General features: G+C 39.2%; 5 protein-coding genes and 2 long non-coding RNA genes across 55 annotated transcripts; 2 read left to right on the top strand and 5 right to left on the bottom strand.

Annotated features, from left to right (window-relative positions):
- Positions 1-52,641: 52,641 nt before the first annotated feature.
- On the bottom strand, positions 52,642-55,878 carry LOC147654725 (uncharacterized). Its single transcript, XR_015282524.1, has 2 exons — positions 55,804-55,878; positions 52,642-53,224 (listed from the first exon to the last, which is right to left on the bottom strand). It is a non-coding gene; the product is annotated as an uncharacterized LOC147654725 (long non-coding RNA).
- Positions 55,879-56,062: 184 nt separating this feature from the next.
- CEP162 (centrosomal protein 162) lies at positions 56,063-98,434 on the top strand. Of its 7 annotated transcripts, XM_086876454.1 has the most exons (29): positions 56,467-56,570; positions 56,753-56,886; positions 57,011-57,096; positions 57,929-58,032; positions 62,530-62,668; positions 71,454-71,606; positions 71,863-72,049; positions 72,803-72,852; positions 74,056-74,171; positions 75,130-75,160; positions 75,535-75,657; positions 76,410-76,601; positions 76,765-76,840; positions 77,722-77,986; positions 79,149-79,416; positions 81,107-81,249; positions 82,031-82,258; positions 82,906-83,040; positions 83,944-84,056; positions 84,838-84,943; positions 85,671-85,797; positions 86,702-86,865; positions 88,266-88,370; positions 89,409-89,633; positions 90,710-91,377; positions 92,215-92,356; positions 93,316-93,414; positions 96,164-96,298; positions 98,001-98,434. In XM_086876454.1, the coding sequence occupies exons 4-29, from the start codon at positions 57,973-57,975 to the stop codon at positions 98,217-98,219; spliced, it is 4,269 nt and encodes a 1,422-aa protein (XP_086732580.1). In that variant the 5' UTR covers positions 56,467-56,570; positions 56,753-56,886; positions 57,011-57,096; positions 57,929-57,972; the 3' UTR covers positions 98,220-98,434. The 7 variants fall into 7 exon arrangements, with proteins under 7 accessions (XP_086732575.1, XP_086732577.1, XP_086732581.1 ...); XM_086876449.1 differs by lacking the exons at positions 56,467-56,570; positions 56,753-56,886 and adding an exon at positions 56,063-56,381 and having other exon boundaries at positions 56,920-57,096; XM_086876451.1 differs by lacking the exons at positions 56,467-56,570; positions 56,753-56,886 and adding an exon at positions 56,075-56,381.
- A 4,885-nt stretch (positions 98,435-103,319) lies between these two features.
- Positions 103,320-123,981, bottom strand: MRAP2 (melanocortin 2 receptor accessory protein 2). Of its 13 annotated transcripts, none has more exons than XR_015283001.1 (7): positions 123,343-123,694; positions 118,108-118,202; positions 117,300-117,447; positions 113,942-114,091; positions 108,919-109,018; positions 104,162-104,569; positions 103,320-104,065 (listed from the first exon to the last, which is right to left on the bottom strand). XR_015283001.1 is itself a non-coding variant. In XM_086876458.1 (7 exons), the coding sequence occupies exons 4-7, from the start codon at positions 114,066-114,068 to the stop codon at positions 104,218-104,220; spliced, it is 633 nt and encodes a 210-aa protein (XP_086732584.1). In that variant the 5' UTR covers positions 114,069-114,091; positions 117,300-117,447; positions 118,108-118,202; positions 123,343-123,715; the 3' UTR covers positions 103,320-104,217. The 13 variants fall into 13 exon arrangements, 11 of the variants coding, with proteins under 11 accessions (XP_086732584.1, XP_086732588.1, XP_086732591.1 ...); XM_086876458.1 differs by adding an exon at positions 110,316-110,369 and having other exon boundaries at positions 103,320-104,569; positions 123,343-123,715; XR_015283002.1 differs by lacking the exons at positions 118,108-118,202; positions 123,343-123,694 and adding an exon at positions 123,091-123,172.
- Positions 123,982-146,627: 22,646 nt separating this feature from the next.
- Positions 146,628-173,001, bottom strand: CYB5R4 (cytochrome b5 reductase 4). Of its 5 annotated transcripts, none has more exons than XM_086876442.1 (16): positions 172,817-173,001; positions 171,546-171,699; positions 168,666-168,766; positions 166,562-166,646; positions 163,018-163,068; positions 160,684-160,738; positions 159,287-159,344; positions 159,072-159,165; positions 158,516-158,548; positions 157,685-157,807; positions 154,578-154,718; positions 153,331-153,483; positions 152,607-152,757; positions 149,685-149,771; positions 148,147-148,311; positions 146,628-147,245 (listed from the first exon to the last, which is right to left on the bottom strand). In XM_086876442.1, exons 1-16 carry the CDS (start codon positions 172,889-172,891, stop codon positions 147,191-147,193), a joined length of 1,581 nt encoding a protein of 526 aa, XP_086732568.1. In that variant the 5' UTR covers positions 172,892-173,001; the 3' UTR covers positions 146,628-147,190. The 5 variants fall into 5 exon arrangements, with proteins under 5 accessions (XP_086732568.1, XP_023778070.2, XP_086732569.1 ...); XM_023922302.2 differs by having other exon boundaries at positions 172,334-172,818; XM_086876443.1 differs by lacking the exon at positions 157,685-157,807.
- A 973-nt stretch (positions 173,002-173,974) lies between these two features.
- Positions 173,975-176,567, bottom strand: RIPPLY2 (ripply transcriptional repressor 2). Its single transcript, XM_086876448.1, has 3 exons — positions 176,182-176,567; positions 175,983-176,038; positions 173,975-174,271 (listed from the first exon to the last, which is right to left on the bottom strand). Exons 1-3 carry the CDS (start codon positions 176,482-176,484, stop codon positions 174,106-174,108), a joined length of 525 nt encoding a protein of 174 aa, XP_086732574.1. The 5' UTR covers positions 176,485-176,567; the 3' UTR covers positions 173,975-174,105.
- Positions 176,568-191,146: 14,579 nt separating this feature from the next.
- Positions 191,147-223,413, bottom strand: LOC111944874 (uncharacterized). The gene is made up of 5 exons (XR_015283000.1): positions 223,170-223,413; positions 210,062-210,162; positions 208,192-208,281; positions 204,146-204,234; positions 191,147-193,805 (listed from the first exon to the last, which is right to left on the bottom strand). It is a non-coding gene; the product is annotated as an uncharacterized LOC111944874 (long non-coding RNA).
- Positions 223,414-223,742: 329 nt separating this feature from the next.
- Positions 223,743-287,518, top strand: SNAP91 (synaptosome associated protein 91). 27 transcript variants are annotated; one of them, XM_086876412.1, is made up of 30 exons: positions 223,743-223,835; positions 224,468-224,627; positions 242,705-242,847; positions 243,919-243,994; positions 245,820-245,922; positions 247,503-247,596; positions 248,753-248,864; positions 250,249-250,355; positions 251,593-251,634; positions 254,736-254,806; positions 256,158-256,185; positions 257,975-258,084; positions 259,369-259,499; positions 263,232-263,246; positions 263,389-263,559; positions 269,444-269,551; positions 270,095-270,334; positions 270,542-270,619; positions 270,724-270,795; positions 271,273-271,356; positions 272,196-272,279; positions 275,743-275,880; positions 277,204-277,353; positions 278,679-278,709; positions 279,908-280,019; positions 280,917-280,940; positions 283,054-283,137; positions 283,207-283,311; positions 284,741-284,841; positions 286,088-287,518. In XM_086876412.1, the coding sequence occupies exons 2-29, from the start codon at positions 224,498-224,500 to the stop codon at positions 284,831-284,833; spliced, it is 2,736 nt and encodes a 911-aa protein (XP_086732538.1). In that variant the 5' UTR covers positions 223,743-223,835; positions 224,468-224,497; the 3' UTR covers positions 284,834-284,841; positions 286,088-287,518. The 27 variants fall into 27 exon arrangements, with proteins under 27 accessions (XP_086732538.1, XP_086732537.1, XP_086732536.1 ...); XM_086876411.1 differs by having other exon boundaries at positions 270,074-270,334; positions 277,219-277,353; XM_086876410.1 differs by having other exon boundaries at positions 270,074-270,334.
- The last annotated feature ends 840 nt before the right edge of the window (positions 287,519-288,358 follow it).

Genomic DNA, 288,358 nt, shown 5'->3' with positions numbered 1-288,358 from the left:
ACCCACCTTTCAGGAACACACAGAAGGGATTGCCCCAGAGTGTCAGCACGTGTCCCACAGGACAGCAGCATCCATATCTCCCCTCAAAGCATGATGCCAGTGTCTCTGTGTGCCCAAAGAGCTGCACCAGCCTCTCACCCACAGGCCCTCACAATGCTGGGGCACACACCTCCTGCCAGGCAGCCAAACACCGCTTCAAGTTCTTACTGAAGAAACAATACAAAAACAACCATGGCCAGGAAATATTTCAATGCCAGAATGCTATTACCTGCACAAATATCTTCTGCTTATCTGATGCCATGTTATTTCGTGTAATATATTCCCAGTTTTGTCTATTGACTTATGTAAAAAACTACAAAGACTTATCAACTTTTAGCATTTATCATAAACTCAATCAAAAGATTAATGTAACCTTTTCTTGGCCAGTTCCATGCTCACTAGCTGTCCATCTGCATAATTTTCTTGATCTCCACTCAGTTTGCAGTATTTGTGAAAGGACAAATATGTTTAATTTTGATAGTTTTAATTTTCTGTTCCAAGCAGTACTTCTCTCCTAACTGGACTTTTTCTTTGGTTGGTACTTTTTTATTAGGGGGCTTCATCTCATCTGCAACTGCTGCTTAAATGTGGATCTCTGGGAAATGTCTTGTACTCTTCAGGATAATTGTTTGATTTTCCTGGCAAAGCCAAGAAACAGTATTATTTTTTTCCTTTGGGCAATTGATTCATGCCTGTCATTCAAGTTTTCATCCAGAATTCATTTATTTACTTTTGAATGTCCAATAAGGCCCTCCATAATATTTTTAATTTTTGCTCATCTGTTATAGAGACTATTGCTTGCTCATTGCTTGCTCATTGAGGTTTTTGAATCAACATTAAATGGTCTTAAATACATTTCCCATTTGTACTTTCTACAGCACCTTCTTTCTTTTTTTTTTTTCTTTCTTTTTTTTTTTCTTTTTTCTATTTTCCTGCTACATTGCTTTATCATTCCACTGTTTTTGTTTGGGTATTTTTTCCTGTTCTCCTTGTTTCTTAAATCTCCTGCCATTTGCATTCTTTAGTTTTCCTGCTGATTTCAGTGACCTTTCACACCCTTCTAATGCTTTTTCAAAGTGGAAAACACTTTCCATTTCTTTTGCTTGTGGGACCCTGGTAAGGTTCTTCCTGGGACTGGAGCATCACACATGATTTATACCTCACTGACATGAGAAGTTTTTTCCCGAAGTGTTAGACCACTGAGATAACTTAATAAGGACTTTGATTGTTCCTGTTTCCTGTTCCCACTCCCTGGGACCTGGCCCATTCTCTTTCCTGACATCACTGCAGCCCTAAGAGAGAGGGACGGACAGGACCCAGGTTTCTACAATGCAATCATTTATATTAATTCATTACTGCCATTTAGAGAAATGCAACAGCTGTCCCAAGGTAATCCTTGACTGTCTGAGACCTGACCGGTCAGTGCTGTGCAAGTTCTTCAGCCTGCTGCTTCTCCCAGGTCCCCTCATGGCCTCTGATTTGGTCTATAATTTTTAAATTTCTCTGTTGCATGTAGTAAAGTTAAAAGACTTAATAAATCTTCTGACAGCTCCTAAAAACACCAGCTTAGGCTCTGAACATTGAGGTATTTCATTTACTCATAAGTTTTCTGGCTCCTTTTCCATGCTTTCTTCTACACCCTTGTTAAACTAAGTTCCTTTAAAAATGCCTCAGCTAGAGAAATTCTTGCCTCTCCAGGCTCATACACAGCTTTTCATTGGTTGGGATAATTGGCAAGAGTTTTAACACATTCCTTATTTATAACTGCTAACAGTTTGTTAGGATAAATACCTAAAGCCTTTTAAAAATCATTGATCTTTTAAATGATTTTTTGTAATGAATAATACCCTGCAAACAGGAGAGCATATTCCAGGCTTATGAAATACTTCTGCCTGTATCTTCATCTCTGATTTTTTTACTACACTGTGGTGGTGTAGAAAAATATCTACCATAACCAATAAATGGCTACAAATATTTCTGCTGGTGGGGCTTCTCCATCTGCCTGCTCATCACTCTCCTGGTGACTTATGTATATATGGGGCAGTTTGCACTGGCAAATGGGTAAAAGATGATACATGACCACTTGGCTCCTCTGACATCTCTGGGCAAGGCAGAGACTCTGCTTGCAGAGGGAAGAGCCACAAGAACTGCCAGGGGTAGGGTCATGGGCATGTAGGAAGGATTTAGCAGAGTTATGGGGGAACACTTCTGCGTTACAGGGGACTGCTTAAAACATTGGGATGAACACCAGCAAGAGGAACAGGAAGGTGAGAGTGTGTTAAAACTGCAGAAGGAGTATATGGGTGCATTAGGCAGAATATATAGGAAACCAGGTTTTGTTATTTCTGCTCTCACAGGACTTTTTAATCTAAACCATAAAAGAACAAAATAAAGGGGTTAGCAAACACAAAATCAATACAAACATGGGTGACTATGGCCTTGGAATCACCAGCTACATCAGAGCATCATGACTTTCTCCATCATTTTTCCTTTATTTTAATAAAGCTTTCCAAACCAGTCATGTCTTTTGAAAGCCTAATCAGTTCAGTCTTGGAGCTGCCTGGGGGGCAAAGCTCACATCTGAATACAAGACTCATACTTTTCTCAAATTAGTGAGTATTTGAATTCAGTCAAAACTTAGACCGAGCTCATCTCTAGAAAACACATCAAACAGCCCGTAGAAAACACAGTTCCCACACCTCATATTTTTTTAACTGCTCTGTGAACTGAGAATATTGGGCTTTTTCCTGTTAAACTCTTGCACCACATTGCTAAGTAGAAGATGGCCAGTGGTGTCAGTCTCTTCTCCCAAGTAACAAGCAAGAGAGCAAAATGGCCTCAAGTTATGTTGGGCACATTCAAGTTGGATACTAGGAAAAAGTTTCTGCACCAAAAGTGTTGCCAAGTATTAGAACAAACTGCCCAGGAAGGTGGTGGAGTCACCATACACAAAAGATGTGTGGGTGTGCCAGTTAGGGACATGGTTTGGTGGTAGATTTGGCAGTGCTGGGTTAATGGTTGGATTTGAAGATCTTAGAGGTCTTTTCCAGCATAAACAGTTCTACAATACTATGACAAAAATCACTTACATATTAATGTTAACAAAAGCATAAACATAGCACTTCAGCTACATTTTACATTTCTGCTGGAGTTTGAAGGTCCTATTAATTATGGTTACATCAAAACAGGAAGTAATTTAGTCTCAATAGGTAAGATTTATCCAACCTAATATCAAAGGAGACTAATAGAATAATACATTATTGGATAAATGATACAGGAAGAAAGACATAGGTCTAGGGAAAAAACAATCTTAGACCCTTGAGACCAAACATTCCCTGGAGCTGCCTCCTCTCCTGGCAGATAACAAAGGGAGACTAAATGAATACATCAGACTTAAATAACAAACCTTTAGATAAGTGTAGTTTCAAGAGATGAAGTCCTTTCATTGGAATAAAATTTAGGGAATTGTTAAAGGAGATGATAGCTCACAATAAAGGTGTAAATTATGGAAATGGTTGATGAGACTTAATATATATGTTTTACAAGATGCACCAGTTCATGTACCTCAAAGCATACAGGCCTCTGGTTAATACATGAATCCATTTTGTGGTGCCTCTGAAGTCAGTTATATGAAAAAATTCACCATGAGTTGAAAGATACAAGCCCTTTTAGAAGTTACCTTTTCTTTTCCCTTGCCTGTTTCCCTTTTCCCTTTTCATTTTGCTTTTTTAAACTTTTTTCTTTTCTATTTATTTTTTGTTTTTCTTTTTCCTATTTTAAATTTTTTTCTTTCTTATTTTCTTTTTCCTTTTTTCTTTTCTTTTTCTTTTTTCTCTTTCCCTTTGTTTTTTTTTGGTTTTTTTTTTTTTCTTTTACCAGCACTGAAAGGAGCACCAAATGCACATTCCTCTTAGCATTTCAATGAATTCTGTGGGGGATGAATAGCAAGCGTGTACATAACCACACACATATGTATGTATAAATTTACAAGCTACAATATCCAGACATCATGAGGCTCTGCTAATAATTTTCTCAACCTTGCCCAGACTGTAGCTACATTTATGATCTGGAGATTTATTGATTTCAGTTATTTTATACGTCCCATAATAGGAAACTACCCTCTGGACCATTGACCTATTCTTGTTATAAATATACTTGAGCTTGCTCTCATCATAACACTATCCCAGGCATCTAAGGTGTTGTTATGAGGTTGTGGTGTTACAAGGAAGGTAACCATAACAGAGTTCTAACAAAACAATTTAATTCTTCCAAATGACTTTTCTTTTGCACCCATTGGCACAGACTTTGCTCTGTCATGTATGTCAGGGCCTGGATTCATCACAAAAGCTTCTAGGTTTTGGTAGCACAAATAAAGCATAGCAAAAGTTGCAATTTATAACAACAATGCAAACAGGACAAATATATGAAGCCACTTAGCAGCTTGCATCTGAGAGGCTTTGCTAAATCTGCACGGCCCTAGGACCTCCAGTTTACAATGGCTTTTGCAAAAAAGCAACTTGGAGCTCATCCTTTGCTTCGGCCAAACTGTTCAGAAACCTCAGCCCTTAGAGGTGGCCAGTGCTTGTGCTTGGTTAATAGTATAGCCATGGAGAGCATCAGTTCCTGCCATCTTCAAACAGCAGCACTGAAAATACTTGCTGGTTTTTAGTACAGATAGTATATGAAAATCACAGGTTATGCTGCATCCTGTGCTGAACTGGGTCAAGTAAATGGCATCTTCTCCACAGTCCTGGCAGGGACACCTCTGTGTCTGTGAGGAGCATAGCAAGTGTGGGTGGATAAGAATATCAAGGGCCCAGCAGTAATTTGGTTGTTCACATACAATGCTGAAGTTCAAGTTTTGGAGCAGCAGACAATTATAAACACCAAGTAATTTTCTGACTCCCCTATGTAAGAGGTTATGTCAGAAGGCCAGAAGGCACAGCCTGATATTTTCTGGCTGTGCTGAGAAGCTGACTGAAGCCCTGTGTGATTGAAGTGGGAAATTTATGCTTCAGACCAACAGTATTTTTGTAACTGAAGCTAAAGGCCATGGCTAGGAGGGCCAGTGTGACCAGGACAATACCAGACATGCCTCAGAACCCAGCATGGAGCCTCTTATACAGCTGCAGCTCTCAAGCATCAGCACCAGTGAGCTACAGGCTACCCACGAGAAAATAATGAGTTAGGCACTGACATTCTTGTTCTTCATTGATGGTATGGGTGCTGTTTGAAGCATTTTCCTCTTTGCATAATCTACATCCCAGTTTTACACAGCTTTGAGCAACAGCTTCTCAGCCCTGTTGAAAGCTCTCACTGCTGGTTAGCTGTCAATATATATTCATCCTGTTAATGTCTTGTTGCTTCACCTTTCTATATCTCTTCTGCAATAACACATAAAAATTAAACTTCTGTGCCATCAGAGTCAAAACTAGAATAACTTCCAGAAGAAATGTAAATTAGCCCTTCAAAATGGGAGTATGGTGCATTCTATTTTTCTCCATAATTTTTTCACCTTACATTAAACAAAATAAGAAGAAAGAAGGCATTCTTAGCAGTAAAGTTTCAACATATAAATAGAGAAGATTATAAGGATGGGGAACAAAATATATAGATTGTTTGGGGCAATATTTTAGAAGTGTATTGACCCAGATTCCAGTCCTGGCTCAGAATGCAAGAATACAGTTGGGGGGTCACAGCTTGTAGCACTGTGGAAGTTTGGAATTGTAAAAATAAAATCCTTTGAGTCTGCTGTGTTTTCTGCTATCTCTTTTTTCCATTAGGTGGTATTTATATATTTTCAGAAGCAAATTTAAATCTACCCAGCACCCTACTGAGCACAAAGCATGGAAAGCCCACTCATCCAGCACCAGACTCAAGCTCTCCCAAGACACTGTGATGCTGCTTCCAAGATACTTATCAAAAAGCTGTGTAGTAATTTATTTTAGGATGTGTTGGAATAGCAGAGGTAAAACAATATCATCCTTGGCAGCTACACAAAATAGCGCGTTATCATCACCCATGGATGGTATTATTGTTGTGTTGATTCAATATATTCGTGGTTTAAAAACCTAATGAATAGGTCAAGTCTGAATTACCCAGTGTAGTGATATTTGTAGGAAAGGGAAAAAAAAAACCCTTATGTTTTAGCAGATGAGAGCATCAAGGAACTCAGATGAGTACTAGGGCAGTTTCTGTCGTGTTCTTAAGTTTAAACAGACAGGATATAAATACAACTATGTATATGTGGAACTAGTGACTCCACTTCTTTAAGTAAGGTTAGATATAAGAATATATTTGAATTATATTAGCATGAAATTTGAAAGTCTTAGTCCAAAATGAAAGTTAAGAGAACAAGTAACTATATTAGTTCTTCCCTGAAAAATTTGCCTATACTTGGTATTATTGTTATTTCCAAATTGAGACCTTTGGAATTTCTGTAATGTTATTAAAACTTATCCAAATCTTGAAAGATTGACATTTTAGATTTATTTCACCATCCTTTGATGGGTTTTGTTTGAAATAGCTTTTGATTGAGCCAATTACAGTATGCTGAATGGTTAAATAGATTAAGAGCAGTAACTGAAATCTGACATTTTATTGTTTGCACTCTTCCAAAAATACGTGAGCCATTTTTACTTGAAAAGTGCAAAGAGGGTTTGAGAACATGCTTTAGAAGAACACCATCCATTTATGTCTGGCCGAAAACAAGCTTATACCAGACATAATCTGAAAATAAATGTTATTGCGGGGCTTAAAGATTCTCATGCTTATTTGTAAGATATTAAAAAAAAATGAAAAATAAATCTCAAGAGTTTAAAATTACAATAGGGGGCCCTTGCGTAAAACTTCCAGTGAGTTTGTGAAAATATTTCCATAAAGCACAAAGCAGGAGAGAAAAATCAATACTGCTAATTTAAACATGAATAGGGAATGGCCGGTGCCTTCCAGAGGGTACATTGAGGGATGAAGATGCTGAGGTGTGAACATAAGGCTTACCTTAAGTGCAGTGCAAGAACTGTGCCTTGCTGTGATGGAACCAGGGTGGGAGGGAACCAAGCTTTTGGTCACACCTTGCACACCTGGACATGCTGCACAGTGTCCCCCAAGAGCTGCCTGCTCAGCTTCCCCACCACAATCCCCCAGCTTCATGTAATTCTCCATCAAATGGAGGATGAGCCTTCTTGTCCCTCCTCCCACCCACATTTTAACAATCTTTTGAAGATCCCTGCCCATATTTAACCTTTTGGATGCAATACTGAAATACTTTGTTTCCTTGCCAAAGGCAAAATGAACAGCTCCCATTGAGAAGCAACAGAGGAAAAATCAGACCACTTTTTTCCCAGCTCTTATTTAGCAGACATTCACCATGCTACTGTGAGCTTCCTACAAGTGTCTGTGGAAACCTTCATGATCTAAATCTCAGCCAGCTTTCTAGTTTCTAGCTCTTGGGGCTGCAAGGAAAGACAGAGCACTTGAATCCTTATTTTGGATGCATATGCAAAAGCTTCTTTGTTATTATCCCTTTCCAGACCCATAATTTGTCTTAATCAAAGTGGTTTAGGTATTTGATTGGAGCTCAGTGATTGTTTTAAATATTATATTTAATATTTAATATTTATTATATTTAATAAAAATATTTTATATTTAAGCATACTCAGCATTCCTATAGACGAGACAAAGCATGTTGTTCACCCTAGAATCTCCTGAGTTTATCAATTAATTTAGAGTTCAATGCCAAAACAGAGAAGAACTGAAAGACTATACAACTACCTTGCAGAAGGTACCAACTCACCAGCTTTTCTTGCAAGATTTCCTGAGCCCAAATAACTGCATCTGAAGCCAGTTATTCTTTAGCTAAAGAGTCCCAGGAAAATCAAGGGAAGCTGTACAGCTAGGGTTTGGTTTGGCACACATCCCTCTCTCACAGAGCATCCAGTGATATCTGGCTCTCTCTGTAATGCTGGACCACAACCAGATCTGTACTGCAGCTCAACAAAACATGGCCCCAATGTTATTTGGTAAAAGCCACCAAAAGGTAAAAGGCAGAAAATAAATAATCAGCAGGTTTCTAATCCATTTTGTGTACTTCTTAAGCCAGGCTGTTGATTTACATCTGCTCTTTCAAGTAGTTCTTCTTGCACTGGACCATCCTTTGCTAATATCCTGTGTAGCTGAAAATAGAACAGGTGAATAAAGAAGCTGTAATGCAGAACTAGGGCACTAGATGGTCTATAACTGGAGGTGCAGGGCCTAGGGTAGGCAAATGGCAATTAATGAAAGGTAATCATCTACACAAGGGCCCAGTTTCATTAAAGATGTGTTAGAGCACACATCCATGGCCATCTGTTTCTATTTTGCCAGCTCACTTGATTGGCCATCACAAGCATTCCCATGTGTGCTGAAGCATTGTTGAGCAGGACATCTGGCAATAACCAACACCGTTGTTAAAAAAACATGATAACAACAGAGGCATTAAAGCAAATATAAGTACAATAATTTCATTGTTGAAACGTCTACCAAAGCAGGCCTGTTGTCCAAAAAAGTGAGCACTGAAAATGGTCCTTTCCAAAATTTTTGCTTTACTAGGCATGCCAACACTTCAATAGGAAGATACTTCAGTGGAATGTCTTTTTTTCCCCTCAGTCCTGGCTTTTGACATTGCTCAGAAGGCAATCAAAAAAAATTAAAGCATTTACAAGGGAATGAAAAGCATTAAAGCAAGCCTGAACTTTTGAATAATTTTCCTGTATTAAATAGAAAAGAACATATTCATGCCATATGTTGCCAGAACGTAGAAAAACTGCATTCTAGAAATGGAACTGAAAAATCAAACCATCTGAATCTTTATCTTGGCAAAATAAAGAATAAGTGTTGAAGGAACCTAATGATCTTTTGGGAGTGAGAAAAGTTGCTCTCACTGAAAATGCATGGAATCCTCCCAAATTTACATGGATGTTATTCCAAGCAGAATTTGACCAAAATTTAGTCAGCAAGTAAACAAATGAATCTATTTACAGCTGATTTTTGCCATAGATATAAATTTAGTGAATAAGCCACTGGTTTTCCTATTCATGTTTTTGATGGTAACTTTTAATGAATGATGAGGTATGTCATGTTGAAAAAAGTACACAGCTTGGAAAAAGCAGGATCTCCTTAGTTCTCCTGTGTTTCTTGATTCCTGTGTCACTTTGTTTTCTTTTTCTTCACATAATTTAAGCCATTCCAGAATAGTCAAACATCTATAAGAAGACAGAAGATGGACAAGAGATATGTCTGTCCTTAGAAACTGAGCTATGTTTAACATCCTTAAGCAAACACAGCTGACATACTCACAGTTTGTTTATGCATTTCAGCATTTGCCACAGAAACCAAACTAATGTGCATTGATCTCACTTCTTTCATTGTAGTATGTAACAAAAAGCTAAAATTCAAGGGAAGTGTGCACAGTCCTGACATCTCCAAACGATGGCACAGGGGCAAAGTAAATATTGTCCAAAAAAAGTTCTTTTGTTATGTGAGGCCACCATATTTCAACAAGTTACTTAGAAGCGTAAATCCTGCAGGTCTAAGGATCTGTCTCTATATGCTGACCAGCTTCATTTGACAATGATGTTTTACCCAAAATTTCTGTTATACAGGACTCAAGAAGAAAGGAATTTTATGCTTTTACATATTTTTAAAACAAGGAAATGCAAGGTTTCCACCCTCTTTGTTCTGAAGAGTACAAGAAGAGCTTGAGCCTTGTCTGTCCCTTCCCTCAGTGCCTAAGGATGGTCCATTTAATTTGCTAATAGTGACATAGCTTGGATGCTGCTACCTGCTGGCAGCCAACCATGAGGAGGGCTTAGGGGAATGAGAAGGGTCAAGAACCAAGATGTTTTTGCTTATTAACTTACAGTGCTGGAAGAGACTGAACAGAGTTCCCCTGTATTTGCTGTCAGAAACTGTTATCATAATCATACACATACACTGTTGCTGGTCCTCTCTACCACTATCAAAATCCTTTCATTTCACACCAGATCTGTGGAGAGGCCAGTCTTTTCACAGGTGCCAGGTTAAGTTGCTCTCAGTTCTCAGTACCCTGACTGTTTTTCAGAGGATATGTACAAGCAGTTCTGGGGATCCCTGACAGATCTCTGCTGGTGGAAAACTGGCTCACATCCCCTCTGACACTCCAGGGGACTCCTCAGCAGGAGCCATTCTCTCCTCTGCATTGCACCTGATTTTTGCAGAAGATGGTTTGGTTTGTTCCACAGCTGAGCCCCAGAGCAATCTACAGGTTGTGCAGAGACCTTGGAAATAAAAGACAGTAGGAATAAAGCTGATGGAGCCATCACACCCACTTTGGACTACCCCAGCTGCTGGGACCTGGCTCCTGTTGCTACTTTACAACCCCTGACAGAAGGAAAAGGCAGAGCTGCTTTCACTGGCAAGAGTGAAATTAAGGGAAGGGAACATTACCAATGCAGGATGAAAAATGAAGAGGATGGTCCCATTAAAAACACAGTGGTCACAACATAACTGTTAATAATCTCAGTGAATTATTTCCTCACATTTCCTCTATAAGCACCTCTGCTGCCTGAGCATCCATGCCACTTATTTCTGTCCCTGGTGCTTGAAGGCCCAAGTAGCTGGGATCAAGATGCAGCCTTTGCTGCAAGTACATGTGTCTGCTCAGCTGATTACAGGTTGGATCCACCACTTGATCAGCCAGGATTATTTGCTTTAGAAACATTAATTTGCTACTGAAGCAAATGGTTTGCCAAGGTGTTTATTCTCAGATCAAACTCACATCAGCGTGAAATGCCAGGCTCTCTGACCTGTTCTGACTGGAGTGTCCCTCCAACTCTTCTGGAAATGTACAAACAGAGGTAAACAGGCATTCTTCTTCACTCCCTTTGGATCTTCTGCATGGCTGAGGTTCCCACATAATTTCTAGCATTGAGTTCCCACATCTTTTTTAGTATTGAACTTTGGATCAAGGCCCCTAGTCTTCCTGCAGCTGTAACAACAGCAGCAACTTAGTGGTAAATTCTGTCAGAAGGATTAAGAAATTCATTGATAAATGTTCCTGTATAGTGTGTCAGATTTGAAGTATAACTGAATGGGAAAAAAACACTCTTACTCCAAAAGGAGTTTTTAAAAAATGTGCTGCACATTGCACCCCTATTTGCTCTTTTTTTGTTGCCCAAGGAACCAATTTTGGTTATATTAATATTTCTTTTGTCACTGATTTGTTGGAGCAAGTCTGGTGGTGGCTGATGGATCTGTTTTTATGACATTGCCAAGTCCAGAGTCCAGAGGTGTGAGGTGGGAGTTCTGGCACTGTGGTCTAATAAAAAGGGGGGAAATACATTCAAAAAGTGAATGTAGAAGTTTGAGAGAGTAATACAAGTTTGAGAGATGCAATGGGGGACCTTTGTTTCTTTCTCCCTAAGTAACCTGCATTTATCATGAACCTTGGGATGGTAAACAGCCCTAGCCAAATGATTGTAACCTTTTTCTTTTGTGATTAAGGCTTTGGTGTTTTGCTGTATTTGTGACCAGCAACTTTTGATTTTTTTTTAAAAAAAATTAAAAATTGATAAGAAAAAAATTGAAAGAAAAAAAAGAAAGAAAAATTTGAAAGAAAAAAAAAAATAGAACTACTTAATCTACATGGAATCTGTCTGTGCCTGCCACTGAAGTGGGAAGAAGAAATAGAAAGTATTTCTCTGTGTGAGGGAAGAACAGTGGCTTTCTCAGTATGTTGCCAGAGTAGAACCTAAGCTCTTATAGTCAACAACACATTCAAGAAACTGTAGTTTTTTGCTTATAAGTTTTAGAATTTTTTTTTTACATGGTCAGATTTGGCTTAAATCTGATACCACTGACTTCAAAAAGAACAGAAAAATTCCACTGGTGAGTTCTGAAAACCTAAGAGAGCAGTGGGCCATGTACAGAAGTTAAATGAAAGATATCTGGAGTCCTAATTTTCTACTTAGAAAGCTCTTGGATGCAGTGGTGAGTCAGAGGCATTACAGCAGCAGGGCCTGGTATCATGAACACATTAGAGATGCCAACCAATTCTCAGGGAATACTAGGGAATAACTAAGAATTCTTAGTTGGGAAAGGAAGATCAAGGACCCAGAAGCAGCTCGTATTTCACAGAATGGAAATATGCACTTCTGGAAGTAGGCTGCTGTTTTTTTAACGGCAGGCAGCTAAATAAAAGAGTGGAAAAAGAAATAGAAGCAGCCACTCTGTGACTCTTGATTGAGAGAAAGACTCCTCAGCTGACTCTGCTCTGTGTAAATGGCAGCAGCAATATTTTGGTGGGTAACTGGGATGTCCAGGGACAGGAAGAAGGGGTCTATCAGAGGTTATAGCAGATGGTGGTCACCAGGTCTCCTGAGATCCTGGTTGCTTGCTTCCCACTGGAACAGCTGGACACCTGCACTGCTTCAGCCCTCTTCCAGTGTTCTTTCTCCCCTTGACTTTTAGAGTTATGTGGTACATACATCTGGCTTTTCAACTAGATGAGGAGCTTTATATATTCAGTGGGGCACCAGAGATGGTTGGAGACCTCTGTTTGTTTTAAGTCCACTCCCTCTGCGGGAGCAGCAGACACAGCAACACCCATTTGGTCCCCCACCCACTGTATGAAAGACAATACCTCCTGCTCTACTCACTGTCCCCTGATTCAGATGTCTCCTTGGGGAAAATGGTTGTGGTAATACAGGATTTCCACACAGGGAGGTAAGGCTAGTGGACAGGCTGGCAGACTTAACCCCTGGAGGTACCTATTGTCCACTCCTTGGCAGAGAGGATCCTACAGTAGGATGCTTTAGCTTCATTTTCAACAGCTGGACAGATGGAGAAGCCTGAGGGAGTGCTTCAAAGAGGCAAGTACAAATCTTTCCCTATTCCATCCTACACATTAGATAAACTGACCATTATATACTTCCTTCCACCTCTTCTTAAACAAGTATGATCCTGATGAATAAAGTTTGGAACAAGTATTTGGATCAATATGGATCGCAGAGTCAAGCCCACTGTCTCATTTCTTTGATACGTGGTCACATGTTTTACACATATAATGATCCTCAGATGATTTACTGAACCATGCAGATGGTGTCAGTAAACCTACCAAGTGAAAACCATGGGAATTTAGAAAGAAAATAATCAAAATCTTCTTCAGAGAAATATTCTTCTAGGACTGTGTTATGTTTGTGAATTGTCACTGAATTCAATGAATTGTCATTGATACCAATGGGGCTTTTGGTGGGGTGAAAAGGCAAACACTACAAATTGTGCAAGCTGATGCAGTACACCAGAAAACACAATTTGATCTGGACCTCAGTTGTACAAGCTATGACTGAGGACATTATGGGACGTCCCCTGTCTGAGCTGCTTCTAAGTGTTCCCTGCAGGTCTGGGGAGTCATGCAGCTTTACTACTGTCAGTGTCTCTACATAGGACATGCATCAGAAAATGAGATTCTAGTAGTAGATTCTAGTAGATTCTAGTAGAATCTAGTGGATTCTAGATTGAAGTAATTTATCCTTGAGTCCTTTGAACTGAATTGTTATTACTGTACCCTTCCTGCTTCACTTATGAAGCCCCTAAAAGAGAAATCAGAAGTGCTTTGTCACCTCCTCCAGGAGGCATATTGCCATCCCATCCAGCAAGCTGCTGCCCATCTAGACACCTACCCCCACGTAAAATGCGTGTTTTTCACAAATGTTGTCCAACTTATCTTTTGATAACTACAGCCCTGCTTTGTGTACTGCAAATGCTTAAGTAAATATATTAACCTCAGGCCTGTAGCTTCACAAAGCCTCATTATAGTGTGTACGCTTCACTGAAACCTTACCCTGTAGTACTTAACATCTGTGATTCAGGGTGTCAAAGTGTTAATCGGCTGGCATGATCAAGATTAAACAAGTAGATTATTTTGATATTCTCCAGTAATATATTAAAAGTGAAATCTGATCCACTGGCCCTTGAGGTTCAAATCTCAGCACATGCAATTATACAAGGAGTTCCCTGTAAAAGTGATCTGGAGAAAAAAGCGAGTCCTTCCCAGATGTGGTCTTAGCAGTGGACCATAATACATGACATCAATGAGTTAAACTAAGGAAACTAGTGAAGGCAAACATGTTGGTTTTAAGTTTCAGATGAGGTTTTTGCTTATGCCCACCTCAGGAAATGAATATTGCATTCATAAATTGTTTTTCTTATCCAGGAGATGAACCTTAACATTTTCATTCAGCCCCAGAGTATTAGATTTCTTTAACACTTTGCCACATTAAAAGATGTTTTCCATCTGAATCTGGTGATGCAATATCTGAAGAAAAAGTTGGCTGAGTGGCATTCCATAACAAGCAGTAAAAGTTTATGATGCACAGAGTATGATAATTGACACAAAATGAATTGAATGCTTCCTCATGGATAATATTTGATAAGATATAGCATGTGTAGCTATCATAACATTTCAATCAATCCACGATAGCTACTTTAAAATGTATTTATTTTATTGTCTCCATAATGGATTTTACAGTGCCAAAAATTGGTCTGACTTCACTGGAAAGATGAAAAATCAGTGTGCTGTTTTCCCTGGTGGATTTATTTCCCACTGAAATCCTTTTCTCTTATTTTCTTCTCATTTTTTTCAACCCACCCCCTTGCCATGAGCTGTTGACATATGATTTGCTGAAAGTCCAAGCTAGTGGACACCAGTGTTTTATTTTTTCCCTTCATTCTGGCATTGTATTTGCATAGGGGCATTTACAAGGTTAATTAAACTATAATGGGGAAATCATTCATGGACAATGTGCTTTCCCAGTTTCCAGATTTTATAAACCTCACACCTGTTTTTCTTAAGTTTTTGTGCTACGTCAGCCTATAAATCCTCCTGTATTTCCCAGTGTAGTTTCTTATGAAATAAAACTTCTTTCCCTCCATTTGCTCAACTGTTTTCAATACTTGCAGTCAAGCCTGAAGTTGTCAGTCAAGGAACAGCTTATCAGTCTGAGCTTTTCCTTTTCAAGCTTATACTCAGTGACTTTTGAGACCTGTCAACACCCAGTTGATTTTAGCCTTAACAATAAAGTCACACTCTATCTCCCACCTAGTAGCTTTAGATTAAATTCTGATGTCATATACGTCATATTTACATAGTTAAAACTCATAACAAAGCAACCCACAGGCAATAGGATGTAATAACCATGCAACAGAGCCATTTCCTGTCCCCTTTTTCCTCTCACACTATGTTTCGTGTAGTTTATTGGATGTGAATGTTTTGAAAATGAAAATCGTCTGGGAGAAAACTGCTAGCCAGGCGTGAGGTTTAGAAGAATTCAACTAAAAGAATATATAGAGTTGTAAATGCATGGCCACCTCTGGTATTGTAAAATAGAAACTCTTTCAATATTCCTTTCATTTCCACAAGAAGAATAGATGGGAGGCCACAATTATGTGCTCCAGCAGTCGATTTTTAATATCTTTAATTCTGCTCATATTAAAGGAAAACAATTAACTTGGAGTCAGAAAGCCTTAAACACCAAAAGTTTTACAGTTTTCATTTTAAAGCACAAAGGACCTACTTCAAATACAATGCAATGGGAACTTTAACCATGGGCTATGTTTAAAAGACAAATCCACCATGGTACTTTAAACAATCAATTAAGGCAAGTTTAACAATTTTTTTTCAGCCTCGCAAAATAGCCCTATTAAAAGTAAGAAAATAAAAGCCACTATGTGCCTCTCTCTCTCTCTTCTGCAAACACACAAACACACACACACACACACACACACACACACACACAGGCAGAGTATTCTTTAACCACAGTATTCCTTAAGTCATAACAAGAGATTGTGTCTTATCTAAACCTAAAGAAAAGAGTAAGCCTTAAACTTATGTGAACTCTATGTAGAGCAATGCTGTACTTTCTGCAAACTGTTTTTCAAACAGAACAATTAAAACACTGCCATTAATTTGATTATTGATAGCACTCTGTTCGAAAGCAAAATATCCCTTCAAACTATTTATTCAGAGAGGCTTGATTTTCACCATATTGATTCATTTTAGAACTTGAATCTAATGCCCAAATAAGAGACTACAGAGTGAAGAAAAAAAGCATCAGTTTCTACCAGAAGGCCCAAGAGTCCTCCCCTCTGATGGGAAGGCCCAGTGGCTCTTCCCTTGTACCCTTGCTGTGCCCTTCTCATGATGTTCCAGCATGGAAATGAATGGTCGCTTAATGCTGAAGAGGGCCGCTCCAGGGGATCCAATTGCTAAAAGCTTACATGTAGGCTGGACTTGAATGCACATGTCTGTTTGCATTGTGCAGGGCTTGCATCACAGGTTGTATGCAGTGGGCTTGCCCAGATGTATGGCCGGCATCCAGATCCTACAAACCTCACTGCTTCTGTTTTTCTTGCTGCCATGACTTCTGCTATTGTTCCTGCAGCTTTCTTTGCTACAAGGGCCTGGATATCAGAGGTGAAATTAAACTGGTTTTGGGGCCAGACAGCTCTCCATGGACTTGGGAGAACAGTTTTATTTGTGCTGAGTTCCCCAGTTCTTGCTTGGTAAATAATGGTCCATTTCAAAATGAATCATGAGCCAAAGCCCTGTCTTTCCAGTTTGTTCTGAGTGCTTTATTCCTCAGCAATTGGCAGACTGAATTCCTCAGGACAAAAAGCTTGTTTCACAGAAGGCCCCACAGAAAGAGGACTGTACGGGTGACTCTACCTTAGACATCAAATGTGAGCTGTTGGTGCTGGGAACTGCAGAAAATGGGAATGCTGGGGGTATAAATAGGAGTGACATTTGTCAAACACCATTTGGCGTGATTGGAAAACTTCTGAAGTATTGAGTCTGGTCTTGGACACAGCACTTCAAAATTATGTGAAGGGAGGGACTCAGAGAAAGACAATAAGAATAAGCAGAGATTGAAAGACAAGGGGAGAGAAAAAATTTCATAATGCTTAGCCAAAAATAAAAAAATAGGGAAACTGAGAGGAGAAATGGTAATAGGCCTTGAAGGCTTTGAAGGACAGCTGCCAAAAGAGAAAAAACCTATTCTTGCTTTTTTTCATCTCCATTTGGACGTGACAAGCAGTAAAAAACTTAAATTGGAGCAGAGAATGAGGCCAGGCATTAGGAAAACCCATAAGGATCTTTAAATGCAGGAAGGTGTTTCTGATGGAGGTTGTGCAATTTCTAGTATTGGCAGCATTTGTAGGAAGAAATGTATCTGTCAGATAGAGTTTCAGCACAGAAGATCCTGCCTCAAGTCCAAAAGGTGGATAATGTCCTCCCACAGCTTCTCACACCTTTGCTATCTCTAAGACTATGCTTGGCCTTTGTCTCTTCCTGACTAACTCCATATCGACACCTGTTGTTCCTCCTAAGCCATCCTGCTCAACCCCACCGACCCTCCGAAGGTGAAGGTAATTGTCAGCAGGCAGTAGCACTCATTGGAAAAAGCTACCTCTATTCCCCCAGCTCCTTCTGGTGTTTCCTGACAGGAGCTTACAACTGTAGGGAATGGATTGACCAACAGCAGTAGCAGAGAAGGAAACTCACCCAAGGTCAATCTACTGGTCAGCAGCTCTGCAGTTATCTTGGGCTTCCTGTGCCCATAGACTTGTGAATCCAGTGGATCATGTTATGTCTGTCAGTCAACTGGCCTTCAGTACCAGGGCTTGGCTATCTCTACAGAAGGAAAAAATATATGGGTATAGTTAACATGTGTAACTCTAATGCATAACACATGTAGCCATGTATGTAGCCAGAAGGTGTTCATTGTGCTTGCTGGAGTGATGATTGCCTCAGCTTGCACCACATTTTTTTGTGCCACTGCTGCATTTCCTCCATCAATTGCCTGTTTGGCCACAGAGCATGAGTGCTTCTTTCTTCCCACATATGAAACAACTGGTCTCATGCCAGCATCAAACCCACTGTGGACCTCCCTGTACCACAGGAGACTTCAGGATGTCACGCAGCCAGTCTGACATTCAGACTTGCTGAGCTCTTGCTGAGCTTTTGCACAGCGCGCTGAAATCAGCAAGAACAACAGATGTTCAGCAATTTTGGAAATCAAGCCAAGAGCATTTGCTGGGGTTGGTCTGATGGCAGAAGGATCCTATTCTGTGTATGTGATTTAAAGCCTAAGCTGTAGACTCCTTGCTCCTCAAATGGACATGCCAAGTACACTGGAATTGCAGTCTAAGTTTCCTGACTGCTTTATTTCACAAGCAAGGAGGTTGATATGAAGCCTTCAGAGAAAACATGAAGCCTACATAATGAAAGACTTGACTGAGTTGAGATAGACTGTTTAGGCCCGCAGCAGGCAAATTTTTATGGGAGATGAGGTTTTTCTTTCATCAAAATTGTGTTCCCATAGAAACACATGAGCTGGTGCTCATTAGGGAAGCATGAGACCACTGGGCAGCCTCTGTCTCCAGACCTGTCATGGGCTGACATTAATGAAGGCAGGGTGCAGGACCTGGTGCCTCTCACAGACAGCCCTTTCACAACACTGTGGTTCCCATCTTCAGATGCACCAATCCTGCTGTATGTCAGCCACAGTGTGCTGGGTGGCTGGGTGGCCACCTTGGCTTTGGGGTGGATGTTGTTGATTACTTGGTGTAAGCTACCCACAGGATCCCAAGGACTCAGTGGGAGAACTTTTCAGAAAACCTGAAGTAGTGTACCCATATATGTGAGAAACAACTACTTGCCTTCTTGGCTTTTGAGCTTTTGAGCCGATGAAACAGCTGAACAAGAGCTCATGTTGTGTCTTTTAGTCCATAATGGCAATCAGCCTTCTCAGCTTTGCACACAGAATGACGCTGAGGAATGAAGTCCCTGCTGCTACCCTCTCAGCTAACAGTGACCTGGGTGTGCAAGGGCTTGTCTCCAGCAGGGGTGGGACACTGGCCACATCTCTGCAGCCTTGACCCCTTAGCTCCCAAAAGCCTTCCATACTGACTTCTCTTCTTACTAACAAAGCTTTGTCACAAAAATTTCAGAGAAAGTACATGTTTCTTCTCTACTTTCCTTGCCTTCTTGATTATTTAATCAGAATATTTCCTCATCTCATCTATCAAGATGTTCATTTGTCTATGACAGAGGTGCTTTCTTTCAATATATCAATCATTAGTACTGTGGCTGAGAAAAAACAGTGGTCTGAACCACTACTGTTCTTTAAATATTAAAAGTAGGGGTTGATGATAAGAAAAATAAACCCTTAAGGCTTTATATCTCAGGGAGTCATGAACTGGGAGCTCCATGCTTGCATGAAATATTGGGAAAAGGAAGCTAGAGGTGACTTGCTTAGGAAAGAGATCTCTACATTTTCTTCCATGAGTGTTGCATTATGCATTAGGCTTTCTGATTCCTTGGAGAATGAGGTGTAGTGTGCACAGTATAGAAAGGAGACGTTGCACATGAGCAGTTTATGATGATTACCAGAGCAGAAGCCTGAATGCAGTCTGCTTTTTCTTCAGATTGTCTTCTACCAGGCAGTCCAGTACAGAAGAAATACAGGGCTAATAAACCCAGTTAAAAGAGAGAAGTAACTGAAACAGTTGGAGGAACAAAGCAGATTCACATTCAGCATGCCCAGGTTGTCTCTATCAGATGTGCAAGTGATAAAATGATCAGGATAACAGAATAGCCCCAGATATGGCAAACTGTTGCACAAGTTGACTCCGTGTGTCACATTATTAAGTATTTAAGAAGATAAATGTGAAACAATGGTAAAATTCAGTTCTTAAAAAAATGACCTGTCAATTGCTTTCACCATTGTTTTCACTATATTCCATGAAACAAAGAATATTTGGAGTCCAGGCCTCTTCCTCATTTTCATTTTGTCCCAAGCTTGTGATATGTTTTTGCAATTTTGTCGAGATGAAAGAAAATGGTAGTTGGTTCCACCACCAGCATCTTCCAGCATACTCTACAAGGACACTGGAGTGAACTGTCTCTTCTCAGGAGCATTGCTTTCTCTGTTGTGGGCCTAAGGACATTCTCCTGTCCTCAGTCATGTAAGACAAGTCCTGGGTTTTTTCCAGCTAGAATCTAGGCCCACGGACATGCCATAAAACAGCAGAGCATATGGTTGCAAGCCAGAATTGAGGCTAAAGCTCTATTGCTCTACTGAAGCCAGTCAGACCTAAAGACCTCACTTGGTATCATCAGCATTTGTCACAGATCTAGAATTCACATACAAGGATATCTGAGATTAGTATGTTTTTTCTCTACACTTTGGGTAGAAGATATCAGTGGTTACAATGAGGTAATGACTGGCCAACACCGATTTTCCAGTGACCTGTAAGGACGCTTGCTCTTGATCTCAATTCAGCACTCCTGCTGCTATGTTTTCTTACCCTTTTTAAACTTACAGTCTTGGACTGGCTCCCACACATCCACACTTAATTCTCCTAGGCTACATGTAGAAAATGCTGTACCCTTTCTGCAAGAGCCTTTTTTTCTAAATTATATTCTAGTCTTCAACATGTTTTACTTCTTTTTTTGTTCACTTCATTTCTTCCCTCCATAATTTAGCTTTCCCTACAGAACACCTATGTCCCAATAGACACATTCAGCCTTCATTTCCACCTTGGGCTTTCTGCACTTGTTATGATCTACCACCCCTTGTCTTAGCCTGGGGGGCACCTCTGTCCTTCACCATGCCTGTTCAAGGCCACAAAAGGCAACCTCTGACCAGTGTGAGTCCCTCCATACCAGCTCTTTAACCGTGTCACTTCCCATCCCTCCTACTGCCCAGAGCAAAGGATAAAAAAGAAAGTTATCAATCATATTCTTGACTTTGGGTTTTTTCCCTCTTTGGTCCTTGCACCTTCCAATCTCCTTTAATCTTATCCATATCTCCTCCATATGCCATTTCAGACATCAAACAAAATATGCAGTGTATAATCATAGAATCATAGAATGCTTGGTTAGAAGGGACCCTAAAATCATTTAGTCACAACCATTGTAATTGGCAGGGACACCTTCTACTAGGCCATGTTGCTTAAATTCACCTTTGCTTTCTGCTTTTGACAGCTTCCTTGCTCTCAGAATTTAAATTGCTAGGGCTGTCTCTTAATGTCTGAATATCATTTTTCTTGGTCCTCCTCTTGGCTTCAAAAGATTTAGGTGTGCTTCTGCCCTTTGCCTGTGCAATTTATCTTACAACTTAGGATACAACTGAGATGAATGAAGACCTAGGTAACTGTGATCAAGTGAGAAAACTGATGATTTGAGGAAAACAATGCCACAGACTTTTAGGAATATTTGAGGGAAAAAAGTTTCTTTGCTTTTTACAGAGCTCCTCCTTCCAAAGACAGCTGCAAAAGACAGCTGCAAAGACAGTGGGGTTTTTTTGTTTGTTTCCCTGGCTCAAATCATAGATTTACACAGAAACCTGAAAAAAGTTCCTTTTGGCTCTAGATACGTTTAGTTGTCACCTGCTGTTATCTCCAGAGATAAACCAGTAACACAAGCACAGCTCTGAACACAGGTGGAATCTGAACATAAATCAGACTACGCCCAACAGTCCCAAAATCAGTTTTCCCCCATCTTGGGGTCCCACTGGCATCCTCAGCACAGGCAATGCATGGGTTTAAACAAAACCAGGAGGGTTGGAGCCAGCCTGGATATTTCAAGTACCTGTTCATATTGCTTTGTCCAAGCTCATTGTCCTTCATAATTGCCATCATATGTTTCTACGTGTAATGTGACTGAAAGATAGCTTTATATCCGTTCTGCTATTTGCTTATGCTGCATCACAGTATACACAGCAGAAGTCCCTCACAGATGCACAAAAGTGGAAACCAAAGTGTTCAAAAACAAGCACAGTCAGTAGCTTGGACTAATTTTCATGAGCAATTACATTTCAGTTGTGTGTTTTGTGAGGGAAAGCAGTTAAAATCAGCTCTCTACTTCTACTTATATTAACTACAGTATTTTTCCTACTGCAATTGTGTCTTTTCATTTAACTATTGTTTGGTTAAAGCAAAAATGTATTATAACAGATTTTAAAGTAAATTTTCTTTCTTTATTTTTCCCCCCTCAAATGTAGTAACAATACTACCTTAAAATGGTAGAAAATAAAGACATTTAATTCTTAAAAAGCTTGTAATGGAATTCAACCTATCTACATAATTTGTCTCAAATTGTTTCTCACTTTAATGACAACACTACTTTTTTTTTCACATTTGCTAATTTTAACACTCTAATCTCAAAATTGCCATGAGGAAACTTTCACAATTCTTATACTCAAGTGAAGTTGATTTAACCAGAGACTTTTCTATTTGGAAGCTAAAATTAAGCAATTCTGAATGGATAACAAGACCAAGTTGTAAAATGAAAGACACTGTTGCAAACTTCACAGCACCGTTATAAATCAGGATTTTTCAATCTCTAAGTCACATGATCACCATGGTTCCCTACTTCCTCAACAATCAAGAATATCCATCAAACAACAAATCTTTCCATTGATAGGCAATATTGTATTCAGGCTCAGTAAATATATACCCAGATACAGAAATGTAGTAATATCAAGAAGATCTTAAACATAAACAGAAATTAAAAGTATCCTATGGTTTTTTGAAAATTTTACCCAACATCACCTGGACAAAACAAAAATACTGCCTGAAATCAAAGGACTTGGACTTCCCATGACTTAGAAAAGAGTAGTTCCTTCAGCAGGCAGACTGGGGACTTTGGTAGCCATTGAAATATTTATAATGCCTTGTGCAGGGCAAGTTATTGCGACAGTGCTCCATTAGAGATTTTAATGGTTAAACAATTCTGGAGGATTCGACAAACATGTCTCTGCAGATCTCTCTCTGCCTCTCTTGGTCAGCTCCTTCTAGATTTCAATAGAACTATGTTTTCTTTCTGCATCAAACCATCAAAGTAAGCTTTTACACAGTCAGGGAATCCATTAGAAACCTCAAACCATGGTCCAATCTGCTAAATATTTATTGAATTTGGAAAAATGTGAGACAAATCTAGACTGAACTTAGGCTGATTTATTGTGTTTGGCAAAACATTATTATTTTGTATGATTATGACTCTCAAACCAGACAAAGCTAAATAGCTTAATTTGAATGAAACTAAAGCTTAAATCAAAGCTGGAAAGACATTACTAGAACAAAAGTTGTTGGATTTTTTTGTTGTTGTTGTTCTTTTTTCTTTCCTTTTTTCTTTTTTCTTTTTCTTCACAGGAACAAAAGTTGTTTTGGTTTGGTTCTTTTTTCATCTTGAGCCAAACTCTATAAAATATTTTATCTGTGCCTTTTGTCTGCCTGCACATATGAAAATGGAAAATCACGCTGATTTTTAATAAAAGGTTCTTCCTGACCAATATTTACCTATTTTCACCAGAATGTAAAAAGTCTTACAGTTTTGTCAAGATTGATTTCTTCACAGCAAACAGATTCTTCCAGAACAGAGAACTGGCTTTGCCTAAAATATGCAGTCTTTCAACCAAAAAGACAGAGGGAAACTCTTATGCTTTTATTGAAGAGGTTAAACCAAATTACCATTCCAAATGTTAAATTACAGGGAATAGGCATGTGAAAGCAACAATAAAATAGCAACAAAAAGATTTAAAAAACAGCTTAATTCTGCTACTCTGGAATTCACATGCATTGCAAAATTTATAGCACTTCCTTTTTTCAGCATCATCATTGTTATTATTTGGAATCATCAAGTGGAATGTTGTTTTCCAGAGAGAGGTTTTGTAGAATGTAAGTTGCAAGCAGTTTTATTTTCATTTCATTAATATTTTTACATAGACTTAATTTTCTCCTAGCAAAATAATTTGAAATTTAAATATATTCATATCTTGAAGCTAATGCAGATCCATAGCCAACTACTCACAAAAATATACATGAAACCGCAAAATATTAAAAACTTGTGCAGGTAGCACTACATTTTTTCCTCATATGTTTGCACAAAATTCCTTTCATGTTTGAATCATAAAATTTACCAAAACAAACATAATTTTGCTTTGAGTTGCAGATGTTTTCCTTGACAGAAGACTGCATTTAATTTAATTTAATTTAATATAATTTAATTTAATTTAATTTATAATGCAGTTGATGCTGGAGTAAATATAGTTGTACTCTTCATACATTCATTCAGTATAGCTGTACTCTTCATTTTAAGAGACAATTAAAATATATTTAATATTTTCATCACTGGAGGCTAAAGAAGAATATTTTGGTATCACCATGGCCAAGAAAAGCAGAATACAATGTATTTATGAGCTCATTTTCATGACTGGATGTAGAATCAGGGACTTTTGGGTGCCACTCAGAAAAATCCAGCGATTATGTTTGGGTTTAAAATCAGTAGGGTTTTTATATAGATAATAAGACTATGCAGAAATGCAATGCATTATGCTTAGGAAAGAGATGGTGAGAAAAATGTACCTCAGAGCTTCATCCTGGCCTTGTTCCTCCCTCTAATCCCATTACCAGAGCACGCCTTTGGTGTAGCTGGATGCTTGTGCACAAGCTGGCTGTGCTGCCCAAACCTTCCTGCGCTCCCCACCAAGGCTGGTGGGACAGTGGCAAGACACACTGCTGGGGCAGGGGCCATAGCAGCTGCTCAGTGCCAGCACAGCCACGACATGGCACGGCAGCACGGCCACGTGAAGGCAAGAGCGAAGAAAAACCCTGCAAGGTTTCAGTACAACAGATGCAACAACTGCATCTGCTGTGCAGGCAGCTGCTGGCCAGCACCCAGCCCAGCCAGGGTCTCCCCCACGCTTCCTCGGTGCCCTGAGCAGTGTCCTGCTGCTCAGGGGAGAGATGCTTCACAGCCTTGCCTTTCACAAGGTCCCCGCAAATTAAATGTTTGCAGAATAACAGCAGAAAGGTAAGGCAAGGCGATTTTATACTCCACCACAAGTATATCTCAAATAATACCCACTCCCACTGTGGCAGGAGAGGAAGGCTAGTTGTAATTAAGTTGCTGAAGTATAGCACTTTCATTCATTAAAAACAATTCTTTGATTTAGCGCTTAACACAAAACACCCACAGACCACAGGAAATCTCTGGGCTAATTCTCCTGCCCTTTCACCTCTCACACATTCGAGCTTTCTGCTTTCTTCCTCCTGTCCATCTGCTTTAATCATTAGCAACAGCCTTGTGCAACACCTCTAACAAGTAAAGTCAGCTGTCATCAGAGCATATTTAAACTCTGACTGTTGGTTTCCACTAAATCAGTTCTATGCCCACAGGCCTCATTAAGCACAGAGAAGGGCAATAGTTGCAGGTCCCAAAAAGCTCCAGGGGCAGCCAGCCTTTCCCAGGCAAAATTGTGGTGCATGCAGTCCACAGACCAGGTTTATCCTTTCCTGAGGTTTCCAAAAGCTTTGAATCGCTGCAGAAAATGGTTGCTGTGTGACCAGAGATAGGCCTGAGGATGGTGGATTTGGCTGCCAAGATACGCCATCATAGGGAGGGAAAAACAAGTACAGCAGTTGATAGTGGTCTGATAGAGTAAGTACAGAGAGAACTGCAGCACAAGACCTGAAAAGGTTTTGATTTTTTGTGGGAAATGAGCACCCCTTTCACAACATTCTTGCTCTTTACGGTACAATGACTGTAGGAATAGAATGAAGGCAAGCTTCATTCAGGGGGAAGCTCTTGGTGTTCAACCAGAAGAGACTCTTGGAAAAGTCACAATGCTTGTCCTTGAAAACAGCACTGGCATTCATATTTGAGCACATAATGTGGAGATGCACTCCTGCATTGTGAAAACATTTACACATTTGGATTAGCTCTGCTGGAGAGCAACAGGCAAAATTCAAAGATGTCATGTAAACTACTAGGTTAGCCCAAAACAAACCAATCAGGCAATCAAGCAAGCCATCAGGTACCATCAGGTAATCAGGCAAGCTGAAGGAATACCAGGGCACTTTATTTTCCATTGTCTTAAAAGAACCTTTGGATTTTTTTGCCTGTAGTCCTAAGTGTGCACGTATTATCTGCTTTGCACATATCCTAGAGTGTTAACTCAATCATTGGCTAGGCCTAGAGAAAATATATCAATGGAAAAAAGTCAAGTAAAAAATCTGAGGCACTAGGCCTGGGTATTATTTTTAAGCATATATGTAAGTACACATCTTTGTACCAGGTCATCAAATATTGGGAATCTATGTACTAAAATTAGAGAAAATGCCAAGAGAAACAACCCAGACAACCACACATAGAATCATCAGAATAGTTTGGATTGTAAGAGAGCTTTAAAGGTGACCCAGAACAACTCCCCTGTAGTTGTAGATGTAGACACATCTTCTACTAGACCACTCCAAGCTCCAAGCCCTGTCCAATCTGATCTTGCATGTTTCTAGGGATGGGGCATCCAGTGTTTTACCATCTTCATGGTAAAAAATTTCTTCCTTATATATAGTCTAAATCTACCCCCTTTTGCTTGAAACCTTACTTTTTGTCCTATCACTAAAGACACTACCAAAATTCCATTTTCACAGCTCTTTTGTAAGTGCTCTTTAAGTATTGAAATGCCACAATAATGTCCCCCCAGAACCTTCTCTTCTCCAGGTTGAACAACACCAGGTCTCCCAGTCTTCCCTCGTTTGAAGGGTGCTCCAGCCCTCTGCTCATTGTCCTGGCCCTTCTCTGGACCTTCCCCAGCAGATCTACAATTTTACTGGGTTGAGGACCCCAGAGCCAGATGCAGCACTACACAGTCTCTTCCCTTGGCCTGTTGACCACTCTCCTTGTCATGCAGCCCAGGATACAGTTGACTTTCTGGGCTGCAAGCACCGGTTTATGTCCATTCTTTTCATCTTCCAGCACCCCCAGATATTTCTTGGCAGGGCTGATCTCAATCCCTTAATCCTCCAGCCCATGTTGATACCAGGAGTTGCTCTGACACAGGTGCAGCACCTTGAGCTTGGCCTGGTGAAACCCAAGAGGTTCACATGAGCCCACTTCTCAAGCTTGTACAGGTCGCTCTGAGTGGCATCCCATACCTCAGGCATGGCAGCTGCATCACTGACACAACACCTGCCATTCAAGAGAATACATAGGTTGTGTGTCTTCAGTTTGGAATAACAAGAGCAGAAAAGTGGTATTACTTACAGCACTGTAAGTGGCATGGCAAAGAGTTCACATGTCACCTGTGCAATTTTCACATGGTTACAATGAGAAGAGTTTTTAACACTGCATGTGGTTAAACTACAGTCCAAAAAGAAAGAAACAGATTTATGGGAAGTAGGTCTATCTCAGGTTATTTATCACAGTGGATGACAGTGTAGGGCATCACTAAGGCACTGATAAGTAAAGGCTAGAAAGATAGGTAAAGCTCAAAGTATTATTCTGTCCCTTCATGCCTGCTGCCAACCACTGTTAGAAATAAGATACTGTGTCTGAGTGATCTTCAGCTTTTTGCACTGCCAAGACCATGTTCATGTTCTCCTGAGAACCTAACAACTCATAGGACATCTTGCCAGGTATTGAATTTAAACATTAAAGTTATAGACCGAAACAATACAAAGCAAACAAATTAATAAGCAGTGAAAATCTATGTTCCCATCACAGGATTGCCAAATTATCACCTGATATCTTGAATAGTGCTTTTAATCTGCAGCATACTTTACTTATTAGCTGGTGGAAGGGTGGTAAGTCCATGGAGGAAATTACCCTGAGCTTCAGAAAATAAGGTATGCTTCCCATAGGGCAGCAACAGATTCAGGTTACCCTTACTATGCACTCTATAAATGGGTATATTGAATGAAATAAGTTTGAATGTTTCAATAAAGTTGAATCACTAGCATTAATAGAAGCATAATTAAAGTTATATCAGCACCTCTGTTCTGAAATTGCATCTTAGCAGGTCAGTTCCAAAGGTGTATTTTGGACAGAAGTTTTATAAAGTGAAAAAAAATCTGTGCTGACGATGGTCCTAGAGGTGCTCCAGAAGGTGTAGCTACACTCAGAGCTCCTGACTTCAGGCACCAGGCTCTTTCCCTCCATCTCCCTCTGGAAAAGCCTGGAGCTCTCAGTGGTTAAGAGAGTGAGGGAATGCCTTGGACCAGCCTCCCAATGAAGGCATTCTTCCATTTACCTGCTGAAATGAATCTGACTGGTTTCTGCCTTCTTATACCTCTCTAAATGGCCACATTTTGAAATACACACATACACAGTGTACATGAGAACATTTCACATTTAGTTTTTGACATGCAATGGTTTTGCTTCCTCTGTTACAGTTTCTAGCACCAGATGTAAGAATGTTGAGACATATGGAAAACAAAATCAGCTACAGCAAGAATGAGCTACCAGTCATAATTGTAGGTTCCTCAGAGATAGGTGAACAAGATTAAAGACAACATCAACCAACTGGCAGAAGGATTCCATGGAGCACTAGTGTTTCTTCTTTCATTATCAGCTCCCATAGCCCATAACACTGTAATGCTGTGCCATGCTTGCTCAGTTCTTCAAAGGAAGCAATTCCAGAAGAAATCCTATGATGAGTCTGTAACTATACAATCTGTTGTGAAAGCTGCAAGATGATAGCAATTAAAAGACATTTAAGGTTCTTCACAGCCCAGTCCTTGAGGTGGACACGTGGAGCAATGCCTCTTGCTGAGACAGCTGGCCAGAGCTTTTCTGCAGCACCCCCTGTTCCTCCTCCCTGTGCTCTGTGTGGCAGCCAAACCAAGCTGTGCTGCTGAGAAGCCTGGAGGTGACAGCATGTGTACAAGTGGTTGTGGTGATGCCAAGAGCAAGGTGTGTCCCTGCCCGTGGGCTTAGCCAGACTCTCAGTTGGGTTTAGCAGCCCCAGCCTCTGGCCTCCTCTCAATACCTCAGGCACCTCGTTCAAACCTGGCTTAAGTATGTCTGCACTGCATCATGCTGCCAGCTGCACTCACCATCCCAAACACACCGCAGACACTCTTGGCTCCAGAGATAACCCATTGCCTGTGGTCATGCCCAGAAAACTCTGGTTTTCCAAAGCATTGACTCAACCCTTCAGGCAGGCATTAGGATCACTTACAGAAGCATACAGAATACTTTGTTTCAGCGCTCAATGGTCTGTTTGTGTGTTTACCAACTGGAGGGGGTTGCAGCCCGCAATTTTGCCAAAGCAAAAAGGTGTTCCAAGAAGAGCAGCAGCAGCTGTAAGCATGCTCTGGGAATTAAATAATGGCATCTTATAAAACTTCACAAATTGAGCCAATAAGTGTGCAATAAGTCAGATTTGAAATTACTGTCTTATATCAAGTTTCTCTAATAAAAGTCAAATTTGTGCTTAGAAAAGCTTAAAGCCCATATGTAGGAAAACTTTACAACTCTAATGGGAGCCATGATAGAGCAGCATGTTAGTAAATACATGTGTAAGCAGCACAGTACAAAGAGAAAAGTAGCAACATGTTAATTATCTCCCTCCTGTATTATTTTTAGTTGTCACTATGGATGCAACTGCAGAGAAACACATGCACGTTCTGACAGCTGCTCTGTTCCACAAGGATTAAAACAGCAGGAAGACTGGCAACGTGAAAGAGAGAAAACAGAGACTTTTCTTCTATAAGAATTTGTAATGTGTCCACTTAGAGATAGAAATAACATTTTTATGTTCTCAGTGATTGATTCAGAGGCAACTTTTTTAAAGGGGATATATGGGCTGGAAAAGAAAGCTGTCTCATGCTGGAGAGCTAATCTATAGGGATAGGCTCCATACTAACAGCCATAGGTTCTCACTTAGCTTGGATGTGTTGCAAATAGTCGTGTAGCACTGAGAGAAGGGTAGTCTTTCACATCCCAAAGGCCTCTGGCAGGCTCACCCAGCAAGCTTGGAGCCAGCTTGGAATTGAGGTCTTCACCAGATGAAGGGTGAGCAAAGCTGCTGTTGCTTTGCAGGTGTGAGACTTGGACACTGTGCAGAAGATCTGTCTTGCTGCTGGAGAGGTTCCAACCATTCCACATGGAGCCCCGCCGAGTAATGACAACTCATCCACTGGCTAACTGCATTTCCCAAATGGGCAAACTTTCCATGGCCTGAAACAGAAGTGAGCAAACTCATTTTGCTTGCATTTTGCCTTAGCCACAGTACAAGGCAGCACCTCTGAATGAGGTAGCCACTACTCTATTTGTTGAGAAACAATAATAAATTTAATCTGAAAAGATCTAGGCAAGTCCTTTGATGCCCTCTCATCTGAGCTTTTAGAGGAAAAAAACCATCTAACAGAGCAGTGAGATAAAGGACACTATAGGCCTTTTTCCAGTGAAAGACCATACCCTTAAATAGGAAAGGTGAAAAAACAAAGAACTGAGCAGTTTACAAGGTGGTTTCAGATACTGAGTTAATCCAGCAAATTATGGGATAAATAGAGCCAATTACCCATGAAGTCATCCCTACATCCAGCAAACCTCATCAATCTACTACAGGATAGAATCACTTCTCACCCAGAAGACATTAAACACAATGAGCCAAATAAACAGAAATGCTTCCCCAAAGCTGTGTATAACCAACCTAGAGATGTTGCATTGAAAGGGTTACATAGTACCTAACTCCGAAAGGACATTAAAGGGTACATGTCTTAACGAGTCCAGAGATAGTAACCTTAGTTCCACACTAGGATGAGCCTTTAAGATATAACTTCATCATTTCTTAGTTTATTCAACCCCAACTCAGCCAACTGCATTTTGAGATTTTGGTTCATGGGCATTTGACCCATCACATGCATCACACTGCGTAAGTACTAATCCTAATATTTTTATATAGATAACGTCTAGAAGCTAAGCATTACAGCGCCTAATTATTCTAAGGAACTACTCTTGGACTTAATTTAGGGGACCTGGTCTCCTGCTTATATATTTTCTTTTGTTTAATCATTTTGAGTAAATAGACAAGAGCATTTCAAAGATTTCCTTTGCCTTTGAGATAAAAAATAAAGGTAGCTTGTGTAACTTTTCCTTATCACCAGGTCTTCTTAAGACCTACTGTTCTGCTTTTAGAAATTGATAAATTATATCCTCTTCCTGTGATATGGTGACTAAAACTGTATAAACAAACATTTCAGATAGTAATGAGTAAACAACAGATCAGGTCCTCCAACTCTGCAAATATAATAAGACCCCAACATTTCCTGGGCCACAGTGAGGATGTAAGCAAAGTAACTCCTCAAATACGCAGAAGGTCTAGACTTGGAGGCCAGAAAAAAATCTCTTTACCTGTTATATTCCACTTAACTTTGGTCATCACAGGGGTATGCAAGTATGGAAGCCTCTTTCCTCAGCACAGTGTCATATATATGGCCCATTGCCTGGACGAGAGCTTAGGAAGTGACAGTGCATGCAGGTTGTTGGGCTCTTCCTTTTCATTGCTATTGGGTACAACAGAGAGTTTGGATGTGTTGGAAGGGTACATACCCTCATCTTCAGTCAGGTGCAGATGATCCCCTGTTCTTGTAGTGGGTTATCCCATGCGCATAGAAGGTCCCTGCCTCAGCAAGTCTTCAAGGTGAAGACCAACAGCTATCCATGATCTTTCCTCCCCAACATTTTGGCAAGTCCTCTGGAAAACATGAGCTCAGGTCCTGCCTGTTTTTTGAAGGTAAGAATCAACACCTTGAACCTGATTCGTAATTCAGGGAGGAAACAGTTTTCCTGTGCATCCTTAAAATGGAAGAGCTCCCTTCTGCCCCTTGGACCGGGTTTTGGGCAACCTAATTTCACATAAATCCCTATGCTTAGGGTTTCCTGTGGTGGACTGTAGGTCTTCAGGTATCCAAGGCAATACAAAAACACTTAAAAATTGTTTTTGGAGACAAATAGGGCTTACTGACCCTAGGCCTGTAGGTTTCCACTCCTAAAGGTGTGGGGTTGTTTTTTTTTTTATGCTTTATTCCACAGCATCACCAAGATTAGCAGGAAGTGTCCTGGATAACAGCAAATTACAGACCAACCTGCTGCAACTAGCTTGAGCTACAAGCACTTGACTTTCAGGGGTACTTTTCAGTTCTAGCATTCTGGAACCAACTGCTGCTCTTCCATTTTATTTTCCACAATACATCACCAGAAAGCTGCAGCCTCCACTGGATGCAACAAGAGGACCATCTGGGGATATTTTTGTCAGACATACTGAGAAGAGCTAAGATAAATGAGAATCCCAAAATCCAGTACCTGAAATAGAACTCTTGACTAGGCTTTTGCAGATTTTTATCTATGACATTGCAGATTTTTCACTCATTCTCTTGATTTTTTGTGCGTGCATATACAATGTGAAATGGAAGAAGGTTCTGGAGCAAATAGTACAGTGTGGTTTTGTACAATAATTTGCACAGATCTGTGAAGCAGTAGAATTTGATTTTCATTCTGTTACTAAACTCAATGCACAGTGTTTCCAAAAATATTTTTATTTTTCCATAAAAATATGATACCGTCTATCCTTACCTTTAGAATCTGTTTTGCCTTTGAGATGCTAAGGCTCCACAAATGTGTAGCCAGGAGGTTTTTTTTCCTAGAATGTCACAACATGCCCTGCTCCTAAAATGGAAAATATCACTGTCTCCATATTTCATTATATTCTGGGGAATATGAAGTGAGCTCTTTTATGGATTAGGACAGAGGGGCATTGGAACAGCATGTGCAGGAAGTCACAGTGCAACCACTGGGGATATGGTGAAATGCAAAAAGCCTCACATTTCTACTTACAGTGCTATCTGGGAAGCAATTTCCCAATAACATAAGAAGATATATGGATAGTCTGACCTATTTTTTTGTAGAGACTTACTGCAGCTGAGCATTTCCTGTACTGACCTGGATCCAATATCATAGAACCTAATAAATCAGTTAATATTTCAGGTAACTAAAATATTAAAAGATGCCTTAAAGATTTGAAATTTTTCCACACATCATACTCCATCTTAACAAACAAAGGTAATGTGAAACATGCAAAAAGTCCCCTCCTTTATTAATTTTTCATTCTTTTTTTCCTTTTTCCTTGAAAGCTATCCAACTAAACAAGGAAACCATGGCCTTAGAAAGCACATTTCTCCTTACCAGAGTGTTCAGAGACAATGTGTGTGGCACATTTAAGTGATACATAATCCCCAGTTCTTTCCCTCAGTCTCTAAGGAATAAAGACATAATCTCTTGTTGTGGTAAGAACTATTCCCTAGAATACAAATTTAATCTATGCAGTGTATCTAATGTTGCTCCAATTATTAAATGTCCTGTTAGGTCCTTATCTGTTCCCAAATATAGGATTTTTTTTCTGTGATTTGACTCAAGAATTCAAATATTCGTTTTTGTCACACAGGCTACATGATAACCCCTCAGTTTTCCTATGTATGGTGACTCCGTGTAAGCACACAGGGATAAATTCACTTGGATTAGAATCAACTAATTTCACTTTGTTAGGCTTTGCTGACCATGATGTAGCTGCACAGGCATCATGCTGCTTAGCCCAGGAGAATCTGTCCATTAAAAAAAAAAAAAAGTCTTCCTATTGTTTTCCTAAAACAAAAGGATCCCAGTTTCATAGAGCCAAGGCTTTTGTAATAATCCAGCCGCTCCATTTCTTGGAAGTTCAAGAAACAGTTAATTGAACGCAATCTCTTAGAAAAAGCCTGGTAGCAGAAGCACATTCGCTGAAGGCTTTTTGCTTTAGTCTGGTTTTTAGTTAATTTTATACACAACAACTAGGTCATAATTCATTCCAGCCCATTTGCAAGCCAAAAATTCTAGGATTTGTATAATTCTTTTGTAAAATAGCCAATTTCATGCAGAGCATGCAAACATTCAGAATTGCAACTGTCAGGAGACAAAATTTGCCAACGGCCAAATGGAATTAAATTCGAAAACATTCCAGTTGCTGTCTTTTATATTGAGTAAGCACAAACTAAAATTTTACCAAAAAAATGGTTGTGACACCAAAATAATATTTTGTCATTGATCCAAAATATTAATTCAACCCCAAATCCTTAAAACTCAAGGCATTTTTCATGGAACTCTGATGGAGGCTTCTATGCTTTCCAGGCTTTCCTGACTTTCCCAGCCCTGCAGAGAAACAGACAAATGAAAAACTTGGTGTAGCCACAGTCAACAGCACAATTACAGATTTTATATTTTGGCTGGGTTTTTTTTCTAATTATAAATATCCTATGAAGAAACTGTAATTTGACTGCTTATTTCTTTAATGAAAAGTAATATCATTTCAGGTTGCAGACTGGACACAGAATATTCATTGCAAGTACCAAGAAAAATCTATCTGAGATTTGAGCTAAGATTTCAGGTCATCACTGACAAAGCAGTAGACTAAGACCTGTGTTCCCATGAAATTTAACTATATAATATCATTATATTTATGGAATGCAAGTAGTTAATCTTTCAGCTGGATCAAGGAAGTCGTCACATGAGGAACATCAAAATGTTCTTTGGCATCGTTTTTACTTTAAAATAACAAATAAAAGGAGTTTTTATCACATTCATTTGCGCTGTTGCATTTTTTTAATAAATGAGACTTGAGAGCATAAGGTTTATAAACACATCAGGTTTATGAATGCACAGTTTACAAACACATTTTGCTTTAAACAAATCACTTATATATTAGGAAATCTTTAAAAAATGCCAATAGTTCACAGTGAAATTGTAAAAAAGTATTTTTATGTTTCCTAATTAAAATAGGATGTTTCATTTCAAAATATCCTTCAATTTGTTTTTTATAAAAAAAGGTTTAAAAGTACACAGATCAATAATAATTTCTAATGTTTTAGGATTTTAACTGTGCTATCCATCAAAACTATCTGAATGGTTTAGGTTTGGGATAACTTCATCCCCCCCGTCACTCCATCCCTGCCACTGAAGTCCAGACAAATCATCTGCTGTGGAAGAGCTCTACAGAAAAACAAGACAGTCACAACCTTCTGTCTGAAATGAGCTGGAATTTCAGCCCACCTCAGTGCCACTAGCAGGGTAGGTGGTGGCACCTTCCCACTAGAATGCAGCCCCCTCAGCACATGGCTTGGGGCAGGAACCCCACTCAGTATTATTCTGTTGCCACAGGTGAGTCAGAGACTGAAGACTCCCTGGGGCACAATTGCCACTTCACACCGACCTTGCTGTGAATTTGGCCAAGTCAAGCATCTGCAACCCTACATTACTCATTTGGCAGGCAGGTCGATCCTGCAATTTTTTGAGCACACATAGCAGTCTCTTAAACAAACCTTGATTAATGTGAAGAGTCCTCAGAATTAATGGGAATACTGCAGTGATTGGTATTGATTTTGGTTTCAAGGATCCCATCCTTCCTAGTACTGGTCCTTTCCCAGTATGTGGGAATTTTGCCATTCCACTGGTGTTGGGAGGTACTTCAGTGTCTCTAACAACATGGAGGAAAACATGCATTTATCCACACCATCTGTGGTTTAACCCAGCACTGATGTTTTGCCACAGAAAAGTTTTCTGCCTGCAAAACCTGCATTTTCACTCTGTAATACTGCAGTTACAGTCTTTGCAAGTGTCTGCTTGGATACACTATGAAAGTGGGATAAAACTGAAACTAGTTGAATTAAAGGTGTTCCATGTTTGAATTGGTTTAAAATGCCATTTTCTCCTAACTCCTCACAAGATACATCCTCCTGGATAATTCTGTAAATCTGGGGAACAAAAAGCCACTTCACAGAGTCTGTTTCATCTGGATAATGAAATATCCAAAGGAATTCGTTTGATAAATGCTTTGATTGGGTGTTGTCTGAGGACAGGACAAGTTAATACTGTCACTGGTGAAGATAATCCAAGGAGTTTTAGATAAATAGGAGGTGAAATGTCTCTGGTTTAATGGATAGCTGATATTACACCTTGGTTTTCTTTCTAAAATCTGCACTTACTGTCAACAACAATGGATACAGCACTTGAGCTTCCTCATGTCCACCAGACATTCCTGCTCGCTCCCAGCCATCACATATTCTTTGACTTGCAGCTGCTTTTCAATGTCTGCTGCTACACACGAGTGCCAGCCTACCTCAATCTCAGTGCGTGTTGCTGTTGCTGTTCCGTGAGCACTGAGAGCTGGCTGGAGGCTCTACTGTGGAGCACAAGAAAAAGGTCACTACTGAAATAGCTCTCCAACAACAGGCCCTGTCTGCAGGGGCAGATGCATCTTCTCACACACATTCTGCATCCCTCTGTGATCAGGGAGCTCCAGGAGGAGCAGCTGGGTCTCCCTATATGTAGAAACAGAAAAAAAAAGTGCAGATACACCTCTATAGATAGAAGAGATGGGTCAAGGGAAGGGGAATTGAAAATGGATTGGAAGAAGCCATGTTCATTACAAGGGTCTGGAAGCCAGTTTGGGTGATTTTTACCTCTGGTTTAAAAATGCCTATTCAAAAAGGACACATATAAACCCTTTAGGAAAAGAGCATTTTAAGGAAGTGATTATAATACAAAAATATAAAGGCAAATCCAGACAGTGTCTCCAGGAAAAGGAGCACATATGTATCAATGTTGCATTGAAAAAAAAACCAATGCAATACTGGTCAAGTAATTTCTGCCCACTGAAGACCACAAAAATATTAATTGGACAACTTACTTGACAAAAAACTCCAGCTATTATTTAGTCAGCTGTAGTAACAGCCTAATTTATGTCCATTTCCATTCTCATTGTTATGAGAGTCTCCCTCGGGAGCTAACAGTGTGAGATAGTACAAAAATGTTTTTATTTATTTTATATTATTGCCTACACCCAAATGCTTGATAATTGTACTAGGTTTTTTTCAACATGACAAGAGGAACATGCTGAGTGAGAATTTTAACAGCAAAAATTATTTAAGAAACAAAAAAATCATGTTTTCCCCAACTCCCAACTTCTTAGACACAAGCAAATAACTGAGTAGAAAAACATCAGCCAGAAAGAAGCATTTGTGACCTCAACAGTGCACTAACTGGCTTTAATGAGATGACAAAGTATCCAAAACCCAGCTGTCTACAGCAAATCTTCCAGATCATCAAGCTGAGGGTACCTCCAAGTTATAAAACTGAGTCTCCATACAGCAGGCCCTGAGATACCCATTTCAAAGCATCCCTACAACCTCCTCTTTCCACATACACACAAGGCACACACATCATTTTTAAAAGGCCCAGAAAAGTAACCACAATGTGAAACAAAAATTACAACAAAGTCCATGGGTATTTGGGGCCATTGGAGTATTTCCTCCCCTTACTTTTTTTGCTTTTTTCTTCTGATTTTATTCTCCTCTTGGCAGCAGCCCTTTCTTGCTCTCAACCTTTAGCTATGCTACCTCTCTGCCACAGCCCTCCTCCCACCCCCAAACATCCCTGCACATCCCTGTACATTGCCACACATCCTCCAGCAGCCAGCAAACACTCAGCAGCTGGCCATGGGCTGCCTACCCAAAAGGGAGCAGCTGAAATATTCCCTCCAGGGTTTCCCTTCAGCATCGCCATCAGGAAACTTGCCGCTGACAAAGGCTCCGTGCTGGCCCCAGGAATCAAACAGTGGCCCAAGAGCAGGGGCTGTCCCTGTAGCCCAAACAAACACAACTTATTGTAATCCCTGCTGCCTCCTGTGCTTATACAATACAGACCTTCTTGGGTTACAAGACACTTTGAAGATCTCACCTTCTCCCATTACTTGTCTTTTATATAAAATGCCCACAGATGTGAGTCTGCTAGTGTGTCAGAGAGCTGCGGTTAATAATTTATAAAGCAATACTTCCTATCGGGCACTTTGTTGAGCGCAGGGCTGCATGGCAGCGCTACCTTGCTGCAGGAGCACCCTCTGCTGACTCCCAGAGGGGCCGCAGCCCTGAGGCCAGTGGTGGCCACCTTGGGCACCTGCTGGGGCACAGCCCCGGCTGCAGGGACACTGCGTCTCAGCTTCTCCAGGGTCACGGGGACTGTTAAAAGCCTTGCTCTGCAGAAAATAGCCAAGCTTAATGTCCCAGCAAAGATCAAATGAAAAGGACTCAAGTAGGAAAGCACTGACCTGTTACCCGCAGAAATGCCATGCAATGCAACTCCAACTCGTGAAGCATCACCCGCACACAGCCCAGTGTATTTTCTGTGTGCACGCTCCAGCAATCACACTGAAAAGGCTCCTCTTGAGCCAAAGGCACAAGGAAATGGTCTAGACAGACACAACTGAAATTAGGCCTTTGTGTGTGTATTATACTGTATTCCCAATTGAGCCCAGGTCTGAGAGCAGCACAGGAGGGGATGTGGGCCATGTCAGGTAAATCTGCACACGGGACCGGTGCTCTGGGCCAGCAGTCAGAGACTGCAAAGTGTCTCCCTAGGAGTGTGCACTGGGTGGATCTTCAACACCCTTCATGACTGTGACAGCTCTGGAGCTGCAAATGGCAGCAATAATGGTGAGAACAGTCAAACAGCATCTTCCTGCAGGGATATGTGGACTAGATCCCCATAAATAATGTGGTGTAGCAGTGGCTGCTCAATAAAGAACCATTGTGTAGCTCAAGAGAGCTGGTGGCAAGTGCTTGTCCTTCTCTTACCACATCTATCTCTATGAACAGTAAGTCTATTTACTATTTCACTTTTAAAGATATTTTTTAAATATTCTAAACACTTTCTAAGTGCTTGCTAATTGTTGAGCTAATGGCTATATAGCTCATCAGGAATCCTTAAGAAATTTTAAACTGATGATTAATTTCAGATTCCCAAGATGCATTTAAGTGGTATAAATATTACATAAAAGCTTTCTGGGGCACTGTGCAATTTCATTTTTCTTTCAGTTTTGCTTACATCTTAGGACATTCTTTACCACAAACACAAAACATTAATGGCTTTCTAGGCATACCCTTACTGACTTGAGGAAGAGTTTGACTGTTGAAATCTTGTCTGCTTTTTCAGACTAGTGTAATGAAAGATATTTCACTCCCTTACAAACCTTGATCAAAATGTTGGAAATGTTATTACCAGCATTCCTTTATTATTCAGATTAGAAGGTTTAAAAATCTGCAATAAAGGCACATCCTCATTCAGCTAAAAACCAAACTGACCTCCTCTTGCCTGAAATCTTTGGCAGCTAATTTCCAGTCTGTGGTACAGGAGCCCCTTTTTGCACTAGCAGAAACCATGAACAGTCACTGGACACCCTTCACGGTAGGATGGAGGCCAAAGCTTCAGGAGCCTGGCTAGGCTGTCCCTCCCTCCACACTGCTGCTTGTGAGCCCCAGATTGCCCTTTCCTGCTGGGGATGCAGTTGGCTGATGCAGGGTGGAAGGTATAGCTGGGCAGCCTTGGCAAGTGGTGTGACACGTGAAAGCTGCTGTGCTGATGCTCCCACACTGTCACAGACTAGTCCACATGCACAGCACTTGAGCACAACCAGAAATACCTGCAGGGACTGCTATTACTAAATGCCACTACACTGCTTTCTCAGACTATCATATGACAGGGGGAACGGCTTCAAAGTGAAAGGGTGTAGGTTTAGATATAGGTGTTAGGAGGAAATTCTTTACAGTGAGGATGGTGAGGTATTGGGACATGTTTCCCAGAGAAACCGTGGATGCCCCAGCCCTGGAAGTGTTACTGGCCAGACTCAGTGGAGCTTTGAGTAACCTGGTCTAGTGCAAGGTGTCCGTGCCCATTGTAGGTGGGGTGGAACTAGATAATCCTTAAAGTCTCTTCCAACCCCAAACATTCTATGGTTGTATGGTAGAATTTGCCTAGGTGATCTGTTGTTAACAGGGCAGGGATGCAAGAAGATTTGTGGCAAATGCTGAATTCTCTCCCACTCACTCATCCAGGGAGAACCAATATCTTCACAGAGGAGAGACTTGAACTACTGCAAGGACAGACAGTAGGCCAAGACCAACCACGACAAGAAATACTGTGTATGTTGCACTGCAAGGAGAGCCAACTGATCCCTGCTTCAGGGTATCAAGATATTTAATATTTTTAAAGAAGGTGGAAAGCATACAGACAGCTTACTTCTGCCAAAAAGTACCTGTCAAGAGACCCTGAGGTATAATTGGAAAAATATTCTGGTTGCTCTGGCTTTCAGATTTTAATTACAATTCTGTTAGTCAGTGCATCAAAACCACACATACCATCTTTCATCCACATCTATTGTGAACAGCCAACCATCACATAGGGACAAAGGGCTGTTTTAAAGACATGCTGTTTCACTAGAGCTTGTTACAAAGCAGCATCTAGCAAACTCCCTGACTCACTCAGGGAGCATCCACAGAAAATGAGGCTCTCTGACAAAACAACCTCCTTCCAACAGCAGTTAGAGGATTTGTTCTAAAGGTCTTTTATTTAGGAAGAGCACAAAATGTTAAGAAGTGCCAAGATTTTTCTTTTGTGTATAAATCCCCTCAGTTTTTTTTTATTTCAGGGGTCATGCACCCCTGAGGTATGTGGTAAGGAAATAGCATCTTGAACTTGCCTTATACTGAAAAATGAAACAGATCTTCAATATTCCATGGAGAAGAGGGTGTGCATCGTTTCTTGAGAATAAGCCCTTTGTGTCTCTATTATTTTTACAATGCACTTTAATGACCTGAAAGCATGTGTGCGCTTTCTTAAATCATCACATACAAAACTACATTTTGACTGTAAAATATATTAAGAATCTTATAGAGGAAGTTATGCCATGTGTGGAGGGTTTTTTTTTTTTCCTTTTTTCAAAGATAGGATGAGTTTTGTCTATATTACAAGGACAAGCTCCAAGAATGAAAAAAAAACCCTAAAGTGGGAAGGGAAAGATGGTTGGTTTGGTTTTGGTTTTTTTTTAAAGAATAAATCCTATCTCTAGACACCAGTGTTAAAAAAGTCACCCTTACCAGATGGCTAATACAGACAAGGGAAAATAGCCAACTTGATTTCAAATGTGAGAGTGATTTTTAAAATGAATGATAGAAACTACTTCAGATTCATTATTTTAAGCAGGGAAACTCATGTGTTTAGCTTATGGGTCTGGTTTGAATAAAAGTTTGTCTTTCTTGAATAGAAATCATATGTGATTCAGCCAGTGGCCTGGACCATTTGCTAATACTAATTGTTGAGGGTTGAAAGTAGGGTAGAAGATTGTTAAAGTCTTCCCTGGCAGTAACTTGATCTGTGGAAATGTACTTTACAGGAACTGTGATGAGGTTTACAGCTGGCAAATCTTGTGATAGGATGGCCACATGATTTCACATCTCCCTTTTAATAATGGAATAAAAGCTCACATGACACAAGTTTGGTAGGTAAAGGATGGCAGGGATTGTATAAACTGAAACAGGAATATATATTTTCGTAAGTATTTCACATCCTGAAAGATACTTGATGATGTGGCTATTTTGAAATAATATTATCACAATATGGTGAAGTAAAGCTGGCAACTTAAAAAACCACCAACTGAGGCCAGATGGGCTGCTGAAGTTCTCACATGAAACACTGGAGGAGAAAAAAAAAGTGTGAGATTTTAATCACATCAGTTTGCCCTTGCCCAGTCTCAACAGAAACCTGGTCAGTTGGTAAACACTTCATTTGCTGATAAGGAAGAGCTCTAACCTTAGTTAAAAAGACAAAATGTGATTATTCCACCTACTTTACATGTTAGCACCGGTACCCTGGTAAATTCCAGAGTGAAACCTTATCTTTTGTTTCTGTAATGCCAGTGTTGCACTATATTCAACCCTCAGCCATAGCCCATAGTGTAGTGCTGCTATTCACATTCACATCCAAGCTTGCTGGAGCTTACTGCTGTGTGAAACACCTAGGGAATGATTCAGCTGCCCAGAAATAGTTTTTGGTGCCCTTCAAATGCCCTTCTGTGTCTGAGAGATCCCCAGTGGGTTGGGCAGGCCGGGTGCACAACCCAGGGCTCTTCATGTCCCTGCCTCCCCTGCCAGAGTGGCGCCCAGCTGCCTCAGGGAGGCACACACAGATGAGCATCACAAGCAGAGCCAGACACCAAAGGTTGAAGCACTGAATCAAATCCTCTACATCTGTAGTGTAAACCTAGATCCCTTTGGAATCAGGTATTACAGGCACCCCTAACAGCATTGTGGCTGCAGAGCAGAAAGGAGTTTGGGTTTGATGCCCAGGTGGAATGCCACAGCTCCTCACCCATGGGGAGCAAGAAAAGTTTGGCCCCAGTCAAAGGGATGAATGGCTTTTGGTTAGTGTTCATGCCAACATGTCATCCATGAGCTTGTCCAGAAGAATTCCAGCGTGCAGCTCCAGTCAGAGAATCACACTCTTGTTTTCATTGCACATCCAATCCGTATCCCTGTGTTTCCTGAAGCTTTGTCATGCTCGGGTAGACAGAAACTATTCTTTTCACTAATATTTGTATTGTTTCACATCTGGTTTGTAATAATTCTCATGCTATTGTCAGTGGAATTGCTCTGCCATTTCCTTTCATGATGTGCTTGATGGCTGCTCTGGAAAACAGTTTATTTACAGGTTCAAGAAGATGCCATTGGGTGTATTTTCCATTTGGCAAACTACAAAAGTAACATTTACAGTTATAAACACCTGCATAGACTAACACATATGTTGTATAACTTTCTTCACAAGAGATACACAGCATAAATGTCATGTAAACAGCTTTCCACAAATTAAAATGAACACAGAAAAAAACCCAAGACTTTTAGGGAAATAAAAACACAAAACTGAAAGTTTTTCAAAACTTCCATTCCTTCCCAATCCTAGTCATGGTTACTTCAGATTTTCTCCACTGACTCTCGTTTGAAAGTAGTGAATATTGTGCATTCATTCTGTATTCTGTTGAAAAACCCCAAACTTTCAAAAGCACTGATTTTTTTTTTTTATTAGTGATTTTATTTTTTTATCCATTGACAGAATACCAGCTGTCTATTGAGTACTCTGTGCTCAGAGTATGTGAAAATACTCTGTGTTGTGTTCTGCTCTGTGTGGTCCTACAAGAAGTTTCAGTGTGCTCTTCTTTGGAGGAAGCTGAGCTCCTTGGTGGAGTCATGTCCACAGGTAAGGCTGGCACTAAGTTCTTTCACCTTTTTCTGGTTCTCACCTGAACTTCCTCTGGCAAAACAGTGTCCTTCCTAAAACACAGGTAATCAGTTTTCAGACCTATTGTTCAGCTGGAGAGCAGATATGAGTGGAGCTGGATATTTAATGGTCATTTGTGAATAAAGACTGCAGCACCCCTGACTGTGGGGTTTCCAGAAGATTCTAACAAACTCATAGTTGCCCACAGCAAAAATGCCTGAGAGAAAATTCAGCTCTTACACTTGTAAACCAGACATTAATGACTGAAATCAACCTCTTGTCTGCATATCTCTCAAAAGGGATGGAGATGGCTGTGGGATAGACCTTTCCTGCTCTGATTCAAAGACCAACATCTCACTTCTCTTCCTGGCCCTCACATTCCCATAGGAACACATCTTTTCCTTCCTGCTTGTTGTATGTTCTTCAGTCCTCTTCCATTGACATCCCCAAGGGAAACTGGCACAAAAAGTCAAAAAAAATTTGTATCTCTGCCTGTGGAGAGTGGTACCCTGTACCACTCTCCCGCCTCTGCTCCTGCACACTTCTAGGAGGTGCAAAGCTATCCCAGTGGTATGGAGAAATAGATCAAAGGACTAGCAATTTATGTATAGCTATCAGTTGAAGTTATTGCTAGTTATTTATGTACCTAGCAATTGAACAGCTGTTCAATTACAGACAAGGCTGCAGCATGGACCTCTGGGCAGGGTCTTGGAAAGAACTGATTTCACTTAACTGGCCTCCAGAACTGCCAAGATTTTAGAAAAGACCACTGAGACCACCAAAAAAGAGCAAGGTAGAACAAGACACCTGAGCCAAACACTTCCTAAGCCAGGCCTCTGAGAGTTTCTGCATGTCAACCTTTCACAGGCAGTTGGGTACAAACGCTGAGCAAGGAATGTAGACCTTTGCCAAGAATATGCTTTAGAGAACAGCACAGACAAAGGCTAAGAAAATCTTTCACAAACAGCACAGAAAACAGGAATTAGTGAAATTCCTTTCCCAGCTGTAATTCGCATGTGTTTTAAGCACTATTAACACAGACAAAAACAAATTTTCAGATAGTTTCTGTAATAGCAAAAGAGGTTGCTCTTGTAACAGGTTATGACTCAATGTTTCATTTTCTTTCATGCGCTATAACTTACATCCAGCCATCTTTTAGCTGGCTTTGTCAGCAAGTCCTGACTCCCTTTTAAGCCTCAACCTCTGGCTCTCATAACTAAAGCAGTGAGACCAAGTCCTTAAACTTATCCACTAAATGTGTTTGCTTTGAGAGCTTTCTCCAGGATTATGTCAACCCTCCACTTATCACCTATCTTCCTACCTCCTGCAAGTGCCCCTATTCACCACACTTTGTATACAGCCTGGGACTTTCAGAGATCATCATGTAACATATTAAAGCCATTCTAACCTGCTGCTTCATACATAACCCCCCAGTCACAGCTCGTGATTCCAACCATCAGGCTTCATAATCTTTGTAGCACGTTAGCCAAAAAAAAAAAAAAAAAAGAAAAGAAAATCCATTTTCATTCTATCTTATCCACAACATGTGCAAATATTACCTCATCCATTCTTGAGCTGGCTCCAGAGATTAACTCAAAGTTGACATGATAGATGTCTAATTTAAAAAATTGTCTGTTTCCTGGCAGTTGATTTTGTTGTCAGTTTTGTTTTAAACTTCAGCTTCGGGTGTGACATTGCTACCAGAATTTCATCTTTTTAAATACCATTTCACTTTCAAAGGCTGAAGCCAAGGATGATGTCATGTATGCTAGTAGCTTAGCACATATCTGCAGTGGGAGCTTAAAGATTAAAAAGAAAATTTTCCTTTCAAAAACAAGAGTAGGACACATAGGAAAAAGATTTTTGTAGGAAAGCAACGTGACACTATTTAACCTTCTGATTAGGTAAAGCATTACATGAGTCTTTTAATTGAGGGAACATCACTTAGGCAGTTTACTAGGGAGGAAGTGGCTGCTGATGTCTGTGGAAAGCAGGCTGCATGAGCTTTGACACAGCATCCTTTGAAGTGAATGGAAAGAGTTTTACTGAGCTCAGTGGAGGTACTCTGCATTTGTACTAACACAATTCCGAGTACAATTTGACCCATGGGGATGAAGGGCATTGGCTAAATGAAAAAATAGCATGAATCCTTTGTTTATGTTACAGAAAAGCTCTTATTGTATGCAATATTACTAAGAAATAAAATATCCTTTGCAATGAAACAGTTTGTTCTTCCTAATCCAGTATTATTGTTACGCATGTGTTAAATCATAGGATACACATGGTTGTAAAAGCTGATTTATTAACTAACTAAAAATCAGAGACATCCACCCAAGCGCCACCCAGCATCTGCTGGGGCTAAAGTCCCTCAAAAACGTCCCATATGTCAAGGAGGGTATAGGTTCAGAAAAACACTAATCCCAGCTTGTCAAAAGGAGCAAAAGAAAAACAGGTTTAGCTTTATAGACTACAGTATTTTGTTTGTTTTCATTAAACACTCTTACTGATTTTAAACATCTGTATTTGTTAACTTGTCTAGTTCTTTCAAACTTAAGAGTACAAACAGTGCCATATGTGCTCACTGCTAGCATTTCTGTTCCCGGTCCTAACATTTGCCTCTAGAGACAGGCTTATCTCTGACAACTCAGTAAACATGGCTTGTGATGAAACCTGAACTATGCAAGGTAGTCTGCCGCCTAGAGAAGGCAGGAGGGACACATGGAAATCTCTCTCTTAAAACCTACGACACCCCCTGTGGCAACGTGGGCTCAGCTGAAGCAGAGCTGACAGCCGGGGCGACTGCGTGTGGCCAGCTCTGTTGTCGCTGGTTGTTAACTTTCTCATCGCTTGCATTTGCTGCTCGGAGCCCGCACAAGCAGGTGGAGAGGTAAACTCCATCCAGTGACTCGCATATCCTGCTGCTCTGTTATCACAGAAGCTGGTTTCAAATGAAATCAGTAGCTCCCCGCAGCAATTTTGCTGACCTCAAGTCACAGCTGGTCAAGAAGAAGAGGTTTGGTTTCAATATATTGGTACTGCCACAGAAAAGAAATAGACTGCACTTCTGAGCTCTTTAATCTAGCAGAGGGGGTCTCACAAGTTGGAAGGCTCAAGTCAAACACATTTAAGTGCTGAATTAGATGGATTTTTATCAAAAGAAGTAATCATTATTATTGACCAGTCACTAGGAAAAGCAACAACTTTATGGCTGCTTTCCTAGAGGGCAAGTCACAGAAGTTACCCATCCCAGTACCACAGAACTTCCAGTGGACAGAAGACCAGGCCTATCTGTTCTGGGAGCCCACCAAGCTGTAGATACATAACTCACACTCCCTGGAAGTGTAGGGCAATGACAGCCATGCTTCTTCTTTCACTACAGCATCAATGGAGAAAACAAATCCCTTACATTCTGGTCATTTTTGGCAATTTGATCAGCCTGCTCAGAAAAAAAAATAAAATACTTATTTAAGGCATTTCCCATAGACTGCCCTCATTTGGAGTATTTAGGCCACTTTTTGCAACTATTAATCTAATTTCAAGCTGATCTCTTTCCCAAAATATTTTGACTTAAATATTTTTCTCTCCTGTGATCAGCTTGTCATATCTAATTTCAATTTCTAATGTGTGCCCCCCTGGTAGGCATGTAATCTTGGACCCTGGCCTGGAATTATCCAACCGAATTCTTGGCAGAAAATTTCCAGCAGTATAGAAATGGGCACCTCTTTAGAAATTATTTCAGCTTCTTTTCTTAGGTAGTTTGCACCTTCACACAGAGTCCACAGATACTGACATTAAACATTTGTCTATATTTAGAACTGGGGGAATGAGTGTGCCTTTGTCCTCAACGCCTGACCCCCTTGCATTCAAGATCTATATTTCATACTATGTCATTGCTAAACCGTGTCCACATTAGAGAGAAACAAGTCCATGTTCACCTCCTCTGCTTCGTTCTCCATGATCCAGGGAACCCCTCACTCCTCAGGACAGGGGTGCACCTATACATTAGAGCATGTGTGTGCACAGGTCTGTGCTCATGGACACACTCACTCTTTAAAGACATGCAGCAACTCTGCCTGCCTCTCTCCAGCAGATGACACTGAAATGCTGATTCTATGCAAAGGCTGGGGAAGCAGCAGCAGAGAGAGGGGGTGGTAGGCATGTGTATATATACATTTATTCAAAGGAAAAGAGGAATGATTAGTGAAATATATATAGGATTTTTAAATGGAAAGCCAGAGAGGAAAAAAAAAAAGGAATGGACAAGTTTACTTGTCAAAGGCAGAGAGGACTCAGACAAAATACGTTTGTGAATATGGAACCGGGGACAGCTTCTGCTGCTCATGTGCAAGTGTTTATGTATGTTGGATTAAGGGAGAATCATGCTGCAAATACAGAAAAACCTCTCCTGATCATCTCTGGACACATCCCATGTGACTCTAACAGCAGCTCGATGAGGCAACTAACAGAAGATGCGGTCAGGCAAGAGATAAGATACAGTCTTGGTTAGGTGAACACTTCCCAAAGGCAGGAATCCAGTGTTAGGTGAGGTGCTTTACAGTCCTTCAGAAGCTGAGTAAGCAATCTGCCAGAGACAATGAATGTTACTGCTACTCCTAAAGACTTTCTGAAGCCTCATTCAACATTTCACCAACAAAAGTGTACAAAATTGTTGCTTCTACCCTTGTACTTCACTACAGAAGGCATCAGCAACATGAGCTGATCAGAGAATGCAGTTTCATGTACATGTAGTCGATATATTTTTCTTGTTCCCCTTTTTCCTGCAGTATCCCCTTCACTCCATTCTTCATTTTCCCCCATGACAGCTAACTTTTGGCACATCAGTAAGAACGTGTATGTTAATCTGATTAGACTCCAAGTCCCCTAAAGTACAAAAACAGCATCTGATGAGATTATCAAAAGTTTCTAGGCAATGAAATATCTCAAGAAATCTGTCTTTACTCTCCTGGGTGTAGACTGTGGCTTGTATAAGTTTCTGAAATGAGGGGCAGGTGTCTGGGAATGCTACTGCAAAGAAAATATGCAGGGGAATCTAATTCATACCACTTTTCTGAATTTGCACCTCTTTCCAAGCCCAGCTATTGGGTGGGTTTTATCATTCATTACGTTTTGAGCTCGACACTGTGAAGATCAAATAAGCAGCCAGTCATCAATTAACTTTCCAGAACAAATACTTCAATATTCACAACACATATGCATTGCAGACAAAAAGGGGGGTGGTGAGGGGTGGTGGTGTGGGGGGTGTTGAGGGGGTGTGTGCACATGTAGAAGGAACCAGGGAATGGTTAACACACAAATTTCCAAACATGTGGATTATACACACTTCTACTTCTTTTCCCTACATCTTTCACTCCAAATGCAGGCAGATACACATACACACACGTGCTCACCTTTGGTATAAAATTGGGCCTGGTCCTTGCTGTGAATGTAATTTTCTTCTGCTCAGTGGCTCTCTTAAATGCTCTTCTGTAAATGGTTTGAGGGGGCCACCAGGTAAGGGAATTTTGGCCCACCATGTTTTAAACCTCATCACACATTAGAGCCAGAAGCAGCAATAGCTCCTCATTGTAAATTGTGCCTGTTATTGTAATTTATCAGGATCAAACAGTTGCTGGCAGCCCTTTCCATAATATCCAGTTTCAGTGTCTATATCAGCATCGAGCAAAATCAAACATGGCTTGCGAACAGAGGTTTAGCGATAAATAAATCACTCGGGGAGCTTTAAAGAAACAACGCTTCACACACACCAGTGTTATGGTACTTGTCTTTATTTCTCTTCCAGCTTTCCTTTCTTTTCTTTTCTTTTTTTTCTTTTTTTTTCTTTTTTTTTTTTTTTTTTTAATTTGATTCACAGTGTTCAGATGACATGTGTTTTGCCTTATTCAGCCATTTGGAGTACAGGTGCACGACTGTGTTTTTGATGGAGTGTTGCTATTCTGGAGTGCTCCATCCAAAACACAATCCCACACATGTAATCCAAACTGCAGAAGATGAGTCAACCATCTTCCCTTTTCCATGATAATTAGACTTTTTTTTTTTTCATTCGAAGTTACACAGTTATTAGTTGCAGATGCTATGCTTGAACAATATTGTTGAATCTTAAAAGGCTTTCACACCATGCTATTTTATCCCTCAGAGTGGAGGAAATGAACAAAAAGTCCAAGCTTACCCAACTTAAAATTAAATCACTTCAAATATTATTACACAGTGAGACAATTGTGACACCTAAATACCTTCAGTATACATGTAAAAATCATAGTCTAATATTCAATTAAATATGTATAGCAGCTTGCCAGGGAAGATTTGTCGTAATTAAGGGATTCGTGGAACAGCAGCTTCCAGTCTTACTAATCCAGGCAGACCACACATCTAAGTGTCTTTTCCTTGAAAACATTTCAGTTTCTTATCACATTAAGAAAATGACCATTCCCAGAAGCCTGAAATAACAAAGAAACCTCAGTAGGTTTTAAATCCTTAAGCTAGGTATTTTTTTCCAGACAAATGCTTACAAAAAGCTGTTTTCATAGGTCTTAATATACACTGTCTGAACCTTGGGACTGCTGGTGTTTATTTCTGGTACCTTAGGAGCTAATAGGTGATTAGTGGGGTAGATATGGAGAGAAAGAGAAGACACAGGAGAACAGGTGTCATACCTTTGAGGCTAAGCTTTAAGGACTATTTTAGTCCCGCGACAAGCTGATCTCTTGGTGGCATTTTTGGTACTAGGTGGGTGGTAGACAGACACCAAAGGTTCCACTGCTGGAAATCTCTAAGTAATGACAGGTCATATCCCTAAAGCACTGTTTATAGGGAAAAGAAATAAATACATCTTCCTGTCTACATTTGAATTCCAAAGTAGTGAGGTCTTCTATTCCATAGTACCTATCTGGCTGGCTCTTGTTTCATGTACACAGAACATCAATTTAGATTATCTTTTTTTTCCAGGTAGGGAAAAACTAAACCAAAAAGCAGGAGACAGATGCTGACTCCAGAAAGGCTGCTTCACCTGGTGCAGAATGAAAACTCCTTATGCCAGCACAAGGCAACAAAGGTGTCATGCTAGAAGTATGCTCAGGATGAGGGACCTTCACCTACTGAAATGTCCCTGAACAGAGCTGGGGATGTGGTCGCAGAGAATGAGACCTCAGATGTCCCTGACTTCCTCATCCCCCATCTCTGCAATAACAGCATCTGTACAAACAGCATGGACTGGGCCCTCTGTCTCCACAAGTGAGAAGATGATGAGTGAGAGAGCTACATTATATTGACAAAACATGTTAACTTGCTTCTCACAAGAGAACAGACTTGTAATAGTGACCTGTCCCCCCCATCAATACTGGTTAACACATCCCAGAGTTTTTGTTATTACATATGAACCCGGTTTTGAGGGGGTTATTCCTTCACTAGCCAAAGACAAAAAGGGATATCCATGTCCACTTATCTATCTTTTTTCCATTCATCACGGGAAAAAGTCTTCCAATACATTTATCTGGGCAGTCCACAGATCAGCTGGTGGAGCGTAAATTGTATAGGCAACAATTCCTGGCAAGAATCTGATTTTGCCCCCTCAAGCTTTTCAGATCTGATGCTCAATTCCCTGTGCAAAAACATAAGACTCAACCTCCCAGAGAAATTTCAAACAAAATTAAAAACTGGGAAGCAGATTATTTTCTGATGAATTTATAATGAGAAAAAACTTGAGGAGAAAGGTCATAGGGATAAATTTCACTCACACTCCAGCTCTCCAACCCAAATGTACACTGTGACTCCCTTTAACCTGATGAAAAATACCACTTACAAGCACTTAGTTCACAGGCATGCACACATGAACACCCTCAGCCTGGCACAGGGTGCCTGGAACAGTGCAAACTGGTGTTGGATTAGCATTTGGATTACACCTTTATGCATCTCCTGTTCCACACCACATCTGTCCCATGGGAGACAGACGGAGTTACTGGAGGAATGCCACAGTTACACACAGGGAAAGAGCAGTTTGGAGGGACTTTTCTCATATGTCTCCAATATGAAGAACAAGCACCACATTCCTCAGCTGCAGGACTAGTTTGGGGCACACTTAGCAGTGGGCTTCAAACAGGTAACACTCCCAGCCTTCGACATAGAAGAAGCTCAACATCGTGGATGCACAGCAACTTCAAAAACATTTTCACTGATTTTCCTAAGGAAATGCACAAATCTCTTTTTCAATCTCTTCCAACCCGAAATAAGCATCCTACACTGAATGGAGGCATAATCCTTGGCCAAGAGGGTGTTTTTCAGTTTTCACCCCTCCAACAGCAGAGCATTTTTAAATCAAGCTCCCCAAAAACTGAACACCTCCCAGTTGCACTCAACACAATAGTTTTATTCTTTTCCTGGACAGTAGAATAAAATGTGGTGCTATGACTAGCCTTATTTTAGGGCAGAAATCTCCTGTGTCCATCCCTAAACTACCTAACTTTCTGAGGAAAACGTTGAAAATTGCAAATCTGTCCCTTAAGATCTTACACCGTTTCTGTACAAACAAATCTAATTGCACTTGCCACGCTGTACTTTTTCAGATACTTATCTGAAGAGAAACGATGTTCCCCTAAACCAGCTTTTTAATATAAACACACATGCATGTGCTGTTTATTGTACTTTAAAAATACAGAAAAAAAAAAAAAAAAAAAAGTGGAGCACAGAGAAAGTTCTTCAAACTGCATTTGGAGAGTGACCTAAGATGTGGGAAAGTTGTCTATTGCTTATGTTATTTTTTTCACCCACTTTTGAGTGCTTTGAGGCTACATTTCCCCTGAGTTATGACAGATATTGCCACCCACCTTAGTTCTTCCTGCCTCTGCCCTAACAGAACCTCTTTGTTGTTTTATCTAATCAGATTCAGAGGCCCTGCTAGAGTTGGCTCTTTCAGACTGTTCAAAGCGGTTATATTTCTTATTTCCCAGGCTTCAGAAGAACTAAAAATAACCAAGTGAAAATCTGAAATGCAAAGCTAACATTCCTGCCAGTGTTAAGCAGATATGTTGTCAGGATAAACGAAAGATGTTACAGATCTGAAAAATTCTAATAAATCAGAATACTTAATTTTTCTCTGCAGAATTTTCTGAGTTTGATCTTTCCTAAGCCACCAAGAAATTTTTATAAAAATATTTTCCTTACCTTTTTCTGAACAGAACACATGCAGTGTGTTTTCACACAAAGAGAAAAACTTATTACAAAACTTTCTATATGCAAGGGAGAATATTCAGGGCAGATGAGGGTTTGCAGTTCAAATTATCTCAGGTGGAAACAACCCAAGTTGTTTCTCCAGTCCTACAGAGTAGGTATTGTAAGCATGTTGCCCGATTCCAAGAACTGAGAATTTTCACTGGCAAAGAAGGATCTACGGTAGGCACAGGGCAGCATCATTAGAGTAAATCAAAAGTGCTACAGTTAGTCAAACCAGCCATGTTTGTATCTATGTTTGCATAATAATTTCCTCAGGATTTCTCAAATGCAACAGAAGGAATCTTGCTCTGCTAGCTGGATTACACAGCAGAGCAATGTTCTCCAACAAGTTTATAGAGAATCAGGAAATGAAACAAAAAGCAGCGTTAAGTGTTTGCAAATACACTTTAATCTGAGAGAGTGATAAGCACCTTTAATTATTGACTGCAAACAATCACCTCTTGAATGAATTTTTAATTGCTTACAGTTGCTGGCGATAGGAGAGTTTCCTCTATGATGGTGAAGGATTTATTCCTGCAGCCAGTAATTACAGCAACTTTGCACTCTTCCAGGGAAACTTGGCAGTACAGGGCACAACATTAAGGCAATTAAACATTTACACAAATAAGCCAGAGGGAGGATCCATTTTCAAAAAGCATGAGAAAGAGTGCGTGTCTGCTAACTTCCAGAAAATGGGAAATAGCCAGCAACAGCCCAGCTTCCAAACTCCAAACTTTGTGGCTCTCTTCAAGTGATGCAAGAAGAAATAAGATTTGTGACCAGTCTGAGTCTCTGGAATAATTTGAAACATGACACAGAATTTCTGTTCTAGCTCTCAATCCATGGAGAAAATTCATGATGGAAAAAACCCATACGGTGAGACACTGAGTTCAGGCTACTGTAACTGAATCGACCAAAAATCCAACCCTTGGGATCTGAGGACTTCTTATCAGCAGCAGAACAAAAGGAGACCTGCAGTGAACCAAAAGTGGAAGTATTAAAAATGCTCTTTTAAACTACAATTATACTGATGTGAACTATTTTATAACTAATCCTAATTTAACTACCATTTTCTCCCACATGGAGAGAATCAGTTCCACGTGATTATTTTTGTTTTCTGTGCAATTTCTAGTTATAGAAGGTTTTTCTTTTTTCTGATGTGCATACTGGAAAGGGCTTTTACTGCATCGCCACTTAAGGAAGTCTCATCACAGTGAGCATACACAGAAAATGCAGTTTTAACTTCTTAGTCCACCCCTGTTTGTTTGCTTTTGATTCCGTAGGAAACTGTTAACCCTTAAAAAAACATAACCAAGAATATGGTGAAATATTTATTATCATAATATCATATTTCACATATTTGCAAGTTCAGTACTGAAATACTATCTGATGCAATGCTTCAGCCAAAGTGAATGTGGCAGAGGTTTTTTGGTTTTTATTTGATATCTTTTTCCCCATTGACTTTTATGGACAATACAAAACTGCAATCAGACAACAGAATAGAAGTATAGATATTTTACTCTTTTCAATTTTGCCATCAAACCTTGGAAATTACTACAATAATTCACAAAGACTCATATTTTTCCTGTTTAGCAAGAAAAACATATGTATTATGTGTGCACATCCCACATATTTAAATGAGAAGACAATGATTACAGCAGCAAAATCCGGTTTCATAGTAGTCAATAAAGGCTTCCCACCCACGTGAGCAGAGCCTGAAATTTACCTTATAATTTGGAACTCTGTCCAGCAGGACCAATTTTAGAATTTGCATCCATCCTTCTGCTTTATTAGCACTGCTGCCCAAATTGCCATGTTCCTGGCTGAAATTTATGGCTAGCCCCATTTTTCCATTTTTTTAAATTCTGCTGTTAAGAGCTCTTGAGAAAACTGCTCCAACTGGTTGGCATTAGAAGGAAATGAAAATCTTTTAAGTGGCTATTGTGCATGTTATTTGAATGCTCTAGATGACATTTCAACACCAGGCAATGCCTCCTCTCCACCACAGTCATCAAGAGTGGTTTAGGTTTTTTTCTTTCCCATATGGGCACTGAGGTTTCCAACAGCATTGATCCCTCTGCACATTTTTCTATACTTTGTGCAAGGCGCTTTGAACATATTTCTGCAAACAGAAAAGCTTCAATGTGCAACAGTTTTTTAGCAGCTTGAAGGACCGAGCCCTTGATGTGATTATTTGATCATATATGAAGTAACTCTCATGATCAATGAATGATGTCACAGCTATCGCTTTGAAGTTAACAGTAAAATTTGCATTGGCTTAAATCTGAGCAGGATCAAGGCATGAACCATGACTGGCATTCTTTTAATTAATTTCCATATTTCTTTTTAAATTCTCATGCCTCACTCCATGCATTTTCACGCGACAAGAGAAAAGAGTAAATGCTGGAAATTGATGTTTTCACCATCTGTAGGCTGTCGTGTGTAACAAATTGTTCTAGTATATTAGTTTATGTGGGCATTCTGTCCTTGATCAGCTCCCACATTTCCTACAGACAGCAGCAGAAGCTGCACATAAAGACAAAAAAAAACCACTTTGCAAATGGAAACACAATACTACATCTGCAGACAATAGGCCTGATTGAAAGAAGTGCTGCAGCACCTTTAGCAAAGTAATTCCTATAGACTTGTGTGGAAAATACAGAGCCCATATTTCTTTGCTCCTTTGAATTTAAACTATAATTTATGCTAGCATTAAAAAATCTGGGATACATAAAGGCCATATTGGAAGCTCTGTCTTTATCTCTCAAGCTAACAGGAAATGAGAGGCAGTAATAAGACTTTAACTGGTTTCTCACTTGCAATGAGTATCCAACACTCGTCAAAGAAAACTTCCTTTCAGAATCTTTTCGTTCCAAGTCTGCTGAACAGAGAATCAAAACGCATGTGTGTGTGTGCGTGTGTGTGGACGTGTGTGAACAATGTCCATTTGTATTCTTAAGTGAACTTGTTTTATTTTGCCATTTACTAAATGCTGGCATAAAAATTCCTGAAGCAACGTGACTCTCACAACAAACACAACTGTCAGACCCTCGCTGGAGAGCACATGCAAGCACAAACTGCAATTGTTCTGTGGTTATTTGAGAGGCAGTGGTCAGGGAAACAGGGGTCATTAATTTCCCTGCGTCTTTTAAACATTTCCAGAGATGTGCTAAAATGCACTAAAAGCACAACGGCCGACATCTAAGCCTGAAACATTAGGAAAACTTTCGAAAGGGATTTCTGTGAAAAAGCGAGAAGGGATGCTTTGAATTTGACCCTTGCATTACGGAATGCAACACAATTTTAACTCTTTCCCTGTTGCTTTTCCTACAGATCAGTTGTGCGACCTCTGAAGAAGCTCTTGGGGTCGAGGCGGAAGCAAACCTGCTCTGCCCGTGTGACTGTGTAGCTGCTAAGGGGGGTCGGTCCCCGCTCAGGTGGTGCGAGTGTGACACCAGGCTGGCTGCCGAAGGCTCGGACACGGAAATTCCCTCATGGAAATTCCCCCAGCCCTGTCCGGCCCCGGCCGCTCCGGGACCATCCCCACCCACCGTGCCCAGCCCGCCAGGGGGCGCCGCTCCGCACGCCGGCCGCTTTCGCCGCTGCCGCCCGTCAATGGCGCCCGGGCTCGTCCTCGCCCCCGTCCCCATCCCCTCACGACCCGCGTGTCCCGCGGCGGCCATGCCGCCCGGCCCGTCCCCTCCCGTCCCGCGTGGCCGCCGGGGCCCGCTCCCCCATGATGTGTGTCCCGCGGCGGGGCGGGCAGAGCGGAGCAGAGCGGAGGGAAGCCGGTGCATTTGGCGGAATCACGTGGCGCGGTCCGTGCTGGCGGGCGGGACGGTGGCCGGGAGGGTTTCCCGGGTAACCGCGCCGCCGGCGAGCGGGGCGGCCGTGGCTGAGGGGGGCCCGGCGCGGTGCAGGTACGCGCCCGGCGGCCGGGGCAGCGCTCGGCTCCGAGCCGCGTTCTCTTTCCTCCCCCGCTGCTCCCCGGGGCGCCCGTCGGGCCTTGGAGCCGAGCCCTGCCCGCCCGGCCCGAGCCCCAGCACTGCCGTGCGCCAGCCGTGCGTGTACTCCAGGGAAAGCCGCAGGAGGAGGAGGAAGATCGGGTCACAGCTGGGATGATGAAAAGGTTAGGTGAAATGTGTTAGGCTGTTTAAGCTTTCCTCCACCCCCGTGGTTTAGCCATACATCCTCAAAACTTCCGCTTTTTGCGCTGTGTTGTAGTATATATCCCAACAAGTGCCGCCTTTCTTTTGTGCACAAAGTCATTGGTGAGCCGCCAGGTCTGAAGTTATGGCTGAAAAGTTTATTTGCTAAGGTTAACGTTTGCCTTTGATCTTCTGTTACTGAAATTGTAAACGCGTTTGTTGTCCTTTAAGTTACGTATTGTTAGTTGTTATAAAAGATGTAATTATAAGGCAGGCAGAAGAAAGCCGTCATTCTGATGTAGGAAGAAGTATGGATAGTGTCAGAAGAACCACTTAGTTTTTTTCTTTCAAGGCTAGAATTAAATATTCCCCACTTGCTAAAGTAGCTGGCGCACTTAGTAAATTGCTAAAGCATCCTGCGTTTAACATCAAGTGTTCTTTGATGTGAAAGTATAAAAGGATACTGGATTACGTGTGTCCTGAGAGGTAACATTCTTAATCTCCTTACCATGTTTTCAGAGATATTGTCCAAATGCTTACATAAGGATATCGTGCTTAATTCAGTTCCTGGGCAGTCTGCTATATAACTTTTTTTTTTTAACTGCCAAAGCCAAAGTGTCGGGTGGTCTATGGATGGATAAGGAGTGAAAGCAGGAAACAGTTGTCACAACTCGCCTGTCAAAATCAATTTATTAGGTAGGTAACAGTCCTGTGTACTGAGTGGGCTCCATACCGGGAGAAGTTTTATTTCACGGTAAAAGCACTTTTGCAAATGTTTAGCCCTTTTATGTTTACATCACACTTCTCAGCCTGGAAGATGCTAGTGCAGTTTAATGCTGCCATACATATGCAGTTTTGAAGGCAGCCATATGTGTTGAGCACTGTGATACACAAGAGCTTTGCAGCCTTTTGGTTGTGGGGCATATTTTATACCTGAGAAGTTGATGAAGATTTAGTGGAAGGAGAGTGGGGCTAATGTCATTGGCTTTCTGTGCCTGGGCAGATCAAACCAAATGCTATTCCCTAACCTTAAAAAGATCTACCTTTATTTATTGTTTACTAAATCCAAAGCACAGCAGAGATGATGAAACAAAACTAACAATGCCAGATGTCCCTAGTGTTGGAGAAGAAACATAGAAAGGAATTAAAAGCTCTTAAAATGGAAATACTACTACATTAGATTCTTGTTTGATTATTAACAAAATGCTTAATTGTGGGTTGCTAAGAGAGCTGATTTTTGAAGAAAAATGTAAAGATGCTGAAGTGAATAATATTTTATTTATCCCTCAAAGATTATGTGCTGAAGCTGGTGTTTTGGAAGTATTTTGCTTATCAGGAATTTGCATGATCTAGGTACATTTGCACTGATTGTCTCATTCAGTAAATAGTTTTGTAAGGGATGGGAGAACGCTGTTTGTCATCTCTCAGGTTTTGGATTGGGGTTTTTTTACTTATAGCTCCATTCAAGCAAAGCATTAGATTATGTCAATTTCAGAATGTATTTTATTAACTTTATCTTAAATTTTAGTTTTTAGACTCAGTTGTTTGGAAGGTAAAGTCCAGCTGCAAAATATGGCTTATCGATTTTCAAAGGAAGAATTAGATGAGCAGTTTGAAGAGTTTCTGAAAGAGGTATGTTTGAGAGCAAGGTCACATCTGTATTCTCTATTAAAAAATGGGGGAAATTGAGTATGGAAGAGTATGAAATGTAAGATTCAGCTGTGCTTTCATTGCATAATTAACATTGCTGTCTTATGTATGGGTCTTTTCAAGGTCTCAATTGCTAAGTTAAAGTCATACTATTTTGCTGTATTGAAATCAAGAGAACAGTTTTGTAATTAAATAAACATTTTGTCATTGCCAGGTTGTATCTTCAGAAAGAGCCCTTGGTTCTTGATTTTTGTTTCAGTTTTACTGTTGGTGCTGCTTAGTACCAGAAGCTTCAAATTAATGTATAATTGAAAATTATATAAAAAAAACTCTGCCTGTATATAAACACAAGCTACGTTTTAAAAATTTCTTAATTTTTCTGTGCAATGCTTACTCTCACTGAATTATATTTAAAAATTCTTGTAATAATTAAGCATGTTGTAGTCATTAGAAAATTTGAATTAAAGTCCTTTAATTCCTCACAGTGCTTCATGGTTTTGAAAACTGATGAAATCATGGAAGTCTGTGGGTTCTGACTTAAGCTAAGAATTATCAGACATGATCTAAATGCCCTGACTAGGTATGGTTTTTTTCAATGCAAATAGACAATTAGTAATTTCAGAACTTGCTGTCTTGTCTGTCAGACACACGGTGTGGTACCCCTAAAACACAGATGCTGCTATGTAAGGCCTTTACTAAATTTTTATTCTATATATAAGCATAACTAGTGATGTCAGAGAATATTTCCACTGCTATATGTAATGTATGCTTGAACGTTTTTTAAAGTAAACTGTATTGCAATTTAAATACTTGTGAAAAATAATTTATTTTAACTATGTAACTAAATTAGCACTCTTGAACTCACTGAAATTACTGATGTTAGTAAAATTAGAAAACTAGTCTTTGCATTTCCTTCAATATTCTTTACTTACTGTTGTTACAAAGGGAGTTGCTCTGGGGAAGAGAAAGGAGTTTTATTCTTTTATTTGTTATGCACGTCTGTCAAAATTCTGCGTGTGGTTGCTTCTGGTATTTTATTCCTCATTTGACATGCTCTTCTTCTTCCTCATCTATTACCCACATTAAGAATGCTCATTAAAAAAAAATCCAAGTAACTATTGAATTATTTTAAGCAGCATTTGGAATGTCCCAGAACTTTAACAATTCATGTCTTACTTTTTTTTTTAATAATTTCAATCAAAAACTGTTTACAAACTGCTAATCCCATTATTAAAAATATTCATTGTACTTTTTGCCAGCTAGATACAGACCCAAATAACAATGGCATTATCTACTCTCTGTTATTTTTACACATGCATCTTCTGCTGTGTCCTTCTCCTTGGTTTTCATTTTTCATAAAAAGTGTTTGGCCTTTTAATATTAGAAAGACGGGAAACCGCTGTGCTCCATTTCTTGAAATCTCTCTGTAGGTGATGTTTGTGTTGAGAGTGTCACAGTGGGTGGGGAATGGTAAAATCTGTTTGTTGGTAGTTTGGGGAAGATTTTATATCATTTAAGCAAGTATTTCAAAGAGGAAATGGAGCAGGATTTTTCCCTTCTAAATAATTCTTAATTAATCTGTGTTTGGAGTTGGGCTATGTGTGTATGCGATTAAAACATATAAAGTCAAAAGAAAGACTTTATATACAGCTGGATGATACAGGTTTCATGAGGATTAAACTAAGTCTTTTGGCATATCCACTGAACTTTAAAAGCTATCAGTGGATTTTTTAGACTATTATCATTATACAGAAGGAAAGACAAATGTATAATAACAGTGACTGTATGTAGGATAAATCCTTTTATGATTCCCTCTGCCTGGTTATGCTTATTCCAATCCCTTGCCGTGATAGCCTATTGTCATCCATAATTCTTCCCATTACACTTCCTCGTCCACTGACTGTGTTCCTGAGGTCCATCCACTCCTTACCACCAGTATCTTGTTTTGGCTCACCTACTGTCAGTTGGATTTCCCTTCAGCATCATCTGTCATATTGGTTTAGCTCCAGGTTTTCAGTGTTTGCAGTGTTGGCTGTGATGTTCTCTTGGGAGGTGTAACTTGAGAAATTCTTTCTAATGCATAGTGCTTCAATTAATTGAATTAATTGCCTTTTTTTGATGACCCAAAGTAATGTTGTGAAAAAGCCATTGTCTGCTTTTAGTATTTTCAGTTAACCTTTGTTCTACTTGATATTCATGGATACTTGAGAAGGAAGACTTTCAAAAGGAAAGGCTATACCATCCTTATTAGAATACCTGTAGAATAGTATCTGGAAGAGAAATACCGCACATTAAGCCATGTTTGAGAAACAAGTTTTTATTAAAAGATCAAATAGATGAACATATTATTGTGCAATAAAAGCACATTTTGGAGTAGACTTATTTAATTGAAAAATACTGGTTTCATGAATTAATTAGGACAACTGGTCATGAAAGTCTGAGTGTTTTAAATCAAGTTCTGTAATACCTATCCTTTTTAAGTTCCTTCACATGCAAAGTAGGTGGTAAGCTGACGATGTGCCATGTAGTTGCTCTAGTTCTTAAAACTATCTCTTTCAGCTTTTATTTATGTTGAGATTAAACAACTGACACTTTTTGTGTAAATTTACCTTTTTTCTGAAGGAAGGAAAAAAAATTGGGAAATTTTGCTGTTGAGACAACTGACATGTTGGGAAAAATGCACCAGTATTTTTGTGTCAGCATTTCTTTCCCAGCTGCTGCAGCTTTACTGTCTGCAGTTGACAAGATGGCTGGAAATGGAAAGTTTCCAGAATTTGAGCACAACCTGTGAGTGTTTCAGGTTCTTTAGTTACAAACCCCTAAGGAGTATGAGCATCACTGAAGTTCTGCGTGTACAGCAGAGGATACTGTTGGTTGTAAAAGAAACAGCAAGTGACAACATCAAGCACCTGTCAGTGCTTCCAGCTAGCAGGAGCCAGTCTGACCTTTGAGAACAATGGCACTAGTACTTGTGTTGTGACTAGTGTCAGAAAATTGTTATTTATGAGATATTTATTAGACATCTAAAGCTGTTTTTTTCTACGTCAGAGCCAACCATGAGAAATTGCAATAGATTCTGTTGTCGAGCAGTCTCATAATTTATTAAAATTGTGTTTTATCGGAGTGCAAGACTCAGAGCACTCTTTCTGAGATGTATTGACAGGCATTTAGTTTTCTCTAGTCAAACTGAAAGCTCTAAAGATGTTCTTTATCAGAGATACTAATATTTTATTGCTATTATTTTTTCTTAAATTATAGCTTTATATAATTGACATTTGATTTTTGAATATTCTTGTTAATCCCAGGGAAGCTGAAGGTTTAGTCACATAGGAACGGTAGGTTTCTGTGGCAGTGTATTTAATGTAATAGGAGGTACTGGACTGCAGAGGCTTGTTTTAATAAAACATACCCTTGTGTTATACATGTTCAGTATCCACAATCCTGTTGCCTCTAATATTGGGTTTATACTATCACATTTTCTTATTTGTGACTATTACAAAAGTGAAGCTTTTGAAATTTTCCCATCAGGTGCATTTTGTATGTGAATTCTTTGTTTCTTACCATTTATGGCTTTTCCTAACTCTGTGCATCGTGTTCTTTAAGACAATTTAAGACAATTGGTTTTAACAGCTGTAGCTAAAAATTTAGATAAAAAGTATTTCGTTCCCATTAACCCCAGTTTGCTGCACAAAGAATATGTAGAACATCAGGTTACAGTGCACTAGTTTAATGAATATTTCCTTGTTCAATGTGTGGATAGCTAATTGTGCCTCGAAGTCTGCTGTAGGCCACAAAGAGCATTATTAAAGGAAAAGAGCAGAAGTTAGTTGTTTTTTCATTCCTGTTGCTTTTCAGTAACTTAAATTCATATGGTGTCCATACTCATAGATTTTTATTCTTTTTTCTATTGATTTAAGTAATCAGTCAAAATCAGCATGGATGATTAACACATATGAAAGTTTGATACACAGTTGGGTAGGAATGGCTCTGGCATTTTTATTATATTCCATGAATGCAAACTATAAAATTAATTTCTGAAACCTGATTTGCTGGCAGCTAGAATGTTGCTAGTGCACATTTATTTTTAGAATATTAATAATAATGTTCATGTAAAAAGCAAAGATGAGGCAAAATTGTTTCTGCTCTACTTCATTATCTTCAGGGGTGTAGTCAGAGTTTTAGTTCTCATGTGTCTTAACTAATTGAGAAAGAACTGATTGTGCAGTTCATTTGAACATATATTCTCTGAAGCAGTCAACTTTTAATATATCCAATTCTGGCAGTGGGGTTATTAAAATATGCAGTATTATAGCACATGAATATAGTTATTGTTTCTTAATCAATTTTGTCATGCATATACAAAAAAGACAAACAGTGGGGAGTAATGAGAGGCATCTGGACTCAGAAGTCCAGAATTGAGTGGCTGAAACAATGTAAAAATGTAAAAGCTCTCTTTAATCTTGTATGCAATTGATTCAGTCTCTTTCAGATGATTCACTTGGAAATTCAAAGAAAAAGAGCAGCATGCTTGAGAAATTGGGACAGCCCAGGAAAAAAGAAAAGAAGAAAAAGGATTCAGTGCCATGGTGGTTATCTGAAGAAGATTTGGATGATGGTGGTAAATTTACAGTTTTGCAATGTTTTGGCCACAGGGGGTCAGGCTAGTTCTTTCTCCTACTGCGTGTTAGGCCTGGTTTCAGATTAAGCTGATGCCACTCAAGTGTTTTAGAATGTTACAGTGCAAGTTTGTAAAGCATAAAAGTCAAATAGAATTGTATTTTTTTTTAATGGTTCATATTCAAGCTCTGTGCAAGCTGTCTGTTGGATTTTTTTCTGTAGCTTTTGAGTTAATAAAACTTGTAAAAAATGAGCACATTATAAATAGTAAAATAATTAGAAAATATAACTTATGAACTCTGCAGAAATATTGGTATATGTGTTTTGTAGCCAACCTGTTCTTTATACTGACTTTTTATAGCTTTCTGTTTTCAAAACTGTTGTGGAAAAATAACAATTTGTATAAACATATGCTAACTGCAACATTTGTAGTAGGTTGGAAAAGCACAGAAAATCTTTTCAACACCAGCTGAATCCAAGATATATTTCTTCAGTATTCTCAACATTTCCCTTGCCAAGAACCCTGGCTCAAGGCAAAATTGGCTGTGATGACATGGTTGCTGGTTCAGAATTGACACGGCCGCATAGTTCTGGAAGAAAATATATAATCGATTGCAAGCTTTCCACCTCTATTTTTTTAATTTCTACATTGTCTTCTTGTTGGGTAGTAAAGCCTGTGAGTAGTGAGCTTCCACAGGGTGATTGCCTCCTCTCTTCTTGCAGTAACTAGTGGTATCTTAATTTTTGTATTAATTTCAAGTGGATCTTAACAGAAAGTTACAAAATCAATTTTTCATCTGACAGAGTTAAAATACTCCTGGTAGTCTCAGATTTTAAGACTAGCTGTATCCTGTCAGTGTTGTCTTAGTGAGGAGTCAAATCCTAGTCAGCAGTTGTACCATTCAGGCTTTATCCTAATAGGTGGTAGCTGGACTTCTTATCTGTCTGCAGCCTTTTAAGATGTTAATGTAAAACTCAGATGGATATGAGAAAGTTCTTATCAGGTGGTTGTGAGATATGATGATTTCCTTACCTTCAAATAATGTAAGGATGGAGTGTTCTTGCTGTGCAATGTGAGAATTAAGAGGTTAACATGACCTCATTTTTCTTCATACTGTCATAGAAAATTTTCTGGTGACTAGAAGTTCAGCATGCTTCCATAGTTTTTCTGAGATGCTTGAGGCAGCCTAACTTTGATGCTTCTTATGGTAGAAAATACAATGGAATAGATTCCTAAAGGGCAGGGAGATTACAAGTTTTATAGAACAGTGCCTGTGTGGTTTAAATAAATTTCAAAACAGAATCATAAGAAACAATGTGATTATATCAAGGTGTTCCATCTAAACTATTTCCACCATTATCATTTTTAAAATTAAGAATATCTTCTCAGCTGTGCATGTTAACTAAAGTTAAAGCTATTAAAACTGAAACAAACTAGATCTACAATTTACTGATGTATGAAATATATCATAAACTTTTCAAGGTCTCTCTTAAGAAAATATTCTCATTTAACAGAAAGGCATTCAGAAGGTGAGCCTACCCAGTTCTTCCAGTATGGAATCAATTTACATGCAAAAGAAGCTAGCCTATTCATATTCATGCTGTTAATGAGGGGCTGGTTTTATTTTTTTTTTTTGGAGAGAGTTGAAAGTAATCTCTATGTAATGCATTTTTACTCCAAGATCCAACATCTTGGCAGCTGGACATAACAAAACTGAGAACATAGGAGTGTACACCAAACGTGCCAGGTCTGTGCAAAGAATTCTTCCCTGAGCACGATTTTTGCCAGACAAATTATCAGTTTTATTTCATTTACTGCTCTGTCACCACTCTGCATAGAATACCCCACTCATGGAGGAGTTACAATAAGCCATATCCCTCCTACTGCTTTAATATTGCCAAGCAGAGGGGCCTTTAATTCCTACTAGAAAGTTTTCCTCTTTCTGTCTTGGCAAGAGGGTGGTAACTCCATGGCATGAAGTGGATTTCCTGGTTTTGTCATCCCATGAGGAAAGGGCTATATTTGTCACTCTGGACACTTGCAAATAGTTGCAGTTGCAGTTTTGTAGTTGTAAAATGTGTGCTGTGATGAATGCCTTTCTGCAAGATAGCATCTAGTTGTAGTGCAATTAACCTAGAGTCAAAAGAGAGCCATTTGCAGAGACCACCTTGGCCACCTTTGGGATAAATTGAGTTTTTCTCTGCAGTTTTATGTGGCTATAATTTCAGTTCATGTAGATGGATTTGTGGTGTCCTAAAATGACAGGTCAGGTGAATGTAAGGCATTCAGTGTGGATAGGCTTCCAGAACTGCTCATATTTTCCTGTATCTCTGTTTTGCCATGTATAATATTCACAGTGTGTGTATGTTGTGTAGTGTATTGCTCAGACCTCTTAAAAGTAGATGATGGCACAGCAGCATTGCAGTGTAAGTTACTGCACTGGATGACTGAGATGATGATGATTCAGACTTGTAGTTTTTTGTAAGGTTATATGTAAGCATCCCCTAAATAGCAAAATCATTTCCTATGGGAGTAAATAATAACACTGCTGTGATACTAACAAACATGAAAATAAGCTAAATTCAGTTTTTGGAAAGTATAATGTCAGCATGCTTCAAAATTTTGTGGAGATCTTTCTGTGTCCTTCTAGGCTTGAAACGTCATGTTGGTTGCAGATAGGACATAATCAGTAGACTGTCAGATAATAGAAGCAGTATTTTTTAAGTTGTTTTATCGTCACGAATCAAACATGATTATACAAAGTAAATGCAAAATAAATGCATAAATCTTACCTTCACCCAGAGTGTGGCACTGCATTAATTACAAATGCATGTTCCATATGTATAAGTTGATGTCTTTGGGTGTGTGTAGAGATAATGTTATGTGAAGAAAGCCTGAATAGTTAGTTTGTGTAATACACCAAGCTGATATGTTGCTTGCAGTTTGAGGTTTTGATTTTGAGTTACTTCATTATCATGCTTTCTTGAAAGACAAAGAGAATAAGATTAAATATGTTACAAAAACGCTCTGCACTTACTTCTTGCCTGGTTTGTGTTTTTTGCCAAGGCATCTTGTTACAGAAGTGCCAAAAAATAGGCAGAGAGTTAAATTAATAGCCTGTTTTGCTGAGAAGTATAAAATACACTTTAAAGTAATTCCACTAGTTATTCTAGGTATGTTTAAACTATTTGTTCTTCAGCTTTAAACAAATGTTCAAATTACGATTCAAGACACTGTCTCCCATATTGAACAAGTTAGAGACCTGGGTAATGTCCTTTCTACTTGCTTTTGTCACTTAAATTGGATACTGAGAATTTCTGTCCTGTCTTGCTTGCATGTCTGTTTCTGCTGTTTGTCTTTTCAAGATTTTCAAATAAAATTTGTTAAAGTGAGAAAAGAGAAGAAACTGACAGAAAGCCATTCCGAAGTAGTGGAAAATACTGAACAAAGGAGTCCCCATTCAGATTCCCAGTCTGGTATTTGATTAAATGTGTTTTGATATATTTATTCAGTATCAACCTTGTATTACTAGTATATTTCCTATAGAAAATCCTTAGCAAACTGTCCATTTGACCAAGCTGCCACATACTTCTATTATTTTCAGAAGAAACTAATAATTGTGTGAACTTGTGCTCAGTTGTTGTAGCATCATATATCACTACATATAGTGATGTAGTAGGACAGACAGTATTGAATGTCAGCCTGGGGAAAGGGGGAAATAACTTTGAAAATCAGTACAAAAAGCTCTCACCTGTACTAAGTGCGTGTTCAGTAAATAGAAAGTCTCTTACACTTCCTGCATTTCATACTCAATAAATATTAAAATTCATTGTTCTGCTAGTTTAATTTCAAAGACAACAGTCAGATAAGCATTTTACTTATTTTCTACTGATATGGTTCTTTTCCCTTTGCTGATGACTGTGCTGTTTTGTGCATTCTGCCCCTGGAATGGAAACAGCAGTTGGTATAAGTGAAAAACTTAAACTTTAATCTGCAGGATTATTTTAGTCAGTATAACTTTAGATTCAGCATTTTATGTGAGTCATTTTATATTATCTGAAAAGAAACTCCAGCAAGTAAGTGGGAATTATAATTATTGATCTGTTAAATACTTCTGTATAAAATATAACATCAATTAACTTGTCCTGCTTTAAGCATGGCACTGGTGTTAAATTCAAGCAGATCAGTAATATTTTGGAAAGTCATGACAATGAAATATTTGGCACTTGGTCTTTGGATCATGTTGGTGATCTAGTTTGTAGACTATAGAACATCTCCCTGTGTTAGTTTTCTAGAGTGTATATGCAGCTCTAGAAAATGTATGTGCATGTTTTCATAAGCCTTATTTGCATAGAATGGCTGTAAAGCATCTCGGTCTGGGAGATAAATACTAAAAATTGATTTATTCCTCAAGTTAGGTGAAATATGAGCAATATTCATAGTTATATCTGTATATCTGTAGTTATTTCAAATTACTGTTTTAAAAGGTATCAGGTGTTTGCATTATTTACAACAGATAGTACGTTGTTAACACTTCTAGCTTACCAGTAAATGTAGGAGAATATAGATCTAGAGAAGTAGTGCCTTGCTAGTGAACTTGCACATCAGTTGAGGGAATAAAGGACCTATGAATTGTATCAGAATGGATTTAATACCATTTCTCTCCTTGCTGCACCAGCTTCCTTTAGTTATCTTGGATGTATGAGCTGTATGGTGTTCTGGTCACATATCCCTATACTCTTCTATACTGTTCTAAATAGCAAGAGTATTTGGCTTGATGTCCTAGACTACTCTCTCTTGTGTCAAGGTAAACTCAAAAGACTCATAACTGAGAGTTTTATCTGAATTATTCAGTTTTGAAGCCTCTTCCACCATGACAATTTCAACATGGCAAAATCTAACCCTGAGCATCTGGCTAGCCTAAGGTGTATAAAAGCTGTTGTGCAGGAGTCCAGAGGAGGCCACTAGGATAGTTAGAGGGGTGGAGGACCTTTAGTATGAGGAAAGGCTGAGAGAATTTGGTATGTTAAGCCTAAAAAAGAGAAGACTTCAGGGTGATCTAAATGTGCCCTTGCAGTACATGAAGGGAGTCTGCAAGAAAAATTGAGAGAGACTTTTGACAACAGCATGTAGTGACAGGACAAGGGGGAATGGTATCACTCTAAAAGAGAGTGGCTTCAGGTATTAGGAGGAAGTTCTTTCCTGTGAGAGTGGTGAGGCACTGAACAGGTTGCTCAGAGAAGTTGTGGATGCCCCATCCCTGGAAGTGTTCAAGGCCAGATTGGATGGGGCTCTGAGCAACCTGGTCTAGTGAAAGGCATCTGTGCCCATGGCAGGGGCATTGGAACTGAATAATCTTTAAGGTCCCTTCCAACCCAAACCATTCTATGACTCTTTGATCATGAGAGCAGTTTTCAGCATAGGTGCTGTTATCTAAAAGTTAATTCTGCTAATGTGAATGGAAGGCATTTGTTGTATTTACTGCTGAGCAAGTCCCCACAAGGGTTTGAGCAAACAAATGCAGTTCTTATATCTGACAGTGATAAAGACAGTAGTAATTTATACTTATGTACCTATGTGTCCCCACTTTTCTTTGAACCAGTCTAGATGCTTTCTTTCAAACCTTGTAGTAACCTTTTACTGTTGAAATCGTTTTACTAGTTTTCTCTGTTTTCAGGTCATTTATTGAGCTCCTAGAACAGTGTAATTGAATACAAATTGAATATACGTGGATCAAGAATCTTTTTTAAAATAAAAAAAAAAGGATGGGAAAGAGTAGTTCTATTTCCAGAAGTTAAAAGTATTAACTTTAGTTTTTATTTATAGGTAAAAAATTAGAGGTAATTCAATGTATAAGAAACTGAACTGTGTTACTTTTTCAGAAGCGTCACTTTCAAGTCTCACATCTCATTCTTCTCTTTATTCCCTGTCCACTATGCATTAAAATTTGTAATGTTTATATACACTTATAAGTAGTTCCCTCTAAATCTTCAAGTGCATCTCGCAGCAAGGCTTTGTCTAAGTCCAAAATGTTGGAAAAATTTCATAAGGACAAGAAAGGTTCATCCTTAAACAAAGAAGAAGGAGCCCTCACTTCTGACAGTCCACACAATTCTGAGGGTAACAAATTTTCTGTATTTTATAAGGTACTAAAAAGGTAAAATGACTCAATTCTTAGAGACTTGGTCAAATTAGGAAAAAATAAGTTACTTTTTGAAGTAGATGGTTATCATCAGTTTGAGTCCTTTGTATTTATGTTTTTAAATGTTTCTAAGCAAGTGTGGTAGGTAGAAATATTCTTCAAAGTGAAACTCAGGTTCTTATTTTAATTAATTTCAAGTGGCTGTACTTTAAAATATAAACCATATATCTTTAGCCTTAAAAAGTATTGCATATAAACATACAAGTAATGAAATCATTTCATTCAAGATGACTAAGAAGCTTTTAAGAGAAGTAACAAATACCCTCTCCACAAAAACAGTTCTCGCTAGTCTCACTGAAATCTGTGGGACTGTTCAAACAGCCAGAAACATGGTGAAGAGACTGTTAAATCCATATGAGGCTATTTTCTCCAAGTTTGATATCTCAGAGTTTGGATTGTGTAGGGCAAGAGAAAACAAATATTCTTGCCTTCAGTAGCAAATGGGGGTATGCCTGGGTGTTGAGAGTGGCAAAGTTGCAAAGTTTAATGGCTGCAGAAGCAGTATTTGATTTTCAGATTATTATGGAAGGTGCTTTATAAAAAAACCTCTGATTTGACTCAAAAATACTGACTAGCAAAATATTTTAAAATTATTAGATAGTTTACATAAACCCTGTGAAGCCTTCAAGATCAATGTACATCTGCTGAGAAATTTCACTGGATATGACATGATTTAGATAAAAAAACCACAGGAAAATACTTTTTTTAACCTTTTGTTCTATTAAGCATTCTAACTGGGTTTTTTACTGTTGTATAATCCCTTCTCCTTTCTTGCAAATCTCTGCATAGGAGGTCAGTTGCAATTAGCATTTGATTCTGCTATTATATTCTCAATCAAAAATAGGGTGTTGGAGGTCTGGTGAGATTACAGCTAATAGCATACTAGCTTGTGACCCATCTGCAAACAGACTTCTATTTGCTGCCTTGATAACTAGAATAGAGTGCCATCTGCCATCTGAGTAAATTACTTCAAATTACTGCATTCAGCTACCTGAGAAATGGGCTATTTGTAGTTTTGTACTTCTGTTCAGCGCTTTGAGCTTTCCATTTTCTACCTTTCAATGTAGCAATATATATTTATTTAGGTATTAAATTTCTATACATGTGGAGCTTGACTTTTAGACAATGTCTCTGACATTTATTTGTTGCATGTAAGGCAGGTCATTCAGAGCTCTCTGTTGAAGACAGAGCTGGAGTTAGATACAGTAATGTGGATTTCCAAGATGTGGAGTCTTAGGCACTTAGCCTCCCAATAAGATGTGCAATGGCAATTTGTCATTAAAATCAAGAAAATAAACCTAGTCTGCTTTTTAAAAAGGAGGCTCTTAAAATTGGCATGAACATGCTGAGGGCTGCCTGGTAGGGAGGGAAAAGGGGTTGAGACTCCTACTTTCCCACCTTCCCACACCCTAAATGCATTTTCAGTACCAAGGGGAAAGGATTTTCCATTGTCATGATGTAGGCAATTATGGCATGTTTAAATGGGATTTGTATGGGCCTGTGTAGAGAACAGAGGAAGATCCTGCAGCTGAAGCACTTGGTCAGCACATGGAAGACTGATTTAGTGTTATTGATGTATGGATCTCCTGTAGTCTCCTGCAGCAGGAAATGAGCTGTTGTCAGTGTCTTCACTCCTTCTGGTGTGTTCAGTACAAGGACACAGCTACAGTCTGAACATCATGTGGCCAGGCAGAACAAAAAATTCTGAGTGTTACCAACTGACAATTCATGTCAGAAAAGACAGACTTAGTTTCTGTTCCCTTCTGTGAGAACTGTTAAATAATTTCATTGTCATTTCATAAAAAGCATAAGCATTTTTTCTCCTATCCCTTCTCCAACGAGATCTTACTCAGAATCTAAGTATAAACGTGTGTGCTTTGCATGCAGGCGCACAGGAGTTTTTGAACTAGGAATGTCCTGCAATATATGGCTTTTAATCTTCCATGGGGAAGTAGATATGGCAGCATTCTGCCTGAAAGCCACCATACAATTGTTAAGGTGATGTTGAACCCTCACAACACTGAAATTACAATTAGGAGAGCAACTACAAGTTGTAGTTGCATAAATGTAGAGAATAGAAGAACTGGGTGTTCATCAGTGACTTTTAAGAGACTTTGATTTCTATTTTTTCCTTATAACCTTTAAGCAACAATTGAAATGCACTTGCTAAGCCAATGGCTTAGGAAGTTTAAAAAAATCTGTGGTGATCTGAGATAGCAGATCAAATACAATTAACTGGGGTTTAAGAAAGAAATGCCAATTTCTGTATAGGGTCTATGTGTGAGATTGCCTTTCATGAGTAATGTGATGGTAACTCAGATTTTGCAGTTGACTCATGCTGAACTTTAGGTATGTGTGCAAATACAAAGAATTGGAAGATAATGTTTATAATAGCTTAATTAATTAAACAAGATTTACTTATAGAATTAGTGGAAATTAGGTGAATGTGACACGTGAGACTGCATGTCTTTGCAATTGCAATGTGAGATTAAAACTGGTGGTTCTGGAAGGAGACTAGAAGACTGATGTGTCATACAAATAGCTTTTGGGTGGTAGTCAAGAATATTGCAACTTTTTTCCTAGGAGCGCTTGAAGCCAGTGGAAATTTTGTCAAGATGCGGAACGCTTCACAGCCTGTGGGAGAAAGTCATGAAAATATGGATGTGGAAAAGATGCAGCTTCAGAAAAGTAATGGAGATGCCATCTCTTTGAGTAGAGACAGCTTGGAAACAAATGGTGAGAACTGAGAGCCCAACCATTTCATTGAGTTAACTAGATCTAAATAAGTTACTATTAAAAGCAGTTTAATTCATTTCTAGATGGGATTCTTCATTTCTGTCAGCTGTGTCATGAACTGAAGTCTTCTAGTACTTGTTTGTGATGATTTGATGCCATTAATATTTTACAAGTCTATCTGTAGTTGTTAACTATTATGGCTATTCTGTGTGGACATACAGCAAAGACACAGTTTATTCTCTTTTTTGAAATTTAGATTCAGTTTTAGCTTCTGGGCCTAATCAAAATATCATGGGAGTTGGATTGGATACCTTGGAAGAACAAGAAGAAAAAGAGATCTTCTTTGCCAAGCTAGAACAAGAAGCTTCCTCTACTATTGATTATTCAAGATTAAATAAAGAGCTGGATTCCAATGATTCTGTCATACTAGCACCATTTATACGGTAATTTAGAGGGAAGAAAAGTTGTAATTCAGTATTAATAACAACATTCCTAATTGTAAGGAATAACTAAATGAAGAGGTAACGATAATAACAAGGAAATGGATCAGGAAAGATTCTGTGTCCCTTTAGACATGATATTACAAATTAATCTAGAGGAAAGATACTTACTCTTCATAGACTAGGGCAACCCATTTATAATCAGTAACATGAAAATAAGTCCAAACATCTGTGAGAGAAATGGATGAGGGGAATTTCAGGCTGCAGTTGCTGAAAATGCTGAGTTCAGAGGCAACTTCTGATACGAAAAGAGTTGGAGTGGCAGAATTCTGGAAAGCTCTAGATAAGGACAAAAATTTTGTTTTATGGGAAAAGGGGAAAGAAAGGGGAGGTGGGTGGATGTTAAATTTATGTATCCAGAATGACACAGTCAGAACAGGAGGCAACCCTTGATGATAAAAATACTGTTTGAGAAATTAGTGTAAATGTTGCAGAGGATGCAGAAGGGGAGTGGTTTTAAGAGTTAGATTGAGATTTTTAGCTGGGAAATACTTTAATTTAATAATTGCTGACACTTTACCACTTTTCTTACCTTTGATTTAATTCTTTGGACAAATTACAATTTTTTGTTTTATTACTGATTTTAAGAAGCATCAGCATGTAGAGTTTCAAGAAAAAAAGTATTATTTTATTTTAAAGTATTAAAAGTTTATTTGCAGTGCAAAAAGAGAGTAGAATTTTCAATTTATTTCTCAGAAATGAAAAAGCTGAAAATGAAGAAGAATCTGCACATGAAGAGAAATGTGGTAATACAATCTTTTCTTTTACCTGTAGTTCTTATATCAGCCTTTTACGCTGTCCTTGTGTTATGACTGTGCAGCTGTTATTCATACAGAGAGGTTAAGGGGTTTACTTTTGCTTCTGTGCTTTTTCTTTTCTTAAGTGGATTTTTAATCTATTGTAAACCAAAAGACAAAAAAAAAAGGAAAGGAAAGAAAAAAGCAGTAAACACCCTGCATCAATCATAAATGGAAAAAAAAGAAACCAAAAAAACTCGGCTGTTGAAGTTTGATTTAATGTTTCATTTACTCCAGTACCTTAATTGTCATCTGTATTTTTGTGCCATCTTCTCATGCCTGAGTTTAATCTCTGTAATCTGCAGTATTTTTGCTTTTTTTTTTTTTTTTATGTTATGTCTCTTTATTTCATACTTCATTGCTGGCATGTAATAGAGTGTATTCATGTAATTTAATGGATTGTATTTTCAAATTTATATATTTAGCTGAACTTTTGACAGGTTCTGTTGCTAAGCTTGAATTTCCCAGCATAAGGATGATGTATTTGTAAACCATAAACACATAAAGAACACATTACTGAACCAGTGTTTTGCAAGGGTTCTAGGTTTAAGTGTTACAGATGATGCAGACACTGGAGCCTGTAACCACAGGAGCTGAGAGGGAAAGATACAGCAAAAGAGAAGTGAAAATTGTGAAAGGATCTAGGTAACTGTAAGAAAAGCCTTAAGCTTGCTTGTAAAGTTCATTCTCTGACACACTTGGTTTTAAAGAGTGCTTATTCTTGAGACTGGCTTTTGACCCACCAAAACAGGTCATAAGAATCCAAATTACAGATTCTGAGCCTCAAAACTGCTGGAGTTGTCAAAGTGAATGCACAGAGTACTTTATCTGCAGGGCTGGAATTGCATCATTACACCTCTAGGTGAGAGAGAGTAATTGAATAAAAGGGGTCAGTTCAAGTGCACCTTAAGGAGATGAAGTATATCTGATCATAAGGCACACATCCTTTGAATTTAGAGGTATTATGTGTGACTTCAACTGTAGTTTTTGTACCACACTCAGTTTTGGAAACTTCCTGTTGCCCTTATAAAAGGACTAACATTAGCAGTGGCTGTCCTTAGATGAGGCATTGGGGAAAAGGAAATAGCTGTCTCTTACTACTTTATCTTCCTTGAATATTCATTCTATTTGATGTTTATTTTGCTCTTTTAGGTAGCTACAGTGAAGATTTTGAAGAAGAAACAGATACTAATTCTGCCCATAAAACTGAGGGAGATCAGGTGAATCAAAAAGCCGTGTCAGAAGTTGATTTAAGTCCTCAAGAACAGGTATAGCTTGCTAAATGTCTCTATTACTTGCAGGAATTTTAAAAGCTCTGTAATATGTAACTAAATATAGTAAATCTTTATATGATACATACTGTCAGAAAGAATATAGTGACCCTCAGACTATATCTTTCTATTAAGGATATGCACTTTCCTGTGTGAATGATATGATAGATCATAGAAAGGGTTAAGTTCTTAGCAGGGTTTTCTGCTTACTCCTCCTTTGAGTTGAGAAATGAGGGTGGAAGTGCACAAATGATGAGCTCAGGTGGAAACTCAGCCTCAGAATGGCTAGTGATTAATCTCTCAGAGCTATTAAGGTGCAAGTGACACAGACTACTGGAAGTAATTCTGTACAGAGGAGGACAGAGGACCCAAAAATCTTCACTGTATGAGCTGTGAGGGCACAGCTGGCTTAGTCAGGTGTTGTGATGTGTAGCACATGTGGTAGGAGCACATAGGTGCATCCCTGGAGCACATGTTCAGATTAGGGTTTTTTTTTGAAAAGAAATTTATAGAGCACCATGTACTCATTTTCACTAGGTAAACTTATTTGGTTTTTAGTTCTTTTTAAGTAAATTTCTTAGAGTGGTATATCTAATAAATGTTTGAAATGTTAGAACAGAATTGTAAATAATGTGTTTGCTGCTACTTTCTTTTCTCAAATTACAATGAAAGAAAATCAGAAAGCTGCAAAAATGCTCCTCTATGCAGAGGAGCATTTAATTTCTATTCTCTTGTGAAAAGGTTTATAGAGTACAGGATGTTGTGAACTTTTTGGCGTCCCAGGAAGGGTTTCAGAGAAGTGCCTATTCTTGGAGAATGAATAACTGCTTAGTTCTAAGTTCAAAAAACTGTTTTTAGGTATTGGACCAACTTCTAAAGTTTGTCCAATTTCTTTTTTTCCCCTGATGTTCAAGAAGTAATTGTTTGGGGTTTTTGTTTTGTTTTTTTTTGTTAGGAAGAAGCAAACACTGGCATGCTGGCTAAAGGTAAAATATAAACTTTGATCCGTAGAAGAAGATTAAATGTAACTTTTTGAAACCTGCTTACTTTATTTTTACTATTTTGGTATTTCTCACCTTATTATATTGTGTTCTAATGAAAATATGTTGAATTGAAATAGTTAAAATAATCTACTTTTAACACTTAAAGGTGATTATCAATGTACTTTTATAATTATTGCATCTCCTCAGAACTCAAATTTGTAATCAGAGTTCATTTGTTTTCCATTAATGGCGATAAAATAATCTACATAGTATTTTTTGTATGCTTAAGACATCAAGATAAGCTCTGGTATACTTTTAATTCCAATGTGATGAAGTATAAATAAGATTTGTGTTTTCTTTAACATTTATCTTCTCAGTTGTATTGCTTGATTCACAAGATTCCACGGTAGAACTTCAGAAGGCCATTGAAACATCAGATGTAGCTCCAGGTGAACATGATCAGCCTGAAGAAGTCAGTGCAGTTGAAATAAATGAAGCAGGTAAGAGGTGCTTTAAAAAAAAACAAAAAACAAAAAAAAACCACAACCAAAATAAACCCCACCACATAACAAAACTCAAAACCTGAAATCTTACTTCATTAAAATAGGTGACTTCAGTGTCTTCATTTGTTCTTTGATTATTGGGGAACATGAAACCCTTGGCTTTTGCCAACAAATCTTGAAACATGAGGAAACATTTCAGGAAAAAGTGATGTTTCTGCTAAAAAGACCCCTTTTTACGCTTGGTTATTGCAAAGTAGCTTTTGATGCTGCACTTTCATATTTAAATACCATCTTCTTTGGTTATTTCTCATATCTAAAATTTTTCTTTGACAGCACTGAACTGAATTATTAAATACATTCTCTTATCAAACTTTGCACAGTGGTACAGGTCACATATATCCAGATTATGGCTGTGATGGCACCTGTTAAAATAGTCATACAATTTTATATATTGTGTGTGTGTATATTATTTTATAATGTTAATTTTAGTAGTGTTAAAATATTGAGGTGGGAGAGAATGGGGGAGAGGAATGCAAACTGTAGATGAGACAATTTAGTAGGCACTAATTAACTTGGCAACTGTTTCTTTTTATAGAAAAAAAGAGATTTTTAATTTTTTTTTTTTAATGTGATACCACTGTTTTCCCCACATAATAGACCGAGCTAGTAACTGAAACACAGGCTCAAGAGGGATGTTTCCCTAAAGAGAAAAACCAGTAGTGTCTCTTACAAGTCTGCTTTTTTTTCAGGTACTTCCTGTGGGCAAACCACCAGTGACATGGAAGCATTACACCAGGCGTATCATCACATTGGTCAGTCTTTGGGAGACACTGATGAGCAAAAGCTGCACAATTCTGCAGTGGCACTCTCAGAAGGCTTAGGGCAAAGCAGTTCACAAAATAATGACATCTATGCAAAAAACATGTCAACTGTTGATTCAGGTAAATAGCTCAAAGGGAGGCATGTATTGTACAAGCTTGCAAAACAAGTGAGCTAGTAATATCTATAATATTCCATTTACAAAACATTTTTAAATGTCCTTGCAACAAATATTTTTTCTAGGTTGTTACTTAATTTATTTTATATTTATTTCTCATTATTTAGATTTACCTACTGTGGAGGAATTGATGAAAACAATTAAAGGACATAGTATCAGAAATTTTGATGTTGACACTGAAAGGTATTTATTTCAAGATGCATTTTGAGAATTGTAGTAACTTAAAGCTGCTAACGATTTGTGAAAAATACCTTACTCAATAACTTATCTATCTCTTTCTCTAATTAAATACTGAAATTTTGTTACATCCTGCACTGGCATTATGGCATTTGCAGTGAACTGTTAAATGAGTTATGCAGTGTTAATAGGTATAGACCAGGGATTCCCGTACTTACTTTGGGTAATAAGCAGCCGTGTTTGTCAAATAATTTGGAGGAGTGTTCATCACTCTCACAGCTAGGCTCTCTGCCTTCCCAGTCTTCTGCTCTTTCCCCTTCTCCATTCAAGGATTTCAGCCCACATCCTACCCTAGCTCTTAATCACACCCTATCCTATCCTATCTCCAAGCTCCATAATCTTAAATTCAAATCCTCTTAAGATCAAACCCCACTGTTGTGATTCTTACTAACTTGTAGTCTATACATCCCCCTTATTTGCTGCAACTGTTCTGTCTCAAGCAGACAGCACAGGCCTTGGAACTGTCAGAAATACAGCTTATGCTTAGCAGAGGAGTTCAGGGAGCTTATCACATAGCTGCACTCAGCAGAAATACTTCTTCATTTTTTTTATTTGTGTTAATTGCAGGCTTACAGGTGTTTATCTTGTAGCCAGTTTTGCTACCTACACAAAAACAGCTGCTGGGAAGTGGCTCTTTTTACACAGCATGGGAGCCAAACCTGTATGACTAAATCTGCAAGATGGGTCTTAAAAGAGGCTTAGTAGCTCTTTGAAATTCAGGCAGTCTTTACAGCTGATACCTAAGGAAAAAATGTTCTGCTTTTTCCAGACTGATAAAAATCCAAAGGGCAAAAGTCTTATTATATATGACTTCTTTTTTCTTGTAGTGCTGTGAAACTGGTAGGCAGCACAGAAAATGATCTCATTAGCCACTCACCCCTTGAAGACCCCCAGAGTAATGCAGCTTGGGAGAAAAACTTAATTGAAAAGTTTAACAGAGAAGAAAACATCTTTCTACGGAGAAGTGTGAATGACGATGCCATTCAGAGGATGACTGAGAAAAAAATTCAGACCATTGAAGAACAGCCTGATATACTAAGAGAAAAAATAGGACAAGACTCTTTGCTTTCACAGGGAAGCAAAACTAAAAAAGTAAGTATTACCAGCCAAATTTTTGTTATATGGAAGTAATTTTTAAAGGTATGTATTTTAGACTACCTGTCACTTGATTATGCTCTGATGTTAAGAAATTGAGAGACTGTTGTTCTTTTTCTTGAAATTCTCCTGTTGCTACTGCTACTGATTGGAGGTCACCAAATCCAGTGGACATTGGGACCAGTGGGATTCTTCTTGTCCCAGCCCAATATGTGCAAGGCTGCTTCAATGCCACATCTCCAGCAAGATATCCTCAAGATAGTGATGTCTCTGAGCATGTGAGCATTGGAGGGACACATGTAAACACACAACAGGCTCAGAACACAGAACAATTGTACAGAGAGAACAGTTAGAAATTAAGTACAGTAAGAATATAGAAGAAACTGCAGTGGTCAGTGTCCAGCTGAGTCAGACAAGCATGCTGACCAGCAACCTGGTCATGTCACCAGCTTTTTTAATCTGATTTTTAATCCATTTCCCAGACTTGTTTTTACCTATTTTTTGTTCTTTCCCTAAAGATGCTGTAAATTTTGCACATTCCTACAATCATCTCAGACATTCCAGAGCAAGATTTACATAATCCCAAATCTTCTCCCTGAATCCCCAAAATCTTTCCTCCTTGCATCCCCTAAATTAGCTTCACACTCCTTTAGGCAATCATCTCTTGTGTGTGCAAGGCATTGTAGGGACAGAGGTTTGGCTGATTTATACCAGTGGATTGCCCACTAGGGCGAACTGGCGAAACATTTTTATTTGTTGGTGTTGGGAGTTGTGTGCTTTGTTTTCAACGATCAGATTTAGCAGGGTTCCTCTGCCTACCACTATTACTTTCTTCATGGCTGGGTTTCTGTATTCACTGTGTTTATTAGCTTTTAGTCATGAACTACCTTATTTGTTAAGCAAAAGATCCTGTAATGTACACTACAATTAAAATAAATTTCCCAGATCAGTTAAACAGAGCCATTACAAAACACTTGCCCTGTATAGTTGTGAAGTAGTACAATTCTGCAAAATTACTTACTACTAATTTGGTTAAAAATAATGCTTGCCATCACCCTGAGTCTTATAGTTGTGTAATTTTGGTAACTGGTTCAATGTTTTTCACTGGAGAATGATACCTCAGTTTACAGCAGAGCCTAAAATTTGTGTTCTGTCACAGGCTCTTCGGTCTTGTTCCTTGAAGAATGAAAGATCAGGATCAATGACAAACAAACCAATGTCATATAAGAATATCAGAAGTCCAGCACCTGTACATAAAAAGAAACCTTCACATGGTCCTCATGGACTGGTTAGAACTTCTGGCTATGGGAAACCCAGTTTATTTTCAAAGCAGTCTTCTCCAGTTAGTGAAAAGAAAACACCAAAAGAAACTTTCAAAAATGCCTGTATGAAAGCCAAAAGTCCTGCAGATAGAGCAAAATCTAAAGGTAATTCTAAGTTTTAAGAGTTTTAATTTTGAGTTTAAGAGCCAGAGAGGTTTACTTTTTGTGCTTCACATTAGAATACCCCAAATGTCATAGAGAAATCTAAACTCAAATGCAGTTAAGTACTGATACTTTTATGTATTAGCATGAAATTGCTGTGACAGAGACTTTTATATAAATCTTTGTAGTCTTGCTTCATTTTCACTCACATTTACCACCACTGTGTTTGAGACTTACCTATTGTTCACCAGTAGGACCAAAAGAATTAAAAAAGCTGGTGTTCAAAAATTAATATCTACAAGGTGACATTTTTCATGATAGTAAATGCAAAGATTCACTGACTCACTACTTGTATGTTTGAGGCTGAATTCCTGTTCTCAGCTTATTTTGATCTTTGCTTTCCTGGAGTGCAAAAAAAAGTACTAAAAAGGAAGTCCTATTTTCTATTCATGTCTCTTGGAAACACTATGGAAAGGAGAATAGCAGTGTAATTCTGTGAAAATTGGGTTGCAAGTAGAGGACTGAACCTTTTTATTTTGGGGTGAAGCCTGAAGAGTTTCATGAGATAATTCAGCTTAGTGTCTTTGCAGACAATGTTTGCTATCCCGGAGGCATGGGCAAGTAACTCTACAGGTACCCAGGCTTTAGTGCACTTCTAGCATGCAGTGCTTTTTAAAAACCCTGCAGGTAGTCAGGATAAGCAGTTCAGGATTACATTACCTGTCTTAGGGAGATGTTTCAGTGGCAGGTGTTGAACTGAAGGATCTCAGTTCCTCAGTACATTGTTGTGTCTCTGCCTGGGGAAGAGAGGGTTTTTACAGCCTGGTGAAAATGGTAAAGTGAATGACAAGTACTGAGGAATTAAGACCACTGGCTTCATTCAAACTTGCTTTTCCCTCCCTAGCTATAGCCATTCATTATAGCAATTTTAGGTGATTTCTGAAATTAATCTCACCTGGCCAAATTCTGTAGGGGAATGGCTAAGGGGAGAATATCATTGAATCAAACAATTCCCAAGTCATCAGTGCTAAGCAAGTGCCTTTCTGAGGGGTGTGTGACACTAAAAACACATGAAATTTGGAAAAGAATCATTGTCTGATGGGGTTTTTTTCAGGTGTAACATTCCTAAGCAGAAGCAGTTGAAATGGCAGTTGTAGTTACTATCTGTATTTCAGAAGACTGAGATGTGAACAGTTCCATGTATATTAGTGACTCTAGGGGGAACTTCCCTGATTTCTTATTCCAGTCAAGTCGTTATTTGATGAAGCAAATAAATGTTGCATTTCTTTCTATGCTGTCTGCACTCTAGAGTCTATTTTGAAAATTGTTGTGTTACCTTCCTCACAGCTTGAAATATGTTGTGTTTCTGTATACTTAAGTAACTGGCCACTTCTGAAGTGGAGGAGTGAGGTTAACCTTATTTCATGAAGGATTTATTACCCAACTACTTGTTTCAGTTTTTCTCTTGCATTTTGTTGTATCTTGTCATCAACTCCTTACTGAAAAAAAAAACCAAAACCCTCCAGTTTTTCCATAGTATATAATTGTTGTCAAGTTTCTATATTTCATTCAAAATTCAGGTTGTAGAATACTTTATATACCTACAGGTTGTATCACATGAATACATATTTTTCTTAAAGGACATAAAATTCTGAATTTAATTTGTTCTATTTTACTTTCTGCCTAAATGAAGAAGCCTTATTTGCTACTAGGATAATAAGATCTGCAGCAAATGAACCAACTTTGGAGGGAAGTATTAACAGAGTTTTTTGTGGCCAATCAGTTGTTAGTAATCTTGGACACCAGGCTGGGGATTATAACAGGCAGTATCATCATGTGAGTAATAATCAGTGATGCTCTTAATTATAGCATGTATAACTTGGTTTGCAAGCTTATTTTCTCAAGGATTTTAACAGTTATCACAAGGTTGGCAAGTACTGAAATACTGAATGAAGACTTCCCTTTGGTCAAACACTAATTTTTGCTTTTAAAATACACAAATATAATCATACTCTTCAGTTGCTTGCATAATGCTGTTGTTTCAGCAGTTCTATATAATTAAAGTTGCTTATTAAATTCTAAAAATTACTATTTAATTGTTAAGGTTAAATAGAACTTCTACGTATAATATTCTGGTATTAATGTTTAAACAGTACTACTGTTCAGGGATTTTTTCCTATTTACATTGCATTAAATATTTAATAGTACCTTCTGACTTCTCCAAGATGACTGAATTTACAGTACCATAATGGTTTTTCCTTCTCCCTTATTAACTGCATGAAAAAGCTATTCATTGAATACCTAAAGCATTGCTGCTTTTCTAAAAGTAAGATGCATAATAGGATAATTCTGGTAGCAATATATGTCATATGGGATGTATTTGTTTCTTGTTGTGTTTTTTGTCTTGTTTTCCTCATATATATTTTGCAAATTAGAAGGTAGCTCATTAAAATAAATATAGGAAGTTTTGCTATTAAAATGTTGGGAGGGTTCTATTTTGGGTTGTTTTTTCAAGTGCTTTTCTGAGACCCAGACAAACTAGTTAAATAAAACTGATGAGCAGAGTTCTGGTAAACAATCAGCTCAGTGTAATGTTTTCCTGAATTGTCTACCCTAGGACTTACCATTTTCCCCTTTCAAAAGCTGTGATAGAGAGCTGTATTTGTTAAAACGACTACAAGCAGCAGAGGAGGACCTGAACACAGCTCGGGATTTGGTTCAACAGCTGGCCAGTAAGCTTTCACAAAAGGAGAAGGAGATGGAGGTTAAGGTAGTGGAACTGAAAACACAGCATGAGAAGGAGCTTTCCCATCTGGGTCAAGAAAACTATGTTCTTCAGAGCAAGGTACTTTATCATCTTGTATCCTGTGCCTATAGAAGAGAAGAAATACTGCTTCTGAAAATTGAATCAGTGTTACTTTACATGAGTTGTTGCTGAGCAGAAAATCCAAATTTACACAGACACTGCAAGTTTATAAATGCATACCTGCTGTTACATTTATTGTCTGTAGGACATGATTTTTTTTTTCCCTTGGAGATAAACCATGTTATCCTGAGTTTCCTTATGTTGCTATTTCAACAGTCCTGCAGCAAGCTTTTTGCAAAGATTTAATTCACTCTCACAGATACCACTTGTTATAGATAAATACTATAGGTAATATGTTGAGATATTGTTTATAGTTCTTGATGCATTTTTCAGTGTTGTGTTTCATCTGTATTAAATATTCCCACTTATTCCACTATACCCTTGTTGCAGATAACTCCCTGCTTCGTAATGTACCCTCTTTTCTAGACACATGAGAACAGAAACTTCTAGCTTTTCCCAAACACTGTATACTTTTTTTCTGTTTTGTAATGCTTCTGTGAAACTCCAGTAAGAGCCACTCATTGGTCTGCTTACATAGCTTAATGAAGAGAATGGACTGTAGTCTTGTAGAAAATTGCATATTGCTAACAAAACTTTATTATTGCTTGTGTGCCTTTTTCTGAAAGCTAAGAAATATGGAAGAGATGGCCCAAGAAAAGAGGTCGACCCATGCAGCAACAATTCCTGTAACTGAGGAAAAACTGGCACAAATACAAAAAGAGATTGAAGATCAAGAGGTCATTATTCAAGGTTATCAACAGGTAACACCACACATCATGTTGAGCTGTGTTCTATCCAGTTTCAGAAACAAAATTGTTTAATGGTTACTACTTTTCTGTTGAAAACAAGTACCTTGTTTTCTAAAAGGTGGATGGAAGGGTGTGAAGGGCAAATATATTGCAGATTTAAAAAGTCTTTCACACATCTAGTTTGGACTAAGTTTTTCCACAGTTCCACATAAATGTTCTAAATTGTAAAAATCAGTAACTTTTCAGCTGAGAACTGGGAAAATACTTTATGGTCAATGAAGAACCACAAACTTTTTTGCCCAAATGTAATTTAAAATCAGTACACTTAAGCAACATAAGAAGTCTAAAACATTTTGTTTTTTAAAATGTTTTTCTCAAGGTCTGAGCAGCAGATTTCAGGACAACCTTATTAGCATGCCTGATTTGTATTACTGAGTCAAGTGGAGAAATAGATAATTCAAGCTTAGTAATCCTTTTGAATATTTGCAGCTGTAAAATCCAGTAGGTAGCTTAATCAGCTTCCAGCTGATGCTCAGCATAGTTCCTTGATATAAACATAATGTCTTTCCAGTATGGCTGTGAGCATCCTAAAGAATGATGGTTTGTGCCCCCAGGACTGGAGCATGGGCAGGCTGAGCTCTGATTTATCAGCACCCACCCATGAACATGTTTTTAGAATATAGTTGGGATAGGTTGTGGAGGATCTGTCTTAGCTCTTTCCTGCAGAGTGAGCAGATACTTGGATGAGATTGTAGATAATGAAAGTAGATATCCATTTTAGAAGGTCAGTAATGAAATATGTAGCATTTTCTTCCACTGTTTCAGCAGGGAAACTGTGATTCGTACAAAATTGTTTTATAATTGTAGAAAACAGTCATTTATGAACATTCTTTAACTTTGTCTGTCTCAACTTAGGAAAATGAGAGGTTATACAAACAAATGAAAGAGCTACAAATCCAAAATAAAAAAAATGAAGAACGAATGTTTAAGGAGAATCAGTGCATAAAGTCTGAATTAATACACTTAAGGTAGGCTTATTTACATATCTGACCCAAAATCTCTGGAATTTTCTGCTGGTTTTTTTTTTTTTTTATGCTACACCATTGCAGAGTCTATCAGATGCATGTTTTCTAGTGTTTCTCAGGTTTGTGGTTTTGTTTCTTTTGAGAATTGACTTGTGTTGATTATGGGCACTTAATTCTTTGTTTTCTTGATGGTGTTGCAAACCCATGGGAAGACTAGAGACTTGCACTTGGGAAATATTTCAGTGTTCTTATTCATATAAGAATGAATAATAATACATTATACAACACTTGTTCTGATATTATGGCTCTGCTGATGTTGTTAAGATGTTTTGATGCTGTTGTAAGATACACAGTAGATCAGGGGCACAAGAGGCTCTGCTAATGCAGAAACCATTCTATTCACTGCATTGCAGGTCCTGTGAGTTTTGCATCCTGTGCTAGTAATGAGGAAAAACAACTTAGCAATTGTGTGTACTCCTAATTTGCAGATCTTTGCTTTGGAGAGGCCTGTAAATGAATTCCACTGATGCAGGGTCGATTTTTATTTCTTTCCCTTGTGTAGTCCAAATAAACTAGTTCATGCGAGGTGAGAAGACTTCACCTTACAGTGAATTTTGTTTGTATATAAATGTTGTGCATGTTTGCTTCTCTTTTTGTTTTGAACCTGCACAGATTGACTTTGTGGTACAATTTGGAGGGCAGGGGATTGTGTTTGTTTTTCAGTAGCCACTGAGAGTATGCTGAGTCACCACTCTGCATAACTGCTTTTGCTATTGTTATTTAGAGAAAAGATAGAGAAGACCAATAACCAGTCACGACTCGTGCAGGATTCTGAGTCAGCCAGAAATCAGAGTTTCACAGAATTGATTTCAGAGCTTCGAGCAGCACAGGTAGGTATATACCAAGCCTATAAGATCACAGAGTAGTGCCTTTGTAGCACAGAAATATAAATAATAACTGCTGGAAACATGAGGAGCACACAGGCCTGATGTGGCCTGCTCAGCAGATCAGGATAGGAGCTCACTAGCAGTAACAAACCTACATGCACATGCCTAGACACTCGGTCTGTTTACTGGCTGCTCCCCAAATCTCAGCCCCCCAGCTGATCTTTGCTGTACCTATGCATACTTAGGATCAAGGGGCTCCATCTTTAGAGGTGGCTCTGGCACTGAGACACTTTGTCCTACTTGGTCTTGAAGTTTGGTAGTGTTCATGTGTAGCAAAAAGAAGAGAGACTGCCTGAAGAAAATGGCAGGTAGAATGTAGTAAGGTGAACTGTTGGACAATACATCTCTCCATGTAGCTTAGTCTTCAGTCTCAGAAGCCATTTTCTTTACTGGCCCTCTCAAAAGGCAAATGTTTTCTACTTCTATGACAGTTAAGTAAGGCTTAAAAAATCTGGAGTTCGGGGGTTTGTTTTTATGTTTAGCATATGTTTTCCCATGCTCTGCTATAGCAGGGCCTGAGAATAATACCAAAATTAAAAGATCTTATTGTTGCTGTGGTCGGATGCAACTGTTGTGATTTAATTGTTGTATGATGAAAAGGCATGCAAGGGGTTTTGTGTGATATTACGTGTTTAGTTTTTCATTTTTTAATGTTTTCTCTAAAACCCAGAAAGAAGAAGCTAAATTACAAGAAGAGATAAGACGTCTAAAACAAGATAAACAAGCTCTTGAGGTAGACTTGGTACAAGCCAAGAAAGAGAGAGATTTAGCAAAAGTCCAGATTGCATCTGCATCAAGTAAAGGACCTTCATTTTGTTGAATAATTTTGCTTAGTTTGCATTTCAGTAATAAATATGTAACAAAAACTTGTTTCTTAATAATGTATTGCTTAGTGAAATGCATCTAGACCATTTCCAAACGTTGTCTAACAATGTCCAAACAATGTCTAACAAAAGCATACGGTGAAGGGCATGCTGCAGTACTTCTGGTATGCTATTAAAAAGTATCTTCCTGTATCCAAGCAAACTCTTTGTTATGACCTGTTAAGTTTGATTTCTTGCCCATCTTTCACTAGACATGGAAAACAGATGATTTCAATAATTCTCTGTTCATAAGAAAAGATTTACTATGTTACATCTAAGTCTCCTATTCAGATCTTGCCCATTTTTCACCTATAACATATGCCTTGGGACTTTTTTCAGTATTCTTACCAAGGCTTTTTCCAGTTTGAATTAATGCGAGAAGGGTCAAAATTGACTCAGTTTCAGTGTCAGGTAGCACAAATGCTGAGTGCAGTACTATTTACCTCCATGTCTCTTCTGAAAATGTTTGAACCCTTAATGGGAGGAATATGATCAATACACATCTAAGCATATATTCTACGTTGTCATTCATCTTGATGCTGAAGGTTGGTTTACTAGAGCATGATCAAGAATAGATCAAGAATAGATTCTGTTTTAAATACTTTCTGTGGTTAACTGTAAGCCATTGAGTACTGCTATGTATGAGAGAAATAAAGGGGTTTTTACAAATACTGTTGCTTTTAAAATCCTAATTAGGATCTGGTTTTAAAGTTACTATAGTAACAGTGTTGTCAAAATGGTAAATTATGAATTATGTTGAGGAAGAGAGTGTTGACTAATTACTCTTTCAATACACAATTACTAATAAAACAATTCTAAGAATTTTTTATTTTTGTAGGTGAGAAGTCTTATGAATTTAAAGTTATGGAAGAGTCATACAAACAGGAAATTACTAATTTAAAAAAAAGACTTCAGTGGTATGCAGAAAATCAAGATCTTCTGGATAAAGATGCAGCCCGTCTTAAAGATGCAAGAGAAGAAGTTGAAAAACTAAGACTAGAGGTGATAATATCTAGCTTTATGTAAAAGTTGGAACTGGAAATTGTTTCTTTTTCCAGTGATGAGTATAATGTAATTATTTCGTTCATAATAATCCCTTTTTTTAATATATATTAGATTGGTTCTCTTGGACATCTTGGCTATGCTTCTGGGAACAAAAGTAACATGCTTCTCTAAATTCTTCAAATTTCTTGACCTAAGGGAAAGAAGTATATTGTTATGTTAACAACCAGGCTCACCTCTGTTCTCATTCTCTTTCCCTCCTTTGTGCTCCAGAGTAACTTAGGCAACACTTTTATTTTCTCTTAAGTGCCAGTTCTAAATTCTTTCTTAGGAAAAACTCCCTGGTTACAGCAGTAGGGAGGTAAAACCCAACACTTGAAATCTAAAACAAAACTAATACATGAATCTTGAATACTGCTGAGATTTACATTGTCTACTTGTCAGTACATTAGACTTAGGATTCACAAACCAACAAAACAGAAAGTTTTACCAATGCTAAAATGTAACTGATCTTGGAATTTTTTAATGGTGTTTTATTAGAGAGATCGCAGATGAAAGGAGGTGCTTCTGAAGGAGCAGCCTTCAGAAGACACCTCATATCAAACTTTGATCAAATACCATTCCTGTGAAAGAAAATATTTTTATTGGCATTTTCTCTGGGCTGGACTGGTGTATAAAAATTCTGGTGCATAGAGCTGTGACTTCATAGAAATAATCAAATCAGTCAAACTATAAAATGCTGGCATAAAAAGCATGACTTATGCTAATATTACTGATGTGGGAGAGAATCCAAGATAGGAATATTTTTAAATATCCAGGGTGTAATATCCCTGTACAGAGATCATAGTGGCTAATAAAGGTAGGGAATTCAATTTTAGATTATAGCTTTGAGTCCTCATGGCCAGACTTAGAAGTGCAGGAATGTGAATTATCCAGGCCCTCCTTCCCCTGATTCAGGGATTCAGCTTTTATTTAGGCACTGCATAATGTTGCCTTTTGGCTGTTCCTATATTTCACCACATAGTGTAGCATTGCAAATCACAAACCATTTCCTAAATTCATCCTGAAATCATGGAATGCACTGTAGTACTTTATATGAGAGCTTATTAATCAAGCCTGCATACTGGCAGTATGAAGGAAAGAAAGAGTTTTACTGAAGACAAGAGTGTCCCAGAGCTGAAATTCTCTTTCAGATTTCCATATCTAGTTTCAGTTGCTTTGGAGAAGGAAACTGTCATGTGGGTTAAGAGTCAGAAGAATCATTTAGTACTGAAATTACCTTTACGAGTTTTTAAGTGGCAGAATACTTCCACTGTATTGTGTGTGTTTGAAATGCTTTTGTAATACAGGACAATGTCTCTGAATACGTATTTCAGTTTATCTCCTTGTAAATTGGACAGGTTGAGAAGCTCAGAGCTGAAGCAGGAGATCAGTGTGTGCAACAGAAGAAACGTTTGCGAGACAGAGCAGCAGATGCTAAAAGAATTCAGGATCTTGAGCGACAGGTATGCAATAAAAGAACTGTCTTTCATTTAACCTTTGTTTCAGATAAGGTCTCTTAAAACCTTAGTGCTTTCGTAAGGATAAAGCATAGCATGAAGTTCTGTGATAAAGTTACTTGTGTTATTGAACACAATAACAATTGAACTTGTGTTATTGTGTTATAAATGCAACAAGCTGCAATTATTTACTTAGAGCTTTTCTTGCTACTGTGTTCTAACAAGCTGATATCCCTTTTAAAATCCTTTAAAATAACTCTCAGAGTTTCTTTGAAAGGGGCAAGAGGGCAAAAGCCAAAGCTTGCTGTCTATCCTCTAAGACTCCTGTCCATGTTCAGTAATTCCTTAACAGTATGGTGAATTTCAACCAAGTTGATTCAAGAATAGGGGTTTAAATTATTTTGGATTCCAGTATTTCCACCAAAGAAACAAAAAGTGGAAGTGGACCTTCCAGAATTTTAGGAGGTGGCGGTTGCTTTAGTTAGGGATGTGGGCAAGCTCTTGTCATGGGCAAGAGCTTTTGCAGAATTCTGATATGAATATCTTATCCATAGATAAAAGGGAGACTTTTAATGTTGCATGCTAAGTATTAGTTTTATATTATTGCAGACTATAAAATAAAAGGCATCCAATTTGTTATTGGGACAATAATTCCAATATTGCTCTGAAATATCTTTAACAGTTGGAAAAGTAGAATGTGAATACAAATCCAGAAAAAAAACATATTCACAACATTAAGAACCATACTCAAATCCCTTTTTTTGACTTTCTTTATACTATTGACATAAGGCAATCTGAAGACCAGAGCAATATTTTGTTTAAGATCATGTGTAAGTTAGTCAGTAAGAGACAATGAGTCTGGATTTTCTGTAAACAAAAACATAAATGGGAGGAACATAAAATAATTCTCAGTATGTGCATCTATAGTTTTCATTTTTCCACCTTAACTGATTGAAATTTGTTAACATTCTGTCATTTATTTCTGTTACCTTTTCATTAGAACTTTATTATTTTTGACCTTTGACTTAATTTTCTTATGAATAGATCAGAGAAATGGAAGGAATTCTAAAAAGAAGGTATCCAAATTCCTTGCCTGCTTTGATTTTTGCTGCTGCTGCTGCTGAGAAAACAAATGATCTTTCAGCTAAAACAAACACAGTTGAATTTTTGGAGAGAAGAATAAAGAAATTAGAAACAGAACTTGAAGGTAAAGATGATGAAGCTAAGAAAAGCCTCCGTGCCATGGAACAACAGTTTCAAAAAATAAAGGTAAAAGTTGAGTTGTCCATTTTGCAAGTAAGAGTCACAACTGTTTAAGACCAGGGTAGTGGTTAAAACTGAAGGCAAAGGCCACATTCAAGGGGAACAAAATGCTCAAAGGATTTAGAACCAGAATTTCAGCACCTAAGATAAAAATAGCATTGAAATTGCTAGGGCGGTGTTGAAACAAAGAGAATATGTTCTTGAGACACAATAATTTAATTATAATAATAATTTAATAATTAAGGTAAGTGGTTTTCACCCTGTGGGTCAGAGTAGCTTCTTATCTGATTCCTTGCTGTACCAAAGGCTGTGACTTCAAAAGTCTTCTGACTGAGCATTTCTGCAGAGAGCATTGGGAATCACTAAACATACTGTCCAAAAATCACGTGATAGTGAGCCTAAGGACTCGGGTTAGGAAGCGTGGAAGTCTGGCATTTTACTTTAAGGAAAAGGTGAACTGCATAGGTGCCTAATGAGCAAGAAAGAAAGCATTGGAAAGTTGTTCCACCTTTTCTCCACAAGTTGCTCATTATACTTTTCTCAAAGGCCATCCAAGCTATTAAGAAGGTTAGGTTTTCCTCAGCTTATTAGGAGGAAAGATTTTGTGTCTCTCTGAATTCATCCTTCTGTGTACATACTTATGAACACCTAAAAAGAAAGATCTGTTCTTTTAAAAATTAAGATGTTTTGAAAAATGTAAAGTACAATTTTGGACATATAACATGAATGTTTGCCAGCTGACATAACAAGTACATAACGACAAAATTAACATTGGTAGCATCTGAAGAGAACTCAATTACATAAAAATGAAATATTTTCTTGTCAGTCTAATTTTCTATCCCGTAGTTACTGCATCCATTGTGATTAAATTATTTTGTAGTAAATGTTTCATGTAATCCTGTTTTACAGCAGAACTAATTTCTGAACTGATTGAGTAGTTTGTTAGTAATCCTGATTTGTATTCTGTCTTCTGAAGTCTTCTTTCAGATGGGCAGTAACTTTAAAGAATAACAGGAAGAGCTAATAATAACAGTACACTTATGAAATTGCTTTTTTGTCCCTGCCTTATACTCCCCTCCTAGATACAGTATGAACAAAGACTTGCAGAGCTTGAGCAGCTACTTGCCTACGAATTTATGAATGAAACACCAAAACTGAATGGTGATAAAGCCACTTCAGCAGAACTTGAACAGGAGCTTCAGAATTTAAAGAAAACCCATCAGATCACTGTTGGAAACCTCCAAACAGAAATTGAAAATCTTAAAAGTCAAAATTCCCAATTAAAACTCAGAAGTAAAAATGATAATAAAGACTTAGAGTCCATGGACTCTAAGATGAAACAAGGTAACACAAAAGACAGGTTGTTAAAACTAAATGAAGAACTGGTCAGTAAAAATAGAGAAATACAAGACCTCACAAAAACGGTAGAGAAACTTCAAAAAGAAAGGATGGTGATGTTGTCTGATAATAATTTGAGAAATAAAACAAACGCTTACGGAAACTCTACAGAGGTCTCAATAAAGAATACCTCAGCAACAGATAGAAGGAATTCCAACACTGAAGCCTGTCTAAGCGTTTTCAATGATGACAAAGTACACCAACCACATACCTTTTCTGATTCTCATCTCTCGGAAGTTCTGCAAGAAAATGCACATCTGAAAGAGGAGCTGGAGAGATTGTCCCTAGAAATGAGCCAGCAGCGGGTGAAGTCTCAAGCAGCGCTGGCTTATTCTGAAAGTAACATCCGAAGGTAAATGCTCGACATATTCCTTTAAAAACCTTCTTAAAGTGTTGTCAAACATAGGATTGAAGTAGCACATTAACATGTCAGCCATATGTGAAGGTTGCTTATACCTTCATTTATACTGTTTCCTGGCTTTTGGAGGGCTTTAGGGGGGTTTTTTGTACTTTGTGGTTTTTTTAAGCAGTGCACTGTCCCAGTACTTTCTACAGGCAAACCTGTATTAATGCTTTTATTAATACTACAGTTTCTTATGCTGTTAAGTAAAATATATCAGTGTTAATCATCATGTCCTGGATGCTTTGTGTTGTATTAATATTTTAATTATTAATATAAGCATTAATATTTGGTCTGTGTTCTTTCCTTCAAACCTGGGATATGCTTTCAGTGGGATTTACTTGGCCGACCGTAGAAACCTTATACTTGCATTAGTCTCCCTTGCATCCCTTCACAAAGCAGAAGAAATTAGCATATTAAGATTGCAACAAGTTCTTTTCTAAAATAGATACCTAAAAGAAGAGAGGTACATTATGATTAAAAAGCATCTGTTTTCTTGCCACTGTTTTAATAAGAGGAACCAGAAAAGATGATTGAATTTTCTGTATCCTAACTGCCTCTAGTTAGATGATACACATATCCACCATTGTATGTTTCCCACCTTTTACTCCTTCTGTAGGAGTAGAATAAATGGTGATCCTGTCTTGAAAGATTTTGTTATGAAACATCAAAGATATGCCACCTTTAACATTTTTTTTATTTTGTGTGCTCAAGTGAGAAGCTGCTGCATTTTTGAAGAACTGTCTGTAGCTGCTTTACTACATCTCACTTTTCTCTTGCTCTGTTCAGGATGCAGGAAGACACAGCAGAATACATTGCATCTCTGAAAGCTTCCCACCAGAGGGAAGTCGAGAAGATTGTTTGCCAGCATGCGAAGGAACATTCTACTTCTAAAGTAGCTGAACTAAAGAACAGAATTTCAACACAGGAGGTAAGATACAGTAGATATATTACTTACATGTAGATATATCTTAAAGTTATTTCTTTCTGTATTACTATAAACTTATTTTCTTTGAAGTAGGATCTGTTGTTTTAAAAATCATTCTGTGCCACAGTATTCACAGAATCCCAGAATGGCTGAGGTTGGAAGGGACTGCTGAAGGTCATCTTGTCCAACTGCTCTGCTCAGGAGGGTCATCAAGGGCCATGTCCACATGGCTTTTGAGTAGCTTTAAGTAAAGCGATTCCACCACTTCTCTTGGCTGCTTTACACGTGGTATAAAGGGTAGAAAGAGCTGTTTATTTAAGAACATTGTAAAATGAGGAAAGGAATTTGAAGATTGAGGCTTGTTTTCAATTACTGCATAGGTACCTGCATGCTATTTAGCAGCCCAGGCACACACACATGTTGGAGGCAGTGTTGTTAATACACACATCACTTACTCCTGCAGTACTACAATCACAGAATCACAGAATGTTAAGGGGTTGGAATGGACCTCCAAGATCATCTACTCACAAGCCCCCCTTGCTGTGGACAGGGACACCTGCTTCTAGACCAGGTTGCTCAAGGCCTTATTCAGCCTGTCCTTGAACACTGCCAGGTTTGGGGTGTCCACAGCCTTCCTGGGCAGCCTGTTCCAGTGTCTCATTACCCTCACAGTGAAGAATTTCTTCCTAATATGTAACCTAAACTTCCCCTCTTTCAATCTGCACCCATTATTCCTTGTGCTGTCACTACAGTTCCTGATGATGAGTCTCTCTCTGGCTTCCTTGTAGGCCTCTTCAGATACTGGAAGGCTGCTGTGAAGGCTCCACACAACCTTCTCTTCTCCAAGCTGAACAGCCCCAGCTTTCTCATTGCTGCTTATTTTCTGTACTTCTCCTGCCTAGGTTTTCACATGTTGTCATGGGTGTGTATGCTAACAAAAAAATATTTTAAACCTTTTGTAGATATTAATAAAACATCTTCAAGAACAACTTGGTGAACAAGAGAGACGTCAAGAAGCTCTTCTAGTTTCACAGATAAGAGAGCAGCTCCTACAAAAAGAGGTAAATTTAAATTCCAATGGGGGTACCTTAGTCTAATAAGAGTTTTCATCCTAATTCATGTCAAGTCTCAAATAATATATAGTAAAATAAGTCTTAGAAACAAAATCTCCATCAGTTGCTTCTACATCCGTAATCCCTGAGAAGGCAAGGTTTTTCTTGTGTGACCAGGGGAACAATACAGAGCAGAACTTTGACCTTCTTTGATTTTAATCTTTTTATTATTATTTTTATTTTGTTTGAAATGTCTGACATCCGTATGACGTTTAATCAGCAGGTTAATCCAGGTTTTCATACCCTCTGAGAGTTATGAACTTTTTCTTCATTCCTCTTTATTAAGATTTTTTATTATTGTTCTCAAAAGATTTTCTTTTTTCATCCTCCGTTGCCATAAAACTGACTTAGGCAATTATATTCTTAGGTTAGTCCTCTGCTGTCTCTGAAACTTAATGTGTCTTAAGAAGGGAGAGTTAGCCATAAAAGTTAAGGAATTTAGTGGGTTTTGAGAAAAGTACTTTTTTTCTAATCTTTTACTTCTATCAATAGCATATAATCTAAAAATTTTGCTTGTTCTTATCTTTGCTTTTGGGTTAATGTTATGTCAAATGGCTGTCCATTTTTAGCTCAAACTTTTAGAATCATTGGCTCTGCTTTTGTTATTCTTGAAGTATTGCCAGTTTGTTGGCACCTCCTGCTCAGGAGAAGGATGTAGCCTGTCTCAGCATTGTGCCTATGCTTCATTCACCATCTCCTTGATGTATGAACATCACTAATTTTAACTTAATTTTGATAATACTCTAACCTGCAAGGGTTATTAAAAGTGATTAATCTCAATCTCATGAAACTCAGATTTACTTGGGTATTTATCTTACACATGTAAAAATTCCACCTCTGTTGTGATGTACTTGTATAAAACTGTGGGTTTGTAGGGGGGGAAAAAAGATGTCCTATTAAATAATGTTCTGTGTTTGCAGAATAGAGGCTGAGACTTTGGCTTCATGTAGATGTTGGATTTCCTTACAAAGCTTGTTTCATTCCAGTGGTGTCAGTATAAGTAATACTTCTTCCTGGAAAAATGGGGCAAGAGTACAGTGAGACAAATGTTATTGTTTCCTCTATGACTGCTTTACAGATTATTGACAGTGATGGTTTAAGAGAGTGATCATCCAATCTGGCCCACATGGTAGAGGCCAACTCCAAGGTGCTGGTATTTAAGAAATTGTAAAGGAGTATCCTTGTTACAGAAATCCTTCAAAGGCTGAACAGAGAAATATCTATGTCAAGCCTCGCTTTTGCCCTCTAGCACAACTTCTGTGTTTCTTTTAAAATACATCTTAAGCATTAAATGGTTCAATAAGTTTTGCTGAGAAGACAACCAAACCTGCAAATCAAAGTAATAGTGATAGGGGAAAGCACTTCAGTGGTCATGAGATTGAGTCCTCTGTCTAAAATGGTGGCATGTCCAAAAAGACACAGTTTTTCCTGAGGCTTCTTGGAAGATTGTTACTTGAATACTAATCTGAGGAGTGCTGTTCATGAATGTTTTCCATTAACTGAGTACTTCTTTCCCTTAACACTGCATGTAGCACTGCATTGTATTTGACGTGGTTAAGTTACTGGCAAAATACACAGACGCCATTTTCTCCCTGGGCTTTTTTCCCCTCGTGAGATCTTTCCACTATGATTTTTTTAATTGTATTTAACTTTATACTTGAGGCCACACATCAGCCCTTCCCTTCAGTGGGGCAACTTAGCAGCCAAGCAGCAGACACTCAGTTGCACAGACCTTTTGAAACTAAGGCTTGCTCCTCTGACAAACATGGATGAACAGGTTAAAAGCTGCTGGAGTAATGGACAGCCAAAAATGCACTGACATAGGCCTTGTTATTTCAGAAAGCCACCTTAAAATATGGAAATAAGTTGCCTTAGAGTCACTTCTCAATAAGAGTGACAACACAATGAAGACATAATGCTTCCAGTTTGAGTTCACAGCAGAAAGCCAAGGGTGGCTGAGTGCTTGAAGAGGGTTAGCAGCTCTCAAATACATTGGCTGAGGGAAGCTAAGGACTAGCATAAGGGACAAATATGCCGAAGTTTTCACTTTAGTTTACTTATACACATTAAGAGTGATCAAATACACTTTGGATGTTAAATGAAGGACTATCAAGTAACTTAAAATAGGCAAAGAATGAGAGTAAGCCAGTAGGGCTTTATAAGGAAACTTCCCTCAATTTCTGGAGGATTAGGAAATCAGTGTTAAGTCATTGTCAAGCTGATTTTACCTGGTAATTATTCAACTTAGATGCAGGCTTCTAATCATCTCTAGCAGCATATCTTTAATTAATTTAGTCCTTAGAAATACACTGGTATCTTTTATATTTGGTCTGTATCTTGGATGTGATAAGGAATAGTGTAAGAACATCTAATCATAATATTCTGTTAGCTTTTGTTGTGTGAAGTATAAAATTTGACAGAACACAATTCCTTCATAAAATTATTAACAGAACTGAATTTATCAAAGAGAATTTGACTTTTGTGTCCTCAGGCTACTTTTTAGAAATGAAAAATTCTAATATAAATCCCTGAGTCCCTGTTAAAGCTTTTTAACAAAGGAGATTTCTCTTTTATGCCCTCCTTTCAACAGCTTTTGGATGTAATCATTAAACAATGCAAATACATTTTTTTAGGGCCTCTGGTTTATACATTGCCTAACACAATGATAACAATTTTTATCAATTCTCTTTGACTGTAGGTGACAAAATTGTTGGAAGAACTGAGAGAGGCTAGGGAGAGCCAGAGTCCTGAAATGAAACATTTCTTGTGCCTGGAAAAGAAAATCAAGCATATAGAGAGCAGACATGCAGAAAGAGAGCATGAAATTCAAAAGGTACACCACTGTGTAACTGCATTTCTTTCTGAAGAGCAATTTGTCGGTTTAACTGTAATTTTATGGTATTTATTCAGGCTTATTTAGCTCACACTGCAGGAGGGAAGTAGCTTTTATACAGCCATGGTTTTGCCTTTGGCTGCTAATGCAAATGAGTGTAGTTGCAGGCCTGGTCAGCTTGACACTGCTGTGGTAATTAAGATTACTTCTGTAACTTCCTTGCAGCCTGGTCTGAAGGCCTTGCTGTTCCAGAGGTTGGACAGTGTGACCTCTGAGGTCAATATCATTATTTCATACTTTAGTTACACAGTGAAAGCAAGCTACTGAAAACTGACAGCAGTTTGGAATGTAGATCTAAGCTATGATAGATTCCTTAATTGAACTGTAATTATGTAGTCCCAGCAGCCCTATTCAGAACAGCTATGTTGAAAGTGTAGAAAATATCTTATTTTGTTTTAAATTTTAAAATCAGATCTCAAGAAATATACTTTTAATATACAGATTTTTTGTCATAGAAGAATTTCTTGTACATTTCTGTATCAGATATTTAATTTCTTTCAAAATAGACCTGTGCATGAAACAAGTCATTGGACTAAAAACAAATCCTGTTGCCACTGTTGTTTTCATTATTTTTGTTCACATTCTGTTCTGCTAAAGGTGACTGTAATACAGTTCATTTTTTGCTATTAATTTTCTTTTATATAATGTGAGGATGTCTTTACCATTTCTGTGGAGTGTTTGCTGCTGCCTACTCCATTATCTAGCTCCACTGAATACCAATAGTATTTACTAAGATGTTTTGTAATGTTTTGGGTGTTTTTTTAAAGAAATAATAATATACATAATTAGTACTAAATAATTTCATCTTTTTGTGGTGCTCTTGCCCATGTTGTGTATTAAGCTTTGAATTTTATTTTGTTCTAGTTTTTCTCCTTTAACCATCAGCACTGGGGCATTGAACAGTTGCCCAAATGAATTACATTAAAATGAATAGTGTAGAAAAGGAAATTGCTGAGCATGAAGTTAACAGGTTATCCCGAGTATCAAACTGCAAGTATGATAATTATGGTCTTCAAGTGATAGTCTTTCTTTAAATAGTCTATTACAATTAATTGTGGTGTGGAGATTTAAATATCTTATGATACTTCTTATGCTGTGTAATTTAACAGGATTATGTAAGGGATTCGTGTTAAAGTTATTCAGAACTTTATCTGCAGCAGCATCAGATCTTTGTGACCGTAGGACAATTTCTAATTTATAGAACTTGTGGTTTTTAAAGCTAGAGTTGTAGGCTACAACATGGTCATTCATGTTTTGCAGAGCATTATTTTAATTACCATATTTAAGTGGCAATTCAAAAAGTTTCTTTTGATTTGTAGAGGGTTTTATGTTATATGGTGAGCTTCGTCTTAAATATTCAAATTTAATTGCTGCTTTGGAGACGGTAAGTTAAATTCTCCTGGGACTCATTAGTCAATAATCAATACTACTCTTCTGTCATTAATGCAAATATTTAAAGGAATTCATTGCTATCAAAATTATTTTTTTGTAATATTCAGTACAAATTGTTTCATCTTAATGTGAGCATTCAGCTTTGAGACAGAGCATCTGATGAAATGATGTAGCAGATTTTTGCAAAGTGGCAGCACTGACTGAGTATTGGCATAGGAAATCACAGTGCTGACTTTCTTCTAATTTGCAGGCAACCCAACTAAAACAGCACATTTCTGAAGTAAGGCAAAACCAGGAGGTTGAGAAGTGGCGAAGGCTGGCACAGCAGAAGAACCAGGAACTGGAGAAATTTCGAATGGAATTGGATTCAATACTAGATGTTTTACGTGAACTGCAGAAACAAGGGGTTATTATTCCTGCATCTGATTCCAGTGGGTTTGGAGTGACAAACAGCTGTTGGAAGGCATGATTAGGTAGTAGTTAAGTACAGCAGCAGAATTTTAATGTTCTAAGTTATGTATAGAAAATGTTATCGAAAATCAATATTGTAATGTGTATAAAACACACTGCATTCTGATCTTCTCTGAAATATCTCATGTCCAGAGGCGGATTTACATTGAGCAGTACTCTAGTCATATGGTATGTCTTCTATTTTATTAGTAATAAATTTGTGTATTTTTTTAATAGGAGTAGTGAGGTTATTCCATAAATTCAACTACCACTGAAAAGGTTCTTCTTTCACAGACTTTAGAATATGCCTGAATATTTTTAACTTTGATTTCTGACCTGGCTTATAGTGATTCCTTTGCAAAAAATTTGAGTAGTAAGCTGTTTGGTTTTTATGTTTAGTTTATAGCATAAATGCATTTCATTCCATAGTGCAGGAAAACTGTCTTTTTCCAATATTTGCTTGTCTCCCTCCAATCCATATAATATTCATTCACTTACCTTTAAGACCTCTTTCCACTTTAATGAATTATTGGAGGGCTGGAGCAGGGCAGGCAGTCCCTGCTGGTGCTTAGATTCAAGCTGTTCTTTGTTTCCTTTTCACATAATTCCTATTGTGCTGGTAATGATGGCAGAGTGGGTCTAGCTGAATTCTTACAGGGCAGATACAGAAAAAAACCTATAAAATACAGTGTGAGAGTAGTTATTGGTGTCCCTTTTTAAAGGGAAGGCTGTACTGATAAGGTTTTTACAATGGGCTGTTCAGGATCTGACATAGTAAGCACCTCTGTAGGTGATCTTGACAGATAGAGACCAGTCAGGTGTAATTACAGTGTGCTAAAGCTCAGACTTGAGGGATGTGTAGGTGGGAAAATTTAGAGTTAAAATATTGAGCAAGTTAGGAAAGGGGCCAGGGAAACAAAAACAAAATGAAAACAAAATGAAAACAAAACAAGACCACACCACCAAAAACAAAAAAACCAGAACCACCACCCAGCCAAAAGCCAGACCAAAATACCGAACATGGAGGTAACTTTCTGCTGAGCTGACAGGCATCATGGCAGGTAACACACTGAATGTTGGTGGCTGTTGCCTTCTCCCTCTCCCCAGACCTAGTTACACACCTATGCTGTAGAGCAGGTACATAGGAGCAATTCCTACTGCAGTACATATCTGTACCTTAGAGTGCTACGCTTTTAGGCTCTTCTTTGAAGAAAGAGATGGACCCAGTGGAGGGAAAGAAGAATCATCACTCCAGGAAATGTAGCCCTAGGAACCTCTGAAGCCATAGGAACTGCACAGCTCCAGAGAGGAGACTGGGGGAAGATGATGAGCATGGCTATTACACTTAAAATGTATGAAAAACCTGCTGCTAAAAGGAAGAAGCAGCAACTAAAAATAAAAATTCAAAATAGATGATGATGGCTATTTGGTGGCTGGAAGGAATGCTTTCCCAATAAATCAGTACATTATTAGTTTGAAGTTTTGCTGGCTACAAGCCCTTAAGAATTCTGAAGCACATATATTGAGGTTGTATCTCAATCAAATGTACTTATTTAGGGCAAACAGAAGATGAAAGCTAGAATGTACTCCTTAGGTCCCTGAGGACCTGCAGTATTGGTTGAAACTAGTGTTTAAGTCAGATGTGAAACAGTTCAGGTCTGTGCCTGTGTGTGTGTGTTTACATATTGTGTTCTTCAGGGACCAGCAGTAAATGTGCATTTTCTCTCATACAAGCATGTGGCTTAGCATGTATAAAAAACAAAAGAGTATAACAAATTATACCATATGGACATAGTGCTGAAGTGCAAGGATTTTTCTTTTTGACCTACACACAAACATAAAATGAGCCTGTATACACATACATATTATATATATATAGTAATTAAAAAAGGATGGACATTGCCAGTTAATATGGTAAGCTTGGTTATTCCTTGTTCAGGTATTTTCAGTATTTCTATTCTGTCCCCATCTAAAAAAGTATTAGTCTTTATTCATAAAATGTGTAAATATAAAAATGCTTTGTGTATAAAATATCAGCTATGTGTAAATATTATGCATTTTCTTGATTTGGATCTGTTCTGCACATGAAAAGGATAAAAACTGAATTATTTCAACTAATTTATTTCCTGTACAATTTGCTATTTATGTAACCCTGTATTAAAAGTGTGTGACCTGAAGTGAGAGATGTTTTTTCAACTACTGCAGCCCTTGTGTTCCCAGAAAGGCCAGGTCCTAGATAGGGATTCCTAGGACAGGAATTCTAGAGGAATCATTTCTGGTCACTGGAAACCCTCTCCCATGTATGATCCTGCAGTCATTAGGAGAGGGCTGCCCTAATGTTCATGTAGTTAACTCACTTTTTACAATTTGTACAGTCAGTTCTCAGCCAGTTCGTTGGAGAACGTGTTGCTAGAAGGTTCTTCTCTGCTGTCCTTGCTACCTGTCAATATCCAAGGCTAAAAAGTGGCAAAAAATGTCAGTGTTACAGTATTCAAGGTCAAGGTGCATACTTAATTTCATGACAAATATACCTCTTTTACTTCACCTTGATTGTAGATGATCACAGTTTTACCATTCTCTTCTCTATGAGCAGGCATTTACTGATTTACATTATAGGTTTTGGGGTTTTGCCTTTTGTTTTTTAAAGATATAACTAAAATTTATTTACACAGAGGAGCATTTTGCAAGTATTTACCTTTAAAACAGGGATAAATAACTTGACTTAATAAGGTCTTACAGAATACAAGACATGTTTAGGTGAAAAAACATGTAGCTGGTTTAGAGGAGCTCTGCAGTTAAATCTGCTGCAGGTGATGCATTTATACTGAGTTTTGAGAAGAGGCTTGAGGCCAAGCACTAAGAAAACTCAAAAAAATTCAATTTTCAAACACCTTGAAATTCCAGGTACTCATTTTGAAGACTACTCTGATCAGAACACTTTCTATTCTGTTTCTAGTGCACCAATGTGTTTATCTTCTGAGAAAAGATGATTTGTTTTTAAACAGGTTATATATTGCCCTTTCCCCTGAGGCAAAATATGTCTGTTATTCTTAAAAAGGAAAATAAAAAGGAAGGAAGGACAGCTTTAAAATAGCTGGTTTTGAGACTGCAGAATGATTCTGCATTTGCCTTTGGCTCTAAGGCAGAGGCAGAGCAAAAAATCTGAATCAGACTTGCTGCCACTGAAGTGTCTGTGAAGTGGTGTGGGAGCTCTACAGCAGGAACTGACAGGTTATTTTTCTGAGAGAAGCAGCATGAAGGACTTTAAATATAGAAGGGAGATAAGATGAAAAAAGTAGAAACATCATCAGGAAAGAACAGAAGCAGAAACCAAACACTTAAATAGCTTTACATTATTAATACATGTGGCAGAAGGATATTAACTATGCAATTCAAATGTTATAAGTTAAGTTGGCATCAGCTCTGGCTCATGTTATTAAGTACCTTACATTTAGGCATTATTGCCAGTATCCATACACAAAATTCTTCCTTTTTCTCCCCTAAGTAGTAGTTCATATTCCCAAAGAAAAGCCACTGAGATTTAAGGTAGCAGAAGAAAAGCATAGGCTAACTTACAGGGAGTAGCAGCATCTTCTTTTTCTAAAACCCCATCTGCATTATTTTGAAACTTCTAAAACTTCTGAGATTTTTTTTTTTCCCACAAAGGGGTTCTGGAGCACGGGAACAGACTGCCCAGGAAAGCAGTGGGGTCACCCACTCAAGAATGGGAAAAGAAAAAAGTGTTGTGTTTTATTTTTTTTAAAAAAGCCATGTGGCACAGGGGAAGGTGATTTAGAGGGGGACTTGGCAGTGCTGAGTTAATGGTTGGACTTAATGATCTTAAAGGTCTTTTTCCAACCTAAATGATCTATGAAACATAGTTTTAAATGCCTTTAAAGTACCCTTCATTTCTCAGATGCAAAGGAGATGGATTCAACATAGATTTGCCCTTCCCTCAAGCAGCATTGCTGTTTCCAAGCACAGCAAAGAAAAAAATAAAAATAATAGCACAAACAGTACTGAAGGCAACTCACTCATCCAGAAATCAGCTATAAAAACCCCATTTAGTACAAGTCCCACATGCTATTAAGAGCAATATTGAGCTTCAAAGTTTAAACATCAGAGAGTTAATAGTTATTGAGGTGCCTCAGCAGAAAGTAGATGCCATATTCAGAGACAGATTTCCCAAATTTAAGAAAAGTCAGCCTTCATACTTGTTGTTACGTAGTTCCTGTGAAAGAAGGCCTTTTCTGCACCTGAAATATTTTACTGGAGCTGTGCTCATTCATTTCAGTCTCCTCTGGGAACTATTTTCAAAAATAACCTGCTAGTTTTAAATAGTCTCTGCTTTGTTTTAAGTGTAATCCTGTTGCTTTAAACACCAGCAAGTCCTGCAAGAATTACATTTGAAAATAGGAATTTAGTGTGTAAGTGGTGTGTAATGATGGCATAAAAGATGTTTCCTGCACTCTTCCTACACAGTTTGTATTCTTTAAATGCTCAATCTTTTTTCTATTTGTAAGGTGAAGAAGGGATGAATTAATCAGCATTGACTGAAGAATGTATCAGCAAGTCTCTAACCTCAAACACAGATGTGTTTGATACAAAGCACAACAATTTCAAGAAAATGCAGTTAGGCTCAGTGTCTGGAATTCACTCTTTTCATCTCAATTAAGAACTTCCTGCAGAGCATACTTGAAATCCAGTAAAGGGTTTGAACCTGATACCTCTGCATCTTACATGCTTGCTCTAAAACCATTTAATCATTAGTTACCATCCTTAGAAGACAACTGAAATACAATTTTAAGTACTCTCAAAGGTTCAGAACTTAATTCCATCTCTAAAAAATAAAGGTTGAAAGTATACCTATTCAAATCCTTACCAAATCTTTTACTGGGAGGACAGCTGGGGTTGCAGCACTGTCCCAAATTGAGTACAAAAGATGGAGCAAGCACAGCTTAGCTATCTATACTTGTGGAGTTGGTTCTCTCAGCTCCAAGCCTGCTAGCACTTTACTGGCCAATGAGTAAATTATCTTTTATAAAGGCAAAAAGCATAGGAAGGTTCAGCCTATTAGCAGCACATAACACCAGCTTAACATATCACCACCACCACCATCTGCATGTAGTAACTTTATTGGCAAAAGAAAAATAGGTTTTTTCCTTATTTCCTGTGATTTAACTACTGAATCCTATAATTACTGAACTGGAAGTTCATATCATCAATTAACAGGGAAAAAAAAAAAAAAGAATCAAATCACAGTTTGTGCTAGTGTGTAGAATACAAATTCCATGTCATCATGGGTCAGCTGCTGAGGTGTCATTCTGACGTATAATTACAGGCACCAGTTTGCTTTTACTCAGCAGCAGGTAGTGATAGCATTTTGTAAACACTGTAACCAAACTATTTCATTTCCAAGGTATTCCCTCTGGCAGCTTTGTAAATTTGGTTTAACCTGCGCCAAAAAGCAGTTAGGGGTCAGAAATTGAAGTTAGTCCCAAGCAAATACTTATTGTGCTGCTCAGCTTCAGGCATCCTTATTGGGAGTAGCAGAAACTACAGAACCTCCCCAGGGGCTGTTTATTCCTTTCTTCAGTCTTTGAGATTTGCACTTTTCTTGGCCAATGAATTTTCATAGACCTCCCAATGCCAGGCTCCAGCCTTCACAGTCCATGTAAATTATTATCTTTCAGAAGCTGGTCATAAGTAGTCATTTAAAAATTAAGAACAATACAAGAAAGAAACAAAAAATAAATAAAAAAGCAAAAATAATACTGAGCAGAAGTTTTAGATCACAGAAGGCATCAGAATAAAGCATTCAATGTCTTACTTCTTGGCTAAACAGTTCTATCAGTACAGCCAGTCCTGCATACAATAAAAAGCACATGTCTGAATTACCTTCTGTCAGAAGAGCAGGAGGCCAAGAAAGGCTTCAAACTGGACAATAACAGGAATGTTTACCTTAAAGTAAAATATTTTTTCAATAAAGCATCCGAAGATTGCATAACCAGTTTGCTTTATAAAATGATTGGTGGCTCTGAGATGAGGAGATCATCTTCACCTAGTGAAGAGTTCTGCTCAGTGTTCACAAAGTTAGGAATGTTAAATTTTGTAAGACAATGTAGGTCTTCCTCAAATGTTCCACTGCTTTTGGGAACCTCCTGGAAGTGAGTATTACTCTCCAGACTTGGACCTTTCTGACTCTCTTTTTCTTTGTTCATATGGTCCACTTCATTAATGCAGAAATGGAAAAGTGACTGGGATTCTTCAACCATTTGGTGAGAAAAGACCCTCTCAGACTCCAAAGATCTCCCAAAATCTGCCACAAAGCTGTTCATTCGAAATCTTTTTTCAGAAAGTTCTGCATTGCTATGGAGGAAAAAGAAAAATACATTAAACACAAAAGTAGAACTATTTGCGTTCTTATCAATCAAGTTTGGTTTCAACAACCATTATGGTCAGGAGAAAAGGAAACCCTACAGTTTATCTACCACAGACTTTTAAAGCCAGCACTAATTTTAAGTCTTCATTTGTCATGATAATTTTCTGTGGGAATAAGTTAAAGCCAGCACTCTTAAATGGCACTTCTAGTAATCAATACACTGTAATAATCACCTCACTGAATGAGTTTATAAACACTCTTGATTTCAAGTAGTAACAATTGTTTTAAATGGCTTGTAAGAACAATATGTTCTTGATAGACAGAATGTTTCTGAGACAAAGGCATCTCTGCTCTCACTTAAGGGCATTGAGTGCTTGTTTGTCCAGACATCAAACCATCTTTTCTGCTCACTTCAATCAATGACATTCAGATTTCCAAATTATGAGAGCTGGAACTAAAAGTTGCTTTAAATACTGGCAGTCTTAACAATCCAGGCAGCCCAGGAAGGATAATTTAACATGTTTTTTGGCAGTTTTTTCTATAAATCTTATCTCAAACCAGCACCAATCTACATGGGCTTGTGCAGGAGCCATTTGCAGCTGGGGGTGAGAAGAGCTAAGGCTAGGTAACAAATTTTACAGATTCATTCTTTGTCAGGCTGAATTTATATGCTATCATCACAAAATGCAAGTTATTTGCATTTGGAAGGCAGTAGAGGTATTCAGAGAATGAGCAATGAGTGAATGAGTTTTCTCAGAATATGAATTTTGTTAAGAATTAATAAATCGTACTGTTTACGTCTGAAGATGCTGCAGATGGCACTGGAGTCAGATAACTGGACATCTAAAGGTCCACTCAGCACTGAAGAATTTTTCAGTGTAATTTAATTTCCTCAAGCCTGCAGTAGGAAGTAAGTGCCTACAAGCTTTTGAAAGCCTCAGATGACACCTTCAGAAATCTACCCACTAAAATTTTCAAGTTCACAGGATACCTACCATTAGTCTTTCAGGCACAGTTAAAGATCCCTGCTTCTCAAAAGCTAATTCACTTCCATTACAGGATGGGAGAATTTTGTCCTCAGAAAATCGCTTCCACTAGCCTAGAAATCAAAGCAGTTCTCTAGTTTGCCAAAACTGTATTGGCTCACTCTGCATTTCAAAGTGAACCAGGCAGAAGAATAACATTTAAATTGATGTAAGACTGACCAACTAAATAATAATCTACTGTAAACACATTAGGGGGAAAACAGCCTGGAATAATTCTGAACTGACAACTGACATACATTTACAATGCAGTAAAAAGCACCAGATTAAGTTTCATATATAATTTGGCAAATCTGTCCCAAGAGTTTCTAGGTTGTGGCACAGGCAGTAGAGGAGGCAAATAAGCACAGAAGGAAGGACAAGCACTGTAAGCCCAGGAAGAAATGACCGCAGAAGAGAGTTTAAAATGCATCCACTACAAGAGTAGAATTACTCCATAGATGTGGAAAGTGCTTCATAAACCAGTGAACTATGGAGGAACAAAGGCTGACCATGCAGAGGGGTACAAAAGATTGGCAATGGCAATCTAATCTTAATGGAAGAACAGAAGATGCAAATAAATTTTACAATGACCCAGAATGTTGAGGATGTATGATGAAGCATACACATGATCTAATATACGGTGATACTTTTGGATTTTGAAATTCACAAACATCACCTTTGTATTTCAGAGAGGAATTTTATTACATTTTTTAAAAATTAGAAATTTGCATAGTCTTGCTCGTTACAATCTTCAAGAATTCCTCAGCTGATATCTTTTCAGAACACTCAGGAAAAGCAGCCTCAGAAATCCCAGGTTTATTTAACCAAGATCAACTGATTTCTTAAAAAAAAAACAGTTATCTAACATTTACTGCTTTATTAGCCAGTATTTTGCATAGATAGGTTGCACGATCTCTTGCATTTGTTGCACAAATGTGCTCTTAAGGACATTTTTAAATGCAGAAACAAATATGGCATGCTTTCCACTCCTGAGTTGATGAATGAGAGCGTTTTTTGGAAATTCAGATATTGCAAACAAATTTTTTTTTTTCAGTTGCACAAGCTAATGTTCCACACACAATTATATATGCAAGAAAACAAAAGAGAAATGCAACAGACATAATTTCCATAACTGATTAAATTTCTGCCAGTCCCCATCCCTATCCTGTCCATTCTGGTCTGAGAATGTACCTAATTCTGAACATCTTGTGTAATTTTGAAAAGTACAAGCTATCAGGCCCCTTTATATTGAGCCAAGCATACTACTAGAAAAAAAAAAGAAAAAATCAGAGTATTCTACTTTGGACCCATCCATCTGAGCCCAGATCCACTTAATCTCTCACATTAATGGTACTCTGAAGAACAGCCAAATAGCCTTACTGAAGTCAGAGACTTCATCCATCAATCAAGCTGGCTTTCTCCCAGGACCAAGGAATCCCGTTAACACCTATTTCTAAAGGAGGGCTCAAGGCAGCCCACTAATGAAATGCCAATTCATGAAGAGTCCAGTCAGGTATAAAATAGAAAATGCAGACAAACTGAAACCAGTCTGCTCTGGTTTTACAGGTAGCTGTTCTCCAGTTTTTATATACAAGTATCAAAAATGGAAGAACACAACTGTAATCCCTGCCCTTAGCATATTTCCAGAGGATCCAGGTTCAGTACCATGCACATTTCATACCAAATATCAAAAAAACAGTGCTCAAATTTGTTAAAGATGCCAACTAGCACACATAGCAAGTGGGCAAGCACTCAGGCACACAGCTCTCAAAGAGATATATAATAAATACAGAAAGGAATAATCAGTCTCACTCCAGCAGCTGAAGAAAAATTATATTAAAGTGTAAAACAGAAGGGACTTCTGGAAGTCTCAAGCCTAATGATGAAGACAAGAGCAAGTCTGAATTCTGACCACATTATCTGGATGTAGAAGCTGACCAAAGGTGGACATTTCACAAACTCTCTAGGACACTGTTCTGAGATGACTGATGAAAAAAGCAGAAGAAAGTGGGAGATATCAAGGAGGCCTCTGCTACCTGGAAGTAAATTTTTACAAGTGTAAAACTTTTTGACAAATATCCGTATTAAATTCTCTCTATATTGGTATTTTTGACTTCATCACTTTTCCCTCTCAAATTATCCACATGAGATCCAGACTCATGCTTAGCTAATAAATAAGAACGTTAGGAAAAAGAGACAGCACATGAACAATTACAGGGATTTTAAATCTATTTGTGATTTAAATCAGAAATATATCTGATTTAAAATATATTTAATATATTTTATTATCTGGCTACTTCATAAGTCTATAGAGGAAACAAAAATACCAGCAGGTCAGTTCTGGCAAGCTGGATTTTTCTGCCTCTGTTTCCTTCTCGCAGGAGCAAAATTTTAGGACTCCAGGGGAAGCTCAGGATGTACACCTGCCCTCTCTAATATGGCCTTGTCTCTCAAGATATGCTATCACATGGAGTTCCAGAGCCAGTTTACATGTGATTAAATAGCAAAGGGGCTCCAGGAGGCATAGACAGGCTGCTTTAGGAAGTGATAAGCACAAGGAATTGCCTTTTACAATCAGCTTCTCATCATTGCTATCTGCCTGCAAGAAATCGCACCCTCCAGAGAGGCTTTTTATTTCCACTTTATGGCACACAAACCTGAGAGGAGAAGTGGGCTGAAACTTTCTTAGAGGAAGGGAGACTTACAGCCTGCATCCTGTGCAAATGCAGATAAACCACTGGGGCAAGGCATGGTCTGCACATACTTATCAGCCAGAAGGAATAAAAGATAGAGGAGTTTCAAGGGACACTGGCTTTAAAGAAATGTTGAGCTGATCTCTACTTCAGCATCTATTGCAATTTCTCAGCAGAACCTGAGACACTCTCAGATCTCAGGGTTTAAGGGAAGATTTTGCAAATACTACCCCTATCTGTCTTTGGGCTTGAACACACAAACATTTGGATACCAGACAGGCTACAGCTTCCTTAATTCAACATCTGCACTGCATTTTATTTGTATCTACTCTGTTGATATTCACAGAATCACTCCATGAAAACTTGAGCCTACTTAGAACCATCCCACCTGTTTGCAAAGCAGTAATCAAAGGCACCTGTTTGGCAGCCTACCCAAAACATCCTTTTAGAATGAAAACGCTAAAATTACTTGAAATGAAGACAGACTGCACTGTTTCATAAGAACAGACTAGAATAAAATGGTACAGTGTCAGCACTGTCACTGCTTGTTTGGGGGCTGCAAGAGCCCAGGTGTGCCACTTAGCAGGCTGGATTTGTCATTCCCATTTTCAGACTCACTCTTGATGTGGTGCTCCTGTCTTCGTCAGCAGGGTCAGGACAAAAAACATGAAGATGACAAAAACTGCAAGACCAACCCAAAATCCAATCACAATGGAATCTGGTGGGGGAAAAAAAGAGGAAACAAGATGATCAATATTTTACTTGCACTTGCAAAAAGTTGCCTTCCACATGCAGCATGAGTGCAAACCCAAAACAGCTGGAAGTTTATTTCTGGGTGACAAAGAGCAGGGATAAAATCAAATTTATCTTTATCTATTTTTAAACAGAAAGCTGCCATTGAAAATCTAATTTTGAGACCAAATTTTACTGTTATCTAGACAACCAGACAGTAGATAACAGAGGGAAGACAATTCTCTTGGTTAGTAAACTAAGAGGAGGTCCCTATGTGATGCCAGGCCCATTTTCAAGCATTGCTTTGGAACTTCAATGCTAGAACTAGGAAGAGAGGATTATTTGATTTTCCTCAAAATCCTCTGTCTCTGTAGAACTGAACTCCTGCTATCTAAAGTTATTTCTGCTCCAGACCATTAAGTTTCTGGATTTAAATGTACTTCTTTGACAAAATATGTTTAGGAAGACCTTTCAGTGGCAAGACAAAGGGTTCTGCATGAAACAGCCACAGATAAAAATCTTTGCTACTTCAATAAATACCACTAACCAAGAGATACAAGATTTTTCTGAATAATTTTCAATTTGGGTTTCCAACTTAAGTACAGCAACACCGTGTCAGAGGAGCACAGCAGATTTAGACAAAAAACTCAAACCAGCAGTTAATCAATAGGGAAACACCAGTGCAGTAGCCAAATATAGCAGTCATTGGGAAGAGTGTGGCTTTTTGCCTGTGTGCATAAACTGTATCTACTGTTCCCATTTATAGCAAATAGACCGTAGACAATTTGCCAGTACTGCTAAAAACAAATCTATGTCCACTTACAACTTCAAGGTGGATCCACAGTTGCTCCTGAGGGAAGTTCAAAGTTTCCAGGAACTTGATTTAGAGAGGTTCAAGTGGGACAAACATATTTCCAGACAAATATCAACTGATTAGCATGGCCCAAAGTCACAGAGCACCCACACTCAATATCACCAGGGACCCATCAGCACCCAGGTATTCTTTCACCTGTCATTTCAATTAGTTATTCTTTGCTTATGCAAGCATTCAAAACTTCCACTGTAGAAGTTCACAACATGAACATACAAACATGCAAGAAGGAAAGCTTGGTCAGGACAGGAATCCTTTCTACCCTCACCTCTCATTACACAGCCACTACCAAATCTCAGAGATCCTCACTGGCTGTAATGTCTGACCCAGTGCACCAGGCACAGCACAGAACAGCTGAGTTTCCTACAGGAGTCACTAAGACACTGAAAAAACAAGGAATCAGCTATCCTACCTTGTGCTTGACTCCAGCTGTTAATCATGCTCCCAATGGGAAATATCTTCCACACTAAAAGGCAGATGTGGAAACTGGAAATCAACTCAAACCATTCTCTCTTTCCCTGCAAAGTCAAAAATGCCTGCTGCGACTGGAGATTTTGTCCCTGAGAAAATACTTTATCACAATGAAGTCCCTCCTTAATCCCTTTCTCAGGTAAGCTAAGGAGGTTTAGTTTCCAGTCTCCCACTGAAATATTTATTCCATCTCTCCTATGCTGTATCTTCCCCTCTCAATACCTTGTGTAAAATAATTGGAATGTGGTTTGAGTATAGGTCTCTGTGAAGGAGGGGGAAGAGATTTTAATATCCCTTTCTGCTTAAAGCATTCTGCCATGAGTTTATTTCTGTAATTCCATATATTACATGCACTAAGTTACTTTCAGAATCATTCTGCAAGCACAGCCTGTACTCACTGGTTAAAGATATACCTAATGGTCAACTTTCCTAATATAAAATAGCTCATCCTGCTGGACTTTGTAGTACATGCAGATTTCATCTAAAAAGAAATACTCCCTTTAAAAAATTTACTACTTAAACATTTACAGCTATTAGTACCTTCCAGTGAGACATGCTTGGATGGTATGCAGCAGCATTAGCAGCCAGAAGGTAAAATCCAATCAAGATAACTAAAAAACATGCACATAGGTTATATCATTCAAGCTGAAAAACTTAACTAAAAGGAAAAAAATAAAAAAAAAAAAAGAAAATTAAGGCTCTGATAAACTACTGCTCCCCACAAAAATCAAACTGCCTATTGTGTCCTGAATAACAAGCATGTTTTGTGGTTGGTTTGGTGTCCCTGCTCCCAACAGAATTTCTAAGTTTACCGAGCCTAATGCTGCATCTTCCTTGCTTTATTGTGCCTCCTGACACACTTCCAACCCTCTGCTGTATAAATTACATTGTTTGAATTTGCTTAAAATTCAAGCAGGTGTCCTGAGTTCTCTTCAATATTTCATTTAGGTCTCACTCAAGTGGAAATTATTCAAACCTATTATATTCTAAACAATTATTCAAAATTGACCCAACTTTTGTTCAAAAAATATGGTATGAAGGACACTTACATTGCCCAAAGTTACAAATAAACAATTATGGGATACTTTAACATTTTCAAGTGCAGTTTCAGCCTTCCTTTTCTTCATAATACAGACTCATCCTGGCAGCAGTTCCAGCTCCTCTGATCATTCCTATTTTGCCTCTCGCTAACATAACTGAGGCGTCCTCATTTTCAAAGGCACAAAAAGTGATTTTTTTTCTTACCTCTGCCAGTCATGAGTCTCTCCTGGCTATCTTTGTCTATATACTTTCTGAATCTTTAATGTACAAAATATCTGGTCTCTGTTTTTCCAGATTTCTTGATTTCTAGTTCCTGTCTTCACTTCTCCAGCAGAACATACTTTTTGGGGTTTTTTTCTTCTTCTTTTGCACTCATATATTTGAAACATCATCGTGGCATCTTTTTTGTTTGTTTGTTCAAAGAAAAGTATTTTTGTGTAGTAGATTATTTTATCAATCCTTTTTCTCAAGGGTCACTTTGAATAAATTTTTCTCTGCATTCAGAAAACAGGCTTCTGAATTCCTCTATATTTAAATCAAATCACCTAAACTGGAGTTCATTCCCTGTTGAGCTCTCCAAAATAAGTTACAGGCATTCATTGACACCTTTTCTTTGTAGGTATTCAAGGTGTCCCTCCTCATAAAACCCCTCTTTAATCTTCTCTCCTTCTCCCCAGTTTAGGATTTCAGAGACATTCATGTCTGATCACATTGCCTCCACATTTCACAACGATCTCAGCTCAGCTAGCAATAGCTGGAACAAGAACACACCACATCAAGAAGTATCATTCCATACATAACACAGACTATTCCTTTAGTAGATTAAACTCTGCCTTCTGGGGAATGCATGCAATAAAAGTGAAGGAAACAGAGCCAACTCCAATCTATCACTTTAAACAAACAAAGAAACAAACAAAAACTAAAGAAAATCCACCATAACCAGAAGGTACTTCCTAGATCTCGGATTCAAGTACTACCAATGACATCTTTCATTAAGCTCCACCCGAAAAGCAGTTGTTACTTCTATCCTGTTCTCTAAGAGCTGTCCAGGACCTTCTGCTCTAAGAACAGCATAGCCAGACAGGGAAGCTCAGCTGCCATGCTCATTATTTTGATGGCAATCCAAGACCTTCTTGTGCCTTCTTCAATCCAGAGGCAGCTGTCATTTATACCTCTTTGTCCCATCATGCTGTTTGAGACACTGAGCTGAAAAGCAGATGCGTACATAACATTTCAGCTGATCTTTTAAACCAGTAATCTTTGTAATCAGGTTTAACCTCTGATTGAGTGGAAGAATGGAAGACAAATTAAAAACAAGATGAAAGCTAGCCCACATTTTTCAAGTACCTATCATTTGTAAAAATACAGGCAGTAATCAGCAGACTTCTTTGGAGGGGAAAAAGAAAAGTAATTCTACTCTAATTTTTTTTTCAGAAGTGTTAGTAATTTCAGCAAGTTTCTTCTGTCCCTTCCTGAGCCTTCCCAAAACCTTCTGACTGTGTAGATCAGCCTTCCTGGGCTGCCATTTGCCAGTGCAGGTACCACTTTTTCCCAGTCAGAATGCTCATCGTGACAAATGAGACAGAAAATATGTGATTCGTCCTGGATCAGTGCTCCAGCACTGGATAGGGACACTTCCCAAAACTTTAAAGTCTGGGGATCAAACCCCTTCACAGTGTACCTAGCTCAGAAACAGGATGGGTTTTTCTCTTCTGCAAAGTGTTTGCAGAATTTCTCTAACATCAGGTAATTTAGCTGGTTTCTGTTACTTTTTTCCCCCTCTTTTACTGTTTGTCCCTCACAATCATCTCCTCTAAAAGGAAAGATCATCAAATCCACTGTCTAGTTTTTAGAAAAACACTGGTCCAGCTGTACTAGCTTGTCCTAGTTATATTTTCTCCCAATTCCCATTCACATTTTTCATATTTCTGGTACCTATCCTATATTTTTTGCTTCTAATGTAAGAAACTCCAGTAGTAACAGAAAATTTGATTTAGCACTCCTCCTATGAAGAAAGTAACAATAGCAAGTTTGTTCAGAAGGAGAAAATTATTCTCTTATTTTCAACCTTTTAAAAACCTAAAATTTATTTTTTATCAGGAAAACCAAACACAGGTAATGCAGGTAAGGCTCCCCACCACTGCCTTTTTTACCATTAATAGAAGCAAATACAAAAAAATAGAACCAAAACAAAGAAACACTTATATTAACAAGAAGTCAGCAGAAGCAGCAGTCTATCTATATTTGTTGCTAACTTTTCCAGACAGTCAGATTCCTCAGTATTGACAAATTTCTACCATAGCAAATAAATCCATGGTTGTCACATGAACAAGGAAAAAGTCAGCAAAAGGATAAAGAATAATAGGCAATAATGATGATCTAATAAATAGAGGGATATTGCTAATTGCAGAGAAGGCACTGGAAGGCATTGGAAGGGTTTTTGTACAATGTCCAGTCTCAAGTGAAGAACAGGAACACGCAGACAGGAAGCTCAGCTGGAAGGATGTATGTCTCTACTGAACTTACACTTATGAGCCTTCAGGCCTTCAAATGACACTGGTCCATACTCATAGTACTCGTAGTCCCAGGTGTAATCAGAGTTAGACAGGGCCTGCTGGGAGGTTCTGTTAGAGACCAGCCTCAGGGCAGACATCTCGCACCTCAGCAAGCACAGACCTGTGGATATGAAATGCGTTAATGGAGGCTACACCTAGCACAGCTTTCAGGTTTTTGTTCTGTCTCATCTCTTGGATCACTTCCTCATCACTGCTCCCAAGAGCAGACACTGCCTCACCAGACAGGCTATCCCATCCCCTCCCACTCCTTCCCCTAATTATAGACACAGGGCCCAGTGAAAGGCAACCAAGGGGTTTAGGGAGCTGAAGCACAGGAGGCACGAGAGCCTCGGGGTTTGCTCAGCCTGCAGAAGAGACAGCTCCAGGGAGAGAGACCTCAGTGCTGTCTACACTTAGAGGGTGCAGAGATGCTGCTGCCAGGCTCTTCTCAGAGGTGCACAGTAAGAGGACAAGAAGCAATGGACAAAAATGGGGAAACGGGAGACTCATATTAGATACAAGGAAAAATTTACCTGATCTAGTTAAACATGCTTTGAGTAGGAGGTTGGACCAGATGACCACCAGGGGTCCCTTCCAACCTAAATTTCTCTATGCTGATAAACAGGCTCAATATGCCACTATAGAAGGAAAATAAAACAGGAGTGATTTCCCTCACAGATTAACAAAAATTGCAAGGCAACACTTGAGCGTCATGAAATTGTCTTGATTGAGATCTCTGTAATTTCCACCATTCTGTACTAGAGCCTTGCATTTTAGAGAGTAATTTTTTCTCAGAATATGAGACAGTTTTATGCGCACCAAAAGAAAGCACATCTCTGCACAAAACATCTGCTGCAGTAGCTGGAATCAGGAAATCCAAATTGAAACATATTAAAAAATATGCTTGTAAAAGCAAGATGAGCTTTGGGTAATTTTGAATTCAATTAAAACCCAGCAGGATTGACTAAAGCTTCAAGTACTAGGAGGGCCACACAAAAAGAACAAAAAATAAGAACTACTTTCACTCAGTGAATATGAACAGCATTTCAAATTTGCAAAATAGCTTTCTGCAGCTATTCTACCATGACCAAATGCTGGCAGCAATGCCTCAAAGCAATTTTAAATAAGCAGGATGCCTGAAAAAGTAAACTTCACTTCAGCTTAAATATAACATTCAGAAATACAAACACATACCAAAAAACTTGACTGGCAAGTTATAAATATTTTAAAACAATAAATGGATCTATTCTTCAACCCAAACCAATTTAGTTTTCAGAATGAGCAACCTGGCAGCAGGAAAGGTGAAGGGGTAGGCTGAGAAGTGACCAACTTCATTCTTGGATCAGGGTAAGAAGCTTCACCACATTACCCTCACCCTCCCCTTAGCCACTCAGAAAGCCTCCAGAATTAATAAATAGCCTGAAGCATAGAGGAAAAGGAAAAAAACATGGATATTGTAGACAACCCAGTTCATGGCTGAGAATGTTTCCCATCTTGTACTTCAAACCCTTTCAGAATGGAGAGAGAGAGAGAGAGGTAAGTCTAACTAAATGTGCCTGTGTTGGCAGTAAAGATCCTCCTTGACTTTTCCATATCCTCAAATTAAAGACAGAATGTCTGATTAAGCTTTAGACAGAAGTTTTCTTATTTTAATTAACTAAAGCAACTGCTGCTTTGGGAGAAGGAAGTGACACAGAGAAAACCCTAGGATCTCTGTGCTAATTTGCTTCCATCTCAGCTGTCAGTTGTTTATTACAAGACTTTGTTTTATTTTGTGACGGTGCTCCAGGAGACTACACAGGGCTCACAACATCTTTTTTTCCCCTTCTCCTCAATGTTTTGTTGATGACATGTCTCTTGACAACATTGGTTAGTCCTGTTTAAAGGCTATTTTGCCTTTTTTATCACTTTCCAGAGAAGCCTTTCATTTAAATATTCCTCACATGGCATCACTAATGGCCACTGTCACCTCCTTCCTTTTAGTCTTGCAAAAAGAGCTGAAATCCACTTGCAGCAAACTTCAGAACAGAGTATTGGAGCAATCTGAAAAACGCTGCTTCTTCCACCTCAAGTGCTTCTTCCCACCTCAAAGCAGTTGGGATTCATTGGGCTGCATGTAGAGCTCTCTCCCAGTCTAGTCACTAGTGTCCATTTAGGATTTACAGGGAGCACAGCCACTTCCAGGACACAAAGCATCTGTCCCAATATAGCATTAGGTTGGGATTAGAAGCTCCAGCCTTTCACCACTGGCTGCATGCATGTGGAGACTTGCTTCCACTGCAGACAAGCCACTATCAGAGAGGTGCTAATGAAAAGGTGAGTCACCAGCTCTCTGGCTAATCTGTACTTTGAAGCATATAAATATGCTGCTAAATCAACCAGTAGGGCTAAGCATAAGCACTGTTCCAAACCAACTTCCAGCTCAGTTGTAAGCTTTTACTGTCCAAATACCTCCAAAAACTAAGCCTCAAACATGCAAAAACCTTTTATTTTCCTTAAAAAGCCAGTCTAGCATGGTGGTACAAGGACCAGCACAGTGAAAGAAGTGACTATTTAGACCTTGCACCTCCTGAGGAAGAGCAAAGGCGGCTGAGCTGGCACAGTAGCACCTGTCAGGTGCACTTGCCTGGCTGCAGCAGGTCATGCAGGGATTCAGGTAAGAGGTAAGCATTTCCAAGAAGGAACTCCTCCAGAAGATGCTCTTAAACACTCTTTCTGAGAGCCATGATTCATCCCACAGCTCTGAAGCTTCACAGGGATCTCCTATAATTGACTTTGCTAAGGTTTTTTTCTGGAAGGTACAGGAGTCTTTTGAGGCAAACATGAAAGCCCCTCTATTGATTTTGATGTGTATGGATGCAGACAGGCTTTCCTCACTCTGGCTCTCTTCTTCCAGGAGCAAGTAAGTCAAGAACAAAAAGCTTCACTTTGATTATTCAAGAAACCCCAAAGAAGGACTCTGTTTTGAAATTTAGGGAGGCTGGTATCCTGGAAACTAGAAAGGGCAAGTGCTCAGGGCTTTCTTCTGGAGCATTGGGCTGCTCTCTGAAGATAAAGTAGGTGTTCCCCATGGAGACCCAACTGCAACTCTTGGAGTTGAACTATGCCTTCATGAGAACTTGTTTGTAACCTGTGTGAAATTTGTAAGGTCTCAGCTGGCCTGGCAGCTGCCAGTGGCACCTGAGCAAGCTAGTGTGGCTGTTGGGCTATGTTTGCATCAAACCCATGCCCTTGAACAGCAGCAGCAGCCTATCAAATGCTCTGCAGCTGGACTATTTTCTCCAATCTGGGCATCACTGATACATTACATGAGGCTCTCAGCCACCTACCTTTAAAATGAAAGCAAAACTGAACACACACCACATCTGCAACACAACTTCATGGCTTACACCACCACTGAGACCACAAATGCATATCTGGTTTTGTGAATGTCTGAAAATCTCCTTGTAACCAGCAACAACTACCTCCAAAGCTGACCTGCATGCAGAAAAAGAAAATCATGTGGATTATTCATGTAATGTTTGTTTCTGGAGCAAGAGAAACTGCCAGGATGGTAGACACGAGCAGCATGGTGAATTTTCAGTCACAAACTACATATATTTTCCAAATACTTCTATTCTGCTTAGTGACACAGAATCTAAGCACTCAATGGTTTTCAAAAGAACAAACCAAAGTCTGCTTGCAAACTCTGAAGATCCCAAGACCCAGACAGGGGCAAAAAAGAGGGAACATTGCAAACTGTGAGGAGTCCAAGCCTGAGAAAGCTTAGTAGTACATCCTGTTGCATCAGCTCCATCAGCTAGGCAGCACAGTTAACCCAGAAATCGTTGGCTATGGGAAGTTAAAAACTCAGGCTGTTCCCATATCTTCTACATTCCCATACCAGCACCAATATTCTGCATGAGGGAAAGGGAGTCAGCCACCCCCACATTCCTCTTTACTCCATCCCAAAGACCAGGAGGTGAAGTCAGAGAAAAAAATCAAATGAAAGAAACAAGCACAAACTTATTTACACTGCTGCACTGCATCAGCTGAAAAGCAATACAGACCCCATCTTTCTGCAACCCTACCACGTGGCCTGGAACAAGCTGTGCCACTCCCAAGCACAGACAGGTAAGTCTGCAGGAAATACTTCACCTAAGGGTCCTTGTTTCTTGCTAATTGTCAGTACCCTAGGTGAGCAGGGTTTGAGTTCAAATTTATGGCCTTTTCAGGGGAATGCCCAATCCCACCTGCAATAAAAGAGAGGAAAGCAAGCAATAAAAATGAAAAAGGGAGAGAAAGAGAGGGAGAGAGGGAGAGAGGGAGAGAGGGAGAGAGGGAGAGAGGGAGAGAGGGAGAGAGGGAGAGAGGGAGAGAGGGAGAGAGGGAGAGAGGGAGAGAGGGAGAGAGGGAGAGAGGGAGAGAGGGAGAGAGGGAGAGAGGGAGAGAGGGAGAGAGGGAGAGAGGGAGAGAGGGAGAGAGGGAGAGAGGGAGAGAGGGAGAGAGGGAGAGAGGGAGAGAGGGAGAGAGGGAGAGAGGGAGAGAGGGAGAGATCTGAAAACTGACTTTACAATTTAAAATCAATCATGAGTGCCAACTCTGATATGTAGGTCTCTTCTTGGAGAGAAAAGAAAGCACCATATTAATCGTGGTTATGTTTGCTACTGATGTTCACAAACAGCAATGTCTGAGCTGTTGCACTAAAGTAACAAGAGTAATGTTGGATCCATCACAAAAGGAGTTTATAACAATGGAAAGGGAAAAAGCTGGTTTAGTCACTGCTTAAACTGTGAATGAAGGATGAGAGATTACAGTTACAGACATCTTTGCCTCATACCACCACATTACACATCATATGACATGAATTTTATTATCCTTATAACTGTGCAATGTAAACTCCAACAACAAACTTCTTACACACCCCACACAAACTCCACACCACTATATACAATTTGCATGCTAACTGTATAGCTACTGTTTGTACCTAGTTAAAAAGTGATGACATTATGACTTTAAAGTGAAATTTAATAAAGGCTGAAAGGATTTTCCTACTGTTTTCCTATAGAAAATAACAATATAAGCAAACAATAATGCCCACTTAGCAGTCCAACTCAGCAGGTTCCACCTGGAAGTTAAGGCAGAAACTAATATAAAATCATACCATACTATGAGTTCACTGACAACTCTATGATTCTAAAAATAAATAAAGCAAATATTACATAAGACCACTCATTAGCCTTGTCTGAGAAGGCAGATGAATTATATCTAGCATGGTATCACAGAATGTCTGCATTCCTCTTAAGAAGTTTCAGGCCTGCACTGACAGTAAAGGGACATGGAACTGTTAGTGGGGACTTGCTGCCAAAGCACACTGAAGCTTAGCTTAACTCCAGTACCAAAAGCTTTGGATTACAGCCAGAACATACAGTCTTAAGAGTCAGTATTTTCTAAATGTAATAAAGATCAGCCATAATTCCATTTATTTCCTGCATCTAGGGCAGGATTACACAATCAGTGCTGAGCCTGTTATCCTCTCCCCACTAAAAGCCAGCCTCCTCTTAGATGTGTGGGTATGGCAGCTGCAAACCCAAGTTCCCTCATGACCAACCAGACTGGAGGAAGCCCTACCAGTAAGCATTAAAACACTGAGACTTTTTCAGTCCTGTAATGTTATAAATGCTGACATCAGTGGTACATATATATATGTATTCAACACTTCCCGAAAGAAAGGCTACCTTTCTCTCAGTTATTTACCATATTGCTTTTTTTAACCTTTCTCACTACAATTGTTTAACCTCTCAGGCTGATTTGTTGTAGAAAACCCTTCAGTGAAAGATCCCTGACATATCTACTAATGAGGTAAGATTAAACTGTAAATCGAGTTTTATTAAATGTTTCTTTTTATTAGCTTTATTCTCACAGAAAGCTCAGTGCTGAGATGGGGGTGCTCTGAATTCCTTTCTGGCACTGAAGTCTGCCAATCCAATGCTTTATTCTGAGCAGAGAGAAAGGTAAGCTCCCTCCATCCACTCTTACTGATCAGCACACTGCAGGTCAACTGGAATGGCTCCATCAGAATAGGACCTACCTGTGAGAGCAGCTTTTAAAATACCTCTCATTTGTGCTACCATGTAAGAATCTATTGAAAAAAAATCCAGCCTCCACAGAAGGGACAGAACAAACACTGCCACTTTTTGTAACTGAAGGATGGTATTCAATTTGAAAGCAAAAAAACCTCTCTGAGAAACTGTTTCATTGCAGAGGGTTACCAAACTAGATTGACTCTAGCTGGCTAGTGTGCAAGTCATGAAGGAATATTGGAAGCAGAGTGCTCAGTGCAGCCAGAAAACCCAACCGTACCCAATAACAGAGACACCCAGGTGTGCTTCAAACAACCCCGCCTAAACCAACCATTTGTAACAGGGGCAAGGCTGAAGGAAGGAACCACCCTTGGGTGGTTGTTCCTGGGAAACTCTGGACTGATTCACAGCTAAAATTACTTGGGCTCCCCTGATGTCAGTGGCCTGGGCCCCAGAGAGGCACTGGAGCTGTACAGACAGCCACACCAACCTGCAGCATGCCAGGCTCCAGCTTTCATGCAGTGCTTGTAGGGTTGCACAGCCCAGAAAATGGATGAGTGTGTTCAGGCCTCATTTCATAGCTCTGTTTCAGCTTTGCATGTGTGAAATGTCACCACAAAGCTGAGGCTGACAAGTGGAGTGGAAGCCAGTGACAATTTCCCCTCTCCCATTACAAAATAATTCTCTAATCTTCACACAGCGTTCCTCTGATCTGAAGTACAAGCCACAGCACGCTTCCCATAGCACCTCTTCACTTCTCAATGTTCTCCCTGCAGAAATAGCTCTGTTCCCAGCCCCTGCTGAAGCCAGAGCAAGATAAACCAGCTGAGAGGGATGAAAATAAAACCCAAACAAAACAGGTATGATAAATCTATCAGAGCTACTCCCACACTCGGGTATCTCACAGCTGGGGTCTGACAGTGCTGTGGTGGAAAAGACTTCAGCTTGTGCTTTCACCCACACAGGGTCTGGAAGCCATAATCTCTCAGATGCAAAATAACACATGAGCTTCTTCATTTGAATCACATATTACATTTCCTCAAGAAGTAACAAAACAAAATTATAGATATTTTCTTTAAAATGTCCAACCTATATGATGCACCAAATATTTTCTTAACTTTTGGAATTATTCTACAAATTAATGCAGAAATATTGTCTTTATTGGTTCAGTGACAATTTTAAGCACTCACTGAAATGGAGCTGTTCATACAAAGTCAGACAGGTCTGGGATTGTTTCAAACAAGACCTGGGGGATTTTTGCCCCCATCTTCAAATCTAAGTCTTCCCTCCAGCACTGCTGAAGAAGCAAACAATTTCTTGTAGTGCCTCAAATACAAATTTCTCCTCAGGTTAATCAGACAGCTCACAGGCATGTGTCTGAATTTTCCCATTCTTAACCCTGCCATGTCTCTGTGTTGTAAGTAAGTAACTTATAACACAATATAAGTAAGTAGATGCCAGGAAAACATCACTGAACCAGTACAACCACAGTCCATTGCAGTGAGTACACAGAATAAAGCCTTCATTAATTTGCAGTAAGATTTGTAGTATAATTTTGCCAGTAATTGCTGCTATTACAGATTCAAAGACTTTAAATTTGATTTAAATTCTTGAACAAGCTGAAAGAGTATGATCTGTGCTTCACCTTTTCCATGACAAAGTGTACATGGGTGATCAGGGAAAGAGTAGGCAGCAAATTACTTTGTGTACAGCTCTTAATATTCTGAGGCTTTTTCCTTAAAAAAAAATGAAAATTCTTGCAATAGCTTGATTTCATTGATACACATTTGGTTGTGATTGATACACCCAGATTATCTCATTATTTTTTATAAGAATGGAGCCAGGCTGTCCTCAGTCAATGGAGACCTGCCATTCCCCTGGCATTTTTCCAAGCATTTACTCCTGTGGTCAAAATTATCTTGACATTCTGATTAAGAACCTGAATAGAAAGCCACAAAGGGACAAGAAAAACAACCAGAACTGGGGACTATTACCTGATTATCTCTAAGTAGAAACCAAAACATCTGTTTGTTTCCACAGTAATTACACAGTAAATGTGCACCCCTGTGTGCACAGCCTCTGGGAAGTTCAAATGAGAGGAACAGACCAAAACAGGGAGACACTCCAAGACAGAGCAGTGGGCTGGGAAACACACCTGGAAATAGAAGTGCCTCAGTGCTGTCTCTCCAACAAAGTCCAACCAGCCCTGCTGAGGCAGTTTGAGGCAGCATTGCCACTGCTGTCCCATTTCTCTACGAGCTACACCTGTCACAGAAGTTCCAAACTTGTGGAGTGTCTACACTTCCAGTCATTTTCCAGCTTTATGTGCCAAACAAGGTGATATTACAGGATAAAAAGGCAAATGTCAGGGAACAGGGACTGCTCAGAGGGAAGTTTTGTGAGCTTGTCATTGAGGTGATTGTTTCCAGCAAAAAAAGAATGGCAGACAGCTCAGGAGAGGGACCTGAACTTACACACCATTCACTGTCAACAGAGGCTGAGGCCAGAGGAAGAAACCACTGAGACGACAACTGTTAAAGACAGAGAGTGTTAAGGGAGAAGGAAGGGAGGGAAGGAGGGGGCAGGGGGAAAATATGAGAATCAACAGAGTAAGGAAGATCACACGGAAAAGGGGAAGAAGGCAAAACAGATCAGGAGAAGTAATCTAAGGCTGTATGGAGGAGAGATTTTCATCCCTTCAGTCTGAAATCACAAAGGAAGAGAGATGTTACCTGGAGAGGGAAAAAAAAAAGCAAAAAAACCCCACAACAAACACACAACAAACTTATCTGATGGGGTTTTTTTTCTCCAACCTTTCTTTTATAAACTTTTCGGTTCAATTGTTACATTCATTCAAATGCTCAGCAGTCAGTGTGCTTTTTAGCTGTTCTGCTTTTGAATACAGAAGGAATCACTCCGTTACAAATTCACAAAGGAGAAACAAGCTTTTCTACAGCTGACATTCTACACATCACCCAAATGAACAATGCCACCTCCTGATTATTATTATTATTATTATTACTACAAATGAAAGAAAAATTGGCAGAGCGCTTCAGACCTTAAGGCTTGCGGGGGCCACCTGTTCCCAGTTCCGAGCCGCCTCGGCCACCTGTTAACCACAGGCTGAACTCCCGGCACTCGGAGCTTCCCGCGCCGCCCAGCCAGGAGCGCCCACCCCCGGGAGGGGACAGGAAGGGACGGGCAGGGACACGGCGGGACAGGGACACGGCGGGACAGGGCAGGACCGTCCCTTTCTCTCGTCCGCTCGCTCGCCCCCCGCCCCGCAGCGCCGGCCCCTCACCGCGCTTACCGCGCCGGGCACGTCCGCCCGGCCAGATCCCGGAGCGCCGCTTCGTCCCGGCCCAAAGGCGCAGCTACCGCGGAACGCCCCGGCCCCGGCCAGGCGAGCCAGCGCTGCGGGCGGGATGCTGCGGACGGGAGGGATGGAGCAGGCTGGATGGAGCGCACGGACAGGATGGAGCAGGCGGGAGGGAGCGGACGGGCAGGATGGAGCGGGCAGGATGGAGCAGGCGGGATGGAGCAGGCGGGAGGGAGCGGACGGGCGGGATGGAGCGGACGGGCAGGATGGAGCAGGCGGGATGGAGCAGGCGGGATGCTGTGGGCTCGCTCCCCGGCAGAGCCAATGAATCAGCAGCGGGCGCGCTGCCCCGGCCCGCGCGGGCGGCCTGGAGCGGCCCCGTGACGCTCCCGCTCCAATGGGCAGCGCGGGCGGGAGCGGCCCTCAGGGCGGCCGCAGGTGCGGGCAGGGCGCGGAGCCTGCCGTGGCCGTACGAGGAGAGGGGAGCTCCAGGCGGAGCATCGGCTGGGAGCAATCCCTGCGTGTCGCACGCCGGGCAGGAGCTCACACACCCCGAGGGGAAACATCGATTTTGGAGGGAGAGGGATGGCCCGTCCCCTCTTGGGCGCTGAGGGCCCGGCGCGCTTGCCCGTGGGGAGTCTTTGTGGGTAGGACCTGGTGGGGAGCGGTGAAGGTTGTTAGAGGCGCTGCCTCAGCCGCCAGCAGGCAGTGCCCTAAATCTACAGGGATTCGGTTCAGGTCTCTCAAACCATATCGCAGGATGGATCAGGTTGGAAGGGACCATAGTGAATCATGTGGTACAATCTCCCCGTTAAAGCTGGGTCATCCCGTCTCACATTGCACAGGATTGCATCCAGATGGTTCTTTATTATCTCCAGTGAGGGAGACTCCACAACCTCTCTGGGCAACCTGTGCGTGGTCACCAGCACAATAAAGTTCTTCCTCATGTTCAGGTGGAACTTCCTGTGCATCAGTTTCTTCCTGTTGAAGAGCCTGGCTCCATCCTTTTGATGTTGCCCTTTGTATGCTTATATACACTGATGAGGTAAACCAATCTTACAAATTTCCCAACTTGTGAATTGTAGCTTCTTAAAACAAGGAGACCTTTTGGAATATGTGATCTGTGTAGCTTGCGCTGACAGACTCACTAGGGGTTGGTAGGATATCTGGAGATCATCTAGGGCTGCAAGTCAGCTAGGGTGTTTTTCTCAGGACATGAGTTGGGTCTTCAGCTCCAAAATTTGAGACTTCACAACCTGAGAAACACTGATCACCCTCACTGGGAAAAAAAAAAATATTCTCATGTTTAATTGATGTGTCTATTACTCCAGTTCATGTCCATTTTTTCTTGTCCTGTCACTGGACACTGTGAAAAATCCCACTCCATCTGCTTTACTCCCACCCTCAGTCCTGATCCACACCAGTAAGAGTGCCCTGAGCCTTCCCCAAACCCAGGGATCACAGATGATTATGCATCACACGCCCAAGCTCTTCACCATCTTCATGGCTTTTAATCATCTTCATGGCAACCAAGCGTTGTAAGGAATGATATGGCTTCATTTTTCAATCCAGTGCCAGGAAACAAGTCTGAGACATCACCAATCCAACAAAACAACCTGCCCCCTGCAATACCTCTGAATCCTCTGATGTTACGGTGGATCTTTGCCAATGCTCTGACACTTGTTAGCACTGCCTTCATCTGTTTCTTTGTAGGCAGGACCTGGGTCTTGGACAGTACTATCCCTCTCTAGCAGTGGTCATAAAAGCTACCAATACTGTCATCTTCATCTCAAAAATACAGAACTGATGCTTATGCATGCTCATGATTGTAATCAGAAATGTGAATAAGCACAATGGCACGTCAGGAACTTCCCATCTCTGCTATTTGCAGTGCTGTTGAAAAGGCAGAATGACTCAGGCTTTTGCTCATTTTTCTGAGCCTTAAAAAAAAATTAGCATTCAAATTGTCTCTAAAAGGAAGAAGCCTTATGTAGCCAATACTCCACTTCCAACACATCTCTGCTATGTCCTGTAAGAAAAGATTTTAGAGCTTTTATACCAAATGCCAGAGAAGCCAAACAAAACCCACAAATGAACCAGAACTGCAGCGTTTTCCCAAGATTCTAAATTTTGTTTCTAACAGTTCATATTAGTGAAAATGCACAATTAATGACTGTTCAGCAATAGCAGTGCAGCTGAGATTGCAGCAGAAGAAACACAGTGTTCTTGCCTGATGAGATGTGGAACTGCAGGTTCACAACTGCAAGTGTAGATAAGGTTGCTGGCACAACGTTTTTTCCATTCTTCCATTGTCATTTCGTTTTCTGACTCTTTATGCTCATCATTACTGTCTCTCCCTCTTAATAGGGACAGCAGTGGGAATTTTTAAAATGCAAAGGAATTCAGCTGAGGGAAGAGGAGAGGTAACACAGGCATTCACATTGTGGCTGACCAGAATGAGGACGGCTCTTCATCTGCAGCAGCTGCCCTCTTACAGCTCAGCAGCTGCAGCATCAGCCCCGGGTTTAGTGACACACAGCCAAACTGCATTTACAATTAGAGCACAAATTCTGCAGAAATTCATTCTGCCAGTCCTTCTCACTTCCCTAATATTTAGATTTGTGTGTAGTTAGCAGCTGCCTGTGGTTTAGCAGACACCTAGAAAGCAAAGGAAACAACACTTCTCACTGCAGCTGATTTAGAACTGACAACAAAGAAACAAAAACCAACGAAACAACAATAGGAAAACAGTATTGAAAGGATCATTATTCCAGAGTGAAAAGCTTTGAATTTCTTCCAGATCTGTGGTGGTTTAAAGAGAAAAGCTTTCTTGCACCACTTATGACAATTATGACTGTGTTATAAGAATAAAGACGTATGGTTGCATTTGCATGTTAATAAAAATGATATAAAGAAACAAGCTTCTGAATTTTTGTCGTTTTTCTGTACTGCACTCTCAAAAAAAAACTTCTCAGGTTGCAGATCTACAAACCAGCTGCCCAAGCTGACTTTCAACAGTGTTGTTGATAGACAATTGTACTTACACAAGTCCAGGGTTCAAAGTCCCCAAAAAATTATTCTGATTTTTCTTCAAACTCTGTTGAATCCCTCTGTTTGTCATGTTTTAAAAGAAATAATAACGTATGTTAGGGGAAAGCATATTTATATACCTTTCAAGATGAAGCTAAATTAGAAGCGAAGACTAAAACATTCATGAATGCAGAGTGAAGTTTTAACAGCAGCCACCCCTTCAGGTTAGATGCAAATCTACAGATATAAATAATTAATAAGAAGTGGATTACTCACACACTGTATTCATATCTTGCAGTGATATCACTTTCACAAGGGATAATTTTAAGATGGAATTAATATGATATTAAGTGGAGGCTGCAGAAAAGCTATGAGGAAATGGTGTGTTGTGCCTGTGGAATAGCTTCTGGGGCAGCCTCCTTGCCCATAGCAGCCATTGAGAACCCACCTTCCTGCGCCAAAGCATCTTCCACTGCTCTTATGCTCGGCTACTGAAAATGCTGCTTCCTTTCCTGCTGGAGTTTAAAGCTCTTAGCACCATTTCTGTGAACCATCTCCTGGTATATTCTAATGGTGACTGGGTAACTATAATTAGCATTCTTTGAATAAGGTTCATAGCCTTGTGCATCGCTTTTTTCCTTTTAGTAATCCATTTTCACTTTTCAATGAAGGTAGATCAGAACTTAGGCATTATTCCATAACCAGCTATGCAAAAGATGGATATCAACTCTCTAATGATCCTGCATATTCCTCTTTCCAGTAGGATGTAGAGCCAAGATAACCACTTCATAGCAGTTAAGTCCTTAACTGCTAGTTTTGTCCTTAGAAACTTCTTCAGAATCATAAATTTCTAGCATATGCTCCTTTTTTCTTTGAGTGTGACCCGCAGTCTGTGTTCCTCTCTCTGCAGACTCCATGTTCTGAAATGCCTTTAAACAATATAATAAAAAATGCCAGGTAAGTTCATGACTATGCCACCTTTCCACTGATAGATGTTTAAAATCTGAATCAGCACCACATCTGATGTGTTCTTACTTGCATTTTAATGCAATTAGTTGAGTTATCTGAACATGGTGCAGATATTACATGTAACTTGCAATTATTTTTACGAGACAAAGTTGTAACCAAATTTAAAAACTGATTTATACTTGTTAGATATACCCTACTTCCCTTAAAAGTACTAAGTGTTAGTTAGGCTTTGAATAAGCTCACCTCTCTACTCTCAGGAGTTAAAACAAACAGTTTCTCTGACAGCCAGCAAATACCAGTAATCAGATTCTTGGATAATTGTTCCAACTTCTGCAACACTTGAAGTTACCACCTAGAAAAGTTTAAGTTCTGAAAAGAAAGAATAAGTCACCCACAGCGCTTGCAGTCTCCGCTTTAATTTATTTGATTCATCCTGTTCCAAACTTCCTGCTCTTTTGTCCACCTCTGGCAACCTATATAGGTTGTCCCTGTACAGATCCTCACATTTGGTTGTTTTGGTAATGCCTTAGCACAGCATTCTTTTTCATTGGTGTTTTGGTCACAGAATAAATTCTTTTGAGATATCCTGCTATACCCTATTTCATGAAGCATCTTGTTCCTGGAACAGCGATTTCTGTGAAGAGTACAGGGGGAAAAAAACCCTCAGAGATTTCTGGTTCAATCTTGTAAGCCACACAAGGAAAGAGGGACAGGAATACTTCATTCCAATAAATTCCAGGTATTGTTTTCTAAGTATTGTGTTGTGTATGAAGCAGCTTTATTCCAACAAAACTGCTCATGAGTCACAGGCATTATATCCTAGTTTATCCTGCAGATGACAGTTCTGTCATAATTTAGCAAAACAACCTGCAGTGCCTGCCAAGCCCAGCATTAGTAAGCAATAAAACAGAAATGTGCTCCATGTCACTGAGATTTGGTAGGCTACAGCCTACAGTTCAAAGCCTTACCAGAAAGCCATGTTCACCCACTGAAACTGGTAAGCCATGTCAACTGATGGAAATCACAAGTGTGCCTTACTGCCTAAAGCTCCTCCAAGTTATGTTTGCTTTATTCTGAAGTCTGAGAAACAGGTAAACCTAATTTGCTTTTACTGCCCAGGTTCTGCTGTGCTGTACAGAAGAGCACTTCTGCAGTGGTAGCCAAGGCAGTTGTGTCATTCCATGGACTATTGGAAGGGAAGGAGAAGCCTTCCATCTGCCTTCAGACATCAGGCTCACAAGTCTTCACAGACCCTTGCAGTGAAATTCCATTGTCCTGAAGTTGTCTGTGAGGAACTGGCTGATCTGAGACTGAAGGAAAGGAAGTGGTTCCCTGCAAGTATCCCCAGGCTTCCCAGCAAGGGCAGCTCTCTGCAGCTCATCTGTTCTATTTTCACAGATTCATGTCCTTCTCTAGGCAGGGATAACCTGCCAAGCAGATTAATATTGATGTGCCTTGCAGGTATCAACTCAGATTTTTACACTATGATAGGCTTTACTGCACCTACTGCCCTGCTCAGTCTGTGTTCTCCTTCTTGTAGTTCAAGTCATAGCTCAGATGGGCCTGTGAGTGGGGCACTTCCCCCTGCAGGGGTAAATGGGATGTGATCAGACAGCTGGAGACTGCAAAGGCAGGACGTAAATATAATTCCACATTCCCTTAGATATGAGAGAGAGGACATTCAAATATTCATTCTCTGATCCTTTACAAAGGCTGTCATCTTATGCTGAACCCTTAGGGCAGGTTGTGAAGCTCCAGTTAGCCTGGAATTCGTAGTGGTTTTTCTTCCTGCTGTCCCCTCCATAGTAGAGGAGGATACTGACAGTGGGGATCGCCTTCTGCCAGAGGTGTGTTTGCTCACAGAACATTTACAGCCCTGTATTCACTGCTGTAGTGAGGATCTTGATCAACCAGGTCTTCACCTCTCGAGGAATCACATCATTGAACTACAAGGCAATTCACCATAAAAAATTATTACACTGCCTTCTGTGAGGCATTGTTTGCTGGGAGCCAATTTCTTTTATTAGATAAACCAGGAGAAACTAATATAATCAGACAGGCAGACTAACATGCACACAGTCTTTCTTCTGGTCTGAAGGAGAAGCTACATCCTCAAAGCCAAGTGCAATTTGAATGAGATTTTAACTTGATTTATGTTAATCTGTTAAATGGTTTGAAAGAATATATGGTTGAAATCTGTAAAGCGGAGGTTGGTATTAGACAGACATACAGCTCTAAGGTTGGTAGCTCCAAAAAAAGAGAGGTAGTTTGCTCCTTACGGCACAGATCTGTAAAGGATAAATAAAGGATGGGGAGTAGGCAGAAGCCAGCATTCTTCTTGAGTCTGTGGTTTTCATTATGTAGTACAGTTATGGACTATGCTTGCCAGACTCTTCTGGTTAAGGTAAACACTTTGAGGGTCGTGAGAGAGGTGAAAGGAGCACTCCTCTGAATATGCTGCCAATTTGCCTGTAAGGAGGTGTTTGCTCTGTGCTATTGCACAGCAGCAGTTTGGTTTCTTCAAAATTTACAGACCAACATACCCACTTCTACAAATACAGCTACAGTCCAACATAATATGAACAGTCATTGCAATGACAACATTCATTTAGGAAGGACTGTTCCTTCTTCAAACATCATGGGTTTGGGGAGGGAGCCCCTTAAATAGGCCTTACCATGCTACAGGAACAAAATCCTGTTTATAATACATGCACAGTTGTCACATAGCACCAGCAATGGTAAGGTGCATGGAAGAAATGCAGAATCAAGAGTGACCCACCATCCATAGAGAAAGAAAAGATCCTTGGTGGGAAGGAATTTCCTCCTTTCTTCAAGGTGGTCAGCAGAGACTCCTAACATCTTAAAAGTTTCCATTTCTGTTAGGCACTTTAAATACTAAACATCACTTTAAAATTCAGCTCTCATTTAACCTCCAATGAAAATTTAGCTCTTTAAAGGGCTTACTGTTTTAAAAAATTAATTTTGCATCCACAGTTAGTATAAAACCACAGCTCCCTGAAGTCTGCATGTAACTGGCTTGTAGCCATCTTCAGCTTTGAAAAGTTTCCCTTGATAAAGCAAGATATGCTTGCACTACAATTAGGTTTTTTAGCCTCTAATCTTTGTAAATCATGTTTCTTCAAAGAAATAATCTTTCTGCTTGGACTAGGATAGAGCTTGGAAATAGCTATTAATATGTAAGTACGTGCTATTTGTATAGCAAAATACCTTTCATCTGGAGGTCTCAAGACTTTAGACCATCTTCAAATCCGACTCCTGAGCTCAACAGAGATGTTTAAGTGCCTCCTGTGTCAGAGAAAGGGCCACAGGCTCTTGTATCTTCTGCATGCTTAAAGTGCTCCAAAAGCCAAATAATCTCTGTGACTGGAGAGCATGGAGAGCAAGGATGATTGATACAGGAATCCCTCTGGCCAGCACAAGGACAAGAGGTCAGAACTTTTCACCAGCAGCTAAGAGAGATATATTCATTCCTTCACCTTTAAATGAGGCTGCCCCCATCATAAAGGGCTTGCTAGGAAATTGAAAAGGCTGAACTTGCTAACCTGCAGGCCTTCCTTCCCTGAGGGTCTGGCAGTGGTAACTTCCAGCAGTTCAAAGATTATTTTATAGTATGGAAAAGTTTTTCTCTACAGCATTGAAAACCTTGATAGGTAGCACGCAGCCCTGCTTCAGTGAAAGTCTTGTGTCAGAGGCTGTGTGAGTATGGAATTCTTAAGTCTGTACTCAATAAGGGTTTTTGTATCTTTCCAAAATCTTTCTTAGTCAGAGAAAAACCAACTCTTTTTGGCTCTCTTAGATCAAAAACAGTCCAGTGACTCTGTCAGGCCTAACCCAAGCCACACAGTGTTTCAAAGTCCACACTGCTCCTGAAATCCCCATTGACAACTTGTTCTCAAATGGAACTCAGTGGGACAGAAAAAAGGGCAGAGGTGAGTGCCACCAGCTTCAAGCAGCATTCAGCCCTCTGTGTAGCCTGGGAAAACACATGGCACAACCATTCCCAGAAAAAGCAAAACAAACCTGCTACAAGAACATGCTGTAGTTAAGCAAATGGTTTAGAAAGCTAAGCTAAAATGAGACCACCAGGTATGTTTAAGCTGTCAAGTGTGAAAAAGCCCTTCAGTGACAATAGGCCTGGCATGCTAGTTCTCTTGCTAGGGTGGTGTTTGAGAATGGAGTGAGGTTCTAACAGCTCAGTAATATAAATAACAGGCAGCTTTATGAAATCATACTATACAGCTCGTAATGAAATTAACGGGCCTTTTGTGCACAGATCAGAATAAGATTCTAGTATTTGAAAAGAACATAACAGGCATAAATTTGCATCAGCTTGATATGGATATAAATGTGAAACAATTCACAGCACTGGTTTTATGATCAGTAGAAGTGATATGCCTGAAGCCTCCTCACAGGAGACAGTTAATGCTGTGGTGCTTCTCTCCAGCAAGAGCTGATTATTAACTTCTTGCTGCTTTTCTGTGTCTTCAAGAACAATTTTTGGATTACATGGGAGAGAATGAAAATTAAATTTATAATATCTATGTATCTTTCTTGTAACTTAAGTTCCTAGTAAGCAAGTTATTGCATATATTTGATAAGTCCAGTATGATAATGAAAAGTGGCAGATGTCCTCTGAGCTTGTAGGATACAACAGTCCTTACATCCAATTTTAGAAGATTTTTACAATGAGGATGGTAAAACCCTGGAAAATTTCAAGGCCAGATTGGATGGGCTCTGAACAATTTGATCTAGTTGAAGATGTCCCTGCTCACTGCAGAGGGGTTGGCCTAGATGGCATTTAAAGTTAATATCCAACCCAAACTGTTCTATGTTTCTGTGATTATAACATCCAGAAAAAACCCTTGACACACAAGGGAGCTAAGGAACTCCAAATGAAGTTGAAGAATTTCACTTCTTCATTATTTTTTTTTTTAACATAGCCTTTGGCAGTAGTTCCAGATCTTGAAGTTTCATAGTAGGAAGCAGAGTACAAGTCCATATGATGGGGGCACCCATGTCCTGAAACAGATAGAGGTTAAATGGCAAGGGGGGATGTTACAGGAAGATGCCCAAAAGGAGATTTGAGAAACACAAAGCATAAAAATATAGTCACACCTTTGTCCAGGGAAGACACCCCAGCTATCAGTCCCAAGGGGGAAATAGAAAAATGCATTAGAAAGCTTGTTCCCAACTCTTTATGACTATGAATAAATCCTCCATCATGAGCAGTGAGAACGTATATTCTGATGAATCAACAGATCATCAGCAGATGGAGTACCCTGTCACTGTGCTACATTCTTTGGTTTCAAATATTTCTGTGACTTTCCAGGAGGGATAAAACCCAACCAACAAGTCAATTATAGTAATAAAATATAATTTAACTCAATTTTCTTACCATCATCACAGAAGCAACAAGGACACAAAAGCAAGGTATGTCAGGAGAACATAAGGCTGGAGATACCAGCACGACTTCATGGTTAAAAACACTTCTGTCAGATTTTCAAAAACTCTACCGTTGATATCAGAAAAGAAACAAATGTGATGGCTGAGCTACTCACAGTGCTACTAGCTAGTACTGAAAATTACAGAACTGGTGGCACAATCTGCTTCGTTGCTGAGAAGCTGACTCAAAGGTTTCCAATGCTGATGGATAACAATGTGAAACTTATGTCATGAGAACTACTCATAAGCAAAATACTGGACAACAGCCAAGGAAGATGGAAAGAAGATTGCTAAAGCTGGGAAATACAATGTGTACTAAGTATTAAACAGTAGGAGAGCGAAGGGAGCTAGGCAGTCAGACAATAAACAAGTGACAAGTGGAGCCCTAAATTAATTTAATCAGACAGTAAAAATCATAACAACTTTTGAAGAAGAGTGAAAGGAAAATGCCAAGAGGCTGAAAATTAAATAAAGGTGCAGAGAAAGCACAATGGATTTAAATTGCTTTAATTTAAAAATGAAACCATAGGAGGAACATTTATCATTGTACAGGGGAAAAGAGACAAAGAGCTCTCTGTCATGATTCATTCAGCTTCAATTTGGGCAAGTCAGCTTCAAAACGTGGGAGAAAGCTACTTGCAGCCACAGTGTGTATTGTTATTTGAGCCCAATAATAAGCTTTTCTGTAACACCTTCCCACTGCCACAGCACTGAAGCAGATTGTGTGAAGCCATGGCAGAGATTTGAAGGGTCTTACCCAAGCAGTCCATGGCTGAACCAGGAACCAAAGCCAGGTGGCACCTGAAAAACCATGTGCCAAAAGCAGCTGGTACTTGAGACCGCTCTTTCTTGCTGATGCATGAGTCCGGTCTACATATTGGCACGGCTGGACTGGTCATCCCCAAGCAGCGCTAGAAGACAACCAGGGCTTTGCAAGTCATTGTTGACAGCTGTGGAGAAGACCCAGACTCCTGCATATATTCCCAGATCTTCATACCTGTGCACCTTCAGAAGCTCTCTGACTTTCACCAGAGAGAGCTGATTACTGCATTCATTGTTAAGATCCATCCCATTGGAGCCACTTTGCTATAGTGGCTTTAGAGACTTGCTATATGTAAACATGCTAACAATTACTGTTCCAGCCAAGGCTTCAGACACTCACACAGCTTGACTGGAAGTGGAGCTGTCTTGTCAATGCAGAAATGTCAGGTTGTGGGTCTGGCAGGCAACTGAGCACCACACAACCGCTCGCTTGCATCCCCCTCCAACTCACAGTGGAGCAGGGAAAGAGGAAAGGAAGAGCAAAAGTAAGATAAAAAGGAGGGAGGGAGGGAACTGAAACAAACCAAAACAATCACTTACCACCTCCCATGAGTGGACTGATACCAGCCATGAAAAAAAAAAAAGATGGCTCATCTCCCTAAATATCCTCCTGTCCATTTTGTTGCTGAGCATGACATTATATGACACGGAATATCCTCTTGCTTAGTTTGGGACATCTGCCTAGTTGTGCCCTCTCCACCCTCAATCTATTCTCTGGTGGGGGTGGACATGAAAAGTGAGAAACCAAGGCTTTGATGCTGTGCAGAAACTGTTCATCTATAGCTAAAACATCAGTGTGTTATCACCACTCTGTGGAAGAAATTGCATTTCCTACAGCATGCTTGATGAGGATTGTCCCAGTTTTGAGACACTCATAATCAGAAGCTGAAGAAAAAATTCAGGCTCGTACACCATGTGATGGTAAAAAAATTACATTGCTATGCAACTCCTGAAGAAGTGTATAAGTTCAAATCTTACCCTCCCAAAAGCAGGGAGTAATACTAGGTTGGCTTCTAGATGAGCCCTGCTGTTATGGATGTCATAACTTAAAAAGGAATAGGGTATGTTGTACAGTTTACAATTTTCCCATCCCATCCCATCTCTGGCTTTCCAGTTATTAGAACGATACACAAAAATTTCCTATCCAATTTAACAGCAAACACCATTTGTGCACATCTGCTTGCTCAGTATGATCATTTCTCGACCAACGTAATGGGCAGTGTTTGGGTACAGCCTAACATATGGGGAATGTCAGATTCATAAGTGTCAGAAATAACTATAGGATACAACAAAAAAGAAAAGTCTTGATGGGGGGGTGGAACTAGACAATCTTTAAGGTTCCTTCCAGTGCAAATCATTCTATAATTCTGTATAAAAACAGTTGATAAAAAGCTGCATCTTGGCACATTTTCACTTCTTCAGTTTTTCTTGCACACATCCCATCCCCTGTCCAGACTGATCTGTTTTGCATTTACCCTTTTTCACTCTGGAGAAGATTGTTAAGATTACAGCTGGGAAGGGAACATGGAAATCAGAGTAATTAGCAGTAAGTTCTGGGAAAACCATGACTGCTGAGAATCCACTCCAAGCTAAGGTTCACCTTGAAGGCTCACTGAGGACCAGACTGACAGAACAGTGAGCTCCAGGTCAGCAATACTCAGTAAAGACACTTCAAGTATTCACACTACAGGACAATGATCACTTTGGAAAAAATATCTCATGTCTAAAGAGGATAGAAAAAGATAGCTAAAAGTCAACTTCTTGACAATGCCATTCTTCTGTACCAACCTACCAGAGTATGGTTTAAAAGAGAATTATGCTGCATAGCAGATAAAATAACAATTGAAATATCAAGCTGGTGGGGTTCTTTAACAGAACTAATGGCAATAGCAGCCAAGTAATTTGTTTTACCAGATATTTCAGAAAGTGATGTGCACAGGCAGATAGATCCATGGTGCCAGGATAGTTCTTTGATGGAAGTCTGTAGAAGCAGAGGACAGCATAAACAGCTCTTGATACACTTGCTCTGTTATGTGAAGTACCTTACCAAGAGTGAGAGGCATAGAAGACAGAGACAGTAATTGGAATAAATATAAGACAACTTGCCAGGAAATGTAGTCGTTAGGCAAAAATAAAGATGTTTTGGATCCTTGCAGAGACAAAGAGGCCAGTGATCAGGCAGGCAGGTCACAAGATGCTCACCACAGACTTCCAGGTCCTTAGAACAGATGAAAATTTCTTGGCAGTAGCAATAAAATAGTATTATCGACATATTCCATGAATATGTCTGAAGAAGAGAGGGGATATATTTTAAAATAAATTTTCCATCTGTCAGCCTAAACATGCATCACCAGCATCACTTGCTGCCAATGATCCAGGAAGACATGGTTTACTCTCATCTCAGAGTACTAGCAGAGACTCTGCTTTAGATGATGTGCACTTTTTTCTGCAAATTAAGTATATCCATTCAGATGCCTGCACTTAGCTGAATTCAGATGCCTAACACAAAAGCTGAAACAAAGGCCCCACACCCACATCTCCCTGGGGTTCACACAGACGAGACTTGCAGTGCTCCTTGGGATAAGACAAGTCACTTGCCACCAAAGAAGTGAATTTCTTTTAAGAATCTTGCGCTTTCTAAGTAATGGGAATCCCTGCAATAATTAGTTCCTTTTCTTCCATAGAAGAAAGGGATAAAGGATTTTAATTATGCAGTTCTGACAGTGACTGTGGTAATTATATCCCTGCAATGCATAACAGATTATTTTCACAGATGAGGTCGATTTTATTAAAAAACAGTTTCAGGATTTGTTTTCAACAGCATTGTAGACTTGAAAAAACCACCATGTTTACAGAAGAAGCAGGGGAGACCTGAAACAAATTAGCACTTTGATTAAATTCTGTCCATGCCAAAAACTTTTTTCCTAATGCCAAGTGAGGAAGAAGATATTTACTGTTTATGTTCATCAAAAGAGTCCCCTGCAAGCCCAGATAACAGCAGGAGAATGTGCATTCAGGGCCTGACCTTGAGCTCGCTGAAACCAAAAGGAAAAAAAGGTAACACCTTGGCATCACCCCTGCATTTCTGCAGGCACATTACAGAATTTCATGCTGGTTTCATTTTCTTTTTCATTTTCTTTTTCAAACACTTCTTTCACCATCACACTCCCATCTCTAAACACCCCTGTGAACATGTCAGTAAAATAACACCCACTGGTCAAAACATTTACATTTAGCTCGTCTGTTTCCCTTTTTATTTATCTTGGCATTTTTTCAAGGAATGCTCTGAGGCTTTCTGAAATTGCTGGTTTTGTCAAGTTCATGTTCTCCTCAACACATGTGTTTCTCTATTATGCTGCCATTTCTTCTCTTCAGTGAAGGCTGAGGTGAGGAAGAGAGAAGGAATAAAGTGTTTGCTGTCCTTCACCTCCACCAACACATGAAATCATCCCAAGCTAGTAATAAGACAGAAGACACTATTTCAAGTCCACATTTTTCTAAGTGACACATACTGAAGAGCCCAAGTCAACTTTAGATAAAGAACTGCAGTTCTCATTGTTGTTTCAGTCCAGTTTTAGCAACCATCCAGGCTAGGCACTACATTCAGTCCCAGCACCCTCATCCGTATAGTCAGTTGTGTGCTCAAATGGACACTATCACAGGATCAGCCAGAAGTGGGGCTTTTCTTCAGTGCCTAGGAATTCACACTCTTGCTGCCAGTGGCAAAACTACTGCTAAAACTATTTTCAGCACTTTGCCACACACAAACCTAGGCTGGAAAGACGAGTTCACTCCCTAAACCTTATGATCAGCAGCATGTTTTAGTTCTGAAGGGATGGATGAGTAGTGGACATAGAAGTAGGCTAAGTCAACTGTACCTCAATTTGCTTTTCCAAACTTTCTCAGCATCTGCTGAGCTAGATTTCATGTCTACTCGGCCAGGCCCATCCCTTGCTGAAAACAGCCCCAAAGAGGTATGGGCTGGACATACCTTCCATCATCCAGAGCAATGGGTACAGTAACAGCTGCTCTGCAAAAGTATTGAGAAACGTTTGTTTCCAGCAGAAACAGGACAGCTGCACTACCTGTCTCCTTTGGGCTAATGGGAGCACCCTTTAACAAGCCTCAGAGAAAGACCTTCTCCACAACAGGGCTGCCTCTGAGGGTGCTTTTCCCAAGAGACAGCCCATCTTCCTTCTACTAAAACCTTTGACTTGTGCTTGGTTCCCAAGGTGTTTGTGCCACTTCACTGACAAGATGCAGATCCCACCCTGCATGAGTAGGGAACACAGAAGTAGGCTAAACCAGTGGTTCCCTTAATGGTTTTACATTTTTGGCTTCCCAAACAGTTGCTGGGCAAGGGATGGCCAGCAGTTTTCCACTTTGTGAGAACAACTGGCCAGTTTGATGAGAGAAGAAATATGACAGGACAGAAGCATCTTCACTAAACCAGATTTTCAGCCTAGATTTAAATCTGAGATGAGAGCAGTAGGTCAGGACTGAGGATGAAAGAGGAATGTCCTGCTGGTGCTGTGCCCTCACAGAAGACCAGCAGGGACAGAAAACCCCATTAGAGTGACAGTGACTCTACTTCCTAAACCCAACATGCATGGAGCTGAATGTGCAGAGAGCCCCAGCCTACACAAGGGGTCTTTCTGCAGCTGCAGGATCAGTCACCTCCAGTGTCTCACAGCAAAATAACCCCTGTGCCTGAGTGATGGATTTATCCTGCTCTCCTGTCAAGCAGCACACATTAAGAGACACTTCCAGATAACACCACTTCTCGGGGTCTTGATCTGTCAGCTCATTTTTCAAGTGTTCAGGCTGTGTGAGCATCCCAATACACAATTCACAAGCATTCTTGCCATGCGTAGAATTTTAGTAAGAGCTTTACCGAAAGGTAAAGCATTAAAAATCAACTGCATTAAAAATGTATAATTATTTCATATTTTAAAAAAATTATATAATTACTATTTATTTAGTAAAATTCCACTGTCTTTGGGTCTTACTATACACAGCCCAACAAGATATAAATTCTGAATTTTCCTCACACTCATTCTCCCTTGAGTACATAAAATTTATTTGTAAACAGTCTCATGATACCAATCTATTTGAAAGGGGGAATAAAAGCAAACACACTTTCACTTAGGAAGCTGTCTGGACTGCCAAAGCTGCTGCATGCCATTATAAATACAACTGTGCATGGAATACAAACAAAAATTGTATCCTGTGTCTTTTTCCATAGAATTTATTCACCTGAGACCTACTGTGGTCTTGTTATTTTCCTGTTTTATTAAATGTGACATTGTTCTGTTGGCTTTATTCCCAGTGAATGGAATATGAACTAAGTGTTGTTCCAAATCACCCATGGCATAGTCCATCAGTCCAGCTAATTTCTGTCTTACGCTGAGCAACATTTTTCATTGCTATGGTAACTACACAGCTGCTACAGGACTGGGGTAGGAAACCAGTTTAGGTAATTATTTCTCAATTCCTCAGATCCAAGAGAACTCCTGCTTATTCTGCTATATCTATGTATGTTTGGGAGAGCACAGATATTCACTGATGACTGAACCTCTTTATAGCCACATCTGCAAATAGAAAAAAACATGCCTGCCACTATCAAGAAGCCCACAGTTCACACTGTCAAAGGGATCTCAGCCATATGCAGAGAGGCAAGGTTACGGGCATTTTCCACATTCATGGCATAGGATAGTTTTCAGAGTTGGACTAGAGAAACTAATACAGAAAATCAAAGCCAGGCACCTGAAAAAAAAACAGCATTCTGGTACTTTCAGTTTGTGTGTCAGAGCAGGACACCTCGGTGCTTTGCTCTAAGACATTGTTTGGCTTTTAATAGATTAAACTGTTCCAGCACAGTCTAAGCTGTCCATTGGTCTCAGTTCATGGCTTCTGGTAGAACAACTATGGTTCAAAGGTACCACAAAACCGTCTCTGACACAGCACAGACAAAACCAGGAGCATTAAATCTGCTGCACAGTTTTGCTGGAGGACATACTGGGATATCGAAGCAGAGTTCACTGCAAGTTCTTTCAATGGCAACTGGTGAGCTGAGGGAGCTGAAACCAGTGTCTTTACTACCAGGAGTCAATAAAAGGTTAATAATTGATGAAAAGGTATTTCAAGCATCTTTCATCATCCTTCAAGCATTTTTAATCATCCTTAGCTTGCAGTATAGAAATTTAATTATTTTTTTCTGCTGCCTTGAAGAATATATAAAATTATAATTTCTAGTTGAAAAAACCAAACAGTTATACACAGGATTCATGCATTTTCTTGACTTCTGGCAAAGGATGAAAAAGGAAAGGAGCTGCACTCAATTTTTCTTTGTAGTCATTTTGAAGTAGTCATACTAACAATCAGAAAGAGATTACATAAAAGTTTGGCCGTTACTTGCAAGTTTGTTGCCAGATCTTTATTTGCTATAAAAGTTTTAGAAACTATTTTCCAAAGCAATTATTTTCTGGGCTGGGAGAAGTTCTTTTTGTAAATACACTGGCATATTTTATTACTGAATTATTCTTATTTTACTAAGAGAACGTCAGGAAGAGCTACACAGCGTTAAATGCTAACCAAGATAAGTTATACCTTAGCTCAAGGCCTTATCAAGAGAGACTGGCAAATGTGTCCCTTACCTATGCAAGACACCATGTTCTTAGGTCCTCAACATATACTAAAGGGCTGTGTTGAGATTTTCTAATCTCAACAAGATGTGCTTTGCTGGGAGACACTATTTCTTCTCTTAGACAAACTGAAATAAGAAAAAAAAAAAAAAGAAGGGCACACCAGCTTTGTGCCTGAAACAGAAAGAACAGATTTCCAGTTGAAATTTGAGATGGTTGATCTGAATTTAACTTGATTCTGTTCCTCAGCTACTCAGCTTAAGGGGAAAGGAAAGAGAGCAGCAGAGTGCTCCTGAGGAGAACAATGAGCACAGTGCTGGCGCAGGGGACACGCACACACACAGCAGTCATGAGTGCTGGGGAGTATATAAGGTGTACAGGTTCAGGCATATTTGATGGTTTGAGACCTTAAATTGGAGGGAGTAGGGTAGAGAGAAACTTTGAGACAACAGCACTGATAAGGCAAGCTAAGCTAGAGATTAGTGTCACTGGACAAGGTGATGTATGAACAACAAGTCTGAAAAATAATACACTGAATATTCAGTATATTATCAATACAGAATTCCTTTCTTGCCCTTGTTCACTGACCAGCTGTGCTCTGTAGAACACCATTGCAAACACCTCATCAAAGGTCTCCTGAGTGGAGTTTTTGACAGGTTATGTCTCAAATATAAACTAGGAGCCTAGGAGATGAGTTCAAAAAGTAACCAAAGCCCTACAGGCTCACATTTAAAACAACCAATTTATTGACTTATTTATTTTAATATGAATAAAATACATGATAAGGCCTTGGTAGCTGTTTGCATCATCAACCAAGAGAAATGCAAGAACAAGCTGACTACTTAGGGGAAAGCAAAAATTGTGTGACTAAGTATGCACTCCGACCTATGGTGCATGTTTACAAAGGCAAAACATTTGCAAGGTTTATAAAAACATTTTGGCAGGGTCCATCTTTACTGTGCTCACAAAGCCCAAAGCTAAGGGAGTATCAGTCCTAAGGTACCAGTATCTCCCACACTGGGAGCCTGAACAAAGCAGCCTGTGCCAAGCTGCATGGTTCCAGGATGACAGCTTGGGAGGGCTGGTCAAGCCCCTGATTGTTTCCTAAGAAGAAGATGTAGTAGTAACTCAGCTTGTAAACTTTGCTGGCAAGTTTTCTAAAGTTCATGAAAAAAACAGTAGGGAAGATATTAAATTATTAAAATTGTTTCACTGGCTTCAAAATATGCAGAGGAATTTTTGCATATAAGCACTACTTATCCAGAATTTTTTTTATTAAGACTTCCCTATTCAGTAGTCTTTACAGAAAAATAATTTTACAGGAATTTCTGCACTGAAAAAGAACACTGTTCATTCGACTGCTGTACAGAATTCCTGTTAATGAACTTATTTTTCCTGTGAGGAATGATGCAGAATATTGAAAGGAGAATAGATAGATTTAAGATGGTTATTTAAACACCTTTTTAGACTTAAAAGATGCCACCATAAAGAATCTGCTTTTATTCATTCATCTTGTTGAATGGCTATAGGGAGGCAGCAGGTGAAGATGACCTTACTTAAAACTCACACTGACTGTGTTATTTAGGAGCAAACTAAACTCCATTGCTCCAAACAGTCCAAGCTACCAGAGGCAGTGGATGCACTTTCCAAAAGTGGAGCCTGCTGTGGAGATAGGAGATGGCTCCCCACAAAATTTAACACTTACATAGTATACACCCTCCTTTCTCTCTCCTTCCCCTGGTGTAAAAGCATCTGTGAAGGCCTTTCACCACTTGGAACATTGACATATGAACAGACCGTTCAAGACATGGAAGTTTTGGGCAGAAGACCCTAAATTATAACCTTCCTGGACATCATTTCTTTCACCTCCCAAGCAGCTGACATTTAGACCTGTCACTCATATCCCTCATGTAACTCATATTGCTATTTTGGAATATGAATTAGAGCAGAACCTCCCTGGCTTTTCCATGAACACCATTCCAGGTGTCGTTTCCACAATTTTAACTGAAGCAGGTAACTCTTCTCTGAAATTGTCTTCATCTTCAATGGAGCTGATGCTCAAAATTTTACTTTGTCTTCAGCACTGACCTTCAGTTGATCAAGGGGGACACAGTTCAAAGAGATCAACAAGACCAAAAGGGAAACAAGGTGAGCACCTTCTCCCCATCCTGAGCTGGTCAATTGGTTTAGAAACTTTTTTCCCCTTTACTGGGAATAAGCTAGGAACCACTTCTGACTTAGTGAGTAGAAAGGTCATAGCATACCGTGCTTTAACTAATAGACCTGTCTTTATAGACACTGGTAAAAGCTGCTCTTCTATGACTACAATTTGAGCAGCTTGAAGTCACTTATTCTTCTACAACATATTCTCAAATGCCTCCCCAGCCCTCCATCTTCTGCCAGGTAAATATCTTTGTACCTTTTGCAAGTTGATTCAATCTTCTTTTTTTATTTGCTTTTAAATCCACAGTAAGTAGATGTTCCTTACCTCATCTCACTGCATTTTAAATTGATTTATTATTTCAAATAGGAGAAAATGGTTCCAACAGGATCATGTTTTCTACCTGCACATGCAAAGACAAGACTGTGAGCAGGTATATTTCAGTTAGAAACGTTTGCAAGTTCGTGACAAAACCCAGACATTCCTCTTTGACCTCTATGTGCCCAATCATCGATAACAGAATCAATAAATCCCTTGAGAAGTTACAAAGCACACAAGGTAAGTGCATTTCTCATGGTTAAATGCAGAAAGATATGCAAGTTGGGAAGAACATCCTGCCATTTTAAGGTTTAAAACCAGGATCTGCATCCTAGGGAGCTCCTCACTCCCTTCTGGGGCATCCAGCAGCAGCTCCTGGCAGATGCTCAGGTTTAGCAGCTAGCATGGACTTAACACTTCTCTACACCTACTACAATTTTTTACCTGTGTTGCCACAGCAACTCAGCATGCCCAGTTTGTGTGAAGCCAGTAATATGTTTCCATGGGAACTAAACACGCAGGCCTGCCCTGAAATTTCAGCTGGGAAAACATGAAATTTATCCAATAACAGGAAAATCAAAGAATGAAAGGCAGGTAGTTAACTAGGAGAATCTGTACTGCATACTCATAGGACTGTATAGAGAGACAACCACAGAATATTTACCCTGGCCAAGAACTAAGTAAATTTGGACTCTGACTAGAGTGTTAAGCCACTGACCACACACTCTAGGCAACTCTGTAAACAAATGATTTTTTTCCCCTTAGTGATTGGCAGCTTTAATATTTATAATATCTGCTCAAGATATAATGAAAGGGCTGTGGTTTTACAGAGTTTCGGTTTTTGTCAATCTAAATTTTTCCAGACTAGCCTAGGAAAATTACATAATCCCTTCTCCAAGTAGATTTATATATCTGTAGAATACAAAATGAAGTAAGCTTATTCTTTCCTCTGTTTGTGTGAAAACAGCTATTTTAATAGGACCATTTAAAGTATGATCAGGAAAATCATGGAAGTATTAATTCTTTATGAGTGCAGATATATTTTTAAACAAACATATACAGGAAAAAACTGAAGACAGTTAAAAAACAAAATCACCAAAAAACTTAAACCTGCTTTCACAGTTCTATTTCTTTACATCACTAGTGATCAAAAACCTAGATATTGAGACAGATTTAGGCACCAAACTGGGCTTCAGATGTATAGAAAACATTGTCTGACAGGTATAAACGGAAGAAAAAACAGACATGCAATAAAGATGCTGTTGATATGTCTGGCTTGCCAGTGAACATCTCAAATGGCCCACAGCACCCTTAATCCCACATCCAGCACAGCTGAACCAGCTCTCAACACCGTCACAGGCTGTGCTGATTTGAATTCTAGTGATTACTAAGAGAGCTCATAAATGTAGCTCTGCCACAGCCAGCTCATTTTAGACAACTCATTTTCAACCTAAATCCTGCTCTGGAGAGATCAAATAGACACAAAAACTCACTGAACTGTAAGATGTTTAAAACTTTTTTATGATTTCTTTTCCTGTCATTTCACCCCTTGCACCTTTTAAACATGTAATAATGCAAAGAATGAAAGAGTGGCAAAGTATCTCAATTTGACAAAAGCAGTCATGGTACTTTCAGTATCATCCTACAAAGGAAAAAAAAGCTGTAAGGTAGTGCTTATATAAGTAGGGATAATTGTTTTGTGTGTAAAACATTTTGATATTCATCTAACCACAGAACACTGTATCGAAGAAATGTACTGGAAGCACTCCACTGAGTATTTTAAGTACTTTGTTTCTCTTACTTGTTTTTTAAGTCATGGCAAGTTGCTGTGTGATATACCTTATCAACACCAGCTCACACATGGATACAGAAAACTTTCAGGAATCATAGAATCATTTAGGTTGGAAGAGACCTCTAAGATCATCAAATCCAACCTTTGAACAATCACCTTGTCAACTAGACCATGGCAGCAAGTGCCATGTCCAGGTGTTCCTTGAACATTCTATTGAATGGTAACTCCACCACCTCCCTGAGCAGTCCATTCCAGTACCTGACAGCCCTTGAAGAAATTCTTCCTGATGTCCAGCCAGCACCTCCTCTGGTGCAAGAGATTATGTCCTCTTGTCCTGTCACTTGTTACCTGGGAGAAGAGGCCAACCCCCACTTGGCTGCAGCCTCCTTTCAGGCAATTGTAGAGTGAGAATGTCTGAGCCTCCTCTCCAAGCAAACAACCCAGCTCCCTCCTCAGCTGTTCCTCATAGTCATAGTCAGACTCATAGCTCCCCATAGTCAGAGTCACTCCCAGACAGTTCATGAGCCTTCTTAACTTCTTTTAGACTTGGTCCAGCACCTCAATGTCATCCTTGTAGTAAAGGGGCCCAGAAGTGGACACAGAACTCAGGATGCAGCCTGACCAGTGCTGAGAACAGGGCCACAATCACTCTCCTGGTCCTGCTGGCCACACCATTGCTGGCCAGGCCAGGACATCGCTGGCCTTCTTGGCCACCTGGGCACTGCTGGCTCACGGTCAGCTAACTATCAACCAGCACCCCCAAGTCCTTTTGCACTGGGCTGCTTTCCAGTCAAAACATTTTGTGCCTGTTTGACCACATTGCTAGCAATAAAGGTTAATTACGAAAAAAAAAAAAAACCAAAACAAAACTGCCAGCAGCTCAATTTTAACTGCTGTATTAATGCTGATTTGATTCCTAATGCAAACAGGCAGACCATGAGCATTGCTGCCTTCAAAAAATATTCACACTTGATTTTAGATGCTCAGCCTGGTGGCCATCACTTTAAGAATGTATTATAAAATTTGTGATCCGCAACAAGTCTTTCAAGTGTTAGAACAATATAAGCAAAATTTAAAAGATACACTTCTGACATTTTTAACAAATTGTATCATATCTAGATCAGCAAGTTGAAGTAATGTCAAATGACCACTTGTTGCTGAGTTACTCCCACAAAGACCTATTATTAGTAGTAACAGATTATTCAAAACTCCAATGGAAATCTGAGGCTTTTAGAAGTATGACAATTAATCCTAAATTACATCTGAAAAATCCTCAAAGTGCCTAAGGTTTTAAGAGCCAGTCCTGGGGAAAACATGCAGCTCCGCTTATCTTAGCAGAAAATTCATTTTGGAATTTTGAAAAGTGTCCCTCCACTTAACTGCACTATAGATACAAATTATGACTGCCCTCAACTACAGTTTCAGTCTTCTGAAATAATTTGTGACCTATGGGCAACAAGTGAGAACCAGATCCTTTTCTAACATCAAGTCAAACTGAGGAGGGGACTGAAGAGATGACAGTTCAGTTAAGCGTAGCCGGTCACGGTCAGATAGCAATTTTAGCCTCTTTAAAGGGTATCATTAAGACATTTTTCTTGAATGTTTTAATGCCACAACTACAAGTTTTGCTTCTTAGGAGGAAGAAATATCCATTCAACACAACAGGAAGACATGAACAGTACTAGATGTCACACAAAACATGAAAAACATCTAACAAAGTAGCTGCTCTACTGTTTTTTTCTCCAAAACACTATTAGGCTGCAGGTTACTGCCTCATGATAATACATTTTAATAATGGAGCATAAAAAACACACCCGTGGAAATAACCTCATTTAACACTAGTGCAACCTGTCAAATATTTTTAGGTATTTCTGTGTTCCTGACCCTGGTATCTGTGCTGTCATGTTTTTATCTTCAGATCATGTCATAACAAGGCATGTGTAACATCGGTCACATGGGAAGTTTTGTGGTAGACCAAGACTCCATGGCTCTGTTTTGAGTTCTCATCTGGAGTACTAAGATTGTGGAAACCTTTCTTTATAATATTTAATGAAAAAAATTGCAGAAATACATGAAGTAATGTAAAATTATTTTTTTTTTAATTTGATGTAGATTTTATATTTTACCAAAGGTATTTTTCTTCCTTGTTTACAAAGCCAAAAATGTATCTGGATCATTTTCAAGTCAAATAGAGACATCAGATGAAAAGGAAATTTTTTGAATGACCAATTACCTGAGTTACAGTGCAATATTTAATTTCAGACAGTATTGCTCTTTGGACTTTTTACAGTAAGAAATAATAAGCATTATCAAGTCAAAACCTTAATCAGAGCTTGTTGTAAAGTCAAGAATTCTCATGAACCAACAACATGAAATAACTGACATAATGTATACTACACTTTTTTGCTTGCCTCTAGAATAAATTAATACCCTGGATAACTTAAATATTAGCAAAAATATTTACAAAAAGAAGATAAAACACAGTATAAAACCTTTTTTTCAAATATATGCTTCTTCCAAGAAACAGTTTGGTACCAAGAATGAAATTTCAAGTCTTACAAAATTGTTTCTCACTTATTTAAATTCATGAAGATAAATTACACTGAATTATACAAACAAACATTGATATCCTCTATGGGTTTATGCAGTAAAAGCGTGTATCTCTTCTTGGGAGTACCCGAGATCCTTCAGGTATCTGAAAGAAAGAAATCAAGTTGGCAATATCAATATTTGGGACTGAAAATCCAACACAGATACAGATGAAGCATACCTTCAGCACCACTTCATTGCTCTTACTCAGACATCTACATTCAACTTTACCTCTGCAAGTACATTTAGAAAACAATCAATGCCCAGGAGCTCAGATACACTACATGAACTTTTTGGGTAATGAAAACAATTTCTAAAAATAAATACAGATATCATCTGAATTATCTCAGATTTCTCAAGAGGCAGCATAATTATTGGCCAACACACATTGACTTTAGTAAGACTGCAGAAATGCAAATGACATCATATTGGTTCAATATTTTGAAGCTAGGCAAGAGAAATTTAGAGGACCTTTTATCTTAAAACATGAATAAAAAACAAGAAAATACTAGATACAGACACAAATAAATGCATTAATTTAAAAAATAATTGAGAAAAATGCTTTTGATAGAACAACTGCTTTGAATTTTACTTCTGTAGCCTAATTTGTCAAGGTAACACCAAAAAGGAAAGCTTATTTCCTATTATTCCAACTTTTCTATAAACATAAAATTAAAAGCTGCATTTAAAACCTTGGGAAAAACTGTTACTGGTAAAGAGTTGCTTTTAAAAATGAAATGAAATGAAAGTTCTGGACAATTTACTATAACAAATGAAATTTACATATTGCTGATACTTACTTAGCTACACATAAATATAAATATACTCCTCAAATATGGTGCAAGGTGGTTTAATTCCCTTTTTTGTTTAATTTTGAAAGTTTTCTTACAAAGCAGACAATGTAAGGCAGTTTTTTAAAGACTACCAAATCAGAAACTCTACAGCTGATTAGGTGATCAAATTTTAAAAAAATTCTCATTTTCCAGTTCATTATTAAAAATACTCACTGTACTCCTTGTTCTGTAAAAGGTGCTGGACCACAGATGCAGATAAGCACTTTGGAGTCTCTTCTGCTCCTTTTCACAAACTCAGAGAGAAGACATGAAGAAATCTTCCCCTGTTTACCCACCCAGTCTTTTGATGGTTGTGAAAGAATGAATTGAACCTCAAACCTGGTAAGCAGAAGAATATTTCATAAATATTACCTCTGATTAGAAATCTGCTATGCAAAATGCTAGTGCCCAAGACACTGATGATTATCTTCCTGCTCTGCTCAGCTCCCCACTGCAATATCAGATCTCACAGATATTTAGTCATTCCTACAGATCAAGTCAGTCAAATCACTTCCAATATTGCATATTTATTTAACTAAATCTTTCAATGTTAAAAATTCTAGCTTTCTATTTAAAGCTATATAATTTTTATCTATATAAAAAAAAAAATCCAGCTGGCACCAATTAAGATACTTAAGCACAGATTTTACTGTTCCAATAGTCACTTACACACAAATGTTGGTGTAGCTCAATACACAAGCAGTGAGATAAGAATGCTTGGCCAGACTCCTGAAAATGTTAGTACCATTTCAGTGATGAGAAAATACTCATTACTGAATGTTGGTTTCAAAAACTCACTAACAAAATAGTAACTGACTGAAAACCAAGCACTTCTATATCTGAGAATCCTGTGGAAAGGGAGACCAGGATTTTACTGTAAATTTGCACAATGTCTAGACCAAAAAGCTTTGAATGTGCCAGACATCACTAGGGTATGAAACAGTATTGATTTTTCACTTCACTTTGTTGTGGAGGAACAAGTGGTTTCTACTGAGGAAGAATTCAACTAAGAATTAACCATAAACAAAACATATTTTTATCACATAAAATCTAAGCAGTGACAATTTATCTAGTGGTAACAGCAAGGAAACTGAAATTAAAAGGTAACCTGATAATCCTTTGTCTCCTGACAAAACTATGGCCTGCTGAATTAAGTTGACATTACATGTGCATACTTGCATTTTAATCTGCAATTACACTGTAACTGAGGGCAAAATGGAGCAATTATTAACAAAAAAATTAAAGAAATGATCCTATTTAAACTCTGAATTTCTACATAAACATTTTCATAACCAGTGACATCAAAAAGATTTCTGTAAGACCTCTCTAAATTCAGAATGTTTCTCCTGAGGTTCATTCTCCTTCTCTTTTCTGTGCTCCATTTTGCACAATTCTATTATTAAGGCTAAGGCAAATTTTCTTTTGCATCAAGAAGTTTCTCAGTTTTCAAAATCATCTCCAATAACTATCTATTAAACACTGTAAATCAAATCCCTGGCTTCCCATGGGACCTACAGAACAACATACCCTCCGCTATGCATCTGTGAGCAATGGATCTCCTTCCACTCCCTAGGTCTCATTATATTCTTAGCTAAGAATTCTTGCAGAATCAGAATCTGTCCTTGTGCCAAGCTGTACAACTAATCTAAGCCCCAAGACTTGTTCTGTACACAGAGATGTTACAAGTTGTTCTCCACGAGACTTTTAATTACCTTTCATCTTTAAGAGCTAACTGCTCTAGTTGGCTTCTCCAGAGTATGTCATCCTCAGTTTTGTTGAAGAAGATCAGCTTCACTGTCCTTAAAAAAATAAAACAAAAATTAAAATTAACTGCAGATTGGTTCTGTTAAAGAATCAGAACTTAATGCATCATACAGAAACCTTTTACTTATATTTTTTGTTTTCTTAAGAGGCATTGTAAGTCAAAATGAGACACACTGAACAAGCTTTGGAAAACTTGCCTGGTATAGAAAAAACAGCCCCAAATCAGCTATGCTACACCTTTAAATACTAAAATTATCTTATTCAGAAACTAGAATGTGCCAGAATCTTTACATGCTTCCCAGGGCCCACTTCTCTGAAAACACAGAAAATAAAGCCCACTACACTGAAGTAGTGTTCTAAATGGTTGCATGGTGCACCACAGCATCAAGTGTTACTCAGGTGGGGGGAAGTCAATAAAAAGTGCATAGGAAAGTCATGCATTTTGTTCATTGACCCCAAAAGTAGAAACTGGTTATTTGGAGAATGATGTTTTGAGACTCCCTTACTGGTTCTCCCCAGGGTAGACAAATGTATCTGCTGCAGTTCTGCTCAGTACTCAGCACTATAAAGAACAGAAAAATGAAAACTTGGAATAAACTGGTCACAGTCTTGCTAGATAAAGGGAGAACACAACTAAAATGAAGAAGTGGGAATTTAGATATGATCTCCACCAGTAAAGAAAAGCTGGATGACAGGATGACAAAAATTTAGATAAATAAGAAGCTTCATCAGCCCTTTGTAAGGAAAGAGAGCAAACCTAACACACTGGAAACTACTTCAAGGGATGTAGATTTTAATGAACTATAAACACTGGTACGCAAGGTTTTATGGAAGACTGTTCAGAAAGAGGAGTTAGAGACCCTTAAAAGGATTTTAACAGGGAGGAAGAAGAGGAGATAGAAAGTTAAAAAATTACCTTCCATACAAGAATGATGATGAGAGTGGGATACTATATCAAAAGTGAATACAAGACCAGAGTGGTAATTTCTGAATGAAAAGCTGGAGACAAAGATACAACTATCAAGGAGAATCAAGAATAGATTTACAAGCATCCTATACTTGAGAAGAGCATTAGCCCCCTACATAGTGTTTAGTGCTTTTGTGCTTCAGTATTCTTTAAGAAACGTACCCACCTGACTGCAATTATACAGAACCAGTAAAAGGAGCTAAAAACCCTCATCTGAAAGAGTAGAGGACCAATATCCTTTTATAGTTAACCCTTTGGCCAAATACAATTTGGCCTGTAAGAGAGGAAACAAGGCTGAAGAAAGAGCATCGTGACTTGATGCACAAAAGGATAGTGCAGCTATGAAGGGAACAAATTGTTTTGCCCCTTTACAGTAGGCAAGGAATAGACTTACAAGATAATAGGCAGACTTTGTCTAGACAGTAAGAATGAAAATCCAATTATCCAAGCCCATTACAGCAAATGTTGCCCTGGGAAGCTGAAGATTCTCCATTGTTCACAGTGCAGCCCCAGAGGTTCGGTAGCACTTGCCCAGCACTCCAGACAGAGATTGCTCTGGCACCCTCAGGTGACAAGTCTTTCATTGTACAGATTATTCCTCAGCTTTTTGCATTTTGTGCATATTCAACCCAAGCTTATGGCTAGTTACTTTGCTAAGTAAGATAATTCTATGCAGATCAATACTTACACTGTTTATATATATACACATACACATATGTATCTCATACAGATAAACATACATATATTAAATACACTCTGGTAGTACTTTCCCAAAAACTAAATTGAATAAATTGAGGAACCAAACTGCCTAGAACAGTCAGAAAAACAGTCTTGAAGAGTCTACATATAAATAGCACCTGTGTCTCAGTTCAAGTCACTCCAGCACCTAACCTGCCTACACAGCAAGATGGAAAAATTCGTTTACTTTGACTAGTAAGGAAACAGATGCTGCTGTACCCTAAACTAACACTGAGTTCCCATAGGAAATTGTGCTGAGAAGAGCTGAAACTGTGTCCCCAAGCACTTTGTCAGATGAGAGACTCATCCTTTGGATTCACAAAGCCAGTCAGCCACTTTTTATCTGCTACTTACAATACAGGATATTTTGGAAAAGCTAAACAGTACAGTCTCTCTGCTTACAAAACAGGATTATATGGAACTGCTGAAATATAAAAATATAAGAGTAATATCTAGATTTAGGGTTTTTTTAGAAACAAACTTTTGCACTCTATGTCATCCTTTGTAGCTTTAGTATAAAGATTAGTGTACAATTAATCTCTCTGTTTCAAAAGCAGAAGTACTAGTTCTGCAGTTCTAAAGGACATAACCTGCTCCCTTGACCAAGAACAATGCTTTCTTCTGTAGATTTTACAGAGTACAGAATGCATATGCAATACACATCTTTTCATGAATTTGAATATACTTAATGCTGTCCTTATGTAAGTGATATATAAATCTTCTGGGAAAACTGGAACTCATCTCGAAACATGTTACTGCTGTTTAGCAGGGAAACTTAGTTATGGAAAACTAACTATTCTAATGTATCAGAGAGAAGCCATAAGTAAACAGTTGCAGCACTCCTCAGTCCAAAACCCAATATCTACACTGTAATATTTCCATACTAAAAAAAGACACTTAAATGTGAAGCTAATTACAAAAAAAGCCCTCAAAGTTTCTACTCAGCGAGCTCATTTGTACCACAACTAAAATTCAAAATGCAAATCAGTCCATTACATTGATTGTACACAATAATCAAAAAGTGGAAGTTGCCTCAGCTTCTGACAGACTCTTACCTAAAGCATGCCACTTTTTGGTGTAAGTTGAAGAAAAATGCTTTCACACCATTTTATTCTGTTAATTGTTTTATTAACACTGAAGCTTGTGTGTAAAGAAGTCCACATACCTGAGACAGCTAACTTCAGTCAGAGCAAAATTCAGCAGCTTAACCATTGGTGTGAAACCTGTGCCTCCTGCTAGTAAGAGGAGATCTTCTGAAGTTTGAACTTGAGACTTCTTGAAGTTGCCTTCAGGATTGCTTACAGAAATATAGTCTCCTTTATTTAAAAAATTAAAAATAAACATTAATTTGATGAAATGAAGCTAAGCCACATTCTGATTTTTTAAAAGCCATTTCATATTGCCTTCATCTTTATAATATTAGAGTTTCTTTCATAAAGGTAATATACACTTCACATAAGGATCATTCTTGTTAAAAGAAGCAATGTACAAATAAAATGTTTTGTCATGATGGATTTCACACCATATGAGTACACAAATATTTGCAAACCCGGTGTTAAAAATCTACCTCCGTATCTGAAACAGAAAAGGAAGTGCATCCTAAGTCCCATAAAACAGATTTTCTTTATGCAAAAGTACAGATAGTTGTTCTCAGAGCATATGACATCAAAGCCATCAACCATATGTTCACACACATCACTCAGGAGAGTGCCTAGTTACAGTAAGGACAAGCCCTTAGATTCAAGGAATGGAGAATAAGGTTTAAAAGGAGTTTTAAATAATTCCTGTTTAAGTAGATAAACAATAGGAGTGTCACAATACTCAGACAGTGAATCTTTAAAAATAATGTAACTGTAGCAAAACCAGACAATCCCCCAAAATATATTTACCAATTTGTAGGTGGTCAAGTGCCTGTGTGAACAGTCCATGGGAATAAATTTTAATCATTAAATATATATGCACACTATCATGGCGAGGTGGTTCTTGGAAATCCAGTGGTAAAAAAGGCAACACAGGTGTGTATGGTTTTACTACCTCTGTCCCTAGAGAGCAGACAGAAATATAGTTCAAATAATTTATAAAGTATTCTACATCCAGATAGTACAAACAAATACCAAAACAAACAAAGAATAAATAAATATCCTGTATATACCATAAAAATAAAACCATCTCATGCTTTCATGTGAGTTATTACTTTCCACTACACCAGTCTTTATTATAGGATTGGAAGCCTTGTCCTTCCAGTTAAAATCTTGAGTACGTTATTTCCATGCTACTTAGCAACTAAGGACACAGGATGAAAAGATCTTGAGTCATCCCCAAAGAACATGAAAATCTAAACATTTTCATTAATTTTCAAGTACCACAGTTTGATTTATTCTAAATTTAAACAGCAGTTTTTTAATACTGCACAATTATAATTTCTTGTAGTATAATTTCAAAAAGCTATTGTCTAATGATAGTAAGATCTCAAGATCTGGACACTAGTAAAGAATTAGGAAAGGAGAAGGAGGAGGTCAAAACAGGTCTCTATTACAGGATGTTTAAAAATTCTTCTGAGAAGTCTCTACCATGTATACTGCAATCCAAGTACACTGACCAGTATAACAATTAATATCCAAATTTTAAGAAGTACCCTTTAAAATAGTAAATTGGCTGTTTCTTTGACCTTCTGTTTTCTTTTTTTAAGCTTTTACAAAATTTTGAAGAATAGCACATTGAAGAAAAGCACATGTGCTTTTCAAGACACGTTCCTCTCATAACCTCATGTTATCGTTAATATCTTGCAACTGGAGTGCAAAGCAGTGTTGCCATGACTACTATAAATCCTTCAGAAGAAAAAAAAAATTGCAACAGTACCCACCTCATTTCAAAAAAGCTACAAACTAAAAGGAACTGACTAATGATACATAAGACATATCCAATAAGCTTTCCACACTTCAAAGATGAACAGCACTGCTTTGGAGTTTTTAAAGAGACAGTTGACAGTAGAGACAGTAAGGTCACAAATAAATGCCAGCCATCTCAATAGTTAGCTTTCCATCAATATTAATCCAGTCATTATTAAGCATTCTCCCAACTCTATGAAAAGGATTCATGTAAATAAATCCATTACTACACTCTCAATTTCTCTTACCTGCAATAATTTGTTTGAGGTAAACATGTTGTCCTGTGGGAACACAGAGATGTGTGCCCTTTGGCAACATTAGGCAGAAGAGTTTGGTGTCATGGGTAACTTCTGTCTTAGAAACCAACTTGCATTTCCTGAAGAACAGTCCTAAAAATATTTTTCTTGTTATTTAAGTCTCAATCTGTCATTCTTTTATTATATATCTTTCAATAAGAGAGACAAATGTGTGTATTTCACTATATATTTATAAAAAAACAATAAATAGATGCTTCTTGTGTAATTACTTATAATTTTTATAATTCTGGACTAAGGACTCATGTATAATGTCATTTTAAGAGCCTCTGAGTTATTGACTGGGAATAAGTAGAAAAGCACCAAAAAGTATCAGAACCGTTTGTACTACATTGCACCTGCACTAAGCTCCCCATACAAGCACAGTGTGGGTACACAGAAGCAGATCAAAACCAGCTGGTGGAATGAAAGCAAAACAAAAGCCAGCAACACACCCCACTCCTCAGCAACAGACTACCCACAGCCACCCCAGCAGGCTGAGGGAAGTGACCCTGCACTTCTATTTTGTCCTTCAGAGACCTCACCTAGGGTACCATGTTCAGCTCTGGGGTCATCAGCATAAGAAGGACATGGACCTGCTGGAGCAAGTCCAGAAAAGGGCCACAAAGATGAACAGAGGGCTGGAGCACCTCTCCTATGAAGATACACTGAGAGAGTAGGGGTTGTTCAACCTGGAGAAGAGAAAGCTCCAGGAAGCTTATAGGAACCTTCATTAAAGGAGATGATCATGAGTAATTTTTCTTATTCACAAAATTATTTCTTGCCACCAAATGAATTATTTCAGGTAAAATGATTACTTTTATTAGAAAGCCTAAGTTACCAAAAGAATTAGTAATACACAAAAATTGAATAAAATATTTTTCTAAAAAAAAAAAGTGTAACAAGATAACACAGCTACTTTCTATTCTGTTCCCAAATTTTCACAAGTGGAAATTATCAGTTGCACTGTCTTCATATAAGACTTTCATACTCATTAGAAATAGACAGTAATGATGACAGTAAGAAGAGGAAGATTCAAGTGAAAAAAATCAGAATATTTGGAGAACACATCAGTGCTACAGTATATTGAGTGCTGCATAGAAATACCAGATATAAAGGTATAAAACAGCTTTTTAAAATTTATTTTTTTAGCAATTCATTATTATTTCTTTGTTCACTCTGCACAAGATATGGGTTTCTTTACCTGTGACATTATTTTGCTCCAAAGAGTGGAAACAAAAACGAAAGCTCTGCAATTTAGAATAAGGGAGCACAGTTCTAAGCAGAAAAGGAAAATGGCTATTTAAGACTAAACCAAGTGAATAGAAGCCTCCAACATGCAGATTTTATGGTTGAGGTAAAAGCACAGGTTCAAATGAAGGAAACACATGTACACCTGAGCATTCTTCTTCTACAAACTCTCTTGCATACTCAATTTTAAATTTAAAGATTTTAAAATTTAAAAGCTGCAGAATAGGAGTTTCTGAAGCAGGGATTAAAAAGCTAAAGATATAAATTTATTTGTTAAGATTCCTTACTTTTGTAATCAGGGATTTGAAGAAACTCAGAGGTAACAAGCCCCTTAAGTTTTCTGCATATTCAATTTAAGCTGATGTGAACTCAGCCAATGATATGTAATAAAGTTATTCAATACCTATAGTACTGCTCTGCATGACAGGAGAAATGTTATGTTGGAGATTGACTTCTTAGAAAAAAAAAGCAAAGTAATTATCTAGAAAGCATTGGTTACTAATGCTCAATATATATTTTGTCAATTGTATCTAGCTATCCACACCTTCCTCATTTGCAAAGGATCTATAAAGCCATTCTATTCTCTATCTCTTGTTCTTTCAGATTATCTTCTCTTTCTGTTTTATACAATCACAAAACACAATAAGGAGGGAGAAAGTGAGCAACAGACAGCAGACAACACATTAGATCAGGCTGTAACCCCTTAGATACAGAAGATTATATCAAAAAAATCTAATTTTCAAGTGGATGACTCAACAGTTTCTGAAACTCTCAAAAGGAAAATTACATTCCAAACAAACTAAAGGTAGCTAGAGAGATGTGCTTTTATGCAGTCTTCCTTTTCAAACCACATTAATTTCTTGATTTTAAAGGCCCACACAGCATAACTGAGGGCCAGTAAGAGATGTACAACATCATGAGCAACATTTCATTGGCTCTTAAAAATGCACAGCTTTGCTTTCACACATAATAAGGCAGACTATAATCTAAAAGTCAATTTTTGAGCATTATTAGACAGAGGACCAAAAGGGCTTTTGAGAAACTAGGTGCAATAACATCAGGAGTGTGGTTATATTACACAACGTAATGGTGCAGAAATTTTTAATTTAGCTCAAAAAAACCCCAAACCCACACTGATCACTATAATATACTTCGGTGCTATAACAAGTTCACAGTATTATTATTATCACAAAATGAATCCATATATAACATTTACTGCTTCTTGCAGACACATCAGCTTATTCAGAGCTGGCTTTAATACCTTGTCCTGGGGTGACTAAACCAGGACATACCTATACATGACTTAAGTCCCTTATTTAACCTGAACTCAAGTTACAAAGATGCAGTGTACTGGAACAACGTTACAGCACTGACAAATGTTACTGTACCTACAGTAACAATTGGAAGTGAAGGTTTTTGACCCTTCACTCCAGTTACTCCCATAATGATTGACACATGTCCATGCCCTCTCTCCTCAGGGTCTACTGCGGTTTTCATACGGACAGAGAGGTCATTAAACACACAGGTAACCATGAAATAGAACAACACTTGGGCAGTGTTCACCTTCCAATATTAGGTTCAACTTCAACTCCATTGAAGGACAAAAACCAAGAAACTAAAGCAAAGCAAAAAACCCTCCTCCATGTCAAACCCTTTCTAGGAAAATTCCTGAATAGCTATCAAGATCAGACAATTGTGAAAGAAATGAAGGTACAACAACATTAAAATAAAATCCTGGAAAAAAACCAAATATGACTAATAAGCTTCAAGAAGTCTTAAAACAGCTGGTAGATGGCCATGAAATTGCTTACCTCTGTCTGTGCGTTTGATAAATGTATTATGACCCTCCCGAGGCTGTCCCAGCATTTTCCAATGAATGTTATCCTTTTTATTTAAGATGATCTCTACTTTCCCTACTTTTTCAGCAATATTTACTAAAAGAGAAAAGATTTCGTATTGTTGCTTCTAGTTATACTCCACACAAAAGATTATTTCACACATCAACTATAATGAAATTCAGAACAATTACTCATTTCTCATGACTTATTTTTTAAGTTAGAATATCTAATTAAAGGTACTTCCAAGCTATCTCGATAATGTTTTAGTGTGCAGCTAAAACAAGCACTAACTGCATAATTAATACACATTATTTGCTAAATAAATTGTGGAACTATGACAACTTCACAGACCATTCTGGTCAAGAAAAATGCTCATGAACCCAGAGTCCTCATGTACTGGAAACTGGTGGTTATCACTACTTATTACTTTCTTTTCAAGGTCATTTGAATTAACAATTAAATCCAAGAAAATCCCAGTCTAAGCAAAGAACAGTTTACAAATACACAACAGAACTAACTTTCAGCTATTTTAACAATTAGTCATATTTAGAAGGATAAGCACTATTAACTTACTACTCTCACAGGCCCAAATGCCACAATTTAAAAAAAAAAAATAATGTTATGGCTTGGTTTGACTGACTGTCTCAGGACATGATGGTAAGCAAAACTGTAAAGTGTCTGATGAGTCAGAAAAAGAAATTGAAAGTATCATGAGTTGGAAGGGATCAACAAGGATCACAGAAGTTCAGCTCCTGACTGGACTGTCCTAGAAGAGACACAGAACTGCTGCAAGAGACAAATTACCAGCCACATCTTCTGAAACTGCATGATCCAAATCTGAAATAAATACAAACAAACTCTGTGTTAAGCAATAACAAAATTATATTCCAGCCATCATATATACAGAAAATATAAGTAAGTCAAGGAACACTGAGTGAACTAATAACCCTAAAAAGTTATGCATGTTTACTTGGTCTTGAATTTTGACTCATGAGTTCTGCAAGCCTCTAACAATGGCTCATGTAAATCCACCAATCTGAAATTACTGTACTTGCCCTTGTGAATGATGGCTTTTTAATAATTGTAAAAAACACAGTTGAAGAAAAATTTTACACTACTTTAAAATCAATTTCTTATTGCATTTTAGTCCACATATAAGAAATTTAGTGCATACTAAACAAATGAAGATGTGAGTTGATAAACAACATAATCCCTTTATATCAAGGAACTTTAACCATCTCTAATAATAGAGGAATAAAATATTAATTGGTACATGCAAAATGCTTATGGTCTGATGAGCAGATTTTAATATAGTAGAATGAAAATTCAGTATTTTCAACTGCAAAATGACAGTACCTACCAACTTCTACAAGATATGAGTGGTCATCCATGATGATCTCTCCCCTTAATTGTTTGTCTTGACAGTCAACTATCACCAACTCTGCATTCATGTCCTTTCATAGCCAAGGGAAATTAAAAAAAAAAAAAAACAAACAAATTTTTATAAAGTTCTCCCAGAGTTCAAGCTAGATCACAACTGGATATTATAATTCCTCCTTCATGAAATACGCTTACCTTCTGCTTAGTATATATGACAATTTTGATCAAACTATCTGTTTGGAACCAGTCATAACTGTAAAACAAAAAATAAGGAAAAAAATATATACTTTGAGCACATCAAAACATATTTAACCCCAAGCCTTCAAACAGAGCTTATTTAACAAATTTACAAGCCAAATATATTACTACTTTTGAAGACTAAGTCCAATGTCAGTAATTTTGACAAAACTACTAAAATAACTATCTAATTATGTATCCTGATAGTCAGTACACTGTAGTTAAAATTATAGGGCATTAGTTTTACTTAAAAAGCACATGCATTCTCTTTACAGTATATGAACCTTGCTTACAGATGATTAAAATCTTGAGTCCAGACAGAAGCATTTAAATAGGCAGGGTGGCTTCCAAGAGTTAAAGATTTGATGCACATACCACAAAAACACAGTTCCCTTCATCTCCATGTATCAAGTTTTTGCATTCATTCCTATGTTCCCAAGTCCAAACCTTGTAATAAATCCAGGCTAAAGTAAAAAAAAGCCTTCAAATGCTAATTATTTGCATGGCCTTGCACTTCCCAGGAAGTAACTTCCATCTACTCCTGGACCAGAAAAACAGGTACAAAGGGAGGTGCAAACACTTCTGATAGTCAACATATTTTAGGCTGCACATTTTCCAGTCATATGTCAGAATTTTCCAGACACACATGGGAAGAAAGGCAGCAAGGTTTGGAGACCACTTCAGAAAATAAACCTCATTCTAATTGTTTACAAGCTACAGTATTTTACGACTGCATATAACTAGCCCAGAGAACACACACTCCCAGGGGATTTTGATGCCAAGTAAGAAACTGCACCCTGAGGGCCAAAGGCATCATGGAATTAAATGATGCCTCAGTGATAACAGCAGGCATATCACACTGAGCTTTTAGGGCCTCCTTTGCATTACATAATGCAGCTATCATATCTTAATATACTTCAGGTTGAAATTATACCCTTTTTCAAGGCACGGCAATTGTTTACAGACAAATTAGTTGAAGTCAAGAAAGTAATCAGTCCTGTTGGAATCATTTCCCATGAGTTTTCTCAAGAAACAAATCTGAGGAGCCTGCAAATACAAGCCATACATTTATATACAATCAAGGCAACACAAGATTTAGGAATCAACAGAACAAGCAAAGAACTATTTAGGAATCAACAGAACAAGCAAAGAACTATCATCTGCCCATATGACCTCTGGCAAGCTGTTTAAACCTGAACTTCAACTTTCCTATTTATACAAGGACAGTAATGACACATACCTATTTAACTGAAATTTCAAGAGCTAACCATGGAAGATCTTGCCTTGTTTTTACTAAGAATTGCACAGAACTCTTAAACAGAATGTTTAACAGACAATGACAGACAAAGGCTTACCTTGGACTTAAATCTTTAGAAGAAGAAGCCAGTACTTTCTTCTCAGGAAGCACACCTGCAGAGAGCAGAGAGTCATTAAAATATCTGCCGGGATGCTTGCTTAATATAAATAACACTCAGGTGTGTTAGGGGTTTGTGGTTTTGCATTTTTTAACTGAATGTTTTAAGTGTCCTCGAACAATATTTGGTGGCTTTATTTCCACAGTAGCCAGACTATGTACATTTAAGGTATTTAGTTTTTATTCAGCACTCTCTCTTGGTGAGCAAGGTCCTAGAACATGGGGGTCTACTTCAGAACTTGAGTTCCACACACCACAGTACCTGTGTTGTACTCAGTTTCACCAGTTATTAGCTTGTGCTTTTACACTTGGTGATAGTGACGCACAGAAAGGCAAAATGGTTATCTGAGTGACTTTCCTTTAACAGAACTGTGTTTATACAATTCATGTGAATAAATTCATTTTGAGATGCCTGATGTAACCTAATTCACAAATAAAATTTCATGTCAGTCGATTAAGCAGAGATATCAGCCCTAATCCTTCTACACAGCACTTTGCTAAGAATTTTCAAAGAATTCAGATACTCACTTTAACTATTTAACTGCATGAAACAGTATGAAACAGCCTTTGCTGGGAAGCAACAGTTGGTCAGTCTTCCAAAATGTCAGTTGTACTAATCTCTGGCATAATAGAAATTGAATATATTTGGCAAAATCTTGAGGACAGAGATAGATAAAAGCAACAGCAATCCTGCATAATTTTTAACACAAAGAAGCTAGATAGAATGATGATGGAAGAAGTTCAGACTGAACAGCTGGTAAATGCTGGTTTCAAGCCCATTCAAAGGCAAACCTTGCAAATCTGAAATGGCTATGCATAAAATAATTAGCACATGAATTCTCAATTACCTAGACTATTATCTTCTAAACTCCAGTAAGTTTTGTAGTATGACTACAAGCTTAAACAGTAATTGAGTGGCTCTACCACGTGGGAAGCAGATAAAAACAAAGAGAGCTACTCTGGTCTAATCCAATCTGTCAAAACTATTTGATCACCCAGACGGGAGAATTAACCCAAAGCAATAAAAACTCAGTCAAATTACTTATTCTTTGATCCTTAATTACTCCTAAATACACACCATCTGCAGCTGCCAAGGAAGCTAAATGGCAGAGCAGTCGGATCACTGCAAAAGAAAACCAATCACCTAACGATAAAAGCCTTCTCAAAAGCTAAGCCTTTCTTGAAGACACATCATATGATCTGCTTGGCCTCCACAGAAAACAGGAATCCATGGTCTTACTTACTCCTATATGCTATTACAGGTCCAGAGAAATATATGAACAGCCACAATAAAAAAGAACATTCTGGCAAACCAATTTATTTAGATGCTAATTTTAGATGTAAGATGCTACATGAAAACAATGATTCACGCTGCAATAAAAAGACGATGATTCAGGTGATCAGTGAACCAATTAAGCAAAGTGCTTTATTAGTCATGGTGATCACAAACTAAGAAAAGCTGTGGGTGAAGCCAAAGGCTGATGGCAGGCATGCAATGAAGAGTTTAAGGTGACCAGATGAACAGCAGAATTACAACCCTGCATCACAGGACTGGTTTCCACAATCCCAAGGCTAGTGATAAAGGTTCTCATGCCATCTTCATAGCTACATTGGATAGAGCTTGGTTTGGTAGGTGGATTGAATCATAGACAGAAAATGAGTAGAACTGCCAGTCACAAAATGTGTGATCAGCATACAAAGTCCAGCTGGGGGGCTAGTTACTGTTAGCACTCCCTAGGGAACAGGGAATGCTGATATTGTTTCACACAGTCACTAGCAACCTACAGGACACACACTCTCCCAGTCAGAGCAACAACAAATCATGCAAACAGACAAAACATGAAAAGTTAAGGTTATTAAGGGATGCAGAGAGACTGAAGAAATGGGCTGACAAAAACTTCATGAAGCTCAGAAGGAAATGCAAAATTTTGCACTTTAAAAGAAAAAAAAAAAAAAGGAATCAGCAAAACAAATGGAAGACCTGACTAAATAGAAAAGACTTTGGCAGAAAATCTTCCCAGCACCTCACAGACAAGCTGTGCTTGCCCATCCCACATATCCCTTGTCTACACTATTTTACTGCAGTTTCACAATACTTTCAAACACAGAATTCAAAGTACTTGGTTAGGATTTTGCCTTCTGAAATTTCCACAGATCACTACAGCCTCAGCTCTGGATTCAAATGCAAAAAGAAGCGTCGGTAAATACTGCTCGTTCAATGATATTCACGTAAGTTTGAGATTCACTCCCCACTTGGCTTCAGGTGAAAACTTACCATTAAGCTGTTTCTTGTCTTCAGACACAGTAGAAGAAATCTCTGCAAGCACTAAGAAAAAACAACAAGCACAAGAGTTAAGAAGTTACAGTACTTGCCCACATCATGCTAAATTAGCCAAAGGATCTCCAAATAAACCTTTCAAAAGGCTTAACGGAATGACCAGGATGCTTCAGACATCAAGAAGCAGCAAATAAATGCAGCACTCATTACCATTCAAAAAAAATTATGTCTAATTAAAAAATTGGTACAAGTGCCAAAAGTTGCACAGCACTTAAGGACAAGAAATGGCAGAACCCCGACACTTTAAAAAAAACAACATCACAAATCATCTTTTATAAGCTTCATAGCTCAGAAGTTCACTGAACCTGTTAAGAATTCCAACGACACTTGTCTTACAACATGACACAGTGGACTGCAAATCTGACCAGCCCAATCCTTAGAAAACTAAACCAAATCCTTGGCAGGAACACAGAAAAAAAGAAAATCTTTCTATAAGCTCTCACTGTGAAATGATTTTATTTTCAAGTTATTATCTGAGTTTTTCAATAATTCTACAGTATGCTACAACTATTCCAAGCCAAGCAACTCTAGCAGGAAGGAAAAAAAAAAAAAAAAAAGACCAGGTGTCAATTCATTTTTAAGGTGCTCATCCTCATGTCCTTCTGTTCACAGCGAATCTGTGGGAAAAGTAGACCTCTGCATATACCTGGCCCCATTTCTGCCCTTCTCTACATTGCACATCTCAGAATGTCCTAATATGAAAGAACCAATTTATATTCTCTCTACTGGGAGCCAAGTTTGGGCTTCTTCTTACCTTTACTGTTTCCCTCAAAATAGGAAAAACAAATCTGTTATTCCTGCACCCTTTTATGAAAACTAAAATGGGAATTTTTCTTCCCTGTTTTTCCATATCCTTCCCAGTGCTCTGCATCACACCAGCCACTGTTAGAGGAAAAATGCTAGACAGAAGCTAAGGAAGGCTCCTAGAGCAAAGCACCTACCATATGGTATTGCAAAATTACTTGAGAGCTCTTCAACCTTCATCAGAGGCTTTCATGTTGTGCCATAGTAAGGTAAAAAGAAAATACTCCACATATTTTTAGTTGAGGTAAAAAGAAAATACTCCACAAATTTTTGGTTGAGGCAACATTTGTCTGCATATTCTATTATACACCAGGATGGGCAAGGTATTCACAAAAACTTCTATCTAATGAAAGGTAATTTTTTGTATTTAGAAGTCTACTCTCATTTCACTACACTTTAACACCCCACACAGAAATCAGCACTGCAATTTTAAGGACCATGTGAGACACAGTGAAGGCAGAGCCCTGCCTCTGTTCCTTGGGTGACATCACAGTTCTAAATCCAATCTTGTTGAATTAACAATAATACAATATGCATTCTGACTCCCAAGTAACCACTAAAGTAACATAGAGTAATATGTTACTATACACTAACAAGTGTCTCTGGAAACATCAGCATTATTAAAACTCTTCAGAATGTGCTAAAGTTTACAGCTGAGCACCCTGAATGGACAGCAAGCAGTTTCATGCCATACAGGTTTGCTGAGGGAGATTCTGAAATCGCCTCTTACATACATGAGTATTGCACTGGCCTTCTGAGCAAATACAAACCCTACGTGTTTCAGTGCAAAGATCACTGTAATCAAGACGGGACACTTCAGAATTTCTCAGTCACTACTAAAGCATGAAGCAGCATTCTCAAAATACAAGTTGACAAAACACTATTGCCAACATTTTCAACAGACTCTTCTTTCTCAGAAAAAAAAACAACTAGAGTGTGCAAGAACCAATTCAGTTTCCTTAAGCAGTTCAGTAAGCAAATTGCACCATCTCCCAAGAAACCACCAAAACACAGCGAAAAAAAAAACTCTAAGCTAAATAACCACAAATCTTCCAGCAATGCCCCAACAAACCTACATCTGCCTTCCTTGCACTGTAGTAAGATTGCACCAAATAGCAAGTACCAATGTTTGTCCTGCTACTGAATACTCACTCTCTGTCACAAAAAGAAAGCAATGTAATCCACGATTTGAAGTCTTGTCTTCCCTCTATACTTACAGGGCAAATTTAATCCTCTATTCAAAGACATGCACCTTAATTTAGTAATTTATTCTTCTATTCTGAAATGCAAACTTTGCAGAATATGGCCTTCTAGATAAAAGACTAGAATTACTACAATTACTGCTGGATAATAGTGAAGTACATCAAGAACTTTTTGTTAATTCAGAGGAGGATATATTCAGTTCCCTCCTGGGAACTGAAATAAACCTTGAGAATCTTACAGTGAAGGATTTCATCAAGTCCCATGCTGGAGTGTTCCAGAGAAGGGACAGAAAGCTGGTGAACAGTCTAGAGGGTAAATCCTATGAGGAGTGGCTGAGGGAGCTGGGGGTGTTTAGCCTGGAGAAGAGGAAGCTGAGGGGGCCCTTACTGCTCTCTACTCTCTACCCTCCCTGAAAGGAGGGTATAGCCAGATGGGGGTTGACCTCTTGGCTGCACCAGGGGAGGTTCTGGTTGAAGATCAGAAGAACTTCCCTGAAAGCCCTGTCAAGTATTGTATCAAGATGCCCAGGGAGGTGATGGAGTCACCATCCCTGGAAGTGTTCAAGAAATAACTGGACATGACACTCAGTCCATGGTCTAGATGACAAGGTGGTGACTGTTCAAAGGATGGATTCAATCTTGGAGGTCTTCTCCAACCTAAATGAATCTGTAGTTCTGTTATCAATTTGATTCTTTATTAACAAAATTACATTTTTTCAAGTCTGAAATGGCTAAAAGTGGCACAGGCAACAGAACTGATTTTATATAGTTGACAAACTTTATCCTGCAAATTTTACTACAGCAAAATGGATAGTCCTACTACAAACAAAGCATAAAAAAGGAACAGCAGAAAATGGACTGCCAGATCCAGAAGGAGTGAGGATGTATCTATGTTTTTCTGACTGGCTGTCACAAGAATTCCTTCCAGTTGCAAAAAAGTTACATTAATAAAATCAACAAAATTCATGTTTACTTTTAAATTTCTAACTCAATTGACAAGGTAGCAGTAACATCTCTGTAATGCCTCAACTCAGTGAGGCAACTATGCTGCTGAGGTTTCTCCATACTTTGCAGCATTTACCTTAAAAGCTCCACACTGGAATTAGCTACCTAGCATCATGGAGACATAAAATACTATTCTACTTCATACAAAGACCAAACTCAACCTAACTGTTAAGACGATGTTATCCAAGCATTAAGGAAGGACGCAGTGCACTTCTTCAGGAGCTGAAGAGCTACAAGATAGCTAAAATTGTGAACTGAAGTATGCCACAGAATTGGAGAAAAATAGTTGTAATCATTAATCCTTTCATGTTTTCACTGCATCGTCAGGTATCATATATAAGAATATATATATGAGAATATAAGAATATATATATATAAGAATGAATATACAGAATTGTATATTCTTACAATTTCCAGATAATTTTGGAATAAAGTATAATAGACAATATTTCATTCTTAAAACAACTCACCTTTTGGAGCAGCAATAGGCTTGACAGCCATTCTCCCAACAAGACATTCCTTCAGCATTGATTCATAATTGACCCAGCGATGAACCTACATTAAGAAAATATTTTTTCATAAAATTTAGAATTCTTACTATGTTGTTCTATGCTCTGAAATAGAAAAGTTCATTTTTGTATATTGACTAATATAATTCATTTAGCAGATTATTTTTTAAACACATAATAAGTCACTATTACATCAGTCAGTACTTATTTTTACTTCTATTACAGATACCATGGCATTAAGTGAAACCACAGGATTATGAAAGAAGCAACAATAGTTTGAGTTACTCATTTATGCTTTGCAATATCTGAACATCATAACCTTGAGCTACAGAATATATTTCAGAGCAGCATTTTTATGATGCATGCTACACAACTAAATGAATAAAGACCTTGTCATTACCACAATGTTTATTAGTCTTGTTTAGACAAGTGAAGGGAAAAGGGATGAAGGAAACAAAGAATAACAGTTAAGACAAACACACACCTCCTACCAAGCTGGCGTATTTCTCTTTGCTTCTGTCCTACTATCACTGAATCATTTGGAAATTCCCTATTTTAGAAAGTTAAATAAAGTGAAGAAAAAGCAGTAGCTTTACAGACCAGAACTGGAGAACTTGAAGAGGAAATGGATGGCAGAAAAGCGAATTCTGATAGGGCATCCAGGATAACATCACAAGAAGAGAAAAGGAAACAAAGTGTTGCATGACAAATTTGAATGGTATCTAGATTTAAAATAAAAACTTTAAACTGGACTAGCTAAGGAGATGAGACAAAGAATCCCATCAACAAATTGTAGTTTCTTCATATACAGGTAACAGAAAGAAATGAAGGATTATGAATGACAGTTAATTTCCCAGAAATTTGGGGAACGCTAGCAATCTACTAAGCTCTTAAAAAAAGACCACTATCTGACAGAAACAGAAGGCTAAAGCAGAGGGGAAAACAAACACCTCCAGTAACAGCGAAGTCATAAGCCAGAAACAATAAAAGTGAAAAGCATATTTTCAGGCTCAAAACCTGCTTCCATTCCCATGATAAACTAAAAAGTTGCAAGCATATATCTGAACTTAACTACAGGAGCTTCCCCAAATACTGCCGATGTCAAGACTCCTTTTTTCAAGGACATCATAGAATGACCCAGCAACGTAATTGCAAGCCACAACTTGAAACTGGATACTTGATACTACAAATTTCTTGAAATCAAAGAATTATGCCTAAAACCAGCACTTAATTTGTGGAAAGATTAACCAAGGATAAACTCAACAAAGCTAAAACATTATCCATCTTTATTTACAATGTTAAAAACATCTTGCAGATGAAGGCATAACATACTCTGATGCACAACATGTAAAGAGGTAACATATTTCCTTTCAGAAACAGAGGAGATTTCTTTTCTGCTCTTTCCCAGTTTCTCAGATAAACCTAGTAATGGAGATCCGCAGAATGTGTTTCTAAAAAATACTAACACAGTGAATCACATTTTACAGCACCAAGCTTGTGATCCCTTGCAGAAAGCACACCCATGCTAAAGAATCTTTATTTTCCGAGTATTGTAAAAACATTTAAAGAAATAGTAAACAAATAAGAGACCAACTGTCATCTTGTGATTTGTTCACCAGTTAAAGTTAATAGAAGCTCCAGCATTTTTTCTGATAATATTGCTGCCAAGTAAATAGACAAAGAATTATACAACCTTTCTTCAAAAAGTGAAAGCTCTTGGAAAAATAGGCCTCTTCAACAACAGTTGAATTGCCATTGCAGCAATTTATTAAGAAGGTGGTAGCTTTATTGCTAGTTTTATCGCTATTTCTCCTAAAAAAAAGGGGTCTAATTGAAGCATAATTCTAACAACATAAAGTGACATTTTCATTAGTGTCTTTTGATACAAAGTTTAAATGACATGTCTCTTCCAACACGTGTAATTTTAAGCAGTGATCTGCTGCCTTTCCTTAGGATTGAAAAAGTTCAAATCACCATTTGCACTGAAACGCCCTAAAAATAATCACAAAACATGCATTTTTCAAAGTATGGTGAGCAACTGTCATTTGCTGCCAGTAGTTCTCACCTGATCAAAGAGATCTGTACCATCAGTTCCTGCTGCTTTCATTAGTTCATCCTCACCACCTGGATGATACTCCATGTACGGCGTCACATTATATACAAATCCTGAAGAAAACCGAATATAAAAGCATATGAGCAGCATTTCTACAACCACCCCTGTCTCCAAAAATAATGGAAAGGTTAGCACAAATTGAAGAGTGCACTAGCAAACAGTAGGCATAATTGGAACAAACAGCATGACTTCACAAAAACAGAAACCTAAGTCACCCAATTGTATAGAGCACAAGAGGTATCCTATTACACAGAGATGCCAATCCTACAGTGCCATACCACTTGCCCTGGCTTAAGACTTCAACCTAGAAATTGAACATGGTGTAACCTAGCTAGAGGGTAAAAGTACCACAGGCAGGTTTAAAATGAGACAAAATTGAACCAGCTAGTGCACAGAATTGTTTTCAGTTTCCCTTCCAATTAAGTTATCCCTGAAGTGTTGTTGTCGTTGTTTCCCTACTGCCCATCACCATCATGGAATGAAATGCCTACAGGAACAAACTGTCTCACTCAAGGAAAAACTGTCACCATCAGCAACAAAACTTCCATTCTTCAGATTCAGCAATGTCAGAAATTTGACTTAGCTTGTGCTCATTAATGGCTTACAACTCTGGTTGTATCTGTCCCAGTAAAAGGGCTCAGCATTGTTTCTACACTTCCAGCGAGATAAAACAATGTTTCTTTACAGGTCTGAAATGATGAAGGCTAATTATTGTTGCTAGGCAACTGGGTTATTGGAGCCTGAAGAATGCAGCTATAAACAGATTTAACTACAGACATACTGCTGCTAACATGATTATTTTGCCTCCCTACCTACCTAAGTATTTGAAGATATTTAACATCATCAAAACAGGAAGCTACCGAAAATGGAACAGTGGCAGTGCTTTCAGAAGCTTTGAAGACATTAGGAAGTGTCCATTAATTACTTCAGAAGGAGAGAAAAGCATTCAGCACTGAGCCTGGGGCAGACATACTTGGAGCAATCCTAGCTGGCAAGAACAACAATCCCAGTCAACAACAAAGACCCCGTAAATAACAAAGGAAGGATCTCTGCACATTTTACTGACCTGCTCTACTGATGGCTGCATTCATTGTGCCATCTTGTGTACAGCAATGATTACTGCACACAATAAATTTTAAGTAACTGCATAGCCACGGCCTCCTGAATACTACTCAAATTTACCATCAAACTTGCTAGAAAAAGAAATATCATTCATATAGCCTTCATTTTTAACTCCCCTGAACCCCCCTTTATATATAAATTGTGCCCTATATGACAGCTTTCTTTGACTACACGGGGGTTTTGAACCAAGTTAGTTCACATTGCTCTCATGGGCTTTTGCTCTTTCTTTTAGAGACACAGTCTAACTACCAATGCAGAGACCTAATTTAGCTTTTCCATAATTATATTCTTTTACTACCTGTCCACATATGAGGGCTACTGTGATTTTCAGTTATGATGTTTTTTTCACAAGTCATCTGAGAACACAGAAAAGGCAGACCTGCAAAAAATTTAAGGAAAGATAGAGAGGCAAGTTGATGGAGTTCTTGTAAAAACCAGCCTCAGAGCTGCAGTGAAGGTAGGATGATATTAAACAGAAAACAGAAGCATTTTCAGGCAGTAATACTGTCTGCAGTAAATGTTACTTTTTCAGAGTGAAGAACAAACAGATGCCCATAGCAAACAAGTTTTCTTTAGCTCTCATCCTGCTATAGTATTATTAGCACGTGCAACTGCAGCACAGAGAATCAACAATCCTATTATTTTGCTCAAAGGCCAGTACTGAATAACATTTTACCTTTACTTTCACTCTCATTCCCTTTAACATCCAACAATAATACAATGACCCTCACACAGAAATTCTTAACTTTCTTTTTGCTGAAGTCCAGACATGACATTTTATTAAATATCAATGCTGTTCCTTACCAGGTCAATCTTATTACTAACAGATTAAGATCAGAGTAGCTAATGGGACATTTCTGTAGAAAGAGTGTTCCTATCTTCATTGAAATTGGTGTTACCTCCTAACCAATTTACAGGGATATTAGTGTAGTTAAGACTCTAAATGATTAAACTGCAGAGCAAATGTTTTCTCCTTTCTGTAAGACAATTAGGAACTTCACTTGCAACTCTGAATATACTCTTCTAGCCACAGCTATTGCTCCAGACCACCTTCACACATTGCTAAATAATATATGATTCAACTTCTGAGCTAAAATTTCCTTAAAATAATAAGAAATAGAATTGCATAATTACCACAGGTACTTGTCAGTGTAGACAGAGATTACAGTTCCTTCTGTGTGGCAACTGTCATTTGCATTACTATGTTTTATGAACCAGTATGTGTGCTTTCAGTTATTTCCTAAAGACTGTTCTCCAGGTTTAAGTAGTATTTTTAATATTTACATGTCTCTGGATGCTCTAAAGCAATCCTTAAAAATAGTCACCTGCTCAAACTAATAAGCTGTCAAAGACTGAGGAGTATACATGTCAACTACTATTCTCTTGTTAAGTCCTTTTTATTTGATACATTAACTAAAATCTTGTGGTTTATTATTTTCATAGGCAGCTATAAAATTGGTATAAAATATACCCATTTGGAAGATTTATTTTGAAAAGCCTGAAAGCAAAGAATATCATTGTACAAAAAATCTCTTACTTGAAGTTATGCAAATTATGTCAAGATTACACCTGGCCTAAACACAGGAGATACATAGTTTTTCTTGGAGTATGTCTTTTATTTTATTTTTTTTTTTGAGTTTTGTTGCTTCTTTTTTAAGTACAGAAAAGAGAAAGGTAAAAAAATACAAAAGAAATATCACAGCCACCAACCTCTTATACATATCCAGCAGTCCTCCTTTTTGTTGTGTTTAGAGAGCTCATCTTCAGTCACTTCAATCAGCCTCCCTTTCAAACCAGTCAAGTCCTTCCCGCTTTTAGTCAGCCGAATCCAATCCATAAGACTCCTTCCTGGTTTTAAAGGTACCTGAAAAATAACAAATGTACAAACAACTTCAAACTCTAAAGGAAGAAAAAGCCATTCTAAGAATACACTTTTCTAAGCTCCATAGGAAGGCTCAGACAAAATAAAAGAGAAATAACCTAACTCATATTATTCACTGATATCTGGGAGCCCTACTCAGCAGTAGGGGTGCTTAAGGGAATGTTCTGGATAGTGACACAGAAATTACTGAACTCAAACATTCAGATGACTCTTCCCAAAGCAAATTGAAGACACTAAGTCTGCCTGAGGTAGTAAATAATTTAAGATAGGGTCTAGAAAACTGAGCAATAAAGAAATGAGATTGAAAAATCATGGCGAGGTAAGACAAGTTTTGCCTTCATAAAGACTACAAGCCCTACAGCAACTGCAGCTTCATCTAGAGAAAGGTGACAGAAGTCTTTCCCGAGAAGTATTGCCATGGCCTGCCTGTCCTGAAAGGCAGAGTGAGATCTTCAGGGTATCTAACACCTTCCTTTTCAACACCAGCACAGTCTGGGAACCCTTTTGATCCAAATTTCAACAGCAGGAAACAGGGTTAAAAAACTGCGGTCTTACAAAACCACAGGAAAAACAGAAGCAAAAAACCGAAAGCATATATATAAACTACAGCACCCACATTGCTTAATGCGACTTTACTCCGAGTCTGTTTTCCGAGCAAAGTCTCTAGACAACAAATATTCTCAAAGCCCCTCCAAAGATGAAGATCCAACACATAAAGCATAAGCTGCATGCAGTAATTCCAAGGTGAAAGCCTCCATCCCTGCACAGGAAGAACCGCCGGGGCAGGAGGTGCCGGAAGCGTTATCACCGCCGCCCTCAAGAACGGGAAGTCCCAGGCGCTTTCCAGCGACGCAGCCGCGCCGGCCCCTCGCCCGAGATCCTGCCGAGGCCCCTCGGCGGGCGCTGGAGGGGGCGGCCGGTGGCAGCCCTGCCCCAGCGGCAGCTGGGAACCGGCCGGGAACCGACCGGGAACCACCGCAGCTCGGCCGGGCGGGGCGGGGCCAGGCCAGGCCAGGCAGCCGCCGCCGGCGCGGCGGGAAAAACGGGAGCGCCCTTCACCTCCCCCCCAAGCGACCACCAGCGGCAGAGCCGCCCCTACCTTGCTGCGGGCACCCGCTGCCGCTCGCTGCTGGGAGCCGGGCGCGGGGAAGGCCGGCGGCGTCACGTTCAGCATGGTGCCGGGCCGGGCCGCAGCCGGGCCCCGGCGGAGCGCTGGGGCACAGCGCGCAGGCTCCGCCGCGGCGGGCGGGGCCGCGGCCCGGCCGGCAGCAGGGCCCGCAGCGTCGGCTAGGGGCCGGCGAGGGGGAGAGCGCCCGGGAGCGGACATCCCTGAGGCAGGGAGCGATGCGTACCCCGGCCGCCGCCTTGTGGCCCCCGGTGCGAGGGGGAGTGCCTGCCCCTGCTCTAGGTTTTCCGTCAGGGTGTCCCAGCGCCAGGTGCTTAGGCTGGAAGGTTGTGGCAGGCACCGCTGCCACACTCTGGAGGTTAAGCGTGAGAAGGTTCTGGGTGAGGGCTCGCTTCCGTCCTGCAGCAGGGCCGCTGGGAGCGCATGGGGCAAGCAGTCCCTGGCTGGTGCTGGCACACTGAGCAGCAGCACACACAGCACGCAGGCAAGGGCAGATGCAGGTAAGTACACAGGCGCTACCTGACACAGGCATTGGCCTTCAACTTAAAGCTTTGGATTTGTTCTGTTGTTCTTTTAGGGGCTTTGGCCTTCACAATGATTGGTACCAAACTTTGTTTCAATTATTAAAACCAAGCTCACTATTGTAACAACTCAACTAGACCATTTTCTATTTCTTGATGTCCACCTTACAAATGCAGTATGAAACTATCACTTACGTATAACAACACAGCACATATATATGAAAGCACGAGTGACGTAAGGCAAACTCTTCTATACAAAAGAATTAGATTCGAATTCGGACTCTCCTCCATTACAAAAGCAGCTATATTGTTTCTCTTCTCTATATTTGAAACTCTGTAACAGCAGGCACAACACAACTGCAATACTTAATCCAATGATTCCTTGATACTCTTCCATATGGAGCCTACTAAATCACAATGACAAACTTTCCTTGTGTCCTCAGACTTTGACAAAGTCACATAACCATAGAGCCCTTCAAAGTAAGGCATCTGTTCTCTGCTTCAAAAATTGGTGTTCAACTTACAAACTACAAACTATAAGACCTCAGATATAAAAATAATAATCAATACCGCCCCCTCTTAATCCAGGAACAGAACAAAGGAAAAAGGATAAAATTACAAGACATCTCAGTTTTATTAAGAATAACTTACATAGAAATAAATTATCTTTAAAAATACTATAATACATATTTATATTAAGTTTAAATTAAGTCTTAGAAGTGGCATTGGCCTTCCCTGCAGTCAGCAACCTGATTCTGTTCTTGAATCTTGTTCCAGTTCATCTTCATCATCTTCACTATCAGAGTCTTCATAAAAGGAAATTGTAGCCTGAACTGGGAAGTTTTTCAGAAGTGCTTCAGCTTCCTGATACAAGTAATCATAGCACCGTGATTTGGGCCAAAATAGTCTGAAACAAGTATATAATAGATTTTCTTATTGTTATTAAATACTTTACGTGGAGGCTGACATTCAAAAAAACCAATTAAATTCTATTAAAACAGACATCCTACAGAGCTTTTTTTTGCTCAATTGCTTTCTACAGTTAATTAGGAAAAAAAATTCTCTGGATTTTTATTTTTATCTGAAGAGATAAAGATGCATTTAGAGTGCTAGTTTTGCAGCAAAACTACAAAAGCCCAAGACCCTGCATTTGAAACTTCCCACTCCAGTCTCTCATTAACAGCGCTACCTGGAGATCTGATCCAAGTAGCACTGCCCCTATTGGTACTATTCCTAGGGAATATAATGGCTGTCAAACAGGATCAAAATACATTTGAATCAAATTAATAATTTTCTTACTGAAGGTCCCTAGCCTAGGAAGATGTTGATACTTCATTCTAAAATGCAAAGGTATGATAAAGGTCTAGAGGTGATCAGGCCTTGATATTTCATCTGTCTTTCCCAGAACAATTAACAGACACCTTAAGGAAGATGTCCCACAGATGTTGATTTTAAAACAGTCTTTGTGTTGTATCCAGAAATTAACGAAATAGGCTGGTAAGATCACAGGTACCATGGGCTATCAGCTAATGATAATATATTGCAATTGATATACTCCAAGTGCCTGTTCCTTTTCTCTTTTGCTTCCATTTTTGAAATTGCTAGAAGGAACAGACCATGTTAGTCCCAAGAGCCAAGAGACTAGAACACTACAACATAATGAAATGCTAACTACAGATTGTTTAAAATAGAAATGCATCAAGAAACAACTAGACGGCTTTCTAGCAATTACAATGAATACTTTTTAGGGTACTTTTTAACAGAACACTGTTTCCTTGGCATCACAAAGTCACTGACATTAGCTTAGTAACAGGTCTCCATTCCCAATGTTCCCTGCAATAGCATTCACTCAAACCTAAGCATTGGAGCAGACAAAGAAGTCTGCCTGTACAGTTGCTTAGTGCATCAGTATTTATATTTGAAAGCAAACCACATCTTATCTGTAAAAACTACCCGTGCAATTATTTGAAGCGTCTTGTAATCTTGCATAAAACCAGCATTTCTGAATACTGACTTTCATACAGATTCAACTGTTATTTTCTTTATTTCCTTTTCAGAACTGACAGTCCAGATACATTATTACCTTTATCATTGAAGTAGCAGTTACACAAGTATTTTCCTCGGCAATGGTGGCTTAGCCAGTGCATACCCTCTCTTCCTGCTGCTCTTTCCCACGTCTCCACCTGCTTCTTTGCTCTGGGAGGGCGCTAGATGTTTGCACAGCAACACAGCCTAGGAACTACACCCCCGTGCCTTTTTTAGTCCTGGGCACAGGAATGAGTAACAAGGTGCTTCCGCCAACTCCACCACCACCACCAAAAAACACCCACATAACTGTGTAATAGGTCTTATGTCTCATACCACAGAAGCACATCAATTCAAACATGTTAAATCCACGAGTCCTGGTAATCATTTGCCCAAGGATCTGTCAGTTCAAAAGCCAATTCACTTCCAAGGCACTTAATTATCTGCATAAATATATGGCTGGAAACAAAAGGGGCGGGAGGGCTAATCCTAAGACGCTACCCTGGCGAGCAAGGGACTCCCTCGTGGCCGCGCAGCGCCACGGGCCCCTGGTGCCCCGAAGTCCCTGGCGGCGGCCGGGGACTGTCACTTACCTGACGGGGTGCGTGTACTGCGCCAGCTTTCGGGAGCCTCCCGCCAGGCTGTGAGGCTGCGGAGGAGAGAGCACAGGTCAGCCCGCCGGCACGGCACCGGGCCCTCCCCGAGCATCCCCGCCCCGCCGGGACTCCCCAGCCGTGTGCGCGGCAGTGCCGGTGGCAGATGCTGCGCCGCGCCGCGCCGCGTCCCACTCACCGCTGCGGGGCCGGGGCCGCTCCGCCGGGCCGCCTCACCCGGCGCGGGCACCCACGGTCTCCAGAAGGGCGCGGGGCTGCGGGGCGAGGGCAGGGCCGGATCGGGCCGCCCCCCGCACCGGGAGGAGGAGAGGGGCGAGTAGCCCTGCGGGGGCAGCGCCGCCGATAGCGGGCGGGGGCAGTCGCCCTCCATCCTCCGCCGGTTGGCGGCCGCTCTCCTGGCGCTGCCGCCCGCGGGCCCGGAGGCTTTTATAGCCGGCGGCGGGCGCTGCGCGGCGCGGAGCCCCCACCTCCCCCGGCTCATCTGCCAGCGCCATCCACAGCGAGGCTCCGCGCGAAGGCGCCGCCGTGTAAACACGGGGCGCGTGTATGCCCCAAATGGCCCGGGGAGGGGAAGCGGGCGTGGGGGGGATTTGGCGAGGCGGTGTTAATCGCACTCGAGCAGACACATGGCAGCTGCCGGGGGGCGGGCGGGGACAGCCCTGTGGGAACGGAGCGGGGGACGGCGGCACCGGGGACGTGCCCGGCGGCGAGGTCCGGCCGCCGCGCCCGCGGCCTTTTGTTGTTCCAGCCGCGTTTGTTTTTGCCCCGGAGCGGCGAGTGACGGCGTGTGGGCACCGCGACCCGCCCGCCGATGGCAGCGCCCGCCGCTCCCCGCGGCAGCAGGCACGGACAAAGGGATGGCGGGGAACATCACGACCCGTGGAGGGGTCCTTACTCAATAACGCGTCAGCCCCAGTGCGCTCCCTGACGTGTTCCTCCTCAGACAACGGTGGTGGTTCTGTTTATGTACTTACATATGTATATATGCGCACACACACACACCTTTTTTTAGTAGGGTATTTTTATCGAGGAAACGTGCCTGCCTTAATTCTTTCTTTATGTGGTCCCAATACTTCATTCTGCTGCCAGCACTGGATGCTGTCACTACATGTGCAAGGTTTTACACGGAGCTCATGTCATTTCCATGTTCCACGGTACCAAAGGGTGTTTACCTTTTGTTTCTATTTTTACATATTATTCTTGTTTCCCCTTTTCTTTCTGAGGTTGCAATCAGTGATGCATGTGAGAAGGGCAGAAACAAGTTATATAAGAGCTGGTAAACAGTAATAATATCAGCTATAAGGACTAGGAGGGTTGGTGGGATGGAGCTGCCCTAGATGCTGAAGGAGGGCTTAAACCCCATGTAATTTATTGTCCCATTAAAGATCCACGTTATTGAGGCACCACAAAAATTGAGGCACTATTTGGAATAATATTTTTTCCTTCTTGAGTTTGTATGAGGCATAAGGAGTTTGTCTACCTTACCATTGTCCAAGAGTAGCTGCAAGTGTCTGCTACTCTAATAAGAGTAACTACAGACTTGTGCCTTCTCCACAATATCTTCAGCACAATCCATTTCACTAAATACTATCAGCAGGACCAGTTGTAAAAAATGTTACACATTAGAAGCTGTGTGGGAAATGTAATAAGGTTACTCTTTCACATCCTAAAGTCAAAACCAGATGTAGACTGACTTGCCTTTCTGAAGGAAATCAGCCACTTACTTTGAACAAGAAATAGTTGGAAGAGTGCACACATTCAAGCTTGTGGGTGTTGTGATGCAGTCCAACTTCACCAGTGGACACACTTGTTTTGGACATCTGTGCCCTTTGGCCACTTGGAAAATTTGATAATTATGACTTTAAGAGTTAATAAAGGAAAATGTATTTTCCAATGAAAAGTCCAGGATATAATATTTGTGGCTGTTTGGGTTTTCCTTGCCTCATTTTCACTGTGGCCTAGAATCAGATTAATCAAAATCAGAGTGAACAAAAAGCTCAAACTACAATACATATTCATCTTACAGCTAAGAAATAGAGAATAGAGCAAAATATAGTAACTTGTGCAATAAACCAAATGTCATCATAAAGAAAACTGTTTCTACTTTCCCTCTATTTCCAAATAGCTACTGTGGAGCTTGTCAGGTGAGGTAAAGCATAAAAGAAATCTTTTAAAGCTGTCTGATGATTGAGTCTTCTTTGGCCTAAATGAATTGAGAGCAATTTATTTTATATTTCACATTTCTCTTTTGAGAAATTTAACACAAGCTGTGAAAGGAAATAAAGGAGGCAAGGTTCATTGTCTGAAGAAGAAAAGCAGAAGCATCCTCCATCACATTAGCAGTGACAAAGGGCTAGGAGAAGACATCATCAGATTTATCTGTTTGATAAAGCAAAAAAATTAGTCCTAATGTCTACAGTGAAAGCAACAAAAGATGGCGTGTCTTTGACCAATGACTCTTAATTGTCTCAGGATTCTTTTAGTACCTGCCTGACATGAGAAAATATCCTAGGGAGAAAGTGTGATTTACCCATTAGAGAGCAAATTGAAAGAGAGGTATTGAAAGGATAAGGAGAAAATAATGACTAACAGCTGTTGTTCCCCTGCATATTTTCACACTGTAGGAGTCTTCCTGGCTTTATAGTTCAGTAGTGCAGTCCTGTTTGTTCAAGAAAAATACAGAAGTCTGTCGTTGCAATAATAACTTGTTATCACTGACATCATTAAAAAATACCCAAACAAAAAAAACCCTTAACATTTTGCTATCTTCATATTGACCTTGAAATATGGGCTGGAAACTGGTAAATCAGGGACAGAAGATGCTTTGTCATGTTTGTCTCTTCTGCAATTTGTGCACAGTAACAGTGCATTGGTTTCATCATGCTAAAGTCTCTTCAGGTAGGAGCTACACACAGCTGCTGAACAAATAGCTGGTCAAATGGGAGTCATGGAGTACACTTAAAACTGGTTCTTTTACTATAGCAGTGGAATACATAGCTCTGAATTTAACATGAAGTCCAGTAGAGGCAGTTCCCTCATGCATTCTTGACTAATCTAAGTAAAGCAATATTCCCCATTCTGTGCCTTAGCTCCTGCTTTTTTCGTATTTCTGTTTTCTAAAAAAAGTACAAGTTCTGAGTTAAAGGTTGTTCTTGGCTGTATGTGTATAACTAGACTGCCTCTAGGAAAGGAAGGCTGGAAATCAGGATCTAATACACTGTGCTTTATTATACTGGAAAGAAAACTGAAATATTATGGTTTATGGTTTAATTTACTCTTCTGCAATAATAAAAATATCTGGGCTTTTGATCAGTTTTCAGAGTTTTGAAAATTTCTCTCAAGGTCATAGATTTAAAAAATTTCGTTATACCACTTTCCAAGCAAATCATAGCTGCTCATTTACAGGGTTCAATCCTGCTTAGCCATAGTTTGATTTTTATAGAGATTTTTGTACAGAATTGCAATTGAAGAATTTCAAATGCAGTACAAAAATTCTTATAGAGTCACCCTGATTTTACAACAGTGGAACAAAACCCTGATGTTGTTTTCTCAGAATTATACCAGGCAGTATTTTTCCAGAATGAAAGTAATTTTTTAAAATTTGGTTTAAATTGACTAAAAAATTCTTTTGTGGCTTTCTGCAGTATGACATCTTGAAATGTAGTGCGCTGTTAATAGGATACACAGAAAAGCAAACACAGAGACCAGTGCAGATTTCAGTGTGCTACTATAAACAAAGAAGGTGTTCACAAATGGCTTAGAGCTAAATTTGACAAGACAGTGCTAATCACTCTGGGACATGGGAATATCTGGACTGAGGACAGTCAGCTGGCTTCATATTCATCTCCTTTAAGGCAGAGATGCCTCTCACTTGTTAGTAAAACAGGGACATTGCATAAAAGTTATTGCATGAGTTGATATAGGGAGAGATCTGGCTTGATCTTGTCAGGAATTTGTTTTAGTGACCAAAGCAAGGTCAAATATGGAACTGTTCTTCTGCTTACTGAGACTGAACTGAGAAATCTGAATAACAGACAAAATTTGATCTTGATTATCTTATAACCTAGCTTCATCTTGATGCTTCCACTTTTAGCAGCACTTTAGGACCAGGTTCTGAAATTAAGTGTATGCCTGATATCGGCATATAGGTATTGACTGTACATGCACATATCATGTATTTACATCTTTGGTATGTTATCTCATAAATTGATCACTTTTTTTTCACACTAAAAGCAATTTTTTCACAGGAAATTTGTGAACTATTTTAATAGAAGTTCATCTGTGCAACGACAATTGACTGAAAACTTTGCAATAGTGTCTTATGAGGCATTCAGCACTTTTTAGCTGAGATATGACACAAAGAGCATTCTTTCTGCTATAGTTTGAAAATAAAATATCAATTTGCAAAGAAAAAAGATCATCACAAATGTGTTCACCAACCTTTATTCTTGAAAATATTTGGATTTGATACAGTGTTTTCAATAGACCTAATATACCTGAAAGTGGGCATCATTCAGCACTTTCACAAAATTATTTCTTTTTGTCAGTAAATAATATCAGATCCAGTATGGATCTGATATTATTTACTGACAATAATAAATCCTCATTGAAATGGCAAGATTTCATTCCCTTTCCTGAAAGGAAATTCCAGCAATATTCCAAGACATTCCAACATTCCAAAAAATAAGATACAAATTAACTTTTTTTTTTTTTTTTTTTTAAGAAAAAAACCAAAAAAAACCAGAACTAGCAGACCAGTGTATTCACATTACCAGTGTTGTTACCAGTGGCTATAAAATGATTGCTGGGCTAATAAAGTTTGTACTTGTTCTATTGCTCATGTGTATTTTTTCCATCCTATTTATATGCAAAAATGCAGTATATAATCAACACTGCAATTCCACTTAAACCAAAGAGCCAGGTGATTCCTGCAGAGGTCTGTGTTGGAAGTCTAAAGATGGAATCCTCTTTCATGGACATACCCATCACACTTCTCATTTCCCTGGATTTTGACTAGGCTGTAGTAATATTAAATATAATTCTTTCATTTTATAGAGAAAATTATTCTTCCCCTTCCTCTATTTAACTGAAACACTGGAAGGAAAACTTTGTGAAAAGGAGGGATGCAATTCCAAGAAAGGATATCTTTTCACCTTCTTTTTGCTATGGGGAACCAGCTCCTGGTAATTCTGGAGTGAATGGCCTCACTTGAAGGGGCACAGCTCTACATTTCACTTTGTCAGTGAGACTGAAACCCTCCAACTTTCTTAGGTTTATCCCAGAGCTGATGCTCTTACAAACTTCGTGGTGGGGCAATGGTTGGAATCTGCTGGGGGATGAGCAATGTGTTGTGTTTGAGGCACACGTGTGGCTACGTGAGAGCCCTGCACGTCCAAGTGGCAAAGTGTGACTGCACACAGCAGGTTGGGCTTCCTCGTTTCCCTCCCCCTCTGCACTCTGCTCCCAGGCCTAGGCTGGCAAATGGTAAAGGATAATGTATCCACATGGGAAAGCAGCACATTAAGGGACTGAGAATGTGTAATAGAATCAGCCACCAGTTATGGGGATCTTTTAAAAAATAGGAGTATCACTTGCTGTTGAGTTATGAGCACTTTAAATTCCATGCAGATAAGAAACAGAGACATCAGTGCTGAACACCAATCTTGTTAACCTCTTTTAATAGAATGGGAGTCAGTGAAACACTGATACATCATTGATGCCAGGACTCAGCAGAAGTGTCTGGCTGGCTCAGCATAATGCAGCATAATGTCACAGTGTTTGCTGCAGTTGGAGCACACAGAGCTGCAGTGTGGCACTGGCAGGATTTACCCTCTTGCCTCTGGAAATAAGTGAGAAGCAGCCAAATGAAATGAAGTCAACAGCTATTGACAGAAGAGATGAAGAAATTAAGATAATTATTGGAATGTCCTGATCTGACCTCTCTGGTAATACAGTCCCTAGCAATGTCATCTCCTCTCTCACAATGTTCTATTCAATTAACTGTTTCTTCAGATATATTGCTTTCCTGGCTACAAAGATAGCAATGGAGGCAGAGTAGTTTTGTAATTTCCCTTGTCTCTCCAAGCTATCAGCAGAGCACCAACTCTCCAAAAAGATGCATGCCACTAAGCCTGATGTATATAATGCAGCCTGATGTATATAAAGGAGCATTTAACCTCTGTCAGGAAGGAATGAATTGCAAGAAACAGAGCTGCATCTCTGACAAACAAGCACCTGAGAAGGAAAATGTAGGTTCTAAAGATAAGCAGTGCCAGCCAGAGGAGTACACACGGTATCTTGTACTGCACTGCAGGGATGTCAGAGCTCTTACACAGGTGCTTGCAGATAGGTGCTGACAGAGACCTTCTAAGCCTGCAGTTCCTCCCTGGCTTCTTGGGACTGATGTTATGAGGCTGCCAATTCCATCATGTCAGCATTTCAGCATTTCTTTGAGCATGCTCACATCCCAGGGATCCTTAATGGTAGCACTGAACACAAGGAATAGGCTGCTAGCCTGTCTGTTTTAATGAAGATGCAGATAAATGCCAAAGGTACCAAAGGTAAAAACTGATATCACTTGCTTTTAAGGCTGCTTGTCAGTACCCTTAAAATCACAATTTCTGTTGCTTATGATTTTCCAAATTTTATTTGGGCTAATTTTTCTTGTGATAGAGGAATTAGGGGAGGGGTGGGGAGGTGTGCGTGGAGGAGACTGCAATCAAAATAAGACAGCTCAAATCACTGAGCCATTTTCAAGAATCATAGGATTGAAAGGAACCTTAAATATCACTTAGTTACAACACCCCTGCAAGGGGCAGCTATGCCACTCATTAGATCACATTGCACTGGGCCCCATCCAAACTGGCCTTGAACACTTCTGGGGACTGGGTGATCATCTTGCAATATGAAAAAGTTCTGGTGCCTTTTTTTGGAGAGAAGTAGGCTTCAGTAGATATGGGGAAGGGCAGCTTGAGGATGTGGGAAGAGCAGACAGTGTTTGAGCAAGGAGACTGGATCCAAGTCCCAGATAGGCAGCAGAGAACAGCAAGAGAGAAGGGCAAGACAGTAACCAAGGAGTAAGGTTGCAGAAGCAAAGCAAGAGTGACCAGAACAGGAGCTGGCAAAAGAAAGCATGGGAAGGACTAGTTTGAATTGGAAAAAAATGACTTGATGATGTCAGAACAGGTAAGAAGATTGAGGTGAAGGACTGAGGACAGGAAGACTTCCAAGTGCTTATAAATGGGAAAATACTGGGGAAACAGTCAAAAAACATGAGACAGGTCCTTCTTAGTGAAGGACATTGAGCCTGGATGTCTTGTTTCCCAGACATGATCTAAAGAGAGGTCTGATAGCTAGAACCTGGGACTATGTGTTAATAAGAAGTAAGATGAAAAGCCAAAATTGGGAAGACACATGACCTAAGTCATTGAGGGGAAGGGAGAGGGGAATTGAGTTGAGAGTAAAATAGGTATAGGAGTAGTAACCCGTGTGTACACCTTTCCAAAGCTTGTGTGGACCTCAGGAGACCCTATTCCAGCAAAGCCTGAGAAACCTGCTGCCAAGGTCCCATCGCCTTCTAGAGAGGCTCCAAGTTAATATCACTAACAGTTACTCTTTTAGCTCAAAGAACAAAATCCTGCATCATAGACCTGAAGTTTTCTATCCAGGCCCTATTATTGCATGACCTGATGATTTTTTCCCTCCTAGTTGTTCCATTTGTATTCGTATAACATAGCAATTCACCTCTAGACTGTAATGTGGAACAATTTTAATGCTGCAGTCAGTCACCCAGAAAACCAGAAACTTTAAAAAAATTCTGTGAGGTTCACATATGAGTTATAGCTCATCAAATAAAAGTGTTTAACAGTTATTCATGTAACATGATGAATTCAGGCTGCTGTTTGATAGAAATCTTCAGAAAAATGTTTGTGACCTAGAAGAAGAGGATGTCTTCTAAAAATGTCCTAAAATGCCTAAAATGCACAGGGCAGGTAAGATGACAAGTTCTCTGGCACATTCTGTCTCTACTGCCTCTGAAAGATGACGAGGTTAACTTAGAAATGCCTATTTTAGCTTGACAATGGATTTTAGATTTCTCATGCTAGGTATTGTGAATCCAAATGACATGTTTCTGCATTTGTTTGTCTGATACAAGGGACTGCAGTAAGATTTTAGATGTGTTTAAGTCTATCTCTCCCAGGATTTCCAAGTGCAAATTCCCTCTTGCATTTTTGTGTCCTAAATAGCTTCAACACTAGGATTTCAACACTATGGATCTGAGGCTCAGGACTGCATTTTAAATTAAGAATCTTGCCTCAAATGCACTACTATATAATTCAAGTACATGGAAAAATGAAGTCCTCATTATCTAAAACTGGTCAGCTAGGTTGAAAGAGCTTTTTTAACATTAGCCACCTGGTATAAAATGGCAGCAGTAGTCCCTAAAGGCTCTGTGAAGTCTGTTTAATTCCTGCAGCCACCATGGTTACTGTCAGAATCTTAGTAGAATTCACAGAAATGGTTTGGGAAGGAAGGGACCTTTTAAAAAAAAATAATCTAGATCCAATTCCCCTGGCCATCAGAGCAGCATTTTGGAATCTTGTCTTGTTTTTGCTATGGAAGAAAGCCATCAGAGTGTGCAGGCTGAGCAGAGAACAAATGATGTGCTGAAAAGCCAATCAATTCAATACCTTCTCATCACCTATTCCGAGCGCTGAGAGAGGGAGGGGACTTGTGTAAAACAGGTGATGGTGTCACTGACTGCCATAATGCACATACACATGCAAGCTGAATTTGTGTAGACAACCATAATTCTGACTTTCTGGTACTCACTCTCACAGTCTTTATAGTGTTGTTTTGACCCACAATTGTCTGTGAGTGTAAGACATATGTGTCTGTGGTGTATTCCATCTGGAGATTTTGCCTAAGATCCTCCCCTTTTTAATTTCTCTCAAAAGCTTTTACACGTGTCTTTATATGCCCAAACATAATATTCCAGATATTATTTACTATCAAATTTATCAAAATTCAATATATTTTATATCAAGCAAAAAACTATGGTTTTGACATGAATGTAGATACTCAGATACAGGTATCATACACAGGTAAATGTTTCAAAGTAGATGATTGAAAATTTTCTCTGGTAGTCATAAATTTGTCATTTTTTAAGACCTTTAAGAACACTATCCCAATGTTTTTAAAGCTGCATCCTAAATATTTTAATTTCCTTCCTCTGCTCACATTTTTATTGACTTCTTTCCTGTTTGAGCTACAGCCACAGTCTCATTATGAGACATTGCATTCTTGCACATTCTAGTATTCACAATATATAGGATAGAAAGTAAGTGTGATATCACATTATTGAAATTTTTTACTGTGTCATCTTTTAAATTTTCTGCTGGCATTTTTTTCATTTGTATGCTTTAAGAATTCCACAGATCCCACTTTCCAAGTTACTGATGTGGCTTTACTCAGTGAAACAGAAGTCTCTGGATAATTAGCATTTTGTTAGTCAGCCAAGTATCTCTCTGGCCTCCAGGCATTACTGCAGCATGAGTATAAAAAAAGAATCTGACATTTTTCCATTACATTTACCTCCCATCTTCCTAAACTGGTTCTTTCTTCAAAATAATAGTTCATATAATATAAAAATTTTGGTGGTTTTTTTTTTTTTTTGGTTGATGGGGTTTTTTTTTATTTTTGTTACTGAAATACTTTCTGGCTAAAAAAGACATTGTAAATTCTTGTTGTTTCTTTTTTTTTCACCTTCACAGAATATATATTTCTTTCTAATTATATGTATATTAATACCATAAAAATATATTGCATATAAAATATGCATTATATAGGAGAATATATACATTATCAACTTATATACTTATATTTTATAAATATATTTAATATATTTTTATGTACCATTTATATATATATATATAATTTTTACATATGAGTGAAGTATACATTAAATTAACTTTCACCTGAATATATATGGCCTAGTCGGAAACTGACACATAGGAAATCTAAACTTTGTCAGATGTATCTTCCTAAATAAAAATTTTGAAAAACATGTATTTTTTAAAATGGTGCTGCTGTTAAGAGGAAATGTAAAACACAACAAATTTTAAGAGTGTTTTCCACCTGAAATGCAGAGCTAATCCTGGAAATTATTACCTTGGGTATTCATTTTCTTAGCACTGCAAGAGATCTCTCATATTGTTGGCAAATATTCCATAATAAAATATGGTTTCACATGCACACCAAGTACCTTTCTGTCTAAAATAAAGACTTTAAATTCACTGAAACATGTATATTTAATTGTGGGTTTATTAATTTATCTTTTAACTGAGCTACATAGAAAGGATTAAGAGTACGTTAATATGGAGCACTAGGCATAATTTTAAAAAATACTCAGTGAATGCTTTGTTAAAGCAACTTTCATGCATGAGCATTCCTAAGCACCTTGTTGAGACAAAGTTGGTTTTTTTGCATTTGAACATATGTGAGTATGCATATTAATATATAATTTTCATTATGTATGAAGCCCAGGGCTATGTATTAACTGCAGAATGGCTGAGGGCTTCATTACCAAGTGCACATTTTGCTTTTATCAGGAAAAATCTTAGGTTGGCTGGCAGGACACTGGAAATCTAGAAAGGATTCAATAGCCTCAAAAGGAAATGCCATTTTAAATCCTGCCCTGGCTCCCTCTGAAACCTGCAGTGACTTTACTTTGACCTGCAAGGGAGCTGTATGAATTCTCAGGCAATGTCACAGTGCCAATAAACATGTTCCATTCAGAGGGAGGAAAAGAAAATCTGTCTTGACACTGCGAGACCTATTATTTTTCAATCAGACAAAGAGAAAATACCAGCTTCTGAGGATCCATCCTTTAATCTCAATTCTTCAAAGAACTGTAGAGCTGACATGCCCTTCATGAGTTTGCTTATAGCATGAGCAGGGAAAGAGTGGAAGATCCATGCTTGTTTTTTCCCCACAATGAAGCCAAGAAAACATTTGTTTGAATAAAAACTGATTCAGGTTTTCTAAAAAGGTTGCTATTTTTCTTCCCTTTCCTGATGCAGCTTCTGTTCTCTCTTATTGCTCTCTTTCCATGGTAGGAGAGCAGGTGTGAGGCAGATGCTTTGGCAGATAGAAATCTTCTAGTACTATAATTATAATCAACATTTCTGTGTAAAATACCCAAGGGTTTATCCATGCACAACAGGTACAGGAAGTTCCACATAGAGTGTTCAGTTTCTTGCTCTTAGTCATAAATACAAATACCTTTAATTTTCTGGAGAATTCCATATTTATGGAAATGAAGGGGTTTGAGGGGGGATGTCAGGAGTGGGATGCCCCTGAAAGTATTGGCTTGACCAAGCCTAATCCTCCCTTTATTCAAGGTTCCCTTGGTATAGTGTAATGAGAGGAATCACAGTGAATATTCTGCAAAGGCTTGGATTTATGAGTGGCATCAGCCTCAGCCTCCCCAGCACACCCTTTAAGTATGCATGTGAGGCTGACTGTGGAGAAGGAGCACGTGCAGCACAAGGCTGAGTTATTTCCATGGGCTTTAACATGGACATGGGATTCCCTACAGGCCAAGTAACAGGATAAATCTGTAATGGAACTCAAGGCTGGAAAGCTTTCTGGGAGCACTCCCTGGAGTGAGAGGACACAGGTTTTGTGTCTTCTTCTGTGCTGCACATGCAAACCACAGTGACAGTTGGGGTAATGGCTTTCCAAGGCAGACACAAGAAATTAGCTCAGCCTAATAGCACGCCTCAGTGAGCACCTGAGCCAAGGATACAATTTTTAATAAATCATTTACTTCAAAAGGTTCATCTCCATGTTTGCAAATATTTCTTTTTTTCTGCTTATGTCTGTTTATTTCTGTTGTATAACTGTGTACAGGTCAAGAAATTCTTGAATTTTGTTTCCTGATTTAAAACACAAATCTCCATTTTGATAAATTATGCACAAAATGTGTTTGCTGTTCCTTCTAACCAAACTGATGTGTACTGAGGAACTCTGTCAGCAAGATCAACAGTCTCACCACATCTCTCTGCTCTCTTGTTGAACTGGGCTGAGTGTCCAGTTCTGATCTCTTGCTGAACTGGGCTGAGTGATTGAGTGTCCCATGAGCACATTACACAGATTCATATTTATCATTTAAGATTTCTATTCCCTGAACAGCTCAAGTATTGTGTTTAAGAGTCTTTATTTCCATAAACTATCATTCCAGAAAAATATAATAGAGGCAAATGCAGAATGTGTGAAAACCCCAGCTTTCAGTACAGAAGGGAAAGGGTCTGCTAGCATTCAGGATTAAAAGAAAAAAAAAAAAAAAAAAAAAGAAAGTAGGAATGCTTTAAAATGGAGGATTGAGGACAAGGTGACAGATGCAGGGGAGCGTGCCAGTTGGAGTGACTTATTATTGAAAGGACAAAACTGAAAACACTCTGTATGCCTGAGAGAAGATGGCAAAATCCAAACAGCAGACAACAAAGATTGGTGCAAACACTCAAAAGAAGTCAGACATAAAAACGGGGGTCAGATCAGTACTGCACATGAAAGTGCTCTGTGTGACTGCTGGGAGTCTGAGGATGGAAGTTAGTGGACAGGAATATTTGATTTTTAATGTCTATAGTAGTAAGCATCTGATAGAAAATAATTAGTGTGATAGTGTAATACAGTGAAATTCAAACATATCTGAATAAGAGAGAATATTACACCATTAGAGGAGCAGCAGCGTTTGTTAAAAGAAAGCTCAGCTTCGCATTGGTAACAGACAGAATATATGCTGTAAAATCAATTTGGGTTGAAATTTCCCATCAGGAAGGAACAACAGTTAAAAAAACAGCTGTCAGCCTGGGAAATCAGCCTGGATAATCCAGAGGATAGCCCCCGCATCCCAAAGCCGGTAGAACCAGCAACGCTCTGTGCATGCATGTCCCTTTCTGTTGATGACAAGCGTGGGAGTCTGCCTGGAAAACTCTGACAAAATATTTACCTGTTCAGTGGGTAAAGTTCAGCATGATAAATCCACCTCATGATCGAGGCTGTGCTTCTGGTGACTCACACAGAAGGTGACAACAGCTGCAAAACATCCTCAGATTAAAGGCTGCAAGGGTCAGATAGGTGCAAGGGGAAACTGCAGCTGTCTGCAGGGGGATTAGGAGAAGTTCAGAGCATGATATTATTCAGAGACAAGCAGTTTGATAGTTTCAGTTCTTGGCCCAACTAGTCAGATGATCCACAAGAAGAAAAACTATTCTAGATTTAATCCTGAGCAGTTTAAAGGAAGTGTTTCTACATATGACTATGGAGGACTAGTTCTGTAGTAGTCTAAAGTATTCAAATACAGTATCCCTGCAAAAATGGAAAAGGCACCAACACCCCAAATTCAAGAAGGGACATGCTTGCAAATGGTGAAATTAGTCAAAGATAAATGACAAGATTCATAAAAAATTAATTAAAGGTGAAGCTGTATGGCTTTATATGTGAGGGAGTAAGTGTGGCTTGTAAAGGCTGAAGTCACTCTTCACTAATGAACTAAACATTGTTTATCAGAAGCTCATTAATGGCATGTATCAAAATGAAACAGAAACCATGATTATACCAGCCTCTGAGCCACTGGTGAAACTGTATCCGAGTATTGCATGGACTTTGGCTCCACTGATACAGTATAACTAGAAGCAGAGCAATCTGAGAATGGAAGCAACACCTAGACAAGGGAGGAAATATTACAGATTATTTTCTTTTATATTATTCTTCAGCATAGAAAAAAAAAAAAGGTGGCTAAAAGAATTTTATTGGATATATGTAAATCATTAATGATATAGAATGTAAACAGTTATTTTTACATAGCTGTGGGGCATCCAAAGCTTAAAATTATCGGAAGATACTTTTTCATACAATATGTGTGATTAAAATTACAAACTCATTGCTAGAGTGTGTCACAGAGACCAAAAGCATAGAAAAATTTAAAAAAACTACCAGACATAGATAAGGCAGATCCATCACATCCTTCTCAGCATCCAGTGTCAGAGACTGAGCTGGACCAGTGCCCTACCTATTTGGGGGTTGCTGTTCTCACATTCTAAGCAAAGCAATTTTTAAATTGCAAGGGAAAAACACAAGATATTATTCTTTCTACCTCTACCTATCAAATAATAACCTTTGATTATTGCAAGCCACGCTGGATTACAAGTAAAAATTTCAGGATGAACAGCTCCAGCTAAGTTATCATATCCCAGGGGTTCTCGTTTGTAAATGGAAAATGAATATGAATACCAAGTCATTCTAACCGAGTGAGGTGCAGCAGCTCTCTGTCAGGTTGTTTTAATGAAGATAAGTATCTTTAATTCATATGAAATGTCTCCTTCAATGTAAAATTTGATTATTTCTACTTCCACCTTCTTTTATAATGAGGATTTGGTAAGAAAAAGTGTTAATAGAATAGGGTCATTTTCAGACTGATGTTTCCACTTGTCACAGTTACTTGAAAAACACAGATAACAGGGTTGTCCTTATCTGCCTTTCTCTGGTGCTCAGTGTGTGAGACACTGTGGGCAAAGAAGGATAAATTTAATTAAGCTCCTTGAACAACAGCATTCTGTCTCAGTAAACATTAACACTTCCCCTTGTGCCTGAGCAAACACAAAGATCTGGTCTCGGCTTGGGAATAATTCAGAGTGCTAATGCAAACAGCACAACTACAGCTATTTCTACAAATGGTCCTGAAAGGTTTTCTAGCATGTGTTGATCACACTTCTCACTTAAGAAGATAACTTTACTCTCTTATTCTGTATCTTATGAGCAGAATCTTCTGTGTCAATAAGTGAAACTATTTCTTTGGGATCAGGAGAAGAGGATCTAAGTAGACTCTAGGTAGTCCATCCACAGTTTAAAAAAAAAAAAAAACAAAAACAGCAACAACAAAAAAATCCCCAGTGGACAAAACCCAAACCCTCAAGTAATTAGAATTATATCTGTAGTTATTCCCCACTTCAAGACGAAGTTCAGATTTTCATAGCTCCACTACCACAGTCTGGAGGGGCTAGAGTTACTTTTGTCCAAGTCTGTATCAGCCCAATCTACATTTTACACAGAGAAGTAAAAGGCACGTGTATACAGATGTGCATGGTTATATGTAAGTTTGTTTATTGATCAGTAAGGGCCAACATCCACACATGAGCATTGTCTGCATCTCTGTGCCAGTCCAGCCACTTGCTCACTCTGCCCCAGCAGACCCTCCTCTCCCTCTGAGGGGCTGTGTAACACTCCACTCTTCAGAATTCCCTTCATGTTGTTCTTTTAACTGCTGACTGCTGTTTGAGGTGGGGGTCTAGAGGAACTGCACAGGAATTATCCACCCTCATTCTGTGGAAGTGCCACATATCTCACATGTTTGGAACTCCTGGGTCTCTTGGGGAAGAATGGCTCTGCTCAGGCCATGCTCAGAGAGGAAAGTATCACAGCCATGAACTCATTCACAGCAAGAGCATTTGGGAGCTACAATGTGGTAAAGTGTCACCTGACCAGTGGCAGCACAGCTCAGGTCCTGGGGACCTGCTGGAGTGTCTGACGTTCTTCCCTAGGGATTTTAGGCCAGGGATCTTTGGAGCACTGTGGGGATGACTGCATTGCACATTGGCCCAGTGATGCACCACAAAAGCAGCAATTTTTGCTTTTTAATTAATCCATGTTTAAACTCAGCAGTTCACTGAGTAACGTGATTTCTGCTGTTGTTTCTTATGCCTTTGATTACAACGGTGACAAAGAAAGCTGAAGACCTTACTATATTGTCAGTATTTCTGTAAAAGGAAACCAAAGCACCTGCATCTTTTGCACTGGAAGACATCAGGCCTTGACTTGGTTACTTTCCTTGATACATTTTATTAGTTCTATTTCATCTGAATTGGATGCCAAAAAATGCAGATTTACTTGCTGAGTTTTTATGCTTGCCATTTTGTGTTCTACTGCTAAGTGTCAAATTTCATTTTGCAAAATCTGAAAACAGGGAAATGCTTGTGTCCGAGGTTATTTTTCATATGAAATATAGGATAGTTATGTTATTTAAATAAGTCTTTGAAGTTTCATGAGCATTGAAGGCTCAATTGACTGAATTAATGTTCCATTCAGTCAGCACATCACCCAGCCCTGAGTCTTCCTGACTCCAAACTATGCCTTGTTTACAAACATATACATGTTCAGCAATAAGCCTTTTTGGCCTATGTGAATTTTGCGTCTTTTAGGTTCTGCGGGAAAGCGCCAGCTGGTTTAAAGGATCCCTATTATTTCACTATCTTTGTTTGCAACTGTGTTTTGTTTCCTCTTAGCAGCCCCACTCTCATTCATCACGTTTCTTTTGTTCCCTTTTATTATCAGGCCGTGCTCTAACAGAACGTGAACTAAACACCAAACGCCCCTTTGCCCTTATCGTTATCATCAGGATCAGTTCCCTTTACATTTCCACATCTGACCAGCCTTCCTGAAACTCAAAATCATATTACAATTAGAAATGCTCTAGATGTAATGCACACAGGAACTTCCTATTCATATTCACAGAGCTGTGCATTTTGAACTGAGCAAACAAACAAGTCACTGCCTTTGGAGTGCTAAATTCAGGGACAAGGAAGGGTGGACTGTGATCTGCTCTGGGATATGTCCATTTTATCTGCCATAGTGATAATTTGAAAAGGGATTATTGATCCTTATAAACCACGTGGCAGGTCTCAGCTGTGTTTTGCACCTGGACATGTCTGTTTGACTATTATCTTAGACTGAAAGGATTTCAGGTTTTCAGCTTCCCCAGAAAATGGCCAGAGATGGTGGGGGAGGGTTATCCTGGGAGTAGGAAAGTCACACTGTTCTCAAGATCTTCATTTGGAGATTGGGTAGTTAAAATGTACTTTGTAACTCAAGTGTATATGTCTATTTTTCCTTCGCTTTCAAGACTTCCTTGTGCAGACCTATTTCCAACAATGTCTTGTTTCTTCCTGAAGTCCCAATATTAGCTCCAGCATTTCATAAAGATGAGAATGACCTGCCTTTTCTTCAGAGATCGACAGAGAAAAGAAGCTGAATGTGTGCTGTCTGCACCTCTTCCCTCATTAACTGTGCTGGTAGTACGAAATCTTCCATTATTTTCCTTCCTTACTGTAAACCTTGCTGTAAACTTCAAGAGGGTATTTTGATAACCTTGACAATCCTCTGAGCAGATCTTGCTGCACCTTCAATCAACTCAGTGCACAAAATGAGGCAAGCAAATATATAGAGTTTGCAGCTATGATTGTTTGTAAGTATAGAGACTTCCTGTCTTTCAGAACCTATGGAGAAATTCAAGGCGAGCAGTTCTTTAGAGGCTGATGTTTATGTTCTCTCCTAACCCGTTGAGATTTTGTGTAACATTCTTCTTAGGCTTCATATTTCTATAATGAAAAATAAAAATAGATTCTAAGTACATTCCTTATTCCAGATGCACAAAAAGCTGAGTAGGAAATCTGCAGATCATTGCGGCACATCCAAATCCTTGTATGTTGTTTCTCATATAGCCTTTCTTTTCTGATAAAGAGCCTTGTGTCTAATAAAAAAAAAATCTGTACAGTTATTGATATCTTTATTTCTTTCTTTTCAATTTTTTAACAGATTAAGATTAGGTGTGAACATTCATGAGCCAAATTTCACTTCCTGTGCCGGTATTGAATTAACAAGAGGGAACTGAAGGAAAACAGTAGCTGGGATTGAAAGAGGTCGTGACTTCTTTGTGATGAAATAATACAAAACCTGGAGTCTCACCTGGCAAGAGAGAAAATGACATAAGGCTGATCCTGAGGATTTAATCATTTTCCAGAGCATCCCTTTGCATTGCTGTGAACCATGCTATGCTGTGCAGTGCTGGTATCCTTCTGACTGGGGGATCCTGCTACTGCACATCACGCGCTTCTTCTGCAAGATAGTTTGCAAAGTTTTACACAGAAAGTGTAGAGCCTAGGATGAAAGTTTTGTTCATTGTCTCTGACTTTGTGTGTCAAGCCAGAAGAGACTTATGGAAGGTATTTGAATACATTGAACCTGGTGCACAAACTAGCTTTCAGTAAGTAAGAGGTACTGGCACTTGTAAAAAAAATAATATGAGATTATTTCTCATACACCCAGAACATTCTGCTTTCTAATTCTTTTCCTTATCTCAACGTTTTACTCATTACCCATTTGATACTTGAGGGCTGACTCAACTCCATGTCATATAAACTGAGGAAAGAGATTATACAATGTGGTTCCCTGTGTTTCTGAGTCAAAACACCCTTTGCCATCAGTGAGAACAGCATCGTATCATATTCCCACGACAGACTGTGATGACAACAGGATTACAATCTGTGGCTTAGGATAGGAAAGAAATAGTGGAAGGAAAAAAGTCTTAAGGAACAGATCCTGTTTTCTTACAGCTAATTTTAACAGCCAAAAAATAAAGCAAAGTCATGAGAATTTCAATTTGAGGCATACCTGACATTTTTTCCTAATGTTTTTTTTATTTCACATTTGTTACAATCACTAAAGCATCAAAGTTGTGGTTTGCAGGCTGTGTCAATACAACTATATGTGTTACATTTTTATAATTTTATTAAAATATTTTATTTTTTTATTATATCAATAAGCAGAAATAAGAAATCAAAAAATGGAAACTTAGTTAACTGAATCTAAGGTAGAAGCAAAAAAATACAGGCCTTAGACCTGTAATTAAATCACGCCTATATATCTCCTCTAGTTAACTTCAGTGAAGACCAGTACTCACAGGGATATTGGAGCATCTAAGGCAACAAAAACTGAAGCTGGAGCTCTGTAATGTCACAAATCAGGAATCATATTTTTACCTTCTCAGCCATGCAGAAATTCTCAGAAATGCCCATTCAGCTTCTTCCACTGCAGACTTATTTACATTGGGTCTTGATTTAAAAGGCTTTCTAGTGATAGTGTTTCATTTGAGTGTGTCCCGTGCTTTAATGTTTATTCTATTAATTTAATGTTTATTATCCTGCTCAGCTAGCTTAGACATGTTAGAAATTAACATATTTTTTCAAACTTAGTAAAACCAAATCATTAATTCAGATTAATTCCTCAACTGCCACTGAGGAGTAATTCTCAAGCCATTGTTTCTCATGGAGGATCAGTAACTGTTCTCAACTCATGCATGGCTCCAGTGTTGGGGATACTTCTCAGATTTTACAGTTTCTTGAAGGGCTGGCTTGGTTCCTCTAGGACAAAGAATTCACCTTTAATTACATGTTTGTGCTTTTATTGTTCTTCACCTGATTCACATGCTTGGCTCACATATACCAGCATTTAATCAACATATTTTAGCATTTCTCATCTCTACTGGGGACACGCTTTGTTTATTTTAGTTTTTCCACTTAGTATTATGTAACCCTGAGAGCTGATTGTCTCAATTAACAGCAGTAAGAGATTATACACGAGAGTTCTAACATAGTAAGAATGAGTTAAGCTCACACACAAATGCCTTCAAAGCTCTGTTGTCTTAGAAAGATGTTGTCAAGCAACCAAAGTCCAAAATAATATAATGCAATATTTAAGCATATCTGAGCATATCTCAGCTGGAGATGAATTTTTCTACATGTTTAGCTCTTGTGGACAATTTTGGTAAAGCATCAGAAGTGTTTTACAAAACAAACTGTAGAAGGACTGTAGGATTTATTTTAATAATTCAGTTGAAAGAACTGCTGCTTAGTTTAGAACAAAACCAAAGTAATTCTGCGACTTTTGTTCATCAGGTTAAGTGATGCTTTCTCCAGCTTCTGGAACAGGTTACCCAGAGAGTTGTGGATGCTCCATCCCTGGAAACATTCAAGGTTGAGTTGGACTGGGTTCTGAGAAACTTGATCTTGCTGAAGTTCCTGATCATTGAAGGGGGGTTGGACTAGACTACCCTTAAAAGTCCCTTCTAACACAAATTTTTACATGACTCTATGAAGCAGCAAGCTTTTTGTTGTCATTTTTCATTAGTTATTGTAGTTCAGAGAAAAAAACCTGCTTGCTGATTGTCATTGTGTGACATGACAAGAAACAACCAAAGGTGGTTGTAGCTCCTGTAGTAAATGTCGGAGTGCACAGAGCAATCCTGGGCCTCCCCAGCAGTCTCCTGTGGCCATACTGTGATATCTCCTCAAACTTCCCTTTAGTGGTTAGTTCAAACTAGCTGTAGCAAGCCTATTTCCACACTGAAGGAAAAAGTTATTTAAATAATCCACTAACATCTGTGTGGTTTAAAATCCAATACAGTAAAAAAGATAACTAGTATTTGGTGCAATCTGAGAGCAAAATGCCCTGCAGCAACAGAAGAAAGAGTTCTCAAATCACAGTCATCAATAACATCAACATCAATTAAGATATCTGGGGGAAGGCCTCATATAGGTATCATAAGTAATAACTGTGGAGATATAACAAGACTGGTAATGCAATTAGTGCCAAGATACATAGTAAGTGCTTTGCAATCTGCTAAATTTTGTAATGTTTAATTCACCCTGAAGATCAGAAATAAGTGCTGGGGAAGAAAAACTGTGGAGCAAGGAAGCAGTAAGGTCACAGTACATCATTAAACAGTGATTATACTAAACCCAGAAATGTTGCTTTTTTTGCAGCTCTTTAAATGCTTAGAAAAATCATCTGTTGACTCACATGAGATCAGGATGCAAACACAAAACCTGCTAATCATGTAGCTGAAATGTATCTAATTGACATTGTCTTCCCAAGAGGAAGCTGCAAATGAAATAGCCAGGGATGTGCTCTGGGTGTTGGTGAGTGTGGCAGGCACTGAGGAATTGGCAGCCCCAGGCACCCACCACCACAGTGGCACGGAGAGTCCCCAAACCTGCTTCCTAAAAACCTCTGAATGAAGCTCAGAATTCCTCTGCATACTTTAGTGGTATAAAAGGACCTGTTCTCTACTCAGACTGTGTAGGCAAAAAGAAAAATATAAACCACAACAACAAATTTTCAGCTGGCACAGAAATTTTCTTTTTCATTTTTATAAAATGCAAAAATTTCATAACATGGGAAAATTCAAAGCAATGCCTATCAAATTTATACCTTTTCAAATATACCACCATAGAAATGTCACACCTAGGATTTTAAAGGAAATAACTGGAGAGTTTTTTTCATTACTAGCACTAATATTTAAATGTCTATTCATTTGTAGTATTAAAAAAATGGGAAAATATATGGAACCTGATAGGCAAAACACTGGAATGGTTTCTATAAGGATGTAGCAGCAAAGAAGTAAGGGTAGAAACATTTTCAAGATGTGTCTGCATCTCCTGGGTGATGTGATTTAGTGGTTTAGGGCTTACAGTGGCATTGCTAGGTGAATGGTTGGACTGGATGATCTCTTCCAACCTCGGTGATTCTACAATTCTGTGAAAAATGCAAGTAATCAATGCCATGGTTTCATAGCAGGTAGATCTTAAATCAGATTTCACTGTCTTTGACTTAACTACAGTTTGGACAATAGTGACAGTATGTCAATAGTATCTGCTTGGGTTTTGGCTAAGTATATATAGATGCATATTTAGTATATTGATATGTATTGATATATATTAACATATTTCATTTATATTATTTATTTATATGTTTAGATCTAAATGTTTTTATCTGGTGAAAAAAGGCAAGTGCTAAACCCAGAAATTTACAGACAGATCCCAAGGTAGATGAGAATGGAGATCTCCAATGAATTGGGCAGGTTTTGATAGGTTTTCCAATACTCAGTTTCTGGTCCAAGACTATTCAGCATTTATGTTGATGGCTCACAGGATAAGTCACAAAGTCTTTGCTGGCAAGATTTTGGATCTCAGAAGATTGCATTGGTAATGTGTACCAGGAACCAGCTTCTTAGCTCTCCGGATCTGCTGTGTACATGCAGCAGGGTTTGCTCCAACATCGGCAAAAGACAGATCCAGTTGTTGGGGGGAAAGATGTACTTCTACACATTTTCAGTGTAAGAGAATATGCTGGAAATTAGCAGCTCCTTGGAGAGGAAATGGGAAAATAAGAAAGACAAATCATGGTGCTGTAAGGAAGGAGAGGTCATGTCAGGATGAAGGTGGCAAGTGATGGGGCAAACTTGCCCCCCACACAGCCCACACTGCACCAGCCTTGGGAAGAGATCCACAAGTAATTCAGAGATTAGAAAAAACCTTTCACAAAATTAAGGTGTGAGGTGATTGGAAAGCCATGTCTCATAGGGAGAAGCCACAGTGGTTTCACCCTGGGAAATAGAAGCAAAATGTGGTTCAGGAATTTCCCTCTGAACTTAGCTGAACAGAGAGAGAAGTGAATGCCTGAATGCTCCATCCAGGAGAGAAAGAGATGCTGCTTTCATACTTTCAAGTGAATTAGCTGTCCCCCTCTTGCCTGTGGGTGTGGTAGGGAAAGCTCTGTGTGTCTGTATGTGCATTTGAAATATTGAGGATCACCCTATATACCCACTGGTGGTACTCTACAGAGAAAAGGAAACTTTCTGCCATGCTTTTAATACTTATAAACTCTCTGCAGCTCTGCAATGGGACAATGATTATAATCAAATTTCATGCTTCAAGGCTTCAGGGTCAGGAAAAAATAACACCCTCCATGCCACCATCAGAACATGCTCCAAATACCTTAGGGGCCTGACAGGGGAGCCTTTTCATCTTCTATGAGCTCAGGCATGTTGAGGACGTTGGGAACACTCTACCTGTCTGTTCATGTGGAGATGGTTTTACTGCCTGAGGTCATACAAAACATGCTGCTGGGTTTTGGAAAGCAGGTAATATTCAGCCTATCTAAAAGGCAGAAGTTTGATACCAGGTGTCCTGGGATCTGCAGGTGAATTTATCTGGCACTCTGATTTGGACTTAATTTCTGTGAAGGAATTTACAGAAAATAAATTCCAAACTAAAGCTGAAAATATTGTCCTAATTAAGAGGGAGTCACTGTTAATACAATTTTTGGGCTATGCCAACTGAACATTTTTAATATTCTACTTCTGCACTTTATGTTCCACCTTTAGCAAGGCAAAACTCACAATACAACTATAACTGATTTCATAGCTAAAGTGCTTCAAAGAATATACATAAAACCCATGATCTCTGGAACTTATTATCTATTGTTTAATAACATACTGAAAGAAGTTTTAAAGTTTGTGTTTGCAAAATAAATTTGCTTATCCTGCTATAGAGTACTTTCCCCAGTTTTAGTCCCAGTAGCAGTCAATCAGTATCAGTCAATATTAATTGACTAAAATGAAATGGACATGTAATGAAAGGAGTCTTCCCAAATATAATACTGTGCATCTGAGCTGAGGATTATGAAAGCAGACATTCAGACCTAGTGATATACAATCTTTCTAGCCCCCTTCTTAACTAAGGAAACAAAAAAACTTCACTCAGTGTGTGCAATTAAGTTTGCAAGGAGAGTAGCAAAGCTGGACCAAAATATAGTGGTTATGCTTTGGTACAAATTGCCCAGCTCTGGGTAAGTATTGTAAATGAATCCCCAGTTTTGCTTGTTCATCAAGTTGTTGTTTAATTTTAGCCTAACTTATCTAATTTTAAAATACATTACTTATTTCAGAGAGGAGAGAAACCTGACTCTACATCTGCAAAGTTTGTAATAAGCCTTCCAAATGGAAAAAAGCTGTTAGCTCAACTGTGCCAGGAAGGAATGGTGTAGGGACTTTCAAGTGGCCATGACTGAGGAGGAGGGAAGGAGAAGGAGGGATGGAGAATAATGGCACACTGTGGTGGAAGGCAAGCAAATGATTAGAGTGTATTCTGAGAAAAAATGAAAGATCAGCACCAGGATCCAGTTTAGTGACCAGGCTTGGGGAATGGGTGGGCTCCAAGGCGCAGAGCCGTGAGACACCAGCAGGTCAGGGCACCATCAGGCTATGAGCTGCAGGAGACTGATGACCCTAAAATGCAACACTCCAGAGCACAGGTAATATGAATGAAGTGAGTTGAGAAGGCCTTGACCTGACATGTTACCCAAAATGTCTGTTTTCTAGTCTCCCTCGTATGCCTGCAGCAGGTAATGACAGAAGGCACCAAAGCTAGTCGAGAGAATCTGCCTAAAGCTATCTGCACCACTGTTCAACCCCATCACCTCTTCTTTAGAGATCCCATGCCCTCAATTCTTCCCTTTCCTGTTAATTCCTTACTCATCTCTCCCCTGACCTTACCTGACTCCTGCCCTCCATATGGCCTCATCAAGCTGATGTTTTTATAGGCCCTTTACCCAGTCCATGATGCTCTAGCCCCAGTGGCAGATGGATATTTTGTTGGGAGACAAGAAGGGAAAACCTCTGGGTGTATCTTCAGGATATAGAAGTGAAGGCTAGAAGAGCAAATGTCTTTCTCATAAGCCTGTGGCTACGTGGCTGCAAGTTACACTGTATAATGGTGGGCAGCTCTGTTGAGCAGGAACTACTGGGTAGGGAGAAGAGCTATTTAAACTAAAATGCAAAGCTGGCACAGAAATGGAAAATAATAACACATCTACAAATTAATTTGGGCTGGAAATTAAAAACTCTCTAAGTTTCAGAGAGGCACAGGAGGAACACAGGTAACACATCCAAGTAACTATTGTTGGAATAAAAAACAGTAATTTGGTTTAAAATTACAGCTTTATCATTTTATGAATAGGATTACTTTACCTAATTGAATTTACCTAATTCATAATTATATATGAAAATATAAAAATTAGGCTTCATGGCATACAACCCTATGCAAAAAACCTATTCAGACTGCTAGGTCTTCAAGGTAGCACTGGTGCCACACTTTTTCAGTGTCAATATCAGTGACTGTAGTAGAACTTTCTATATGCTGCTGTATTTAAAAAGGAATAACCCGAGGGGCAGGGAGGAGAATTAAACAGGAAAAAATAAGTGTGAAACTCAGAAAGGTTATTTGATTTGGAGGACATACAGAATCCTGTCTTGGGAGAAGAAGTTGTGACATTTCTGGCACCTCACGGCAGTCAGTTTGTTTGCTGGGGCTGCCCCGGCCGCAGCCTCAGCCGGCTGCTCCATCTGTAAGAAGGAAATGCTTCACTCATGGTTGTTTGGTGCCATCTATGGCCAGAGACTGGCTCCCACACTCTAGGATCCTTTTAGGAAGACAAGCATGCATATGGATGAGTTTCATGAGATCAGCAAAGACACTGATACACAATTCACTTTTATATCTGTCCATGGATATTAATGTCACTTCTCTGCCAAATGTTTGATGCTACATGTGAACTCCTAAAGGCTGTTAGTACCTTCTGGAACGGTTAAATACTTTTCAGAGTATTTAAGCCTTTATATGCAAAGCACAGAATATTAATTTGGGGTATGGAGTTAGGAAACTTCATAGGAAGTTAGTAACTTAGTTTCTTTTTTACCGAAAAGAGGAAACACAGCGCTAGGGAAGGTACAGCGTTTGTTTTTCAACATAAGTGATACATTCATTATAGATGTCAGTTGCTGTGTCTTCCCCTTTTTCCTCCCATGCATACTCAAGGACAGCCAGCCTTCAGTGCCACAGCCAGAGACCACTGTGTTGTTTTAGGAGTGCTGTCTGGCCATGCCCATGGCTTTGCAAAGACAGCTCTCAGATGTAGAAACCACTGAGTGGACAAGCCCATCCCCAGTCGTGCTGCAGTGTCTATGATCTGTGTGGTCTCTTGGCAGGCACTGCTGGCAGTGCTCCCTATTGACTCCTGACCCAGCAGCAGCTCCTGTGAGGAGAACACTCAGTGCTGCTGGCAAGGGCATGTGCACAAGCCCAACACTGCCTGGGGACCTTGCCCATCCCAAGACAGAGGTCTGTGTCTTCTCTCTCCTCCCTCTTGGTTCAGTCCCAGGGTCTGACTATGAATTTGTCAGCAGATGTGAGACCTCCTAAAGCACCTGTGGAGAAATGTGCTCTGTAGAGCACATCACAGCTAGGACCAGCCCTAGGTATGTCTAAACAACCTCTTGAAATTGATCTCTCTCCCTCAAAGGCATACAGGGAAGGAGGTAAACACCTGCAGATAGAAGTCTGTATATCAAAGTCTACATGTGAGACAACTGTCCAAACACCCACAGCCACTGAGGGAGGACAGGAGTGGGAGGCAGCACCCATACTAAAGCAGCTTGTGCTATTCAAGATGTCCCTGCGCATCTCACTTATACACACAGAGCTGCCACATGCGACAGCTAGACCTGCAGGAGATCCAAACTCTTCTGCAGCAGGAGCTGAGGGCCCAGCAGGATGCCTAAGAGATGTTCAAAAGTCTCTAGATGTCTGTGTATGGACAACAGCAGGTGCTTGAATTCAGATGTATTGTCCTGAGCTGGACCCCAGTGACTGCATTGCCATCTTCTCTGAGCAACCACAAACAGCTTGTGCAGTCTACACTAAACAGATTTCAGAATTTCCTCCAGTTACTCATAATATTGCACCAATAATTTCTACTGATATGACTAATGGCTGCAATGATGGCTAGCCAGTTTAGGTTGTGGGAATTGCTACTGAATTTAAAAGAAGGGTATTTAAACTGGTTATTTAAATGGCCTAATGATTCAAAAATTGTCTACAGATTTGTATCTATAGTTTCACACATGTGATGTTTACCTATGCAGCACATCTCCTGACAACATAGTGTGGTTTCTGATGCAACACTCAAGTGAAGGTGTTGTGTATCTGCATATTGTGTGTGAACCAGAGAAAGGGCATGGAAGATGCATTCCTGTGTTTTGAGTAGGATCAGCTGTGTCACGTTGATGGTTACACTGCTTTAGACTGCACATGAGCTAGAATATTACTAGCCAGGCCTTCAGAATTTGAAAGCCCCTCACTATTCATGACATTTGCTTTGCAAATAAGCCCTAAATTACTTCCCTGGATTTTAGAAAATTATGATACTTAGAAAGAGGTGTGGCTTCCAAGTATTCCAGGATCAGAATGAACCAAATGCAATGAAAGAAAGTTAGTTGCCTAAACTGTGTAAGAGATATTTGTGTAATAGAAAGCAATAAATGTAGATCAGGAGTAGGAATAAAAAAAATAATAATAAAAAAGGAAATAAAAAGGAAATTAAAAAAAGGGATGTATATCCACAACACACCATATAAGAAAAGTATATAGAATATTAAAGAGAAAAAAAAGCCAACTGTGAATATACCAAAACTGGGTGCAGGGACACTGAAAGAGAGATTTCAATGCAATGAAGCTGTCAAATGACAAAAAACATTGTAGTACTAGGACCTTTTATTTCAAGGTGAGTAGATGTAACATTACAGCAGCACCTATAAAGACTTTGATGGTTTTTGTAATATCAAAAGTACAGAAAATAGGATTGGATATGGAGCTGTCTTGAGTGTCTGAATTTTGTCAGTGATGGTAAAACTATCCCCTAATAATCTAGTAATCATAGACATTTCTTAAGAAGACTTTTACTCAATTATCTTCTTATTTTCCAATTTAGCCCAGAGGCAGAAGTACAGCTGGACCAGACAGACCTCTCTGACATGCTGTCCTTCTTCTACCACCTGACAGAAAGAAAAAAAAAGCAGAAGAAGGAAAAGAAAGGTGAAAGGAATTTTAAAAATACAAATATTTCCACTGAAGTGAATTTCGGTATGGCTCAACTGGCATTATATTTTTGGATAAGAAGATCAAGAAGCACTGAGACTATGTGAATTCTTCAGATCTTAGGTCACGCCAGAAAAGAGCGAGGCAAAATTCATATGTCCCAGTTCTAACTATCATGAAAAAACAGTGCAACTTCATGCAAATAAAATGTGACAGTGAATCACTGATTGCCTGTCAGTGGAGCGGTCACATAATCTTTGTTCCAGAATGAGGTTGTTACAAACTCAGTTTGGAATTACAGGGTTTTCTGAATGGGAAAGGCAGAGTCAGTAACTGGAACCCATTTATTTATGCTTTTTTTTTCTCTCCATTTTCAAAGATCAAAAGCATAGCATTAATCATTATCGTTTGACTGTTCTGATGGCTTCATTGTATATACTCACTATCAGAAATAGTTGATGTTGAAATCCTTTTACAGGATACTTCACAGCCATTTTGATCAATTGTCTTTTTTGTCTGTAGGTGTGCACTCACCTTGGATATACATCCATACTTCACTGGATTCTGTTCATACCTTAGAGGGACCTCTTGCATGTCATTAACCAGTGCCTCAAAATGCAAATCTAAGTGAAAACAGGAAAATCAAAAGTATTCCTTCAGTATCATCAGAGTATTTCCTGTATTTAACCTTTAATATATATATTTTTTAGACATATTTTTTTTATAGAAAGTTTTCTAGCTCTTCTTCTGGTGGAAGAAGGTAAATATCTCATCAGCCATTAATGAGTCGAGTATGCTGCTGTCATGGTGCTTCCCCCCCACCCCCTCAACAGAGACAGAAAGAAATAGAAAATGTGAAGATTTGTAACATTCAAACGTGTCTTATTAACAGAAACTAGTACACAGCCAGCAGCCTCACTTCTGGCAAGGCACCTAAATGCAGCTATACAAATAAGCCGGTTTCTGAAGTTGAAGCAATAGTCAACCCCACTGAAGCAGAAGAATCTATCTTTTCTCTTGGCTCTTTGACAGAGATGTAGTCATCTCCAGAGCCCAGAATTATCCACTGCTGTTAATCCTGCTTCTCTTCACTGAGAAAGCAGTTGACCTTCAATTTGACCTATCTTTGACAACCTCCCTTGCCTTCAATTATCAAAATTACATCCATTCTTTTTGCAAAATCTGGATCACTAGGATCTCCCTCTCATTTGCTGCTTTTCAAAGTCGCCGATGCAGCTCTGGTTCCCACTGTACACAGGGTTATGTCCCAGAAGAGTTCTATAATTAGAACTGACCACACAGATGTGCTTCAAGAGACTGTGCAGCTGAAATGCAGAAAATACTCACTTTAAAAAAAAAAAAAAAAAGTTGGTTTCAATTTGCATCATTGCTGCTTTCTGTTGGCAGCTTTTCTTCATGGTACTGCACATCACTCTAACTCATTTCATTTGAGCAGAGGTAATTAATACCTTTTCTATTATTAAAGCCTTGGGAACAGAAGGTGAAATCCTGCCTTTGTTAAAGTCAGAGGCAGAACTACTGTGAACTTCAGTTCCTTGAGTGTCAGGCCAAAAGGGATCATTAGATTGTCCTGTATATCATTGATATTGATGTTTTTGTCTTGGACTACTGCCTATCCTCCAGATGGCATCCAAGCTGTGACTCCTAAGGGACAGAAAATCCACCGCTATCCTTGGTGGTGACATATTCCTATGATTAGTTACCAGCCCACTAAAAGTCCCTTGAATTTCATCCTGTTAAGCTTACCCAGTTTAAAATTCCAGGCACTGACTTTTTTATAGCTTTCCTTCTCAAACTGAAGAGACTTATCCCACCTATTTTCTCCAGAAAGATACCAATTTAGAGTAATTTAATCTCTCTATAAAATCCTAACATCTACACAAATTAACAACTGTGATTTCCAACCCTTTGCCAGAAATTTTGTTTCTGTGCTTTTTGCCTGCATCCTCCCCTGTATTCTAAAACAATCAAAGCACTCTGTGGTATTTCAATGTCCATCTCATCAGCTCCACCTATAGCATTATCTTCCCACACTTCTGCTGCTTGCAACCCCATTCAGGCACATCTTGTATGGTGCTGGGCTCTCCTGGAGAGCTGCTTGTCTGCTTGTCCCAAACATATGGCCATCATAAAGACACAGCTTGAGTACTTTGCTCTCAAGATGGAGTACTTTTGTTCCTTGTATAAGATTGTTTTGGGCTATATCAAAATATATTTTGGTGCAGGTAAACAAGTAGCTCAGACCAATGTGTAGGACAGCCCAGTCCTACAGTATGTTTTGTTTTCTTGGGTAGTACAGCTCTAAAGCCAGGCAGTGATGCTGCACATTTTATATTTGCCATCAGGGCCTTGGTACCTAATCATCACACTCAGGCCAAGGCAAAATAGTGATATTATTAAAGATACCTCATACAAACAATTTTTAAGGGCTTTTCTCCTAATACAATTATGCCATTATTAGTATTTCGTAATGACACTTTGTGTTTGATGTTTCTGTTGTAGCATGCTGTTGCACAATACTTCACACTTTCATAGCACCTGAGAATCTGATCCTCTACCAAGAATAATGAGTTGAGCTCCAGAAAACTACCCTGAAGCAGCCCTTGTGCTAGTCCAAGCCTCAAGATGATGAAAGGGAATGACAGCTAGGATAAGGAGTGCCCAAGGTCACTAAGAAAGTCTATGGAAGAACTGAATCTGGAAATAAATTTCCTAATTTCTTGCCTTCAGCTTTCACCACAAGACCATCCTTCTCAAGAACACAGCAGTGATAAGAAACTGAAAAAAAGAAAAAGAAAAAGAAAAAAGATAAAAGGTCCTTTTACTAAGTAATTATTTCAATATTCTGCATGAAGATATTCCCATTGATGCACTAGGGAAGGCAGAGTTTGCAAAGTGAGGCTCTTAATAGTTGGGAAATGCATGTGCAACCTGCTCTGTTTGCATTACAGTGTTTTTCTGGAAATTATTCTTTCTCTGCTCTGAATAAGCTGGAAAAAAAAATGATCTGCAATCAAATAATTAAAGAGGGTTTCAGGGTCATGTATCTGTTCTCATTGTCAGCGTGACTCCTGCTTCATGAGCTCCAGAAGTTATAAAATGTGCACAAATGAGGCAGGGGACTGCAGGCAATTGAATGCTGCCCTGGAGAGATTGATGCTATCCCTGCCTCTGTCATTTTTCATTTTCTTGTGGCCCAATTGGAGACATCTGGGTCTAAATTAGAAAAAGGCTGAACATTCACAGCTGCACTTAAAATTGCTAGCTGCAATTTGAACAGATAAAAAAAAAATCAGGCTCTGAGATTCTAAAATTGGGCATTCTCAAATTTAGATAATACTTGGTAATTCTGTGTTTCACATCTATTCTTCAGGTCTCTCTGTCTCAGGTCCCTGGACATAAAATTATGGGAAGAGTAACCTCAAAGCAGAGTTGTAAGAATACATTAGAAAATATTGGTAAACAGTGATAATATTGCAAGGAGATCATCACAGTAAATCTCATGAGGAGATTAATAATTCAGCAGAGGATTTGAATAATTGTGTTAAAAAATGTGTAAGTAAGGTTTGCTTACTGAAAGTGGAATATTTGATTATTTGATTATTTGCTCCTCAGTGAGGTCTGTCCATCCTTCAGACAAACAAGGCAGGAGCACTGTGGGAAACAGATGTGACTGTGCCATTAGGTATATTACCAACAATTGAGCTGAATTCTGGCTGTTCTTCGAAATTTGGCACTCCCTAACTTTTAAGAGTCTGAATAGTTCTTTAAAAACATCCTTTTATTACATGCCTCTGCAAACTAAATTCTATGTATACTAGTTTTTCAGCATAATTTGGCTGTAATTGCCATATACCCAGTGGTAAATTGCAGCTTCTGTGAACTTGCAATTTATGTGACAAGTACAGGGAATAATATCTAGAGAAGACAAGACAGATTGCTGTTGTGAGCAGACAGAAACACCACGTACAGATAATAATCAATAACTCCCCTTTATTTTAAACATGTATATTTTTGCTGCCTTTCTCTGCTCAGGCTTTTTTACTATGAAAAACACATGCTCCTGCTGCTCCTGAGAAGCAGGTATACATTCCATAAGGAAAAAGCCTTTGGTCTCATGGTGGGAGCACAGGCTGTTGTTAGACACGACATACAAACCACTGACTTCAATTCCACAAGCACTGCCTTGTAACACTGCATTACAGAGCAAGGTGTAAGCTCCTTGCTTGCAAACATGGGGAGTGCCATAACAGGCAAAAATAGGACCTGCTAATTCAAAAGGGATTTTTGAAAAATGATGCATGGATGCTGTATTTCCAAGGGCACACGGTGGAGGGATGCTGCCAACAGCTCACAAGCCCTGTGCTGCTCTTCCTCCACCCTAGGAAAAGCCCTTTTGATGTTTGCCACCACCACCATGATTTTGCCTCTCCTACAATCCCTTCCCATCACCAGAGGGAATTCCTTGGCAGCTTAATGTTGGAGAAACCCCATCCCACTGTCAGAATGCACCATTATTACAAGGTTGGAATTTTCTTCACTGGTAGTCATCAACTTACCCACTGCTCTCCAACTGCTGCTGGAAAATCAGGCTGTGCAACCTCCAGCCACAACAGACCATGGAGTAATATATTGAAGGGATGATGTGTCTGAGGAAAAACCGCATTTTGGGTTAATCTTCAAATAACCCAAGCTCCAGTTGATTCTTCTGGTTCCACTGGCTGTCTCTCTTCAACTGCTTTTAGGTACTGACAGCCCCAGCTTCAGTTTGGGATCAGACCTTGCAGACCAACTTCCACAGTGCTAGGGAATAGTGCTGGTACTTTTAACAGTTTATACCTATCCAAATATAATGAGAACTTTTTTCTTTTAAAAACCATTTATTTGTTTTTATCAATACACAAAATTACACAATCTTAAAAATTAGAATCCTGTTATCTATTCAAGCAACAAACCAGACAGTTTAATTCTAGTGCCAGCTTGTAATGAAAGAATCTGGTTTGTATTACTTCTGGTGTAACTTCATACCAGAGATTTTAATAGTTCAGGATTTTTTTTTTACAGTATGTGTTTTAATTTGGAGAGGAAGGACTTTTTTCCTAGCTTCAGAGAACTTCCAAGGCAGTCAGCCAATATAGAAGGTGTATTTGGAAAATTTCCCTTTGTTCAATTAAGATGGCTGGGAGCAATCCAGATTCAATGCAATGCTTTCTTTAACCAGCTCTCATCAAATTTATTATTCATTTCTTTTAGCCTAGCTTTCAAGTAAAACGGATGAGGATCTTAAACTATGAAAAAACCATTCAGGTGAAGGGGTGACTTCATCTCTCAAAAAGCAGGAGAGCCAAGGTTAAAACTGTCACTACTAGGAGACCTCTACAATATTAAAGAGACACAATGAGAGCAAGCTAAAAATGGTATTTCAGGATTAACTCAGTTTTTTTGTGTGTGTTTGCAGATTTATTACAGAACCAACTCCTACTTATGTTAGGTGACTAATCTCATTGCAATGTAGTAACTTGCATAAGTAAGAAAATAAGACTTAGCCTTTACTGATCGTTAGCTTGCTGAATTAAATTATAGCTTATTTTAAAACTCTTTAAATATACAATACCCTTAACTACTGCACGGATTTATATTTTTGATATTTGGTCCTACCAATGACAGAATGAGTTGGATTTTACAGAAAAAAAATAGCAACATGTGAATCATGTTAAAGAAATATTTCCTGGCATGCTCTGAGCAAGAGAGCAAGAATATAAAATCAGTGTCATATTTAACTGTGGTCCTTGGTCTTACAGATTTGTAATTAAAAAAAAAGAAGGAAAAAAAAAGATTAACTTCTCCCATTTGTGCAGAGATTGGGCTGAGTTAAAGGCTTAGGGTGGTGGATTGTTCCGTAATTGATTTTGATAGTAGAATTAGTGCTATGTCTAGTTGCAGCTTCAAAATCTGCGGCAAGAATGTTGGCTAGCTGGTGATCAAATACCAGTTAGTTTTATTACAGAAACATGGACTGAAATATGTACTTTATTAGTCAAAGGTTAGAACTAAAAAAATATAATATTTTCAGAAGATAGAATATTTATTAAAATTTACACACTGACAGTGAAAACACCCTGTTTTCTTAAAGAACTAAATGCAAGAAATATATGTCTATTTTCCACCAATCAAATGCATCTTGAAGCCACAGAAGGTACTGAACCATAGAGAGAAACATTAAATGAAATTACAGTAATTTTAATTTCTGAAATATTTTATATTGGCTCTTGATTATGAGAGGGTTGGAACAACCTATGTTGTGATGAACTATGTCTGGCATTCCTAGACAAGTTCAAAAACTGGGGACAGGAAATCTAAACATATTCAGGATGCACTCTTAAATTCAAATTCTAAAACTTTTATTCACATCAAAGAATAGCTTATTACCTTTTTAGCCCCTTAGTCAGTGCTCACGTTCCACAAGAAGGGTCTTGTCAGTAGATACAAACAATGACCTGCATCTTTCCTACCAGTTGCTTCCCTGGTGCCTACACATAAAAAAAATAGTTCTATTTTACATCAAGTGAAGATTTTTTTTTCACCCATTCATCTAAGCTAAGAAAAAGCACTGAGGGCTACTGTGTGAGCACATCTTCATATACTTCCCAGGTTTTGTAGAGCCTTCACAGTCTGTGCAATCATGACCTCTAAAATTTCCACCACGTTACATATGCTTGTCTGTACATTGATGCACATGCACACACACAATCTCTCACTGTGTCTCTTCTGCCAGCCTTGCCAGCTGACAGGGACAGCGCTGCCACTGGGTCTAAGTGTCACCAAACTGGGTACAAGAGTACAGAGTGGCTTCCCTAAATTTTGAAGATAGTTTCTTCTCCTGAGGTAAAACAACCCTGATTTACATTGGATGAAGACCTTAGAGTTGTATATTTCTAGAAAAACCTGTCCTGTAAAAGTTTACTTGCTGAGGGCATGGAATGGTGATATCGAGATGAAACTCTTTACCCATCCTATGGAATTGTATTTACAGGGGGGGCATTAGCTGTGTGACACACAGCTGTGTGAGAGGGAAGCCCCTGAAACATGTATGCAGACAGCACATCATAACTTTCTCTGTTCTAGTATTACTGGTCTTGTAACAGGAGATATAAGCACATTGCACAAATAGGTCAGAAACCCTCCTGACGGTCTCTTCCATGGAAGCAGATACTACTGCAGCCTGCTGGAGGAGCAGATGTCCTGTTCCTTCTCCATCTGTGTCTGCAAAACAGAAGGAATTTCCTTTCCCTTGTCTTTCCCCACCTCTCCCACTCAATTTCAAGGAAGAATATTAAAGCCTATTTACTCAGGATTTGTGGAGAGCTCTAAATTCACCCTCTCTAAAATCTTTTTTTTTTTTTTCCTCATAAAAGAGGACTGCAAAGGAGAATGTTCTGAAGTATTTTCAGTGTCTCAGCAGGTCTCAGATTTTTTGACCTCTGATACAGCCTGGAGCCTTTATTATTGTGAAGACCTGCAGGTGTTCATCCTGCACTTGAGAAGCCTTTGAAACTGTCAGAGATAAGGAATTACTGACACTCTTGAAACCCTGGTACATGGATATAAAAACACTGTACAAAGGCACCAGACAGATTCCAGTATGTTATGTAGTTTGCAGAGCTAATACTTGTCAAGTATCCTAGCCCATTGTCTCTGCTTTGCAGGATTCATTCAGGGAAAACAACAATATTAATGGGGAAGTAAAGGCCACAGAATTTAAATTAAATTGGTGAGGCTAGGACTAACATTCATTTTAGGTCATTTTAGGTGCCCACACCATGGATATTAGTGTGAGAATTCATTACTTGTCTTTCCTTTATTGTCAAGATACCTGCAGGATTCATCTAATCTTTATGAAGATATCTATTTTATGGTAAGAAGGAGTGTAGCTCAGAATTGCCACTTCTTGGCTGGAAAGCAGATAAATAGCTTAGCTCAGTGTCCAAATTTCAACAAATGAATTGCATTCCTAGAGGCAAATCTCCATCTCTTCATACTTTTGGCATTGCTAGCAACATGTACTCTGTCATAACAGTGACCAGTGTGTAAATGAGAACTAGAACCACATGTCACTTTGAAGATTATAGGATACAGAAAATGCAGCCAAAGACAAAGACTTCACCCATTCTGGTTTAGAAGTGGAGACCAATGCTTCTGCAATGACCTTATGTTTCACCAGTTGCAGTGGGACATTTTTTTACCCTTTCTTATCTCCAGTAATTATTTTTCTAGGAAAATGTCACATTTTTTTACTATTCCAAGACAATACTTACATGTTAGGTACTGTAAAAAGCATCATGGTATTATCTATTTAGGAAACCTCCTTTTAAAATACTATCTCCAAAGCATCTTCAACTGATTTCAAGCTGAGTATATGTCAACACATCATTTTTAGATCATCAAATGTTAAGTGACTGGTTTTTCACTTGTTCCTTGAGTGGGTGCTTAAAGCAGATTCACTGCAGTTTTCATTATTGTTTTAAGAGGGTGCTTGAAGCAGATTGACTGCAGTTTTTGTTATTGTTTTAATTTAGATTTCTTTGCTATGAACCTTATGTTACTTAGACTTGTCCTTTTGGGAAAACAGAAATATAATGACTGAAATATATCTAAATGCACTCAGAAATATTATCTGAATCTTTATTTGCTACTTATGTTGCATGGAGAACAAAAAAAGTTTAACTATCCATGCTTAAAATGCCCAAGCAAATCACAATCTGAAGATGCATATGCACTTGAACAGATATCTTGGCTATGTATTTTCCTGTAAAAGACTAAAACAATTTATTGTTGCCTTGAATTGGACATAAGCCAGAAGCAACTTTACAGTGCTGAGAGATCATGAAGAATCCACTCCTCTAACTGCTTAAAATCAGCAAATCCAGTGCAAACTTCAAGATGGCTTGGTGAGTTTCAGAGGGAATTCTTATTTGTTAACAGCTTCGTGTGTCAGGATTGACAGCAAAGGTTATAATTAAACCTGACTTCCAGACCTGTGAATGCAGACATTTCTGAAAATTTCCATAGACCTCTAAGCAATGCAAACAACAAAATGGTAATAACCCTCCTCCCCCACCACCTCCAACATTACTGTATCTGGTTCATCTGGATTCCTGCACTTATGCTTGATTTTCCTGGAGATTTCTGCCTTTCTTAACCCCACTCTGTCTCACAAGAATCCTGTCATTCTTACAGAGACTTTGTGCTAGGTTTTAAACTTACTGTAACAAAGCCCATAAGACCCAGCTTCTTATTTTACATCTGCATCAAACACATAAAAGGAAAACCAGTCTAAAGTTACCAATTTGTATTCTGTACTTTTATATAGTCTTATATTCTATGCTCTTATAAATCATCTATATGAAAACTTTCTACATGAATAGTGGACCAGAACATGGCTGAATTGCAAAACAATGCAATCAGACATTAACCCTCCAAGGTAAGTAGTGCAGAGAATGTAAGTGTGTAAGGGATGTGTGGGCAAAATTGCCTGCATCTGATTTATTTGGGCAAAAAGGTGTTACCTCATTATCCTTTACTGCTACTGTAAAATGGAAAAAAAAAGTTTAAAGAGTTCAGACTTTGTTTTTCCCAGTTTGTGAGCAGTGATATACAGAAGAAACCTTTTTTTTCCCTTCAGGTTTTTTTTGAGGCAGTTCAATAACATTTCAAGGATTTCTGAGTGCAGTGAAGAACCAGCACACTAAAAAGCAGACTGTGCAGGGATACTCCTGCATTGCCTTGCATCATCCAAACAGTCTAAACACCGAGGTAACCTCTAAAGTTTGAATTAGCTCTACAAACCGCCCTGGCATTTTAAATAAAGGCTTACCACATAATTTAGGCCTAACTTGAACACTACAGCTGAGCTGGGGTCTATTTGATGTGTTGCAGTGACCACTAAGATTCTCTCTGGCTGATACAGTTTAGGTAAACCCTGATGAAGGTCTGTAGGATCCCCATTATTGCTATTCACGGTTAAGATCAGCCATCTTTTCTGCTGAGGACCTGGAAAGAGACAGCAGGATATCCAAATGTTGCTTTTATTCCACTAAAAATACTTGTGGGTAGGTTTCCAGATCATTTATAGGGCAGGACTGGCATGAAAGAGCATTGGCAGCTCAATTATTCTGCTCAGTTATTTGCTTGACAATCCAGATCCTCAAAAACTACCTTTAATCTTCAAAAATGGATGGTTAAAATTAATAGTGATGTTGACAAGATGCAATGTAAATGAGTTATTCCACTTTATTACATCTATTCCAAAGTCAATATTGGTAATTAGAATGAATATCAAGCATTCTGGATATGAAACCTGCATAATGGATTTGCTGAAGTCTCCAGTGTCGGCCTCGAGAGAGACGGACCAGTTCACCCCTATTGAAAAATTAATTTATTTAATGATGACTCTACTATTGATGTACATAAAATGTATGCATTTCTGAATGAAAGGTACACACATTCTGTCTTTTCATGAGTAGTTATCAAATAGCTTTACAATCCAGGTGAAATTCTGTGTAAGTAAAAAGCAATCTAAGTAAAAAGCAATGTAAGTCTTCATGTTACAGAGAAAAATCTGTTTATTCTATGAATGCTGACTGAAGGGGCATAAGTGCATATGATCAATTATTTGAAAAGACATGTAAATATATTAGCATTATGCAGTGAGCTAGCCTCCCTCTACAGTAGTCCCACTCAAACTCATCAAGATGAAACACCCACAAATACTGAGTGTTCTGCCCTGATCTGCCAAGTCTAACACTGTAAATGCAAAAGAAAAAAAGAGATGCAAAAGAAGGATGAATTTCCAAACTCTCAATTGCTAAGTACAGCAGTAAGGTTTACTGACTGTAATTTACACCTGAAAGCCACATGTATGTTTACCCATGTGCTTATCCATGCTATTTGTACACCAAAATATAAATTGAGCATAACACAATATACATATTTTCTATATTGCACCCTTGCTGCATTTTAATTTTTTTTTCATTCAGCTGCATTTTCCTGACTGTTTTTATACTTAGTGCCTAGAGATTTATTATCAGAATTGTTCCATGTTGAACAAACATAGTATTTTATTGGTTCTACTCCTTAAGTCTCCCGTGCTGCCAACAGCTTATTATGGAAGGTCTCTAGCAACACCAGCAATGTGCTTCCCTGACACAAAGAGAAGGCAGTGCCTAGGGGTAATAATACTTATGTTCCATACAGAGAAGCTGGGAGGTTAAATTAGCATTTGTGATGTACTTGGAGCTCTTTGAATTGAAGACATCATAGAAATGAAGGCTAAAGCAAATCACACTGCAAAGCAAAAATGTCAACAATCAATATTATTCAGTAACAGCCGTAATTTTTCTATTAGCAACACGTAGAAATGAGGCTCCTGCTAGATGTGGATCAGTTATTATTTTAGACTGAAATTTTCCATATAGGCACTTAATTGTATACACAGGGATATAGATAAGTAGCCCAGTAGACATGACCCATTAGGTAATGTCTGTCTACATATTGATCTCAATCCATGTTTGCTTCTGGAGGCCGTTCCTCTCTTTTAAACATAAATATTTGGAGTTATCCTTTGCCTTCTGCTCTTGCAAGCTCTGCTATGCTTCCTTTTATGTGCCTCCACTCTGGGAGTACTGATTATCACTTCCTTTATCACAGTTCCTGGAGATCATTTTCACCATTCTGCCCACTGGAAGCAATATTTCTTGATCAAACCATGCAGGCTACATATACAAGTGTGCATGCTAAAAAAGCATTGCATTTTTCTAGTAATAGCCTTGAATTCTTTAAGCCACCCCAAATTTAACACAGTATTAGCTCTCACACATGTAATTTCTAATCTGAGATAGGGTCAATAACTTGCTCCTGTCAATCTTTGGATCTTTAAAAAAAACAACACTTTCTAGAGCTGCAAGATACTCAGAGTACCATTTCAAGGAGAGTTTTTCCAGAAAATTGTCTCATCAGATACCTAAATAAAAATTGAAAAATGCCAATAATATTTGGCTTATTCTTCTCACAGGATGAACTCAATATGGCATCAGGACATATTTGTCTCTTTTTCTGAACTCAAACTAATTAAGAGGTAATTGTTTCCCTCCTACACTGAGTATTCTACAGCAGCAGGATAAACGCTGTTTAGCTTTGTTAAGGATGATGCTTAAGCAGCCCTTATGACAATTAGTTTTTTTTAATATTTTGAGCACTCCACAATACGCTCACCCAATTGCACTAAACTCAAGAAGAAATCAACTTTGATGAATATTCTGTAAGTAGTAATTTAGTTCACTAAGGTCAGGTGTTGCACCTCCTGTAGAAATTATTATTTTTTTCGTGTCTGACTGTGTAGCACGTGAGGAAATATTCCTACCATGGTCTTGAGAATAAAATGAGCTCATCTCCTCATCTATGATCCTGGTTTTGTTCAAGAAGTTGAGGAGAGCTTTTCTGAATTTCTCTTCAAATATAAGCAGTTGTGATGAAACTAGAAAAATCATTGCGCTACAAGAAGATACATGGAAAGAAATGAGGAATACCCCATGGGCAAGAAGGAAGGATCTCATTATGTGCTCTAGATAGAAGTGCTGAAGGAAGAGCAGCTATGAGCATCAGGATTGTACTGGCATAGCCTATGCCAAATACCTGCATGTGTGCAGACATAGCAGTGGCCAATTTTCCACCTGTGCTGGAATATGTTTTTTCCAATTAGGTGGTCATTATCTGACTGAACAGTGGCCTAAAGAATGGGAACTTTTAACCTTTAACACTGTTCATTAGAGTTGTCTGTGTTTGGACATTGCAAAAAGCCTGAGTACAGTCCTGACCCTGTGAGAGCTTGGCTTGGACATAGTTTGACCAACCACTCTGTGCAAAAGGATGAATATCAATTTCCACAGGACTAGTAGCAACAACTACACCTGGGCAGAAAAGAAAGTGTCAAGAATAAAGCACTTCTTACAGGTGCTCCTGACAAAGATTATTTGTCCTCTTCTGCTTATGCTTATATCAAATAATTTAGTCAATTTAGAGTAGTAGAAGAATCCTTCTCCTTTAGAGAAAGCATCCTACAGTCATGGTATACATCTATCATGAGGGTATGCATGGATCTCTCTACAAAGACAGAAAGAGCCTTCTAAAACTCTAATGCATTTTCTCAAAATTCTATAAAGAGGACATGAAAATAAGAATTTAAGCAGTCTTGTAGTGCCAGTGTCATTCTAGTCATATATAGAAATGGAAATGACACCCCAGTTCTGTTGGGGGTATGTGTTTAAAAAGTCTTAAGCCTGACATGGTCTTCCACATAGCTTCACACTGAAAGTTCAAATATGTTGTTTGCCTGCAATGACCCCTAATCCTTTTTCAGAGTAAAAGCTTTCCAGCAAGTAATCTTACAGGATTTGCTTCGAGATATATGTACTTGACTGCATTAAAGCATTGTTAATGATCCTAGTTTATCAAGCAATCCAAAATCAGAAGGGCTTACTCTTCTACATAGTTGTGACACAGTCAATATTGTGCAAGCAAGACCAACTAAATTTGAGAGTCATAAAGTCAAGAAGAAGGCGTGAAGGAGTTGATTGACTACTTCTCACAAACAAAATGGTTCTTAGGTTGCCACTGGAGGCCAGTACAATCAAAAATGTCCTCCTGTGGGTGTACAGATTCAGTTAAAGAGCAACTTCAAGCCTGGAAGAGTAGGAAGTGAGAACTCACTAAGCTGTACCAGTCACACTACCACTTCAAAAGCATAATAGCTGAAGAACTTGATCTAACATTAGTAGACTGAGTTTTAGGCTCACAGCCCTTAGAAAAACTATGATGTGCACTGAAAATACCAAAACTATTAAAAGATTAGGAATTAAGTATTGCTAAAAACATTACTGTGATAAACACATTTGCATATGTAAGTCTTAGCATATGTTCATATATCTAACTGCATAAATCAGCTTTTTTTTCAAGTGAGCAGAGGTCATATTTGGTCATAAAGTATCACAATTCACAATCTCCCTTCCCTATTAAATAGATCTTTATCTTTTTTTGCTTAAAATTTATTTTACCCTCTGGGTTGAAAGTTGTACTCTTATTTGACATATATCTGGCATCTATTGAACTTCTGCTGAACAAATCTGTCACTGAAATTATAACTTCAGAAATTTGCTAGAAGACTTTGACTGTCATTTTACTATACAGCTGAGAATTTTTGAGCCTAGAGCAGCAGCAGACAGGGCAGGCAACACGTGCTTTAAAGCTCAGTCCTAAAGTTCGGATGGTACCTCACTTCCATGGACCATGAGGAAATGGAAAAATCCCTACAGCCTCCTTCTTTTGGGTGAGCTTCGTTCTAAGACCAAGTTCTTCTTTGGTTAAAACCTGCTTCTAGGATGTCAAAAAGCTCAAATAAACAGTTCACATCACCTGGCAAAGCTCTTAAAGAGAAGGTGGGTCACCCTTCCTGGACAGCTTTTGCCTAACACTCTCTGTCCAGCAGCTCCTGCAGATACCAGCCAACATGTAAAATAAAAAAATTGCTGTAAATGCACATCATTTGCAAAGGAATATTCAGCATGTCAACAATTACTGTTTAAAAGCAGCAGGTGAGAGACCAGGCTTAGGTTTCAGGATGGCAGCCTTTACTGATTTAGCAGAGCAAAGAAATAGAATTTCCTTCTCTTGAAAGCCTTTTTTTTTTTTTGAAGAATACAGAGCGGCTTTCTCCCTTGAAAATAATTTTTAGCTGCTTCTCAGGCCCAGTTTGTACCAGCTGTGCTCAATGTAAGATACAGTATTTAATGTTTCCATGGCAGAGCAGACAGAATTCAGTGAAGGATCCCATGTCCTATACATGATGGTTATAGCCAGAATACAGCAACTATTGTATCAAAATGAAATTATTACGGTGGTACAATTACTGCTATTATTAATACCAGAATTCACCATATAAAACACAATGCTGCCACTTCGAAAGTATGCATACCAAAATAACACACCTTTACCAAAAAAAGTTGATTTTTCTTGAAAAGGAAAATTGAATGTCCACAAAGCCAAGGTAACTTAAAAGCTTGTTGTCTTTCCACGGATCAAAATTTCTACAGCACATGAAATTTGGATGTTATTTCAGGCAGCATCCTGTCCTCTTTGAGGAAATAATGCAGTTGGGATCAATGCCTTCAGAGTTACTTTGTATTCAAAGACAGCACTGTCAATTAGTCAGTGAGTAATAAATGTTAAATGTCAATTAGTACTAAACTGTCTTTTTCTGTATACTTCTGGAAATCTGTTTCATGATGTCTGTGAAGCTCAGTATGACTTCACCTAATTTTTTTGATGAATATTCCCCTTTCTAATCTCAGCATTTTCAATGGAATACAAAATATTTGTATTGAAGTTTGCCTTGCAACTTTCTTAAATAAATTATCCCCTCTAATATCAATAAAAAGCTGCTATTTCCACATTGACTATATTAAAATACATATTACCTATAGAAGCAGTAAGTTAGGTAGCTTTTGGTACACAGATCTGTTAAAACAAATCTGTAAAAGATTAGTGCTCTGTGAAAAAGAAAATGTTATAAATAAACAAAAAAAAAACCCACCAAAAACAAATCAAAACAAAAAACACACACAAAAAAAAACCACCATGAAAAGAAAGACACATTTAAGCCTAGTCTGAATCTGTTCTGGTGTGTGGAAGTGCAATACACTTCACACCTCCAGACTTTTGCATTGGAAGGATTACAAAATTAAGGACCAAAAATCAGTAATAAATAGTAAGGAATTTCACAGACACTGACTTTAATGATTACTTTTAAAGGATTTTTGCTCCTTTTCTGATACATATGTCCATCTGTCCCCTTTCTGGTCTATTAACCTCAGAGTTATTGCCAGACATAAGCCAAAAGCTACTCCAGCAGCAAAAGCTCTTCTTGTGATGTGGGTGATGGGGTCTATTAATGCATCAGCCAACAGAGGTCTCTAAGATAATACAGATTTTAAGATTGTTCTTGTGAGAACCAGAATGGTGGGTAAGGGGAAGGAACACACTTTTTTCATCTGTACAGAACATGCCAATTACCACCTTTCTGTAACCATCAGGTCTGTAAAATGCAGACACTCCATATTCTGCAGAACATGACCTCACTCTGACATGGCTTAACAAGCAGTAAAAGAGCTCGTTAGCTATTCTTTGTGGAACTTATCCCTTCTATTAATTCTCTCTCTTATCTAAATTAACTTTTTAATTTTCAAAGTTCTTCAAAGACACAAAAAAGGCATTTCCTATGGGATGCAGAGTATATACTCATGCCACCAAGCCTGTACCCTTACCACTGTGTATGGCTGTTCTCTTATTCAGTAGCTCAAGTAGCTCTCCAGAATGTAATGAATCTTCTGCCTGGGATGTACAAACACATTCAGGCTACATCCTTCTCAGACCATCATTTTGACTGGAAAATTGACAAACTGCTTTAATTTCTCATTGCTGCTTTATATCACAGCAACCAAAGGAACTACTGAAACAAATGTCATTAAGGAGGGTGAGTACAGAGGCTGAACAAACAGTTGTAGACAGAACACACACAAGGCCAAACAATGAGGTTATATTTAACAGCACAAGCACAGAAACTCCTGAGTATTGCATGATTTGAGTACCTACTGCTGTTTTATATCTTCTGTTGCACATGCTGTAGAGAAAGCACAACGCAAACTACTTGGCTCCATCAACCTGATACAAAGTCAGGAGGATGCTTCTCCTTTGAAAAGTCTTTTTTTTCCCCCTCCCCAGAGCTAAACAGATCTGTTCAGGACTGCTGCTATCACTATGGTTACAGTCAGCCTCTCCAGGAGCTCTGTTTGTACCACTGGCCCTAAGAGTAAGAGGGAGAAGCAGAACAACAGCACTGGGCCTGATGCAGGCTCAGGCACAGACGGTGGGGTCTAAATCTCTGCCTGGCCTGTGAAGGCGAGAGGAAAGGAAACTTGACAGGAAAAATTGGAAAACTAATAGAAAAAAAGCAGAATTATGGTGAGAAACCCCCAGATTTTCAGTGCACCTCAGTGCATGAAAGTAGAGTCTACATGCTTTACATCACCCAAGACTTGGGCATCCCTGGGGCAGAATTCAGGTATGAGGTGTGATATATCAGCCCTTACACATGCCTCCCTCCCTCCACATGTGCTTGAATGTGAGATTAACATAGACCAGCTCTATTTTTCTCACTTCAAATTCAGTTAAGAATTATCTTTGTGCCTCCAAATGGCTATTCAATTTGTCATTAATATAGCTCCTCTCCTTTAAGGCTTTCATTATTAAGTTAAAAGCACAGTTACAAAGAGTCAAGAAAGAAATCACTGATTCAGTGTTATTTTTGACAGCAAGAACCCTTTTCTGCTGCTTATATGGTCCTCATCTTGACCTCCACCAGCCAAGCTGTGCACCTGGGTTTCACAGAGCCAGCATACCAGGAAACTTCTTGGGACTTCATCTAAAATTACCCCGTGAAATGGCAACCCCAGCTCTCCATCTATTTAGTCCTGGGCAGGTCCCTCCCAGGAGTGGTGTACCCTTATTCAAGACGGTTCCTATTTCCTGTGCGGCTTTCATTACAAACACGAGCTCCTGTTTTGTGGGGTTGGGTTATTCTGGGGGGAGCAGTGGTTGGTTGTAAATCCAAAAGCAGTACAGCTTCAGTAGATCACATCCTTTCACTCTGAATTTAAAGAGTACTAATGTCTTCTTGTCTTACCTTCTTCAAGCACCTTAGATTTTCATTAAGACACCACATATATTTTAAGGCAATGGTACAGATTATCTGACTTATCTTTTGCTTCAATATTTTGACAATAGGAAAATAGAAAATTAGATGAGTATTAACAATCACAATTTTTGGTGACACAGATGAGAATCTCAGTGACAGTAACTGTTGATAACAATATGGACTAGTTCAGAAAGTATCCAGACTTTTACACTGAAGATGTACACTAGATGTTAATAAAAGTTGCATCACTAATTAAATACTTTGGCTAGCACAAAGTTGAAAACTATCCTTCTTGCAGGAAACAGAACCATTCTAAATTTCTGCTGTGTGGAGTCAACAAATGCCAAAACAGTTTGTGTAGTTGTTTTGGGTTTTTTTTTTTTCTGTAATATACCCGTTAAAAAGGAAGTTTCACTTTTAAAGTCAAGTCGTTCTAAACTCCTGTCAGTATTACCAAGAAAAATTCAGAGTCACTCTTAATGGAACATGAAATATAAGTAGATCCCAGCTGTTTCTTTCCACTGAAATCGATTGGGAGTATGACCCCAATAAATGATTGTGAAGTACAGAGAAAAAATTGTTTGTGTGCCTCTGCTAAGACATAGTTCTAGCTGCCACAAATCACTCCATTAATGCCAAATTCCTAGGCATTGAAGTTAACATTTCTGTGGTAACGGAAACAATTTCTAAATACTACTTAAATTTGTCCGTACTTGAACAGTGAACTCTAGTAATGCTGAAGAGCACAGAATTATCTCTCTGTGCAGCTCCAGGGTTTATTTATTTGGTATTCATTATGGAATAGAGCTGAGAACATTCTCACTATTGTAATATGAGAATCTCTCTTATGGGAATATCTTAAGTTTGCAGACTCCTAATGCTGATTGCCTACAGTGATAAACACTTTACATCTTTTTCTGAAATTAAATTGTGCTCCATAGCCAAACACTACATTTGAGAAAACCTTTGAATTTTGAAATCCAAAAATCTCTATCTGCTCTGCAAAAATGAAGATTTAACCAATATTGAAAACGTGCAAATCTGTCTTCAGTCGTCCAAGGCACCATTTTACAGCTATTTTGGAAGAGATTTCCCACAGAAAAGATACCTTGAACTTTTGAGCATTATTTGAACAGCATTCCCAAGCTTTCAGGCTACCTAGGATTTTAAAAACTCTGTGTTGTTAGATAAAAACAAATCAAAACCAAAACAAAACAGAAAAATAAAAAGAGAGAAAGTATAAATAAATAAATAAATAAATAAATAAATAAAAGAAAGGAAGAAAAGGAAGAATGAAGTAGTAAAAGACCTGCTGTTTCATACTGTCACAGACCACCATCCCTTGTCAGTGTTCTGCTCCTGGAATAACAAGTGAAGATGGTGCCGTATGTCTTTGTAAGCAACACAGTCCAATTATCACTTGGTGTGCACAACTCTTCAATACTGACTGTACACAGTGTTTTCTCCAGCTAATTAAAACATGCGCTGACATTGTCTTCTGAAATTTGTTCTACCGGCAGCTCGAAGTAATTGCTACCAATGCCATTTCGTTTAGACCCCACCCACTTAAATCACTCTACTCCAAAACTAAGTTCAGCCAATTTATGGTAATATATGTACGCCACATTTCCCAATACTCCACGGATCCCTCCGGTAGGCTTCAATTATACAATAAAATTGTAGCAATACATCCTCCCGAGCGTGGCTGGCTTGTAACCAAGACCCTCAGGGTACCTTAGATAACAGAGAGAAAACCCTCCTGGGGACGTATTTCAGATGTTTTTGATAACGATAACATCATAACAACGTTCTGGCAAAAATCTAGTCTACGTGCGGTTTTGGGATCCCTCGAGGCACTATTTTAAGCGTTCACGACAGGACCATGATGCGGGCCGGGGAAGCACCGGTGCCTGCGGCTCCCCCCAGTCGCGGAGCCGCAGCGGGGCAGCCCCCGCGCGGGAGCGGCCCGGCCGTGCCCGCCGCGGGCCGCGGGCTGCGGGTGGGGGCCGGGGTCACCTGACTGCGCCGGGCCAGCGATCTGCGGCGGCGGCAGCGCCGCTCGGCTCCGCTCCGTCCCGCCCTCTGCACCGGGCTAGGGGGCGGCGCTGCTGCGGCAGTAGCGCGGGGATTAGGCTGCGGGAGGATTAAGCCGCCGGCTGGAAATAGCAGCGTCGGCTCCCGGGCGTGGACGCCCAGCGCATCCCCGGCGGCGGCGGCGGCGGCGGGAGGGGACAGCCCGCCCGGCACCTGGGGCTACCGGGGCCGGGGGGACGGGGGGGGGGCTGCTGCGCCGCGGGGCGCCTCGCCAGCGGGCCGGGCCGGGCAGCGGTGGCGGCGGGGGCCGGCAGTGCCCTCCCCGGAGCGGCGGCAGGAGGACGGGAGGGAAGGACGCGCTGACAGGTCGGCCGCTGGCGCTCGGTCCGTCCCGCTGTCCCCCCGCGCCGGGATGCTGCATGGCGCCGGGCGCCGCCGCATCCAGCGGCGCCCCGCAGCATCCCGGCGCGGGGGCGGGGGGGGTGTCCCTGTCGGGGCCGGGGGTGGCGGTGGGGGAGGCACCGGGAGGGCAGAACATGGCGCGACGGTGCCATAATCTGCCACCGGGGCGGCGGCGGCGCGGGCGGCGCAGCGGGGCCGGGGCGCGGCGGAGGCTCCTCCGCGGGTCGGCTCGTGGGGCGGGCGCTGCCGAGGCAGGTGCGGGAGGGCCGCCGTGTCCCCATCCCGGCGGCTCGCAGCCTATCTGTGTGCAGCCTCCTTCGGCTGCCGTCATTATTTCCCCTTCATCCGTTCCTCGCGACGCCTAAAATACCCTTCTTCCTGCCCCAGGCGGCTTCTAGCGAGGCAGAGGCTTACACAACGGGGCGGGGGGGCTGCGCCTCGGGAGGGGCCGGGCCGCCCGGGGGACCATTGTGCGTGCGGCGGGGCTGTGTGAGGGGCCGTGCCGGTGTGTCCCTGCCGGTGTGTCCCTGCCGTGCCTCCCCCCGGCCACAGGCCCGGCATCTCCCCCTCGCCTCCCGTGTGTTTCGCCCCTGCAGAGCAGGCAGCAGCCAGCGCGCCGTTGGAAGATGTCGGGTCAGACGCTGACAGATCGCATCGCAGCTGCTCAGTACAGCGTTACGGGATCGGCCGTAGCCAGAGCCGTCTGCAAAGCCACCACGCATGAAGTGATGGGGCCCAAGAAAAAGCACCTGGACTGTGAGCATCCCTTTTTGTTTCCCCAGCGAAGGCCCGGGGCTGAGGAGCCTGCCCGCAGGGCACTTCAGTGGGCCTTTGAGCCGGCTGGCTGTCACGCTTGCTCTAATCCAGCTTGCAAAGCATGAGGGTGATGGGAAATCTCCAGGAGAGGATGAGTTATTATAGCATTTCTTCTCTTATTGCATAATACTGCTCTTTCGGCCATTTTTTCTCCTCTTGACCTCTTGCCTTTTATCCAGGGAGACGGTGGAAAGAGCACCTTATGGAGCAGGGGCTCGGGAAGAGGGGAGAGAATCGGACACAGGGCAAAATGGTCCCTGCCTACTTCGGTCAGGATTAAGCTAGGATGAGATATACATAAATGATACTCCCAGAGCTGGCCAAGCACCAGTACGAGTGGGGCCATCTCCACAGTGCTGCATCTCCAGTTCTGAAGAGGTTTGGATGATGGTGTGCTTAAATGGCAAGGCACTGGGATAATGCCGTGCTGTAGACTGGGACAACCTTTGGAGAGTTTAAGGGCAGTTGCTGAGGTCCCAAATATCTGACAGCAACTTTGTGAGCTGTCCAGTAGTTTGCCTCATGTTTTATTGAAGATGGCTGTTGGCTTTATCGTAGATTTTTGATGTATTCTGGACTGACATTAGCTAGTTAAGGCATGAAACAAGGTTGAGGCAAAACATTTATTGGAAAACGGTGAGCTAGTCATGTTTCACCCTGATGGTTTCATTTCAGCTGTCAGCCACTGCTTGGAGACACCAGGTAGTAGAACGGTGAAAGAATTTGGTCATGTGATGTTAACTGGCCTTGTTTACCAGTGGTGTCTATGCCCAGCATTGAACTTGGCAGATCAACAGCAGGTGTTAATGTTTAAAACTAAGTGGGTTTCCCATGTTTTGGGGTTTTTTTGGATATGGTAAGAAGTACATTCAAGTAAAGATCAGCAGGTTTTATACCAGGCAGTCTCTTGGCTGCTGGCCATTACTAAGTAATGCTGGTGCAGGTGTTTGTAAGTACAGTTCTGATGATGCAGTATTTGTTAAAAGGAGATACCATTACTTCTGGAAAATAATTGCACATTTCACTTCTAATGACTTTGTACCTTACCCTCCAAGTGACAAACAGTAGGCTGGTCTTTTGGTATGTCTAAATGCTCTTGCATAAATGCTCAAGAAATGCTGATGTAAGCAGCATTGATTGAAGACTCAGTGCAGTTTAAACTGTTGTTTAAGTAGATAATTGGTCTTGATATCATGTATTCTGTCATGTTTTCTTGTACAGTTAAAAAAAAAAATATCTTGGTTATTGATGTCTCTTCTATGTTGTTGTTTGGTAGCTGTCAACACTTTTTAATCTGTAGGCCGAGTCTGGACTGTCCTATACCGAACATATCTGTTACTAGAAGCTTTAGCTTAAAAAAAGCATAGCTCATATATTTGAAAGCATGGTGTTTCTGTGTGTCTGTGTGTTTCTGTGTGTATATATATAAATAAAAGTACTATCTGGAATAGGCAGGATTAAAGTGAGGTAGAAGTAATCTACCGGTGTTGGAGTAAGGACTGTAAAGGGTTTGTGTTTGGATATTGGTGCTAACATTACTACTCAAGAAACTGGGTGTATTGGAGGCAGAAGGCAGTAAATTCCACAGAATTTTCTACCTACCTGCATATCACATATAAAAGAGGAAAAGAATTTATAATTTCCTGGGAAGACTGCTTATTTTCTTTTTTTTTTTTCTTATTTTTTTTTCTTTTCTATTTTACAAGCTTTAAATAACAGTTCAGAGTTTAATTGTCTGGCTGCATTTCAAATTGGATAAGTAGCATTTGAAGATGTGAAGAATTAAATGTAAAGCTTCCCAGTTCCTTACAATAAGTTTTATATCAAGGTATAAAGGATTTAGAAGATTAAAAATTCAGGTTCCAGAGTGAGAGAGTGATGCCTTATGAAGAGCTGTAATTCTGGTATTGATGTTGGGGTTCTGTGTCCTTAGGGAACTCCATAATTTTATTTAGTGTTTTAGTGGCCAGGTGTCAAGTCACACAACCTCTCTTCTACTGCCCTACTTAACAACTGGGCTTTGTAAATTAAATTCAGAGATCAACTATTGAACATGGGTTAAGTAGTCCTGTAAGTGTAGGACACAATGGTGCCTGCTCTCGTGTGTTTTCTGCAGAAGGTAATAATTCCAGAGGGTTATAGGGAGATCATAGGTGACAAGGTGAAAGGTGGTGTGTGAGGAAGGGAGAAAAGAACAGAATTATTGTCTTCAGTGTGGGAAAGCTGAGTTGCTAAGTGTTTACTTTCATCTGGTTTTCTGTACTTGCTATAGCTTTCAAATGCAGACTGTAATATAGATGCTGCTGTCTTTCAGCATGGGCTCTTGGTTCTATACAGGCTGGTCACTTGAAGGATAGTACAGTTGCTATCTTACGCTTGTTAACGGGATTTACCATTTGCTTGAACTCCAGATCTTCTACTAGTGAATTTCAACAACTGCTGGAAGTAGTGCCAGATGGCATTAAATGAGCTGCTCAGGTCCCTGTGGTGAGAAAAGGAATGTAAATCTAGGATGCTCTGATGGTTTGGGACAGTAGAGCTCTGACCATTTTGGACTTACAAAACTATTGTTATCCAAAAGTTGTCTAAAAATCACCACAATGATATGGATTCCTATCCCTCAGCTAACCAATGTTTGTTAGCTACATTATTGTTCCTGTGAAGAAGTGGGGAATTAGTAACTTTATTTTGATGCAGTGGGACGGGCCATTACAGAGTGTGTGAATGAGGCATATGTGCTACATTAGGGATATATAAACTGATAATTCCAGTGAGAAGGCAATACTGTGCACAGCATAGGAGTTTGAGTCTTAGAATTGTTCTGAAAGATGTATTAAGGCTTCACTGAGGGCTTAATTGTGTGGGACAAGTAAAAGGCTACTTCCAGCCTCAAATGGGAACGACTCTGATGGTATCAACAGGGAGATGCTTTTGGAGAAGGGAAATAACATGACTTCCAAAAGTGAAATGAAAATGTGATCTCAACTTAGCTCTTTTTATAGGATCTCACTCAGAAACAGACCTTCGAGCTTTCATTTAGGGAAGTGAATTGAAAACTAGTGAGGTTGTTGCATCTGCAGATGGTTGTAACAAGTTCCTGTTTCTGAAAATGATAGAAATGGCTGGGATTTTTCTCGACTTATTTTGCTGAGTGAATTGCTTTGCAGCAGGAGGAAGTTCTGCAATGTGTATTCTGAAAGGACCACACGTGTCTCCTTACTTCTTCAAAGTAATTCTCATAAGGTAGAGGATGTTCCCAGAAGCCTGATCAAGAATTGGGGGATGTTTGCGAAAAGTCAAAACAAAGCAGATGAATATCAGGATTTGATTTTCTGTGGCTGTGGAGATGACCTGTGTATCTGCTGTAACTTGTAATCATCCCCAGGTCTAATTTTGACCATTTGCATGTACCTGGCAAGCGGGGGGCTCTAAAAATAAGTTTATAGTTTAATTCATGGTGGTAACTGAACTGCAGGGCTGGTGTTGGTATTTTGCTTGTACAGACACTTCTTTCCTGCAGTGTTCTACCTTTCTTCTGAAGTCTCTGGTGTTGACCTAACAAGCTTGAATCACTGTGGTCTTTAGTGTTGAAACAGAAGTTTCTGTTGACCAAAAGCAATGTGTTAAACTTTTTTGCCTAGGCTCAGTAAAGGTGATGTGCTGGGTCCCACAGGTTAGTCTTAAGAACCTCTGTCTTCCTCCTGAGGAATATGTCTGTCTCTGCTTTTTGGGAAAAGTTGGGGGTCAGTGGAACTACCTTGAGTCCCTGGACTTCAGTGTCTATTGACTCAGTGGGTTAAAGGATCAGGTTAACTAGGGTGCATCTATTTCAGAAGTTGTTTGCTCCTGAAGTGGTTTGGGGAGTGTTCCAAGATTGTTGGCACTTGTGGCCCTTTCCTAGAGGGAGCAGTGCAGATGTACTGCATTGCTCTGCAGTCCTGGTGACACTAAATCTCTACAGTTGCAGGAGTATCTTCAAGAAAATTGCCAAGAATGGAGTCCCTGTACACACTGGGCTTAATCCTTCACACTTTTCTAAGGAAACTGCTTTTATGTCTCACTGTATCTTGTATTGCAGTAATTTGTGGCAGTTTCTAGGTGTGAGAGAACTGACTTTGTTTAAATGTTACCACAGAAGATCAGCTGGAATACTGTGTCTTGGTTCTTGTCATAGATGGTGTGAATTTTATAGTGTAAACTCCTCTGTCACCCAATGAATTGCTGTCATACCTGAAAAGAAAAAAAATATCTAAGCAAGCAGTTATTTTCTTTAATTCTTTATTGGATGATGGATTAGCACATTTATTGAGTGTAAGGACACATCATCAGTTTTTATGTTGAATGGCTGTTTCTGTGGGCTTCTATCATGTCCTTTCTCAAAAGGGTATTGAGGACACACTTCATTTGGACACATGCAGATCTCTGAATAGGAGTAGAAATAAATGTCTGTCATGGGTAAGGGGAGGTAATAAGCATGCTTTTTAGATTACTTGTTCTTGACTATTTATGTGGCGTTAATTTTCAATTCCCCCCTCGCCCCACACTGTTTTTAAGGTATGTGTAATACCGAGAGAAGGCTGCCCTTCTAATCAAGTTATGACTTGGCCAGTTCTTCAAAGTATGTTTGAATCAGGGTAGAAGTTTGAATTCACATTAAGATCCAGATGTTGAAATATGGGCAGGATCATTTGATCCTGTGCATTTCAACTGTTCTGTGTGTAAGTTGTCTTATGGTGCAATGCCTAAGAAAAGGAGGAGGGAAGATGAGGGTACAAGAAAATGAGTAGGCACTGTAATATTAAACTTCTTTTTTTCTTGTAAGCAGTGTAACTTGATAAAGATTGAGTAGCCCTGAAGGCAGGTATTCTTAGTCTTTTTCAAAAGTAAGCAAGAACCTTCTCTTAAACATGCTTTCTCAAGGTCATGGATGACAAATTCTGGGACAAGTCAGATCTTTCTGTTGTACTGACTTCCGCTGTAGGCCTTGATAATGGAGTAGCTATTTATGAGATGGTCAGGATGACAGTGACCAAAGCATGGTTTTAATCACTTCTCTTTAGTAGTTGAGTATATTTCATAATAGTCTCATAGGTTGTTCCCTTAGATCTTGGCAGCAATTGAACATCTTCTAAATGGCAACAAAAATCTGCAGGTTTGATTGATTTTTGTGTTTTGATTTCATCTGTGTCTCTGATTTCCCAGCCTCACTCTTAAACCCTTTGTCTTCTGTGCATGCCTTATATGGGCCTGTCACACTATTGAGGGATTCTGTGAAGTTTACAAGAAAATGCTCTGTAGGTGAGGTCAGTCCACACTTCTGTGTCTCTGCCATGTGAAGGACCCTCTGAAAAGTAGATGATGACAGCATAATTTTGAAGAGCACGAAGGCCACACATTTTGTCTGCTTCTTGCTGGACTGCGAAATTGGTAGCCAAAGAGGAGAATTTCCTGCTCTCACAGCTCCCACCTTTGAAGAAAAGGTAGTGTACTAGAGCCACACTGCTTTTAGTATTTTTCTACTGCTGCTCAAGATTCTTGAGACTGCTTTGCCCTTCCTTCCCTGCTTACCTTTCCCCGGTGCTGGGTGTCCATGACAAGTTTTTGGCTGCAGGGCTGGCCTCCATGAGAGGAGACCAGGACGTGCTCTGTGTGAGACACAGCCAGCTCCATGGTGGATCTGCTGCAACACACAGCTGAGCCCATCCACCAAGATTGTGACACCTCAAGGAAAACCTTAAGAAAAAGCAGAACATACTAGACAGACAGGGGAAGTGGGAAAAAGAAATGGCAGAGAGAACACCAATGTTAGAGATGGGGCAGGAGGTACAGGATGCACTCCCTGGTGCCAGAGCAGATATCCTCTGCAACCTCTGGAAGAGACTTGGGTTCTCGGATGTCACAGCTGCAGCATTTCCCAGTGCTACCAAAACATTGCCATGTGTGTCCAGTTCACTCCCTGCCACCGAAGAAAACAAAGGGATAGACCTTCCTCAGTCAGCTGTGGACATACTGCTTGCTGAAGGAGCTAGCTCCAGTATTTCTGAGGTTGGGGAAAAATTGGGGGTGGAGTGATGACATTATATCCCTTACCTGAGCCTTACTATGGCGTAAAAATGAGTCCAGACAGTACCAAACAGTATCCTTCAGTAATGCACTGTTCCTTTTTTGGAGCACAGATTGGGATGCTGGTATGGGTGGAAAAGCACAGGGTCTGTTGTGTGCCTTGGGTAAATACAGGAGTCTCACCAGTGAGTGATAACCACACATGGTGTGCAGATTAGGAATAGTATTCTGGCTGGTTGGGAGAGAGGGCTTTCAAATACTGTGAAAATGAAAAAGCAAGGAGTAAAGCAAGCCAGGAAGCCAGGGTCTCATTGCAGGACATATAAAGAAAAGGATGGGTCATCTGGCACAGGACTGAACACTGAACTCAGACTAAATGAGAGGATAGAAGAAGCCTTCCTGGTAGCCTTGCAGGCAGTGATCTGTAGCGCAGGGTTTGCAGCAGTACTTTTGTTCCTCTGAGTCAGCAGTATCAGCAAGATTGCAGTGTGAAGCCTTGCTGGTAAGCTGATATTAGAGTATTCTGCCCCATCAGATTCAGCATGGCTGCTTGATTTTCCTTCTGTCCAAAATTTTGCTTGGATGAGAGCTGGTGGCTTAAATTAACCTGAATAAACCAGATGTTGCCAATTGCTGGAAGGCAATTGGAATACTTGGCAGAGGCTAGCTTTTCACTTTGCAGACTATAGTAAGGTCTGCTCTTTCTGGAATCTTGCAAACCATATGCTAGACCCTTAAAAGTGTTTTTAATGCTTTTAATCTTGCTATTTTGATCATATTTACTTCAGAGCTGGCTGAAAGTACTCAAAATCAATACAAAACTTGTTTTGTTTGTGGTCATAAAATCTTCTCTTTAGGTTGTGAAACACATTTATTGAAGCAGTTGAGAGCTGTAGTTCACTAAGAGAGGGAATATACTCTTAATATCCATCTGCACTAGCATCACAAGTGATATTGGACATCAGCCTTGAAATGAATGTAGGTGGAATACTAGAACAGTATTTTCTAGGCTGCTGGCAAATGGGGCATTCATTGGGCATCTGAGGCTCACGGCTTAGCTGTAGTCACAGGAAATGACAGTGCACAATATTACCACTGACTTCTGGACCAGCACAGTCTACATGCCTTTCTGTTTCTCTTTTCTGCCCAGGATAATGTGATCTCATGCTTTGTTGTAGATTATATCTGTATCTAAACTTAGTTTAATGAGAGAGACTGGATGCTAAAAGGTCCTGATGTTATGCTAATGTGTCTTTATGTAATTTTTACTCTGGCCATCTGAGCAGAGGCAGCATGTCAATTGGTTGCCTTTCCTAGTCTATTTTTTCTAGCTGTTGATAAAACTCAAGTGTGTGGTGATGTTTTTTGTAGAAGGGATTTTGTGAGTAGATAGACATGATCATGCTTGAGAACCACAAAACTGTGCCTCTCATGTGTACTGAGAGCTGCAGGCTGCTGACAGGACGTGTCTGCAGCTTGGGTCTGACTTGTGGTAATCAACTCCTTTTGGTCTTAAGCCAATATGCAAAATTACCACAGGTAAAAAGCAAATTGGCAGGAACTCCTGTGTTGCAATTGGGCTGCAGAATTCTGACAAAACAGTTGAGCCATACGCTTTGACAGGGTTGCTTTACTGACTCAAAGAAGGAATAAAAAAGGATTGCTCACTGTTTTTAAGTGCTTAGGAGTCTAGGTTATGGCTGAGATGCAAAAGGCTGGTAAGGGTAGATTGGAGAGTTTGGTGTCCACTTGAGCTAAGATTGTTCTACCGTACAATTAAAGGACTGAAGGACATGTCTTTTTAAGAAAATGTCTTAAACTTTTCTGTCCTAGGAAGTGATACAAGGCTGTGGCTTGACTGCTGACAGTACAGTGCTTCACTTGAAACTGCCTTTTGGCTTGGCACGAGTGCAGATGACATGATGGCAGCGGGTGCTCCCATAGCAGATGGTCAGGGGTTAGCCTGCAGAGCCTGGCAGGCTCCTGGTGCCTTTGGTGTAGTTTTGTTATATATCTTAAATCCCTCTGATACTTTACAAAATGTTCTAAAATGGTCCTCCACAGAAGTGAGAGAAAGACATGACTGCTTGAAGCATGAATAAAACATGGACTTGTCACCCACCTTGTTTAAATATATGCAAGTTTACAAGTTTAGAGGAAGGTCCTCAGAGTAAGGCAGTGATCAATGATCTGCCACAGTGCAGGACAGCACTAGGAGGGGGCACATCCTTGACATAACTGAGGAGCTGACCTAGATGCACTTCAGTGGGAGCTCAAACTGCTTTTCACAGGACTCTTCCCTTCACTTCTTGCCTCAGGGAGTGTAGGACTTGTGTGAAAGGGGCAAGCCAACTGGCCTGTTTCCTGCCTCTGAAGGCTACATATAGGTCAAATATAGATGAAAACTTTAACTTATCATTGTATCAGTCCTTTAGCAGCCCTGGAGTTTTCAAATCCAACCTTTTAAAATGGAGACTTGGGTTTGGATCATGTTGCGTGACTCTGGAATCCAGAGTATGTTTTTTGTGCTTGTAGCTCCTGATCGAAGTTTTATAGCTTCATCTAAATGTATTTATGGGAGAATGTACATTTTGCTAAGGGACAGCAAGCCAGAAGCAACTCTACATACTGAATATGCCAGTGTTTTGAAGACATGCACATTTCATTATCAGTGATGTTTTGTTGCTGACGAGTGAAACAACGTTATTTTAATACGTGAGTCTTACCTGCGATTTTCTGATCTGATCTTTCACTCTATGAAATGTCTATGAAATACTCTACATTAGTGTTTTTCTGGTTTTGTTGATTTAAACTTCAGATTGCTTTGTTGGTGGTGAATGGCAAGAGTGTTAACAGACAAGGTTTGCTGTATTTGTAATAGGTGAGTTTAAAGGGCTGCTGCTTGTTCATCAGAAAGCTGGAAACTGCTTAGACACTATTATGAGAAACTACCTTTCAAATATCATGCTCCATATCAAGAGTTAAATTGACACTTCTGGGTGTTCCAGTCTAGAGATCTGACTCTTCACAAAGCTGTGCTGCCTGGATGTGAGCTGGTGTGATGGATTCCAAGTTCCTCACTCATCAGTAGCTTGATAGGAGACTTCTGCCAATTGCAAATGCTTCATCCAGAGGCATTGGTGACTTCAAACTGTTGATAGCAACTTAGTACTGTCAGGTTTTTTAAAATGTTAGTAGCCCTTACTGCATCTTCTATCTCTCAGGTAGATGTTCCATTGAATTTAACATTTTGGAGGGTTTTTGCAGCATCAAGAAATCTGCAGTATGTGAAAGGCTGCCCGCTTATGTTGAAGAGTCAAGTCTATTGGAAGTAGACTTCAATTTTTTCAAGATTTTTGAGACTTAAACTCACCTGCCTGTGTGACAGAAGAAAAAGATTATAGTTTAGCTGATGTAATACAAGGGAATGGACATAAAGGAATTGTGCAGTCTTGTATTTTACCCTTTGTTTGTTTGTTTTTCTTAGCACAGAGAGAGTAAAGCTGTGTCTAACTGTGAAGGATATCATCATTTTGTTAAAAAGACTGTTCTAAGGCACAGCATTCACATATGAGGCAGCCATCTGGTTTTATGAACTCTGCTTTATGGTAGATACGTAGATACAAGAGAATGGATTGAAATGAGAGCAGTCATGTTAGAAATGACTTGCTGCTTGGTTGGAGCTGCTTCAGTGTGCTTCCAGGAGGTCATAGTGTTGCACTGGCTCGTGCAGAGGTTTGCAATACACTAGGTTTCTTTTTCCTACAGGTGTGCTCATGTTTTCGTGCAGGGCTGCTTTCATGTTTGTGGGGATTTCATTCCTAGTTAAAGGATCATGTGTCATCATGTGGCATCCACTGATGAAAAAAATTGAACTCTTAGAATAGTCTTGCTGAGGGAGTAGTAAAAGCATGGACCATGGTCTGGGTATTGGGTCAGATGTGTCAGCTTCTGAGGCTGCCTACTCAACCCATCTCTTTCCAGCACAAAGGCTGTAGCTGATTATCATGTCACTGAAGTCGTTGGCATGTTGTCTTAACTCCACCTGATTTTTTTTGGTTTTTTGTTAATGTATTCCCAAAATGTAACAGCTGAGTACTGGAGCTGGAACATCAGGCTTCTTGCAATGTATTTTCAGTCTTGTTCAGCTTTTTAGTGGATTACAAATTGCTGTTCTGGGCAGAGTTGATAATCTAGTGATAGATTCATTTCTACAAATTTATAGAAAACAAATGGTTTTCTGAGGAAAGGAGATAATTTGGGGGCAGAATTCTTCTCAAACTGCAGCATGGCAACTGAAAGAGCCCAGGTATCATGCCTCAGCTGATTACCACTTTCTGCCAGATGTGTTTGGAGTGTAAGATCAGCCCAGCATGTAAAGGCTGATTAGGATTAGAGAATGCTGTAGTGCAGAGATTACAGCAAATGGCCCAGTGCTATTGTGGAAAATGTGAAATCCTTGTGTTTCTGGTCTAGCTGTACTCTCTACCTAAAAGCTGCAGCTGATCCTGTTATTGATATTCCAGCAAGCACCCAAATGATAAGAGTTATCAGTTGACACAACCAACAGGTAATGTTAGGGGTTGGTCACTTTCATGGAAGGATAATAACAGGCCACAGCTAGAATCCTGGTATCAGGTTATGGATGTGCCTAATGTCAACAGGTAATTGACAGTAGTCATTTAAGTAGATTTTATTGACTGTTATCCTTCTAAGCAATAATCTTGCAACTCTATAATGCCTTTAAAATTGCTTTGTTGTTTGCAGCAAGAGGTAAGATGCAAGAGAACTGTCACTTTAATGCTTGCATGGATGGAGAGAACAATTCCCTTAGAGGAAATTGAATAAATGCTTTGAAGGCTTGGCAGAAGATTGGCTAGTGGTTGTAGTTGCGTCTCTAAATTAATGTGTAGTTTGGTCAAGGCTTCCAAGTTTGAAGTGCTGAAGGAAATGTCTTGTAGAATGAGGTCTGAGATTTGCCATGCAGGATAAAAGTTCATTTTCCTGTGAAGTTATTGGTCAAAAGCTATTTTTAACATTAGCTGGGCTTTTTCCATGTCTCTTCTTCCCCTAGAGTTAAGATGCCATATATACAATACAATGGGAAATAGCATTTCTCCAAGACATCTGCTGTTTAATTTTGACCTTATAATCATTGGTTGGTGTCCACCAAATGGGAATGTAATTTTGCGTGTCTTAAACTGCTAAGAGTCATGCAAAAAAGGCACTGCAATAATGATTTGTGGCTCAGCTCTTACTTCCAGTAAATCAATAAAACAGAGAAGTGGCACATTTAGCTCTGAATTACTTGCTGTTTCATATCACCTTAAGCAGAAATGCTTAAATCTTGTATTTGAGCAGAAAAATGCATGTTTCTGTTGAGCTAGTTGTGGAGCAGGATTTGTGTGGAAAGAGGGTTTGAAGTGGGTTCTGTGGTGGAGAGAAAAAGATGATTAAAGTTGTGATTTCTCGTCTTTCCTCTGCTTTGCTGAACTTGTATTATTGCCTGAGATTATTTGGTATGCACAGTAAGTGAATTCTGTATGAATGAAGTTCAAGATTGAGCTTCTTATGACTTTGGGCAGGGAGAAGATTCCATGCTTGATAACTAATACTTTTCCTATAGTGAAGATGTTTAAAAAAGCTGTGGTAGCTGTAGTGGGGAAGAAAGCAGGCAGAATTCTTGGGGCCTTTCCCCCTTTGGTGTTCTGGCTTTGTATGTGTGAGTCTAAAAAGGTGCTTTCTGTAGTATGTTGGTACTAGAAAGTTTGTGTAGCCTATCTTCTGTTATTCCAGATAGGTAATTCATGAGTAAAAATGAAACTTTTATTCTTCTGACTGTTTGGATCACGGGTGTCAGCAAGGTCTCAGACTTCATTCATAAAATATGTTAATTGCTAATTAATTTTCAGTCTTAAAGACTATACTTAAATGACTGCTTCTTAACACTGAGCTTCTGCAGCTGGCCTGAATGTCTCCTTTCAGTTCTACTACTCCCCTTGAGGGAGCTCCAGTGTAAACATTAAAGGTAGTGCACACTGTTCTCCCCCAGAGGAAGTGGAGCTCAAAGTTCTAGGAACTTTTTTTGTATGTAAAGAAGTATTCATAGTTCATGAAATTTGAAGGAATTTCTTAAAGCAAGATCAATTTTTTTTTAACACACTTTCCTCCTATAATTAATACTTAGAGAGACAGCTGCTGTAGTTGCAGCCTTTTAGATCCATCAGATCTAAAAGATGGTAGAAGACCATCTGATGGTTGGCTTTTATTTCCTGTTTCCAAGAGAGCAGAACCTGAACCTCTCAGAAGGAAAAACCATACATATAAATAATTAAGTGCAGCATAACTGATGTAGCACTGCTAATGAGCTAGGGTGATTTTTGCAGATGACTAAAAGCCAAATATCTTGCCTTGATATATTGGCTAAGGAGGGGTACAAACCACATGGAAGTATGTTGGAATAAAATCCATCAGTTTGTATGGGCAGTAGATTTTTCACTTTGTTTCAAAAGAGGTATTTGATAATATAGGAAGTGGTGCACTGTTATATTTAAAAAAGAGTAGTGAGGTAATAAGATGATTCTAAGGCTAATTAAACCCTCAGGTTGAGAAATTGGAGGATGCTTCAAGAGAAATTTGCTAGTACTTAGTCATTTACCCTGTCTCTCTGCAGACCCTTCATGTGATTGATAGGTTCTGCAAACACTTAATACTTTGGGTAGTACAATATGCATGTGAGTAAGCAGAGAGGAAGAAATTGTATATAAAAGCTTGTCTTGGTGCGGAATGCTGTTGTGTGGTTCAAAGACTGATTGCCATGACCTCTCAAACTTCAGCAAGTATTTGTCCTCACAAGAGTCTGAGGTTAAATTTGGAAGGATGAGATATTTGAAGTATGGCTGGAGAGAGGAGTTAGCACCCCCAAGAGCTAAAGCTGCATTATTGGGAGTCCAAAGTACCTGGAGGGCACATGCTCAGTTGCAGATTGTGTTTAGGTTTGTTGAGTTGGCATAGGCATGGAAGTTCCAAGGCAGTATCTGAAAGAGGCTGGACTTGGATAAAGGGTAAGCTTGCTGGCATCAAGGTGGGATACAGCAAGCCTTGAGGCAGACTTTTGGGGAGGAATGAAGAAAGAGCATTCACTGCTGTCAGGGTGATTGTTACAAGCCAGATCAAGATGTGTGCTTGTGTAGACAGTGAAAAGAATAAATGACAAATTATAACCTCAGAAATGAATTCCAAACTCTTTTCCATGGACTTCCCTGATAGTCAAACAACATTCAAATTATCTAATGTTCTTATGAACAATTGTTGTAGCAGCAGAAGCTGGTAACTTTGTTCTGCTTTCCAGTACTGTTTTGTGGTCAGGTTTCTGTTCAGGGAAGTTCAGCTCTTGTGTTTGTTAGCACAATGCTCTAGTAGCTTCCTAATACAATTCTGTCTTGCAGGGGAGGGTCTGTACTCTTGCCTATTTAACTTTCTTGGTTGAGGCTTGTAAACTCTTACTCTGAGCTGCTTCTTTCTGTTCTTGACTAGCCTAGATTTGGAACAATCATGTATTTAATTTTCAATAGGTTCAAGGCATTATTTAAATACTTATAAGTGAGAAAAAAAACAACTTCTGAAGACTATTGTAGCATTTGAGTAGTTGTGAAGAAGATCTGTAAGGGGGTGACTGCTGGAGAGATTTGGCAAAGTTTAGGAACTGAATGTATGACACAGCTCAGATGCTGAGGCAGCTTGTGTGTTAATTCAGTCTGGAATGACAGCTGCTTTTAAGTTGGCACTGATATTCCTCTGAGCAGAGAGGTCTCATGCTCTGCTGCTGTTTCTCTGCATACTGAAATGTAAATTGTGAATAATTAATCATGAACTGGGAAATCCCAGGTCTGCTTATTAAAGAATTTTGGGGGGGGGGGGCAGCAAAACAAAATAGGGGAAAATCCCTGCCCAGATTCAGAATACCATCTGTAAAAGGTAAAGGACTAAGAGATTCTTTGAAGTATTGTATAATCTCTCTCATTAAGGAAAAAATCAAACAGAAAACAAACTAAAAACTAGTTTCTAAACTAATTTAAAAGAGTCTGAAATTCTGAAACCTTTGAAATGTTCTTACTGTTCCCTTTTTTTTACCTTATGAGTTTAACAAACATTGAAGCTAGTCCCATCTTTTAGTGGACTCTTCAAAATGTCATGAAGAGAGAGGTCTCTTAACTTACTTCAGTCTGCCTCAGTGAGCCCTCTACCACTCTTCCTCTATTTGGCAGGCTTGCCTTTTTATTAATGGAGGTATTAATTAGAAAAGAGAAGTAAACCTAGAGCATGATTAAGTTACAGTTGTCTTAAATCTGGGTGGAAAAATTGGCCTGTCCAATAGCTTAAAAACTGCTGTTTAAATTTAAGTTAAAGTGTCAGAGAACTGATAACCATTCATTTCTTCTATTGCATTGATTTTCCATCTCAAAGCTTAACTAGAAAAAGTGTATTCAAGTAAAATTATTATTTTTAAAAGTATCTTTAATTGAAGAAGTCTTTAAAATAGCAACTACAAAAATGTAAAGAGAGGAACTAGGAGAAATCACATACTGTGATTTGGCAATTGTGATTTAGTAAACAAATGAATTTAAATAAGGCCTATATAGATCTACATTCTCCAATTACTTTGCTTCTGTGAAATTTGTGGTAAAAGCACTTGCTGCTATTGCAGTACAATTCTGATTTCTGACTGTGCTTGTAATTTGTATTTGTGCTCAGTGTCTGGGTTTGGGGATTAGCTGTCAGTGTACTGGATGCCTGCAGTAGCAGAAACTTCTGCAGAAAGGTACCTTTAATCCTTGTTTGCCCTACTTGTGCGTGCCCCAAATGGAATCAACTTTGAAAGATTCCTTCCTATGGTTTCTGTTGGCTTGTTTTTCGTCTTACTTCTTTAATTACTTCTTAATATTACCTATTCTGTATTAGCAAATGTACCTGTGACTTCCTTGGAAGACTAAACTTTTCTGTCTTATGTCCGTCCAGCAGATGTCTGAATCTGTATATTTTGGAAATAGAATTTCTAGATTTTTTTCCCTGTATACGATTTCTTTTCCCTTGTATCTGTTCTTCCTTACTACATTAAAGTAAAATTGATTTTTCCAACTCTTATTTTAAATTTTAGCTTAGCCACCAAGCTCTTCTGCTCAGTTTCTTAAAGTTAGCTGTGCTGGTGCTTCATTCCAGATGCTGATGGTTGCTGGTTGAGCTGAGACTCTTTGGCACTGGGAAAAGAAACCCAGGAAATTTGAATACCTTATCTTCGTGGTGTGACTAAATGGGAAACAGCTCTGTGAGAATTATCCCCCCACCCCCAATCTCCTTTTTCTGGCCTCAGATGACAAGTGACATCTTCATGCATGGTTTAATTCTTTTCTGTGCATTGAAAGTAGTAGACTTAATTTTAATCATGCCTCTGTTTTGCACAGTATAATTACTCATGTCCTAAAACATTCAGAGCTGCAGACTGAGATGCTGTACCCTCCAGCAGATGGAGAGGAGACAGAAATGACTGAGTCATTGATTTAAGAAGCAATTCTGTGGTATCATATAGCAGTGCCTTGTTGCCTCCATTGCCAGCATGTCTGTGGCTGGACTTCTCTGGGGTTTCATTATCTAAAGTGCAGTGATGGAATACACAATTTATAGTGTCCTTCTTTCACAGAAATCAACATACTGAAGCCCAAGACTGAAATCTTACAAATCTGATGTATTTCCTCCTATAAGTAAGACAAAAGCTGTCACCTGCAGTAAAATCTCTGAGTGGGGTAAACAGTGAGTAAGCCACTTGTGACTTGCTTCTAGGCTTTTACAAACCACTGTCTTCTGTATTGCATTAATCAGCAGTACAGAATAAAAGATCATTGGCCTGTTTGTGTACCATGAGATCAAGGAGAATGCTTGGAGCTCTGTGATCTTGAATTGCTGTCATTCAATAGCATGGCTTTGCTGCTATAATACCTTGCAGAACTTCCTCCTTCAAGGGTAGTATTACTGAGGTTGTAGAATTAAACACATTTCAGAAGGTGTTTTGCGAAAAAACTTCAAACCCAACTTCCATAACCAAGACAACAAAATGCCATGACAATATACATTTTCAATTCAAACCTGGCAAATGGATAACATAATTTTTGTCTCCTGTATCATCCCAGAAAAGTATTCCCCTGGCCTGAAACTGAGGACAACTTGCACCTTTTATGCCCATAGAATAGACAATTTCATATGCAAGCAAGTACTACAGTTTTCCCAAGCTTCTGACTCTGAGATAGAGATTTTTTGGATCTTAAATAAAATAAGTTTTTGTGATAGAAGGTAAAAAACCCATAAAGATTACGTGCCAGGTATTTAAAAAAAGACATCAACCAACCAACCAAAACCTGAACTTTTGAATGCTTCTGGTCCAGCAGTCTGGACTTCTATACACACCAGTTGCTGATGTGACTGACTCATTGATTGATTTAGAGAGATTTGTCCTCTGGACTTTTCCTGTCCTGCAAAGGCAGAATCAGTAGTTTAATGCTGAGCCTTGACTTTCCACTCTTAGCAACACTAATGCTCTCCATTGCTTGGGATTATGTAGGGGAGGGAAAGGAAGTTTGCCAAGTGGTGACCCTACTGCCCAAGTGAACTGAACTCCTGTATACCTTTGAGTGTGCAAGGATCAGTCACAAAATATCCTGTCTGCTTTTGAGGTAAATATCTGTCATCATGGAATGACTTGAATAGTTGGAGGAAAGCTTCTAGTCTGGAGGTGGGGAAGAAATCATTAACAATTATTAATCTGAGGGAAAGTAACAGATTTTTATTTTAATTTCAGATAATGCTTAGTCTAGTAGTTAAACTTCCATTTTTTTTTCTTCTTAGGTCTTCAAATTTTAAGCCTCAGCCCTACAATTAGATCTGTGTTTTGTGCTCTTTTTGTTGCATGAAGTTGTTTCCTTGAGTCTTGCTAGGGCTGTGTCTGGAATCACACATGTTCTGGGCATGCAGTTGCAGTATGCGGTTTCCAGTTGTGTCTTAAAAATAGGTGATAGCAAGTAGAAGGTAATTGCTGGCTGCTAATTTGAGTCAGTAGGTAAAAGGGGATGTAATAAATCTTGGATCCTGTGGGATGTAGAGGATAGTGGAAAGCTTGCAGCCCTACTGTTTATGATTTAACTGCTTACCTTAATTTCTTGCACTCTTCTGTGCAAGTTTACATGTTCTTAATGTACAGGGCATCAAGCTGTATGTTATCATTTTTCCCTGAGACAGTCTAATGTCTTATTTCTTCTATGTAAGGTGCAGTTGCTTCAGTATAAACTGATGTCAATCCTTGTGTTCTTTCTCATTGTTGAAGAGAGCTTAATGCATGCCTGAATGCACTCTTCTGCTTTCTGGGTCTGTAGAAACTCTAGGAGGTCAGTGGAGCTTGCTGATTAAAACAACCTCTGGGAAGACAGAGTATCTGTTTCTGGTGATGTCTCTTTTTGCTGGTGTGAGTGGGTTCAGTGTGCTTGACATGTTACCTGTAAGTGAAGAATTCAGTAGTACTTATTTCTCTAACCCAGAGGTAATGAACTGAGACAATTAACTTTAAAACCCTCAAGCAGTAAAGTCATATGATGTTGTGCGCCCTAATTTCATCTGGGATAAAGATGGAGAAATGTTTGGTCATAGCTTGGGACAGAATTGTTGGAAAACTATTATTTTTCAATGACAGAGTTAGACCAGTCTTGCTGTCAGAATGTACTAATACAATCTCAGTTTGAGTTTGTTGTTGTTTTTCTTTCTTTTTTTTTAAACGTGGAATGTTAACACTGAACTTCCTGTTTGCCACAACCGTGGCCTGCAGCCTGGTGGTCTGAGAGCCTGGCCATGCTGCAAACTTTTTATCATACTTGTAGCATCTAACTTGCAGCATCCTTTTCTCTCTCCTACAGACTTGATCCAAGCAACTAATGAAACAAACGTGAATATCCCTCAGATGGCTGATACGCTTTTTGAGCGAGCAACGAATAGTAGCTGGGTGGTCGTATTCAAAGCCTTAGTCACCACACATCATCTAATGGTCCATGGCAATGAGGTAAGTGTGAACAGCTCTCTCAAGGCCACATTGGTACTGAACACACGCCAAACCAAAAGCATTAGTAGTGCAGAGGCATCTTGTCTGAACCAGAAAGGAGCTGGGGCAAGAATGATTCTTGATTAAGGGAAAACTTACTGTTAACAAAGAGCTGGACTGCTTATTTGTCTCGCCATTTTTAAAACCCTAAGACCTAGATGCAGCCTGTGCCAGGATGCTGACAATTTATGCACTGAATTTGAAAACAGCTACACAGGATTAAACACTACCTGGGATTTTTTTGACTAAGGGCAAAGTTGATGTACTGACACGTGTATTCTGCCATCCAAATAGTTGCCTTCTCTGCATGAATGTTAAAATCTTCCTAGAGGTATAAATTTAACTTGATAGCCTTTTTGATCAAGTTCTCCTTATATCCTTGCTTCTTATTGATCTGTATAGACAGCAGGTATGTCTGCATAAAAAGTGACAGCACATTTAAGGAACTTCAGTATGATTGTGAAACAACTTCAGTATGACTGTGAAACAGTTCCTCCCTGTCTGTATATAAAGTGTTTTTGTGCAATGAACTTCTCACAGTGTAAATTCTTACTCCTATTTTTTCCATTCCAAGTTTTGTTCAATGTTCTCATCTGATTTCTCTAACTGTTTCAGGCTGTAAGTCCTTTTATTTGCTTTTGCTTGTTGTTAAAGCAGGCCCTCAGCTTGGCTGAAACTGAGGCCTGCTGGATTGAGAAGCCTGGGAATAGCCTGGACATGTGCTTTTTAAGCAGTTAAATCTTGAGCTCCCTCAGATCCCTGAGAATTAAACATTTTTATTGCTCCTTTCACAATATTCTTTGTGTTTTGCACATAATCTTTTATATATATATACAGTAGAATATTTACTAGGGATTCTGACTAAAAGTAGTTAATCTGAATGGACAAGTTGTTTTGGGGAAGATATTGCAGGCTAAGAAAAAAATGAGTGGTTTCATGTTGTATACTGAAAGTAGACTGGTAATCTTGCTGCTAGAAGGTACAAAGCCTTCAGATACAACCTGTGATAAGAAAATTTGCTTTGTGTTGCAGAGATTTATTCAGTACCTGGCATCTAGAAACACATTGTTCAATCTCAGCAATTTTCTGGACAAAAGTGGATCTCATGGTAAGCCTACTTATATCTAGAATCTTAACAAGATTTTGAATAAGATACTATTGTTAATTTGCTCCTTCATTCATAAGATATAAATAATATAAAAATGTGCTACTGAAGCCTTTTTATAAGTACTTAGTAAATACGGGAATGCAAGTGACCTGCTAGATAACTTCAGAATAATATTTCTCATCTCCTGCAATATTTTTACACAGAAGGTGGAACTGTACAAATTCTTTAAGTGCTGGTTGAAATCTGGGCTGGGTCAGCTATCTCCTTAACTCTTAAGGGTGGTAAATGTTGAAATGGAGAACTTTTTGTTTAGTTTTTTTGGGTTTTACTCAGTCTTAAATGGTAATTTGTTTGCTTGGGGACACTGTGCTTTTTAGGCATTATCTGTGACTTCTTAATGGTAGGGCTCTTGGCACCAAAAGAACCGGTTGGATTTGATTTTATTTGAGTAAATGAATTTAGAAAGGTCTAGGCAGAAGCTAAGGACTTGTTCCCTCTGAATCTTAAAAAGCTTTTCTACTTTTCCCTTTGGAGTTATTAGTGGATTTTCCTGTGTCCTCAATTAATAGAGGAAAAGCTTGTTTCATGGTAGCTCTACCAGAAAAAAGAGAAAATATAACTCCTCAGCTGTCAGAGAATATTTGTAAATTGTATGCAGTCTACAGACATGCTACAATAATGGGCAAATTCGAAGCAATGCCACATTATTTCATCTCTTGATGTAGACATGTGACACCAAAAACACTTCAGCATCTTTTAGGTGTGGTAACAGATGGAACAAATACTAAGAGTGTGTTTATCTAAGCTAAACATGATACATGTGTATATATAAATGACATATATATATATATGTCATTCATATATGTATACTCAAAGACACTGGTGTTTGGCAACAATTAATTCTGTTGAATGCATGCATTTGTGTTCTTCACTACTTTCTTTAAACTTAAATTGCCGTTTTATAGATAATACACGGTGTATCATAGATAATGAGGCGTGAGATTTGGTAGTGCTATGCTTGAGTTGGCAGGGACACTGAATGATGAGAGATATTAAGGGAAAATACAGTCAATGACTAAATTGAGGGGTGTGGATTTTTAGAAAGGTAGCAAAAAGGGACCTGAACTAAAGAGGAGTTGCCTTCTACACACGTTTCCGTGGCTTAGAGGAAGAAACTTGGGAGGATAGGCTGTAATACTAACTGCACAGATGTCATAGGCTTGAAAATCACTGAAGTTTGAGGTGCCTTGTACAATATTATGTGCCTTGAGTATTTCTGGTGTAACAGTTCAAGGAAGGAAATAATCTCTGATGATGCCATCGTGATTTCTTCATTCTGGTAAACCCAAGTCAGGGAAATCTTGAAGGTCCTTGTAAGAGTCAGAGTGGCTAGCATACATGAAACATTAAGAGTGTTCAAGTTGAACTTGGGCTTTGTCCTGGAAGTCATGTACCAGTTAAGTAAAACCTTTCTGTTAAATTGATATTTTTCCTTGATAATAAAGGGGTAATGTTTTGGCCATCATGTAATGTTACCCCATAACTATGTAGGGGCCTCTGTCAGGTTTCCCCCAGAACCATGCTACTGGTGCATTGCATGAATCTGTTGGAAACAGAGGACAGTGGTAGATTGTTTTGGTGTACCACTACTGATCTTTCTTCAGAAGCTGAAAGATGTCTTGTGACGCCTGTTCTGTGTGTGAAATTTCATAGTGTAACAGAAATCACATAATCTTGGGGTCTGTTGGCTGTATATTATCATTTACTGAAGAACTTCTGAACAAGCATGAAAATGAAATGTAAAATGTGAAACTGTTTTTTGCAGGTTATGACATGTCCACCTTTATAAGGCGTTATAGTAGATACTTGAATGAAAAAGCGTTTTCGTACAGACAAATGGCATTTGACTTTGCAAGAGTGAAGAAAGGGTAAGCAAAGTTTACATATGTAAATTAATAAGGTTGTCTGAACCATGAAAATCTTATTTGTGCCATTACACTTAGTTTTAGTTTCTCAGTGACTTTGTTGTTATATGCTTTGTGTAGCTACAATGAAAAATCTGATTTTTAAAGTACTCATAATTGGTTAAAGAGGAGAGGAAAGACTGGGTAGTAAGACAAATATTAAAGACCGAAGTAAGGTGCCTTGTGAAACTGGGGGCTTTTAGTGCTAGTTTTAAATCTTTCCCTAATTAAATTTGGCTACAGTGAGGCTGTGTTTAGGATTTGGAGAAGGAAACACTCTGAAACTATGTTTAGGATGTTTTGTTACTCTCTAGACACTTTCCCTAAGAAAGGTGGCTGATTGCAAACAAAGCCTGAAGTGAACACCTGAAGTTCTTAGCAGGCAGCAGAGCAAACAGTTATAAACTGAACAGAGTAAGTTTGTAAACTGCTGGTTTTATTTCTCACAAGAACTGTGTTAAAAAAGCAGTTGGCCCAGCCTAGAGTAGTGTACTGGTATTTGTGAGAGCATTTTTCTGGTCTCTGACTCCTCTAACTGGGACTTTAAGGGCTCTAGATGCTCTCTTGAAGCACAGTTGACACAGCAAGTGGTTTGCTGAAGGTGCAGCTCGATTGAGTGCATACTAAAGATGCTCCTGCTCATCATGAGTTGCATACAGGATCCTTCTGGCGGTTCTGGTGTGTTCTGCAGCTTGGGATTCCGACCTGTTGATGCAGGCATCACTACCAAGCTGTTCTCTCCTGCTTCTCAAACAGCCAGAAGGTTTAGGGTGTACCATGGCAGCTTTGCTGTGTAGCTGGATGCCACTCCCTTAGCGAGGACCATACAAGTTTGCTCTTGAACAATTGATGTTAAACAAATTTGAGTTTGGGCTGCTGGGGATCCTACTGTTCCTGCCTTGCTCTAAATTCCTGGAAAGGTTTTCTCTACCTGTTATTTCTGGTGCTCAGAACAAGGTGCTGCCTCAGAATGTAGCATAAAAGAAGAAAGAATAGTGGTATGCATTTCCAGTCTGCACAAATATACATATACCTGTCTGCAGCAAGAACGGGGCAATACATAATGATGGTTGTGCAGGTTTGTCATAATCAGAGATAAAAATGACCATGCTTGAAGACTGCTGTTAGACTGTGGATAACACTTAAGAAATGCTACACATCCATGGACATGTCAGCTGTGAGTTGTCATTGGTTATTCATAACAAACTTTGTGCACAAAGTAGATCAGTTCTCTAAGTACTTCCGTGGCAGTGTTTCTAGTTAGTCATTTAAGCTCCCAGTGTCATCTTTCCATAAAGAGATCAATCTCCTGCATTCATCACTCTAACACAAAACCTTTCCTCACTTGCTGTTAGGAAGGGTGGCTGGATAAAGGATTTTTCATGTTCTCATGATGGCATGAGAAGCAGGAGAATCAGACTGTGCTTTTGAAATGGTTTGAAATGAGTTATAGGTTCTTCAAGCATAAATTTTAGACAATAGATCCGTTTGGGGAAAAGGAGAGGGGAAACAGCATAGCTTCTAATCTGTATTCCCTCTTGCAGAGCTGAAGGTGTAATGAGAACAATGGCTCCTGAAAAGCTGCTGAAGAGTATGCCAATATTACAGGAACAAATTGATGCACTACTTGAATTTGATGTATGTATTGAAGCTGACCTGCTATTAACACTGGGTAGTGACTTATAAATGATGCATTATAATGAACACATTTCACCTTGTAGGTAATGCTTTTACACATCATCCCTAAGTGAGGGCCAAAAAATCCCCTTTTCAGTGTCCCACTGAGATATGGATGGCCTTTGCCCATATGTATGAAATGTAAAGATTGCACTTTTGGTTTTGTAGAGAGAGAACTTGGAGTTTCATCTTCTGCATCAGTGAGGGGGAAGAAATGGACAAAGCAAGGAGAATGAACACTATTTTCTGTCTCTTGGCAACCAACTTCTTTTGGTGGGGGGGGAAACCCCATTAAAATACCACATGTACATTGTTTGGCTTCCTCAAAATCTTCATCTGGTTTTCAACTGTGAACTAAATTGGCTGAAGTTTAATATGGGTTGTTCATAGAAATTACTGTGTACAATATATTTATCATGTCATAAATGCTGGTGGGATTGTTTATCTGACCTAAGGATAAAACCAGGAATCAATTGTAGGAGCCACAGCGTAACATTTCAAAGAGGTTTTTGAAGGAATTGGTTCTTCTGTTGTTGGTGGGCAACAAGGTACACTTTGAGGTGGAAGGCAAAGCCCACTACAGCTCTCAGAGGAAAGGCTTTCAAGTGCATGTCTCATTGTGCTTTCCATTCCTTAAATGGCATAAGAATTGTGATAGTTCTTTCAGAAGAGGAGATATTTTTAAGAAAAGAAAGAACTTTTAATAAATGAGCACATATTTTCTTTCCAAGTTAATGTGAGAAAGGATCTTGACATCATTAGTTCAAATACATTATCTCATAGACTATTAAGTTTTTGTTGAGCTCTGCTGTAAACTGACATCTTTTGTCCATTTCATTAAAACTATAAACAGCATCCCTGCCTTCCTCTTCTTCATGGTAGGTGAAGGAGACAGGTCTAAGATGTTTACTGTTGATGTGGATGCTCCTCTGATGTAGGGGATTGTTTTGGAGTGGTGAAAAAAGAAATCCTTGATCTGCTAACCAAAGCTTTTGTTTAGTGTCTTAGTTCTTCACCGCTTGATTCTGTCCATAACAGCACCAAATACTTGGTACAAGCCAAAATGTTTGATTGCATTTGACACTTGTTTTTTATATAACTGATGTTTTATTTGTAGGTTCATCCAAATGAACTGACAAATGGTGTCATAAATGCTGCATTCATGCTTCTGTTTAAAGATCTCATCAAACTTTTTGCTTGCTACAATGATGGGGTTATTAACTTACTAGGTGAGTAACCTGGCTGTTATCTCACGTACCATACCTGACTGAAGTGTCAGTTTCAGATCTGCTCCGGTTTTTTTACTTAACTTTCATTAAAGCTACATTTTTCTTGACCCTTCTATTCTGAAATGACAGAAAATTTTAAGCTGTATCCTCTTACATTAGTGTTTATCTGAGGCCGGGTCATTACATGTCATTAAAAGTGTGTAGATGGATACTTTGGACAGTGGCCATCTCTGTGCTAAAAAAATGTACAGTGCTGTGTGAGCATGTGTAATATGTCCTGCAAAGTTAGAAGCCTTTGCATTTTTAAGATGCCCACGTTCTTCTGTTATATATCACAGAATCAATTGGGTTGGAAAAGACCTCTGAGATCATTGAGTTCAACCTGTGACTGAAAACCACCTTACACTTAGACCACGGCACTGAGTGCCACATCAGTCTCTCCTTAAACATCCCTAGGGATGGTGACTCCACCACCTCCCTGGGCAGCCCATTCCAATGTCTGATCACCCATTTTTGTGAAGAATTTCTTCCTAATGTCCAGCCTAAACCTTCCTGGCACAGCTTATGTCTGACTGTGTCCTCTTGCTAGTTGCCTAGGAGGGAGAAGAGACCAGCCTTCACCTGGCTATAACCTCCTTTCAGGTAGTTGTAGAGGGTGATAATGTTATGTGATAGCCTTGTATGAAGTAATATACTCCTGAATAACATTCCTCATCTGCAACCCTACCTACCATCAGCCTCCAAAGTGTAAAGGAGGCTGTGAGCATGTTCTGAAGCTCAGGCAGCCTGGTGTGATCATGACACAATGAGTTGGGCATAAAAATTCAGTTGAAATTTCACTGTCTACTGCTACTTAAAGCATAAGTTTGGGTTTAAATATGTGGGAGCTGTGTTTAATAATGGACATAAATGGACTTTAGTCCATTCACTACTTAAGTGAAAAAATAGAGTTCTTTGGAGTGAAGATAATTTGGAGAGGACATACACTAACATATGTTTAAGTATCCTTAATTATTTTGAACTTTGAGTAGCTACTTCACCTGCTAACTTTAAAAAAAGTAAAGTTTTTTTACAAAGTTTTAAAGTTTTAAAAAAAAAGTAAAAAGTTTTTACTTTTGAAAAAAGTTTTTAAGAAAGTAGTTGACGTCACACACAATGCTATGGCTAGCTGGGGTTCAATTTTATGGTCTATATAATTCTTTAGCAGCTCAGCAAGCCCACCTTCTAAACTATACTAGGCAACAGATGCCACTAGATTAATGTCCAAGTAGTAAATGTTAATGTAGTGTCATATTCTTGACACAAGCTTTTTCTGAAAATGAAATTTCTTGCTGGTACAATATCTAATGAAAGACAACTGACATTTACCATATTATTTCTTTAGAGAAATTTTTTGAAATGAAAAAGGGACAGTGTAAAGATGCTCTTGAAATCTACAAACGATTTCTAACTCGAATGACCAGAGTATCAGAGTTTCTTAAAGTTGCAGAGGTAAGTGGCTTTTGGTCTTTTGGAGGTTGGCACTTAAGTGTTTTGTGATTTTCTTTGTTTGGGGTTTGTTGTTGTTGTTGGTTTTTTAGCACCAATGTAAAATATTAATTGCACTTGTTAAGCATCTGTCCTAAGGGCTCTTGGGTCCACTGGATGCATCCAAGTGGATCTGGATCTTGGATCTGCTTCTTCAGGTCTTGTAGTTAAGCCCACAAAGGACTTCTACATGTCTCTAGGGTGCAGCCAAACCCAAACTTTCCTGGTTAAACTAACCAGATGACATGACTTCAAATGTTCCAATATTTTTGAGAAATGCTGTGATAAATGCATACTTCTAGGACAGAGTTGAATATTAGAGGAAGATACAGCAATTGGGAATAGAAACTTGCAGATATTTTAAGACTGTTTTTTTAGTCTGTGCAGCCAACATTAAGTTTACTGTATATGTGAGATTTTCCTGGCTTTGTTCCTTGTTATCATCCTCTTATGTGGATAATAGGAATATTACATGGTTAATTAACTCCTTTGCTGGATTCTCGTTTGTGGAAGTTGCCTCTTTGGCACAGGGTGCACATTTTCTGTGTTTCATACTTTATTATAATGGACAGTAGTAATGAGCTGAATAAAAAGTTTGTTTCTTTGCTAATTCACTTATCTACGGAGAAGCTTGATAAGCTCCTTAATGACTTGTAATGTCAGATATGAATATTTGATTTGAGGGTGCAAAGTACTTTAGAGACACACGTCAACTTTTTGGACAGGGATTATAGTGACTCTGCTTCAGGTTTACAAAGTGCAGTGGAGCTTGCTGCTTTTCTGAAAAAATTGAGCTAGCAGTCACTCTAAAGAGCCATAGTGTGAAGCAACAGAATATTAATTAATATTAACAGGCTACTTATAGAAGATTGCAGACTTAGACCTTAATTTGCTGTCCTCTGAGACAATGGTATATATGACCAGTGTATTTCAGTAAAGTATGAGTTTCATGTATGTGAAATCAAGCTCCATTTTCTTATCCTTTTATTTTAAATGGATATTTAATTTTTTTGGGGAAAAAAAGACTGCTTCAGGCTGTTGAAGGTAGCTACTGGAAGGATGGAAATGTCCTTTCTAACACTGTAGTATGTTTTGAAAGATGGGGTGCATTATAGCTTGAAGAGCAGTTCTACTCAAAATTAATGCCTGCTGCAGTGGAATGATGCACTTAGATTTTACCTTTACTATTTTATCTCCACAGCAAGTTGGAATTGACAAAGGTGATATCCCTGATCTTACACAGGTAAGCTTCTCTTGTAGTCTTCTTGGATTTGTGTAATAAATAAAAGTTCTGTAATTAGGAAAGCACACCAGAAATGCGAATGTGGGTGAAGTCATACCACCAAACATGCTGTAGCTGCTGGTCTATTTTAAGTATCACTTGCAAATTGGCCTGGGTGTCTGGCTTTGTGTTTAATGTGAAGAGGATATTTACTTAGAGGAGGAGATCTATGCTGAAGAGACCTGTGGCAGTTTTGATGCCAGTAAAATTGGAACAGAAGAGCAACCCAAACTACTTAGCAGCTGCAAACCCCAACTGTTCATATAGTTCTTGTTCATGCAATTTTTGGTAACATCTTAAAAGCCTGGTTTAAATTAACATCAGAATAGTTTTTTAGTTAAATGCCACTTAAAAATTCTGAAAAGTGAGACATTGTGAGAAGGTGGAGATAATTAATCTTTGTGGATTTCCAATACAACAGGGCTATAAAGCCTGGCCACTCTTTCAGCAGACAAAAACAGCATGTGCAATACCAGAACTAATCTTGAAAGAGCTGACTTAGTATCTTCCCTTAACTCTGCACCTCAGGGGCTCTTTTTTAACACAGTGCACTCAGGGATGAACTAAGTCCTTAAACCAGGAGAAATCACCTGGAACCCAGTAAATGAAATTTACTTCATAGATTTCTGTGGCACTTTTATCTGCTTCTGCTTTTGTTGCTGCAGCCTGTTCTGCACCATCAGTCAGTGCTGCACTTGCTCAGCAGCACCTTAGTTACCACTACCAGATGGTCCCTTCCACTCCATGAGCCAACACTTTAAAATAGATCAGTTCTTTTGGAAAGAAGGGGTCTACAATGACCATCTCATCCAACTTCCCGACCACTTCAGTCTCTGCTCAGGTAGTCCCTCGCAGCTGTATTCTCCCGAAGGCTGCTTGGGACTCACTTGCTAAGGCTAGCTTGAAACATGTTGCATAGCCTATATATAACATCTCAGCAGTGTATTCCAGAGAGAAATAAGTAAAAGGTGAATAATAAAACTGAATTTCAGCTAACAATTAGTACATAATTCTATGTAGTATCAATGGTATACCCCTGTAGCAAGCCGTGGCAATAGCCAGTAATATTCTGCAAGCAGTTGGTTGTGTTGACACTCCGTGTGTACATACTCTGTAAATCTAGACAAGCGGTCCCAGTAGTGTAATTCAAGTTGATAGTTGTCATCTTTGGACTTCATAGTTTGGCTGCAAAGTTTTGGAGGAAGAGAACGCATCTTAGCAGCTAAAAATTTTGGCTCATTTTTATTTACTACCATTTCCTAAAGTATGACAGTTTTGCTGCTAGTAGCTGGTGGGGAACCCATATCTAGAGTTCCAGCACTGATAGATTATCTAATGTTAAAGCAGTATTTAGAAGAAATTAAGTGATGTCCAGTGTTGCGAATTGGGTACCAGATAGTATTGCCTTTACAAATTGTTGCATCTGTGTAGAAATTTTCTGAAGCTGCTTCTCTGAGTTCTGTTTGATAGATAAGTTTTATATTACCTTGCTGGTTTTTAAGAAATCTTCTACTAATATATTGGAAAGCTATCTAAAATGTCTAAAGGTAACCGGTAACAGTAAATCACACAATCTTTTTTTAAATTTTTTTTTTTTTAAATATAGCATTTACTTACATGTTAAAGTCTCACAATGTGTATCTTAAAATAAAGCCTTTTTGAATCTCTCTGGATTTTTTAGTTTATTTTACCTTTCTTCTTTGCCTTACTTCCTGCTGAAGAATTCTTAAAACTAGGTCACTTGTGTTTAACCAATTCTTATTATGCCCAAATGAATTAAAAGTTAATAAATATGCCTGTAAAAGAAGCAAGGTCAAGATGTCTCTTCATTGCTCATATACGTAGGACGTATTTAAACTCAATCTGTCATTTAAGATTATTTTGAGCGTTTTAAATTTCTGGATGTGTTAAGTTACTGGGTTTAATGCTGAAATCAATATGCATTGCAAATCAGTGTGTACTGCAAGTACCCAGCTGTGCACTGGTACTAGCAGGTGCTATGCATCCTGAAATATCTGATGCAGCCAGCTAGCTGGTTTTCCAGTACAGGAGCAGTGGAGAGGCTGTTTCCAAGCATCACACACTGACTTGTTTGATAATTACGTCTGCCCTGAAATTAAAGAAGTTATTTATGAAAAACATCATAAGTATTGCTGTCAGGAATCGTGGTTGATCTGAAAGAGACTGATAAAGAGAATTCCCTGTTTAGAGACTGATGAACTTGTAACCCTGATGAAATATTCAATTGTTATATGGTACTGTGTCTCTCAAGGATTTCTTCCCTGCTTGTTGGTCTTCTAGGAGTCTACTTATTCAGATTCTATTTTTATACTGGAATAACTAAGCCCAGTGTGCATTTATGACTACTTTTTCTCTCTGCCATTGTAACAGCAAGTGCCTGTGGGTATTGGCTGATGACCACAAAATGGTTGCTTAAAATAAAGCCTAAGATCAGGGATGTCTGAAAAAGCCTAGTTTTTTATAGATGTCTAAAATAGCAGTCTTTCTTCACTTCAAGCTAGTAACCTGTGCCAGGGTACCATTTTGAGAAGAGCTATAAGGTTTTGTGATGTTGGGAGTCTTGAGCCAAAGGTAGCTCCTTCTGGGGGTGTTGAAAAGGACTTTATTTTGTTTAGGCTGCTAATACTTTCTAACCCTCTGGTCATGAAAGAGGTGTTGGAGGGTCTGACTGCAAGCCAAACTGAAAGTGTGACCTTGAACCTTTGAGTCTTAAAATCAACCCTGTGGGTGCCTATGCTGTTGCCAATGTTTAATACTGATTTACAGCATGATGAGCAGCACATCCTGGATTTAGGCTTCAGGTGCTGTATAGTGGAGGTTAACGTTTTCTCTCTGCAAATTTGGGTGCAGGAATATATTTTTGAAAACTAGCTTTGCCTGAATACTTCTAGCATAGAGATCCACTGTTTCCACACTAGTGTAAATAAAGTAACTGCATGAGCACGCACATAATGGACTTCAGGGAAGTTGGTGCTGGATTTCAAAGTGTGGTTAGATCACTGCAATACATTGAGGTGTGTATCTTTCTCTTCGCTTTCAAGGCTCCCAGCAGTCTCATGGAGACCCTTGAGCAACATCTAAACTCACTGGAAGGAAAAAAACCTGGCAACAAGTAGGTATATATGTTGTACCATGTATCTAGGCATAATATACAGAGTGAGATTAGTTGAAGTTTAGGTTTGCCTCCCCAACCTTTTTTGTCACTTAGAAAATGAGACAAGGCTTTTCCTTTCATTTACAAAGTCATCTTAATGGCTGGTTTAATCTTAGTTAATGGTGGTGGGGGAAGCACACAGAGAAACTAGACGCTTTCCAAAATGAACTGAAATTACTTGAGGAAAACAAGAAGGAACTGGGGGTTTGCGTGCTGCTGAGGCTTCTGTCATCAAAATCTATTTAATTTCTAATGATTTTACATCTTCATACTAGATGCTTGCCATGGCTAAGTGTAGGAAGGATTAAGCTAAACCTCTGTTTTTCTCTTTTACTGTTGCTATCCTTGCAATTTAGTGAAGGGTAAGTACATACCTTTACATATCACTTGCTTGCAGGCATGGTCATGTGTGTTTTTAAAAGATTTTCTCGGACGCTTAGATATTTTCTTTGAGTTGAGCTAAACTGTTCTTTGCTTTTGTATATAGTCATTAAGTTATTTTTTTGTCATTTCTGTGATTAAAAGATCTGGAAATCTTCTAATCTGTTCTACAGCTCCTAGGACTTATCCAATTCAAGTAACTTATGGGATGGATGTTAGTTCAATACTGGTGCAGCTTTATCTTCAACTCCCCTTTCATCTCTTAGATCAAAGCAGCTCTAAAAATATGTAGCAGCATTTTCATACCTCATAATGAAAGCAAACAAATGCACTGACGTGCATTTTAAGTTATGATTAAGGCTCTGTCAGTTACTGTTAGTGTGATTTTTGTGCATGTGGGAGAACTTTCAGCTTGAACTTTCCAACTCACTGTTTTCATACTTTTAAATGTAGTTATTTTCAAGTAACTCAGACTTTCTTTAAAAGAAAGTAGACTTTGAAAACTTGCTGACAAATCCTCAGAAGGCTTATGTTAGATAACTGCTTCAGTATTGGTGGTTCTTTGCTGCTGTTGCATGGTTTTCTAATATGGTGACATCTTGCCCCAGTAACTCTTTCCTGCTGGGTCCTGTAAGCCCCAAAGCAAGATGTTTGCATGCATCTCTGCATTTCCTCCATTTAGTAGAGCTTATTTAAAAGGCAGAATAATCCTGCGATGACAGTTAGCTTAAAAGATTAAGATTTAAAGTAAAATTTACATTCCTTGTCTAAAGTGGCACATGAAAGTTTGAGAAATGTGGAGGGCATGCAATTGAAGAGATCTTCAGAAAGGTTTCATGCTTAGGTTTTGGTCTTTTTGCAAGAGTTCTGATGACCAGAAACATAGTTTCAAAGCTGTACTTATCTGAAAACCCCCTTTTTTTTCTAGATCTGGGGCTCCTTCTCCTCTGAGCAAGGTAAATACTGCCAGTTGCTGTACTGGATAATTCTTGTTCAGGTGATATGGTTTAGAACATTGTAAGGAGTTAAATATCCATCTCTTAATCTACTTTTTAGACTTTGCCACCTAATAGATAAAGATAAAATTTTATCTTTTAATGGCTTTATAAATAGTGGCCCCATGTGAGCACGTCAGTGATCTGAAGGGCTGCAGTGCTTGTACCAGTCAGGATGTTGAGGAACTTAACCTGGATGTGATGATTGCTCCTTGTGAAAGCATAAAAGATACACGTATTTTTATCTCAACTTTTTTTTTTTTTTTTTTTTTTTCCTTTCACTCCCCTTAATTCTCATGTCACCAAGAAACTTGCTCCAGGGTATTTCTCCTCCAAATCCTTCACTCCTTCACTCCCTCCGTGGCTTTTTAGGAGGAAGTTCTGACTCTTTCAAAACCACATTCATGTGAAAAAGCAGGAAGAAGGGAAGAAAATTTTCATCCAATATATCTATTTTCAGAATTGACCTTCATTAGTGAGACTGCTGACCTTAATTTAAAGCAAGAGTTGCCAAGTTGAAAATGCCTTGGATTGAGTGTCAGATAAACTAATGAGCTTTATGGTGTTAGTGATAGCTCCTGGTATCCCTGGAGTATTGCCAGGTACCATAGCTGTGTCTCATAATGGGTGTTATGGAGGAAAAACTCAATGAAGTCTTCTGACTCTAATGCAGGGGGTTCAATATTTGATTCTAGAGAAAGGTCTTAAATTCCTTTCTGAAAGGCCCTTTACAAAAAAAGCCCACAACAAAACCAAATGAAAACAACAAAATGTAACCCACCCCCCCCCCAACTCTGCTGTTTAATATGAGAGCAGTTGGTGAGAATTACATGACAGCTCAGAAAGTGTTCTTACAGCTTCAGCCACATCTTCCTTGTTGCACGTGAGGGATTGAGACCATGATAGCCTCAAACCTTACTAAAGCTTTGAGGAGGGAGTAGAAAGCTTTCACCCATCTGGCAGAGTTATGATGATGGGATGGCAGTAGAAAGACTCAGAAGAAAATCTCTTCAAATTTGCCATTCTTTTTCCTTCTTGGAAGTGGTCAGAATGGCAAAAAGTTCTAAAATTAGGACTTGTTTTCAGTTGTTAAGAAAAGAATCTCTCTGGCATGTGAGATGCTGTACCAAAGCTTACGGTGTCTTTTAGAATTAAATTGACACTCCACAAGGTAACTTGAGTTTCCAAGTTCACAGAGGAGTTGCAATATACTCTCCTGGGTGTCTGTCCTTGCCATACTTGAAGTATCTTTATCCAGAATTGGAGCAGCTAATGAAGCAAAATCATAGGATGAGCTGTCTTTTGTATCTTCCCAAGGACTTAACCTTGAGTGCTGTTGATGGCTCTTTAAACTCTCTTCTGAAGGTTTACAAAAACCACTTTCAGTTAGTTTCTAACCATTTCTCTTCTCTCACCATTTCTGTGGTTAGAGTACTGAGGTGCTGTTGTAGACAAACAGCTATTTCATTCCATAGACAGAATGAAGAGTTTGACAATTACAGAAACAACTCCTTTAGAATAAACCTTGTAGAAACTTTTTTTCCTTCTTTGGAGTCACCTTGGTGTTTCTCAGCTCTACTACCATCTGAAAACATAGCCCAGTCTTCCTTAAATTCATTCAGAGGAGAAAACAGCTCACAATAAAAAGACCTGATGTCAAAATTTGGTTTTTAAAGGAGGTGCATCTGTGCATGAGTTGGTTGGGGAGAAATGCTGGTATATTGAATGTATATTTAAAATATTTCTCTAGTCTTCTCCAGCCACAACTGTTACATCTCCTAGTTCTACTCCAGCAAAAACTATTGATACATCTCCTCCAGTTGATCTTTTTGCAACTTCATCTACTGCTGCTCCAGTCAGGTAAGCTAAAAAGTGTGTTTGAGTTACTGAGCTTGTTGCAGCTACCAAAGTCATACTTGTAAGAGGAGGCTTGCATGAAAGGCTTTGCTTATTTTACAAGTATATCAGTTTTCAATGAGATACATTTTTCTACCAGTATAGATCACAAATAAACTGTAACCAAAAAAAAACCACCAAAAACACAAACAAAAAAACACTCAAAAAACCACAAAAATACTGCACAAAAACTTCTAATTGAATAGACTGAAGTAATGTGCAAATCCAGAGTAATCTTCGCTGATCTTCAGAATTCTTTCTAAAACTGCTGAATTAATATTCCCTTTTCTTTCTTTTCAAATCAGTTAATGAAGCACAAAGATAATGAACTTCTGAAGGTTAAAATAAAAAACAAACATTTTATCTGTGAGAAAATCTGAACCTTGCTTTCAAGTCAAAACCAGAACAAAGTGCCGTTGCTCATTGTAAAGAGCAGAAGTGATTGAACTCTAGATATGTAAAAACTCTAAGCTTGAAGCTTAGAGACAGACTCTTGTCTGCAAGATGTCACTAATTTAAGTGTCAAATGAAGCACTTCACTGAAAAAAGAGCTTCTGTTGTTTGTTATTTGAATGTTCTAGATGAATAAAATCTGGTTTCCTAAGTAAATACCTAATTTTCTAATTAAATACAGAGAAGGTTTGCCAATTCTCTTCTATCTAAAGTCAGTTCATTGCCTGGAAATGCAGGTTTCTTGCTTTCTGACATGGCATGATGAAATACGGGTTCAAGGTGGTGGTTTCAGTCACAACAGTTATTTTCTCTGTTTTTAGGGACCACCTGGAATTTTGCATTTTCTGTTTTGTGTGTTGTGGTGGGGTTTCTTTTGGTTTGGTTAGTTTGGCTTGGATTGGGGTTTGGGGGTTTTTTTGGGTTTTGTTTTGGGTTTTTTGGGGTTTTTTGGGGGGGTTGTTTTGTTTTGTTATTTGTTGGGGTTTTTTTTTCCGTTATTTGGGTTTTTTTGTTATTTGGGGTTTTTTTTAAGGATTTGAAGTCTTGTAGATCTGTTGCATTGCCATTATCAGGAATTGAAGTGAGTTAAGGTTCCCATCCTGGGTTGTAGCATATTTTTGGGATTCACTATACTAGAGGTGCTTACGGTCACTGCTCTAATCATAAAGCCTGACAAAATGTCTCTATTTCATCCAAACTAAGGCTGATTCCTTAATCCAGTCATGATGTTTAAAAAAAAAAAAAAAATGGAAAAATTCCTCCAGTATTTAATGTCTTTCTTCCTTTTCTTGGCAGCTCTTCCAAACCATCCAGTGATCTTTTGGATCTTCAGCCAGATTTTGCTGGTACTGGGCAGGCAGCTCCAGCCCCTGCTCCTGCGGGCGCTGCTGCTGCTGCTGCTGCTGCTGGAGGCACTTCATGGGGAGGTAGAGAAACCTCACTATCAGCATCCCTTCTTGCAGTCTCCATCTCCTTGCCTGGCTGAACTGAAATCTGTCTGTTTCTCTGCTAGCACAGGATGTTCCCAGCTCAATCCCAGGCTCCTGCTGACCTGAAAGTCAGGCATCCCTCTGCAGCACAAGGCTACTTCTTCTTTCCAGGGATATGCATAATAGTATAAGCTGCTTATAAGGGCCTGACTGCAAAGCTGAGGGAGCCAGGATTATGTGACTAAAAGTGAGCAGGAAGGGGATGCATGAAGGTGAGCAGGTAGGGTAGGCACTTCAAAACAGAAGAACCAGAACTGCTTATGTGCTTATTGGCAAGGTGGGGGCAGAAACCAGCTCTTCTGTTCCTGGAGCAAAGCCCACAGATCAATAGGAGGAACAAAAATAGCTTTTAAAACAAAAATGCATGTAAAGCAAATGGTGGCAATTTAGTTCTGCTGCAAGTGTGATTACCTCTGACAAGCCTTAACATATTTTAATAAAGTATCTCGCTTGTGTGCTTAGAATATTAATATGGAAATAGAAGTAGAGGGCTAACTGCTTTCAAGCAGGAATAACTAACCAGCTCTCTGAAATCTGACCCTGTTGTTCCAGGCAGCAGTAGCAGCTGGTGATCTGGAGGACCACAGTAAATGTGGGCAGTGCTCACTCTTGTCCCGTTAAAACAAGGAATTAGGCCAGTAAATGTGATTTAATTTACACAGTTGTAAACCCATTGTGGTGTAATCTTCAGAGATCCTGTGTGGCAGCTTAATGAACTCATCAGCCCTCTCCCGGCGGGAATGCAACACTGAGTCATGCTGACTCTGCTGTCAGTGCTCACCCTGGCTACTGGTGGCTTCTGCAGTCCCTGTTTCTTAGTTGTAGGTCATTAAAGATGACATTGTATTTCAGCCACTTCATTACGAGAGGATAGCTAGGGCAGTGATGTAGACATTGTATTGCATATTCCAGTTTAATCTGTTGAATTAATTTCTTTTTTTTTTTTTCCCCACAAATGTAAATTTTATTAACAGAAATATAATCTTGCCCAGACAGCAAGACCAGAGTCATCTATTCTAGGGTGCCTGTGACTAATTATTCTGCAGTATTTTGATTGCATCCTGTTTGTCTTACTTTGTCATTGCCAAGCACTGGAATACAAACTTCTGAGATGTTTGAAAGAGCTAACTTTTTTAAGCAATTGCTCATTCCTGCAATAGTAGAAATAGAAATAGGTAGCCAGTAATATTGTAAAGTATTGATTTGCATAAAAATTGAAAGCTGATTTGTTGTGTTTTTTTTCTTTTTGGACAAAATACCATAGTTTGGAACTTAGGTTTTTTTATTCTTCCAAATTACTAAAAAATCTAAAATTGAATAGTAATGCACTCAGTGTTATTCCATGACAGAAAAGGATAGCTAACTATTTTCTAACAGCCAGAATTGTCACTACCCTCATCAAGTATACCTCAGTCATATCTTTCAGAATACTTAGTGCACTGGAATCTTGTTGGTTTTGTTTTTTGGTTTTTTTTTTAACTCTCTGAAAGATTGAAAATATTTCACCTGGAGGGTAGGGCACTGCTGAAGTAGATCCCTGAATGTGAACTAGTAAACTCTCCATTCCTGGAGATTTTTCAAGACTTGACTAGTCTGAGCCATGGCTGACCTGATCTGGTGTTGGGAGCACTGTTGTTCTGAACAAAAGACTGGACAAGATGACCTTCCTTCCAGCCAGGACTTTTGGGAGGCTGTGTAACCATGCCTCCCTGCTACTTGAGCTGCTTTTTCTTCTGGGCTTCAGTAGGTTGTATGTGGTAACTCATGAGAAAATAGAACTAGAGGGAGGAAGCTGGAAGGAGTGCTGCAGTTCAGAATAGCCAGGAAAAATCTGAATATCAAATACTTCATGTTGCAGCATCAGTACATATCAACAATAAGCAATCCTGCTTTTCTCAGTCTCGCTGGCAGTGTAGATTCTATGTATTTTGGAATATGCTGTATATTCAGTATAGTGGATTATATTTGGGGTTATGTAGAGTACACTGTATATTTTGTTGTATACCTACTGTATTTCTGAGTACTCAATATGTCACCTGGCAAATGAACTAGAACTTGTGAAAATTTACCCTTCTGTGCTATCAAGAGACCATCAAGATAGGATAATATGGTGCCTGCAGGATACTGCAAGGAGAATAGATAGCCATTTAGCAAGTAGACTATAGTATTACAAAAAAATACAGTAGGTCAAAGTCTGCATCTTTGTGAGGTTTTTACTCTTGGATATAAAAACAAACTGACTTGAATTTTTGCTCTGAACTACCTTACAGTGTGCCTTAAAACACGGATTTGCTAACAGTATTGTTACCTTAATATTAATGTACAAAAAACCCACTGTTTTTAATCATTCCCATATTAAGACTAAGTGTAGATTGCTGTGCTGAATAATTGTAATTTCACTGCATTGAGTTTTATAACATAACTGAATAACAGGAAGGCATTGAAGACTAAGGTCATGGAACTTAAAAGTTTGCCAACAGTTGTTTATTTCAAGTCTAGCTGTGAGACAGTCACCTGGTGTGCGGTAATGGGATAGCAGAGTGCTGCATTTTTAATGTACTGTTCTGCTCTTTCAGAATGGTATTTTCACTTAGTTCAGCTTGTGCCATCAGTCTCAAGTAAGAGCTCGCCCAAGGAACCAATTAAGAAAATTGAAAATTGTAAAAAAACCTATATGTAGGGTTTCTCTGCCTTTTTTTACAAGTGTTTTACAAGTGTAAAATAAAGACAAATTTGTGAAGATAGGGCTGCGCCTGCTTAAATCATTTTGCTTCCAAATGCTGACTCACAGTAAAGCATCAGGACTCTGCTTGCTGTTCGGTGTGGATCAGATGAACCCATGACCCTGTCATGTGTACAGAGAATCTAGGAGCATCACTGAGATACTGGTTAATAAATAGGTGTTTGCTGAGCTCAGACTATCCTAACTACAGAATAAAAATTTAATAGGAAAAACTCATTAGTTTTCACATGTTTTTATATCTCATTGTTTATTTTTATGTAGGCAAAACTTCTGTGTTTGAGCTCAATCTGACTGATCTTAGAGGCCATCAAATAGTAGGAAAGTCTGTCATTAAAGATGCTTCATTGGCTTCCAGAAACCGTTGACTGCGGAGCCAAACTTGGAGCAGAGCCAGTGTGCTTATGCTTAGGCTGTCAACATTCATACTCCTCATAGCAAGTGTTAACAGAGTTAGTTGTTCCTGCAGAGCATGTTTGCTCTAACATAAATGCAGAAAAAGCTTTAGAAGAGGAGCTGCTCTGTTGATTTATTTATTTATTTTGCACTTAACAGTTGTCCCAAGTCCAAGAACCGCCACCTGGCTGTCTCTCAAACTATATTTGGGGACTAGGGATGCCATGTATCATATCCTGAAGTAGCACTATTTGCAAGCTGCTCACTGCTAAAGTACCCTTGCTTTAGTGCCTGTTCTGTGAAGGGTTGTAGGGATGGACTGATTCTGTTTTGAGGAGTTATTAAACAGAATGTGCTTCGTCATGTCAAAATAACTTATTGAATGTTAGAAAAGCAAGTGTAGAAATTATGCTCCAGACATAACCTAGACATGTGATTTAGTGAACATTTGGCTAATGGACATCTTCAATCTGGCAGTTCTACTAATTACTCTATTTTTTTATTCTGCTGTCATTTTAATGGACAATCACTAGATCTCTTGGGAGAGGGTGAGTAGTATTTTCGATTTCTAAAACCTGTGTATGTTAAGACTCCTTACGAAAAGCTCCAGCTTTCTAGAGCTGAGCAACTGTGGTCTTTGCCTTTCCCCTTACCTTTCCTGTTTGATCTTCATTACATGGTTGCATATAGATAATCTGGCTGCGCTTTCCGGTGTTACCTCTGAGCCACAGATTTCAGATCCATTTGCCCCAGAGCCTACTGCAGCTACTGCTCCAACTACTGATACTACAACTACTACGGCTGCTGCCGCCACAGCCACCACTGTCACTGCTGCCACTGCTGAAGTGGATCTCTTTGGAGGTTAGTCTGGTTGCTGTAGTGCTCTACACCAGTTCATGATGCAGTGGAAGCAGTAATTGAGCTCAGCTGTGTAACGAGGCCTCTGGTTTAACCAGCTGCATTGGAAGTGCCTGTGTGTTGGATGCTAGATGGAACAGGAAATATAAACTGCCCAACTACCTCTGTTTGCTGTGCTTTTAGCTAATAGACTCCTCTGCCTATACGTGGAAAAGTATATGGAAAATTGTAAACCTTAAGGCTGAGTTACCTTATGATTGAACAGCTAAGAACAGTAGTTCTCCAGTCCACATGGGGGTAAGCAGGAACTGTTTCCATATTATTCAATAACTATGCACTCTACCAGAGTTTCTGAGAAGAGCAGCTGTGCTTTTGTAGTTGAAGAGGATGGATGTGACAGTGTCTGCCCCTTGTCACGCTTTTACTGTGTTGTGTTTCTTTTGGGTATTTCCTGCAAACAGAGTATCGAGACTCTGTATTTCAGCTATCTTGAATCTGGGCTTTATTTCAGAAATATTTGCAGTGAATTGAAGGGGTGATGAACTTGTTCTACGTGCCAACTATGCAAATAATAATATGTAAAGGGAAAAAAAAAAGGAAAAATATTCTTAGAGTTTAATTATGCTCACTCAGTTTCAAATGTTATCTGCTATCCACGTGAGTAAGAATGCATTTCCCACTGTATGTTGTCAGTTTCTTGGTACTTCAGTGGAGCAGGAGGCTTCCCAACAGCATGCCAGAAATTACATTTCTTTTGAACAATAAACCAGCCCAGTAATGGAGAAACCTTCTCGTTTACAAACTCTGTTTAAGATCACCTGACCACTGTGTTTTTTAGTTTTCTCTTATCTCATGCATATTTCCAGCATGACAGGGGATGTCAGGAATAAGTAATGACTTATTTGTTACCAAGACTGAATTCCAGCGTTTTCTCCATGGGGTGTGTTTATCTACCACTTCTACTGATAGGAGTGCCAGAGAGGTCTTATGTATAAGCAGTTAGACTACAAAGGTGTTTCCTTAAGACTGAAAGTTCCCAGGTTCTGAAAAAAACAGAAGGTTTTTTTATGTCTGAGTTCAGCAGAGAGCACCAAAGTATCCCCCAGTAAAGTGATGAAAAGCTGTAAGAAAGGAATACAACTGCTACTTCCTGCTTACCCCTCCTTTTGCAAAGATTGATAATAATCCAAGTGCCACAAGATCAGCCAGCTGAGAAGCATCTTCCAAATTGCTGAAGATGAAAAATTGTTGTCCAAAAAGGTTCTGGATGCCACTAGGAGCAAGAGAGAGTCTGATGTTGGTTGCTCTCAGGAGCCTGTTGCAGAAGCCAGGGCCTGTGCTCATTAACAGCCCTGCAGATGCATAGAGTGTGAAACTTATGGTATGTAAGTACCGAGGTCGAGCCAGTCTGTGATACTGCACCTTCAAATTGCATATTAATTCATTAACTTAGTAATTTAGTAATTAATTTAGTAATAGGTATAGGACTTTATGAAAAATTAAAGGATATTTAAATTGATAGAAATCACTGTGAACTTGAAATAGGATTAGAAAAACATCTAACTATTCTTGTTCTTCCATACTACAGTGACAAGATGCAATTTTTTTTTCTATCTTTTCCATTACTCTGTGCCTGGAAAAACAGCTACTGCCAAGTCATGTGCCTGCTTCAAGGCTTGTCAGGCAAAGACCTGGATGTGTTTAGTTTCTAGAGATTTAACTGATCACTAGATAACTTAGTGACGTATGTTAAAAAGTGGAGCTTCACCCTTGAATGTGGAAAGAATTTCACTCTTCTTCTGTGACTTGATCTCTTCCTTTAAAGAGAATGTATTTTGTCACTCAAATGTGATAAATCTCCAGTGGATTATATATTAGATGCATACAGTTTGGGTTTTTTTTTTTCCTGGAATACTTCAGAATGAAGCAAGGTTTTGTTATTTATGATAGCAGAAAACCTCTAGTTCTCAAAACACACCCAGCAGTAAAGATACTTTTGCAGTGCCTTCAAGACACTTTGGACAGACCCTTTTAAGATCCATGAGTTGAACTTCCATCTCTCTGCTCACGGTTTGAGTTTTTTTTGTTTCTTTGTGTTTTTTTTTCTCCTGAAGGCTGTGCTGTAAGTATATTCTAGCATCATATGCTAACATTCCTTATTGCCTTAAGACTGTTTCCAGTGCAAGAAGAGATTGTTTTTGTGCAGACACTGCTGCTCTCTAGTTTTTGTGGTGCTAGACACGCTTACACTTAATCCTATTAAGGTATTTCACCTTTGAGGTCTGCTGGAGATACAGTCTTCAAGGTCACCTTAACTTCTTGCAGTTTGCCAGTGCTTTGTTGTTTCACACAATTTCTTGTGGTCAGTTATGGTGGGAGAAGGTACAGGAGCAGTGATCTTAGGAGAAAGAATGTAAAGCTTCTTCAGGGAGTGTCTGTGTAGGAAAGAGGCTGAAAGCTGCAGGGAAAAGGTAGCCAAGCTGAAGGAAGAAGCAGTAGAGGAGGCTGTGGAATAACTGTTGACTACACTGTATGGCTGATACTTCAGCTGATGGGAGCCTGCCTGCTGCCTAAGACTGGGCTTTGAGAGATAAGCTCTGAATTATGTGTTCATTGCTGATATGGTATTGGAAAGCAGATGAGAAATGCAGAATTGATCCAGCACAGCTTTTTTAAAGAACTCTGTCTGATTAATAGGCAAGCTTTCAGATACCTGGGCCAACTTGAGGAGCTCCTAATTGTGTTTCAAAGATAAACAAGAGGAGGCTGTTTTCAAAGTGCAGCTGGAATCGTTCCTGTGAAAGAGAAATGCAAAGGTAGAATAAAGGCAAAATAACTCAATATGTCACCCATAAACAGAATCTGGGCACAGTATTTTTGGACATGTGTATTGTGCTCTTGAGTTACATTTTGTTGTGGAATTACTCAGTAGTCAGTAAGTAACAAGTCATGGCAGGCACTGTGCAAATGTCAGTTATTAGGCATTAAGATAACTTGAGTTGTAAGAGGGCAGAACTATGGCCTTCCTGTAAAGAAACTACAGGCAAAGTGATGAAGACTCTTGGCAGTTAAGGGTTGATGAATGTCCCTTTTGCTGGTACAGGCTGGTATAGCAAGCTACCGCTTCATTGATAAATACCAAACAAACAACAAACACTTTGCATGATTATTATATCCCAGCTTTGGGCATAGTGAAATATTTCATTATAACTCAGGTCAGGTTTTCTATGTCAAAAAGTAATGAAGGGTGACCGAAGAGGGAAAAATCTCTGGGAACAGTTTCTTGTGTACACTTCAGTTCTATGATCTTACCCCTACTCGTGACTTCTGTGGGATTGTTTCACATGTTTCATAATGCATTAATGATTATAAGTCAGTTGTATCATCTGTGTGAGTAAGTTTTGATGCCATGGCATCAAATAAAGCCCAAATTTATGAGATTAAAGAGATCACTCTGCAGGAACACTTACTTTGCTGCAGACAAGATGTATTGAAGCACTTCAGTGTTTAACAACTTTGAAAACCCCTTGTTTGCACATTATTTCAGTAAGAACTAGATTTATGAATTCAAGTGTAATGCAGTACATAATACATACCTGTCACTCCTGGTAGATGTTCCATGCAGTGTGAACTTGCAAAGGTTTCAGCAACATCTCTAAGTTTTCAGGATGTCAAGAAAATCAAGTGAGGACCATATGTTACTTGATTCTAGAAGTCAAAAGCTAAATTCACTTTTTAAACAGAAGATGCAAGAACATAAAGAATTCAGTAGCTACTTTAAAGGGAGAGAATCTCTTACACTGCTGAATGTGCAAATATAGCTTTACTACACTAATATGAAGGAACAAAAAAGAAAATAAACTGTCCTTTTCTTTAATAATAAAATATGTAGATTTAATTGTATCCATTTTTGCATGTTATGCTAGATTTTAGCAGAGGGCAACTGTGCAGGAGCAGCAGAGACTTTTGGAAAGAACTTAATCAGCACTAACTTAAGTAAAACCCAATGGCAAACCCTTGGTTTAAGTTGTGAGTTATAGGGTCACCTGTTCAGGTTGGTTTGTCTCTATGTTCATATAGATTTCTTGAACTAACCAGAGTAATTAATATTAGGAGTTCTTACTATGACATTTTTCATATAGATTCCTGTATAAACTTAGGTGTTTATTCCACTTGCCATTTAACCCAAATCTGATGCTGAAAAAAGTTACAGTGCTTGGTAAGAACCTTACTCAGAAGTGTCAGTAAAAAATAATTGTAGGTAGGGTTGACCAGTGTCTGTGCTGTTGGCCTACAAGCTTGTGTGGGCACAGATGTTTTTTTGAAAGAGCCCAGGGTGCCCCTCCAGCTGAAAGCTGTCCCTGTAGTGCCAAACTGAGCACACATGATGTTACACAACATCTTCTCAAGCAGGGTGATGCAAAACTCTTCAGTTCAGTTCTGTGCTGAATTCCTTCTATATGGTGCACGCCAGTGTCTGGTACACACACAACACTGGGATGTTTGACTCATTCTGATGTTTTTACTTGGACAACTGCCATCCAGTTTTGTTGTTGAACAACCCTGTTACTTGAAAAATAGAATTATATTTGAAATGGCTTATTAGCAGGTCTTTTTTGCTACTAACTCATTTTAATTCTATTGTACGAGATTAGTGGGCTTTCTTCTCTTCTGTTGGAGTTTCAATGCATGTTCTTTAGAGCTTTTTAGATTACCTGGCACGAATTTGTTTTTAAAATGGTTGTTTTCATTTTAAAATTGACGTTCAAGTTAAAGCATGTCAAGCTTTTTCCTATGCTAATTTGACAATGCAATTGCAGTATTCCCCAACAGATTTTTTTAAACTTGCTAATTTTTGTAGCATTAGAAAAATGTCCTTTACAAGCATCTTGAAGTATTTAGTCCTCATTGTGCAGTCGTTTTTTTTCTGTGAAGAAAATGCTTGCCTATGAGGATAGTCCAAATGGCACTGTCCATTAGGACTACTTCATAGAATTAAGAGTGCAAATGCTGGTTTAAGCCTAGAAATAATGCTGTTCATAGCTTGAAATTTAAGCATGCCACTTAGGAACTGGCAAACAAAAAGAAAAAAAAACAGACAAAGAACAAGTGGCAAACAAAAAAAAAAATATTCAAAAAAGCCTCATGAGCAAGTCATTCCAAAAACCCAAACTAGTTGCTTTCCCTAACTTGGCTGGTTGGCCTAGAAGTGATCCTAAAAGGACAGACAGGTTATGGCTCACCAACCATCGCTTAAAATGAACAATCTTGATCTGTTTGAAGCAAGCTGAGTAAATATAACCTATGCATCAGGTTATGGCTTCAGAAAGATCCAGTTGGAATACTGTTAAGAAACAAGTAAGTTCAATTTTTCAGATGTTGCATGACTGACTTGGCTCAAAGACTAGAAATGGTGGATGCAGATATCTACCAGAGTAATTGGATTGTTATTCATAGCAGTGAAAAGCACTATGCAAGTAAATTCACAGTTGCAGATTGATCACGTGTAATACAGGCTTTGAGCATGCAAGTTGGTAATATCTGCTCTTAAGTTAATTTTGTTGATTACTTGATTTTGGGTAGTACATGAGCATGCTGCTCTGAACCCTTATACAATGAGAATAATGCCTTCTTTTACATTCACTGTGCTTATTGTGAGCAACCCTAGAAGCTCCATCTGCAAACCCTGTCTAGAACCTGCTTGTGTGGGGTTGGGGGAGAGACAAAGCGTTTTGCTCTGCATGAGTTGTCTTGCTGTTGGAGTAATTACATTCATGTTGTATAAGGGGATCTACCTATGCAATTTAACTTGGTTCTTTTCCTATATTTTTCTTCTCTTTATTCTTTTTTTTTTTTTTTTAATTTCCGTTCCTAAACTGCACCCAAGATGCCTTTGCAGCTTCTCCTGGGGAAGCCCCTGCAGCAGCTGAAGGGGCAGCAGCACCAGCTACCCCAACCCCTGTAGCAGCAGCTCTTGATGCATGTTCAGGAAATGGTGGGTTTTATGTCATTAGATAGTCTCTTGTTTTGCTGGTTTTTGTTTGGGTTTTTTTGTTGTTTAAACTACATGGCAGTGTGTTTTTCTGAAAATTTCATAGCGTTTGGAATTGGTAAAAACAAACCTTAAACTGAAGAGCATGCTTAATGAAACTGCCTGTTTCTGAGTCCCAGTGACTTTGTGTTTATTTGGTAGTGCTAATGAACAGTTCTATCAGTGCTGAGTTGTAAGCAGTAGCCTGGATAGTCCTTTGTCATATTTGGTTCTTTGGCCTCGTCAAAGAGCCTTTGAAAGTTTTGCCCTCTAGTAACTAGACTGCTCAGCCTTTCAGACAGCCTTTGTTGTAGAAAAACTTAAGTAACATGTCTGGATAAGTAAGCTAGATGTTAGAGCGACCTCCTCTGTGTGCGTGAGTGTATTTGCAGTATGTGCATTGCCTATAGTTGCTTTGTTCTTGACTTCCTCCCTCACTGATCCTAAGAATGCATACACATATATTTCCCCTCTCCTTTTTACAAGACCCCTTTGCCCCATCCGAAGGTAGTGCAGAGGCTGCTCCTGAGCTGGACCTCTTTGCTATGAAGCCAACAGAGACTGCTGTTCCTGTAGTTACCCCTACAACTAGTGCAGCCACTCCAGTTCCTGCAACAACTCCTTCTCCAGCTGCTGCTGTTGCTGCTGCTGCTACTGCTACTACAGCTACTGCCACTACCACCACTACTGCCACCACTTCTGCTACCGCCACCACCTCCGCTCCTCCTGCTCTAGATATATTTGGTGGTAATTTTGTTTTTAACTCTTTGATTCTGGTGGATTGATCTGTCAGGAGTACCAAATGAACAATTCGTTGTTGCATGCGTGTTGTGTGCTAGGCTTTCAGACCAGAGAGCCTATTAATTTCAAATATGATGTGCAAAATTGGAAACTTCTGTTTTCAGTCCTGCCTTTCAAAAATGAGTTAAAGATGTGTTGTGTTCTTGGCCTTAGATTTATTTGAGTCTGCTCCTGATGCACCTGCAGCACCTAAACCAGATGCTACTCCTAGCATAGATCTCTTTGGTACAGGTAAAGAGAGAATTCTTCCAATACTCTGCTGCTTTGAGGCTGTGCAATGGTGTAAACTGATTTCAGTGATACTTACTTCTCGTTTTTTCTTTTATTTCTGGAAGATACATTTTCATCTCCACAACCTGGAGCTTCTCCTGTGCCTGAGAGTTCTCTCACTGGTGATCTTTTATCTGGTGAGTGCTTCTTTTCACAGGCCATTCCACAGACTTCCTGGGTTTGAGGTTTTTTTGGTTTTTTTCCAAAAGTTAAAAAAAAGTTAACTAACTGCCAGTTTACATCTTTAAACTGAAATATCAAGAAATACTAAGTTTTGGGTTTGCTGCTTTGGTCACAAGATGTGCACTTGCTGAAGATGCAAATCATGAGGTGTCTGGCACTGAAGTTCAGTAAGTAAGTGATGTGGCTATTGAGAGAGGAAATCCTCCTCTAAGCATAAGAAAATGCTTAATAAGTAATGTTTTCTTTAAAGTACTGTGGTTTTCAGTTGCTGTGTGAGAAATGTAACACTTTGTGTTTGCAGTTCTGGAGACTATTACCCGAATTTACCAAACCTGTGGTTCTCTCTGTTGGAGCCCATGTGGCTTTGAAATATTTAGCTATCATTTTTGCCTTGCTGATACTAAATATTATTTATCCTATGCTTACTGCAGTGGATGCATTTGCAGCCCCCTCTCCTCTACCCACTGCCTCTCCAGCAAAGGTGGATTCTTCAGGTGTGATTGACCTATTTGGTGGTGGGTATTTTTTATTTCCTCACCACTTCAGAGTTGAATCACTTCATTTCAATTACCTTTGCGCTTTGCTAAAGCTGCGGGTTTCCCCCTCTCACAACTTTTTTGTGTGGCCTTAAGAGCTGAGTCTGGCATGTCTGGTTCTTAAAACTGCACCACAACGAACTGCAAATAAGCTGTCAGTCATTCTGTTGTCCTGACATTTGCCATTCTGTCCCCAGTCAGTGCATGTGTGGCTCTCCCTCAGATGTCCAGTGAAATTCTCCTCTGTCCTTTTTCTTCCTTGCCAATCTCCATGGTCATGCTGTTTTCTCTCAGTTCCGTTTCTCAAAGCAGCTGAAGTTTTGAGGGTGACTTGTCTCAAACTGGGTATTTCTGAATCACAGGATTTGACAAGGTGGAAATTAGGATGCACAACCAACCATAAGCATGTTGAAGAACAGAAATGGTGCTTAGAAGCAGTGAATTTCAGGCATTAGTGAGATATTCCTCTAAAATTATTTCATGTGAGCCACTGGCTTCTGGCTGGAGTTACTCCAATCTTTCAGCTAATGCATTCATCTCCAAACCTCTGTTGTCTTGAATGCTGTGATTTGTATCTGAGAAGAGGCCCAAATTAAAAGAGATTTTTTCAAGTGCTGGTTTGTTGTACATCCTTTTTTCCACCTGAACTTTGCATCCATGGTACTGCTCTGCAATAAGGATGGCCAAGCAGTTTCATTTTCTTCTTCTGATGTATGAAGTGGTTATTTCGTCATCTTTTGTTTATGATAAGCGATGAATTGATGTATTTAACATTGAACTCCTCACTTTTTCTTGGTGCTTTCTGGAATTCCCTTTAGATGCTTTTGGAAGTAGTGCTTCTGAACCCCAGCCCACAACCCAGGCTGCTTCTAGTTCCTCAGCTTCTGCAGACCTACTTGCTGGTAATAAAGAACTTTTAAAAACTTGTTACTTTAGAGCAATACTCAGAAATGGTGTCTGAAATCTTTTATGTTCCTTGGGTGTAGATAGTGAAATAAAATACTTATTCACAAGATTTCTTAGTACTTTAGATGTTTTAATTAAAGCTAGAGTGACTTCTAATGGAGGCAATATACTGAAGTACAAGCTATCTTCCTAGATGATCTTCTTTCCATATTCTTTGTTTTCCTACCTCCCACAAAGCCTTATTTTCCTGTACTGTTCACTGAGTATGAGTGCCTGCATAAAGTTTCTTTGGCTGTCTGTAACAGTACTAAAGTTAAGCAATATTTCAGGCTATGCTTCTTGTTCCTTACTGCTAATTAAACTTCGAGTTAATTCAGTTTGGTTGCTTTAATTGGGGCAGATTGAACACTTAAATGTTAGCATGAATGACTGACTTGATAGCGGTCTTGCATTTAGCCAAGGAGAGTGATAATAAAATAAAAGCACGCTTTTCTGAGTGCAAGGGCAGAGAAGTGGTGGAGACCCTCTCCTTTTGCTGGGTGAGATGAAGTCTCTGCTTGTGCTGAATGTGGCATCACTGTCACACCCTGTATCGAAGGTTGAATAACTATTATTTTAGTCTGCACTCTAGGGATAAGCAGCTTCAGCTGAATTCTGTGTGTACAGATTTCGTGCTATACCATGTATTGTAGTGATTGTGCTAAACAGCTGTGACTCATCCCCATCCCAGTTTGAAGTTTGTAGAGAGCAAAATCCCAACACACGCACTTCTGGTTTGTAGAAGAGTTGTCTTAAATTGTCTCATGTTTCTGAAAGAGGAATTTGTGTCATGGTTTAAGCTAATGCTACCCCAGCCAAAACCAGCACAGTTTGTAGAATTGGTGGGTAATTGTCTCTACATTTTCAAATACCTGCTTAGAGTGTGGACATTGTCTAGTTGTGCAACAGGAAGGAAGAAGTTGATAATAATAATATATAATAAGATAATAATAATATATAATAAAGATAACAATAACATATACATCTATTTTCAATCAGCAAGTCAGATTCCTAAATTGGGACATAATGTGTAAATGCATTCTAAAGCTTTAGGACAGAGTGCTTCAGATTTTAAGGTAGAAGACTACCTTTTTTTTTCATATTGCTTCAGTAGGTCTTTGTATTAGTTTATGGATGGCTTAACCATAGATCAGGTTTTAACTAATAGATTCTGGAACATGACAGTCTTTTGCAGTGATGTGTTATCAGAAGACTGGGTGCAATGAGGTTGTTGGACTAGAAGCTAATTCTGCTTATGCAAACATTACAATATAAAATATTTTATGTTGTTATCCGTAACTAAGTGTAAATACAAGTAGGAACTGTGCTCCAGATGGCTTTAAACTTCAGCAATGTGCTCGCTGAATGTGATGAGTTGCATTAAATCAAAACCTAAATTATAAAAGGGATGTTTTAAGTCTAAATACTCAAACAGACCTGAAGCAGTTGGGGTGAGTAGATGTTTTTTTTTAAAATTTATTTTATTTGTTTTTTGAGTATACATTCCAAAGGGCTCTAAGTAGATGATTTTTTTTTTTTTTGGCTGATGGAGGGAGTCTATAAACATTGCAGCATATTGCTAAGCATTTGTTCACTCTAGATAATGGCAGATGTATAGCCTGCAGTGTAATTCAGTTTTAAATTTAAGAGTGTCTGGAGTTCATATGGTGGCTGAAGGCTTGTCCTTCATGGTTTATGAGTGTTTGGTGGTACTAAGTGTTTATATCCATAACATTATGAGTATACTTACTACTCATAATTGTCTTAAGTGTTCTGCTGTCAAATAAGTTCCTGTTCTTGGCTTGCTTAGGAAATTTAGAAGAAATGTTTTCCTACTCCAAGCCTTTCAGCAGACAAAACTAGAACTATGCTGATAAATACAACAGTCTAGCCATTTTCCCTTCTAGATCTTTCTATCCAATTAAACTGTGTGCTTATGTGTCCCGGTATGTACTTTAATAGCATCCTACTTGACTGTGTAAAAGCAACCTCAAAATCAAGCAGTTGAGAGTGTCCAGACAACATATCTAACTCAGTTGCTGCTGTTTCTGCAGACTTTCTTGGGATCTTGTGAAATCTCTAGACAACTAGGAACTTGGTTTGTTAAAGAATTTTTATGGCTTCTCTGCCAGGTATTTGTCTTAAATTGTGCAAGGCTAAAAGCTGTGGAATTAAGGTCAGTCATTAAACAAATTTTCACCAGAAGCTGGGGAGCTGTCCCTTCTGTAGCTGGAAAAACTTTGCAAAAGGTTACAGAACTTTCTAAACAGAATCTTATTAATAGGTATTGGATCACACCCTTCTGCCAGGCTCCTTGTTCTCACTCAGGAAGTGGAGAGACAGGCTCTTTAGATGGCTCCTGTACTTCAGGGATTGCTGCAGTGAATCACCTTTGTTATCCCTGGATCTGTCAACCTGCTTCTGGTCCAATTCTGTGGAGATTAGTACTTCTGTGCAGGTGGTTGAATGCATGGAGCTTTGCCCTGAGCAGCTGATGATCTAGCATCAGTCATGTTTTAGCTGCAGACCACCTCCTCAAGAAGAGGCGAGTGCAGGAAGCCTTTTTTAGGCAGCTGGAGAAAGCATCACTATCACAAGCTTTGGCTCTGGGGCAACTGGAACCACCATAGTATGTGCTGGAAGGGGGATACAGAATGCAGCTGGGCATGGGTAGTCTGGAACGTATTAGAGAATCTCTTGATGTGGGTCAAGGCATACCAGAGTGAGTTCCAGGGAGAGCCACAGAGATGGCGACTTGTGCATATGACATGTGCAGAGAGGCTGAACTGGGCTCATTCAGCCTTGAGAGGGCCAAAGGGAATCCTTAGAGATATCTAAACTCACAGGAGTATGCAGAGAAGACTAGCCAGGTTCTTCTTGGAGGTGCGCAAAGATAGTAAAAAACAGCAATGTGTGTGGGAAACTCATTAAATACTGTAATGGTTTGATATGACAACAGGCCACCCAGAGAGCCAGTAAAATCTCCTCTTGGAAGTGCCAAGGCAAATCTCTGGGCAACTTGATCTTACTAGACTGACTTTAAACAAGGTGTGGGGCTTGCTGACCCCCAGAGATCCCTTCCAACCTATATTATTCCATGACAAGTTCGTGTCAAGAACAGACCGTGGAGAGATGAGGGCAGATCTCTGATGCCAGTGAATTTTTCCATATTCAGGGTAGCAACTGTGAGCATGAGACTTGCTGTGGGCTAGGATTTGGGTTATAAGGGCTTCTTGGTTCCATTTTACTGAAGTAACCCTAATAAACACAGGCAAGCTCACCTAGGCTGCTGAAATGTTCTTTATTTTAAGATGGTCTAGTAAGAATTGTCTTTATCATTCTGCCCTCTACAGATTGAGGTTTTGGCAAACACAGGGCAGACTCTAATGTCCTCACCTCTCTTATGTGTTTTTTTTAAAGGCTTTGGAGGTTCTTTTATTTCTCCCTCTCCATCACCATCCCCAGTCACTCCAGCTCAAACTGGATTACTACAGCCTAACTTTGATGCAGCTTTTGGGACAACAGCTCCAACAACTGGCAGTTCATTTGATGCATCAGGTGAGCCACAGGGTTACATCCTGTGAATTTTCTAATTTTCACATGGGTATTGTGTGGTAGATGAATTAATGACATCATATTAAGGCTCTGAGTACAAGCAATATCAATGACCTCCTTTTTCTTTCTTACTGGAAGAACTCAGGGTGGTGATAAGGCTGGTGTGTGCCCAAGAACTTTCTGTATCCATTTTTGGGTATTTGTACCCACTGGTATTCTGTACCCATTTTTTTGGCATTTTTGACCATGCCAGTAAAAACCAAACTAGCGTATACATCATCCTTGCATGTGCTTGATAGCATGAATCAGGAATTGCACAAGGAGAGCACTACTCTGTAAATCAAGTATACAGGCAAGTCATCTTGCCACTGCTGCTGATGGTGCTCTGGAGCCTGCATGGCACCTGAGGGTACACACAACAGAAACTGGCCTAGAGTTTTTTGCCTGACTATAAGCTTAAACTTTTATCACTGCTATCATTTTGTTTGCATCTCTTCCATTCTATATTTTTCATGCTGGGTCCTTGCTACAAACTTAAAATTGGTGAGTTCTACAACCGTACAAGAAAAAAAGATGGAAATAGTACTGCTGCTTGGTTATTTGGTTGCTTGCCAGTGCACATGCTATCCCTCCCTGTTGACTTAACATTAGCATGTACCTGAAATACAGATCAGAAGATAGAACTCAGGCATGAGATGTACCAAGCAGTTTGACTTCAAGGGATCTAAAAAAATGAACTTCTGAGTTACATGACTGGACTAAGGAGAATAGCACTGTCTGTGTGGATGGTTCTGGTTCCTTCTGATCTCCTAAGATGTTAGTAGGTTTTCCCAATTCCCCGCTGCTTGCAAGTGACTAGAGACTGCCAATCCTGTTGCTGTGAGATGTCAAGGTATAAGACTGCCTTTGCCCCAGTAACTCTGACTGGTGTTTGCAGCAAGATGTTCATTTTAAAAACCTTTAAATGAATATCTCCTGACAAATGTGTGTGTATCTGACATCTCTGTAAGGATGGTTGTAAGAAAAATAGTGTCATGTGGAAGTGGTGCTGTATCTATGTAGATTCAACTCTCCAATTAAATCCCTTTTAGGCATGTCTTCTCGTACTAGTTTTCATTGGTAAAGCTTTTTGAGATTTACTGTACATTCAGTGTCTAGTAAAATGACATGCATGCCCTTGTTGGCATTACTTTTAATGTCAAATGGTGTTTCGGTAAGACTTGTGATGTGGTTGTCTGTGCTGTATTTGTTGAGCAACAGCAGAGTAGCAGGCAGTGCATTTTTGATCACAGCTGCTGTTCTAACTCACTCTTCTTTCACTTCCAGTGTTTGATGGCTTAGGTGATCTTCTTATGCCAACTATGGTTCCTTCTGGTCAACCTGTAGCACCTGCAGCCACAGCAACAGTCCCTGCTGCAGCAGCAAGCAAAGGCCTTGGAAGTGATCTTGATTCGTCTCTTGCAAACTTAGTAGGCAGTAAGTGACAAATTTTGGTTTTTAAGTGGTGTGGCATGCCTGTTGCTTTTCCGTGGAGCCAAAGAGGTGTCTGTTTTAGCTTGCTTCAGTATCCTCCTGTTCTGCTAGGGAAGCTATCAGGAGGAATAAGGCTTGGTTCAGATAGCTGATTCACTTAGTCTGGGTTTGTCCTTCTTGGAGCTCAGGATCTGAGTCAAATAATGTCATTTGTCTGGTAGGTGTGATTCGTAATGTGTGACTGTCCCAGGTACGTTCCAGAGGCACATCAGACTCTAAATGGATGTGCCCCTCTGTAATAGATGGAAAGGTGAAAATTGTCCAAAGTATCTGATGGCAGTTTAAGCAGCAAAGCTGGTGGACAAAAATAGCTGACTGCATGTTTAATGAGAGAAAGAGTTGCAGTGAGGTGATGCGTCCACTCAAGAACAGAGCTTTTCTTAGGCAGAGAACTTACCAAACATGTTCTTGAAATGCAAAACTAAAGTAAGCACTTTCCTGTAGTAGGGAAAGGCCTTTGTAATTAGAGATGAGTAGCTGGAACCCCCTCAAAAAATCTAACGGAAGCCCACCTAGGCTAAGGTGTAATCCTGCTGAAGCTGTATTTTGGAGAGCTGTATAAAAGGAATACTCCCTTAGTATATGTAAACACACCACAACAAATAGATATGATGCAGACATGGCTGTTAGATGTGGGGGAAAATACTGTGCTTAGAAGTTAGCAAAACTCTTAATCCCTTCAAACATCTTCTGCAAGTCATCTGCTATATCCAAGTTTGGAGGAGAAAATCAAACAGCAGTTTATGACTTACAAGACTTATTTTGGTCCTGTGAGAAGTGTATCTTCAAAATTTAACTTAAGACTTCTTCCAAAGGGTAATTAAGGAAACTATTTGGAGTGTCCATGTATGGTAGAACAGATAAAACAGTGTAAAACTTATAGGCAATACATTTATGTGTATGTGGAATACAGCTTTTTATTTCCATATGTGTAATGAGGAACAGAAACTAGTGTTGTCATTCATGGTAAATAGCTTGGTGCTCTTAAATAACTTAACATTTTGTAGACCTAAATACAGTTACTTTGGTTTGCTTATGAAGCAAAATTTTCTCAAGTGCAAAAAACATCTGCAAGGTTTTTAGATGTTTGTTCTAAAGAATAGGTAGATGTAGCCAGTCCTCTGCTGTGCAAATGAAGACAGCAAAAACTTCGTTGCTCTTGATAAGCCCAGGTGCAATGAAATGTAAGCTGTTGCTTTGACATGCTTCAATTTACTAAACATGTGGCTTCTTTTTTATTTCCTTTTTTTTTTGCTTACAATTTTCAGATCTTGGAATTTCTGGTACTACTTCTAAAAAGTAAGTTCAACTGTGCTTAAAGATAAAAGGAAGTTTTCTCCTCTGCTGTATAGCACTACATCTATTTCATTGTTTATTAAGAGATAATGAATTGGTTCTATACCCCAGTCTCCCAGCCCAGAAAAATTCTGAAGCAAGTATTCTCTTCTGTACAGGCTCCCTGAATAATTAAGGTTCAGTGTTCCTGATACACTTTATGAACTTGCTGTCTTTAATCTGAGTGTTAGAAATATTTTTTTTTTTCCTGCAAATTACTGTCTTCTTGTTGGATAGCTGATTTCCAAACAGTTTATAATGAGCAAATAGTCCAGATAATATTTATTTGTGCAGCTCCCCTCAGTAATCTATGCTAATATGTAATAGTTTTGTTATATTTTTACAGATGCTGGATGTACTTACTGTGTAGGCATTGAAATACTTCCAAAATAGAAAAGAGATTCATTCCATGCAGCGATAAGCTTCTTTTTGCAAAAAGAAATACTTACAGCATTGGATTTATTTTTTTTATCTTCCTAACCTAATTTCTTGCTTCTGCCCTGAGTCTTCCTCTGTGTGCACGACTTCAAAATGTTTTTGTGCCTCTGTGGAGATGATAGGAGGGATATGTACAAACACATCATGAGGTTTAGCCCCAGAATGTAGCTTCCTTCGATCTACTTTGTTCAAATGGTGTATTTTATTCTGGGTAGAGCAGCCACTAACAAAACCTGGTTTTGCAGCAACCCTTTTATTCTATGAATGATTTGTTTCTCTTGTATCTATCAACTTTTTGCAGAACTGAATGCTTTCCTTCTTCAGCTGTCTGAGCAAGATTTCCAGCACTGAAATGGCCTATCAGAGACATCTAGCAGGCAGCTCTCCTGCCTGGCCCCAGTAGAATAGGCAGTAGCAGTCCCTCTTCCTACTTTGCAAGGGTATATGCAATATCTTACCTTCAGTCAATACTAAGTAAAACTTCTCTTTAATTCTCACCACAAAGGCCATAATCATGTAACTGACTTCAGCTTAGAGTGTTCTGGTGTCTACTGCTAACAACCCTTGAAACTGAGTGTCACTAAAAGTATATCTTTCTGTTAATAACTGCATACACCATAAGCTAATGTAGCTGCACGTCTAATAATAACGTATGCTGCAACTGGTTTTCATTTCCACTGTGGAAGTATGCAAATAATAGCCTGCCTCTCTCCCTCTCTGTTAGGGGAGACCTTCAGTGGAATGCTGGAGAGAAAAAGTTAACAGGAGGAGCGAACTGGCAGCCAAAAGTAGCACCTGCAACATGGTCAACTGGTGGTGTCCCAGGTGGTCCATTGGTAGGTGGTTAATCCATAGATAACACTGGTATTGGACTTCCAATATTTGATGAGACTGTGCAAGCATACCTCTAGGGTCTGCTGCACTCTACTGAGGCTAGAGAGTTTGCTTCTGTGTAAATGATATGAGTATTTCAAGTCACATTTTTTAAGAACATATTTACAGCTGGTATAAATAAACCATTGAATAATAAATGAAAAATATACTAGCATATGTGTAAAGAAATTGCTCTAGCTGTACATTTAATACCTGTGGGCATTTCAAAGTGTGTGATTAGCCACATAGGTCTGCCCAGGATCAGGCCCAGGTCATGTACCCAAAATAAAACAGTATTGATCCAAAGCTGATGAACTATAAGGAAGGAAAATGAATAGGTTTTCCTCAAGATTTACTGAATGAAGTATAGGTTTTCTTCAAGATTTACTGAATGAAGTAGATCAAAAGACTACTCAGTATTCATACTGATCAGGTAACTGATGTTAAATCAGGAGTGGGTAGCTTATTTAGCAGGGTAAAGCAGTTGGAAAAGTTAAGATTACCCTGTAAATAGTATCAGACAGCATTTATTTTGAGAGAAGAGGGTCGAATTGAGTTAAAAATCTAAACATGGCACATGAGCAGCTTGATCAGGAGTAATCTACAAAAAGTAATCTGAAGAGGGGTTATACATCTCATCTAATGTATCACAAGGTTCCAAACAGCCTCCATTTGAACAAGGTTGGGTTAGCAAAGGAAAGAAAGAATTCTGAAGGGGTTCTGTGGCCAGTTCAGTTCCATGCAGCCACAACCAGGTGTTAACATGACTCTCAGAATGTTCCATAACATTATGGAAGATACACTAATTCTCTGTACTTCAGTAATGTGTTAGTTGTAACATCAAATTTTTTTCTTGATAGAAAGGCTGGGCAATACTGTACAGTGTAAGTGAATTTTTTATTTTTTTTTTTTTCATCTCTTACTGCACTTACTAAACATGAAGATACTAACAGCACCTCATCTGCACTACAGTTACTACTGCTGGCTTAAAACTAGCTAGAAGCTTCTAACATGGCTCCTCTTGGACTGTCTGTCCAACAGACAATTCTCAGCCAGTGGGTTGAGTATGGCAGTAGTGATTAACCATTTCTGTGCTGTAACCTTGAAAACGATCTCTTTGCTGCTTTACTTGGATGTGAACTACCTGATGACTTGTACTGCCTGAAACTTTAAGCTTCTGCAGCATCAGTCTGATTTTTTACTGATTTTACCATCTAATAAGGAACTAGTTTTTCTGGGAATCTGGGTAGTTTTCATAGCATTTCATGAAACATATGTGTTGTATGTATTTCTTAAAACTCATGCCCTTAGCTACTTTTTGAAATCAAAGAAACCCAGGTCTACAGGCAAAATAAATATGAAGACAAAAATAAAGCTTTTCTTCATGTCAATGTTGAACCACTTAAGTTTTGGTCACTTCTTCCCTTTCTTCTGATCTTTCAATTCCAGGATTAAAATCAGCAGAATCATATCAAAGCCCATTCCCTCCAATGACCTACTGCTTAGAGGCAAAAGAAGGTTCAGTTTGTATGGCCATTTTCATGGCATCTGCCTAGCTGGATGTTGAGCTACAATATGTTCTTGTAAAAGCAGTTGGATCACTGCATCTGATGTCATTAACCTGTGTGGTTTAATTTCTTGCTTTTCATACCTGGGTGTTCAGATCTTGGTTTTAGTTTGGGGGACTGTGTTAGCACAGTACAGTTTTTAACTGAGATGCTCCCCAGAAATCTTTCAGACTGGAACAGAGTTCATAAATTCTTAGCCAGAAAATGCAGTGGTTTTGATTTACGAATCTGGGACAGGTTATCTTGACTTGTCTCCAGCTTCTTAAGAAACTGGCATATTTTAGTCTGGAAGCAAAGATCAACTGAGGGCACTCAAATGCAGCATTCACAGAAGTGTCCAGAGGCACACTCTACTTTGAACTGTGAGCGTGCTAGCTGCTCTCCAAGTGTTGTGGGATGTTACTGACTCTGGGTGGGTGGTAAGGATGTGGAGGCACAGGCACGACCGTACAGCTCCTGTAACAGCTTGAGAAATTGTGCCTGAATGCTTCGGCCATACAAGAGCAGTAATGAAATCCTACTGCCATTTTTACATCCCTCCCTTGAATGCTTTCTGCCTCTCTTCAGAGTTGTTAATAATTTGGTTTGCATATATATCTGCGAAAAAGAAAGGTTTAGATGCCTTCAAGTCTGTAAGGAGACTGTGCATGGGAAGTTATAGAGAAGGGAGCCAAAAGGGATGATGTGTAGGCTGCGCTGGATAAGCGAGGTGGGATGGCCTTGTTTAAATATGCTCTTGTGCTGTATATCCAGTCAGACTATAAAACTAATAGTTCTGTCTTCCTGAATTCTACTGGAATATAAACTTTATCTTTGCCTTTTATTATTTGAATGAAAATCATAACAAGTCAAGCATATGAATGAAAATCATAGCAAAATAAACTAAACTGTCCCTAGTATGTAATGGTTCTGAATGTGGTTTAATTGTGTGAACTTAGCCTTTAATGTCAATGAATCTTGGTGTATAATTATTTCTTCTTCACTGCAAACTAGTTATAGCAGCTATTTCCTTTAGCTTTACAATTTGCTTAAGCTTTAACTAAAATACAATGATACAATAAGTGCCATAGTGTGTAAGCTGTTATGAAACTGGGATGCTCTCTTACACTTGTAAAAGGGGAGGAAAACTGTGTTTTCTTGGGCCTATTTTGAGTTGTAGTCAGTAAATGGACTCTGTTCATGGAGAGAAAGAATGGAGTCTGAAACCATTGCTTTCTTATGGAGAAGCAAACTGAGCATAAGGACTCATTCAGCTCTCATTCTTTGAGGCATTGTGGTTTTGAGGCTGCATATGTGCTGCATAGCAGTCCCACTTTCCAGAACAGCTTTGAGAATGCTGGAAACTCTGTGTGGTTTCCAGATGGTTGCTGTTCGGTTTTTGCTTTTTTTTTTTTGCTTTTTTTTTGCTTTTTTTTCATTTATTTTTTAGGCGGGAGCTGTGCCTCCAGCAAGTGCTGTTCCTGCCGCAGGAGGTACTCCACCTGTCCCACAGCCAGGAGCAGCATTTGGGATGGTGAGTTTCTTTTGCTACACTGCTCTCCTTCCCTCAGCCAGCCCCTGCTGACTCAGTGTTGGTTTGCAGCCCCCAGCAGGTGCAGGGGTGCCCATGATGCCCCAGCAGCCGGTGATGTACGGGCAGCCGATGATGAGGCCCCCGTTTGGAGCCGCCACTGGCCCTGGTGTACAGGTGAGTTGTGTTGCTGCACGAATGTTTAACTGCTCTACACGTCTCCAGAAAGCAGCTCCTGTGGGTGCATTAGCTCAGCTCAACTCTAGCTCTGGGTCTGTAAATGAGATGTTGTAAAGGATCAGCTGCCTGCCTTGCAGCAGATCACATGAACCACCTTGATTTTTTTTTCAGTTGCTTTGTATGAGGCCAGTGGAACAGGTTTGAAAAGTCTCCTACGGCTAACTACATCCAAGATCTGTTTTTGGGGGATGTTTGAGTAAAGCTCCAAGTGGAACTCTCAGGCATTGCTATTCTGTTCACAGCCTACCAAAATTTACTATAGCTACACTCAGCAGGTGATGCAGCATGAGCTGTAACACCTGTCCCAGGCTATTACTTCAAGGAGAGTTTGGTTTGTAATAACACTGAAAAGGAAAGGCATTTCCAGAGGAGAGGCAGGAAATTATTTAGCTGTAGTGTTTTGATTTTTGTGAGCCAGAAGTCCATCTTGCCTTTCAAGTAAGGAGAGAGATGGAAGTTGATGCTGCAGCTGTAAATCTCACTGGTAACCCTGGAAACCAGGCTCCCTCCCTTGTTTTGCAAATGCTAAGCAATTAATATATAACAAACCACACTTTTAAAGTAGGGAACTACATTTCCAATGAACCTTGTCAAGATTTTCTGTGTAGAAATGGAAAGAATTCAAAAGCACTCTAAGAATATACTTAGTCTTGCTTTTCTTCCCACTTCCAAATATCTCTGCACTTACCAAGAATATTATGATGGGACGCAGAGAATTTTTTCTTAAAGTGTGGTCATCAAGGTGTCAGGACTACATATAAAATACCTCTTGTACCCTGAGTTGTAGGAATGGGGAGGAATAAAGATGGAATGGGAGAATCATTTGACCACCATAGCCAGAAATGTGTTTAACTTCAAAACTGACGTTTTCTATGGAATAATTGACAATTTTTACACCTATCAAAGGAGGAACCTAGTATGACCTAGTCATGTTTCCAGTTTGTTTTGGACCCTTATTTCAATATGAAATTATTTGTACTTAACTGCCAATCACAGGGATTTTCAGTTCTACTCTGCAGGATGCACTCTGCTTGCTCTGCACCTTGGTTTTTAACATCTAACAATTGTGTGTCTTCTGTCTGGGTTGATTCTGTCTTGCAGGGAGGGAGTGATCTGAAGCTATGCTAATTAGGATCTGCAGTGTCTATAGCCCTGTCCATTAAATCTGCCAAACATTGTTAACCCTGTAATAAGGATGGAATCCAGACAATGCTTGAGCAAAATGGCACCACACTGAACTCGGGGACAAATGAGAACTTTATATGCTTGCAATGTGCTTGTGTGAGAGCTGCCTATGTCTATCTAATGCTTGTGTATTCTTGTCTGCTTTGTTTTTTTCCTGCCTTCCTGGCTGGCGTCTTGTCAGCTTTCTCCAAGCCCAACTCCTGCTACTCAGAGCCCCAAGAAACCTCCAACAAAGGACCCATTAGCGGATCTTAACATCAAGGATTTCTTGTAAACGATAAGGTATTCTGTGGCTGCCTGCTCCAGCATGTCACACTGCGGTACATGTCTGGCACACAGATGTTGTTTAGGTTGAATTTGACAAATAAAATCACAGCTGCAGAGATAGAAACGTGCACTGTAATGAAAACCGAATTCTCTGTCCACACTCCCATCTTTAGCCTGAAATCTTGACTCACAGATAACTTTTCTTGACAGTTGCTTTTGGCAAAGCAAAAAAAAAAAGTATCTTCTATGTATAACTTCCATTTTTACCATGTTTCCATTCAGTCCAACACTCATGTTTGGTTTTTTTTTCCTCGAAATTATTACTTAAACACGTGGGATGATAACAAGGTACAAATACTGGGGGGGAAATGGTGCCAAAGAGGTTTGTTCCAGTCTTGTGGGTGTTGAAACACATTTGGTATCATAGGTGTGAATGTATCAAAAGGAGAAAAACTTATGTATTCTTGTCATCAATGGAAGGTCGTTTGCAGCTCTTTACTGCTGCCAGCTGATGTTCTCCCCTGCCATGCAATTTTTCAAGGTACTGCTTTTCTGAATGCTAAGGCTGTGAGGTCCTGAGCAGCACTGTGTAGAGCAGCAATGGTGAAGAGCAGAGGAGTAAATGCAAAGAAAAGTAGAGGAGAAGCTAAAAAGAAATACTGCATGGAAGGAAATAAAGGCCAAAACATTTTTCTGATGGTTCTGGAGGGCCAAGTAGGAATATAAAATTGAATTAAGCACTTAAGCCAATTAAAAAATAATAATGCAGAAATAAGGTATGCATTTTACAATTAGGACTAGAATAATGTGCCTAGAGTAAGGTGAGGAGAGGACAGTCATTACATAACTTTAAAGCCTTCTTCATGAGTCACTTTTCTTCCTTCCTAGAGCTTAATTCTAAAATGTGTTCTGAGCCCACTCTGCACTGGAGCTGGCAGCAGTGATTCAGGCTGCTCTTAGCAGGCATCTTCCAGTCCCACTTCACCCTTCTCCAAATTCCTGCCCCAGGGAGGTGTACCTGGCACTTGGCAGAGACAGCCAGGAGTGGAGACACCCTCACTGCTGGGACTCACTGCTTTCAACTTGTATTTATAATAGAGAGATTCATAACTGGCTGTGGGAAGACTGCTACTTCACCAGAATCTGATAGCAAATCCTTTGAGGTGTGAAGAGATGAGCAGATTTGGTGCTCTTTGTAGAAAGTGCTTTAGTAATAATGCTTTCTATCTAGTTTTCATCTAATACTTTTCTATATTCACAGCTGCGGTTTTTCTGACTGGATGCTAAAATCGTGAGTTTGGAGTCTACAAATGGATGCTCAGAGTTTCTCAGTGAGCCACCAGTACCAAACCCAGTGCTTACTCAGACTTTCTCTTCCTCCTGAAACGTGTAGCACAGCTGTGAAAGTGAACATTAGGAATGTGTACTACCTTAGCTGTTATCCCTACTCTCTCGAAATTTGTGTACTTGGGTTATTTGTGTTTTACAATTTAAACAATGGATGTATGTTTCTGATGCCTTCTAGTGCTTTTCTGAACCTATCCCACAGGGGCAGATTATGCAGCTGTTGTTTGGTGAGCCATTTGGAGCAATGTCTGTGGTTTTTGAAGGTTTCAATGTATATAACTTTTTGAGGACACCCAAAGTTTCCCTAGGACTCAATTTCTCCTTTATCTGTTACAAAACATAGTGTGATAATACCAGATAGTAAAGAAAATACTTATGAAATTGTGCAGAATACTTTTTTTTTTCCAGTCACAGGAATCTCAATTGTCGTGAAAAAAAATGTTTTATTTTTGTGGCACTGTATATGTTAAAATAATTTAAAGTAATATAAAGGAAAATTTCCATAACAAATACTTTTCCAATTATTTACCAAGAATGAAAAATCATATCTGAAAAAATACCGTATTTATTGCTGGTTTTATTTTTAAACTTATTTTAATTGTTTAAGGTTTTGCATTTATAATTGGCATATTTATCAGTTCTTGCTAAATGCACTGAAAATAAGTAAAGGGTCAGTTTCTCTCCATGTAGTTGGGAAAAAGCAACCATAGTTGTGCTGGCATCAAGGGATTTCAAATACGAGAGCACTTTTTGGTATATCTGTAGTCAAAACATTACAAGTGATGTTATTCATCTCTGTTGAGTTCTTCTGTACATCTCTTAATTTAGTGCTTACCTGTGTATGCCTTAGGATAGTGTTTTCTCATTGCCCCGAATGCGCTGTGAGTAGCTTTTGTACTATTGGTGATTAGATTTAATTCTGATCCAGAGATCCATGCCCTTTACTGTACATACTGTGTTTCTTTAATTTTTATTTGTTCTCATACTGTTTCTGCTGATGGCTTGGTGTAAGATCTTGACTCTTCAATGAGGTCACTGTTGATCAGTGTTACAAGTGGCTTGGCAGTTCTCTGTAAAAGCATATTGGGTTGGAAAGATATTCACCTAAAGTCTTTCAAATGAACTATTTAATCAATGTATGGTACCATTAAAAGTGGTTGTATCTGAGTTTGCTGTGGGGATAACATACACTGTAATGGGAAAGTTCTATAAAAAGTTAATTTCAAAATGGCTTTTCTTTGTATTTCAGTTAAAAAATTCCCAAACAAAAAAAACCCCAAAAAACAAAAAAACCCCAGTGCATGTGTGCCCTCTGAGATGCAATAAACACCTTGATCAAAGTAAATATCTTGTTGCCAGTTTCATACTCATTAAGATGTTGAGCACAATAACATACTTTGAGAGGGGAAAAATGTGTTTAGGTCCTGATACTGATTGATGAGTCTGCTGCATATGGGAATGATGTTTATAGAATCATAAAATCATTTAGATTGGAAAAGATATCAAAGATCGTAGAGTCCAACAGTTACCCTAACACTGCCACCTCCACCACTCATCCATGTCCCTAAGTGCCACATCTACAGCTTTCTGACTCATTGCACCAGTTTTGCAGCCAAGTAATTGCCAAGTGTGTGCTAGAGGATTGTTTTTTGTAGTTTCCTTTATGCATCTGAGTAACCCCAAAAGCAATTTCATCTCGCTACCATTCCCAGCTGTTTTCAGCTGTGCCCAGTGTGTGGCAACCTCAGGTAGGAACAGCCCCTGAGCCTCCTGGGCACAGGGACTGTCCCAGAACCATGAAGGCCTTCCTTGGAAGGGTGCTGGGTGGAATGGTGCCTGGGGGGCTGCACTTTAGGAGCCCCAGAACCCTTGTGTAGCAGTGCCACCACCTAGCACTGCTGCACTCACAGTCCCCTGGGGCAGGATGAAGGGGGCATTGATTTTACATCAGCCTTATGATGAGCTCTCAGTTGCATCCCAATTTTCTGGACTAAAAATAGGTAAGGTTCAGAAATTGCTGTGTTTCCTCACTCTTTGAGCCTGAGGACCTGCACAAAGTCAGTAAATGCCCCCAGAAGGGCTCACCATGTTTTTTCCTACCCTGCCTGTGTCCTGTGTCCTGCCAAATGCAGACAACGCTCAACTTCTTACCACTGTTTTGTGCATGTCTCCTCAAAGTGAGTAC

Source organism: Cyanistes caeruleus, chromosome 2, assembly GCF_971803275.1.
Source record: "Cyanistes caeruleus chromosome 2, bCyaCae1.hap1.1, whole genome shotgun sequence".
Classification (NCBI taxonomy): Eukaryota; Metazoa; Chordata; class Aves; order Passeriformes; family Paridae; genus Cyanistes; species Cyanistes caeruleus.
Note: the sequence above shows the minus strand (reverse complement) of the source record. Positions and strands in the feature narration are given on the sequence as shown.

Bases quoted from the DNA above. Each gene is read 5' to 3' on its own strand.
- CEP162 (XM_086876449.1), top strand. From the start codon at position 57,973: ATGGCTTATCGATTTTCAAAGGAAGAATTAGATGAGCAGTTTGAAGAG. The intron at 72,050-72,802 runs GTAATTTAGAGG...TTTATTTCTCAG, and splicing joins ATACTAGCACCATTTATACG to AAATGAAAAAGCTGAAAATG. The intron at 88,371-89,408 runs GTATGCAATAAA...TCTTATGAATAG, and splicing joins TTCAGGATCTTGAGCGACAG to ATCAGAGAAATGGAAGGAAT.
- MRAP2 (XM_086876458.1), bottom strand. From the start codon at position 114,068: ATGTCTGCCCTGAGGCTGGTCTCTAACAGAACCTCCCAGCAGGCCCTG. The intron at 110,370-113,941 runs GTAAGTTCAGTA...TCTGCCTTTTAG, and splicing joins AGGCCTGAAGGCTCATAAGT to TGTGGAAGATATTTCCCATT. The intron at 104,570-108,918 runs GTGAGTCTGAAA...TTTCCTCCATAG, and splicing joins ACAGGAGCACCACATCAAGA to CAATGCAGAACTTTCTGAAA.
- CYB5R4 (XM_023922302.2), bottom strand. From the start codon at position 172,447: ATGCAGCTTATGCTTTATGTGTTGGATCTTCATCTTTGGAGGGGCTTT. The intron at 168,767-171,545 runs GTTGGTGGCTGT...GGTTTTCTTCAG, and splicing joins CTGCTGGATATGTATAAGAG to GATTTGTATATAATGTGACG. The intron at 158,549-159,071 runs GTAGGTACTGTC...TATTTATTTCAG, and splicing joins CTCATATCTTGTAGAAGTTG to ATTTGGATCATGCAGTTTCA.
- RIPPLY2 (XM_086876448.1), bottom strand. From the start codon at position 176,484: ATGAGCCGGGGGAGGTGGGGGCTCCGCGCCGCGCAGCGCCCGCCGCCG. The intron at 176,039-176,181 runs GTGAGTGGGACG...TCTCCTCCGCAG, and splicing joins GCGGCCCCGGCCCCGCAGCG to CCTCACAGCCTGGCGGGAGG. The intron at 174,272-175,982 runs GTAAGTGACAGT...TACTTGTTTCAG, and splicing joins CAGTACACGCACCCCGTCAG to ACTATTTTGGCCCAAATCAC.
- SNAP91 (XM_086876410.1), top strand. From the start codon at position 224,498: ATGTCGGGTCAGACGCTGACAGATCGCATCGCAGCTGCTCAGTACAGC. The intron at 224,628-242,704 runs GTGAGCATCCCT...TCTCTCCTACAG, and splicing joins CAAGAAAAAGCACCTGGACT to ACTTGATCCAAGCAACTAAT. The intron at 278,710-279,907 runs GTAAGTTCAACT...CCTCTCTGTTAG, and splicing joins TCTGGTACTACTTCTAAAAA to GGGAGACCTTCAGTGGAATG.